The sequence below is a fragment of the Solea senegalensis genome, linkage group LG15 (assembly GCF_019176455.1).
Source record: "Solea senegalensis isolate Sse05_10M linkage group LG15, IFAPA_SoseM_1, whole genome shotgun sequence".
NCBI classification, from domain to species: domain Eukaryota; kingdom Metazoa; phylum Chordata; class Actinopteri; order Pleuronectiformes; family Soleidae; genus Solea; species Solea senegalensis.
Window position 1 is genome coordinate 8,885,389 of NC_058035.1, and position 208,302 is coordinate 9,093,690.

At 41.6% G+C, this 208,302-nt stretch overlaps 12 protein-coding genes across 17 annotated transcripts in view; 6 read left to right on the forward strand and 6 right to left on the reverse strand.

The window, feature by feature from the left end:
* The window catches only part of msh6 (mutS homolog 6 (E. coli)), an 8,480-nt gene extending 1,353 nt beyond the window's left edge, over positions 1-7,127 (reverse strand). The window contains exons 1-8 of one of the 2 annotated variants that reach the window (XM_044045424.1): positions 6,719-7,127; positions 5,415-5,617; positions 5,117-5,289; positions 2,347-4,927; positions 1,530-1,813; positions 1,287-1,404; positions 1,107-1,196; positions 850-1,004 (exon numbers count right to left, since the gene is read on the reverse strand). In XM_044045424.1, coding sequence (XP_043901359.1) covers positions 850-1,004; positions 1,107-1,196; positions 1,287-1,404; positions 1,530-1,813; positions 2,347-4,927; positions 5,117-5,289; positions 5,415-5,617; positions 6,719-6,999 — 3,885 coding nt within the window. In that variant the 5' untranslated portion in view covers positions 7,000-7,127. Of the gene's footprint in view, positions 1-849; positions 1,005-1,106; positions 1,197-1,286; positions 1,405-1,529; positions 1,814-2,346; positions 4,928-5,116; positions 5,290-5,414; positions 5,621-6,718 lie in introns of both variants that reach the window. The other variant, XM_044045422.1, reaches the window with a different exon arrangement.
* Positions 7,128-19,906: 12,779 nt separating this feature from the next.
* Positions 19,907-36,971, reverse strand: kcnk12 (potassium channel, subfamily K, member 12). The gene is made up of 2 exons (XM_044045272.1): positions 36,122-36,971; positions 19,907-21,924 (listed from the first exon to the last, which is right to left on the reverse strand). The coding sequence occupies exons 1-2, from the start codon at positions 36,459-36,461 to the stop codon at positions 21,032-21,034; spliced, it is 1,233 nt and encodes a 410-aa protein (XP_043901207.1). The 5' UTR covers positions 36,462-36,971; the 3' UTR covers positions 19,907-21,031.
* Positions 36,972-53,397: 16,426 nt separating this feature from the next.
* golga4 (golgin A4) lies at positions 53,398-75,325 on the forward strand. 3 transcript variants are annotated; one of them, XM_044045366.1, is made up of 25 exons: positions 53,398-53,628; positions 54,931-55,005; positions 57,389-57,490; positions 59,561-59,629; positions 59,761-60,090; positions 60,237-60,284; positions 60,403-60,459; positions 60,540-60,638; positions 60,730-60,877; positions 61,031-61,221; positions 62,323-62,406; positions 62,716-62,863; positions 62,959-63,137; positions 63,559-63,657; positions 63,767-63,922; positions 64,225-68,003; positions 68,117-68,238; positions 68,592-68,722; positions 69,002-69,088; positions 70,339-70,359; positions 70,498-70,566; positions 70,893-70,968; positions 73,320-73,411; positions 74,337-74,423; positions 74,601-75,325. In XM_044045366.1, exons 1-25 carry the CDS (start codon positions 53,548-53,550, stop codon positions 74,613-74,615), a joined length of 6,345 nt encoding a protein of 2,114 aa, XP_043901301.1. In that variant the 5' UTR covers positions 53,398-53,547; the 3' UTR covers positions 74,616-75,325. The 3 variants fall into 3 exon arrangements, with proteins under 3 accessions (XP_043901301.1, XP_043901303.1, XP_043901304.1); XM_044045368.1 differs by having other exon boundaries at positions 60,730-60,871; XM_044045369.1 differs by lacking the exon at positions 57,389-57,490.
* A 1,016-nt stretch (positions 75,326-76,341) lies between these two features.
* On the forward strand, positions 76,342-120,598 carry itga9 (integrin, alpha 9). The gene is made up of 28 exons (XM_044046256.1): positions 76,342-76,854; positions 77,109-77,236; positions 78,786-78,892; positions 81,191-81,314; positions 82,784-82,851; positions 85,295-85,424; positions 85,513-85,598; positions 85,683-85,745; positions 86,154-86,291; positions 86,747-86,852; positions 88,544-88,638; positions 88,928-89,018; positions 89,285-89,330; positions 89,449-89,603; positions 91,509-91,669; positions 106,288-106,440; positions 107,291-107,367; positions 107,787-107,934; positions 111,396-111,482; positions 111,680-111,759; positions 111,882-111,965; positions 112,403-112,511; positions 112,627-112,734; positions 114,184-114,309; positions 114,507-114,626; positions 114,717-114,812; positions 118,100-118,219; positions 120,324-120,598. The coding sequence occupies exons 1-28, from the start codon at positions 76,679-76,681 to the stop codon at positions 120,420-120,422; spliced, it is 3,081 nt and encodes a 1,026-aa protein (XP_043902191.1). The 5' UTR covers positions 76,342-76,678; the 3' UTR covers positions 120,423-120,598.
* Positions 120,599-123,202: 2,604 nt separating this feature from the next.
* LOC122782026 lies at positions 123,203-129,073 on the forward strand. Its single transcript, XM_044046200.1, has 7 exons — positions 123,203-123,468; positions 123,949-124,132; positions 124,605-124,946; positions 127,991-128,170; positions 128,245-128,417; positions 128,511-128,628; positions 128,761-129,073. Exons 1-7 carry the CDS (start codon positions 123,275-123,277, stop codon positions 128,959-128,961), a joined length of 1,392 nt encoding a protein of 463 aa, XP_043902135.1. The 5' UTR covers positions 123,203-123,274; the 3' UTR covers positions 128,962-129,073.
* Positions 129,074-129,103: 30 nt separating this feature from the next.
* On the reverse strand, positions 129,104-137,229 carry LOC122782025 (zinc finger CCCH domain-containing protein 6). The gene is made up of 12 exons (XM_044046199.1): positions 136,731-137,229; positions 134,705-134,924; positions 134,487-134,600; positions 134,168-134,408; positions 133,940-134,076; positions 133,600-133,728; positions 133,381-133,495; positions 133,193-133,302; positions 132,864-133,096; positions 132,372-132,787; positions 132,113-132,283; positions 129,104-131,990 (listed from the first exon to the last, which is right to left on the reverse strand). Exons 1-12 carry the CDS (start codon positions 136,814-136,816, stop codon positions 130,474-130,476), a joined length of 3,489 nt encoding a protein of 1,162 aa, XP_043902134.1. The 5' UTR covers positions 136,817-137,229; the 3' UTR covers positions 129,104-130,473.
* Positions 137,230-138,148: 919 nt separating this feature from the next.
* On the forward strand, positions 138,149-152,660 carry LOC122781853 (fibulin-7). The gene is made up of 8 exons (XM_044045917.1): positions 138,149-140,355; positions 141,310-141,472; positions 142,687-142,863; positions 146,027-146,152; positions 146,257-146,394; positions 147,117-147,254; positions 147,674-147,812; positions 150,431-152,660. Exons 1-8 carry the CDS (start codon positions 140,278-140,280, stop codon positions 150,801-150,803), a joined length of 1,332 nt encoding a protein of 443 aa, XP_043901852.1. The 5' UTR covers positions 138,149-140,277; the 3' UTR covers positions 150,804-152,660.
* A 951-nt stretch (positions 152,661-153,611) lies between these two features.
* Positions 153,612-161,760, reverse strand: tmem87b (transmembrane protein 87B). 2 transcript variants are annotated; one of them, XM_044045915.1, is made up of 19 exons: positions 161,575-161,760; positions 160,390-160,450; positions 160,219-160,310; positions 159,997-160,131; positions 159,858-159,911; positions 159,579-159,750; positions 159,336-159,397; positions 159,034-159,217; positions 158,832-158,931; positions 158,648-158,741; positions 158,008-158,079; positions 157,149-157,257; positions 156,960-157,018; positions 156,765-156,868; positions 156,602-156,675; positions 156,435-156,505; positions 156,246-156,298; positions 156,101-156,131; positions 153,612-155,358 (listed from the first exon to the last, which is right to left on the reverse strand). In XM_044045915.1, the coding sequence occupies exons 1-19, from the start codon at positions 161,728-161,730 to the stop codon at positions 155,317-155,319; spliced, it is 1,725 nt and encodes a 574-aa protein (XP_043901850.1). In that variant the 5' UTR covers positions 161,731-161,760; the 3' UTR covers positions 153,612-155,316. The 2 variants fall into 2 exon arrangements, with proteins under 2 accessions (XP_043901850.1, XP_043901851.1); XM_044045916.1 differs by lacking the exon at positions 158,008-158,079 and adding an exon at positions 158,319-158,390.
* Positions 161,761-162,564: 804 nt separating this feature from the next.
* On the reverse strand, positions 162,565-175,758 carry mertka (c-mer proto-oncogene tyrosine kinase a). The gene is made up of 19 exons (XM_044046355.1): positions 175,461-175,758; positions 174,328-174,580; positions 174,144-174,241; positions 173,881-174,051; positions 170,601-170,687; positions 170,394-170,509; positions 170,118-170,307; positions 169,451-169,596; positions 167,735-167,870; positions 167,216-167,366; positions 166,331-166,419; positions 166,123-166,218; positions 165,755-165,835; positions 165,573-165,665; positions 165,359-165,477; positions 165,161-165,270; positions 164,889-165,048; positions 164,185-164,321; positions 162,565-163,282 (listed from the first exon to the last, which is right to left on the reverse strand). Exons 1-19 carry the CDS (start codon positions 175,705-175,707, stop codon positions 162,868-162,870), a joined length of 2,895 nt encoding a protein of 964 aa, XP_043902290.1. The 5' UTR covers positions 175,708-175,758; the 3' UTR covers positions 162,565-162,867.
* A 1,142-nt stretch (positions 175,759-176,900) lies between these two features.
* Positions 176,901-181,289, reverse strand: lhcgr (luteinizing hormone/choriogonadotropin receptor). The gene is made up of 11 exons (XM_044046356.1): positions 181,085-181,289; positions 179,899-179,970; positions 179,631-179,705; positions 179,463-179,537; positions 179,294-179,368; positions 179,143-179,220; positions 178,998-179,066; positions 178,815-178,889; positions 178,428-178,613; positions 178,232-178,297; positions 176,901-178,104 (listed from the first exon to the last, which is right to left on the reverse strand). Exons 1-11 carry the CDS (start codon positions 181,255-181,257, stop codon positions 176,937-176,939), a joined length of 2,112 nt encoding a protein of 703 aa, XP_043902291.1. The 5' UTR covers positions 181,258-181,289; the 3' UTR covers positions 176,901-176,936.
* A 1,962-nt stretch (positions 181,290-183,251) lies between these two features.
* On the forward strand, positions 183,252-194,923 carry sft2d1 (SFT2 domain containing 1). 2 transcript variants are annotated; one of them, XM_044046361.1, is made up of 9 exons: positions 183,252-183,393; positions 183,464-183,553; positions 184,764-184,850; positions 185,790-185,872; positions 187,999-188,080; positions 188,324-188,359; positions 188,458-188,516; positions 190,403-190,432; positions 193,150-194,923. In XM_044046361.1, the coding sequence occupies exons 2-9, from the start codon at positions 183,488-183,490 to the stop codon at positions 193,187-193,189; spliced, it is 483 nt and encodes a 160-aa protein (XP_043902296.1). In that variant the 5' UTR covers positions 183,252-183,393; positions 183,464-183,487; the 3' UTR covers positions 193,190-194,923. The 2 variants fall into 2 exon arrangements, with proteins under 2 accessions (XP_043902296.1, XP_043902295.1); XM_044046360.1 differs by having other exon boundaries at positions 183,254-183,553.
* A 69-nt stretch (positions 194,924-194,992) lies between these two features.
* Positions 194,993-197,259, forward strand: prr18 (proline rich 18). The gene has a single exon (XM_044046359.1). It carries the CDS (start codon positions 195,804-195,806, stop codon positions 196,572-196,574), a length of 771 nt encoding a protein of 256 aa, XP_043902294.1. The 5' UTR covers positions 194,993-195,803; the 3' UTR covers positions 196,575-197,259.
* The last annotated feature ends 11,043 nt before the right edge of the window (positions 197,260-208,302 follow it).

Sequence of the window (208,302 nt, forward strand, 5' to 3'; positions counted from 1 at the left end):
TTTCATAAGGACAGGTCGAGATAACGCTGCTCTGTGCCGAGCGTCCGCAGAGGTGGAGCTGATCACCTCCGACAAACGTCGCTGCCAAACTATAAATACCTCATATCTTAATACAAAAACCACATGTTTGAATTCTAAATGACTAATTTCTGACTTCAAATGATCTTAAAACTGCGTTACGGGATACAGAAAAATATTTATTTCAGATTTATATTGTAATATCTGTTGCTATGTTCTGCCAAAATGCATTCTGGGCTACATGGCTTTCCCAAGTATGCTCACCTGATGCATACTTGGTAAAATGGGCAGAGCAAGAACACTTCCGGGTTTTAGAACCGTCCTCGCTGTTCAATTACTTGAGAATTGGAACAGAACTTGGACTGAGGCTGATGACGTACAGGAGTATGCACAAGTATGGATATTGAGAAACGGCCTTTATCACCATGATTGGAGGCCAATGTCACATGTGTGCCAAACAAGAGAAATGAATGAGAGCCACACGGGTGCTAATGACGCTGAGCTGTTTTCAAGTAAAAGCGTGACCCAGTCTACATTTTGTCTTAAACATGTAAATTGTGATAAAACATGTTTACAATGCAGCTGTAACTCTCAAGTTCACACATGTTATTTAGTTTAATAAATAATAATGGGAATGAATTAAACTCTTGTTTCTCATTACAAATGCACAAAAAATAGCTGTGGGTAAGTGGTGAGTGATCAGAGTGAGATAAAGACTTTCAAAACACTGATTGAAAGTGCATCGAGGTGTATCGACTATCATTTCATCATCGAACAGTGGCCCCTGAATCGTAATCGTATCGTGAGGCAAAGATTCCCAACCCTACTCACCATGTGGCCCAACCGCACAGCAGGGTTGTTGGTGTAGTCCTCCACCAGGGAGTGGTAATGTGTCGAGAACAGGGTACGACAGCAGATCTTCTCAGCAAGCTCCTTCACAACAGCACTGGCAATCGCTGTGCCATCATATGTGGCTGTGCCCCTTCCTGCAAACAATTCACAGGCAAACAATTAAACTCCAAACAAACCGCCATAGTAGAAAACTGAAGAAACCATCCAGGAACATGTGCAACAAAAACTTCACTTACCTAATTCATCCAGGAGCACAAGTGAGTGGTTGGTGGCATGGTGCAGGATGCTGGCAGTCTCGCTTAGCTCCACAAAGAAAGTACTTTCTCCTACAGAAAACGGAGCCCACAGAAGAACTTGTGAACCATCATTTTACAACACAACATATATTGGTTATCTAAGGTGTTCTAAGGTGTTACCGGCCATAATGTTGTCTGAGGCTCCCAGGCGGGTGAAGACTCTGTCAACTGGTGTGAAGCGCAGGCTCTCAGCGGGAACATGGCAACCCAGCTGAGCTAGGATGATCACAAGTCCACACTGCACACAAAGAGCAGTGGTGCATTTGAATATGGGACAACAGAGACACCAAATAGATCTCCTGAGCCCACCATTTACCCATTAGTTTTTCTATGTACATCTATGCATGTCCATAAATGACCCACCTGTCTCATGAGAGTGGACTTTCCACCCATGTTAGGCCCTGTGACAAGAACACACAAGGCGCCACCTTTCTCCTCTTCAGTTTCACCACTACCACGACAGCCAATGCAGATGTCATTGGGGATGAAGTCATCACCAAAGAAGGTCTTGGTGACACAGGGATGGCGGGATCCAACAAGGTCAATGAAGGGAGCTTCGTGGTCATCAGCGCCGGGAAGCACCACCTGTGGCCTCCCCATTGGTCCGTCCCCACCCTGACTGTAGCGGGACAAGGCCAGCAATACATCTGTGGTACAAAAAATAAAGCCAAATTAGTCGCTGAATGTGCTTTAAAAACTCAGGAAAATTATAATCTCAGTATTTTATGGAACATTTATGCAGCTCAGCTATGTCATAACTTAATTGAATGAATAAAACAAAACATTAGGCCAAGGGATGGCGCAGTGAAACAAACAAAAACAGAGGTACATTTCTGCCTAAAACAAACATCACTGCTGTCTCCATCACAGTCAATCCTAACTATTGTTTGAAATTAAACAGTTACTCATTCTACAAAAAAAACAAAACATATCCAGCACTCAGACTGTTGCAACTTCCCTGTACATAGACGTTACGGAGAGATTGTGTATATTGATAACATCTGCAGGAAATGTATTCAGAGCAGACACCTGCAATACCAGTGTGTCTCTATTACAGAACAAAAAAAAATAAATAAATTAAAATTACTTTGTGCTTGTCATTTAAAAAAACTACTTGGGCAATTACTTTGACTAATATTGAAAATTAAATTCTGATTAAGAGTAACTAAAGTATAATTACCCAGCACTGCCATGCACTCCACACTAGTCTGCCACTCTCTGTAGTTTCTGTCAAAGTTGTAGAAGAGCCTCCTCATGCAGTCTTTCAGGGCAGCGTCTCTCTTCTCCTCAAATCCCTGCAGCTCTGAGAACAGCCGTTCAGTCTCCCGTGTTACATAGCGCTTCCAGCCCTTCTTTGTTGATTTCACCTCGTACTCTTCTGGAATATTCCTCTCCGAGATGCTATCCGGCACCTCCATCTGGTAGCGGTTTCGTCCTGTTCCCCAGTAGGACATGTTTCTACAGCCGAGCCTCTTCTTCTGTCTGTCCAGGTATTCCTGCAACTCTCTTTCACAGTTCTTGATCTCAGCCAGAGCCTGGTCGAACTCAGGATCAAAGCCAGTCTTTGGGGTTATGACACCAGTAGTGCGGGCTTTCTGATGGTCAAAAGATGTGTCCCAGCGCTTGAGCTCAGCAGAGAGGTCAGGAAAGAGGCCATCTTTTTCACTTTTAACAGTCACAACTTGACGGAGCAGCGTGGAACAAAATTCACCTGAAACTGGAGCAAGAATAGAAATAATATCCTGCATAGTTTTGAAACCTTCCAGTGCAGAGAGGAAATCAGCTATCTTGCGCTTGCTGTAAGTGACCTCCTCATAGAGAACCGCTCTGCTGTCAGGGTGGTCCTGACCCTTCGGGGTGCCAATGCTGTGGATTTTACTCAGGAGACGTTCCAGATCCGGGAGTTTCTTCAGCAGGTCTGACACCTCTGTAGCCTGAGCCTGAGCTCCCATCAGGTCCTCAACTGCATCCAGTCTATCCTTTATGGATGTGGGATTACACAGAGGAGCACAGAGCCACTGCTTCAACAACCTCTTTCCAAAAGGGGTGGAGCATGTGTCCAAACGCTCCATGAGTGTCCCCTCTGTGCCTCCTGAACCATTCTGAAAGATTTCCAAGTTTGCTAAAGTCACCCCATCAAGGACCATTCGCTGAGAAGTCTGGGAAAAGAAACTGGCAGGTCCAGCGGCTCTCTCCATCTCAACATCAACTGGGACATATTCTTCAAAGTTAGCCATGGAGAGCAGCTCAAGGTCTACCAGACATTTTTTCAGGTAAAACATACATCCACCCAGTGCTGACAGCGCCAGTTCATAACCTTCCTTAGGAGTAAGGCACAGGGAATCACTCTCAGACGTCATCTTCTTTAGAAGAGGAGGAAGAACATTGTTCCCAGTCTCCATTTCCTTGCTTTCTTTGAAATACTCTTCCTCTGAGAAGGTTTTTAGTGTCTTCTGGGCATCCCAGAATTGCGTTCCTGCATTAAGTCCTTCCTGCAGGGCAGAGGACAGCGAGGCCTTGAGTATTTTACGTGTTTCAACAGATGGGTTTCCCTTCTCAAAGAGCACCTCCACTGGGGAAAAGTGTGCTATCAGGGTGCGCAGACGTGAGCAGTGACGATCATCTGGGAACTGACCTACATGAAAATAACCCACTGAGGTGTCCACAAAGCAGACTCCATAAGTGCGGCAATGACCAGAGCTTTCCTCTTCTGCCTTCTCCTTAAAACTCAAGAGGAACTTACTCTGACTCTCTGAAGGAGCACCGTCCAAAACACTGTAGGTTTGAGTGCCACGTGTGATAATGCGACAGACCTCTCTTTTCACCACACGGTCAAATTTTGTGGGCTTAGCCATGGACTTACAGCGTGCTTCCATCATATCTGGGGTTTCCGTCTGCTCCACTCGAGCAACCTTATATCCTTTCTGGACCAGTACATCCGAGAAGCGCCCAAAGCCAATCTCTGGAAAGCCCGAGTGTGCCCAGGTCCCCTTCATGAATGTCAGGCCCAGCTCGTTGACTCCAACCACAGCATCCATATGGTAGAGCTCATAAAACTTCCCCACCTTGTAGAAGATCACTGTATCAAACATATCGGATTTCAGCTGCCACCACCGACGCATGCCAGGCGTGACTCTGTTTAGAAAGTCTTCAGGGACATACAGGGTGGTAGGATCATAGTCATCCTCCGATTGTCGTCGCCTTCGACTGTCTTTTCTCCTCCCATCGTGCAACCACTCCAGTTTGTCATGGTCCCAAACGGTTGCGCCTCCACTGGTGCCTGAACCATTTGCCTGGCTCTCAAAGCTGTCAGGTGCAGAGAAGGCTGACAAACGTGACTTTGTGTCAGCTGCAAGAGGTGCTGGAGCTGCTGGAGCTCGTTTAGGTGCAGAGACAGATGGGGTTGTGGATGCTTTGGATTTTACATTAGGAGACTTTTCTGCGGGACGTTTGCGCTTCACAGGCTTGATGGGGCTTTCAGCTTCTGACTCTTGTGTGCTCTCCTCTTCCTCCTCCTCCTCACTACTCACAGTTCCTTCCTCCTCTTCATCTTCGCTACTTGACGCAGCATGTTCTGGTTTGAATTCCTCACCCGAGTCGTCACTGTCTGAGGCAACAACAATGCGACGCCGCTTAGCCTGGTTGCTCTTTTCTGTTGAAGCACGGGCTGAGCGGCGACTGACTTTAGATGGTTTCACTTCCACAGGTTTCTCGTCATCGTCATCACTGATCTCTTCATCAGTTACACCTGACTTGTCAAGCTGACAAAGCAAAAAAACAAACAAAAAAAGACTTACATGAGTGTTGTTGGCATACCTGGATACAACCCCCCCAGTAGTGACATATGTATTAGTATTTTAATCATACGTCATAAAATATTTTAGTTAAAATGCAAGCTTTTTAAGATTCACTTTATCAAGATGCTAACAAAAATGTAAAAACAATGTAACCTCCATTTCTTCATCCTCCTCCTCCTCATCTGATGCATCTGTACAGAGGGGCATCTTTAATCTTTTCTCAGGACTGTCAAACATGACTCCATCAGCAAGTTCCATTGCATGCCGTATAACAGGCTTGCCACTAAAGAACACCCCTCCGGTTTTAGCATCACTGCTGTCCGAGCCTGAAAAAACAGAATATGAACTAAGTATTCCGCAGTTGAAAGACAGAAATAATGATAGCCAGAACAACATAATTAACTCAAAGTTCAGCGTTTTTGTTTTTACAGTAAAAGCAATTGTTACAAACCTAGATATTCTCTGATATATTTAGTGCTAACCCATCCTCTTGTCGGAGGTTCATCAAAGAAATGGACATGTATGCGTTGGGCTCGACCACGACCCCTCATCTGCTGTCCAGTCAGAGGTTGGGGCACCACCATGCATGGCCACCAGGGGTGTCCCTCCAGTTTTGCCCACACTAGGGCGCCAGCACTGAATGGGAGCGTGGAGCTGCTGGACAGAAAGAACGAATTAGTTCAAGCATTTAGAAACAGAGTTTAGGTTACATGGCACCAAGGGCAGACTGCAACAAGTTAGTACTGTGCTGAAGAGACATTATATTCATGTTTAATTATGTCAATTTCTTACGTTAATTAAACAGCCCTAACACATGCACTGTAATTTCACTTGTCATATGACCATGCGTGAGGACTACATGTGAAAATGAGCTAGCAGCCAAGTCTGTTACAATGCAGCTTTCCTCTTACAGAGATGTATTTTGAACATTGATACATACATTTAATGTAATAAAATGAACTTGATGCATGCATTTCTATCTTAATTCAAGACATACCAACATCATCTTAAATGTCACTCTGTATAGATGCAAAATAGGATGCAAATGTATTGCATTTTTTCCACACTAGAAGCTCACTGGCCCCTAGGTCATTTTAGTTTGACACCCTTGGTTGCTATAATATATTAAAAGAGCCCATACAGTGTTAAATAAGATGGTAGCCACTTGTAAATATCCCTTTAATTCCACACTGTTACATTAGATGGATTAGCATTGATAACAGTACAGTGTCCAGTTTTCATTAGGTTGCTTGATATTTTTATTCCGATGTCAGGCTAAAATTAAACGCACAAAATGAACATGAAATAAACAGATTTGTTTTGGATTTCATCAATTCTATAACACATAAAGATAAAAGTTCACTTTCGAGGCAACACGCTGGAGCACACAATAGTTTCTTCTTTATTTTCTGCTTTATTTTCTAATTGTTTTTGAGTTTTTATAACCTGAAATTAGTTTTGTCATGTGTTATTACCATTTTTAGTAAAAGGTCACTAGTATGGATTAGGTGGGAGGGAAATTAGTAGCAAAATGTGACATTCACTGTCCATTTTTAAGTAACCGTTACAGTAGCAGTTACCTTACACCAATAAACAAATGATTAATAAAACCGAATTATCAAAGCCGCAAGTCTATCTATCCTATGATTCACTAACTGCATAGACATATGTAGTTGATTTTAAATCAATGTATAACTGAATAACTGTTGGCCAGTGCCAAACGTCTCTACGCCACTCCTCCACATTATCACCCACCTTTCTTTGGTTGTAGCGGCCATGTCACCAAATAGTTTCTTAAACCCTCCTTTTGCGGACTTGCAGTCCGTTTTTGATTTGACTTTGTTACTCTTGGTCGGTTTTTGTTGCTTTAATTGTTGCTGTGTCTGTTTCGCTTCCTCTTTCGGAGAAGAGTTGGACTTCTCCACCGAGGAAGGCAGGTCTGCCTCGGCCGGAGAAGGACTCGGCTTCGGCTTCGGCTTGGAGACCGGTGGCGGAGACTTGGAGAAAAAGCTGAAAAGAGAGCTTTGTTTCGCCATGATTGCGACTCAAAAAGCAGCTGTTGTTATATTTAAACAGAATAAACTAGCAATAGCGTGTGCCTCCTCGCATCAACAAGCACACAGCTTCACCACGGCGCGAGAGCGTCTCACTCGCGGGAAAGAGACGCACGAGCCCCCGCCAATGACAGGCGAGTGGAGACGTCACATGGTCCCGATATAGTGCCAACGTGACTTCCGCCCTGACCTGTTTTGGCGCTTAGATTATTTCCGGGTTTTTTCCAACTTTATTGAGACAGTTTATTATTTCCGGGTTTTTTCCAACTTTATTGAGACAGTTAGATAGATAGATAGATAGATAGATAGATAGATAGATAGATAGATAGATAGATAGATAGATAGATAGATAGATAGATAGATAGATGGATGGATGGATGGATGGATAGATAGATAGATAGATCATTTCCCTCAGATACAGTAAAGGGGTCAAACAAGACAAAACTGATACATTCTGATACAGTTAATTGGCTGTTTTTTTTAACTTTACTCTATGTGATTATAAGCATTAATAATATAGAGCAAAACGGGTGGTGCAGGTAATGAGTGTCCTCTGTGTGCTGATTAATGTTGCACAGCTTGATTATGGAGCATCATGTAAAGTCTATAAACTGCACTACTCAATACTACCAGCAGAGTGCAGTACAATGCCGGAAACCTATGAGTAGCACAGGCAAAACAAAAAAAAAATCACTTCTGGCAACACATGAATTTTCTAAAATATCTCTGGAATATTCCTTTGCTAGTTATTGACACACAACTGAGTCACATGCTGTCTTTTAGTGAACATGACCTAGGAAACATTAATGTGTGGCCATTTTGTGTAGTGCAGACATTAGCAGAACACAAGCATTCAAGCATAAGTCAGAGTTGAATTGCACAGCCCTTGTTTCAGAGGCAGTCTTGAGATGAAATATAGAAGTGTGCCTGCAACTTTCAAACATAAAATAAATGCATACAGTATATTATTCATTACTGCCAATAGTGAAGTGAAAATATTACTGCTAAATACTAAAGAATGTTAACCATATATATTTTTAAACAGTAAAAAACCATCGTCCTGCATATGACTTAGTGTGTGGCTTTTTTAAATACATATTCAGTGCGTAAATACATTAGTTATCATGTATTCCTATCCAGAGGGCACGTGTATATCAGATAATATGGATGATGCACTATAGCCTAAAGTAGTTAAAAGATAGACTTGTTGATGAATGATGAATGCAGTTTACTGTGGAGTACAACAAAAAAATAAATTTCCTCATAGTAACTTGCAATAGGTCTCCAGGACATAGACTCCTGAAAGGCAGGCAGATAATTACATGTAAAAAAGGAACAAAAAAAAAAAAAAAGGTAAACATTTCCTGACATAAATAGGCTTCTTTTCCCCTCCAGGCACCTTCAATTATCTTTGGAAGAAAAACACAGAAATAACATTAATGATGACTCAGTTTTATTCTAGTATAGCCATGAGGTCATGCCAGTGTGAGTCAGCATAATAAAAATACCGGGATCCTGAAATTAAAGCAGCTATATGGAATTCAGCCATCGTTATTATTATCCTTCCAATGGAATACAGCAGCTTCCCATGCATGAATGAACCGAATGTGGCACCCAGAGGACCTGGCCTCATTCCACAGTTCATCAAAGAGGAGCCAACGGTCCTGATGGTGCCACTACTGCAGCTCTCTAAAATTTTAAACTTTGAAAAAGTCTTAATGTTGCTTCTAGGATAGGAGGAGCACATGAGTGCAACGTGAATAAAGAGAGTCCCTCTTCCCACTTCAAAAACCCACCAGCAATACATTTAGAAACAAAGACAATGTCTGCTAACAGTCTGACTGCCAGTGTTTGGAGAAAAGTCCACCACAGCTGTGATGATCAGCCTGATGATCAACCTGTGTGTGATTGTCAACACACCTGCAACCCATCATACACACACTCATCCACATGCAGAGAGAAAGGGACAGAAACAGGGAAAGACCCTGGGCTTGTTACACTAAGAAATCATTTGTATGTACAGAATGAAACATACTTTCTTCCATATTTGTTTGCTCAAACTTTCACTTATCCATTTTCAGTCAGAACACAGAAGCTCAAAAGCTTTGAAATATTCATCAGAAATTGAAAATATTTTCCCAATAGTAGTAATTCAATAACTTTGAAATGATAGAATTGGGAAAGTTCCCCTGCATTTTTCGTTGGAAATGGAATTATTGATACTAGTTTTGGTTGGCAAAGCTCAAGACATGTCAGTGCAGAGACATGATGCCACCACACTGCAGCACAGTGTCAGGGCCTGGGTAACAATGCTTACACGCTGAATTTATTTTATTACTGACACCTGTGCTTTTTTCTATACTGTATCACATTAATTGTCTTGGATGAAAACAACCTGTAGAGGAAGAGCATCAGCCAAGAGGAAAGATTACAGATAAAATATGTCTTTAAACTGTAAAATAAGAGCTGATAATATCAATATTTACAAACAAAAAAATAATCTTTGTATTTATCACTGACATTAACATGAATAAATAACTAAGGTGAAAACTGAAGTGCATGTTTTTCTTTACATCTGTAGTGTGCAAAGTGTTGCCCTGCAGTCGCACTGACAAGGCTGATGTGAGGTGTTTTCTATTTAAACTACACCAAGTGCATCATGTATCTATATATTCCAAGCTCAAAAGTCCTTTTAAAAAGGAATAACAGCCTTTTTTTGTCCCCCCGGAGCTGTTTTGATGTGTGCGTATCAAGTGCTGTGTCACATCGGCAAGAAATATAAGGTGCAACCTTGGAGAATAATATAAAGCTCTCTTTCCCTTCCTGATTGTGCAAGGCCGTCGTCATCTGGTCAGGCAAGATTAAAAATAAATAAATACACGCAGCACATTTACATTTTGAACCATGAATTGCGGCTGCAGCACAAGGCTCTTCTTCTTGAGAAGTGCAGAATAAAAGTTACACTGTGAATGCTCATTAATGACTGAATTGAATGGGAACTCCTCAGCAGCATATTAAATAAGCTGTAATGATTGTAATGATCAATAAATCTGCCCAGTAAGGAAGCGCTTTTGTCTTCTTCTACCCACTGACAAAAGGAGAACGTTTGGGTCATGTTTACTGATGGTAAAGTGGCCGCATATCAAATATTAATTGTCCTTAAAAACTGTTCCCTTCAGCAATTTAACCTTCAAAAAAGTTACATTAACACACCAAAATGCATTCATAAGAAATGACGCTATAAAAATAATTTTAAACCAACATCAGTTCTTTTCCATACATTTGTTACGATGCACCTTGATTTTATATATTATTTTCAATATTCTTCGTGCAAATTGGATTATTTTTGGTTTGATTATTGCAGCAATATGCACTACATGTGAAAGATTAGCAGAAACATTTGTTTATATTTATTGTTTTCTTTTTTGCAATGTCATCATTTATAAAATACTCACTTTAACATGCCTAGAACATGTTATTTTTGTTTTTGTCAAAAATAGTGATTTGAATGGGGTTGTAATGAGCACATTTTTGTGCGTACTGTACGTGTGTTAGTGTGAGTGTTTCAGTGAACGTTGTTTAGACTCAAAATAAAAAATACATACATTTTTCACAATATGCATGAAAGCCAAAAACACAGAAATGTGTCTCGTGTGTTTAAGGGTTAAGATAAACCATTTTACAAATGCTGTCGTGTACCGCTTTTGTTTCTGAAGGAACGGCCAGATTGCAGGATTTCTCTCCTGGCATTTTCTTTTAGTCCCTGAGTTTTTATTGCAGCAGCACTTTTGATGTGGGGAACGATGTGGGAGAATTCCTTAAAACAGTTACATAATCACATCATATTCTGGACTTCAACAGCCGTCTTCGCACACACCAAGCGCGTGTGGAGCGAAGCAGATGCAACAAAGCTGAAGAGAAGAGGACAGAGCCTCTTTCTGCATCATCACCATCACCTGGTGTTATTATTATTATTTATTGTGATTATTTTCACTTGTACCCCCAGGGTGTCTTTTTTTCCTCCTTTCTCCTCGTGCAGTGCAGCCTCAACGGTTTGTCTATTAGCATAATTAAGGGAGCACATCAGGCTCATGGAGAGACTGGTTCCATGTGCACTGCTGGGGCTGCACAGACACACAAAAACATGAAAACACAACTCAGGCCTCCCCCTCTTCCTACCCTTATTCCCTTCCTTTCTCCCTCCTTCCTCCCATCGTCTCTTCCACTGCTGTGCTGCTTAATAGGGTGACCAGAGAAACACAGGCTCTCCCTCTGTTGTTGCTTTCACTTTACACACCATTTTTCACAATCACACAGGTTCATTTTTACTCTCAGTTCTGCCCAAGAAGACAGCAATTAAAGGTCCTAATGTAAATCACTTGTGCCAGTTTGCCTCCTCCTGTGAACAGCGAAGCATTTTATTCTCCCTGTCCGTTTCTCGCCTCTCTCTCCTGTTACTGAGCTTCTCCCGAAATACCATAAACGTGTGAGATTCAGTCACATCATTCTTTCAGTCACATCTTTCCCCCGAGAGCAGAGGGGGGCCAGCGCTGATAGTCAGTCCAGTGATAGTGCTGCTGCCTGTCAGCAAATTTAACACCAACTGCAGTATCTCTCAGTTTCATTCTCCCAACCAGAGGTAATGGAAAAGTATTTGTGTGGACCAAAATGGGGGGGAAATGGGAGAGAAGAGAGATGGAGAATTACATTACAATGTACAATATGGCTCTCTCTTTGGTGCAATAAAAGCAAATTTGTCTATACTTAGCGGATTTTGTAGCAGAGTCTGTGGAAACAAGATTATAGCTCACATTCACGCCAGGGGAAAATATCCAGAATTTGACCATGAAGGACAAACAAGTTCCATCATGACTAGAATTTAAGATCACCTTGACTGCGCACACACACACACACACACACACACACACACACACACACACACACAAACTGGTTTGCAATTCAAAAGCAATTTAACCTTCCACATATTTTAAAGTCAACTCAGTTTCCAAGAAATTCATTTTCAGTTTCAGAACTGCTTTGGTTGCTGCAACTGCAAATCCTTCAAAGTCCTATTTCAATAATTATTGTGGAAACAGTGCTGAACAAATGTATTAGACCATGACCTAGCTGTCCTAAATTAACTATCAAACACATTTTTTTATGTTTCTTTAATGGTTAATACACCAGTATGTAGGAGCTCTTCGAAATCGAAATGATAGTTCTAAGGCTAAAATAGAATTACTATTGTTATCCATGAATTCTCAACTTCAAAAAAGTGGAAAAAAATAATAAAACACATTATTATTTCTTAATTAAGATATCAAATTATAGTTATTTACTTGCATTCCTGCACTTCTCAGAGAAGAAGTCCAGTGAGTCGGCTTATTATTTGCCAAACAAAAAACAATAATATTTTTAGTTTTAGTTAGTTCGTTAGTTATTTAGTTTAGTTTATTGTCCACTTTCCACAGTTTCTGTACATACATGTCTCACTTTGCCAAGTCAAGGCAGAAAAAACATACAGGACATGAAAAGATCATATAACATACATTAAATATATGGCTTTGTTTTTGTTTAAAGTGGAGATGGCTGAAGGTATTAGGCTTCTGCTGAAGCGGGCTTTATTGCATTTCATACTTTATAATCTCCTTTTGTGAAGGTAGGAGTTGGAACAGATGATTGAGTGGGTGTGTGGTGTCCTGTGATATTGTGATGGCCTTGCTGTTTTTTTGTTAAAAACAACTTTCTGGCTTTCAAACTAAACATTTCTAAAAAATATGTCTGTTTTCTCAGACAGGTAGTCTATTACATTTGTGAAGCACTCTACCTATATGCACGGTTTATAATAAGTGTGATTGTATTGTGCTGAACTGATGTATTTAGCCAAAGATAATGAAAAAAACTCAATCTGAGTCACTAAAAGGTTTCCTTCTCAGCTCCAGTTTGATTGCTATTTGTCTTTACCGGCTGTGAACTGCTGTGGAGCGGGGCTGACACTGAGGAATTCCTGCGATAGTAAATGCTGCTGTTTCCTAATCTGTGGAAGAGATCGTATTGCACTTCATTAGCAGAACGGCTGAGTTTCTCTTATCTACTAACCCTTCATTTCCGGTCTCTTCTCCAACAGTGAGGGACATTTTTTTTGAGCAGATGTTATGATGTAATTGCCTCATCACTCACACTTCTCAGCCGTACACGTGTAGATTTGACTGTGACTTTTGATTTAAGTGGCTTATGGTGTCTTTAGATAAAATTAGAGCACCAGCAGCAAAATCAGCAGACGTTCCCTTGTCCATCCTGAATAGATTATAGAGCAGTGACCACTTCTTATATGAAAGGCGTGTGTGTGAAGAGGTTGCCGGGTTGAAAGCAATCCTAATAAATGTGTAACTGCCCCTAGTTAAGGTATGAATATAAAGAGTTCAGAGCCCGAGGCTATTAAAGCAACTGAAGCAATTAACCCCATTATCGCCCCCATTTATTTAAATGTAGCAATTTATACTGTGTGGATATATTAAACCTGTAGAGTCACAGTTAAAGTCTGTCCCTATTCTAAGACTTTTTACATCATCGGTTTACAGCCTTGATAAGCCTTGATAGCTGTCAGCTAAATTCTGACTAAAGAACATTTTCATGAATTTTGATGAGCGCAATGAAAATGTATTTGCTGCTTTATTTGTGTTAAAGTTCTAATGCGTATTCTGTTAGAGGCACTTTGAGACGTTTGTGGGTCGTATATACGACACATGTGTTTATCATATTTCAAAGAGAAACACATGATAATACCGTGCACCTTTTTGATTTTATGCACGCTGAGTTGCAGCTGAGATCACAAACACATTTATTTCTAAGAAATTGGTGTGTGAAGGACAGGTATGAACAAAATATTCTTATTACTAGTTCTTTTATTATTTTTTTAAATGCACTTTTCGTGCATTATGCTTTAAATGTGTCATCACCTGCTGCTTACTGGCTGCAGAAAATGTCTTGGTTTGAAAATGCTGCCCAACTGAGTTTGAATAGTCAACAACAACCTTCAACAACTGTAGTCATGGTAAACAAGAGAACATGGGACTGTTTTTGGTGGCGATGAATTTACATTTGGTACGTGTATATATATATATATATATATCTTTATATATAGAGAGATATATATATACATTTATATGTACATGCTTTTTCTTCAGTTGAAAATGCACATTCTTGCCTTCATTCCATCCCATAAGTCAGTATTTGTTATCTGGTTTTGCAGCAGTGCAAAACATTCAATCCTTTAAAACCTCACAGTGACAAATTTACATGATTCACTGTCCTCATGGGAATCATTGTACACGTGTCTACTGCCATTTTAAACGTTTACACCCAAAGGAGTTTTATCAGTTATCACTGTTTAATCAGATAAGGTTTTAAGAAAACCTGATTTTTCAACAGCTTGTCGTCCAAATTAAATATGAATTTGAGGTCTTTCCATAAAAATAAAATATATTTTTACCAGGTTTTATTCAGCTGAAGTGTCAAAGTTCACCCTCTTCTCTCCTATTTGTAGCAGGGTTTTGCATTTGTAGAGTTCATATTCATATTCTGCTCCAGTGAGGATGCAGATTGAGGGAGGTGCAGAGACATAGTGTGAGCAGATAGATGGCAGGGAATCAGAGGTTTGTGCTGCAGTGAAGAAATCGAGGCACATGCCTCTGACAGCTGGACCCAGAGGAAACACTTCAGTTTGCTGCTGAAGGTTTAACTGCAGTCATGTCTCCCTGAGGAATAATCTCGTGCTGTTTGCACTGTAACAGTGTGACAAGAAGGGTTGTTTGCATGCCGAGAATGAGGAAAACAAAGAAAAGACACAAGAAGGCGTTGTTGTTGTTGTTTTATCATTTCTCGTCACAACTGTCTAAAATCATAGAACTCTTTTGGGGTTTTGGGCCTGAATCGGCCACGTTGCAGAAAAAATGTGTGTGATGTATTAAACAGAATCAGACTGGCAAGACTGGCAGCATGCCGATATTTCTGCAAAACAATAACATGAGTGATCAAAAGCAGTCCAGCATGAGTGGAGGGGAAACTGCAATCATTCTAGGTGGGTGTTAATTCCTCCAGCAACAACACTGGACTGTTTTATGTCATCGCTAACAGTAGAAAGCAGACGTCTCGCTAAACAGAAAATTACAGATGAGTACAGACATTTCCTCCGCACAGACTCCTTTCAACTCTTGTGCAGTGAGATAATGTATGTTGTTTTTCTGCATAATTTGCTGGGATCAGACTCATTTCAATAATGAATGCAATTACAGGTTTCCCCTTTATGACTAACATCCTGATCAACCCATTACCCACTCAGCAGCAGTGTGTGTGTGTGTGTGTGTGTGTTCTGGTGGAAAAAGGACCTGAGAGAAATATGTAGGCTAAAGGGAGGCTTAAATAACAGTGATAAACTGACATGATAAAACAATTGAAATGAAATGGTAAACCATTTGTGACCACAATCAAAGAAAGAGCATTTCCTATAATGCAAAATGAAAGAAACATTTTGTTCTTTCTTCTCTGGGGAATATTATAATAAACAGCTGCCGGTGAGATAAACAAGCGAGTATTGGGACTGCAGGTATTGCAGCTCGATAGCAGTTTTGCAGTGTTACTTCACATAGTCTGACCATGGTTACCATTGTTAACCTAACTGTGGTATCACGCTCAGCGACACCTTTTATAAAGGGTTCATAAATTATATCTCTATCAATACCATAAATAAAGCATTAATAAGTCTGTGAATATTTCTTTCTAGCTGGTGAGTCGTGTAGTTTGCAATTCAAATTAGTTCAAAAATTTCGATAAAAAGAAAGCCCGTTATATATGCAAAACAGCTTGATTTTGCTATTTGTATTTCAAGAAACTTTTACTTCTACTCCACTACATTTCCTCTAACTATCGTTGTCACTCGTTACTACCAAATAAAATCAGAAGAAGAAGAGTTGGTAATGGTCTGTATTTAGGTAGAGCTTCTCTAGTCTTGATGAGCTGCTTTAAACTATAGTTTTGCCATCTTTCATACCCATTCACACGCTGCAACATGGGCTTAAGTGTCTTGCTCAAGGACACTTATAGACTAGCAGAGCCAGGAATTTAACCCATAGCCTTGCAGTTGAAAGAACTCGCACTACCACTAGCTAGTGCTAATTAGCGCTATCTATCAATCCTAACTCCTCACTTTACTTTAATACTTTAATACTTCTTAATCTTAAGTATGTTTTATATCAAACAATGAATGTTGATACTTTAGTACAATAAATGTCATATTTAAGACATTTACTTAAGTAATATTATAAAAAAGTGACTTTAACTTCTACCAAAGTAATATTCTGGTACGATACCTTAGTTACGTTATAGAAGACTGCACGTTTTAATCAAAACTGCTACAAGTCAATATCTACTTCAATAGTTAGTGTAAGACTTGTTGTAATAAAGAAGATCATAGCATCGTCAGCAAATATCCGTGTTTAATGGAACCCCCTCTTGTCTCATATAGGTTTGATTTTAATTACATAAATATAAAAGTACAATCATCGGTAAAAATGTGCAACTGGCAGAACAGAATTTATTTGCATACATGAGCTGAATGTTAAACCACAATGCAAGCAAACATGTGACCCACGGCGAAGTGTCGAGAGGTCAATGCTGAAGGAGGAAGGAAAGGTCAGTTTGAACAAAATAAAAAAAAGAAAAAGGAAGGAAGGGTAAAAAAAAGAGTTCCCGATCAAAGCCGACATTGTGACTCCTGTTACAGACACAGCCAAGCAGAGCTGTAATACATCATTCTGTTACCAAGCCACTCAACTGTTTACCTGCCCGCTGGTAACAGCCATTCCCATGGTGCTCCAGCCAAATAAAATGTGCATGCAGTTTGTTCCTGAAACAAATGGATTTAACAGTCTCAAAATGCTAAAAATAATAAGTTACCGCACTCTCACTGAAAGTCGAGAAAAGAACACAGTGCCATACGTTATTCAAAAAGAACCTTGTTGAATACACGATAATGCCTTTAGCACCATCAATGAACACCAAATAAATCATCAGTCTCTGCTCATTTCAGTCAAATTATGCATGTCAGTTTATTTGAGCTACTTAAATGTCAATGTGCTGTTGACCGCAAATCAAATTTCACCATGTGAGCAAAGCCTGGTGTTTTTAACTGTAATAAATAGTTGGGACTGTGTTGAGTTTTGCACTTAAAGGTGAAGTCACCGCCGCCACCTTCACTGTAAATCTCAGTCTGCTGTGTTCACTTATGTTAAACACACATAGTCTAATCCATTTTAGAGAATTAATTACCACTACAATTATAAATGGGCGACGTGACATTAAAGAGGCAACAAACAAACCAACAGTAAATCCACCTGTCTCCTCTTACAGAAGACACAGGAGCATGAGTGGAGCAGTTAGAACCATTGCAATCAATGGAGATCAATTTTGCAAAATGCAAAAGGATTGTACAGTACAACACACAAGCTCTACACACTAGGATCTGTTCCATAATGAACCATTTTCTTATACGCAAAGGCTAAATAAGGCATTTGATTTCAAGACACGCATGCACTTTTAGGTGAGCAAACATTAAATATATCCGACGTCTTAAAAGCGGGATGTGTCTGACTGAAGGAAGATTTTATTTCAATAGACATTCTACAGAATCAGTGTGTGTGTGTGTGTGTGTGTGTGTGTGTGTGGGGGTATGTATTTATGTATGTATGTATATGTAACATTCACAGTCCTTTAATTTTCTTTTTCAGTCCTTTTACACACTTCTGGACACACAAGTGCAGACACACGCACACATGCTCCTTGTTGAAGGTAAGGTTATGGGTACAATGGGAGCTTTTAAAAATCAGGTCATCATTTGGTAATCATTATTCTTCACACAGGCTGAGTACAGAGTATGTCATTTTGCTACCGCATGACCAAACTCCATTTATATCCTTGACCGTTCAGTGTGGCGGTCAGTCTGGCAACTGACTATGAACCAAGCAAGCGTCACATCACATCACTAATATCGCTTTTTATTTTTGTTTGTTTAGGAGCCAAGATATAGAGGGAATTATTAAAGAACAAAATGTTCAAATGTGGAAATACACGTGTTAATTAATATGAAGCTAAAGCCAGTAGTTCATTCGCTTAACCTGGGAAAGACGGTCAAGTAGTATAGTCATGAAAGTTGGTTTGTTTATGAATTTAACATTGTATAGTGTTCAAACTAAAAAAAAAAGTTGTAAGTTTAGATTTAGACGTGCAGCTAGAGTTCCTTGAAGGTACCTAAAACAAAAGAAAACCTGGCTCTTAAATGTCCAGAGTTGAACATTTAGGTGCGTTTTATTGGCAAATTGGAAATTGAAGAGAGTATCGATAAGTATGTTTGTACGAGTCTATAATTAGGTGATTGTAGCCTTAGAATAAACCATTTTATACAAGGTTTATGGTTTATGTTTCTACAGCAGCCTGAACAAACTAGCCAGAGCATGCACTTCACTTTCTAAAATGGAAGTTAACTATGAAAATGAAAAAGACATCACTCTATTCTATTCTACTATATTAACCATTACATGTCACTCATTCTTACACACTGGACCTTTACGGTCTGTAGCTGACGATTCACTGCTTTACAGGAGGATTATGTGAAAATAATCTAGGTTTTCTAAAGCTAAAGAACCTCATACTTTACAAACAGCAGTCTTTATCTGGTCTTTATGCTAAACTGACCTGCTTTAGCTTCATATTCACTGTAATGATGTGAGAGGGCTATCAATCTTCTCACATTACCGTCTGCAACAAAAGTGAATATGCATATTTCCAAAACTTTAAACACATTGGAAAACCTGTGTTCACTTTATGTCTGGGGTAGTTAAGTTCTGAAAGCTGCACCGCGTTGGTCTGTTGACCGACGCGTGGTTCCGAGACATGGCGTCTTCACTCGTCCACGTGTAGATAAGTGAAAGCTATGCTGCAAGTAGAAAAATAGACGTTAAATAGTCCTCTGTTATATACATCTATCTCATATGGCTTTGCCATAATGGCATGCAGGAAAAACTAAGACAAGCCTGAAGATTTTACTACCTGAGTAATTTTCTCTATTCTTCTCTAGGGTGAGACTTGGGAGTAAAGAAATATTTTCAGCTAATGACATGTCTCGTATTCACAGTGTAGGGGGGTGACGAGCGTGAGGAGAGAGCCGATCTGCAAACGGAAAAGGAAGCAGTAGGATTTTGGTGCAGTGAGTATAAAGTGAATGCAGAGATGACGGGAAAATAAAGCAAAGCAAGCAGCCTAAGGATAATTAGTTGTTGGGGATGGACAAGTTGATTAACCATTGATTTGAATTGTGTGTGAGAACATGGATATAAAGAGACAGTTTCGACATCAGTGTCTTTTTCCTCCTTCTTGCTGTGGAGAAATTCCACCATCGCTCAGCGTTAAAATGCAGATGCCGTCGAAGAAATGTTACTGGTGAAAATAAATCCTGACAGGAAATACCCACAATTCATTGAATACCTACAACAAATTCACTCTAAATTAAAAAAAGGAGGTTTAGCCTCTGCAGACTTTCACGTCATGCCTTGTTTGTTTCACAAAGATTCTGCAAAGTCTCTTTCAAATTAGGGTTTTGAGTTTTCCTAATAGACTGAACATAAAAATTAATGTAGAGTCTTTTTTATGAAAAGGGAGACCCAGGAATTAAGCTGGAAGTCTCAGAACAACTCCCTTTTCCTGAAGACTTAATTGCCTCAATAGTTTCAGGTGATGTCAATTGTGTAAATTATGTTCCCACATAGAGAAAAATAGATGATGAAGAGGACACCAGTGTCCAATATGGGCCTGATTACAGGTGACGTCCAGGTGACGAAGTTTCGAAGTTGGTCAAGCCACCGGAAAATTTGCAAATCTTGAGGCTTCAGAAACAAGAGAAAGACTGCATCCATTTTCATGTCGAGTCTACATGTTTTTGCTCACAAGTCTGAGACTGACCCAGCTACATTTGGTCTGCATTATTTAACATTATGTGCTCATGGGATGAAACCATTCATATTTTTGTATCCATCCACTCCCTCAAATTTCTCTTCAACCAAAACCAAACAACAACACTGAGTCTTCAGTCTGCATTCAACGAGTAATTAATACCTCGCAAGCCTTTATCATTTGCTTCCTCGCAGATAGCTGTGAGCTTGAAATAAAAAGAGGGAATCAGCTGGAAGGGGCTTTCTTTTTTACCTTTCAAGTAGTCCTGGGCCGCTAAAGCATGTTTGGAGCTGATAAGAAGGCCAGTTCCTGCCTCATGAGAAATGGATTTAATTATTCAGCTCTGCTCTTCTTCTCCGTCTTAAACAATGGGGAACTACTTTTTTGTGGCTCCTTACTCTCTTTAAAACCCTCCCCTCACAACAACTCTGACGCAATCAGGTGCATCACGGACATGTTTGGAAACTCTTCTTGCCACGTTTGCCCCACAAATCAAACTACTCACCTGCGGGTAAAACTGGACCCATGTCAAGAGAGAGTCGGGATTGCACAATCAATAAAGCGTCTAGAAATGGTGCAAAAAATGCATGAGAAGTATAATGCATAGATCAATATGTGCTATATCATTCAGTGGATACACCATTTATATCAGTAATAAATATGTACATTCAAATAAACTGGCAAGTTTTCCAAATAATCGAGATTGCACTGTGTACTTCCCTTGGCTCCTTTACAGTAGAACGTTCGACTTACACTGATATTTAAGATCAATTCAGCGATTTGTTCTGGTTCGGGTTTGTGGGACAGTGAATTTGGTGAGGGGTGGTCCCCGTGTTTCCAGATTAGCTTCTCTCTTCATGCCATCATCGCCGAGACCACCACCACTGCCTGTATGCAAAAGTATCCCAAAAATTATATGTATCATGCATAACAAGTTACACTGATGATCCATTTCCAAAGCCTTTTTTTAATGTTCCTCAGCCTCAGGGTTGTACATTATCTCCTCTGTGCTCTACCTGGAGTTACTTGTCTCAGCCAGCCTGTTGTTCATGATACCGAGAGCACCGACACCCCCAGAGAAACCATTGTGGCGTGAGCTGCCACACACAGTTCTGGGGTATCCATTAGCTGATTCAGACAGCTGCTTCTGCATGATGGCCAGTGACACTTTGTTAGATGCTGCCAGGTCTTTCATAGAGATCATCTCCCCTGATAGTCTGCGTCCCTCAGTGTCACTATCACAAGGTCCTTCAGAGTCGGGCGGGTGGCCAATTCGACTCTGGCGCCCCTTGGAGCCCGGTCGGATGGCATTGCGTCGGCCCAGGAAGGTGTGGGCTTTATTGCAACGCTGGCAAAACAAGCAGCTCATTTTCTCCAGGATCCAGTTGAGCACCTGCTTGATGACAATGGAGATGACGTTGAAGAGCGAGTAGATGCAGCACACACCCATAAGCATGAAGAAGAAGTTGGCCACCCTGTACAGGCTTTGGTATTCATAATCTGCGCTCTGACTGCTGACAAAGTCCCCAAAGCCGATGGTGCTGAAGGTGACGAAGCAGAAGTAGAGGGAATCCAAATATGCCCACCCTTCCACAGGGGTGTACATGGCCGACGCACAGCAGGAGATAGTGATGGCTGACAGGCCAAGAATCAGCATCACATGGTACACAGAGGGCTTCCAGCCAGGGATGGAGTAGGCCGAGAAGTCATGGCGGATTCCTGGAGGAAGCAGACCACTGTTCCGGATTCTTCGCTCCCTCACAGCCTTCATCACCACAGCCAGCAGTGTGATGATGCGCTCCAGGAAAAGGTTAAAGAAGAGGATGGTGGCGGCGCAGCCCACAAGCCCATAAAAGATCAGGAACACTTTGCCTGCAACGGTCACAGGTGTCGTCATCCCAAAACCTGCAAAGACAGGGAAACAATGTCTGTTAATCCTCTAAGTGAGGCTAAAAAACGGATTTTCAGCTACCTGATTTCTTCACTTTTCTAAAGAGATCTTACTGCAATAAGGGAAGTGGTGCATTAGAGCGAAAACGACCTCAAAGTCTAATTGAGTGTTTCAAACGCTGCTTAAATCTTATTATGTAAACATCGGTGCCAGTAATGGAAATGATGTAAAAGCAGGTTTGAGTGAAGAACATACAAGTGGTGTGCAGAGAAATTTGGTTGGTTGAAAAAGCAAGTCTTTAATCAATGAAGTCAAAGTTGAGTCATTTGTTAGTGATTTTCAAGTGCTTAAATTTGTAACTCAGCTCCCACCTCTGATATTTTCCATTGTGTAAAACATCTGGTTTGTGCCGCATATGGTAAAGCTGCAGTGCGTAACTTTTGTGACTTGATGCAATTAATTTGTCTCTGTTTGGTCCTTCATCTAAAAAAAAAACCTAACCCGACGAGCAGTAGAATTCACCACTGTGGGTTTTTTGTATTTTCAGTAATTCTTCCCCCTGTTTGCTGCCGTCTCCTTTTATTAGCACAATTGCCTCCATCTGTCCTAAATCGCTTCCTGTTGGCAGAGCGGGAACGTTGCCTATAACAACATGAGATAACAGACATTTGTTTGTATGTAAAAGTCACACATTACAGCTTTAATATGCAGTATTAATTATGGCATTAATTGCTGTGGGTGGGCCTGTAAAATCAAGGACACTGGCTTTGTATCGAGGTGATGAGAATATCTCTCTGTGTGTCTGTGTGGTTAGGCTTCCTGCTATTTTCTGATTTCTTGGTCAATTAGACAGAATGTTCAAGCTGGGGCAAGGACGAGGGGGGAGGGGGGGCGGAGAGGATGTTTGTAGATTCAGTTGCATTTTGAATTGGCACTTTAGTCTTTAAGAGGATGTCACAGGTGCAGCTTGTAAAGTCTCCCAGCACTTAAACAGCAATACCTACAATTACCACCAAAGATGTGCATTGAATGTCGATGGCCATGATCCCAATGAAACAACAGTATAATAATGATGAATAAGTCTTTTGGAGAAACAGACAAGTTGACCCTGCTGACTGACAAACCAATAATGTTGTCCTTTGCTATTACTTTCATTTTGTGAGCGTTCTGATTCCCCCCGGGGACAATTCGTTTGAATCTCATTCCAGGTCGGATAACACCGGTTTATGGCACAATTGATTATAGCTGCACTAATCATTAATGTTTTAATCTGAATCATGTAATTGCACTTTACTTACTGTACACATCTGATTGTTTGTTCATGTAGGTTAAATAAATCACTTTAATCTGTGTGCAACCTGCCTCTCTGTCACCAGCCTTGAGCCTTGTTCACACACCTACTAATGTCCGATTTTTCGTGTGCAGTATTTGTGTGCACACTGCATGGTTATTTGTTTGCACGCAGGCGGTTCCTGTACTTCTTCACACACAAACACACACTCAAACCCAATCACAATGTCGCGCAACAAATAAAACGGCGCTGAGAGATCAACTAGTTCACTTCCAGGCCAAGGTTAATTGATTCTTTCACCGTGACTATCCTCCATCTGATTCTCCTCTGGGCAGCGCTTTTACCTCGTTTACCGCGAGCCTGTCTGTAACCATTCTTGTCAGGCAATAAATGACATCAATATCTCGCCAATACTTCTTTTTATGATACTCAGAATGGCTTTTTTGACCTTATCTTGCACACTCAAAACCACTCTCATGTGGCTTTGCTGTTGACATGCCGGGTCATTTAGATCAACAATGACTGATACAGATTGTTTTTTAGAGACAAGAGGAAATATAAACCCACATGTAAACATACCTCTTGGCCTCTCTCTAACACACACACACACACACACACACGTGTTTGCGCTTCATTCATACTGAGGACACACATAGACCTAATAAATTCCCTAGCCCCGTACCATTACCTTAACCATCACAACCCACACTAACCTTTGCCCTTAACCCTGACAAAGCACTTTAAAGATGTGAGGATTTGGTCCTCACACACACACACACACACACAGTAAGAGAGAGGGAGATGTTTTCCACATTACAACAGACAGTGAATCACCTGGTGTTGTCAAAGACAGTGACACAGACAGTCGGTTCAGTAACATACAGAGAGACATCATTGACTAAGAGAAAGGTGAGGGGCAGTCATTATCCAAATTAAGCCCTTGAATGAGACCCTATTTTTCCAGCTCCAGCGTAATTAATTAGCAGTCCAAGACTCCCTTCACTCGACTGATTCAAAGGGAAACAGATTACATCTTTTCAGCGCAGACAGAGACGGTCCTCTGCACCGTCTCTCATTACCAAGTAAATTACCTATGAGAGGAGAAGGCACCAGGCATCGATTCAGAGTAGCATTTCAGGGCCATTACTCCAGACCACTGTGTCAAGATGCATTAGGGGAAATAGAACAATAATAGAAAGCAAAGGACGGGCAAGCTGAAACATAAGACGCAAACGGTGAGTGACTTTTTTTTCACAAGGACTTCAATGGCGCTTAGAATAAAAATGGTAGGGTGTAACTGTCAAATGTCTGTTAGATTCAAACAATGAGTCAGTGAGTTGACACAATGCTGATTAAGACTATCAGCTCCACACGACTCTCTGTTTCTCAGTAAAGTGGTGCTTTGATTGACATTCCTGTGCTGCACACAGGAAGCGATTGGTTATATAATAAAAACAGACAGAGGCGACAGCGACGTTGTGCTAGTAAAGTTAGATGATTGTGTGACTGAAAACACAAAGCTCCGATGAAAAGTTTCCCCGTCATTAAGCAGGTTGACAGAATACACGTTTCTTGTACCCCTGCACTGCTGCTGTATACACACAAATGCTCCCTCAGTCAGGTCTGATAGTATTGCTTGACATAATGTTGCATTGGTTCTCTTCACAAATACCAAACAGAGACAGAACAATGAGATCGACAGCGACAGAAGTAACCGATGCTGAACAATGACCTTGCTGCTGACCCCCGTGAGCACTTTAATCCCTCCACTCTGCCCAAACCTGAATGAGACACTAACAGCACAACACGTCATGGCAGGACATCATATGCTAATCCAATCCAATCAAAGCCCAGGGAGAATATTTTTCCATTAGCATTAAATATGCCCAATTCAACATTGAAAATGATGTTATTTTCTAATGGGTAATGATGTTTGCACACACGCACACAGAGATCCAACCAGGAGGAAAGTGACTGAAATGGTGCAATTAGTATCCATTTATTATCATTTGACAGTTTTAAGTGATGAAGGAGATGTTGTGATTGTTATCAGACTGTGGGAAATGAAATGGAGGGAAATACCTAAAGAGGCTGTCAGTGAATGTGGTAACATCGCTTTTCAGGTCGACTTTTATCACCGGAGTCTAAATCACATGTTGGAAAGATCAATCGCTGAGTTGACACAATTCCGACTGAAAAGCTCTCATTACAGACCAGTATCAGTTTACAATGGCTCATTAAGGCATGTGGTAAATCCAGGACCCAAACACCACAAATGACCAAAAAGGGTTTCTAATAGAAGTATTGATGGACTCCGTGAATGCTCTACATTTTATTTCCTACACTTAGAAGACTACTGGCCTCTAAACAGTAATCAGTCATCAAATTTTACCCCAAAGAGCCACTCTGAATGAAGAACTGCACGACAATCTATGACAATCTCAACAGGTTTTCCATTATCTGGAGTGTGTAGCAATACAAAGCTGCTAAAAGCAGCTGTTAAACCGTCAAACGTGTTCTGCTCCAACTCTCCTCACCTCAGGGAGTGAAACCCCAATGTTCCCGAGCAAGAAACTAAATTGGGCTGTAATCGCTATCGTTTGCATTTCAAAACAATGCAGCAGAATATAAGTATACACCATTATAAAAGAGAGCGTTAATCATTACAGAATTACAGGGGATTCTACGATGGTGCTTAAGGTTAAGCGGCAATACTTTATTCCCTGTAATTGTCGGAAGACGACACGAAAAGACAATATTTAAACGCATTCTCATTACTTCTCGTTGACTCGGAACCTTCGAGTCCTCTGGTTCCCACCGGGCGGTGATCAACCGTAAAACCTCACCCGCTGATTTTTCTGAAACTAGAATAAACCATATAAGGAAAAGTGGGGCCAGACCAGGAGCTTGTCCTCTGCATATCCAGTGAAAGAGAAAGATGTGTACAATCCATCAAGAAGGGATTTAAATACACATACTACTGGTTTAAGATTCTAAGGGTGTGTCCATTATGGTTCCACTATCATGTTACAATAACAAAGATGCTATAATAAAAACTTCATTGCAAATGAATAAATCAACTGACTGTGGTGGAAAAGAAGTCACTTCCTCCTCAGCACCAGGGAACATTTTAGAGTCTTTCATCTTATCGTTTCTTCGTTTTCTGACCTATTGATTCTGTGCATTGATTTCTGACTGATTGAAAAGGCGTATTGATTCACTGTAGCTGCAGAGACAGACTGTGACAAGGCCAAACATTGCAAGAAAAAAAAGCTGAGCACATTACAGATTCACGCATGAAGTCCGTATTAAGAGTTCTGCTGATAATTGAGAGAATATACAAGCCATCAGAGTTAATCTGCACGCTCCTCCGAACTGTACATTACAGCCAAAATACACAAAAGAGCAATTTCAATTGGGCCAAAGCTGCTAATGAATATCCACATAAGAATAAGGGGTATCTAATAACACTCACACTCATGTTTCTGTGTTTGAACGAAGGATATGCATCAATACATTCATTTGTCAAGGAAAATAGCATGGAGTCTGAAGGTTAATGCTTGTCACAGAGGACAACACCCTCCCCGTCCCCACATACAGCTCTCCGGTGTCCAAAAAATGGACCAGAGGGCTCATTATGGGGAATGCTCTGCAAACCAAAATAAATAAATAAATAAATCTATTGCCCCCCAATGTCCCCAATTAATAGTCTTGAAAACAAGCTTCCAGTCAGCTGCTTCCCTCCATAGGGAATAGTTTCGAACGGTCTGATAAGAGCAATAGCAGGGAAATGTCACATATGCCTGTCCCTCTGATGACTGTGTTTCCGAGATGAACAGGAAACCATTAGTCACGGCACGGCGTTGCAGGGGTCTGCAGAGAGGACAGAGGGCTGAGGAAGTAGCGGCGCGGACAGACCTCGAGATTTCATCCGCACACCATCTGCTGGGACGCTGTCGGGATTATTGGCCAAATGGGTGGTAATGGGAACACTCACAACACGTGTATGCTGAGATTTAAGACGGCAGTATAGGTCAGATACATGCCAAGATTTACTAAAACAAAGGCTGTAAAATATTAATGCAACACCCAAAGCCTTAACGGGGCCCTAAAGGACACAGTCCACCCACACACACACACACACACACACACAATACAATTACATTAATGGTAAAGCATTCTGTGCGTCAAGGGCTTGATAATGAGTGTTTTACTCTACACATGTCTGTGCAATAATTAGGAATAATGGACTGTGGTGATCATAATGAAATATGCAGCGTTAAGTCACTAAAGCTGGTCAATAGATATAAATTATAAGAGTGGGAGCTCACTGCTAAACTTAATAATGTAGCACTAACCAAGTCAGTGAAGCACAGTATGAAATATTTTTTTTGCTCTGTTTAGCTTAGTCTTGTCTGAATCCAGTCTTGTGTTTCAAGTTATATCTTACCACTTTATTCCTTGGCAGCGAGAGCCAGGGGAATTAATGACTTTGCCGTCATCCATATTGATTTGCTGACAAAAAATAATATGTACTGCACTGATTTTTGGACTCGTGCCAAACGCTTTTTTTTTTCCCTCTTTCTTTCTTACGTTTTCGAGATCATATATCGTAAGAGTGAAACAACGCAGAGTATCTGCTACTGTGCACTTGCACCGAGGAGATAAGACAGGGGGTTAAATAGGCAAAATTAAAATGAAGGGTCATGTGGCTTCATTGTTCGTCTGCAAATGGGAACAGAGATTTCGTCCTTTCATTTGAGTGAGTCATTCTCTCGTCAGAATAATAGCTTCTCCCTGATGGATCTGAAGGCTACGTCCTTGTGTTTCCTATCGTGTACTGTGTGCGCAGTCAATGTTTGAATAAAAGCTTAGCTACACAAAGCCCTCTTGTATTATTCCCCAAAGCAAACACACCTGTTCAGGTGGAGCGTTCGAAACACTAACGCCCTCAGGTCACTGTGATAAGCCACCATGTTCATCATAATGGATAATACCAATTGTGGCGCTTGTGTAGTGTCACGGTGACGCTACATTAACTGTGTGTCTTTCGTTGCTGCTTAGGCTTCACATGAGAACAGTGAGATCAAATGTTAGCAGGAAGTGAATGCTTGAGGTTTGGCAGACCTTCGATTTAATGGTTTTTCATTACGGGCAAATGATGTAAAAGCATGAGTCCCTGAAATCCAAGGCAGTGCAAACGGCCGATTCCTGTCAGGGCCTGACTGCTACGTCAAAGTGACAGCTGCAATAATGAGCTCAAATCAGAGAAACCACAGCTTTATACCTCACCCAAATGACGAGGCAATGCTCTGCTGCTCACAATTAGATTATATTCTGCTTTCTATGAACTCAAAGTGGCCAATTTGTGTGAGATTGTGACTCTGCCAGAGGCAGTCAGTCCTGGAGGTAGTGGGATAATCTATGAATGCTGGCATTAGGACAACACGCCTCGTTTGATCCTGGTATTTTCCAGGGATACCAGTGGATTCACTGAGCGGCTCACATGGTTTGACTGATTCGCTTCTCTGGATTTTCTTTACAGAACCCATATGAATCCACTCACCATGAGAACGTACTAAGTGTGGCTAACACTAGTTGACAAATTCAGGATACGATCAGACTGAATCGCACCTTTGTGCATAAATCCATCATCAAAACCAAATGAAAATCTTAAAACAAGGACAAGTAAGTGGTTAATTGCAGTTGTTTATTGTCATTGTCAGCCACTTTACCCTCCACATCAGTGTGGCAGGAGGTGCTGGAGCCAATCCCAGCTGACGTAAGGTGAAAGGAGGGTTCACACCCTGGACAGCACACAGAGACGAACAACCAGTCACTCTCACACTCACACCTATGGAGAATTTAGAGTGTCCAATTAATCTCTGCATGTTTTTGGACACCCGGGTACCAGCAGAAATCTCACGTACACATGTGAGAACATGCAAACCCGGATTAATTGTATTGTGTGGTCAATCGTAACGTGAATTGTTGGATTGCATGATTCCATAATTCTCTGGTGGTACTTGGAGGAAAATCAGAAATACTGTTTTAATGTATATAACAGGGTATGTGTTGTGAGTGGAGCTGAGTAATTTTGACCCGAGTGAAAATTAAACAACTAACAGAATCACCTTATCTCTCGCTCCATCCTAATCTAATTTCACTACACCAGTGTGTGAAGTATATCTGAGGAAGAGGAGAGAGCAAATTATCTTATTGGGAATAAATCTGCCTCCTTTGCTCGGCCTGTTTACACCATGGTATTTTAACGCTGGCAATACTGGTGTTATTTTGAGAACTCAATATTTTCTCAGGTGTAATTATAGTAGTTTTTATATCTTTCTTATCTCATATTCTTTGGGTAACATTGCACATGCAGCTGCTATGGCGAACTGTTGCGAGACAAAAACGTATATATTTGTCTAACAATTACAGGATGTCTCATACAGTATCTCGTATGAGGATCAGATGTGCACTTTCATCTGATTCAAACAGATGATATGAAAAAAATTAACGTGAGTGGCTCAGAGTACATGTAATTTGTCTTCATAATAGACTTATGCCGTGTTTCCACTACATTTTCCCAGCTTGCCTCTCCTCTACACGGTTTGGTTGGTTTTTCCATTACAATATAGTACCTCCGCAACGTGGGCGGAGTCACCACAGCACGGCTGCATGAAACTGAAACATAACTTTGCACACACACACACACTAGTGACTTGTAAAGCAGTTGTTTTCGGTGTAACTCAATCATTAGACTCAGTTAATTAAAAAGATTTGTTACTTCCTGCATGACTGCAGCACAGACTCCGTCTGACACAGTCACTGATCCGAAATACAGCGGCAGTGTTTGTGATGCGGCTCGCTAAACACACCCGACTCCTCTGTTAAATATAGAGATCAAGTGAGTCGAATAGCGCTAGTGGAAAAGGGGCTTAACTGTAACTGTATATATAAAAATGCACCATCCATGGTGTGTATTCTAATAACGATTCAAGGTCACAGTCAAAGTTTTATATCTGAAAATATGTCTCACAATTGCAGTGTGTTTGCATTTAGCCATTTGAAAGAAGCACAGTCACGACACAGCGCCGCTCTTTCTCCTTCATACAAAGAGACAGATGGACGGCTGTCAAATCATGCTGTTTGCTCTCGTGTTATTAACACAGATAACTATTTACATCCATGATCCCAAGACGTGGATACATGTGGAGAAGTGCAATCGTTACGCAGACTCTCTGCAGCAGGGTGACATTTTGCCAAGTGTGTGTCCGACTTTACCGCATCAAAGGTTTGCGAAGCGGCCAAATGTTTCCAGAGGAACTTTTCTGCTTATGGAGAAAGTTTCGAGTCTTATAGCTGCAAGTCAGCATGGACACCAGCACCAATGCAAATCATGTTGGCCGGCAAAACTGATGATGATCAAATTATGAACACCAGGATAAAGTTTCTTGAACGATTGTTCAAATCAAATTAGCCCTGATGAGAAGTGCAAAGAGCACACATAGTTTATCCTCTCTTTGCTTTGCCAGTACAAAGAGCCGAATCAGTGAAATGCTAATCAGTTTGAGCAGAAGGATGTTCGGAAAATCTGCTGTGTCCTCTGAAATGAACTTGGCATCACTTGGTCGTGATGGGTTGAGTCTGTGAGTTACTGTATGTAGGTGATTACACGGCTTATCAAGACAGGGCAGATTTATGACCTGCTGTGACAGAGTACAGGCGTTGGAGGGGTTACAGGGTGACACCTACACACACACACACACTCATCCCATGAAAATATTAACCAATGCAGCTAAACCGAAAAAAAAAAGAATCAAACGAAGGCCATCATACACTTTTGCTCCCATCCATCATTGTTGTGCTCAGCTTCTGGACCGACACAATCTATAGGGACCTTTCATGAAGCTAAAGGCAATCTGTTTTTAAATTTTTGACAGTGGCATTTTATCTGACTCTGTGCTTTTACTGAGAAAACCTGATGATATAAAGCGAGGAAGTCAAAAAAGGAAGCAGACATCGGGCCACACGGCTGGTGTAGTGGCCAGCACAAGAAGACAACCAGGTTTGCAACATGGTCGGAACAAGGACCTTTCTTTGGACCGTGCACACAGTCCAAAGACATGCACATTTGGGGATTAGGTAAATTGGCCACTCTAAATTGACAGTGTGAGTGGAGGGTTGTTTATCTCTATATGTGGCCCCGCCTATCGCCCTGTGTCAGCTGAGATTGGCACAGCACCTCCCACGACCCACATGTGGAGGATAAAGAGGTAGAAGATGGATGGAAGCAGCCATTAGGTAGAAAATAGAGTCACGATGACCTAATTACTCTATTAAGTGGTGTTCATTTAATTGTATGATGTACTGTTTGTGCAATACGACCGGCCTCTCTTTCACAATGACAACATAATTACACAAAGGCGTAACTGGAGATCAAAATGGCACAGGCGCAAAGTTAAACTTGAGATTGATGTGAAACAGGAGTCAGGCCTGTGTGGGACAGACTACAGACTAAACAGGAGGCTTGAGCAAGTCTGAAGCGTCGCCGCGCACTGATGAATCTGCTTTCACAGATTGTGAGCCGAATTCCCACCCACCATCTGAAAGCACATTCATAACATAAACAGTAGCAACAACACAGATGGTTCCGTCCCAACGTGGCAGCGGCGAGCGGTTGATCAAAATAAGAACACGACATCAAAACAAACACGCACTGCCTTCAGGAATCCACCTCAGTCTGTCATGTGACATTTCACGCAGCTTAAATGCCAAACGCACGCCTCGTCACGCTGAGGTAACTCTGTCTTCTAACCGTAGAGACACTTGAATTACAAGGCACAGTGTGAGGACAAATGTGCTTCGCAGTTCTCTTCCTGTCACATTGGCCGTGGTCAGACAAGCGTGTAATAGTCACACAAACCTTACAAGTAAGCCTCGGAAGCCGCATCAGCATTTTTTTTTTTAAATTGGCACAACAAGAAGAGCAGGATAACACCCACTAACCTATTAGGTGAAGCTGTTTACTCACACTACAGAATATCAATCGTGAGAGAGAGAGAGAGAGAGGACATGGGAAGACAGTTTTTCTATAACAAGCGCTCAGACACCTAGAGTTTACAAAATGCTCACCAAAGTATTTGTGGGATATCCAGTGATTACTTTTGGATCCCGATAACAGTGCAGTTATGTTTTAATAGTAACACTGCAACACCTGATACATACTGTGTCCTCTCTGGTCTATATATGTATATATATATATATATGTATATATATATATATATATATATATATATATATATATATATATATATATATATATATATACATATAAAAACTCATATTATTTACATATTTTACTGCAGCTCAGCTCTGCACAGCCACGGGTTTAACTCCACCCGACCTTTGACATTTCTCCACGTTTTGAAATGTGGCCTCATTTGTAGAGAAAACTTGAAAAGTGTTTGTTAAGCTGTCCTACTTTTCTTGTCTATCTTTGTGACTTGTCTGGGTGGGTGGACATGACTGTGATGGAGAAAGTCGCTGCAGTGGTTGCCAGGGGCAAGAAGAGACAGGACTGAGCCAGTATTCCCAAGAACAAATTGAATCTAAACCAGCAGTGGATTATTGCATTAAAAATTCAACAATTACTGCCCTCGGAGTGTCCCAGTCCGTCTCAACAAGTTAGAAGCCACCACTAAGTACACTTGATTCTCTTAGAAGAGTAGAAGCTGTGCTGAAATGAGACAATAGTTTTACAAAATGTCATTGCACCAGCTCTCAGTGAGACATGCAGGCCCAGAAACAGCCCCAGAGACGTGTCCTAATTGGCAGTCATCAGCTATCAATCAGCCTTGAGGTTTATAAATAGCGTCTGTTATTAATAGAAATTCTACTTATATAGCAGACTCTGTGCCCTTTTAATGGGCAGGCAAACAGTACGATATGTAGGGCAGGAAACCGACACCAAGAGATGGATGTTTACAAAAAAAGAAACTTTACAAACGTATGTGTCAACAGATGAAGAATCTCGTCTTGTTTTCCACAGCCTTGCCCGAGGCTCTGGGAGGCTGTGGATTTCTGTGGTTTGGATAAGGTCAACATGTTGTCGGGATATATGTGGATGTTTGACTTTGGCTTAAGTGGAACAAGATAATGGACTCTGAAATGGCACCTGCTCAATTCAAAGTCAGAGTTGAGTTTCCCCACTGTTCCAAGTCCAAGTACAATTCATGGAGGTTGGTTCTGAATCGAGTTTCCAAGATGGACTCTGATTCTCTACTTTTGCGTTTAAGTTTGTCCATGGTTCTCAAAATGTGGTACGTGTACCACCGGTGGTACGTGAGATTCCTCTGGAATCAGAAATACTGTTCTAGTATGTGACCAGAGTGGAGTGAATCTAACCTTGTCTCTCGCTCCATCTAAATCTAATTTCAATATTCCAGTGCCTGAAGGAGGATGATGAGAGAGGAAGAAATCTACCTGTAGCTGACTTTGCTCAGCCTGTTTACACCACTGTATTTAAACGTTGGCAATAATGGTGTTACTTTGAGTGCTCAATCTTTTCTCAGGTGGCACTTGATATAAAAAGTTTGAGAACTATGCTCGATAGTTTGAGCACAGACATTTGTCGTAGCTCTGAGAAGAATTCAGCGTTGTCTGTTTTGGCCAAGTACTCGATTATTGTGTTATTTAAGTTCTGTACTAGAAGAGTACAACAATTTTTTTGCAGTTCACTATACATCTGCATCATCGTGTCACAAAAGCGTCTCCTTTACATTAGGGCGATGTCATGCAAAGACCAACCCCAATCTATTGGTAAAACTCCGTCACAGCTGCTGTCACACTGCTCCCTCACCCGATTTCTTGCTACACCTATGTTGCCTCACACCGCTGCCACCGACAAAGCTTTATCGTCACCACCCCGGCCCTCCCCCTTACTAGATCAGTTTAAAATGTTATTCACATGCATGCACTTAGTTTCGTGCAGGATTTTTCTTTGCATTCTCTATAGGGCTTAATGCTGCTTAACCAATCCAGGGAGTGTCTGGCGAGCTAATTATATTTCCATTGTTTGCATAACTAGTTTAATATTGAATAAATAATAAGTTTCCCTGGCTGAATTCATCTTTTTTTGCAGTTTCAAGTGCACTGTCCATAGGTTTTACATATATTTCTTTTATAATTTTGGTCTATTAACTATTAATTTTTCCATTGTGATACCATGGGTTGCCAATAGAGCAAAAAGACATCTGATGTCACAAACATCTGCAACAATAAAGATTACAGCTGGACTTGAATCTCTATTCGATGCATAGGGTGCTCCTAATCTGCTTTATTGTTTGACGTGATGATGTATGTAGTCTTTAACGCTCTATTTAGATTAGTTTAGTGGAAGATATCTATAAACGGCTACATGGTAAACTGGTATTTTGAATTACTTAAATTCGTTTAATACGTCTCGTGCAAACTCTATTTTGAGAAAAAGCTTGAAGCACATGACTGTAGACCAGAGAAGAATCTTCTTGTCTGACATCCAAATTACATTGTGACACAAAAATATAGGTCCCCTTTAATTAAAAGTTGTGTTTTTCTGAGCTTTACTGGATAAACAACTGGATAAACAAGCGCTTCAAGTGGCAACAGCTTCGCTTTCATTTTTCAAAGTGATATTGGAGGCACATCAAGGGGAAAGAAGTGTCGCTGCTGATTTCGAGCCTCTGCCACAGCAGAGAGTCAGAGGTGGGAAGTGTTTTGGAGGAGTGTCTATAGAGCACGCAGGGGGATGCCGCTCTGAGAAAGAGTTGTGTGGGGAGGCCCACAGATCCCTTTGATATCACCTGCTCAAAAGCGTGCACAAAAGGCAGCACAGGAGCAGGAGGACTGGAGATGAAAGTGAGATGGAAATCCAGACAGAAATGCCATATCTCACAAAAAAAAGATAAATACAGTAGAGAGATCAACATCACCCTTTTCAGTTTAAATTATCTGCTTTGAAGGGAAAACTGCTGCTGCACGGCAAGCGTAGCACTGGAGGATTTCAAGACGCATGTACACAAACACGGTTGTTGTGGTTCGTCTCTGCGACTGGGTGTTTTTCTGCATCTGCATGAGAGAGAAGACGGTGGAAAAGCCTGTTAAGCTCTCCTGACATGTCTAAATTAAATGAACCTCTGACAGGTTCTCTGCTCACGCATCCAATTCTCTCTTTTCCTTATCACTCCCCTTCACACAGTTTTGAACATTCTTAATTGAAGCTGTTGTGAAGGGGTGAGTTCACCAGGCCATCATGCATGCAGTCCACCACATCAAGTGTTCCTGCGAGGGACAGTTGCTCTTTTCTGACCTATTGCACAGTAAATGTTAAATGAGGGGGAGCAGACGGGGGCCCTTGCATTGACATTCCTATTGGTTTGAATGGAAACGTGGCTATGAAAAAAAACAAAACATCCTGCACCCATGGGTGCTGTCCTATAGCCAAGGATGAGTGTGCCATTCCAAATGGCAGGCGAGTCAGATGTCGCCCACATTGCCAGAGTCCCTCACAGCCAAAATGTAACACATGACTGGAAAAAATGTTAATCTGTTATTCTGTGTGTAAGCCAGGGAGGGGAAGGCAGCCCAAAGGGATGGCATGCATTTGACGCCTAGACTGTCAGACTGATGATTTTTGACAGACAGAAACCACATTTCAGTGTGATATGGACAGTATGATCTTATCTCATCTTCTCTTCTATTATCTGATATATAAAACATGGATGTGACATCAATAGCTCAGATGCCTTACAACTGGAAAGTAGAGTTCTTTTTTTGTATTGATATGTGCTTATGTAAGGCAACTCGTTTTTCAACAAGTTTACACAAGACATGACACAGTCCAGAGAGAAATCAGGGAAATTCAGCATAGTATCACCCACCTATAGTCGACACAACAGTTCCAACAAAATAAAAAGCCCCTGTAAAATCCCATCGTGGCCTCAGGGCATCAGCCCGGATCCCAGCGGCGATGGCAGCCTCGTACTCCCGCAGGAAGGAGTTGAGGTCCTGCAGGCTGATGTTGAACGTCTCACTGAAGTTGTGGAGCGTCCCGTTCCAGCGGCCGTGAGCCCGTAGCTCCGAGGGCCTCTCTATGGCCGAGAAGACCGCAGCGCCGCACAGCAGGTACAGGATGATGAGGAGGGCGAGCAGCACGAAGCGGCCGTTGTCCTCGTTGAGGTGCAGGGAGCGGCAGCCTTGCAATCGCAGGGCAGGCATCATCCAAATTTCAGCACCACGCGCGCGTCGGACAGCGACAAGCTCCACATCAGAGGCGACATTCACTCGCGTGCAGGTTCTCTCCTCTGAAGTCACTGTCCCGCTGCCTCACTGCACTTCTAACCCACAGGCAACATTTCCACTGCTACTCATGCAGCCCCTGCGCCACGTTGTCTCATTGTAGTTGTTGAAGTGGTGGCAAAAACACTCCACTTGTGGCTGTGAAGTATGCAGAGTTTAGGGCAAAAGCAGTGCTCATCATACATGCATTCTCTCTCAGTTGTGCCACTGCAGCTGGTGTGGACTGCAGCTTGAATCCAGCCAGACGCGCTCCTTTTGTGCAAATGCAAGCAGTACAGTTGTATTATCCTCTGGGTCTCCTGCACCAAAATGCCTCTCCGCAAAAACCACGATGACGCTCTGGATTCTACATGAGTCGCAGAAGAAGCCTCCTGTCTTACATAAAGTCATTTATCCTTTTGGCTTTCCTTGTGCTGCATGGACGAGAGTCGAGTTTCGTGTGATCGTTGCACCTATAGTATATGATGGCGAAAAAAAAACCTTTGCTGCAAATCAGGACATAGTGAGGGAAAAGACATAAGGAGAAAGGAAAAGTATCCCCGCGCGTCTTCAGCTGAGGTAATCCTCAGAAAAACTGAGGATTTACATTTTCACTGCAGCCGTGCTTCATTGTGTCATGCGCACTGAGGAATACTCCACTCACTGGAAACCAGCAGCACAGACGAAGTGCTGAGCAGGAAGAAAAAAAAGTTTATCAGGAAAAGCAACAATGAAAAATAGAATAAAAAGAAAATAAAATACACTTGTTGCAGGTCATTTTGATTCTGAAATTTAATTTTGCATAGACTGGTGAGCAATCACAGTTTTTACAATTTAGGTTATCTCCACTGTAGCCATCATTGATGTAGTTTTGCTTCCATTAAAAAGCATGTACTGACTTAGAGGCAAACACAAAACCATATTCAGTTCAGAGATTCTGACTAAATCAATGGAGACCTGCTGTTGATCCATGAAAATAACCATAAAAATATCGACTGAAGCTCCAAAAGCAACAATTATCCACCCGACGTGGAAAGACTGACCCTGTTGTAAATGTCAGAGGTGATGTTTAACTGACATAAACCCAAACAGAACCGCCTTTAAGCACTGTATCATGATTGACGAAGATAACAGTGCCAAAACTAATGGAAATAGAAGAAAAACAAAAACCTGTTACCATGTTTTCCACAGAGTAACTTTGAAGGAAAATGTCATAACCTAAAACAGTGTGCTTAGAAATTCGAATCAATATCGCTACCATATGTTGATGCTGCTTTCTGATCTCGCTAACTGGATTACAAATTGCAAATTAAGGCAGGCGGCAGAGCAAGGACACGCTCAGCACATCAGCACACGTCTTTGTCAATTCTAATCATTACCTCAAAACATAAAAAACGCACAGAACACAGATGTAAATAGGGGAAGACAACAATGTGACACAACGTCATACCATGAATTATATTACATCATTAAATCTGTGGGTTAAAACAGGCTTATATTATACACGGTGCCTGCATATCCGTGTGAAAACTGTGAAACACAAGCAGGATACAGGCAGACGCATGCACTGAAGGTGACGTATAGCAGCATGAGGAAAAAACTGATCACTTAAAATGAAGTGGGATAGAAAAGGCCATCCCCCCTCTCCTCCCACTCCCAAGCCATGTTCTCCACCCACTAATATCTTTTCAGGGTCATGCGGGGCTGCCGAGTATCCCAGCATGCACCGTGGAGGTACCAGGAAAGTCATCGCAGGCTTTCAGACATATGGTACAGAAGCTCATTCATACCTGCAGGCGTTTTTCACCCTCCAGTTCACCTGACCGTGAGCGGAAACACTTCTCAAGCAGAAGCTAATCCTGGGTCCATTCATTTACGATGGCTATCAACCACTGAGACATCAACATATCAGTTTTGTTGATGGTTGGGTGTTAAAATCTCAATATTTAGCATTTATAATCAATTACGCCATGACAAATGACAATGTGGCTCCAAGTGAGAGGTTGATGTGTTCCGTAAATAAAGTTAGAACTTGTTGAAGTTAGTTGGACAGCATTCATTAACTATTCAAGTGTGAGAACGTTAAATTAAATGAGTTCTTTATCAGTAACACGGGGGAAATTCCTTCCTTCGCTGCATTTAACCCATCCTCTAACCTTCCTAGAATTAGGAGCAGCAGGCAGCCACTGAGCAGCAATGGGGGTAGGCTACCTTGCTCACCCGCCCTTCTTTTGACCTGGCGGGGACTCAAACCAGCAACCCTCCGGTTACAATCCAAGTTCTCTTTCCGCTTGGCCATGGGCTGGCATTATGAGGTTACAGTTAAGTTGTTTGGAATGTTGTGAGTGGCACAGACATAGAAAAAAACAGGAGTTGTTACCTTCATCACTGAGTTCACTTGGCAACAACTGGAGCAGGACGTGGACAGGCAGATGCAGGTTGTAGAAAACAATAGTTTGGTAATGAGGATAAACAAAGGTCCAAAAGTCAAAGAAAACAACAACACTGTCTGAAACTAAACAGCAAAAAAAAAGTGCTGGATCACGGTCTAGTGCATGTTGCCCTCCAACACACCAGATTCAAACAGAGGGCTCGTTATCAGGCTTCTGCAGTGCAACAACAGGTGAGCTGGAGCAGGGAAACATCTAAAACCATGCAGGGCAGCGGATCTCTCCAGGACCAGGACTGAGAAACTCCGGAATAGACAAAGTAGCAGAGACCGACTGATAAGACTAAATAGTGCAGGTGTGGCTAATAGAACCCAGTTGTAGGTAATGAAGGCGGGGCAATTTAATTCAATCTGGTGGGTGTGGGAGAATGACAGGAAGTAAAATGATCTCTAACAAGGGAAGAAAGTTACACACAGTATTTGGATTTACCAATGTGGCAAAAACTTGGACTGCGGAGCAGGAGAGTGAGCGGTTTATGAACTTCAGTTTCCAGCCAGAAAAGTCTAAAGGCTATAAAGTTGCAAAATATATTTGTGAGGCGTCATCACACATTTTATTAGGTGAGGCTTTTGTCTCCAGTCTGGAATGAATGAAAGGTAGAGGCCTTTTATGTGGCAGGTAAAGAACTTTTTGATACATTGTTAAAGTGAGTAACAATGATGCCATCTAGCCAACGGTGAAATAAAAAACAAAAAACAGGATAATGGTTCACGTGAGATTAAAGTCGCAAAAGTGGAAGGAAGTCAGGGTAAAAGCAAAGTAATAGCTATTCAAAACCTGCTAATATTTGCAAAATTTGTCACAAAAAAGTGGAAAAAAAACCTGATGCTGTACCTGTTTTACAGCAGTGCAGGTTAGTTGTTAAAAGCCCCTCTCTGCACACACCTTAGCCAGCGTATTATGGGAGCCAGAGGGCATGTAGCAAAGACAGAGAAGAGACAATCCGTCAGAGTGCAGCAACAAGAGCTCCTGCAGTGCATAACGATGAGGAGACAAGGGAGGACACATGTCCACTTACAGTGAAAAATGAAACAGGCAAGGAAGTGACTGAGGGATTTCCTCGCACCCCGCTGTGCAAATGTAGCTCCCAGTGATTGAGAATATAATGGTTCAATCAATAATTCTGGACACAGTGTATCAGTCATATCGTTGTTCGATATGTGCTGATGTGAACACTTTTTTTTACAGAATAAATAGAAAAAGAAATCTCAGAATTCCTCTTGAATGCCTGCTTCCGAGGGCGGGATTCAACTAAACTCTTTTGCACAGAGAATTTATGTTCACCAAAATGTGTTTAAAATTATAGTACAGCATTTCTTCATTTTTTTACATAATACAAATCTTCTACATGTTCCCATTGACATGAGCAGGTAAGCGCACACATACTCGTGTTTGAACGAGAGAGAGAGAGACAGAGAGAGGTGGTATTGATTTGGCTTTTGACTTGACATGGCCAATTTGCACAACGGAGTCCTCCGAGATTTGAGAACAACCCTTTTCAGAATCCTCTTTTGTCAGGGTGGACTTAACAAAGCAGCACCTGCACGCAGTGTCAGAGGTCAGCAAACCTTAATCTGTGTCCACAACGGTACACAACAGCAATAATTTACATCACTGAAAGGAAACAGACCAAAATCCAGAAATGCTGATCTCATTTTGCAGTGTTACTCTCTATATTTGCCACTTTTTTCCCTTTTTTTTTGATAAGAAACATATTTTGCTCATAAAAAAATAATGTGTCAGTGCTACAGACTAAATCTAAGATTTATGAGTTTGCCAGTTTCCATAATAAGTTTTCCTTTAAAATAAACTCTTGTTTTACTCTCAGACATGGCAAAGCTGCATGGTCAACCATATTCCATTTATTTTGTGTATTATTGTGTGTGTGTGTGTGTGTGTGTGTGTGTGTGTGTGTGCGTTTGCTTGAAATGAAAACCATTACCCCGCTCATCCTGTCAAGATGGATTTGTCCTCAAGAACCCAGTTAGATTTACAGAGCACAACAATAGTTCTCCTTGAACTGTAGGGGAGGGTGGTGGTGAGGGCCGGTGAACTCTGTCCATTAGTGTTCCACTGACTCACTCACTCACTGTCTACCGCTTTATCCTCCACGCGAGGGTCACAGAGGGTCTGGAGCCAATCCCAGCTGACACAGGGAAAAAGGCGAGGTGCGCCACGGACAGACGGGGCAAACACACAGAGACAAATAACCACTCACTCCCACAATCACACCTACAGTCAGTTACGAGTAATTCATCTCTGCGTGTTTTTCTACTGTGGGAGGACACCAGAGGACCTGGAGAGAACCCACCTGCACACAACATGCAAACCCGGCACAGAGAGGCCCTAGTTCAAACTAGGATTCAGATCTTCTTGCTGTGAGACGGTCAGGCAGGTGAGGCAACAGTGCTAGCCACTCCTCCTCCACGTGTGTATTAAATATTATACTTTAAAATGCTTAAAAAACGAAGTCTTTCTCTGTCTATATTCTCATTATGTCACCTTTTCTTGCCTCATGTCCACATCCATCCCCCGCTACTTCAAACCTTCATGCAACACACACACACTTCAGTCATTCCCCAGAATATGTCCTCTAACTCCATGGGTTCTCAAATTGTGGTACGTGTACCACCAGGGGTACGCAAGCTTCCTCTGATGGTACTTGGAGGAAAATCAGAAATACTGTTCTAGTGTATATACCAGGGTGTGTGATCGGAGCTGAGCTGAGCTGAATTTTGAGCGGAGTGCATAGAAAATGAAACAAATGACGAATAAAATATAACTAATTAAAGAATAATAATTATATATACTAATAAATAAACCTATTTAGCTATACCAGAGTCTGAAGTATACGCAAGGATGATGAGAGAGCAAATGATCTTAATGGGACTAAATCTGCCTCGTGTGAAAAGTCTGTAGCTGACCCTGCTCGACCTATTTATTTACACCACTGTATTTCAACCTTGGTGATAATTGTGTTACTTTGAGAGCTCAGTATTGTCTCAGGTGGAACTAGGTGGTATAAAAAGTTTGAGAACCGCTGCTCTAAATCCTAACCTTTCAAGGAAATCCTCTCATACATGCATTATCTCTCTCTGTGAGAATCTCATAAGTCCCGTCGAGTGAAAACCCGGAGGTGATGCGCTTCAAAGAGCTTTCGGAGTTTCTGTTGGCGGCTGCAGCTGCTCCTTCATTATTCTACCTTTTAAACGGGCAGCTTGTAGCTCTCAAGGGCAGCTGAAAGGGGGAATAATACATACATATCACAACTGAATAGAAATAGAGGGGAACCATGTTTACTGCACCTCAGAGGTATTTCGTCTAACACAATGTTTTACTGTCATAATCTTATTAAGTCACTGAATAAAAGTGCGACAGCTGCTCCTCCTTTCCTAAAACAGACTTGTGCTGCAATAATACACATTTATAAACACATATATATATATATATACATATATATATGATATATATGTAATACATGAATGAATGAATATCTTTATTTCATATAAAAAGTAAACATAAAGTGAGATCATTTAACACAATTATTAGTGCATGTCTTATTTTTGCCTTATATACTGTACAACACAACAAGGGAAAAACCAAGAAAATCGTAGAAAAATGTAGAGAAAATACATAAAACTGTTCCATTTACCCCCAAATGGACACACGTCTACATTTAATATTTGTTCTCACTTTGGTAGTTTCAAACATAAATAATCTTCACAAATTATAATTTCCTTCTCTTGATTTAAAGACTGTCTGAATGCAAACAGGAAGAGTTTCATTCACCACACAATAAAAAATTATCTCCAGTGTTTTAGAATAACACAATGTCAAGAAACTGATTAGTAGATAACAGCTATCCAATGTTATTTATTATTCTAATTGCTCTTTTTTGAAGTTTAATCATAGGATATTAGTTTGTTTTGTAAGTGTTACCTCAAACACAGTATGGCATATAAGGCATCACAAATGTACAATACAATATCCTGAGGCAGTTTTTAATTCAATAAACGCATGCGTTATTGTGTATAATTTGCCAGTATATGTTTATAAATCAACGGAATGAACTATTTTGATTTAGAGCTTAACAAAGAACACTGTAGGACACTGCAGTGTTTTCTTTTTCGGGATGTTTTTGTTCCTCAAAAGGTCACAACACAGACGTCAAACTTGAAACATTGAGGCTGAGATGTGGTGCACTTGTGTTAATTACCTGGAAAAGAGTGCGTGGGCAGATCTCTGCTCCACAGGCTGCATCCCCGGTGCAGTGAATCCCCTGAAGCAGCACATGTCACGCTCTTGTGGTTTTGCCTTAACCCAAGAACACTGGAATAAATCCAGTGTCTTACAAGTCACATTCCATATATTATGTTTAGTGTCTTTTGCCAATGGCACTTCTTTGCATCGTCATTGGTAACAAAAAGAGGAAAGAAAAAGGAATAAGGAATGAATAATAAGATGCTGCATCACAGGCTACAGAAAAAAACATTTAATCTAATATAGGGTCCTGTTAATAGTTAGAGGGAGATTTCCAATTAACTAGAATGATTGTTGGCCCATCGAGGAAACTTTACAATGAAGGAAATTTGACTCTACACCGGGACTAATTTATCACAGTGACAACCACCTATAGGCGTTCTCTCCCTTCATATCCTTTTTCGATTTTACTTTCTTATGTAACCTTGGGGCAGGATGCACAGTGTTTCACATGACTTCATATAAAATAATAGTATAATAATAATGACCATCTGCTGGTACACTCTGATGGGTTATAAAAGTCCAAGGATAGAATTCCCACAGCAGCTGGTGTGACATTGTATTTCACTTTTCAAAATGTTTTTTGTTTTTTATGACTCCAAGTTTTTTTTTTGTTTTTTTTTATTACTTTCCTGCCACCACGGTCCACACAAAAGGAGATCTGAATTTAAGAAGACGGAACTGAACATCAGTCAAACAAAAAGCTGAAACTAAACCAAGGAATTGTGAAGGAATATGTCTTTTAATCTGTACTGTGCAGACAGAAGGAGCATGTGGAGCAGAAAGTGAAAGTGTCGGTAAGATCAGAGTTTCCCAATCCTGGTCCTGAGGACCCGCTGCCCTGCGTGTTTTAGAAGTTCCCCTGTTCCATCACACTTGATTCAAATCATCAGCTTATCGGTCATCACTGATAACAATCCAGTTATTTGAATCAGGTGTGTTGGAGCGAGGGAACAGATCTGCAAATCCTGTATTTTTGTCATCCTCACATCCAGCCACTGGTCCTGCATGAAATAGTTCACGTCCTGGCATCTTGTCCGGCAGTATCTGAACCAACCACTGTGGTAAGAAAGAAGCACCTTTCCTTTATAATGGTTATGAGCATTTGCTGGAATAAGAGTAAAGTAATAAAGATGAGCTTCTTCTGTTGAGTGGCTGCAGATGTTCAGAAAACGCCGGTGCTCCTCTGCATCCAAAGATGAGGTGCTCACTCAGAGTATATGCTGATCAGAATTCCCCCCGCAGGAGTGTCTCTGTGGGTTTTCAGGGCTAATAGATCAGAGACCTCAGAGGAGACTGGAGAGATTATATCTTATTTGGCTTGCAAATATGTCAGGATCCCGCAGTAGCTGGGAAATGCTGCAAATGAGAAGGTGGAAGTTTGGCCCAGCTCCCTGGAACCTTTTGCCTCCTCACGTACACCCTGCCTCCAGATAAGCTGCAAAAAAATGGATTGACAGGCTAATACTGAATATTTCTTCGCGATCACGTCTCTGACTAAAAAGAATGGAAAAAAAAGAGAAGCACTTTCAATCAGGATTCAGTGCTCGAGCAGGACTTTTGATTGATCGACTCTCACTATTCCCAAACACCAGTATCAAGTAAAACAAACCATTTTTCAAGGTTTATTTAAAAGAAAGCACAAAATGTCCACTGAGAGTTTGTCTCTAAGTGGTTCAAGAGAAGTTCACTGCAGCTGGGACGACCAGGCCTCTTATACAGGAACTTCCTGTGCAGCACCGTTCAGCTCCCAGGATCCACCTGAATCAAACATGCACACCTGTGTAGTGTCATTGGCACTGGTGTTTTTGGTGACGTCGCGTGATATTAATGTCTTTTACGTCTTTTAAATCGTGGGCCAATTTATTTGTGAGTTTTTGTGACGCACGCGCGCACGCATGCAGAAGTTTTATCAATTCAACTAGTGCTTTTGAAGTTGTATGTGACTGAGCCTGCACTGTCTCAGTCGTAGTGGGGAGCCTGGTTTGTGTATTTTGTCTGTGCCATAGTTGTGGAGTATGATCATGTGTGTCCTTGTTTATCTCATTCGTGTCCAACAGTGGTTTGAGTAGTTTTTTATTGTCCTTTTCTTTTCTTCTGTAGGCTCCTTTTTCAATATTTCATGTGTGTCTGTGTCCTTTAACATTTCCTCCATTTGCTTGTTGTTTGCTGTTGTGTTCGCGACTAGAGCGGTTCTGCCCTTGTCAGCCGAGAGTACGGCGACGTCTTTGTCCTCGGGCAATGTGAATATGGCCCGTCTCTCCTCCTTTTTCACATCCTCACTTTTCTCTGTGGTAGAAAAAATATTATTTTCCCTCATTGGAAAAAAGAATGCATGCACTCCTGAGATGGTAAAATAATCTGTTTATTAGATAAGCAAAATGTGACTGTGAATGTGAATACATTTTCTGAAGAAAAAGAAAATGTTCCAGTGAGAATATCGTTGGTAACACAGCTTGTAAAGTGGAGCCTCATGTTTCTGACACATCTTTTGGATGGCTGTGATTCAAATGTGACTATTCCAAATTTGTTTTTCTCTATTTATAAATCCACAAGCCTTGTCCTTCACCGAGTTAATCAAGCAAAAGAAATGGGGATGTTTTCAATCAAATCAATTTGTTTTCTTCTTTTAAAATATCTTCAAATGACTTTAAATTTGTGAGGAGCTGCAAAGACAATTTCCGCCTTAAGTTTTAATCTTCCAAAATCATTTGTAGGTGGTATAAATAATGTTATCAATCATGAATTGTGCCAACCAATTCACACCAGTTTAGATAACCTAAGAATATGCATATAGCGACTGTCTTAAATGGCACGATTTCAACATGTAAGAGCTAAACCACATGCTTTTTTTTGCAGCCAGGAGAGTGAAGAGGTTATCATGATGTTACAGACACAAGAATACGACCGTGAAAAGCACAGATGCCATTTCACGTAAACACAGAACAAATGGGAAATGTATGTTCGCTCCGTGGGAAAAGGTTGAGTGAATGGCGGAGATGATTGATGACGCATTTGTCACTTTAGGACATGATCAGATTACTGCTCCTTTCTTCTTTGATGGCTTCTCTGTTTGCAGCCCCAGCTCCTGGAGCTCCAAGTGGGAGGAATCACAGTTGTCAGCAGGATTGCTTTCATCCTTTGCCACAAAGCGACATTTTATTATCACAAGTAGATAACCCTTCAAGCCACTCCCCTAAAAGAACCCTCCTCTGGCTGTGCATTGTACGGCCAGACCTGTTCTTTATCAAACCGTACAAGGTATACATGCACATGCATAATAGCCACAGCAAGAACACGCTGAAGACGTTTCTATTATGCGAGAGTGATGTTTGTCTCATCACATCGTCGGCAACCGAGGAGACGCTCACACTCTGTTGCGCCAGATGCTTTAATATTCCCCAAAAAAAACCATGAAAGTGTGTCTAATTGGACACATATTCATGTCAGTGAAGATCCGTAATTGGAGCTCACTTGATTTTAAGGAGATAAGTGACAACTTTCAGTTCCCCCAGTTATCTTTCTGTTTGATATTCACACACAGCCTATTATAATAATAATAATACTACTGTGAAACAGTCAGTGCCTGCAGTGTGAGCCACATAATGCCCTGTGTTCACTGCTTTGTCCTCTCTCCGCTCACTGTTTCTGCACAACTTTGAATAGACACAATGCTTAGTCCCTGTGTTACACGATTCCAAAAAAGAATCTTTTTGAGAATCTAATTGTTTTAATTAAATAAAATATTTCTTTGTATTAAGTTAATTATATAAATACGAGTTTGCCTTTAGTTCTGGTTGGTCTGGTAGATGGATGTAAGGATGGATGCTCTGGTAACTGTGGTGCTGCATCATGCAATAAACAATAACAATTCGACACGACAAGCTCACGTTGCATTTCATGCTCCGTGTACAATTCTTAGGAAATGTATGTTAAAGGAGGTTAATGTAACAGAGGTGAAAATAAAACCATAACACTGGATTAAAACCTTGTTTCCCATGAACGTCTTTGGTAGAAGTAAGTCATTTTTTATTCTTGCGAAGATAAAACAATAATATAGGAGGTAAAAACATAAATATCTTATATGATCTTTTATGATGCCATGAAAATCTTAAGTGTTATAAATATTTTAGATAGTCCTAAAATGCCCAACTCCATTTACTTTATGGACTAGTCAAGTTTAAACATCCAAATACAGAGAAGATGATACAATTTTAGTACCACACGGCGGTGTAGTGGCTACCACTATTGTCTTACAGCAAGAAGGCTGTGGGTTTGCATCCTGGTTTGGCCAAGTTCTTCTCTGTATGGAGTTTGCTTGCTCTCCGGTTTCCACGTCCAAAAATATGCACAGGTTAACTGGACACTCGATGGACTGGCGACCTGTCCAGGATGTACCCTGCCTTTTGCCTATGTCAGCTGGGATTGGCACCAGCAGCCCCATGACCCTCATGTGGAGGATAAAGCGGCAGACAATGAATACACGATTCCAGTTCAGTCGAGCCATACAAACAATGCATAAATGTTAAATGTGTGTTGTACAATAACGTGCAGTCATTTACTTTTCCACGTTTCAGCTCTTTCATCCCAAATTAGTACATGTGAGCACAAATGCCACCGGGATACTAATGTCCCTGACCACAGAGGAGTATGTGAATCCAACTGCACAAGATGGTAATATGAAGACTGACTATAGCCGTCTGGAGAGATTGTGCCTATTATATAAAACATGCCGATCCAGAGCTGAGCCCCTTGTAATGAACATCATTATTCTCATTAGAGAAGCACCAGGTGAGATCACACAGAGAAATCCCAGATATTAGTAAATATGTATGTAACATGGCAATGTTCATTTTTTTTCCCAAATGTTTCCTATTGATGTGGAAATAATTACAAATTACAGCAGTAGAGTTATTACCACAAAGTGGGTAATATATATATATATATATATGTATTCTTCCTATACAGTAATCATACAGAATGTTATGACAAAGTGACTGATGACAAAAAATGGAGAAACTGAGCTGTATTGCAGTTACGTTCTCGTGAGGAACATATAGTTTTGTGAGAGTCCCCGGTATAGTGGGAGTACCTTTTAATATTTCATGCTGCAATTTAACCACTGCTTGTTATATTTAGTTGCCTTCTCTCCCTGCCAAAAAAAGCATCTCTCTCTCTCTCTCTCTCTCTCTCTCTCTATATATATATATATATATACATATGTATATATACAGTATATATATACATATATATATATGTATATATATACATATATATACACAGTGTATTTGTGTGTGTGTTGCAGATATCTTATACATCAGACATGAGTTACTACTACTACTCCCAGACACCCACCATGATTTTTAGATAAACACTTTTTAGACTGACAAGTTGTGATGGCAGAAAATTACACCCTGATCGAAGTTGGTGCATTAACTTCACGTGCATAAATAAATGGAGCCGTGCGGCGAAGCTGAGCGCATACATCACTCTAACATCTCTAACGTGATGGCTGGAACTGCTGTAGGAATTCATCCGATGTCAGATGGCAAGTGATAGGGATGCGTCACACAGCAGCTTATCAAACTTGGCAGTGATCCTGCGTGCTTGACGATAATGAGTTGGTATTTGCTTTTGCAAAATGGAACCAAGGCACTTAGAGAACACCTCTTGGTGCAGCACCTGCAGTATACTATAAAGTTAAAGTTTAAATGTAAATAAATGTCACACAATGCTAATTAAGCCTGTGAGCTCCACACGACTCTCTCTGGGTTTCTCAGTATTACAGCTGTGTTTTGATTTTGTGTTGCCCATGCAGCAACATTCCCACACTGCACTGCACAGACATTGCGCTAGTAAAGCGAGATGGCTGCAAACAAGCTGGAGTATGACTGAAAACATGAAGAAGGCCCCACAGAAGGTTTCAGAAGTGAATTCCGCTGCTTGGGATAAATATTTCTCACCCCTGCTTGTCCCTGTGCTGCTGCTGCTGCTGCTGCTGTGTAGAGCCTGTTTTCAGACAGCACAGCATAAAAATAATGTTGCATAGTTTCTCATCACTAAGACCAAACAGAGGCAGTGTAGTGTGTGTGTGCGTGTGTGAGCATGCGTGTTTGTGCTACATTCAACTTTTGTGAAGGGATGTGTCTATTATAGATATAAATATATATATATATATATATATATATATGTATATATATATATCATGCTGCAATTTAACCACTGCTTGTTATATTTAGTTGCCTTCTCTCCCTGCCAAAAAAAGCATCTCTCTCTCTCTCTCTCTCTCTATATATATATATATATATATATATATATATACATATGTATATATATATGTATATTTATAAGTGTCAGTGTTGTCTCTTTAGGATAATTAATTACCAATTAATTATCAGCTTCAAACAGAACCAGTCCAGTGAGACTGGCAGAGCTGCAGCCTCTCTCTCTCTCTCTCTCTCTCTCTGTGGGTGGGTGATGCAGAAGTAGCTCCATCTAGTGGATCCATTCTACACTAAATCGATGACAAACAATCAAAATACACCAAAAAGGTTAATCGTCTTACCACCATAGCCAGGATTGATTTTAATGTATATAGTATTTAATGGTCGTATAATGCGGATTACATAACCGCATTACCAAAATAAGTAACTATTATCATCACAGATTACATTTAAAAAAAGCGTACAGTATGGCTGTTTTAATGAAAACCTGGAGTAATGCGACTGGAGGTTTTATGATAAATTTTCTAATCCCTGGCAGAAAGAAAAAAAAGGAACAGTCTTTAGACAAGATGGAAGTTTCACGCAACAGCAGACTTTCAAATACAGTCTTATCCCTGCAGCAATATGACTTTGATTCAACTTCAGAATTGTAAACGATTATGCCCACTGCAGAAATAAACTTGAATAAAAAGACATCATACCTTTGTCACTGCACTGTTCCAATAAAAGTTTGGCAACTCATCCATGTACTGAAAATATCCGTGTTTTGGACAATGGCGTGAGAGTTGGTGGCTGTGCTTGTCACAGTCTTTATCCTCTTCACCGGAGTGAAAAGGTAATGAAGAATAAAGCTAACAGAGCCTCCCTGCAACAGCAGGCATGGGCACACAATGCAACCAGATAATGACACCATGGGAGACGGGGAAGAGGGAAGAGTCGGTCATTGTAGCAGCCCTTAGTCATCAGTCTGTGTCCAAAGCAGCCGTTACCTCAACCTTAGCACAAGACTGATATATTTCGGAAAGGAATATATGGTGTAACACAAAAGCAACTTTTATAAATTGCCACATAAGTGTCTCACTTGTTATATTTATTTCTTATTAGTTTTTGTTTTTGAGTCCCAGATTTATTACACGACTATAGGAGGAGACGGATGTAGTCCACACTGTGGATGCTGAGGGTTTTTGTTTGTTTTTTTTAAAAGAGGAAGAGGTGAGAAAGAGCCTGGGTAAGCAGCGTCAGCGAAGAAGAATATCAATGTTTAATTAATTTTCCTTTCTCTTCGGTGTCAGCAGTGACTGCTTGTGGGAAAAAAAGAAAGGCAATTTAATGTTTGCTTGGTCTTCCCGTCCTGCAGATTTGCCTTTAATTGGGCATCGAGTACCTCCACGGGGGATTTGTAGCTTCCTTCTTATTGATTTGGTCTCATCACGCCCTCTGTGTTGCTCACTGTCATTTGATGTGCTCATTATTCTCCTGTAGCCAACAGGTAGCAGACATGGGTCAAATATGTTGGGCCATCCTCCCCTCGAACCTTGTTGTTCAGTTAGTTGTCTGCAGATATGGGAACAGATACAGTATGTTATTACGATTCAATTCCAAATCGACCACGGTAACATCTATAAAGAATGAATTTACAGCCCACAACATCGGTTGATAAATTAAAACTGCCATCACTGAGAAAAATTTGATGTTTAGACACATTTAAAAAAAATGGGAGCATCCAGTCAGTCTTATTACGTGTGTTAAAACCTAGGAAGACCATGTGATCTAACGCTTGGTGAAAATGTATTCTATTCCCAGCTGCTTTTACCAAGCGCCAAGATTGATATTTGGGCAAATCTCTGGAATTAATTATGAGGTTTTTCACATTTTATAGCATTATCAGTAAAGCAGTCCACATATTTTATACATGTTCTAATGCCATACAGTCTTTTAGAACTATACATGCGGCATATTGCATTGTGAGATAGTTGCTGTTTAATATGAGCCTCCGAAACAAACAACCCAAGACAGATGTGCAGCAGTCAGTTCCCCTGCTTGGACACATAAAGTGTCTGCTGTATGCCTCAGGGCGAAGCATTAACTGCAGCTCCATCACTCTGCCATTAACCAGCCATCATTCAAACTAAATGTTGCAGACATCCATCATACATCAAAAGCTCCGCTGAGTTGTAATGTAAGCATTAGCGTTTCACAGTCTTGAATGCTGAATGTGTTTTCTGCTCCAAAATGACAAGTCCTATATCTTCCTCTATAGCTTTCATATCTTTACACATGGCCAGATCCCAAAGGAAGAAAAATGCCATGTTACTGCATTGAGCTCGACTCACACACACACACACACCGATCATTTCAACCTCTCTGTCTGCTGCAGTTTTTGTTGCAATGCCCAAGAAGGAATACATAAGTCATTGCAGCAAAAATACATTTAGTTATTTTTAGAAAAGCAAAGACAAGATATTACTATAAACTCTGGAGTGGTATTTGCTGATGTATGTGTGTGTGTATGTTGACCTGTTTTTTTCCCCACGTAAAACGACAAATTCTCATCTGCAACGTTTGCATAATTTTGCTGTTCCAGTACAAACTCATTTGAAGTTTCACATAGATGACGATATGTGTTGAGACGGAGACACAGTAATTAGTTAAATTAATGAAACAGAGGAAAACCATAAAAAATCTCCAACATCTTCAGCCGCACACATGTAAAGTATGCTCTAAAAGCTGTAACTGGCCCGAAGCAAAATCACATTAAATGTGCATGGGCAGTGCTCTCTGATGTCCAAGCAATGGTGTTGTATTATTCAGTATCCTTTTCTTTTTTTATTTATACAAACATGAGCAGAGGGTGTGTATTTCAGTCAAAAGACACAAGCACCGTTTTAAACATCGATCCGATGAGTAAAATCAAAGAAATGTGAGCACAAAATACAAGCTGCTTTCACTCCAACCTGCTACACGCACATCACATCAACATTTGATATTGGACTCAGTATTATGTATTTAAGTTAGTAAGTAAGTAAGAAAGAATTGTTATTTTTCACAAAGTCATGGTTCAAAATGTGCCGAGTCTGTATGGGCACAGCAATCCATAACAGAGACTCGTGCAGCAGCAAAAAATAAACTACTATTACTACTACTATACTATTACACTACTGTTTCAGCATTACATTTGAAAAAATGCGAAATAGGCTACCTACAAAAGAACAAGGCATAAATCATTGTTGTGTTTTTATGAATGACTCTCTCACAATCAGCAGGCAAATGAAAACAGCTTGCAATTCCCATTTCTTCTATCTCCTCTGCTCAGTGCATCAGTCCAATAATAATATTATAATACAATATTATAGCGTATCCAATAATTTAGTTGTTCTCAATAGTTTTCTATAGATGCATGAAGAGAGGGCAGGAAATACAGCTAAGTGGGTTAAGCCCTCCAATTCTCCCTCATGTGTATAGCTCTCTTTAAAAGTGTGTAATATCAGCAAATATGTATTCTCATCAAAATTCAAATGTAGCTTAAAATGACTTAGTAAGTAAGTTAGTCAAATGTATTTATATAGCATATTTCACAGATAAAAAAAAATCACAAAGCGCTTTACAATAAAATAAATACAACAAATAATAGACATAATAACAGACATAAAAATACAGTGGATAAACACAAACACAAAAACACATAATTTCAAAGCGATTAAAACTGTTGTATAATAAATAGCCTTTAGTTGCATTTTAAAAGTATCAACAGAATTTAAGCAACGTAATGGCAGAGGCAGCAGAGAAACATGTTATAAGTCGCAATTTCAAACTAATTTTCAACGCCATTAGACATTTTTGGCGTGCTACCCTTTTCCTCCACGGGTGTCGCTGTCGCTAATTTAGTCCGGACTGGCCCTTTAAAGATGACGTTTCAGTTTTCCTCCACGTTGGCTGCACTTGCGCAGAGAGAGTGGCCACCTGCTGGAGATCAGGGGCGAACAGGGAAGTCTGGCACTGTAAGGATTGGATGTCAGGCTAAAACGAAAACAGGACACGTCTCTGCCGGATTGTAGTAATCTGCTCGTCAGATCTCAGCTACGTCGGCGAGACAAGATGTTTAAAAAACTGAAACAGAAGATAAACGAGGAGCAGTCGCCTCAGAGGAATGCGCAATCACCGCAGCAGCAGGCCCAGGTTGGTTGTAGAGTTTTGCTAACAGACTAAGCTAACTTCTGTTTACATTAATGAGGCAGCTCGGGTGAGACAGCTGTCGTGTCGCTGACTAGGTCATGTAGCTAAAATGATAATCTATTCATATCGCATTGACTCGTGAAGCTGACAACTTTGCCCGACTTGTTTTGCCAGTTCACCCTCGTGCTGTGTAAACATTAGCGCCGTACGCTAAGTCAGTTAGCTGTCAGCAGCTAGTAAAGCGCGTTCATGAAAACCTGTTACTGGTAAATCTAGTTGTCACAGGCAGACCATTATAAAAACAAAACAAGGAAGAGCATTCGACCACGATCGTCTCTGTAGCCAAAACACTTGTCAGAGAGCTTCAGTGGACCTCAGATATTATGGGCGTGTCTGTTGAGGGGTATGGCATAAGATGCATGTAGATGTCAGTAGGCTGCTTTACTTGAGTGACACGTTCATAAAAAAATAAAATAAATAATATTAATACTCATGGCAATGCCATTGACAAGAGTAGGATCACTGGAGACGTTGCTATAAAGTTAGATTTTAATGATTTATTAGCTGTTGTATCGGAAAGACCATATATAACTGGTTTGCAAAAAGACAAAACAAAGGGTCTATTTCACCGACGTCTTAGTTTTTTTTGGGGCAAGTAAACAAGTTCTTCTTTAGCTTTATAACTCTGTGGTACTGTGTTCTGCAGTACTGTTGGTACAAAAGTCTTCCCATTGCTGTGAAATCCAAACTGCTTCATTAAATGAAAATCTGCTCAAAATCATAGTCCCTCTACTTGTTTTACAAACTACAAATATTAGCAGTACTGCAATGATTCTCACAGAAAAGCACATGATTTGCTGACTTCAAGCAGTGTTTATAGTAATAAACAAAACATTAGGACCAGTAACAGGAAATTTTTATTATATAGTTCTGATTTACCTTATGTTAAAAGCTCTTTTTCTGTTGTACACCACATGTGTTTTCCTGCATGTTGTGTTTGTTTGCCTGTTGCCTGACAGTAAACATATGGAGAAAACTTCAGTTTGTTACTGAAAGGTTGTTTGTGTTTGCAGTTCTTGACACACAGTGTCTTGCTGTTAATCAAGCATGTTCAAAGGTGAAGACTCAAACAGTGGGGTACAAAGTTGTTTGTAATGATGAGTTAGTTCGGACCAAGAACCATTACTTTCAGTTCAGTGTGTAATGTTATGAAACTTGAATTCTCAGTGTCACTAAAATAAAGCAGTAGAGCTTCATTATGACTGTGTGTGTATTGAACTTATATATACTTATTTATTCAAACAGGGCTCTGGTGATCGCCGCAGCAGCCAGACTCCCCCATTTCCTCATGACGGTTCACCCACTCCCAGTGACAGAGAGGTGAGCATGCTGTCCGCCTGTGCTTATGTATGCTTATAACATATTTACACATAGCTTCAGCCTGCAGAGATGTCGTGTCCTCTCCCAGCTTCTGTTCTTTTCTTACAGTACAGTGATGTTTCTGTCAGTCCTATGCTACGCTTAATGTTCTCCTGCTTTTTGATTGATGTTTCAAGTGGGAAAAAAATGTGACTTAAGTATTTTACTATGTATATATATTTTAAATTTTCATTACTTATTCATGTTTCTGTTCCTTCTGACCAATATTATTATTTTGCATTTATTCTCCAAGCATGTCCACTCAGTTGTAGGTGTTCCATTACTTAAAATAACAGCTCTCTCACCACAGTCCTTACAATTCCATTAGAACTCGTGGGCAGGAGTAATCCTGTGATAACTGATGTTTTAGATGAATCGGCATTGTAATCTCTTTTCAGGTATCTCCTCTGTTGTTATCTTTATTTAACTGCATGCATGGGAGACTGAATTAATCAAAATGTAGATCGCACCACAATGTATCACAGCATTGAATCGAAACATGATTTTACCATGGCTACAACTACACGCACAAGTTATTTTTCACAGTTGTACCGTAACTGCTCACCAAAAAGAGATTCTCATTTCAGAGCACAGGGAAGGACATTTCAGTGGTGGTGAGCAGACCATATTTCAGCATGTGTATGAATAATTGATGTATCCTCTTCCTCAGTATTTTTTTTCTCTTCTCCCTTCGGTGTGTTGTTGCACTATGTTCTTCTAGTGCACATGGACAAGTCTGTGGGAGGTTTTTCATTAGAGAGCACTGCACACTGGTGGTGCGGTGCTGACCATGACCGTAAGATGGTGGATGATGCAAAGCATGGGTAATACAAATATTTTAAATGCAGTGCAAGGCCAGTTCATTTGTTGAGCACACTGTCAAACACATAAGCCATTCAATAGAGACATAAAAGAAGGCCAGAGAAGCACATAAAAAAACAAGTAGAAATGGAGAGAGGAGGCACTTAAAAAAACATTACAAAAAAAGTTTTAAAGACATATCAAATTTATTGCAAGAAGAAAAATAATATAAAAAATATATCAAGACTTTAATAATAGTTTTAACAAAACGAAAAGACTACAAATGTGACAGGGAAGAGTTTAGATTACGATGAGGTACTATGATGAGGTAAAAGCAGTAAAGTACAGAGCTATTTTTAAGTTCATTTTAAAATGGGTTATAGTTGGAGCCATTCACCTCAGCATCTGCAGATCTGAGAGTTCTGTAGGGCTTATACACTTCAAGCATATAGAGAAAGGACACGTGATGATTGAAGGACATGTAGACTTTTTACTTAACAAGGAGCTAGAAGTGACATGTTCTATTTTCTTAGTTTGTGGAAGAACTCTCTGGCATTCAGCAGCATTCTGAATAGCTGTTGTTGTCTAACGTTCTTGTTTGTGAGATCGATGAGGGGAACATTAAAGTAGTCCAGTCTTGAATGTAAATGTATGTAAAGGTGTGAATCAGTTTGTCCAAAAGCTTGGATAAGGATGTTTGCAGTCTTGACTGTTTGATCTTCCGATTAAGAAAACATCTTAAACAAATATTCATGAAGATTTCTACGTGGCTACTCTGCAGACCATTGGAGACGGTGTCTCTATTTGGTCAGGTTTATATACACAGGGAGGTTGAATATGTTAATCTCTGGCTAATGTCTTGGTTAACCTCATGTCAGAAGGCATCAGGAGAAACTCTGGAGAGTTCACAGCAAGTGAATGGGAAAGAGTCCTGCTTCCTTCATGTTCAAGCCATGCTCCACCCTCTCTGCTGGATCCTCTTGAGATTCTCCTGCTCTTGCAAACATGTCTCACCTAAACAAAGTTCCTTTGCATTGGATATGTGAACAGAAAAATTTGGACCCAGAATGTCAAAATGTCTGAAAACAGTTTATTCCTTTCGTCACTTGGGCTCATGTGCCCTCAAAGTTTCTTGTCATTGCAGCATCTTTTCTCACTTCACATAACTTTAACACTTTGACACACTGTGATAGTGATTTGGTCACTGAAGGCAGATTTAGCCAAATTTGAAAAGCACTAACAATATAACTTAATGCAGAGATGTCAAACTGTTAATCATAACACTGATGTTAATTGAGTGTTTCACTTTCTTATTTTCCTCACTATTTCATGTAGTCTCTCTCTCTCTCTCTCTCTCTCTCTCTCTCTCTCACTCTCTCACACACCCTCACCACTCTGTCTTTTTCTCCATCCATCTCAGTTCAGCTCTGGTTAGACACTCCCTTCAGCTCTATTTCACTCTCATGGTGTTGTTTTTCTCATTGCTCTCTGTGTTCCTCTCCTTTCCCCACCCTCCGTCCCATTATTGCACTGACGGGGTCAGATGCTGGCTGGGATGATAGCAGAGCCCGCTTTTCTCTCTGAGTATACTATCTTTGCTCTGGACCATTCAAAACGACCCAAAACGGCCCAGGTAGCCAGTGTGGTGAGTTTGTCCTCACTTCCTGCCTCTCCCTCCTCCTCTTCCTCTTCCTCCTGCTCCTCCTGCCCTGTGCCTTCCTCCCATCGTCGCGCCTGTGGGGTATCGTTAGACAACTGTGGCCCAAGTAGGGACCGCTTGTTCCCTGCTCTGACTCCTGTTTCCTTTGGATTTAGCAACAAGAAGGCATCTTATATTTTAGGCTAACCCTGCATCTTATAAGGTTTACATTGTGGGATAGAAGCTTTGTGTGCTTTTTGCCATATGTTGGTTTATTATCTTACCTTTCAGTTGTTATTATCTGTCATAGAATTTAATGTTGCCTCCTTGTCTTTAGGTATCCTCCTTAGTTGCTTGCCTTATAGACCCTCAGTACCTTGTTATGTTGCCCAGTGGCCTTTGTCCCTTCTCCTCATTCCCCACAAGTCTGTTTAGTTGGATTGCTTTTGACTCTTCCAAGTAAACAAACAGAGCAGTGCAGATTCGCTTTGGTGAAGTTTAAACCGCATGATGTGAGTTCAAATTTGAAGGTAGCAAAATAATGTTTCTGTTGTGATAGAAACAATAAATTTCTACTGGAAATTTGGCATTAGACTAATTAATTACTGATGAAATAACAAAGTTTTTCACATTTAACATGCTCACATTAATGTTGCTAACAATTTGTATGTATGTTAATACATTGTATACATATTTAATTCATTGTAAAATGTTTGGATTAACAAATCAGTAAGTTTTGTTTTCCTACTACTTCATGTAATCCTTGTAATGTAGATATATTCTATATTTAAATACTGATTGGGGTTGTTTAGTTTTTCATAAGAAATTCTCCTGCAGCCAATGGTAACCTGTTAACCTTGCCAGTGGAAAGAGAGGTGAATCGGTGCCTTGAATTGTCCTGTGATGCTTGATTACTTCTCGGTCTAATCAAATTGAATCTGTAGCCTATGTCATGTCAACACTTAGCCTATGTTATGTCAGTGGACATAATTGGGGTGTTTCAGTGTGTTGCAGCTACCAAATGTGGTAAACTATAAACTTGTTAAATCCATCACAATGTCTCCGCCATGTTCCCTCTTCATTGTATCAACATGTCCTAATACAGTGTTGAATACCATGATCTTAGTCATATTTATTTTTTTTCTGTTTTATATTGGATGTACAATCTTGTGTTGCCTGTTTTGTTTGTCATTTGACCCCAAACTTACTTCAAGAATTATTTTAATTGTCACTTCACATGAGTTGACCTTGTGCAGATTAAGTTCCAGTGCAATCAAACCATTCCTAATTCCTGCCCCATTCTCTGACACCTGTTACTGTGTAATGCCTTTTTTGTGAATCAAGATTTCCCTGACCACATCAGTATTAAGCCTTTCAGTTATCTTTCCTTATTACTTGATCAGCTCAGTCCCCCCCCACCTCCCTGAACACTAATGTAGTCAAACAACTAAACGTGGTAGAACAACTTGCTAAAACAGAAGCCATATGCTGTTCTTTTTTTAAAGAGCTGTAGTTAAACCCAGAGGTAATGGTGATCACTGGTCCATTAACAAACACGATATAAATGTTGAATGTTGTGCACAGTAATACAGAGGAAGGAGTAACTCGGGAGCTGGAAAAAGGAGGAGAATTTTTGCTCACTCTGATTCTGCCTCTAACAATCACAAGTCACTTAAACCAACTAAGCTGCTAAATGTTTACTCACTTCAGATATGTGCTATATCTTTGTGATCCTGTAATACAGCTGCAACTGCACTGACAAGCATCTTTAAATCAAATACCGGCTCTTTGACTTGACTTTGTCTGTTTGTTCTGTCCTCATGGCTGTTCTGTAGTCTAGTCTTAACCCTTTTGTTTAATGTACAGTAGAGATGCCTTCTTTATATGTATATAACCCCTCTGTTTTTTCCAAGTTGCATGAGGGTACCCATTGCCCCTGCATTGCTCCAAGCAATACTAATATTGCTCCCTCCAGAGTAATCAGGGAGAGCCACGCTGGGTGTGGATGACTAACTGGCCCAGGAGTAGTTCACTGGAGTGGCTTTTCTTTCTCTGATTATGTCTTTTTATCTACAGGGTGTCTCTAAAGGACCATCCAGGTCACCCAGAGGTAGCATCAATGGTGAAGGAAGTGCTTTTCCTCATGTATGTTTTTCTCTTTTGTCCCTTCGATTTTTTCTTTATTTGTAAACGCTAAAGTAGTGTTGTAAATCATATTGCTCATGTTTTCATCTTCTACTTTTTTGTTCATACAACATCTCAAACATCCCTAACAGAGAGAGGAACCTCAGTCTTTTGCCCAGAAATTGCAGTTAAAAGTTCCCTCAATGGAGTCGCTGATTCGTGGAGGTGCCAGTCGGGCAGAAAATCTGTTCCGCTCTCCATCTAAAGAGAACCTGGTACGAAGCTCATCGCGCGACTCACTGAATCTTTCGGGAGACAACGAGTCTCAAGGCACGCCCACGTATGATGATCCGCCCTCAGATATTGAGAGTGAGGCTGAGGAGCCACCAGGAAGTGCTGAGGCCCTTTCCAAAGAACAGCTGTTGCACCGACTGCTTCAAGTAGAGAGGAGTCTGGGGAAGTACAGAGGAAAGTACTCGGAGGTGAGAGTTGCACAAAGATTTCCCAAAGACAATACATATTGTGTGTAAATAGAATCTTAAAGTACAACTTTATTAATTGTCATTGACGATTTTCTCTATTCTTCCCTCTCTGTTTCCTCTTCTTTTACAAATGTTTTATTGAGCAGCTGGTTACTGCATATCGAACAGTGCAACGTGATAAAGAAAAAACACAGGTACATTTGCAAGTATTTCTTTTTTAATCTGTTCTTCTGAAGGAGTTTTCTTCACCAATAATTTTTATGAAGCATCCTAAATTGATCAGTTCTTCATTTCCTTTCTCCCTCTGCTCAGGTCATCCTCAGTCAGAGTCAAGACAAAGCTCTCCGCAGGATAGGGGAGCTGCGGGAGGTAAGAATAGTATGTAGTGAATATAGATCTGTCTTCCTTGTGGATTGAAGTTTTGCGTTAACACATTGAATGATCTCCAGGAACTTCAGATGGACCAGCAGGCCAAGAAACACCTACAGGAAGAGTTTGATGCTGCACTGGAGGAAAAGGACCAGATGATCAGTGTCCTTCATACACAGGTAAGTGCACTAACGTGTATGATAGATGTCATACACTTAAGTTAAGCACATGGGACAAAAGTATTGAAAGTGGTTTGTTTTTGCCTGCCAGGTTGCTCTGTTGAAGAAACGAGTCAAGGTGGTCCCTGGTGCTGCATTACCTGAAGATGAGGTTCCTCAGTCTGAGGATACTGAAGACTCTTTTTCTGCCACACAAAGTCCTTCTAAGGAGCAAGGACTTGAACCAGAAGCCAGTGAGGGTGAGCTTTTTCTTTTTATCAATTTTTTTTTTTTTAGTCATGTTTCAAATTTCAGAAATCATTGTGCAGACATTATATTACAGATTTCTCTGGCTTTTCCAAGATATAAATCTATTGATACCTTTTATTTAGTGCAATGTATTTTTTGAACAGGAGAGGGCAACAGTGATCCAGCCAAACTCATGGAGGCGCTACAGAAGAGAGTGAAGAGGCAGGAAAACCTTCTGCATAAGTGTAAAGAGGTGATGCGCACACACAAGGAGCGCAGCACCCAGCTGGCAAGTGAGAATGAAACTCTGCACGAGCAGCTGCAGGAAAGACTGCAGGAACTGGAGAAGATGAAGGTAGTTCTGATGAGTTATTTTAAGTGTTGACAGAGGTTACACTACAACATCAGGATAGCGTATTTCACACTGATCTGTAAAGTTTAGAAAATATCTGCTACGTTATCACTTTTTCAATAAATTAAATAAGTGGAGAAAGCTGAGCTAAGATGTAGTGAATGACTGACTGAAAAGTTCATTTTGTGCGAGTCTTTGTGGTCCACTGATAATGTGACTCCATTATCGCAGTGACACAGTGAATTGCAGTGGTTCTCAGTGTCCAAACATCCAAATTCCCTTGACTGCACTCCAGGATGAGGCTTCATGTCATGTAATGTCAGCGTGACATGACTGAACCATTGTTTTCATTTATGTGAGAACATTTAGCCGCAACAGAATGATTGCATGGTTGTGTTGTTATCTACTGCTGCATCAACAACATCAGCTACAAACGTATGTCGTTGTAAAGATTGTGTGTATATTGATTGACTTGGTTTTATGTTTTGCCTTAATGTTTTATGTTATTTCTGCTCCCTGTTTGGGAGTAGGGAGTTTTCCATGTCTGGAAAAGCAGAGGTTAACAGGCATTTAGCCCTCTTAAGCAGCATGAAGGCATCCTGGAAGTGCTGGTCTGGGCCGTGCTCATCCTCTGCCTCAGACAAATACCATAAAGCAAACCATCTGTCTGCAATCCATGTCCCTAGGCACACGGATTTTCCGGTAGAAGGAGTATTATGTCCTGTTTTATAAAGTTTTGAACTTCAACTGTTTGTCAAAAGGCCACATAGATGCTGAGCCTCTTGGGACATGTGGAGCAGACAACCAAGAAACATAGTCAGCCCAGCATTTCCTGTCAAGTAACCACTAGTTAAGCCATGGTGGCACAGAGACATAGCAACTACATGCCAGTGATGTTAAACCAGGCTGTAATTTTGGTCAACATGTTGGTTTAGCAGTGCCTCTGTACACTTGTTGTGGGTAAAGAATCCTAGGTGGTGCAGAAAACATCTCATTTTGAAGTTATCTGACCAACGTGCATACAGAATATGAGCCTTCTTGTCAGATACAGAAGCAGCCCAGTGTAGTTGAGATTCTCATATGTATTCTGTTTAATGTCTAAAGGAACTGCACACAACTGAAAAGACAAAGTTGATCACTCAGCTGCGTGATGCTAAGAATCTCATTGAGCAGCTGGAGCAGGACAAGGTGGGTAAAGGAGCTTTAATACCTCATTTCTATTTTGATTGAAGGTCTTGCTGATTCAGTTGTATTTGAGATCTTGACATGTTTTTACTCTGCCACTGAGAAGAGACACCTTGAAGTCCCTTTTATTTTCCTTAAACTTTAACCCCAGCTCTGTAGGGTGGACAGCAGTTAATGAGATTTCTGTGAGCGGCTAAAAGCACTCGAATTTAAAAACAGGGACACAGGGCTAGTATAAATTCCAGAAATAGCAGTTGAATCAACCGTAGGGCAAGCAAGTCAATTTGATGCTCATTTTGTTGTATGTTACAGGGAATGGTCATTGCTGAGACAAAGCGCCAAATGCATGAGACACTGGAAATGAAAGAGGAGGAGATTGCACAGCTTCGCTCCAGGCTCCAGCAGACAACTGCCCAGAAGGAAGACTTACAGGAACAGAAAGAAAAAGCTGAGAAGTCAGGTGAGTGGAATACACTTTTGTTTCTGTTGAGGCAGAATGTGTTTCCTGGATACCGTATGTTAATGATTTTATTGTTATATGTTTTTTTTCTAAAGCATTTGAAGAACTCGAGCGAGCGCTGGGTGTAGCTCAGAAGGCGGAGGAGGCCAAAAAGCAGCTGCAGGTTCAGCTGGAGGAGCAAATGAAGAACATTGAGATGGCCAGTGAGCAAGAGAGGAAGCTTTTGCAGCAGGAACTCACAAGAGTCAAACAGGAGGTGGTCGCTATCATGAAGGTCAGAGAGTGACCTCTGCACAATTACTTTCATTTTTGAAGAAACCATACATTCATGGGAGTATTACCCTGTGGGTTTGCTATTAGCTTTTTTCCACAGCAGTCATTTTGATTTAAAGTGTTGGAAAAGCACAGATGTTCTATTTAGCTTTAAGGGCATATTCTGGCTCACTGTCACACTGTCCTGGCTACTTGAACAGAACCAAGCCGTTATTAATGTTATCAATAACACATGTGCTTTTGTGAAAAAGGATAATTGCAAAGGTTACAACATAATATCAAAGCAAAGCATCTTGTGACTTTTAGTGAAGTGCAAGACTATTTCTACATAATGTTGTATGCTGTAAAAGTACCTTTGAGAACACATAAGCATTATGTGCAGATTGTTTTATTATTATTATTATTATTTTTATTTCCTTTAGAAGTCATCAGAGGAAACATTTACAGCTATGGAAAAGGTCCACGGAGAAGCTCTGGCTACTAAAGAAGCAGAGCTGAGTGCCAGAGTGAGCGAAGCTGTGGTAGGTGCCAAATGCTTTTATTCATTCATTTAATTTAACACGACAAACAAGTGCATTGGATGAAAGGCAACAGATATGACATTTTGATTGATGTGATTATGCTATGTAGGAGAAATGCAAAGAGGAGTTTGCCCAGGTAGCCAAGGAGCAGGAACAGCAGGCTTCTCTTGCTCTGGAGGATGCAGAGTTACAGAAGACCGCTCTGAGGACTGAAGCTGATAATAAGGTTAAAGAGATACAGCTGGAGCTGGAAAGTGCAAGGACTGTGAGTGTGTTTTTTACATTTTTAATGTAACTAGAGCTGGCAGAATGTTTTGAGGTTCAAATATTTTGTCATTTTCGTGTTAAATGCATTTATACAGTCTTATCCAATTTAATGTTTATTTAATTGTTTGCTGTGTTGTATAATAATATGATGCAACATATTATCAGTTAAATGTTTTAGATGTGAACAACCAACATATGGATGCCTCATTAAAAGCATTTTTTCATTTCATTTTTTTTTAACTGTCAAGTTACAATTGAGATATACAATCATCTTTACAACCTGCATGTGTGTGGTTGCAGAGGATACTGGAGCTTGAGAGTTCTCTGGAGAAGATCTCACAAGACGGATCATGTCTGTCCCATGAACTTTCCAGTCAGCTGGATGAGCTAAACGATAAGCACCAAGAGCAAATCACTGCATTAGAGAAAAAGCATCAGGAGCAGTTGGAAAACAACAAGGATGCCCTAACCCTGCACCATGATGCAGTTGTGGAGAAGCTCAAGGAAAAACAGAAAGTTGAGGTAGAGATGCTTCTGAAGGACAAAGAGCTGCAGTTCCAAGCACATGTTGAAGACATGAACCAGAAAACGGTAGAGAAACTGGATGCAAAGCAGGCAGAGATTGAGGCTCTTTCATCTGAACTCTCTGATGCGTTGGCTAGCAAACAGCTTCTGGAGGAGAAGTTAGTGGCAGCTGTAGATGCTCAAAATGTAGCTCAAAAGGAGCAGGAGGAGAAGTTTCAGGATCAAGCAGCAAAGCACAACATCGACCTCGTGAATATTAAACAGGAGCACGAGCAAGCAGTCAGAGGTATAGAAAAAACTCTGAAAGAGGAGCTTAATGCATTGAGCATTGTTCTGAAGGAAAAGGAAAAGAAAATTGAGGAGCATATCCTTAGAGAAAAAACACTTCATGATGAATCACATTCCAGTTTGCAAGAAGTAAATGTTAAGGTTAAGGAACTAGAGCAGCTGCAGCAGAGTTTATCAGAGTCCCAGTTGGATAGTGGGAGTCTGAAGGAGTCTAATGCCCAATTATCAGAAGACCTTGATCAGTGTAAAAAGAAATTGGCAGATTTGGAGCATCAGTTGGAAGTTGCAAAGAATGATTGTCAAGAAAAAGGTAATTTGCTTCAAGAACTGGAGAACCAATTACAAGAGTCCAAAAAGGATCTCTCAGACAAGGACCAGTCATTGACTGCAGATCTAAACGCTAAGCAGGAGGAACATGCAAAACTCAAGAAACAGCTGGATGATGAAAAAGCTGCACATGAAAAGAAGGTCAAAAGAATAACAGAGCTGGAAAACAAGGTTAAATCGCAGGAAACTAAAATGGAAAAGTTCAAGCACAAGGCCAAAGAAATGCAAGAGAATTTTAAGAAAAAGCTTCAGCAAAGTGAAGAGAACACGAAGAAGGAACTTGCAAAGAAGGAGGCAGAGCTTCAGCAGAAAGAGCAAAAGGTTCAAGAGAAAATTCTTGAGATGGCCCAAAAAAGCTCCCAAGGCCTCAGCACTGCAATGACCGAGTTGCAAGCTAACCATAAAGATGAAGTGGAGAAGCTACGTGACTCCCACAAACACGACTGTGAGGAGCTGGAGCGTCAGTTGAAGGAGAAGTTTGGACAGCAGGAAGAAGAAATAATGGATAAACACTCCCTCATACTACAGGAGAAGGCACAGGAACTGGAGGACTTATCTCAGCAACTAGGCAGAAGCAGGGAGGAAAATGATCAAGCAATGTGTGAAATAAAGGATTTAAGGGAGGACCTGGCAATTCGAGAAACCACTGTGCAGAAGCTGCAAGAAGAGCTTAACGAAGCAGCAGTTAAGATGGAAAGTTTGTCTCAAAGTGAAACACTGCTGAAAGAGCAAATTGAGTCAGTGGAGAGGAACCTAAAACAGGCTATGAATGAGAGAAATGCCCTCCAAGACGACCTGAACACAACAGAAGAACAGGGCAGGGAGAAGTTAAAGACACTATCTGAGACGTTGGAGGAAACAGAGAAGCAGCTCAAAGCTCTGCAAGGTTCCAGATGTAAGGAAAGTGAGGACCTACAGAATAAGTTTGAGGAAACTGCTGTCCAACTACAAGCCAAGGAAGCAGAGCTCCAGCAGCAACTAATTATGATCAGCAACCAGATGGAGAGATACTGTCGAGAGGTTCAGTCTAAAGTTGAGTGTGAATCTAATGAACTCTGTCACAGAGTTGAGTGTAGGCTAAATGAGCTGAAGGGTAGACTGCTGTGTAGTCAGAATAAGATAGGGCACCTCAAAACCACTATCCTTACTAAAGTAGATAGAGTTTGCACTTTAGAGGAGACTCTCCGCCAGCAAATGGAGGAGAACAAGAATCTATGCATTTCATTAGACGACATGACTGCTCAGGTAAATGCTCACATCGAGCACATCAAAGCCTTAACACACGAGAAGGAGAATCTTTCTCTGTCTATCGATGAAAAAAATCAAAAACTCGAGGAGCTGAGTGAAGCCAACAGAATCATCTCGGATAGTATGAAAACAAACGAGGAGCATATCCGTGGCTTGGAAAACATCACCAGTGACTTAAAAAAACAGCTAGAAAGTAGCATGGAGCAGAAGGAGGAAGCCATAAATCAGATGAAGCAGCAGTATGAAGAGGAGCGACAACAGGCTGCTGCACAAATGAAGGAGACCATAGAGAGATTGGAGCAGGAGAGGAAGTCTGCGTTAGAGCAGGCCGACACTCTCAGGAACAGCTTTTCTGAGTATGAGAATAAAGCGGAGACAAAGTTCATCCAGAATGACCACACTATTACATCTCTGCAGAGCAGGCTTGAAGAGCTGGAGTCTGAGATCTCGGACAAGAAAGACGCTCTGCAGAGCCTTACAGCAAGTATTGACAATCAGTCCATAAGTAAGTCCGAGATGGACCAAGTGTTGAGTGAGAAAGAGCAGAGACTCGGCAAACTCTCCTCAGAACTGGAGAGTTGCATTAGCCAACTCAGAGAGCACCAGGAGCAGCTGGCCTTAAAGACAAAAGAGTGTGAACAACTCACAGCGGATCTCGAGCAGCAACACGGCATCAGGGAGAGTGAAAAACGAGAGTTGGTGGAGCAGCTTCAGCAGGTCCAGATGAAGTGCACTCAGACTGTTAACGTAGAGCAGGAGATGGCGGAGAAATTACACTCATTCGAGGAAGACAACCAAAAGTGTAAACTCGAGCTGGAAAGACAAAGAGAGGAATTTGAAAGGATGAAAGATGAGATTATCAAGCGCAAGGAGGAGAGTCTGAAGGCAATGGAGGAGAACCTAGTCGCAGAGAGCGCTAGAAAGGTAGCGGAGCTGAAGAAGAAAGCTGAGCAGAAAATAGCTCAGATTAAAAAACAGCTGACCTCACAGCTTGAGGAAAAAGAGCAGACGATCAAGGCTCTTCAGACTAATTTGGAGGAAAACAAAAGCAGTGAAACATCCAGCACACAACACATAGAGGAATTAGAAGAGAGAACAAAATCACTGGAGGAGGCTCTTGTTAAACTGAAAGAGGAGCACACGAAACAACTAGAAGAAATTCTGAGTAATGAGAGGCTTGAGAAAGAAAAGTCTTTAGAAGAATTGAAAAGTGTGTATGAAGAGAAGCTGTCCTCAGTTCAGACGGAGGCAGCTGAACAAGGGGGACGCAAAGAAGCTGAATCAGCGCTGCGTGAAATTGAGGCGAAGCTAAAAGAAGCAGAGGAGCAGAATCAAAGCCTTGTTTCAGAAATAGATAAGCTGAAAGAAGAAATGCGTGACAAGGAAGCCCAGCTTAATCACCATCAGGCAATGATTAATCGAGCAGAAGTTGAATCTGAGATCAAGGTTGAATGCAGCAGCCTACAGCGGACCCAGAGCGTGATGGAAAACCACGCCCCCATGCAAGAAGTGGATGGTGATTCTCTGGAGTCTCTCAAGAACAAACTGAGTCAGGTGACAAATGAGAAAGAGAAATTGCACAAGGACTTCACCAGGTTACAGAAAGACATCCGACTACTGAGGAAGGAGCATGAACAGGACGCAGAGTACACCAAGAAAGAGTTGTTGGAGGAGAATGAGAAAAAGCTGAAGTAAGTTTGCGAAATCCAGAAAAGAATCACGTTGAATAAAACAATATGATCCTATATTTGTAGACAAGAGGTTGCATTGTGGCATCCATGCTAACTGACTACATTTCTTCTAGATTGGAGCTGGAGGATTTGGAGATGAGGCACAATTCTACTATCAAGCAATTAATGAGAGAGTTCAACACACAAATGGCCTTAAAAGAGAGGGAGCTCGATACATCAGTTAAAGAAGCTATTGGTAAGGCAGAAGAAAGTACTTCACTGTTCATTAAATTCAAGTCACAGGATTTATAGCTATATGTTTAAAGGGGTAAAAATGAGGGCGTGCATAATTCTCTTTGGCACGTCACATATTGATCACATTTGCTTCCCATGAGTGGAAAACCTGAGTAAAGATGACCGACTCATACGCAACAACAGGGTGGACCAACATGGAAAGATGTAATATTGTATCTGAAGTGCCATGTCTCCTTATTTCCTCCATGTTTAACTTTTGTCTTACGTTCCAGATCAGATGGAATGTGAGTGAGCGGTTTGGAAGATGAGTTTTGTTCTAAGTTGCTGACTCATTCCTCTTTCTCCTCGAAACAGCAAAGGCTCAGAGTGTTGAAGCAGAGCTCATCACTTGCCATCGTGAAGAAGCCAGTCAGCTCAGGAAGGCGATTGCCCAGAAGGAGGACGACTTGCACAGAACTGTTCAGAAATACGAACAGGTTTTACAGGTATGGGTAAAGGAAACGGTCCCAGTTTTAATTGTGATTGATATAGATTTAACATTGAGAGGAGATTCAACCCATCCACCATTTGGAAGAAGTTACCTTCCCTTATACTTGTCAGAACATCAGCAGTCAGTTGCTGATATGAATCGCCCATATACATAATTAAAGGGGGAAGTCTGAAATAAGACAGAGCAAAGTTATGTCACTGACAAGAAACACAGGAAATGAATCGGCTGTTGTTTATTATTCCCCTTTTTTCTTTTTTCTTTTTTACCTTTTAAGAGTCGAGAGGAGGAGATGGGAGACAGAGTGTGGCAGGTTCAAAAAGAACTGGAGGACTTGCAAGCAAAGAGCCGTGGCACTTCTGAGGTACGAACTATGTTTCTGACCAGGTCATCGGACATCTGTGATCGGTGTTACAACTGCTTGATGTGCTGGTGACATTTGACTCGTCACACAGATGTTTGAATTTATACCTTCAGTAATCAAAGTCCATTATATATGAGCCTGGAGGTTTAGACTATACATACATATAGTGAATACATTCAGTACCCTTATGGGAGTCTGATGGAAGCATTACTGATTTTGAATGGCAGCCTAATCCTCGTATGTTTTAGTTTCACTAAAAGTTCATATCCAGAATAATAGACTTAGCAGTGACCGGTTATCTGCTCCTTTGTCTCATTTTGTAATTCATCTTAAAGTGGGGGCAATTTGCTTACATACTGTACTGCGCTGATCAGTGTCCCACATCAGTCATGTGGCTGCTCTCCAGGACGCGGCGGCCGCTGGGAAGCTAGTTTTACTCACTCAGGAATGCTCTCCTCAGAAAACAGAGATTGTGAAGCTGCAGCCAGCCTTGGTCCCTGTTCTCAATTATCATCATGTGAGGTGATTTCTCTGCCTTAGATTTATACTGCATTAATACTCGCATTCAAGATGTGCATACTGGCAAGAGGCCATATTGGACAAAAGCTCTCCTGAGAAATGCCTTACCCAGGTGTTGAGGTGCCTGTATTGATTTTTCTACCTTTACACACATGTCCAGATGCGCGCACACACACACACACACAAAAAAAGAATTTCGTTGCTCTTAGCTGCATTTTTCCCTGGTGAGGTAATATTTTTTTATGGTTGGATTGTAAGGGCTTTTGCTGCAGGAGGCCTTTCCTTACTATGGGCCTCAAAAACCATTCTTCATTTAGACAGTGGGTCAGTGTCTCTCCATAGACACAGCATTTATTTTCCTAAAATCAAGTCCTGTATGTCATTTAAAGACGAGACAAGTAATATTCTACATTTTCATCTTTGTATTTATTTATTTAATTTAGTAAAACACTATTGAACAGGACTGACATGCTTATTTGGAGTGTGGATCTAATCCAAACAATGTGGCTCACTGTTATCTTTTAATAGTGAGAGAGGAATAGTGTCATGCTTTTCACACACAAATGATTCTTTTAATCAGTTAAATGTTCGTTTTCGGTCTTATCATGGTGCAGTATTAGTTGACTAAACAAAAAATAAGATAAAATTGTATAGATTAGACATTATTATTGCCCTGTTATGACACTTGTATTCATTGTAACTCTTATTTTCCCTCATTATTTCCGGCACAGCTGAGCCCAGAAGAATTGCAGGTATGTTTGCTGATTCCACTCAAGTTCTATATGATCATGTTTAAAAAAACCTATCACATGTATTATACTTTGGCACACACTATTAGTACATTGCATGTCTTGGTTTACCTACCATGAATGTTCTGTCCACTATCTCAGGCTCAACTTGCTGAGAAGACGTCCTTGCTGAGCGAGGCTCGGCTGAAGGAGCAGGGGTTTCTGGAGACGGTGAGTGTCAGGCTCCGTGCCCACTCTTTGCAGGGACAAGTGAACAGCAAATCTCAAGCGGTGTATTCCCAGGATTCTGTGGCCTCCAGCGAAAGCAGCTACTGCTCTCCTGCTGTATCAACTTAATTACACAGCACATCTGTTTACATTTGGTTTAACCCTATAAACAATCGGAGCATCGCCTCCCAGAGTTTTTCTCACTAACATTCCCAAAGGATGGACAACAAAATGTTTATATCACATGCAGCAATTTTAGCTAATGCTAAGACCCAGTGGGGCCAAATTGCCTTTTTTTTATTGATAAAATTTGTGTTTCTCTACTGTAGATTCACTCACTTGAGGACAAGATTAAGTGTTTCCACCGAAAAACTGTCGTAACTCATCTGGGGAGCACGTTCAAAGGTAATGTTGGCACCATGAATCACTTAGTTCTGCTTTTTAGAACAGTCAGCACCATAAAGATACAGTATGTGCATACAATAGAGATTGAACACAGTGCACTAACATGACGAAAACAACACACACCTGCACTAAAAGGTAGATTGCACATTTTTATTGTCATAGTGTTGTTAAACATAGAGGTTGTGATGATGTTTTGTAAGTGTGTGAATTTTACAGTTGGTTTTCCCGAGAGCCTTGCTGCTCTCTAAGATCAGCATCACATTATGGATCAGAGAGACCAGAGGTGCAGATCCTGAATGTGTGTGGTGACATGAGAGAACAGTCTGGTTTGACCCTGCATCTGAGGCTATTTATGATGATAATATTATAATGATATAATATAAAAAGTTGATAAACAAAGTGAAAACTGCTTTTCTTTCACATGAGGTTTTGTGAGGGATGCTGGTGCCAATCCCAGCTGATATAGGGCGGTGGGGGGGTACACCCTGAGTGTCCAATTTACTTAATCCCCATATTGCATGTTTTTGGACTGTGAGAGGAAACCGGAGAAAACTCACACACACACGGGGAGAAGATGCAAACTCCATGCAGATAGGCAGACTGTCTAACTTTAAAATGTAAACACTTGTCTGTTACATTCAAACTCTTGTCAAATACGTTCTCACAGTGCTGATTAGGCCTGTCAGCTCCGCGTCTCTCTCTGTAGTTCTCCGTATAGTGGTTGTGAGCTCTTGTGTCGCCCAGCAACATTCTCACGCTGCAGATAGAAAGTGATTTATTCTATCCAAGGACACTTTTCGCTAGTAAAGTGAGATGGCTGCAAACACAAAGCGTCCAAGAAAAGTATCAGAAGAGAATTCTACTGCTCAAAAAAAGAAAAACGGTGGTTCAGCAATTTGTTAATCAATATGCTTCTTGCCGCTGCTGTGCTGCCACTGTATGCACACAAACCCATTTTTAGATGAAAGAGGTAGCGTACAAATAACGATGCCTCATTATTCAGAGGCAGAATAACAACATCAAACATCTCCAAAAGTCATGCACTGCATGGAATGGCAAGTAGGAAAGGAATAAAAAAGAAATAATTAAAAGTAGTAAAAGCAATAAAAACACAGGGTGAAAAAAAATTGGCCAGCTAATGTGATTTTCGGCTTACTGGTTGAGCCATGGGTTTTAATCAGCTTTTATTCAACGTCGGAGTAAGAATTAGGGTTAGACATATAGCTCGCCATGTGGTTGAGTTTAAGGTAAACCTCTCCTCGATGCCGTATCATTAAGGGAATAATAAATCGAACATTGTTTGCGTGTGTATATGAGACAGTATTTAGAGGGATTGAGTGACTTCTTCCCTGCCGCTGTGTAATAAAGAGAAGCTGCTGTCAGAAGGAGGGGGGCGGGGCAGAAGCCGTCCTCCCTGGATTTAATGGGTTTTGCAGATCGTGGTCGTAATGTTTCCCACACAAGACCCAGACTTCTCAAATCATCTGCATGCAGTGCTCACACTGTATCCTCCAACCTAATGCCTCCCCTGTCCCGTCTTTCCTTTGGACCACGGCACTTTTCGGTGAAAGTGTCCCCCTTTCATTCTGTTTAGCTGATTTAAGCCAGTCGGAAGACTTTTTTTCCATGACTGATTTAAACTTGAGATGACCTCTGTATAGCACGAGGTCAGGAGGACACAAGCTTGGAGGAGGATTCTTTTATGATGCATTGCTTCACAGGAGAGATGAAAGAGCATACACTTGTCCCCTCACCCTTTCCTGTCCTCTAAGGTCTCTCTTTGTGCATAGAAGGACACTGGAAGTCATCTGAATTATTATTCCAGATAAGAAGAGAGGAAGTGGGTGGTCCATATTAAATACTTAATGTCTTTAATGTTTTTTTTTTTTGAAGTTGTGAAAGCAGAGGCTGCTCTGTCCACCACATATTCTGTCATTCATAGCATTTGAAGGGGTGGTCGAGCTTCAGGGCTTAGAATTAAAACGTTATTAAAGTGTTGATGCTGAGCCTCACCACTGTTTCCTGTGCCTGAAGTTGGTGTTTAATGTGATCCCATACCTATGTGGAAAGAGGTTGCTAACACAAACATGATGCTCTGGGTTGTCTCCATGTGGCTCTCTGACTGGCTGAATGAATGCTCGTCATTCTTTATAACTTGATTAAAAAACAACACTGTACATTATAAACCAAAAATTCACCCATGAAATCTCTTGTTATATATTATTCCTTTCATGAATGGCAGCACAGAGTATCCACACATGTACTCTTATGATACGCCAGTGTTTAATAGGAAATATTATTGCTATAGTATGTTCTATAATGTGACTGCTTTGCTTTGCTTGTCTTCACAGACTCCGTTGTCACTGACGCTCTCTCAGAATCTGCTGAGATGGAATACCTGAGGAAGGTGTTGTATGAATACATGATGGGACGGGAAACAAAAGTATGCTTTTTTTCCTTTTCTTTTTTTTTATTATTTCTTTGTTTGGTTCAGTTCTTGTTTTTGTTAATTTCTCATTTTTCTAATATTAACAAATGTCAAACACTGGATGCCTGTCACCATCTGGATTAAAGCTCGATGCCTACAGGGAAACGTAGTTTAGGTCCTCATTGTTTTTCTCCTGATAAATTCTGGTTGTTATATATAATAAACGTATAACACGAGTAATGTTGGCAAAACGAAACAATGTCTTAGGATATGGGAGATTCATCGGCCCATCACATTTCTTTTAAGTGGGGAAGGGTGAGACCATTTAGGAAGTCGTATAAAAGTCATGTTGTGTCCACTCGGCTTGGGTGAAAATTAACAGTGATCTCCGTAATTAACAGTGCTGTTGACATGGTCCTAAAGTCAGCATGATTTTCCCAGCTCCTCAGCAAACAGTTAGCCTTTATGGCTTCAGAGCAGACCTCCGTGTGGAGGATGTCCCCCAGCCTGCCTGCCTGCCTGCTAGTACATGCATCTTGCATGACGCAGAATTGCCATTTAAAGACATGCTGGCCTTGTTTAGTGTTAGTTGAGTGGTTAGGTTTCCTTCACAGCAGCCCTGTTTCTGATTATCCCCGGCGTTTATGGGGAAATGCATGCTCCCTGGCAAATAGGCCTGGAGTTGATTATGCAGATGATGTTTTTTCCCTCTCCCTCTCTCTCTTTTTTTTTAGCCCTGTTGCACTTTAATTATCCCGGAATAAGTTTAATATAATTAGATATAGTGTCAAACTGTAAAAGGTGTGTGTGTGTGTGTGTGTGGTGTTTGTTCAGAGAGTATTGAAATGATAACATGTATAGAGGTTGAGGAAGTCGAGATTTTATCAGTTGTCAAATGTTTTTATTCATTTATTCATTTGGTTATTGTCATCTTCTTCAGACAATGGCCAAAGTGATTACCTCCATGCTCAAGTTTCCTCCAGAACAAGCGCAGAAGGTTTTGGACAAAGAGGACACCAAACCAGTTGTAAGTATCTGTTTACACGCTGAAGATGAGCTTGTTTGCTGAAGTCACCTCAGCCCCACTATGATTAATGAACTTCTTGTATCTTGTGATTAAAAAGTAAATTAAAATAAAATAAAATAAAATAAAATGACAGTGACTGTGCATTATTCATTAAGTTATTGTCATATCTCTCCACAGCCTTGGTTACGATGAGTGCCTGAAAAGTCCAGGTACATTTGGAGGGAATTTGCTGCTGCTGCTCAAGGGAAATACTGACATGGATCAGATAGAGTCCTTCTCTTTGCATTTTCTGTCATTTTATATGCGAGTGAGTGAGTGAGTGAGTGTGTGTGTGTTTGTATGCATACGAGCACATACTAGGGCACAAGTTGGCATTGTGTGTGAGTTTTTGGGTGCAGTATGTATCACTACATTTAAAGGTATTAGGGAAATATGAGAGAAAAATACTAGAAACCGAAATCTTCCATGGATTCAGTTTTACGTTGTGGTTAAATTTGTTAATTTATATTTTTTAGATTAAGATTAATTGGTTTCTCTTTTCTTTTATTATGTGTTTATAATATGCATTGGCGCGTGCAATAAACGATATCAGTACCATGTATTGATGCTGATGGTAAGTTGATTAATAGGTTTGTGTGTTGTGCTCTCGTCTGAATCACTTCCTCTGTAAAACTGTTAATGACCCTTTAACTGTGCAGTCGCACCACATTAAGAAAACGGCCTCTGTGGACCTTCAACTCAGCTTTTCTATGCTTTATATTTTGTCACTGATGCTGACATAGAAGCCCCAAAATACAAACAAACTGTAAATTGTACTATAATGATTATGAGAACTGTACTTTAGGGCACTATATGACTTGCTATACATTTTCAGACTAACAAATTAAATCTTATTTACAGAACACCATTTGTCACTCCTTTTTATTATTTTTTTTTTCCTCACACTATCTGTAATAAAAAATCGAATTATTTATCTCACTAGCTGTTTGTGCTTTGCTCAGCAAGATCCCCTCGATAGTCGTAATGAACCTAACCTTAAGCCAGGGTAAGTGACAACATGTAACCTTTGTTTGACCCTGTATATCTTTCTTCCACGACATTTCGACAGTTCACTTTTCTCATGTGTTAGACAATGGTCGTCCTCATTTTATGAGAATTAGCACTAGCGAAAGCATGGACAGAGTGCAAACCTCTGCCATGGTTTGTGTTTCCTGCAGTCTCTCCCTATCTTACGTGTTTAACACTCGATGTAAAAGGACATAAATCTAATCATTTCTTCCCCAGGGACTGTCATCCAAAACCATCCTTTGCTTTGAATTAATGCTGCTCACAAACCAGATGAATGCAGACAGAAACATAACCTCCTCAGTGTACTGGTAAAGTATGTTTACACCTACACATGACTCTTGCTCATTAACAGTTGAGAAAAGGTAGCCTGTGTGATTTACTGTATAATGAAGAAAACATTGCATCAGAAAACCAAATGTCTAAAGAAACAAAAATACTAAATCCACCATTCATAATTATGGGCCTGGAAAGGACACACTTGGATATTTTTTAGACTGAAACAAAAACTTTCCACCTTTCAAAATATTTCAGCCTCAACTAAGCGAAACAACTAGAAAGAGGGGGGGAAAAAAAACACTGGAAAATTGGACGTATAAAAACGTGCAGAGAACACATTGAGGACACAAATGCAGAAGAATACAACTGAATTCTGCTCATTCTGGCTGGAAAACGTTAGGTGGCAGCAGAGCGCCCTTCTTTTTTCACTTTTTACGAGTTGAGCCCCCAAAAGCCCACGGGTGAAATGCGATGCTTTGCACCTCAAACTCATTCCCGTCTCTCCTTGACCGTGTTCGCAGGAGTATAAAATACACTTCCGGCTTTACCTTTCACATTAAAAGCCACGCCGCGCCGTAGCCAGTGGTTGCATTTATTTTGAATGTGAGCTTGTTTCTCTTCTTCCCTGACCATAGTTAACTTGGCGCCTCTGACAGGATTTATCCCCACGACAAGGAGCCTGCGAGCTGCAACTTTCGCAGATTGACACAGAATGGAGAGAAGCTGACGCACCGTTATTTACCGGACTGTTAACTTCCCTCCTCAAGCCTCTCCTCATGCCTTCACTGCCTGCATGTCGTGCTAAACCAGGGAGAAGGAGCTGAAAAAAGTTTTTGACAACTGAAGTACTGACTTTTTTTCCTCTCTCTTTTTTGGACACTTTAACCGCGTTTTTTTTTCTAACGTAAGGGATGGCTCCTCTACGGAGACAAACAACAGGAGTACAACATGTTTTCTATGTCTGTCTCTCCATTTCATTTGTTTATTCTTACAACATAGACTTAGAACATCCTTTAGTGTTCCGCGGACCAAACTCTAGTTTTTTTGGCTACTCTGTGCTGGAGCATTATCATGACAACACACGCTGGTGAGTCCAATAAAAAATACTTTTTTTTGTATGGGTGACGCCACACATTTGTACTTCTGAACCAATGTTTGTATGCAATGCTTGGGCTTTACCCACTCGGGTTAAAATAACATCTTCTGAATTGTCCCAGTTGTACAGAACATGTATTGTCATATTTGATTCAAGGGCTGCAGTTTTGGGGTTTACAACTCTATTGAGGGCTGAAACCTCCACAGTGAGTGTCCCATATATCTACCTGTATGTTATGTTTCCAGGGTGATCGTGGGAGCTCCGAAGGCGAACTCTACCTACAGTAACTCTGTGCGTTCTCCTGGTGCTGTTTACAAGTGTCGAGTCCACAGCAACCCAGAGCGCCGCTGCACAGAGATGGACCTGGGCAGAGGTCAGTGACCACAGCCCGCAGCATCACCACAGCAGCAGCCTCACAAGATGTGAACAGTTCAGAAAAGGAAAACTCACTCACACTGAAAAACCCAAACCTCTCTGCTCTATTCCTCCCTCTCTGGGTTTTCTTGAAGCTTCTCTTGTCCACTCAAAACTCCCCCAAGCATCTGTTTTGTTTTATCAGAATAATGCAGCCTTAAGCTTCTCTTAACAGTGCCACTGTTGTTCTTTTAGTTCTCAACCTGTGTTCTGGGGACATGCAAAGTACAAGAGGGGTCCTGTGCGCGGAGGTCCATAAATATTTTTGATAAATATGATTTTTTCGCTTCTACTAATATTTTCCAAGAACGTGAGCCAAAAGATTCAGCTGCTTGCCCCCATAACCCTCCTCTGTTCTCGTGGTCAAGAAGCCGGGCTGCACGCATGGCTTTAATATTAACCCTGTGCTCTGTCAATGTATCACCAGAGAAAAACAGTCACAGTGAGCTGAACTCTGATGGCCCTGAAGAAAGCGACACAGTGACACAGAGAAACAGACAAACACAGACTGTTTTACTGCACTGAAGTGCAGGGCTGAACACTTAATCGAAATATCATTTTAGATTAATCGCACTCTTGATCGATAAACATCTTATTCTACAGACTGAAGAGAACATCTTCGTTCTGTTTGTCTTAGATCTGCACAAATATAACAGCAATCATTTTTATGAAAACATGAAATGATAGCTTTTCCTTGAGTTTTAAAATGTTGATGGGACAAATCACTTAAAGATCACATATTATGGCTTACGGAAACTGGATTAGTTGTTTTTTATTTTAATGTTTTTCAATTTAAGGTCCAGAGTTTGGAGGATTTATTGGCAGAAATTGAATAAACTCTCCATAAGTATGTTTGCATGAATGTATAGCTGCTTTTAAATGTCCAGAACTGGTTAATTAATACACTATCTATCCTATCGATCTATCCATTTATCCATCTAAGCATCTAAACATCACAATGGTCATTGTAGCTTGAGAATAAGAGACAAGAGACATGTACTGTATGTACTTTAGACAAGGGTCTTGTTTTCCAGGGGCCGTTATCTTGCACTGCCATGTTTCCACAGCCGCCTGAATAGACAAACCAGCCAGACCTCGCATTAGATGGTTTGAAACAGAAGCTTACAATGCAGACAAAGGAGGGGACATCCTTTCTGATATGAGTCCTCCTGTTATAAAATGTGCAGTCGGACCATTAGATGTCCCAAATTCCCACGCACTGGACCTTTAATCGGTTGAGAAAGTAACTGGCATGTTACTCGGTTGTAAAAGATCTTATATATCAGACTTGTTTAAGTTTCAAACATTGATGTTGATGCATACTTGCTGATGTCATCGTGCGAGTAGCTCTCAACTGAGTGCAGTCACATAGTCAGTGCGTATTGTGTAACTAATAAAAGGCAGAGCTCAAAAAAAAAAAATTGACATCAGCTGACAAGAGATGATTTGCTCCAAGACATCCTTCCGACCTCATGACTCATCTGCAAACTGCTCACATTGTCTTTCAGGAAACAAGCAGAGAGAGTCGTGCGGGAAGACGTGCCAGGGAGACAGGGACGACGAGTGGATGGGAGTCAGCCTGGCCCGTCAGGACAGAGCCGATGGCAAAGTACTGGTGAGTCCGGTGGCAAAACACCGCAATAACTCCAGCAAACTGTTTAATGCAAACCATGTATGCTCCTAAAAACAGGCCTGATTATGCCTCACATCACTGTTACAAATGTCTTACCATGAACCGCACTGTAAAACCACAGCTGGTCTCAACATTACAAGCCCTCTTTAGCAAAAAAAAGAAGTTCCTTTGCTCCCACTCTGTGCCACATGCTTACAACCTCTGAATGGCATAAGCTGACGTTCAGTCGGAGGATTGTCTTATTCTGTCGTTGCGTCTTCAGAGCTGAGGTCACAAGTGAAGGCAAGACACATTTTGGAAGACTGCTGTGCGGTTACATAATACTGTGAAGCATTCAACTCCAAGTGTTTGGAGCTGGAAGAGTTAGTGGAACAGGGTTTGTTGGATTGTTGAGAGGAGCGTTTAGTAATCTCAGAAGAACTAACTAGTGGTGCTAATCCCAGATGTGCTTGGCTGGGCTTTTGCACACAGATTGCAGAGGCTTTAGCTCGTCTCGGTGGTCCCGTCAAAGGGGCAGCATCTCATTGAATTTTAACCTTGGTCTATTGCGGTGGCTGGTGAGGGGAAATAGAAGCTTTCACTGAGAGTTTGAAGGAGAACGGTGGACTGGGCAACTCTTGAAACCTTGATAACAGGTGTGAATGTGCGTGAATATTTGTGGCTAATTGACCTCAGAAAACATGACAGAAATTCTTGGCTCTGAGGAGGTTCAGGTAAAACTTTTTGCCCCCACAGTCTCTATTTCTTTCACTTGTCCTTGGTCCATCTTTGTTTCTTTCTCTTTTTTTTTTTACCTCAATGGAATGTTTTGGCTTGGTTTTACCTACCATAACTCTTGGCTTTACTTGTCAGTCTGTCCATCAAACTTTGAACACTTCTTGGAGTCGTCAGTCTAGCGTACACAGCACAGTAAATGCAAGCTGTTAGCTACAGTGCGCAGTCTCTGGCCGTCCACAAAAAATAAAAAAAAAGATGTGATAAATCAAAGGTCGTGGCTTCCTGTGCTGCCTGACGCAGTGCATCTTTTTTTAAATCTCCTCTGAATGGACTTGCGTTCCTGTGCAACACGAGCACAGCGGCTGCGTGGCAGATGTGTACAGTGGTGATTTCATCTGCACTTTCGGTGAACATCTCGATTGCGACCCGTGAGCTCTGGAACATGACAACAGCAGCAGCATACTACAACGCTGGAACCTGTCAGCTATCTCTTGCTATGTTTTTATTATTTCATTTTATTTAGCCTTTATTTAATGGGGGGGAAGCTATCCCATTGCGGACATAAACACCAACAGAAGATATTTTATTTTAACGTAGCCCAGAGTATAACTCCCAGAAATGAGACAGAGCTTCACAATTAGCGATAAAGCTCTGCAGACACGCAGAAGCTATCTCTTTCCCTCTGTTAAAGAATCGGCCTCCATGAAAGAGTTCACGATGGCGTCGCTACTAATGTTGCTCCAGCTTCGTTTCTCGACACAGCATCTTGCTTCCAGACAGTCATCCGACGCTGTGTGCGCGCCCACAATCAGTCAAACTCTTACATTCATTTAGATTGGCTGCGTGTGTGTGTGTCATGTGGGAGGGAGGCTGGGGGAATTAAACGGCGCATGGGGAGATGGAGTGAATTTGTCTGCACAAAGGCGTCCAGAAGTGTCCCCAGAGCCCCCACCACCACCACCACCAGGGGACTAGATTATTACCACATTTACACATATGCTGTATGTGGTCAGTATTATTGCAGAGGTCAAACTCTTGTCTATATTCTCCTGTTTGCTGTGAGATATTTTGAAAAACACAGCTGCGAAACATTATTTTAAGGCTCATTCCAGCAATAAGAAATGTAATCTCTGTTTTAGCAGCGGTACATTAAAGCCTACATTTGTTCTGTTCCTGAACCTTCAACACACTGTTTTTTTTTTCTCTCTGTCTGAACCTGTGGCTTCTACGTTTGCCTCTAGAGCAGCTATTTTGGAGGTGAATGTGTTTAGAACACAAATGTTAATGTGAAAATTTCCTTGTTGATCATTAAGTGCAGCTTGGGAAAAACGGATCATAAGCTGCAGTTGAGATATTCACACCACAGACCATGGCTGTTATGGTCAGAGTTATGGATGGGCTGTAATTCCCCCCCCCCTCTCATTGAGGAAGCCACAGAGACTCGCTGACTCTGGCCCAGGGTGTCAGAGGCTTAAAGCGTGGTGCTCGCACTCTGAAATGTTTGTGTTTACAGAACAAGCATGTGTCTGAATTTGAAGTTGTGCTCCTGCCTCTTCCTCGCAGGCTTGCGCTCACCGCTGGAAGAACGTCTACTACGACTTGGAGCACATCCTTCCACACGGGTACTGCTCCATCATTCCTCCAACGCTGCAGGGCAGAACGAAACCGCTCATCCCCTGTTACGAAGGTACAGTCCACTTCACTGTCAACCAGTATTTACCTCAAACACGTTCATGCACTGCTGGTGCAGCCGTCAGGTGCAATCTGGGGTTAAGTGTCTTGTCAGTGGTCACATCGGCATGTAGACTGTTGGAGCCGAGGATCGAATCCCTGACCTTTTGCTAACCTGGAGCACAGGTTATGGTCTTAATTTGGACACCAGATCTAAGCAGTGTCAATATTTTTGGCCTTTTTGGAGGAGAGGCGTTTTTCTTCTCATCTTGTTTAGTTGTTTTTTTTGTCTTCAGCTTTAAATGTCCAGGTATAAGCAACACATTTCATCTATAGTGCCACAACAAAGCTGACATATGTGGATTTTCAGTAGAATATCTAAGAACTGTCCATGTGATATGAACTACAATATGGCTCATTTGTTATTTGGTTTGTAACAAAAATATCTTTCCAATAGCGTTCGGCACTTAACTCACTTAACGTGTTATAATATGAACTGTCAGTCATCTCGTGACCACACAGATTTCTTTTAGGACCCCATGATAAGTCCAGACCCCCGGTTTGGGAACCCATCTGTTGATCCTCCTCTGTGGTTCCAATTCATCGCAGCGTGTGCTCTTTGCAGGGCCGGCACCATTTCGTCGACTTCTGGCCTGTGATTGGTGTTTTGGCACCAAGGAACAGTAGCATGAGAACCTTGAAGTGTGATCTCTCGTTCTCGTGCAAGAACAGGCCCCTGCTGCTAAATGACACACCATTTGTTATGCCAAATAAATGAACTTCTGTTCAGTGGAGGGGGAACAGTTCAGATTTACTATGCAAACCTTTTTGGACAAAAGAAAACCCCCATTACAAAGGTATGACTATAGCAATTGCTTTTTATGGATAATAAACTTGACTCGCAAACTTTCAGAGCACAGATTTTAGCTCGGCTTTTCCAGAAATCATTTGTTTTAAGGAGAGATTTACTTGTTAAGGAGAGAAATAAGATTTCTTTTAATGACTGTAGCAAATCAAATCGATTTATGCTGCCGGTAGTTTTCCTTAGTGCCCCTCTGCAACAGTAAAAATCATTAGAAAAAAAAACAATGTCCTGTGCTACTCATGCAAAATAAGGTGTTCCTCATATGTTTTGATGTGACTGTGGGCTATCAATCCAAAGCTGTTTTACACCTTAACTGTGCACGCAGGTCAGGATTCCACTTCCTTCCGTACCTCTGTTGCCAAGTAGCCAGATCGACTTTGCATGAGACGACATTTGCAGCGCATTTTGTGCAAATCCAAACTCAATATTTTTGTAACCTGAGAGCACTGTCATCCACCCCCCCCCAAGTAATAGGTCTTCTCAGTCGACTTTCTGCCCCCAGATTCATCTTGGATGGGACTGGGACTTTGACTAGCTCCATATGGAATGCAGGAAAAACTCCAGTAAATGCTGGCCCCGAGCACACAGTGAAATCATTTGTGGTTTGCTCTTTCTTACAGACTATAAGCAAAAGTATGGGGAAGAACATGGCTCGTGCCAAGCCGGCATAGCAGGAGTTTTCACAGAGGTCAGTAACGCTGCTTGTTCATTTCCTTAATCCATGTAAAACTCACTGTCTGTTTGACTGTTGTTTGTCTGGCACTTCATCAGTCACGTCATCTGTTTAGTAAGCTGAGGGTTAAGTCATCAGTCACATCGTCTTAGTATTACATATGGAAAGGAAAGTATTGTTCTCATTTCCTTTGTTTGTCTTTTTTTTCTCAGCTAATATTCTCATTTTATTGTTACCGTGACCACATGTCACCACATTTTTCCACGTATGAAGTTGAGGGGAATTTCTTCTGCCTTCTACAAGGATATTAAATGTTGTAGATGCATACAGTACATGTTATTTATTCAGTTCAGCTCACAGAGGAAAGATACTTCAGGAAATGCTACAGCGGCCTCACTTGACCTCTCCTGGGGTTCAACAAGATAAGGTGCTCAGGGGGGTGAAATGCAAGTTTCCTTCTCTCGATAGCACAGACTCACCTCACTATATTTGCGTTGACACAGTCGAGGTGGTGAGCGGTCAAATAGGTTTTAACTTTTAAAAGCCTTTTTTTTTGGTCAAAACAGAGTTTGACAGGAACATAAATCCAACTTTGAACGCTGTGCATTTAATCACCTTAGTCATTTTGTTTTCTTTACATTAGCAATATAATTCTTCCCCGGTGTTTCCCACGAGCAGTAGGTTCTGCAAAAGAAAGTGTCAAGTTACAGCTATGCTTAATTTGGGACATACAGTAAACTGTGGTGGAACTGCTGTGGGCTCAGAATTGTGTCTGCAGATCGAGTGTTAGGTTAAACACTTCTCACTGGTGAGGAAACAGTCTGGGCCAGCTTTCATGTAATTATTGGAGTTTGTTTAAATATTGTATTATTAATTATGTGTCAAATGTGGCTGGTGCTAATATCAATAAGTAATTATCAAGTAGTCAGTCAGCAACTGTTTTGAACAGTGAATAATCATTTAAAGGCAGACATTTCAGTTATTCTTACTATGCTTATTCTCTGCTTTTTTATATATATGTAGTTTTAATCAAAAAATCTTTAATTTTTGGTCAAAACAAGGCATTTGAAAACACCTCTTTGTGCTCTGCTTCATTTATTTAATATTCCAATGATAATATCTTTCTATTAAGCCTTCATATGCTCTTATACAGTATACACTTTTAGTTTAGTTCAGCGTTCTAATCCTAATTCACATTCTAATCCTTGTGTTCAGCAGATCGATGGACATTTCAAGTGTTAACAAACATTATGTGTCAACAGCCATAACTTCTACTTTTAGTATATTCTCAATAACCTATGTTTAGCAGCTTTCGAGTAAAGCTTCTTGTAAACATTATACATTAGGAGTTCATACACATATGAGTCATTTTATTTCAAATGATCGGTTGTTTGTGCTTGAACGTCTTAAATCAGTCGTAGAGCAGAACGAGAGTAAGAGTATGAGGTCATGTTTTAGGGAGCTGGGTTCATTGTTTCGTTGCATAATCTCAAAAAAATGAAAGCTCTGGAGGTGTGGCACGTCGTCAATCATTGTGAGATGGTTTAGTCTTAAAGACATCTGGCTTCAGAAAAGAACGACTCTGGTACAGTGAAGCTACTGCTTTAAACTCAAAGAGTAATCATCACACCCTCTTTTTTCTTTTCTTTTTTTTTCACAGCCTGAGAATGTTACTGTTGATCTGTTAAAGCATTTGAATAACTCTTCAGCCCCCCCCCTTCCCCCTCCCCTCTGAAAGAATGCGGGGAATTTGAAGGAAAGGTGTCCAACTGTTAAACCTTATCCTTGCCTGAACCAGGGGTCCGTGAGCCTGGTGGTGCCCAGATGTTTGACATCACAGTGCACAGGGAAGGTCTCCTGCTGAGTGAGGTCATCCACTTTGTTTGTATGCAGCATTGTTGTTAAAGGTGACCGTGCACGCTCTGGTGTGGAAACAAAGAGCCTATTAGAATACCTTGTAATTTAATAGCGCGCTCATGTGTTTTGGCCTCAAGCCTTTATCAGGGCAAAAAACAGCAACTCTTGCCAACTAAATGTGAGTCCAGGAAGTGGAACAACAAGCGTAACACCAAGCATCAGCTGATGAGCAAGAACACGACACCGTTTATTGGCTGCAGTTGAAACAGGGCGTCTTAATTGTCGTTTTCTGGCTCCAGATAACTGTAGACCGTTGCAGCGAGGATCTGCAAACTGTGCATTTTATGGCTGTCAACTTCGCTCTGGCTCCGAATTTCATCGTCACATCAAAGCTTCGGCTGGCAATGCGGTCTGGATGTGTGGTTGAGAGCAGATAGTGCAAACCAGTCTGCGGCCACTGGTTAACCAGATCTTCACCCAGCTGTGTATTTTATTTTCACCCTCTCTTCAGCAGACTCCTGTGCTGCTGCTGTCTCCGGCGCCGCTGCTGCACATGGAAGGTGAATCAAAGTCAATGAATGTGTGGGTTTCTCATTTTCAGGAGCTGGTGGTCATGGGGGCACCGGGTTCGTACTACTGGACTGGGACCGTCAAGGTGTACAACCTGACCTCGGACACTTTCTACAGCCCCAACAAAGACGACGTCGACTCCCACAGATATAGCTACCTCGGTGAGAGTCCGTTAATGTGGAGAGTTGTGTTGAATATCTCAGCTATGAGTATGAAGAAGCTGTAACTGATGACTGTCTGTGTCTCCAGGCTATGCTGTGACGGCGGGACACTTCTCCTCTCCTAATGTAATAGACATAGCTGCAGGGGCGCCTCAGCACAGCGGCAGTGGAAAAGTAGGGACTTATTTCCAGCTGGTGAACTGAAAAGCTCTTCCTCTGTTGCTCGCTACAGTAAATTTCTTTTTTTCTCATGCGCAGGTTTATATTTTCAAAATCGACGGTGTGTCTTTGGTGAAGAGTTTTCAAGCCTCAGGGAAAATGGTACGAGCTGGGATGTGGTCTGACTTGCACGGTGCCAAATAACAGTTCACTTTCTAACCGAGCACATATTCTGTTTTGAGGTTGTTGTAGCAGCGTACTCTTTCATCACTCAGCGTTTTTAAACCAAAATGTGCCTCGGGATTGTGTAGTCAAGTTTTAAGATGCGCTGCAGACACAGTATTTTAATCCAGCGCTGCTGTACTTTAGTATCCGTCAACTGTACAGACAACAGTTTAGGAAGCGACACAGGAGTTGCTTATACTTTCCATTGGGAGAATGTGTGCACAGGTTTCTTTAATATTACTGTCCATATGAAAGGCTTAAATCAGCATAGTTGACAAATGTATGAACCTGAAAGACACGTGTCTGTGATCTGACCCATTGCTCTGTGGCTCGGCTTGGTTCCAGATGGGCTCTTACTTTGGCTCCTCATTGTGTGCAGTTGATCTGAACCAGGACGGCTTGTCAGACCTGCTGGTCGGGGCACCCATGCACAGCCAGCTCCGGGATGAAGGCCAGGTGTCTGTGTACCTCAGCAAGGGAAATGTGAGTGGGATCCGTGGGTTGGTGGTAACATGATACTGTCGTTCACAGTCATTTACTGCAGAGTCTCCCCCTCTCTCTCTCTCTTTGACATAGACATAACTTATTACAATGTCTGTGTCTCACTTTATGTACGCTCATGTGTGATTCATTTGCTGACCATATTTAATATCATGTCATTGGAGTAAAACAGGAGAGCATTGTGTGACTCGACAGTGAGAGTATTTAATCATCCAAGAAAAAAAAGCTTCCCTTTATGAACGGTTTATATTTCCGAGAGCTTGTGAGGAAGCTGTCGTTCTGACTGTTTTGTTCAGATAAAAGCCAAGTTTTCGCAGCTGTGGCCAAAATAATTTCATTGACGAAACAACTGCAGTAATTTCACCGGAGCGGTAAACTGTTGCAGCTTTCTCCCATCGTTTGTTTAACTCCGCATAATCACCTGCTTCTGTTTTTAGGGGGTGATGGAAGAAGCCGGCGTTTTAACTGGTGACAACGCTTTTAATGCACACTTTGGGGAGTGCATCGCTGCGATTGGAGACATAGATGACGATGGTTATCAGGGTCAGTAGTGAGTTTCTTTATATGTCTTTATATTGAAATGTATTCAAATGAATTGGCTCAGAGGATCCAGCGCAGTCGCCGATGTCATGGCATTGTATGATGCACAATGTTTTATTATACTATGGTGCGCAAACCTTGCTACCATTTACACACTAAACACATATTTTGTTGTGAAAATGTGGAAGTTGGAGAAAATCTGAGACTTAAACCTTGGGGGTCACCAAATTAAATGTAGCTGTCACAGGATGATTGATGAGATTATAAAGAACAAAAGGACCACACTGTAGTTTCAGCAAGCTTCAGTCCATTTAACCCAAATCATTTGTGTCGTACATTAGCGCTGACCGTTGCCACATGTTTGTAGATGGTGTTTTGAAAAGTCTTCCCCCAGCAATTTTTGCAATAAAGTAAAATTGATGAAAACATATTCACTTTGCCTTAAGTCTCAGGTGCCATGGTGTCCCTGAATGCACCACAAAGGAGAGGCATAAAAACAAACCCTAAGCTCAGAGCAATTGCCAAAGTCCAACACTATCTGTGGTCATGTAAGCTATTTTTAGCCACTCTTGAGAGGTCAAAACAAAGCTGGCGGCCATGTTTTATACTATAAACCTTATAATGGCTCTCATGAGGTCTATGAAGTTGTAACCCGGGCAATGGCAACCACCTTAATACAGCGCTATTGTACCCGTTGTGGTGCAACAGAACCGTTTCCTCCGTCATCTGGTGAGCAATTATGTCACAGAGCTCCTCAGGCAAAATGTTGGCTTGTTCAGTAGGTGCAACCAAACGCATCATTTTTGACAGACATTTTGTTTCAATTACCCTGCGGCAAAGGGTGACATGACGAAAAATGTTTTCCTCTCTCGTCCTCGTGCGCACATTTAACCAGATGAAATCCAAATTAGCTGCACACACACACACACAAGAACTTACACAGCCTGTTTCCCTCATGGCTCAACTTGGCATCTGTCTCAGACTTGAGGCTGGAAGCCACCGCCTGGTTTCATCTCTGTGTGAGATACTGTGTGCCTGCAGCCTGGCACGGTGTGTGTGTGTGTGTGTGTGTGTGTGTGTGCGTGCGTGCGCGCGTAGAAAGATGGCAGCTGTAAAGTATAATTCATCCTGTAAGTTGTCAGAGTGTCGAAAGACTCAGACTTCCTCGCCGAGTGAAAATATTATTTACAGCTTAACCGCTGCCATTTAATTTGAAAGAACTACTGCAGAAATCTAAAAAATAATACATTTGGTTTCACTAACAACTTTTACAAAATGAGTTAATTATCGTGTGATATTTTTTTTTTTACAGAACAGAAACAATCCGTTATCGTTTCTGCTTCGCTATGATCAACCACATGGCCTGGAAGTGTTTTTGGTTTATAAAAAGAAAGTTTATATGTAGCGACTTTGTGCGAAAACTGCATAAGGAGACGTTGTTTCAGTGCTCTCGCCAACACTTTATAGTCTTGTTTCCACTTTCTCAGAGGTCGCACACGTTTTTATGGCCACTAACAACACTTAATTGTCTATTAAATGCCTTACTGTAACCGCTTGTTTCCCAGGCACTGGCCCAATTGAAAGTAAACAGAAGATTAATGAAAACATTTGTACACACTTCGTCGTTTACGTGCGCATACGTTTCTATTCCAACTTTTCTAAACACAGTTTACATCCCGTGTTTGTCTTTGCAGATGTAGCCATAGGCGCACCTGAAGAAGATGACTATGGAGGAGCTGTTTATATCTACCACGGGGATTCCACAGGGATCATTAGCAAGTACTCCATGGTATGTTTATTTTTTTTCTGCCTTCCCAGTTAAAATGACCTTGCTGGCACTTGATTATTACATAAACAGGTTATAATGCACAATTTGTACAATTCTGAGGTGTGTTTTCTCAGCTTTGACCAAACTCGCCATTTACCATCCAAAATGTGTGATGTGTTATTTACAACACGTCTGTCAAAGCAAAGATGGAGCGATGGAAAACAAACGGCCAGAGAAAAATATATTACACAATGTCCTCTTGTCCATGTTGGCCCACGTGTTGTTTAAAGGTTGGTATCATCTGTTACAGAAACTGTCTGGGCGCAGTATAAACCCTGGCCTGCAGATGTTTGGCCAGTCCATCTCCGGCAACGTGGACATGGATGGCAATGGATACGCAGGTAAAGTCAGGACAGGAAAAATGAAATCATTTTGCACTCTTTGGCACCCTCATGTTTTTTTTTCCGCTCTCATTCTACTGAGTTACAGACTCGTGACAGAGGCGTCTTGTTTACCGCATTCTTCGGCTGACAGTCACACTGCAGTCAGCGTGACGGTTAAAGATCTCTGTGCATTGTTGTGGATTTGCAAGTGTAAATTGTACTTGACAGCATTAATGCCATATCTCCTTTGTGGCTGCTTATTTTTTATTTATTTTTTATTGCAGATGTCACTATTGGAGCATTCATGGCAGATAGCGTGGTGCTGCTGAGGTGAACCACTGACACAAATCTCTGTGACACACCGCTATTTTGTTTTGCCATAATTTGAGTCCGTTCAGTGTCTGATCTTTCCCACACTGTGTTCCTGTGTTGGCTGCTGTGGTTGTAGGACGCGGCCTGTCATTACGGTGGATGTCTCCATCTTCCTCCCCGTCTCCATCAACATCTCTGTGCCACAGTGCCACGAGGGCCACCAGAACCTAAACTGCTTCAACGTCACGGTGTGCATGCGCTTTAGGGGGAGGCAGCTGCCGGGGCAAATAGGTGAGGAAAATCATTGCAAGGAAAACCTCACAATAACTGTCAGGTTTTTATTATACTGAACCCAGAAGAAATGAACAGACATTTATACCATTTAAGTCTCTATCATTCTATGACAGTTTTTCCGTGTCACAGAAGCAATCGTATTTTGTCGCACAGTGTCGCACAGCTGGTTGTCACTGTCTCCATGTAGATGTTTCATCTTAAAGATGTCAGATTTTAAATCTCTTCCACCTCAATTATATCAACTACTTCATCAAATTCTCTTTTAAATCACATAATTATCAAGATGAATACAAATTAGCACAGTACAATAAACAAACTGACAGTACCGACTAGGCTAATGTACCCTGGCAACTGAGATCTGAAGCTGGACCGCAATGTTAAAAAGTTTTGTCGAGCAACGGTTGTCAAAAGTACCTTAGCAACTGACTAAATCAGGCTTGTTGTTTGGCTTGTAGAAAAGTACAATCGTCGGATTTTATCTGTGACAGTATTTTGGAATATGAGGAAACTATGTGTTTAGTACAGAGCGAGAGCCGGGAGCATCGTCTTTACATAAAAGCAAAGCCAAATAAAACGAAGGACAAAGGCGAGCTTGGCTCTCGCCAAAGATCTTTTTAAGTAAATATACCAGTTAGTTATCTTAGAACATGGTGTATCTCACATAGTCAGTCTATAAAACCAGGAATTTCAAAGAAAAAACAACTTGAACCCTTTGTTCGTGACCGGAGTAAAAGCCCAGTGATTTTCTTCAGTCTTGTCGTCACATTGACTTTTGAGCCAGAAATCTCAGTAGACATTCGTCAACACATCAGCGAAACACTTGCAGATGTGTTATGTACAACATTGTCCACTAAGTTGAAGCAGTGGTTGAACATTGGTCGATCATGTGATCAGTCATACTGTGCTTCGCTTGTAGCCTGTCGCTGGCTGTCGGTGCTCATGGCCGATGGTTTCCCCTTCAGCCCTTGCTCACTGGCTCTTGGGTGCGGTGCCTGTTGAGTGCTGAGGTGCCCTCTTGTTCCAGTGTTTGGGTGTGGTTATTCATAGCCCTCCCCTGGGGAGCGGGATCTGTCGTTACATAATGACTATATCCCCGGCTCTCAGGAATAAAGCTGCTCTGTTTAACCCTCTGGCAAACACCATGGAAATTTCAGCACCATGTGTTTTGGTGACTCCCAAAATGAAACCTTCCTTTGCCTCCTCTGGAGTGAGATCATGACGTTTCCCCCTGTTGGGCCGAGGAAACAGTAGGCTTTGGTCCGGCTGGAGTGTGTGTGCGCGCGCCACCCCTCCCACTGTTTTACCAGTGTCACACCCTCTTGAAGCAATTACTACACACTAAGGCTGATTCATGCAGAGGAATGGACGTGAAACAGCCAGAAGCCCATATATGGTTTGCTTCTTGGAAACATTGGTCATGATCATACGTACTAGTTCTAATTTCAAAATAGATTTTAAAGTGTCTCTAAAGTGTCGCTAAGACCGGGACCAGACCCAGTATGAATGTTATGATTGAAATGTTTCCTTTTCGCTGCAATACTTCTCTGCTCGGAATATTACTGTTTTTGTTAGTCGTTATCTCCTTACCATGAGTTATGTGACGTTATCTTTAACGTAAAGTCAATTTGTCAACATTAATGGAAGTCGGTTATTTTGCAACACTCATCTTATGTTCGTGGATGAAATATTGTCCACATTGAATCAAAATGATCTGTTTAACTTTCCCTCTGGCTCCCATTCATTTGACAGCAACAAGATATAATTGACCCATGTTTTAACGGCACGGCACTTTTTGGCAGAGAACCAAACCCTGAATACTCAAAGTTTATCTTTACCGTCCGACCCGCCGCTGTCAGTCAGTCAGTCAGAATTACGTGTAATGCTGTTCGTGTCTCTTCTCAGAATTGCTGTATAACCTGACAGCTGATGCGGATAAGCGACAGAAGAGCCAGCCCTCGCGGGTTTACTTCATTCACAGTGGATCTCAGATCAGCCAGATGAGCCAGCAGCTCAGCCTGGACATCAACAGAGAGGAGTGCCAGCGCTACACTGCCTACGTTAAGGTATGTTTGGAACGCCTGCTGCCAGTTGCGTCTATGCTGGATTGTGTCCTCAGCTGATCCCTCGCTCTCTTTCCCATGACCTTAAGCACACTCATCCTTCAGTGTCGATTTGTGGTTTGACTTATTTGCTTAAGTGGCCTGTTGATTTGTCTTTGTTTGCAACATCAAATTTGTTTTATTTTAGTTTCCATTAAACAAAAAAAGACAGAAGAACCATCGCATATCACACAGTGATTTAATAGTTGTGTCTGCTGTAGCTGAAGGCTATAACTGTCGTCTCCTGGGAAGTTAATTGTGTCGTCCTGCTGGGTTCAGTTAAAGGTGCACTCGATGGTTCGTGAAACGATGCTGCTCCAGTGTGTGTCCACCGAAACTGACAGGGACAGGAAACAGAGTCTTCTTTGTCATTGCATAGTCCTGCTATTGTGTTCCTCTGTGATTAAGTCATGTAGCCACAGAGGGTCCTCGTCCTGAGGTCGCGTCTGTGTTTCACCTCATCTAATACAGGGGGCCCATAACAGGCCTGTAAATTTCACTGGCGTTCTTAACGCCGTTTCTCCAGGCACTCTCACCATGGGAGGCTGAGCTGCTAACTAAGGGGGGGGCCTGTCTTTGTGGCGCCTGCCTCTCTTCTTTCAGCCATTCAGACTGTAATGAGTGCGTATCACACAGAGCAGTCGTAGCAATGAGCCGCTTCAAGGTTTATTCGGCACTAAATCGGACATGTGTTGACACAGCCTCTCCATTAAACCTGGATAACACATTTCAAATGTAATTTTCCTCTTCTCTTCATCTTAGTTTCAACACACTCCCGACATTCCCGGGGAGGCGAAGTCATGTAAAGTGGTGTTTCTGCCCAAAGTAAAGCTGCCATTTCAACACTCGTAGCAAATGTCCTCAGGTTTGTGGGTGGGCAAGTGAATTATCACTCAGTCGATGCGTGTAGCTGCCACTTGTCTGTGGCATCTCTCTGGCTGTGAGATAAACACATTTTAACTTTAACTGCCATCCATCAGGCCAGACGCGGACTTCAGTTTGAAGCTTTAGCACGAGGGCTGTAAATGGTGAAGCACTTACTTGGTTGGCTCTACTTAAACATTAGAAAAATCCATCCATTCATATCTTCTGCAAACTGTCATGTTCACATGTCATTCTTTTATGGATTCAATGGATGAGATATATAGCAAGTGTTAACCCTTTAGCTGTTCAGACAGGTGGATTTTTTTATGTGAATCAATCTTCATTTTACGCGTTCACAACATTGCAAATGGGTCAATCCCCCCAAATGTGGATCTTTGCTTTTTGATACTCAATATACGTCAATAACGTCACCCGGATGCAAATAATATAACATATTTGGCTCGACTGTGTTGTGAAGTGCCGTGTGGTTGCTGCTGCAGCTGTGTGTATTATTTTTTCACTCTATGTTTTCACAAATTCCACCTGCTCAGCAGCAAACGTCTAAAGTGCAACTCCCAGATCCCAGAGCTACATAAAGGCTGAAAAGCCACACAGGATGGTGAAGGTGTAGCGCCCAAAAATGACGATCCTCCTAGACTGTTTAAACCCTAAATGACTTGTATATGTATAAAAAAAAAATGTAATGACCTAGTATGATAAGTGAGACGTAAATGAATCATTATAATCAGAAATGGTGTGTCTGTGCTCTGTGAGCAGGTCACGTCTGCTTGACCATCATTTATCATCTCCCTCATGTGTCTGCCAGCTCACCCATTCTTTAGGAGAGTTATGTTAATGCAAACCAGCTGGTTGCCATCCTCAAGGATGGGCGGCGGCGTGGGGGGAGAGTGGATTTTACGCCGTCCACCCTCCCTCCCCCCCGTTTTCGCTTGCCTTAAAACATGTGGTGAAAATACAGGATTTCAGCTATAGTGTCACAGGAGGGCGGTGGGTTACTGTTGTGTCAACTGGGGGCTGCTTCTGCGCTGCTGATGGAAAACCCTCACGTCAGGGTTGATTTGCTCAGGATCTGGTGCGTGAGGGCCAGTGGAAGGAGGCCATGAGCTATTCTTAACTGCTCTCACGTTTGCAACCACTTTGTTCCGTCTGTCGACCGAGGTTCAATAATGCACCGCTAAAGTCGTATTTGTTCGACGTGCGGACTGGAATAGACGTTCTCGGTTTATAGCGTTTAAAAATGTTGCTGCGTTGTTGAGAACACAAAGCAATAACAGGAGTTATTCAAAGAGCACAAAGTACAGAAGCCAATAGTTAAATCCTAACATTTTTGTGTAATTCCTTTGGAAATTATGCAAGACTTTCATGTTGATCATTTTAAACATGTTTTCATTGGCACTGGCTAACAACATACCATTCCTCCAGATGGACTTTGTTTGGGTATTTTTAGCTAAATAAACTCCACGCAGGCTTTTACTCCTGTTGCGCCTCACGTTAGCAATGGAAAGTGCTGATGACTGATGACTGATGACTGATTAGGGTTCGGAAGACCAGTGGTGCTGCGTATGAGATGGAAATGAGTCAAATAACAGAACTTTAACCGGAAATTCTTCTGAATTTGTTTTATTGAGTAATTTTGAGCCCTGATAGTTAAATAGCTTGAATGCTTGGTTTATTATTCATGTGCACATGGATGTCTCACTGAACTGAACTTTATTATCAGGGACAGAGCAAATTCTTATGGGTTGATTCTTCTTCTGGTGTAGGATGGGCTTGATTAAGACTCGGGGGAATGGAAAAATTGATGATAAAAACCGAACCAGTGAAGCTCAAACGCTGTAATTCATCTGCATGCATACCATCTGTTGAGTGGACTACATCAGCGGAGCTCATAGCTTTAAAGTACAACAGGTGTTGTCAACATTACATTGTGATATACACTGAGTCCTAACTTCAAATAATAAAGCGTTCATTATTCACTGTGTCACATGTTGACTGGTCATAGGCTTGCTTTTACTGCTCACTTGGCTTTGATTTATTGCTAAACACAGTTAAAGGATTCCTCAGTTAGCTGTTAAGCACTCACGTCTTGATCTCGGCTCATGGCGTGTTTACATTCTCGGCCGTTCATCCGTCGTCGTGTACATGTTTCTGCTCCAGCAGGTCCCGGTCGCAGTGCACGTGACGTGAGCTTTGAAACCGTGCCAAGAGCCACTTCCATTTGTGGTCATGAGTGGTACTATGCGGCACTGTGGATGCAGCACAGTCCCCATGGAGGAGCTAAAATAGGCAGCTAGAGTCCTGCCTGTAGCAGTTGTCTGTTGAATTTAGCTCGTAAAAGTATCCTGCTCACTTTCCTCTGGCCTATATTCCACTCCGTGTGTGCCCTATATCTTATGTCCCCTGGACACTTGCTTGGCACCAGCAGAGTATTTAAAGCTCCATCAAATGGTTACGCTGAAGACTGATGTTGGTTATTGGGGCATCTGCGGCATGAATATCTATTTGTGAAAGCTTTATGATTTGAAACCCTCTCGAGTTTCCAGTTACATCTCGGTGAATGGAAAAACTAGATTTGTGGACATGTTGGATGTGAGCAGCAGCGTGCTCATGGGGTCAGTGGTTGGCAAACAAACAATGGGAGGACAATCCATCGTTTTCATGTATATTGTGTTAGAAAACAAATGATAGAGAAAGAAATGATAATGTAGATGCTCACTCAGGGCCGTGGGGGGTCGTGATGGCAAAAGTCAGGGTATATAGTAGATGCTGCTCCATTTGAACTGTTAGTATCACTAAATGACCACTTTGGTGACCACAACTGGTAAAGATATACTGAGTTGATCTTAGGTTATTATTCAAGCAAAAATACACAATTTGTGAACTTTTCTTCATCGTTTCTGGATATTTTGTGAAAGAAATTGGAGAAAATTTGATGATTATAAAAGATCATTATTGTTTGCTTCCCCACCTGAAGAAGCAGATGATGCTCTATTGATTTGTTATTGACATCAATCACTGAATGGATGTGATATGAATGGGTATGAAAGTAGTGATAGAAAAAAAAAGTGTGGTCAACAAAACTAGAAAAGCATTGTATAAACACAAACCGTTTACCATTAAGTATTATTATTAAGTATGTTGCTTGCTGCTTGTTGCTTTGTATCTGGTGCCAGACAGGGTGGTGCAGCTCATTGTGAAAATGAAGTAACCACACTGATCTATGAATGACAGCTCACCTGGCAGTGTTTGATCTGTGCCGTGCACTTACATCGACTAATCTGTACCTCAAAGGAAAGTCAAAACAAATGTGAATACTCATTTACGCTTAGTGTTTGACCCTAGTCTGATCCCCAAAGACAAACAGGAAGTAAGGCAGAGTGGGAGTTCCTGTTGCTGCCGCCCCAAAGAATCTCCAGTCGGACAAAGTCCCAGAGTCTCAGCACCGTCTGGCACGTGGAGACTACGAGCCAGGCTCCTTCCACACTGCCCGCTTTGTTTTCCTCTGAACATTTCAATAGAAACGTGCAACTCCCTTGATGCCATTCCCCTGGTTTCATTTAGCACGGGCCAAGAGACGTGATACAATGAAAGTATATAGCGGGAAGGTAATCAGATCCAGCTGTCGTTTATTAAATATGGCAGTGACTCAAGCACCTACTGTATTTGTAAAGACTGCAATAACAGAAAGGGATTTAAAAAAAAGAAAGAAAAGAAAACGAAATCAGTGTCCTGCAATAATAAAGCACGTGAGAAATGTTACCAACGCTCTCATACTGTACAAATAAGTCCATCTCAATGCTTTGTCTGCGAGTATTCATTTTGATGGCGTTCACTGGATACCAAAGAAGAAGCTATTCAGGTTAATTTTAGCTCGGGGTAATATATCGGTCAGGATATCCCTACATGGTCATGCCAGAGTGAACAGGCTTGTTTTGGGAGAACACAGACTCCAACAGACTTTTGTTACCGTAAAACAGCTCAAACCTCTCTTGAGGTTCATTCAGTGAACGAGCACTGAAGATATTTTTTTGCGGTATCGCTGCTCATTAGTCGCACTCTGTGCCGTTGCCATGGTAAATCCATCGTTGTTAGTTACATCACAGCAGACCAAAGGTTTCGGCAGATTTCATGATTTGTGGATCTTGGCAGCTCGGAATTCTGGGCAGAATGTTTCCGCAGTTTTTTGGCTGCCTCGCTGCCACACAATGCCACTGCAAAGCAGCGTACTGGGTGGCCAAGTCTAACCACAATGAAAGAGTTTCTCTCGCCATGTCTCCCGCTTTCCACTGCAGAGGAAACATGAATGTATATGCGTGTTTCGGTGGGAACACACTCAACCTGTTTGATTTTTTTTTTTTTTATAAAAATGTGTGCAAATTCAGTATCATAATCTACTTCCTGTATAAATTGGCAGGATCTGCCACACAGGAAGTGCAGTAAATATAAACAGAGGATATTTGTTTATATCTGGCAGCGACACTCACCTGCCTTCATTTGACTAATTTCTAACTTTTATCAGTCCTTTGTCTGAGAACAATGGCTCCAACAATAACAGTGGAGCTAAAGAGCCCCAGATTTCATGCACAGTGACGAGATCAGCTGCAGGAAGCATCCGGACACGTCCTCCGTCACCAGGATGGGATAGACTCAAACACAAACACGCCAAGCTTCGTTTTAAAAAAGGAGGTTGGATTTCACATACGTCAAATTTCAACAAGAGCATGCGTTTAGACTGTAATGTTATTTAAATGGCCGGGCATGATGCAGCAACTGGTAGCTGTGAACTTAAAGGAAGTCATTCTCGTTCTTTTAACGTGCATATTTATTTATTTATTTATTTATTTATTTATTTAAATAGGAAAGCAGATAACACGCTTCCTGTTTATGCAGAAGAAACTTTTTTCTCTTTTTTTTTACAGAATGTTCTAGCGACGTTAATCTCTCAAGAACAGGAAGTCTTCAGATGCTTGTTGTTGGTTTTGAATACCAAAGAAATGAAAATAATTACATCTGATGCTTTTGGTTAGAACTCAATAAACCGTTGATTGTGTCCGAAAGATCGTCGTATTAACTGTCTCACACACCCTGCTGTTATACGTCTAAATGTTCTTCTTATTATTATAGAAGTAGTATTTATAGCATTTGATTCACATTTCTCAAAAGCACAGAGGTGCTTCCTTCAAGGGACTTCTTCATCTCGATTCCTCTTCCCTTTTCCCCCCAGCAAAGGTTAGGTTTGTGTTACCACTCAGGAGAGAGCCCTGCATGTGTCCTTGCAGTGACTCCACACTCATCAGACAGGTTACAATAGAGATCGTCAGGACCTTAACAGTGGATAGATGTGATGGTGGTTGGAGCCTCGGGTCAAGAATTCGGAAAATGAAGAGGCTCTAATACAGGAGTCAGGACCCTTTTAGACCAATTTACCTTCTCTGCATTCTCCTGGATTTCTGGAGCTCAACCTTAGGGTCATTTCAAGAGTGTGTAAAGCCTTGTAATTCTCTCAAATGAGATGTAATAGCCCTGCAAATAGCACAGAAACAAATAATGTGTCGTGAATATCACAATGTGGGAGCTGAATGAGGAGGAACTGTGCTACAGTATGAGGGGAACACATCACTGTATTTATAGGAGGCTGCTGGCTTGCTCTCAGATCCAGATATTGCACTAATGTAGCCATGGTTCGTGCTGGCGCTAAATCAAGTTGTTGTTGATAGAATGTAGTAAAAATAACACGCTGATGAATTCGGTATGTCTCAGACACAAACCTATTCCATCTGCCAATTTCCAGTGGGGGGAAGTGAGGCACCTTTTTCTCCTCCTTTATAAATCCCAGCTGTGGTTTTAACTGTCCAAGGGTCAAATGTTGAATGCTTTCTTCATGATGCATGCGAGGCCGTAAAAAGTTTCCTGCAATTTGTGTTTACGCGAACGTTGTTTTTAAAAGCAGTAAATTCAATACACTTGGATCCTCTGAGGCGTCGGAGACGTATATCTCCTTATCTGCACTCCTGGGATCTTTGTCAAGGCAGCGTCGGTTTACTGGAAGTTGGTTGTGTGTGTGAGTCACGGCTCTTGAACAGCAGGTAGTGTGGACTTCAGCAAAATGAATGTTTCGCATGTGACAGTGCAGATGGTGTACGTTTCCTGTCAGTAACGTGACGGTGCGTCTTGGTTTTGGCCCAGGAGGAAATGTGTGTCTGCTCATGGGAGACGTTATGACGCGCTGCTGTGTCAGTCCGCGAACGCTTAGGATTTGGGGCTGATTTATGATTTCATGAAAACCGTGCAGTTCTGCTTTGAAAATGCACAGCAGCAGATTTCTTTGTATTGTTTCTCGCATATTTTTTGCTGAAAGGATTCGCACTTAGCATGTATTACTAGAATAGGGGTTGTATTTTTGAGTAGAGAAATATCTTCATTCTTTTTTTTTGTTACATGCCCACCAGTGACACTTGGTCCGAGACTTTTTCGACCCACTCGTAGGGGGACGGGACCTCATTCCCGGAATGTAAACAGTGTCTGCCATCTTTGCTAACAGCTACGCTAACACTTGTTCCTGTCAGCGTAGCTGTTAGCAAAGATGAAGAATGAAGACATTTCTCAACTCAGTGGAAACTGAGGTTGGGAAGCACAACCTTTCAAAAATACTACCACTATTCTAGTAATACAATGCTTAATGCAAATCAGTGAAGTATTCCTTTAATTGTGATTCAGGCAATAACAGCCATTAATGTTCGTCAGCAGTCAAAATGAGACACAACAGACTCACACATTAGTTTGCCACAAGTGGAAGCTTTACACAACCAGAGGGATTTATTTATGTGCAAAGGTTCATTGTAGGCAAGGACACTCCACTGTTTACTGAAAACACAGTTTACATCTCACTGCCATGAGTGTACAATCCTGTAAATCCACACATTTGTTCAATTAACTTAATAAGTAGAACCATCCCCTGCTCCGTAATAAGAACATAGTTGTGTGTGTGTGTTTTTTGTAGCAGGCGCACTCTCTTTCAGAGAGCTCTGAGCATTTGCTGCATTCCCATTTGAAAGGATCTATCGTTGTGATCTGTTCTGTGGGCGCAGTGGGTCTCCGTGGACAACAGGTTGAGGAAATGTCTGTGATTCATTAGACTGGTGCCTGAAACTGGACAGCGATCTGAGAATCAGTGTGTCTACTACTTGCATTAGACAGACTGAAACATTTTCCAGTGGTTGCAGTAAACATGGCTGATGGGAACAGTTTTCAAAGGCTTACTACATTCATTTGGTATGACTGGTAGTGTAGCATTTTCATATTAGTCAGAATTATTTGGTTTTGGACAGGATGAATGTATTTTTTTATTGACTTTTTTCCCCCCCTCCTCATTTCCAGACGTGTTGTAAATAAAATGTGTGTAATTTCACAGATTTGTGTAATTGTTTCATATAGCACAGTTCCTTTTAGCTTTAAGGAGCTTCATAAGCAAATTACTGTTTACACTTTAGCAGGTCAGCCCATAACTCTTTTGTTCTCTTCACTCTCATAACGATCGCAGCACTGCTTTCTGGTACAGCTGTTTTCACTAGAAAAACTTAAAAAAAAACAAACAAAAAACAGCACTGTGAATGTGCTCAGCACCAGTCAGCAGTTAGATACAGTACAGTTAGCCACCAGCCGTTTCACACAACACAACATTCAGCAAATGCTAAGCCAGATACTTTCGGCAGAGCCCACTGACAGAAAAATCACTCAGAGAGTGCAAACCTCCACTAAAGCTGCTCAGTTTCCCACAGTATCTATAAACTCCCCGCTCTCACAAGGTTAACAATTATCAAAAAAAAAAAAAGAAGACATGGTTTTGGATCATTTTCTCTCACCAACCAAAATCTAATCACGTCTTTCTGAGAAACGTTCATCAAAATCTGTCCTCAGCTTTTTGAGTAACGCTGCTCACAAACAAACAAACAAACAAACAAAGACATAAATCCTCTTTGACGAAGGTTAAAAGGAGTCACTGATGACGAACACAGAGAATCCTGTTCTGCACTTTTGTTGTGGCTTTTTTTAGCATCTGACCTCAGCCTAATGATTTTACAGCCTGTAATTTTTTTCATTGACTGTTATGAAATGTTAACTGGCTAATAAGCATGGTGGGTTTTTTATAGTTATATATTTCACTTTAGCTGTTTTGATAAGGTTGTTGGAAACTAAAATAGGGGAGTGAAGTTTGACCCTAGAGTGGCCAGACTGCCTCAATGCTTTTGTGTGCTGGATGTGTTCATAGCTTTTCAGCTTCCCCTCAATGTAAAGAAAAACCTCTATCACGATATTATAAAAACATTTGAATCATTAATCCTCAGCTTAAGGAACGGCTAATACAGAAAAAAAAGATAACATAGAAATAACATCACAGTCATTCTTGCTCTGAAGTCCTTAAAACAAAGTTTTTAGATGTTGTTTAACATCCCACTGGCAACAGCCAGTGAACTGAGGCAAACAAACAAAAGATACTGTGCTCATGGTGCCAAAGCATGCGAACACTTTGATATTTCTGCCAGCACATGTGACCGGACAGATTAAGCAGCGTGAGGAGCACTTTCACAGTCGGAGTGAAGCTGTTAGTTGACCTCTGTGGAAAAGGTTTCTTGCTAAAACAACTCAGTGACACTCATTTCTGCTCCTGCACACTTTGTCATTCGAGGCATCTGAACATCTGCTAACCTTTTCAGAGCCGAGCAGCTGCTGCATTGACATGTAGTCACTGTAGCGGAGAGTTGCGCGCTAACAATTATACTTTGTCTCACTTCTTGAGCTGTCTGTCATTTGCTACACACATACTTTCATTTTTTTTTTAATCTCAGCACACACACACACACACAACCCCAGCCTTTGACAGGGTGAATCCATTCATCACTTAACTAAAAAGCTTTTTCCATTTAAGATTCCCTGGAGTTTAGCCCTTGAATGAATTGGCCTCAACCTGCAACTCACCCAAACATCCATTGTCCTTAAAAGGAGTGCTGTGCTCACGTTTCCCCTCACAAGTTAATTAAGACTTCCCACGACCAGGCTTAGGCTGTGTGGCTTTGAGAGAATGGTTTGAACTGCGAGAGGAGCTCGTGTGCATTTCAGCCAGGCGTGAGGTGTTTAAACTGAGGATCATCATCATCATCATCGTCGTCCCCTCACCCACCACAGTGGTGCTGCTCTGTGAACATGAAGGAGGGGCAGCTTGGTGTTTTGCCATCATGTTGATCAAATTAACATGTGAGCGTCACAGCTCACAGCGCTGGAGTATCACTTAAGTGCAGCTCAACTCGGGTTCAGGGTGAAACGTATGAAATTCAAAAGATTCATTCATGCACCAGCTGTCTCCGCGTTTCCGAAAACATATGGGAGCGTCGAGTGTGGATGTCATACGTGTAGCAGAGAGGGCGATCATGGGAAAAGAATGGGTCGAAATGGGTCCTGAGTGTGAAGGCAAACGGGAAGATAGTGAATTGGCGGTGTCCTTGTCGACACAGAGGGTTTTTTCCCGGTGAAGGTTTAGTCCCTAGTTGTTTTCTTTCCAAATATGCAGCGTGGTAAGCTGTCCTCTCTCCTTATATGAAGGTGCGTACAGGGAGCAAGAGCTTCTATCAAGTGTGTCATTAAATATCCCATCTGCTCTAACGTGCAGATTTACATCCCATTGTTGAGAATTTACAGTTTTGGAAGTATGTAGGGAGGTGCTGGAACACAGCTGCTTCCCACAGAGTTCACTGGCATCTCTGTGTGCGTGTATGACTGGAAACATGAATAAGTCATTTTGTCCATAGGTTGATGAAAGGTTTTAGACTTGAAACCATAAAGGAATTATCCTTTTCTGGCACTTTTTCCCCACTCTGTTGTGAATCTTAATTGTTTCAAGGTCCAATGTGTCAGAATTTCTGAAACCTGTAGTTCTCTGACGTGCTTGGAAAGGGAGGGGGCACTAATTCTGACGGATTGGACCTTGAAACAATGTCTCCCTCTCCCTCGATTTCTGCCATTTCCTCTTTTTTCTTCAATGTTGTTTGCATTTGATTTATCTGGCCGCAACGTTCTTCTTTGTCCCTTAGTGAGCTTTCACTTGTGAGAGTGACATTTCAATTCATTTGAGAAAAAAATATAGTTCACATGATCCCATTTTATGAGCTTTTGGTTCATACCTCTCTCTTCTATACATGTTTCTTGAAGTGAGGGTAATTGGAAAGTCTGTTGCCAAATGATTTATTCTGCTTTCATAAAAATATCATGTGGCTCACATTGCCAGTTTATAATTGTTTATTTGATTGTTTTGATAATCGATAACAAATAAATCATTAAACATTAATCCTGTTGGTTTGTGGACAAAAGAAGACATTTGAGAACGTCATCATTTCAAGGTTTGATGAACACGATCAGAATTTTTTAAGGTTTTCTGTTATTTTATGGACCCTTTAATGGATATTTTAGTTGAAGCTGTAGAAATATCTAGAGAGTTTGAATTAAAAGGGAAAATGAATCCATTCTGTTACATTAAATCTTTGGGATATGCAGACAAAGATCATCAGGATTGTGTATAACGTGATCTCACTAGTTTATTTTCAGACATGAGCTGTCATGTTTGAATACTTTCAGCAGCAATGCATCTATAATCAGATACTTTTTTGCAGTCATGCAGTAGTGGCTATTTTGACATGACAATGAAAAGGAGAACGTCTTCTGCTTGAGATGCAGGGAAGCTTTCCAAACTCTTGTCTTACTGCGCTTTTTAACAATAAAATAAATAGTGTAAAAAAAAGTAAGCTTATACATTTATACAAACATACTCAAGGGTAGGCTTTTCAGCTTCTGCCAATAAACCCTCATAAATGATACACACTAGGCCCTTAAAGCCACCTGTGTAAAAGCTGAAATCTATGTTATGTGCCTTAAATGGAGCTGAACAAATCATGAACATCAACATTCTGAACGAAGTAAGTAACAGAAACAGTGGCCACAGTAAGGCTCTTGCAACAAAACCCCTGAATGTATTAAAATGAGCATTTCTTTTTTTAAACACTTATTTTATGTAACAATGATTTATTTATTCATGTAACGCTGTAAAGCTTGACTTTTATTGTAAGTCTTGCCCTGTGATCTGAGATCCAGGACACACCCTTTGACCTTCATGGTTGAACATGTGTGTGTGTGTGTGTCTGTAGGGAGAAAGCCTTTGACTCACCGACGTATAAGAAACAGTTGTTGGGTTTCTTTCCCTAAAAAATAAAAGTAACAGGCAGTTAACACTAGATAGTGTCCTTCTCAGCAGGAGCTCAGGAATTCCTCTGTTCCATAAATAAGTGAATTAAAAGCAGGTTCAGGAGGGAGTGAATGGGTGGAGCAGGGTGTAAATGCAGGTGTGGCGATTGGCAGCGTTGGTCAGTGGATAATAAAACCTTAGGCCAAGTGTTCCTTACGCAGCCTCTGGCACATCCAGAGTAAACTCTCTGCGTTTTGGGAGTGCTCCAGGTAGTTAGAAATCTGATTTCTTGTACTTTATAAAGAAAACCGTCTTGTACTTGCAGTAATGGACACCCTCACCCGTGCACTTGTACGTAAATGTCACCCTTAAAGCACGACATTGTGCAAACAGAAATGTCATTGCATGTCATTATGCCCTTAAGTTCTCCTGCGGTTTGTGAAAATGTGAGATAAGCGGTGGGAGTTTGGAGTCCGGAGACTGGAGCAGTGAACTCCCTGGGGGTCAGTTCACTCAGGGGCCAGAGGACAGGGGCCATTTAAAGCTTTACGCTTTAATGGTCACTAAGGCTGAGGACTTGGCCAGTGCCCTGCATGGTATACCACCACTTGTCCAGCACAGACTACCACAGTGTGTCATGTTACCTCCCAGCTGAGACAGACACACTAGAACAACAGCACCTCTGTAAGTCCAATGAGGCATGAATCGCACTCCAGGGATCGATGTGAGGTTAATGTCTTTTTCAGCATCTGTGTTACTTAGCTTTATTTGACCAGTGACTTCTGCTGAGTTGATGGGCAGCACTCGTCTAAAATGAAAGTCAGTGTTGGGGAGGAGGGGGTGTTTATTACAAAGTGAGTTCACACTGGTATCTACTGCAGGAAACAGAGTGAATGATATCTTATACGTATACGATATGTAACATTTTTGCATCAAAACAGCTAAACATGATAAGACTAATGTCATATATTGTGTTTACAATAGCCAAAAACATTTCCAACACTGTTTAAATCTGTTTTTTTTTCGCCTGTTAATGACGTCATAAATATCTTTAGGTTGCAAAAAAAATGGTTTGACCTTAAGTCCTGCACTTTAAAGGTCATGCTCACATGGTTTGTAACCTGTCTCCTATATCTAATCTGATATTTATTGAGACGCGTGCTGCCGACCTCTTGGCCCGTTCACCCTTGGAAAAGAGATTTCGATCTCAAAGGGTTTTTACCTCGTTAAACACGGCAAAACAGCAGATTAATTAATGAGGAAAATAAATGTACAACCTTTTCCATTTTCTGCTGTGGACTCTACACAGACAGTGTAATAACGATGGAAAATCACTAAAATATCTCAGATGTTATCAGCGGGAGTGCATTTTATCGGTGTGCAGCACCAGTTCCCAAATGAGCCCCAAATCTTCTTGTTTTCTTTGTCCACTCATGTCCTGCACTAACAGTCGCTGCTTCCTGCTGTAACTCTCTGTAACACTGTTGATGGGTTGGGGTGGGTTGTCCACTGCCGTTGCCCACAGCGTTCAAAGCCCAGCGCCGGCCGTGCCTGAGGAAAGAGGATGGGTGGAAAACACTCTGATAATGGACAAAAGAGGGAAAAGAGCAAAAGAACGACAACCACCAGAAAACACAGAGAAGCCCTTTGTGTTTACATTGTGGGTTTGGTAGACACCAGTGGGGCAAAGGGGCACGGGTCGCCTCTGTGTGTATGTGTGTGTGTGGTTTTTTTGCACATTCATTTCAGGGTCAGACCCTTCATGCAGACTTAGGAGCGTTGACGGACAGAAGAGATGAAAAAGCAACATCAGCATTTGCTCTTTTCCCATGTATTTATTTCAGCGCCGTCATCTAATGAAGATATGGGATTTGATCACTTTCAACCCTGTTTTCATTTTGTCTGCATTGTTTCCAAGCCAGATGCCAAATCAAACACTTCTTCTGTGGTCTTCTGATGGAGTCGCCAGAAACGCAAAGATAGCTCTCAGAGGCAGCGCCAGCTTCTTCTTTTTTTATTTTTTTATTCCCATGTGTTCGCTTTGCTGAATTTGCTTTGAGGACTTTCAGCGGTGGCTCTGTTTTTCACTACTGTAAGCAATATGACAAAAAATAAATGATAATTGATGACACAGTTGTGTCACACATCTGCTTAAAACCAATCGAGATAATTGTGCGGTTTATTGTGTACTTACATTCGCAATTAACCGTGTGGCTCTTTTGGTGCAGTGATTGCAGTGATAACATAATATCCGCACTATATGATCATCCAATAATCAACAGTGCAACCTTTCTTTTCGCCCCCGCCATCAATTGGACAAAGATGTGAAATGGCTGCAAATCATACAGGCTGTTACAGTTTTGAGGCTTTGAGGTTAAAAGTTGTCTCGATAATTCTGTGTCTATGGTGGGACAAACTCTTTGCAATCCCCTTCCTCTTTTTTTTTTTTTTTTTCCGGTCTCTGCAGAAAGATGCGAAGGATGTTTTCTCCGCCATTACGTTCGAGGTGGCGTACAGTCTGGGGAAGCATGTGCTGACCGGACACCAGGGACAAGACTTGCCCGCTCTCGCCCCAGTGCTGCGATGGAGGAAAGGAAAAAAGATCGCAGTGAGGAACGAGGTAAAATACGGATCGGTATCAAGTACATACACACACCCAATCCAGCTACCACTGAAGGCCTCGGGGCCTCGCTTGTTCGCTGCTGAAAATTACAATGTTTATAGAAAGTGTGTCGCCTTGAAAATTACATTTTATAGGATTTATTTTGAGTTGAGAGTTAACATGTATGTTTCTGTGGTTGGATCTTAAGACAAAATGGACCATTGTAGGTGTTATTTCCGACAAAAAAAATGTCTAGTCGAGTCTAAAGCCTGGAAAAAATATCAGAAAGGGTAGTATTATCTGTAATTTATGCTCTTTCACACACGTTTATGTTAATCTAACTCTTGTGTGAATAGGATCACAGTTACTTTTTATAACACAGTTCATATTCTCAGCTGGTACTGCAGAAGGGGGAAAAGGAAATAGCTCAAATTCAGGTTATAAAGATCCAGTGTTACCAGCTTATTATTGTCCATGTTAGCTTTTCTTGAGTGGGATCCAAAAATGACTGATTTGTTTATTTTCTTTGCAACCACCTCTGCCCCACATGTGTTTCCCAACTGTCTGGACTTCATGAAAAACGGAGGGACTTTTGCATCTTTCAGCACCCACAGAATCCATTTATCCGAAAGTAATCGAACGCTTGACTTAAGTTTCCTTTCAGAAGATTTAGCCCCAAAACCAAAGACCACCCCTCTGACTAATTAAAAGAGAGATCAGACAGAGACAAGATGTTGGACCTTCCTCCATGAAAACCTTCTGGATGGCTCCAAAAACAACACAACACTGCCCCCTAGTCTGAATGTGCAGTTGGTGTTTGCACAGCATTAGGTCATATGAACTGTGTACTTTACCGTTTCCTCTGCAGACTTGGTTTGAGAAGAACTGCCTGTCCGATGACTGTGCTGCAGACCTGAGGCTCCATGGGAAGCTGTTGCTCTCCGGGTAAGTTTGGATTCATTTTCTGCCTTTGCCTTCTCTTCCAGGCTGATGTCATAGGCCATGTGGGTGTGGGTAATGGAGCCATGACACACGCTTGGAGGATATCCATAGGTTTTTTTCCATAGCCAGGGTGTTCCCTGTCTTCTATATTGTGAATCCTCTACTCCTTGTGCATTCAGTGAAGGTTTACATCTGTCTTTTTTTAGAACACACAGGAAATGATTTGTTTTTCCTGAAACATACTCAAGGAACACCCCTCGTCGTTAACTAACATTTTGTAGTTTGTAAAAGATTCCAAATAAAACAAGCTTAGATCTGTTAATATAAACCTTTGCACTCTCTCCCACTTCAACACCCCAGAGTTGCTACAGGAAGTTTATTTATTCTCTGAAATGTGTTGTTTACACTTTGTTCCGCTTCAGGTTGCACAGCGGACCCCATTTGGCCCTGGGAGGAGTGAGAAATGTCTCTTTGAACCTCACCATCTCCAACACCGGCGATGACGCCTATGACACCAACATCTACTTCAACTTCTCCAGAGAAGTTTTCTACATCAACTTCTGGCAGAAGGTTCGTTTCCTCTATTGAAGAACCTGTTATTTATTTACTTTGGTGCTAATGTTTATTTCTGAAATCGGAGCTGTCCGCATCGGTTGAATATTATCGCTCTCTCCGCTCAGATGTACATTTGCTTGAGACGGTTTATTTAAATAGGCTGATTAAATGTCAGGAGCGCAGCCTAAACATTGAAAGCATACTGAAGAGAGTGAGGGAGAGAAACCAGCGAGAGGACAGTTGAACTTAGAGCTCTGCCTGAGAGGAAAGACAGTCCTGGAGATGAAAGGACGTAGAGCAGGAGAGCAGCAGATGTCCCATCTTAGGAAGTAGCTCCTCTGACTGACCTCTCATACGCTGCTTTGATACATTCAAGACAGTCGCAACATGTGAGCAGTGTGCTGGAGAACAAATCATATACCTTCTATTACCTCAAGCTTGCACTGTATAAACTGTATTAGTCATGTAGAAAAGTGCAGAGCCTTACTGAGCGGGGGGAATTACAGTAAGGCAAGTAGAAGTTAGCGCAGTAATGATGACCGGCGTCGACCGTGCGTTGATCAGACCACCTCGCCACACTCGCTGACCTGTAACGGACAAACGGACAAAGCGAGTTCAGCATTCTGCTAAAGAAATGTCTGCCCCCTGTCGTCCCACATCAAACCGTGATGGTTTTTCCTAGTGACTGCGCTGCGTGCGGATGGATTTCACAGCGTCCACCTCTGCCTCTGCTCGGGTCTGTTCGCTCAATTGTTGCAAAAAAGACACAGCTGAGAGAGGATGCCACGTCAAACGGACTCCTGCGCGAGTTCAGCAGCAATTCAGATGCTGGAGGGGACTGCGTCCGTCAGGGAAGCTTTTCCCCTCATGATTGACCTCCTCCAGCTGGATTTCCTCTGCAGTGATGGATGGGACCAACTTTGCAAAGCACCAAAAACCCGTGACATGATTTAAAACCCCCAACAAAGCCCAAATTGAATTTATATGGAATATATGCTGCAGGCAAATGTTAGAGTGCCTCAGTTTCAGTTTCATAGCTAATCCGATTAACCAGGCTGATGTTAAGTATCAGGTTTCCAGGTCCACAATGGCCCCGTCGCACAGAGGAGACGACAAAGAGGCCATGACAGAGACATGTCTTATTACCGCTGGAGAAGTCTGAGATTATGATATGGAAGTTAAGGGCCAGCGCTCGATACTCCCCAGTGGCTCTTTCACCATAGAGCGGAGCACGGACTTCACTCCCTTCATATTTAAGCGTGGGGTGTGCTATCCCACTGTTGTTCTTGCAACACAAGCTGTCAGGGAGCTGCGGAGGTGAATTGGTTTCAGAAGCACAGCCCCCCTCACTCTCGTGGGACGGCTCCACCAGCTTCTGTGTTTTCATATTTTATCTCTGAAATATTTGAGCAGTCTGTTGTTTTTAAGGCCAGAGCGAGGGCTGATGTTTGTACCATTGTATTTCAGGTGGTGGTTAATAATCCACTCCCCCTCAGATGCAAATATTCACCTTTTTACCCGACTGCATTTAGCTTTTTTGTAGATTTTGTAGAGTTTTCTTTGTAAATCTTATATTTACTCAAGTTAAAGTTGTTATATGTAACATTTATGCGTTAAAATATTATAAACCGGCGACACTAAAGTTATATATTTTGTTAAGGCGTTTACTTTTATTAGCCAAAACCTTTCCAACACTATTTAAATCCATGGAAATCCTAACTAGTACTACTAGTTAGCCAGAGTGTTGTCTTTTATTATTTTGTCACTACCTGTTGCTGGAACCACAAAAGCACAGGGAAACCCAACAAGGCGACAAGACAACAGTTCCCATGATTCCACGCTGCTTCCCAACGTCATCCGACCAGGTCTTTAAATCTGAGTCCAGGACTGTAACTTGAAATTATTTTATTGTCCATGAGTAAAGGGGGTTTGGACATTTTTCGACCTCTGTCTTGCGGTGATTTATCAGCTGGAACAATTGAGGGTTGCCCTGGAAAAAAAACCCCAGTGTTTGGAAATGTATCTGAGAAATGTGTGTGAGTGTGTGAATTTCAGCCAACTCTCAAACCTAAGAATATATCACGCACACACACAGCTCTGCACACGCCATAAAAGCCCTAGTAAAACTCTCCAAATACCAGTCCCACATGTACAGTGGAGATGAAGGCATAGACATGTAGTACATGTAGAGTGCGGGCCTCCTGTGTATCATCATCGTCGCGGGCCGGCTGCTTCACTCGAGGCTTCAGCTGACACTGCCGCAGGGTAAACAGTCCCGGTGATTATTAATGGTCCTGCCATTTGTGAGAATGCCAGCATGCAATTTGTTCCTGAGCGAGAAAAGAGCAGCAGAGAAAGTAAGCTGGACAATGAAAGTGAAGAAGTGCTGAACAAACACACTCCGTCATGTGGAGGCTCAACTCACTTCATGTTTGAGTGCTCTGCTCTCTCTCAGCAGCTGCCAGGTGGGTGACGGGTAAACAGGCCCACTTCCCCAATCCTGCCCAGCCCCATGGGACAGTCAGTGTTTGTACAGCAGCACACAGGAATACAGGAAATAGAGGAAATTCCACCATTGCCAGTGGTGACCCCTGTCACCACCCCCACTGACTGAGGAGCTTGTCTCCAGGCACACAGGCCAACGCTGCTTATTTAATATCGCTTAATAGAGATTGAGCCACACCCTAGAGTGACACTGAGAATCTGCTGAATAAGAGAAATAAAAATGCTGATGCTGCTGTGGACGGACGTGTATTAAATATATCGGTAGACAACCTTCACACCCTTTTTTTTCCATCACATTTGGAAACATGTTAAAAACACAGGCTCATTCTGGGCAGGAGAACAAGCCTGCAGATATTTTTTATGACTTACCTTAAGCCCACCACTAAATCTTCCAGTCTGTCTTTCTCTCTTTCTTTTTTTTCCTTCAAAGTGGTGAAGCATCTCTGCTGTCTTTCATGCTTGCAGCACACGAGCTCAGCGGACTCTGGCGAAAATAATTCTTACTCTTCGCAGGGTCAAGGCCCGAGTGTTTACCCAGTGCAGCCGGAGAAGCTCCATATTGTTTAGACAAGCTTCCAAACACACAGCCTGGAGACTGGCCAATTACCCACCCGCCAAGATGTGTGTGTGTGTGTGTGTGTGTGTGTGCCATCACTGCTTCATACATTCTTTGTGTAACCTAATTTGGGACTTCAATAAGACACGTGGACCGATTGCTTTAAAAAAAAAAAAGAAAAAATTGACATTTTACTGCAGCTTTAAAAACACAGACTGGTGCTTTTGTAGTCACTTGTATAAATGATATTTTCTTTTTGTTGACCATCCAAAGATCACTTATCAGAAGTGACTGTTCCCCGTCTGTCACAGGCTGCAGCTCGTCTCCTGTCTCCACAAGCATCACCCACTCTGTCTCCAGCCTGTCTCTCTTTATCACTCCCTCTTAACTCCCGCGTCTATCTGTCTTTTTGCAGGAAGAGAAGGGTATTTCCTGTGAACTTGTCGATTTGGACTTCCTCAAATGCAGCGTGGGATTTCCCTTCATGAGAGCACAGACGAAGGTAGCACCGAGCCAACTGTGACTAAAGCCCCCGTCTTAGAGCGGCATGCAGTTTATACACCTGTTTTAGTTTTGTCAGTAAACCTGGTGACGGCATTTTTTTTTCTGCAAAAAATCTCACTGCAAATGCACTGTAGCTCATGTATTGAGAGTGCAGTCGCTGACATCCTGATTTATTCTGTCTTTTTTCCTCTTCAGTATCATTTTGCGGTGATATTTGACACGATTCGTCTCTCTGGAGAAAATGACACGTTGCAGTTCTTAGTTCAAGCGAAAAGGTAAGAAAAGTACATAACAGGTGGTTTGTTTCAATCATTTTATCCCCATAAATAAACGTGTTTATCTTTGCCTTTTAGAGACAATGGATAATTCACAACTTATGTGACTTGTTTTGTTTTAGTGCCAATCCTGAGCACACACTCTCAGACAATATTCTGGATCTGTCCATCCCTCTGGTTCACGAGACCGACACAACCATTACGGGGTAAGGAAAACAGGAATGCTGCACTGGAGACATAAACTGGTTGCCTGTCTGTTGACTGCGGGGATGAGAGGGAGTGTTTTTGTCGGGATGGAGCACATCGGCTTGAGACGCCTTATCTGTGAACGCTTTTATCGTAACTCTGCTGTGCAGAGACAGGAGAGAGATGTAAAACAGCCCAAATCCACCAGGAGTCTGACATCTGATAAGGCTGCTGCTGTGTGTGTGTGCAGTCGTTACTCTGTAGGGAGGTTTAGAGCAAAGCTGGACGACTCTGACTCATATCTCAACTCCTAACGAAAACTCTGCTGTGATGCTCATAATCTGACTAAACCAAGAGATTTATGGCATTTTCTTTCTAAAAGACACCACTCTGGGCATTGAAATAAAATGTTTATTTTTAACGTTAATACATTATGTGGTGTCTCTGTCCCCTTCAGTGTGGTGACACCGAGCTCCTTTGTGTATGGAAATTCCATTGACGCCTCGCGCTTTGTTCAGCTGGAGGACATGGAGTGCAACTTTCAGCCTCTTAATCTCACTTTCCAGGTACTACTTGCGCAGAGTGTACACGAATAATATTTATACTTACATATGTGTATATATATGTATATATATATTAAGCTTCTATTCCTTTCCCTCTCTCTGTGTGATGTGTTTCCAGGCCATAAACAAGGGGCCCAGCAGGCTGCCTGGTTCCACTGTGGATATCAGGATACCCAACCGCCTGGTTGGCAGCGGAGCCGACATGTTCCACATCATTGAAACACAGGTGGGTGCCAACAGCAGTCTATCTACATTATTTATCTAGCCTCGATCCTTATTTATTAGTTTGTACATCTGCAGGCAGCCTTATTTTTATTTCATTTGTGCAGCCGTTGACTCTTGGTCTCGTATGCAGGTCAGATACCTTTTGAAACAGAGAGCTGCTAAAAAGATTTTTTTTTTCATGGCTTGCTTAGCAATTTGCTGCGTGTGCGGCGAAAATCTTAATCATATTGTTGATGCTGCTACTGAAGCTGGGTAACCATTTTGCTTCACAACATTTTGCGTTCAGATGAAGAAACGCAATACTCCCTCTGGGTGTAAATGTTTTCTTAACCCTAGCGTTGCGCCCTCTCATATAGGTAGCTCACGGGGGAGCTCAAGCTGTTAATTGTATTTGCTGTGAATGGGCAGACGGGGTCGACTGTATCCCACCCTCCTCGAGCCCATCTGGAATCACTTTCAGGGGATCAGACAGCTTGCACGAAACGGGAATGGGACACCTGCAGAGCGGGCTACTGCCCGTACCATCCCCAGCCCTGAACCATACATCATAAACACACTTAAAATTGCCTCGAGCCTGTGCCACGCTGAACATTCGCTCATGTATATTTTATAGCCATATATTCTTACATCCTATACAGACCTCCATTTGTTCAGACATGATGTATAAGTTCCTGGCTGTTGCTCCATATGTTGTAATTTTTCTGCTTTAAACCCCTCCCCCTCCCCCCTGGTCATTATTTACCGTGAAAAATCGGTTCTTGTCAGGGATTCCATCAGAGAATGATGACCAACCACGACGCTGCCTCAGTCTGCATGTGTCATTGCACACACTGCATCAGACGAGTGCGCCTGCATGAGAGGAAACCACTGTCCTAGTCTGTCTGTATTGGTCATTGAAAAGGGGAAAACAGAAGAACCACTGGGCAGCGTTTGTTTGTTTGCTTTTTTATTTCCGTGTCTTTTCTTGTTGTAAACATTAAACCCATCTATAAGGCTCTTGTCAATGCCAACCAGGGCCGAGACAGCGTCGCACACTGCACAGGTTTGTCCCGGGCTGAAGTCAGTGTTGCATTTGTGTCTTTACAAAAACAATGGCAGCAGAAAATAGGATATGAGAGAATGAGACTATAAAAGCTGAGGCATGCTGGGTGGCAGCAGAGCAGACAATGAGGAAGGCCAGGAGAGTTTTCCACCTCCACAGCTTTCCAAGTGTTCCCTTGGGTCAGGGCAGTAAAGCAGACACCTCTAAATCACTCCATATGGGAAACCTGCTTGGGAGGGGGTACCGGCTTCTTGTTGGGGAGAACTTCCTGTGACCCCTGCAGACTCCTAACAATAGTGGGATCAGGCCAGTTTAGGTGACAGAGGTATTTGTGTCCCATTTTTGCCTCGACCTGAAGTCCAAAGCCTTTTTTGCATCCCTAAAAATGTCAACCCATCCGTGTTTCAGGTGGCCGATGGTCGAGGGAACTGCACGCCTCACAAGAACCCAACACCCTGCACCATCCCCCAGGACAGAGAGAGCATCTTTCACTCCATATTTGCCTTCTTCACCAAATCAGGACGCAAAGTCTTGGTAAAAAAAAAAAAAATGCAGCCCTCACATTGCACTTTGACATTTCAGAGGTCACTGACCGTCACCCCTGGAGAAAATTCCTTTTTTGTACAACATCTGTTTAAGGCACATCCTTCTCTCTCACACACACACACACACACACACATGTTTTCCTGCAATTCCTAAACACTTTCTTCTTCTTCCGTCTGTTTTAAAAGGACTGTGACCGGCCTGGGAGAGCGTGCATGACAATCTCCTGCACTTTGGGTCCACAGTTAAAAGAAGAAGCTTTGAGTATCGACATAAAAATTCTGCTCAATACCGAAATTCTTAAAAGGGTGAGAAACACTGCCACAAAGCATGAGATGTTTCATTTCCGGGTCGGTATGATTTCATGATTGAAGTGATCCACCTTGTTTAATCCACAGGATAGTTCCTCAGTGATCCAGTTTGTGACGAGGGGAAGTGTGCAAGTAAACGACAGAGCGGTGGAGGTGATGAACGGTCTGCCGGAGGACATTAGTGTGAGTATATCGTCAGTTAATGCACCATTCATCTACACTGACAGAAAATAAATGGATCGTCGTAGTCCCCAAAATGATGAGGAAATGATACGATACATGTCATTATGCAAGCTTATGTTGAGATTGTAGATGTTTTTCTGTATTTGACTAGTGATCACGATCACTCACTGGTTTGTCCGGGGTACCGTAGCGACATGGCGGCACAGGTTCCATGTCTCAAGTACATAAAAAAGACTCATTCTTAGGCTATGAAAATACAATTTTCGGTTCTCGACCTGGTTGGAACAAGGGCCTTCCTGCATGGAGTTTGCATGTTCTCCCCATGGTTTTCTCCAGATTCTCCAGTTTCTACCCGCAGTCCAAAAACGTGCAATATGAGGATGAGGTAAATTGGACACTCTAAATTGACCGCAGGTGTGAATCTGAGAGTGAATGGATGTTTGTCTCTATGTGGCCCGCCTATCACTCTATGTCAGCTGAGTTTGGCACATGTGGAGGATAAAGCAGTAGAAGATGGATGGGTGGATTTTAAAGTGACTTTACATTTATACAAACATACTTATAGTATGTTTGTATAACAATTAATTTTCAACTTGCAGCTTTATTGGTCACTTTCAACACTTGCTGAATTCATTTCACCAAACAACCTCTAGAAAAACGAAGCCCTTCCTATCAAGCACCAAACAGGAGACAGCAGCCAGCTGGTGAAGACCAAAACAGAAGCTAAAAGAGGAGATTAAATATATACGACTTCCATTTGTCAGGTTCCAGGAAAAACTCCAAGTTAATGTTGATGCCGCTCCTTGTCTGCGTAAATATGAACATGAAGTTATTGCTTGATATTTTATTAGCCTTTAAACCATTTTTTTAAGTCACATAGCAGAGCTGCTACAGCTAGAAAGGCAGCATGTAGTTCTACTTTATTCAATCAGCACATACATATAACGCATGAATACGCTGGATCATGCTGGGGTCAGACATTCGTCGAGACACTGATGTGATGTCATTTGTATAGGATGTGAGTGCAGGGAGCAGCTGGGAATTGTGGGTATAAAATATACGAGGTTGGCACTGCGATTGGCTGTTTCCATGGTCCTCAGCTGTGCTCAAGGACACTCCCCGCCCCCCACTGAGTGATTGAATGGCCCGCCAGATCAGATGTGATGATTAAATGGAGCACCCCCGTATGCCCTCAGTGGGATCTCTTAAGTGATTAGGGTGGTGACCGGGCTGCAGTCCAGCTGACCCTGAGCTCCGGGCATGCCTGGAAAATTCAGACCTTGCTATGAATATGTTCAAGCCGTGACACTCTGTCAGCACACAGTGTGTGTGCCCATTCCTGTGACTATTACTCCTCTGGGTTTTAGTAAACACAGTTCACTTTTTTCTTCCCTGAGGGTTCCAGCTAGAATACACACTGCACAGTATGATTTGTGGTGTCTGGTTGCCTTGCACACACTGAGCCTACCGGTTGTGAGGAGAATAACACGCTTCACTTCATATTTTCCATGACACCGAAGTCCATATGCTCTCGTCGCACGTTGCAAACGTAGCGTCGCAAAAACCCAAGTTGCTCAAACTTCCAATTCAGGCACACATTCCCAGAAACTGAACTGATTTCGGAAGTTAAATTTGGGAAAGTGGGAGTCAAAGAGCAATGACCAGTCGAGCCTTGATCTCTTTTGCTCATGCAGGCACTTTGGCATGCATAACAACAGTTAGATCCCAGAGCTGGGAGTAAAAGGGGGGAGGTGTTCATGTGGGAAGATATTCAACAGAGAGATTAATCTTCACTTGTCCACTTGGTTTTTTTATCTTGGCTCGCAGTTGGCGCCTCATGCCACATTTGTGTTCAGAGCCCATGCAGCACCTCACCTCGAAATGTTTCTCAGTCACTTTTGGAAGTGACCCACCACTGTATGTATATGTATGCAGTAAAATGAAGTATGAAGTAAAATGGACTGGGTGACTGTTGTGAGAACACAGTTTTATTTGCATTCAGTCAAGTTAACTTGGTAAATAAACACTTCATAATGCTAGAAAAGCATCCACATGTGACGTTTCCACATGTGCTTTAAATCAAGTGATCATAGCAATTGCTTTAGAAATGACTTATACACACAAACAGCAAGGAACTATTTTAAATCACAAATGCAAAATTCCTATTTTCTTGTTACACAAATAAACAGTTACCTCAAGTTTTTGGTTATGGCACAAGAAAGAATATGGATCCAGATTTGTTTTTATTGAAAACATTTTTAACCTTATGAGATGGGAGTGTTTTGACACAGCGGGAAACTGTTTATCCAGCGTTTTCTCTAGTTGTTTATTTGATAAATTTTAATTATCCAGAGACAAAATATATTTGTCCCTGGATGGTATTTTGTTTCATTATTAAGTGAGCTGAGGTTGCTGGTCGTGATGGATTAACCACTGGGTCAGTGTTAACTCGTGCCATCATGGGAAAACAGCATAAGCTGTTATTTATTGTGGAACCAGGCTATTTTTTAAAATTTGCACAACCTCCCAGAGATAACCCCCAGATGTAGCCTCAGCCGGGGCTTCAAGGAGTCATCTTAAAAGCAAGGGAGTGGATGATATATAATTTTCAATTTCAGAGTCATGTAAATACGTATTTGGCATCAGTAATACATTATCCAACAGTGATGGCCAAGCAAGTTTTATAATGTACTAAAATAGTGAACAAATTCTAATGTGGCTCTAGATGAAAAGTCAAAAAAAGTGTTTCAAACATGACCAATGTGTCCAGTGTTACGTCCGGGCCTAGGAAAGAAACCCTGATCTCAACATGAATGAGGAGACTCCCTCATTCCACCTCACAACAAACCACCAGCAACACATTAAACAAACCATTGTAATAAAAACAAGCACGAGGGAACAAGGGAAGTCCACTGCAGCTGCGATGGCCAGGCCTCTGTACAGGACCCATTATCTCCCAGAATCCATCTCACACACACACACACACGACATCCACTTTGATTTGAACTGTTTTGCTGTTGTGTTTTGTCCTTGTGTCGCTGATAAAAAAAGTGTGTGTGACGGCATTTGTACTGTTGCTCCTCCTGAGTCACGAGTTCGGACAACACCTAAATCTGACTGAAACAAGATGTGTTTTGCCTGTTGTTGTCATTGCACTACATTGCATCATTAGCCGCACATGACTTCATGTGTGCTTCATTTCTTGTGTGTGTGTTGAATTTGACTGTGACTCACTCATTCACTCGCTCACTCACTCACTGATTGACTGAGATGTTGCTATGTTTCAGCTGGTGTTTGAGGCTCTCCACAGTCAGGAGCCAAGGGGTTACGTCGTCGGCTGGATCATTGCCATCAGTCTGCTGGTGGGAATCCTCATCTTTTTGCTGTTAGCTGTGCTACTATGGAAGGTAAAGCAACACGTGAAAACAGATGTATCACCCCTCCACACTCTATCACATATATGCTTGTTGTTAGGGTTTTTTCTACCTGGTAAGATTTAGCAGTTGTCACCAGTGGGGCTGAAAGCACTGTGTCTAACTGTGATTAGATGTCAGCACAGTTTTCAGCTGCACAGAGGCGACAGGAGGCGGGGGGGAGAAGTGAGAGGCAGAGCCTCAACACTGTGAAGAAAGGAAGAATCACAGAAAATGGACTATAATTCACACCATACCTCTCACATGAAAGAAGAGTCTAAAGGGGAAACGGCAATTACGCTGACGTCCAGAGGCCCTGTTAGCACAAAACTCCTTTTTCTTTTTCGCTGCCTCATTTTCCACTGGGAATACCACAACTAAACCTTGGAATGTTGGTCCTGGGATATACACCCTCCCCACACACACACACGCGCGCACCCACGCACACACTCCCCAGGTCCTCAGATCTTGCCAAAATAAACCCCATTTACAAGAGCAGCACATGTCCAGTATTGCTCTTTTCAGGAAATGCCTGAGGAGAGTACAGGTCTGTATCAATAAACTTAAGTCGCCAAATGCAGATAAATGAATGGAGTCGTCGTGAGCGAGCGAGGCCGCATCCCAGTGTGGCTGCTTTGTGTACATAATACACTCCAAAGGATCTACTGCTTTCTCTATTCAATTCACGTCTTCTTCACATTGCGCTCTGTAAATGGCATGTTTTTTGAGAGAAGCGGTATGTTTCTACTGAGCAAGTGCTTGATTTGCTGCCATCTATGGTGGTGGTTAAGCCCATTAACTTGTAACTGTGTATGCTTCACATTACTGCTCAGAATTGTTCAAAGCCTACGTGCCAAGATGGTTTCAAGTCATTTCCTTTTTCCCACACATCAATTGTGTTTCTTTTTTTGTCATGGATGGAGAAAAGTCAACCAGCAACTATAATTATAGACATAATAGGTCACAATAGTCATTAACTGTTTTAATGAGGCTGTTTTAGACAAACTCAGTGATGACATGTTTTTTTCTATGACCCCTTACAGTAAGTTGATGAATAGCAATGCATTTACAAGCTGTGACAAATTGAATGCAGACCAAGGAAAATACCGTGTAACCCATTTTCCCCCACTCACACAGGGATCATGTTTTCTTTTTAATAGAATTAGAAATTCAGTATTTATAAAAAAAAAATTTAAATGGAGCATTCTACAGTGGAGAAACAGTTACTGTACCTCACAATGATAACACTGATAAAAAAAAACAAATACAACATTTAGTTCAGTGTAGGTATTTTTAGGTTGATACAAACAAAGCAGAACAGAGATTTTAACACAAATCTACAACTATAGTAAAAGGAATACTTCACCAATTTGCTTTTATTATTTACTTAGCTTTGTATTGCTAAAATAGGGATAGCATTTTGGAAAAATTGTGCTTCCTTAGCTCAGTTTCCCCTGATTTGAGAAATATCTTCACAATTTTCTTTGTTACATGCACACAGTGCTCTATTTGCTAACAGTTACGCTAACAGGACGTTAGCGTAACTGTTAGGTGGATGGTGGCCACTGTTTACATTCTGGGAAGGAGGTCCCGTCCCCCTACAAGTGCATTTAAAAAGTACGGAATTAGCATTGCAGTTTCAAGCTTCAGACCAAGTGACCAAGTGTCACTGGTGGGAAACTGAGGTTGGGAAGCACAATTGCTCAAAAATACTACCCCTATTCTAGTAATACAAAGCTAAATGCAAATCGATGAAGTATTCCTGTAACATTTTGATATGATCCAATAAATGTGCTTAGAGGAGAGTTGTGATTATTTACAATAAATATTAAGCGATTGACTCTGTGCAAGAAAGAAAACTATGTAAGTATGACGTCGACTATTTATACCATTTCCTGTCTTAACCAGTTCTTTTTTAAAACAATGAAATCGACCCTAAAATGTTACAGTACACTTTGGAAAATGGCCAGTGCTAATGTAAAGACTACGTGATTTTGCAGTTAATGAGCTGAAACATGAAACTATGTTTTTCACCCCCACAGTGCAATCTGACCATTGATACCAACTTTTTTTTTTTTTTTTGTGCTTTCTTAAACAGATGGGCTTCTTCCGTCGGCGCTACAGAGAGATCATTGAGGCTGAGAAGAACAGGAAGGATAGCGATGAAAGCTGGGACTGGATGGAAAAGAATCACTGAGATATCCGGTGAGGCTCCCAGAGGAGCCAATGAGATTAGCGATTGGGTCGAGACGGATCCAATAGCATGGGGGGTACAATGGCCCAGCCACCCCAGTGGCACCAGGCCATTCAGTCTTCCATATGTGGAAGAGTAGAAAATTCTCCATATTTTTTGGAGACATGATATTTTTTTGTGGGCGGGTGGAGGGGAGGGAGGGAGGGAGGGAGGTGAAGGAACAGGTTTCTGAGGTGACAGTGTGGCTTACCAGAGGACAATCTCAAATGGAGGAAACTCCCAGCCAGCGGAGCATGGCTGCTGATAGAGACCCACACTTGTTTTGAGATGGCACGAATTACTGGTGGACAACAAAACCCTCAGGACTGTGTTATATAGCAGATTTATTTTTATACATACACTTTAAGCCATACTGTGTAAAACTGGGCTTTGACAGGAGCCGGGGTTATGAAGGCCATTATAAACATACTAACAGTATGTTTTCCGAAAAGCACTGATGTTTGATAAGAATGAATGCCTTGGATCCTTAGCTTTCCTTCTAATGCCAAGGATTTGACCCGTATGGCGTTCGATTGGAGTGAAAGATTGTATCTTCTCTCTCATCAGCCTGAGATCATTCAGTTTTACACCCACACACATGCACACACGCAGTCATTAAAACACTGTGTCCTGATGTCATGCGTCAGTATTTTTAGCGTTGTCTCATATCCATGAAGGCCCAGGGAAAGTGCCCTCTGAGATCATGATGACCTAGTTCAGGAAGCAGCAATCAGCTCTCTGTTAACGCTATTTCCCATGTTTTCCTTTGTTTTCCGTGCCTGAAATCTAAAGTATGGGTTAAGATTTTTACCCCCAGAAAGTCCGAGATTGACGTTTTAATCTTCACAGATTTCCACAAGCATTCCATTTATTTTGGTTTCTGATGCTTTTACCTGTGTTGGGTGTACAGTGGGTGTAAAGAGTAGGATTTTAACTGATTTTCATTTCAACCCTGACACTGAATGCTTGTGCAGTAGAGAGAACTATCTGAAGCTGCTTTTGCTGGGGAACTATTACGTAGGTACACAACTGGCTTTTTCTTTTTCTTCTTTTTTTTTTAAGATTGACCCCCCAAAGTTTCCATGTTCAATAAAAGGGAACCGCGTTGATTCACTATTATGTCAAGACATATGATTGTGGTATATTTCTGAAGCATTTCCAGATATCACCTAAATAGACCGCTCAATTTTACTATTATATTATTAGGACTTTAACATGAAATATGAGAGACACGACTCTCCACATGCCAGATGAAAACCTGGGATGTGAGTAATTTAGTCATTTACAGGGGTCTATGACATGACTAATGCCCCCAAATATAGGTGGGAATGTGCCGCACTCAATCACAACTCATAAACTAGCTCTTTCGGGGCTCAGGGGAAAAGCTCATTTTGAAGTCAACATGGAAGAATGTCTGTGCTTATAACTCTGCCCACCACTTAAGTCCACGGCTCATCAGTGCTCAATTAGTTTTTATGTTATTTGGATGACTGGTAAGATGGTGAATAGAATTTTGTAGAACACAGTGAGTTTAAGTGTAAATTAAACGTCACCAAAGGAGAATTTTTCCAAAAACTATTAGACAGTTGCAGAGATTTATCGCGAAATAACCTGTTTTAAATTATGCTTCATGAAGTTATTTTGGAAGACCTAATCATCAGTGACCATCAGATGTGTATGAATGATATTAAAATAGATATCAGTGAGTTTGTCACTGTGTTTTTTTGCAGTAGACCTGAGTAACATTGAAACGTGCAATGCCAAAGAACAAAATCTATATTTAAAGACTTCAGTGCTGAGTCACTTTATGTCTCACTATGATAGTTTTCCTCTCTATTGTGTTAAAGGAATTAATACACTTTATTTCACCGTTAATTTCCACTGGCATGATGGCATATACTGTACACATTCACGTCTTCCTTCTGTTAAAGTGATCTTTATGCAGAGAAAACCAACACTTGACATTTTTTTATTAAATCTTAACTGTGATGGTTATATTTTGTTTGTATATTTGTTTGTTGTCAGCAAATCTCACAGTTATTTGTTGTTTTGTGTTGTTGTTGTTGATGAGTATACTACTGTCACTGAATATCATTTCCATTATAGTGTGCCATATTGTTTTCAAATTTGAGCTGTATATTTATCTGTTGATAAATCTTAGAGTGAAAGGAACTGCCTGTGTTTGCCATTTTTGAGTGTGGCTGTTGGTGGACTTTCTTCTGGTGTTGATGGAGTGTGGTGCTCTCTGCTGGCTGTCGGGTGTACTTGCAGGCTGCTAGATTAATTACATTAATTCCTCCAGTGTTGTAAGATAGCATTATACACTATGATGAAATACACTGAAAAATGGACATTATATTGCATATTCCGATGAAGAAATACTGTTTACTATTGTAATACTACTATAATTTGTGAAATAACTGACGTTGCACAAAGCTGTTATGTTCTAAGTCCAGTTAATATTTGATCCTATTACCAAAATGGAACAACAAACATTGACTGTGACAACTTATGTTGAAAGATTTGATGACAAAGATTTATTGATCTTATTTCACTAAACCCTCTGTCCTTATTGATTAATCATTTTGTCAGTAAAGATAATAGTTGATGGATTAAAGGATGTTGGCAACCTTCAGTTGGAGAAAATCAAGCTACCTGATGAAGATTCCTTGGTCAGGTGACACCAGTTGCTATGAAACACAAACTTCTCTGTAGAGTACAATGAATTATTAAATACTTCTCTGAATGCAACAGGAACACCTCACCTAAGGGAGCCGCTCACTTTCTTTTGACAGGAGATCATCAGTCTGATAAATATGTCCTCTTTATTTGACCATGGACTCATCAGGACTGTGGTGGTGGAGCAGGTGGTCGCACCGCTCTCGTGTCATTTATGCCATTTGGTGCTGCTGTGTGAGAATTCAGAGGAGCCCGAACAGTTCAGTCACCTGGAGGAAGCGGCGCAGGCTGTGGCTCGAGCTACTGAAAACATGGCAGCAGTGGCTTCCAGGTATGTGACTATAGGAGCCTTTTATGTTAATTGTTGTCATGTCACACTTTTTTTTGTTTACAAAGGTTTTTTGCAGTAATATTTGTGGTGGTCATTGAATACACGGGGATTATAGCACAGTTCTTCTCGCTTAATTTACAGACAGATTGTTTAAGCCTTTTCTCATTTACATTTGTTTGCCTTAAACACACAAGGAGAATTAGTGACCTGAAATAAAAGAGCACACTCTAACACTTTACACTACATTACAGTATAGCATGGTAATAGTATGGTTACGGTGTGATACGTAATGTAATATTATGCTAAAGCAAATTACAGCTTAGTGATACAAAAAAATGGTATTAGTACAATACTTTACAGCAATTAATCTGCAATTAAGAATAAAGATTTTACGTGTAAAGCTTCAGGTGAATCAATTATGACATGCTTTTGTGTTCAACTGTTATACATTCTATCAAATAACTGCTTCTTTACCTTTAGGCAAATATGTGAGACAGGCGACGAGGTTTTGCACATGGAGATGTCATCGCTGTTGGAGTCGGTCTCCGTGTCTGGACAGCATGTGCTGCTGGCAGCCCAGAAACTCAACATTCAGCCAAGTTTGTCTGAACACAGAGAGGACCTCATCACTGCTACACAAAACGTCTTCCTGGGAGTTGTCAAAGTAGGATTTTTCTTCTCCTGGTCGAAAAGGAATCTCGAAATGTATTAACAAAATACCTCATATGCTATAAAATACCCTTTGAAATAGATAAAGATAGGCAGAAAGGAATGGCTGCATTGTCCGATGCCAGACAGTCGCTGATTAATAACACAAACAGATTCCAAGATACATCTTCAACAGCTGCATCTGCTTAACTTTCGCTGAGGTTTCCAAGAAACATATCTGTATAATCAGTGGGTTAACATCAGCTATTCCTTGTAAATCAGAAAAAAAGTACACACGTCTACGTTTTTACTGACACTTCAATAATCTCACAGTGTCTGCTCTATACAGTAGTTTGTGATTTACAGTGTTCAGTCAGAGCCAGAGTGGTTGACGCATCATTCACAGTTTCATTCCACTCTCATGGATTCAAGAAGAAGTATGAACTGTAACAGTAACACAGTGACCTTATCCGTGTTTCTACTTTTAGGTTCTGTTAGTGGACGACGACGCTACCGTCAGGAGAGTTGTAGCTGCGGCTGACGGGGTTTTGGAGTGTCTCGCAGAGATCGGCTCTTCTTTGGACACCAAGTCTCTGCTCAGATCTTTCCAGGTGTTCTCTGAGGCTTTGTTACGCCTTAATACTCTGACAGTGGAGAGAGCAAATTCCTTACAGGACCCCAGACAAAGAAAACAGCTTCTTGATTCACTGGAGACCCTAAAGAGGTGCATCTCCATGCTGCACACAGCTACGATCACAACCATCAAACACCCTGCATGCGAGCAGGCGCAGGCAGCGAAGAGGTACATTCTGGAGAAGGTGCAAAGCACGGTGAGTGACATTATTATAACGCTTAATAGCGAATGTTATAAGGGAACAATGGGGCCTTTTGGATATTACACGGGGAGGAGGACCAGCTTGCTGCAGATTCTTACTAGTTCTTCCACCTGCTCAATCCAAAGTAGTGGCTTTGATAGCATAGTAAGAGATCTGGTGTTTCACTGCATGGTTGTGGCAAGCTCTTCTCGTAGAGAGTTTCAGCAAAAGGTGGTCGGCCACTGCCGTCACATCCTGCAGTTCTGGTCAGACGTGAAAAGGATTTTAAAGCCCACAGGGAATCCTGATGAGCAGAGCCTTGACAGCACATCGGCGTTGTTGGTGCAACAGATACGGATGCTTGACACAGATTTGATACCAGCTCTCCTCTATCAAGTCTTGGACACATTTCTTTCAGCATCTTCTGCACTTCAAGAGCTGCTGCGAGTGACGAGACAGATCCTGGCAGCAGATTCGTCAACAGAGACGGATCTGACCTTTCTTCAGCCGCTTGTTGAGGATTTCATTTCTGCCACCGATAGAATAACACAAGTGGCTAACTTCATCTCGGCTATGACTGCTGATGCAAAGGGTTTGGAGAATGTGGAGAACTCACGGGTTTGCCTGACAAGGCTCAGAGCTCGGATCGCACCTCTGTCACTGGAGTTGGCGGATAATTCCTTGCAAACTGTTCAGAAACTCCACGAGGTCTGTCGAAAATGGGAGGAGGAGGCAAGTCAGCTTCAGGATGCCATCAGTGATGTGGTGGATGTGAAGGAGTTCACCAGTATTGCTATTCAGGAGATGGTCCTTGACCGGCATGGATGTGACGCAGCATACAGAGAGCAGAGCTACACATCGTTTGAGGGACATGCGACAAATCTTCTCTGTCACATGGAGACGGCGATTCACTCGGCGAGGCGGCACTTGGACAGAAGTGATAACCCTATTTACAGGAATGGCCTCCTGGTCCTGCTGAGACAGGTCCAGTCATCTCAGAGCAAAGTGTGTGAGTCAGTCAGAGGCATGCTCCTCGGTGTCTGTCTCAACGTGGAGGTCTACTCGACCTTCTCAGACAGCGTGTCCACAGTCCTCCAACATTTTAAAGTGTTAAGAGAGGGACTGGACGGCCAGCAGCATCCACATCTCCTGAGCCCATTGCGAGAGGGTGCACGTCAGCCTCGAATCCCGCAGTTATGTTTGCCTGAGAAGGACACTTGTGAACTGAGCCTGGATCGTAGGATAAGAGGCTCTGACTCGCCTGTTTTGGAGGTAACGGAGAGGGATTCTCACGCTGAACATGAGGAGGAGCGCTCAGATGAGAAGACTGTAGGAGGAGAACTGCCTCATATATACGACATTGATGATTTAAAGATCCCAGGTGTCTCCAGTGTGCCCAAACTGATTCGCAAGCATCTTGAATTTGACCTTCTGCCCCTCATTTATGAAGTTGTGACTGTGACTAAAGAGAAAGATGTGACAGTGCTCAACCAGGCCTGCACCGGGGTTCTTGAGTTGTCAAACTATTATGTTCAAGCGACTAAGGAAGCCCCGGCCGTTGTTGACGCAGTCGATTGTCAAACACTGGAAAGTTTTAGAGCGGAGCTCTTGTCGCTGACTCCACTGCTCGTCCAGACGGCTCAAGAGACGGCAATGAGCTCGGCAATGAGCACAGAGAGCCTTTATAAACACAGTACACGGTTTTCTGACCTCATCAGCAACATTAGACACATTTTACTGCCAGTAGCTGGAACCTGGTATCATGCTGTTTATGCTGAGCTGCAAGGAAATCTATCTATAGCTGTGGCAACTACTGTCACACAACATCTAAATGAAGTGATACATTTAGGGGCTGACACGGTCCAGCTCCTGATGACATCATCGCATTTAACCTCAACAGACAGTCAAGAAACCTTCAGCATTTTACACAACAAGCTCAACAAGGCACAGAACAACACACGGTGTCTGGTCGAGTTTACCACCTCTCTGAAAGGACAGGTGGATCAGTCAGAGGGACTCTGTATCTTATGGGGTCTCTCCATTCAGATTTTGCTAAGTTCTCTCGATAAGATTTTGGGAACATCCGCTGCGGTGAACCAGCTTAGCCCTCAGAAACAGCTGTCAGTGTTGTCGGAGAACTCGCTTCGGATCCAAGAGGCCGCGAGGATCACCAGCCTGAATTGCAAAAGTACTTACAAATCCAAACAGCTCACAGGATTCCAGGATGAACTCAAAACACTGACTGAAGCGTACCTTAAAGCTGCAGAGGAGCTCGGCCTAATGCCGAGTGTGATGCAGCTTGCGAGATCTGAATTCTTTCAGAGACAACTTTTGATTAAAATGAGAATACTTTCTGGTTATTTGATGAAAGTGAATAAGGATTATGGCGCCGCACTTCAAAGTCTTGTCGGCATTGCTCGTTTTTCAGCTGAACACTTCAGAGAGAGCAACACGGAAGACACAGAGCAAACATTTGAAAAAGCGGTGAAAGCACTTCTTGAAAATGTCAAATCGGCGACCAAGAGAGTGGAGGACAGTTTGAACTACATCAAAGATCCCCACGCGCGCTCCAGCCTGAGGTCCATCAACGACCACATGTCCTTCCAGATTTCAGATATCATAAGCAGGGCAAGGCTCATGGTTGAGACTCGTTATGTTTCTGACACTGTAAGTTTGGATGTGCAGATACAGTGCTGGTCGGCTAAAGCTCACCATGTGGTGGAGGAGATCAGGAGGCAAGACGGGATTCACCCAGAGGCAAAAGAGCTCATCAGGACTGGTCTACAGGGCAGAACACCTGAGGTCACCAAAGAAGCGTTGTCTGCATTTCCCTCTCAAGTCAAAGAGGAGGAAGACAAAACAGTCACATGCTCACAGAAAGGCAGAACAGAAGGTGTAGATGCTCCACAGATGAACACACAGGTGGCCGCTGTGGCCAAATACCAGACTGGAAATATGGAGAAATATGTAGGTAATTCATAGTTGGAAAATTTTGTTTTACAACAAATACTTCCTTTGTGTCACAGTGAATTGAATATTTGTGTTTTTTTTCTCCACAGGATGTGGTCAGGTGTGGAGAATACAAAGAAGCTTCTTCACTGACCTACACCTCCCTTTTTCTGAAACAAGAAAGTGATAGCTGGGATCCCAAGGACAACAAAATCGTCCAGGTGACCCGGAAGATGGCGGACACAATATGCCACATGACTCAGTACTTGAAGAAGAGAGGCCCAATACTAGTAAGGACCGTCTTTGGTGAAAATGTGTCTTGATATTTACAGGTAACATGATCCACAGCCATTTCTCTTTTCAGAATAAGGAGGCATTCGTCACCGCGGCCAAAGATGTCATCTCAAACTGCCAGTCACTCACTCAGTTTATCAGAGTCATTGCCAACCACTGCTTGGATCAACAGTGTACGGTTGAGCTGTCCCTGATTGTTGAGCAGCTTCTCACCATCACCAACCAGCTCAACATCATCTCCAGGTCAGGAATTCGCTAAAAACTTTCTATGAAAAAAGTAATAAAAGCATACGAAGGCTATAAAATAAAAAAATAAAAATCTCAATGTCTACTTAGCGTTAACGCTGTAACACCTGGGTGCAAATCGTCGGATGAGATCCTGGTGAAGAACGCACAGAATCTCCTCCAAACAGTGCTGCGTGGTGTCCGTGCAGCTGAGACGGCCTGCATCACTGTAAATTCCACACCAGTGACACAGTAACAAACCTGTCGAAGCATTACGATTCAGCTCAACGTGTCTGTTACGTGACCTCCTGGGAATTGTCGCCTGAGCCATTAAAACTGCACGGTTGCACTCTCATTCCAGGGTTTGAAGCAGCCGGAACCAAACTCAGACGGAGCAGAGGCTACGGCTCTGTGTTTCCAGTGGAAAAGGAATCTGGAGCTCCACCGAGCCCAGCAGACCTCTAACCCAGAGACTGACGAGCTTGGTTTGAGGAAGACCTCGTCCCACCCTGTAGCACCCAGTCTCGCCCCACCAGTGAACGTACAGCATGGCTACAAGTGACGCACGTTAGACGGTCGCTTCTGGTTTGTGTGGTAGAGCTTTTAAAAATGACGCAAGAAAACCTTTAGACCATTGTCAACGACATTTGTCTTGAACGTGCACACTAACGCGACATAATATTCATAATAAAATAAAGAAATAGTGATTTTTTTTCTCTCTTTATTTCAACTATTTGTAGTAAAATCAATGAAATGTAACCATTTTATGTTAAAATGTAAAACAGTATTATCACAACCACTGTGCTTAAAGAAATAGCCATTACAAAACTCACAAACTCACAAATGCAAAGTGTATTCCATACAAAAGAGGGATTTACAAGGTGAAGTATGAAAACAATAGAAAAGTAAATAGCTTAGTTTCAGTAAAACAACCATCTCACCTCAGACGCACAATTGTCAAGCAAAACAACTTTTCCAAGCGATATAGTGTGCGCCCGGTAATGTTTTATAGTGTTCTTCCTTTCAAGTCCAATAAAGTTCAAAAATATAAACACAAAATACAACGGTGGTCCAATACGACAACTTCCATGAAGCTGACCTAGCTGATCAGGTGATTGTCCACCACAAAAGTGTAATAATTGTAATAATGTCACCCAAATTTTACACCCTGGACCTTTAAACAGTGAGCGTTTTGGGGAATGACAATGATAAATCAATATAAATGTATTTGTTATTCTTACTCATTGGTGATAGGGTTAAAAAAAAGGCCACGACAGTAACGTCCTCAAAGCTTTTTGGCCATTTTAAAATGATAATTATCCAACAATGTCCAAAGATTAAAAACTATATGGTTGCAGTGTTACAAAAATCTAAAATTTCCTTTCAGCTATGCAGGAAACAGTCAATTGAAAACATACTGCACAAACAACTCAGCAAACTAGCTTAACCATATCGGACGTAGATGAAATCGGCTGTAAAAAAAAAAGGCAGCGGCAATCGATTACTGCTACATGCGACAAGAACCTACAGGAAGTTAGGATTTTTCTGAGCTGATCCCACGCTCATATCAGGGTGTGTGGTGAAGACTGGAAATACTGGAGAAAAACAAAAATCCCTTACACAAGTGAGCACAAATGTAACGACATCATAATATAAAAGTGTGTTGAAATAAATATGAAATTACAAAAACAGCTAATAACAAGGGAATCCTTTGATCGATGACTCTCTGCAAGTAGAGAGAGAAAGAATGAACTGGAGCTGTAATGCCTGGTGTGAACCATGGACAACATGTCATGTTTTCTTAATTCCTTTTTTCAAATACATACAAGAAAGTTCCATAACGATAAAAAGACCTTAACATAAACACCTCCATAGCGCTCGGCATTAATATGATCATGTTAAAACACGGTTTCTGTACACAAGTCCGTCATCGTGTCCACAATGAAAAAAATGTGCCGTGCACATTTTATCCAGGATGATTTATATATATATATATGTAGAAATAAATAGATTCATGTAAAGCTAAATAAGATGAACCAAATTGTTTTATCAATATACAGGTTTTTTTTAGTGTTTACTGACAGAAAGGGGAAGCAGTGGGATCAAAAGTCTTGAAAACGTCTTTGAGCGTCCTGTCATCTGCTTCATCCTCTGGATCCCCTTGTTTCTGCTCCTCCTTTGGAGCCGCCTCCTCCTCCCGTTCCCCCCCCTTTTCCTCCTGTTGCTCCTTCTGCTCCTGGTCCTTCTTTAGCTCGGCCTCCTCCTGTGTTCCTGTAGAGCCCTGTCCTGAAAGTTTGGCCTGTCTGGGGTCAGTGTACTGGGGTCGCATCAGCCCCGCCAGAGCCTGAATGGGTAGATTATGAACTGCAGGGGGTTTGACAGGTGAGACAGGAGGAACTGTGGGAGAGCTGGAGGGCAGAGACTGCTCTGATAAGTCTGTGTTCCTGACCTCCTCAAAAGAGTCACTTCGTTTGGTTGGTGAGAGTGATTGTGGCACAGCACTCTCTCTCTTAGCGGGATGTTTCAGAATCCCCACCTTATTGGGAGACTCTACTTGTTCCTTCTGCTCCGCTTGGGTACGAGGATCATATAGACTGATTCCCCCAAGGATTGTTGTCGGACTCTCTAAACCTCCACCTGTAGATGCCAAACGAGGGGCATAAGGCGGCAACCTCTCAGGCTCTGGCTTGGCTCTAGCAGCATGAGGAGAGGAGCTGGAGCTTGCCTTCTGTAGTCGAGGATCCACAGCTACTCCTCCAGAAGAGGGTTCCTTCTGAACCAACAGCTTGGAGTCCAAACTTCCAGTACGCTTGAGTCTGGGATCCAGAGTTTTTTGCTGGCGTGGGTCAACAGGCCTCTCTGTGGAGGACCGAGCCTCTAGAGATACTGAGGGCAAACGATTCTTCAAACGTGCAGCTATCAATCTGGGGTCAGTGGGCGGAGGACTGGAAACTGGGGGATGGTCAGGCAGGTTTGTACGGTTCATTTGAGCATCGGCTATAAGAGGTGGCAGAGGGAGGTTGATGGAGTGTTCCTGCTTGGGCACCAGGGAAGGGATTAGGTCCTCAGGGGCCCACACCACAGTCTGAGCAAAGGCAGGCCGCTGGAGCAGAATGTCCACCCGGATGTGGCTAAACTGCTTTAACTGGCACCGAGGGTCCCGCAGCACCACACCAGGACTGGCTTCCAGAGGGATGAGAACTGCTCTGTCCCGGAGCTCCCGCTCTCCTTCATCATCCTCTTCCCCTGCATGAGTTTTCTGAGGAACAGTGAGGCTCTGCTGATGATACGGACTTTTATCAATTGGTCTCGTCTTTCTGGGGTCTCTGGAGAGACGAGGATCTGCAGCCCCATCCGGATCTTTTTTCACATCAGGCAGTCTTTGTCGAGGGTCCATCTTCACACGTGGGTCAGTGGGTGGTGCCCTCTCCTTTACAGTCCGAGGGTCTCCTCCTACTGGGCCTGCTGGAGCAACCTGGGAGGGCTTGGACTGAGGCTGCTGCATCTCACTCTGCTTTTTCAGCGTTTTAAGGATGGAGGCAACACAGCTCCCATCCTCCTCATCACTGGAGTACCAGTTTGTAGTTTCATCTGCAAAAATGATTCAATCATAATTAAATGTTCCTGAAAGTTATTTTAAGGCGTGCAGATACTTTTAAGGGGGATTTCAGGACTTCTGCAGCCTTCGGTTTAGCTTTACCTCAGACACTTACCTCTGTATGCATTAGTATCATCCTGAACCTCGGCTCTCTGTGGCTCATTCCCCTGTGTCTGTGTGAGGTGTATAAAGATGGCTTTCTGCACTGCTGGAGGTAAAGACTGCAACTGTGACTCTGCACCCATCTGCTGCTGCTGGTTCTGTACGAAGGCCAGAGCTGGGTCTACTGTAATGAGGGAAAAAAAGGTCACATTTTCAGCACTGCTTAAAAGCATATTTAACCTACTAGTAGATCACATCAACCTAACACTGACCTCCTGGTTGACCCATGGCCTGGTTTTGAAGGAAGCTGCCAACTGGCTCTACAGGGTTTTGACCCAGTGATGGAAAAGGGAAAAGACTTTGAAGCATCTGTAGATCTGGAACAGCAGGAAACGGAGGCCTCTGCATATTCCCCTGAGGGTTCATATTAGACTGGTTTCCATGGAAAGGTGGTGGTTGACCAGGGGGGACTGGTGGCGGCATTGGAAATCCATGAGGTGGGTGCTGGCCTGTCGGGCTCTGTGGCATAGACGGTCCTGCTGGGTGACCCATAGCACCAGGTGAACCAGATAGAGGAAGTGAGGGAGCAGAAGGACCTGAAGGCACCATATCTCCACTCTGTGTGTCCTCTGAGCCGCCACTAAACTGACCAGTGCCTTCACTTTGATTCTGGGAGAAGTTGGATCCACTGAAAAACAAAGTTCACTGTTAGGTTGAGGAAAAGTTCCAAGTACTCTTCAGAGTTAAGAGATTAATTTGGTTACCTGAGACAGATTTTTTGGGCCAAGTCTACAGTCGGTTGAACCTTGATTTCAAACAGCGAGGGGATCTTCTTCCCTGCTTGGCCAGAAGCTCCATCTGTGGGACTGCTCTGACCAGGGGTGGGCAGCAACCCCACACCAGGAGGAGGCTTTGGAAGCGGGGCGATACCCTGCTTCCTCAGATCCTCCAGCTCTAGCTCGTCCTCGCGGGCATTCTCCTCCTCTGTGTTAATTATCTGATCAATTTAGTCAGAAAGCAGAAATAAATATGAATGCTGAGCATTAAAGCTTAGAGGTATTCAATATCAAAAAGACTTTTTTTTTCTTCATACTTTATCAAGCAACTCCTTGGTCACGTCAGTCAGAGATTCATGGGAGAATTTGCAGTTGTCTCCTTGATAGCATTTGGCTCCTGTGTGAAAGAACTTGCACGGGTATTCATGTGCAGTCACAGGTTAAGGAACAGAACGCAACACAACTTCACAGTGCAATTAAACCACTTGTCATTAGTGAAGGATATTGTGCATGTAAATGCAGTTGTCTCCTTTACTGCAGTATCCTTGGAGGTAAAATTTACAAAGTTCCCTTTTCTTTTCGAGCGCGACAAGCTCGTGTTCAAACTTGCACTGTTCCCCCTGGAAAAAAAGACGCCATCGTTCGATTTTTCATCATTTTCTCCACATATTTTGCTTTGCTTTGTGAAAATGTGTGCAAAAATAACATTAGTGCATTACTGCACCTTGATGCATCGACCCTCCAGGAAGTACTTGCAGATGAATTTGCCATTGTGTTCAATTGTGTGCTGACTGATAAACTCCTTGCTCATAATTGGTCGTTTCTTCTGAAAGCCGGTGGACATTTTTCCTTCCTGGAGCATGAAATGAACAAGAGAGCCTTTAGTTTTTAGGTTTTAGTTGTATCATTCCTTTTTTTTCCTTTATCAAAGTACTGTTGATATTCCATAACTACTATTTGGACTGTAGACCATAATTATTAATGTTATAAAACTAATATAATACTATTTTTCAATACACTATTAATGCAAACAGCTGAGTTTTGAGGGACATCTTTAATCTCACCATGTCCTCCATTCCCTGATCTCCTCCACGACCTCGTCCCCGTCCGCCCCAAGGTTTGCCCTTCATCTTCTTGTTCTTGAGGAGCATGCCGCGTCCTCTACCTGGTCCACTCCCTCTGCCTCGTCCCCTCTGCCCAACTGAAAATGACATTGTGGAAGAAGCTCAGTCTCAAAACACACTAAACAACCGTAAAAAAAAAAAAAAAAGAAAAAAAAAAGGTCTTCTTACACTGTTGGTGTTTCATCCCCCTCATGCTTCCTCTCTTCATCTGGTCTTTAACATATCGACCCCTTCCCTGACCTGGGGATGTTGAATCTTTTGACTGCTGATAGTCGGACATGTCATCATCATAATCGTCCTCCTCTTCGTCGTAGTCGTCACTGTAGTCACTGTATTTGTCAAAATCACTGCTCTTGTGCGGCGGCGACCTCTGAGCGTTGCCGTGGCCTCCCTTTGACTCCCGTCCATGCTAAGACAACGACAGACATCACATATTAATACTCTATAAAAACATTAAGTGTCAGCATGCCAGTGGAGCTGGAGTCACCTGGCCATCAGCCTCGCTTCTGGATCCCTGGCTCTTCCTGTTTTTAGGCCTTTCTTGTCGGTCGTAGTCAGAGTCGTAACTGTCAGAACTGGAGCTGCTGGTCGGGGAGTGGTGCTGAGGAGGAGGCACGACATTATTACAGTGAGTTTTTAATGAATCTTTGTTGTTCACATTCACAGTCCTGCGACATTGTAATAACAAGCATTATAGCGTCATACTTTCTGCCTGTCACGTCTCCTCCTTTTAGACTTCCTCTTCTCTCTGGTCTTTTTGTGTCTTTTCCTGGAGTGCCTGTGAGTCTTCTCTTCTTTCTCTTTGGCTTTCTCTTTTTCTTTCTCCTTGTCCTTTTCTTCACTCACCTCCAGGGCCTCTTTAGTTTCCTCATCGATTCCAATCCCTTCATCGTCTATTTCTCCATCCTCTAGTTCACCGTCCTCTCTAAAGTGAGGAAAAGTGAGGAAAACAGTTATAAACAGTGATAGAACGGCTGATAAACCTGTATAACGTTTCAATAATAACTTTCTGTAATGTCTTTAATGCCTTAGAGCAAAATACTAAATATCGTGCCAGACATGTTCCAAAATGCCCTGAGCGTTTCCAGCATTATAATCATCATATTAATAATCAAAGGCTAAGTCTTTATTTCCTGTATGCGGTTAGTTTATGAAAACAAGATTAAATTCAACCTCACAATGAATAAAATACACCAAAACCTCATATGAATGTAACCTGGAAACAAAGAACATTGTCAAAAAACACACACTATTTAAATAAACTTATTTAAGCAGCAAAATGACATCATGAAAATATTGTGAATGACAAATGAAATCCTGTAGCACACGATGGATACAGTAAGGTAAATACTAACATCTATTATTTTTATGATTGGCAGTGGGCCTCTTTCTACATGTTTGCTGGTGTAAAATATGTGTATGTGCTTTATGAACAATTTCTGACGGTATTGTTTTCATATCGTGTGATATCAGCCGCTAAAAAAAAAACAGCGCAAGTGAGATAGTGAAACAAAATCACCATGACATGGGAAACTATTTGGACTCACTTATCAGTCCTCTAACACCTGAACAGCTCCGGCTTTAACCAGGCACGCTTAACAGTTAACAAAAACATGATACTGTTCCTACTCTCATTTAGATCCAATATGCCAAGTTCAATATTTTTGAATGAACTAAATGATTTCATTTTCAACTACTGTTACCAAATTCAAGACAACAAATGTAAGCAAACAATAACCACATAACGACATTTATAGAAACGTGTTCCACTGGTTCTAACATGCAATAGAACCAAAATCTTTCTCGCTGAGCAACTACAAGCTTTAAAGGCCCAGTATGCAACAGTTAAGTGACATCTTATGGTGAGACTGCAGATTTTTCCACAAGCATCAGCAGCCTCTGAACACCAGGGTATTCATTACCACTTTAAAATGCACAGTAACTGCTCCAGCAGGTTTGTCCATATGGAAACATGCCAGTGCAAGATGGCGGCTTCCTTACAGCAAGGCCCTTGATCTAAGGCTAAAAACCCCAAACAATGTTTAATGTTTAAGTGGTTTTACACATATACAGACACATCTATAGATGACTAATCCTCCTCTAAATGTTACACAACTGACCTTTAACCTCCCTCAAATGAAGTCTACACCAGCTGACTCGCTTTCAAAAACCCCCAGAGCCAACTAAAATTGCCCTCCTGCCTGGCAGCCATGTTAGGATTTACAGACAAATGGCCTTTTGAGATTTCAACCCTGAGTGAACCCTGTGTCTCAGCAGTACAGCCTCACAGCCACTAGGTGGCGTACAGGACGGGGATGGGCGTGGCACTGGCACCATGGTCACTAGCACAGTTTCCCGGCAGATGGCAACCATGTAGCCGTGAATCCGCCCAGGTACCACAACACATAATGATGAGGTGTGCTACTTTGGCATGGAAGATGATCATGGAAATGAGTGTTGTCGACGCAGTGATGGGGAAATCTACAGTATCTGGACAGCGTTATTCAACTGCACCACAGACGCATGCAAAGATATGTGAGGTGTGGGAAGGAGGAGGAGGAGGAGGAGGAGGTGGGGGAGGAGGAGAACACCGTGGGAATGGCTCTGTGCCCTGCAATTAATGTTGAAAAGAAGGGGAGAAAAAAAAGAAACAGTCACACAAGCATGTAGACCCACAGCACTGAAACGCACAGATGAGCGCATTAACAATGGCACAAGAACGTTACTCGACCTTTCATCCCCTGCAAGCTCAGAGTCTGTCATGTTTTTGTCAAGAACAGGGGCTGGGGGACTGGAAACAAGGCTCACAGAAGCCATTGGAGAAGCGGATCTGCCTCCCTTTTCCCTCCCCGGTACCAGAGTGAATTAACTCAAGTCACTCAAGGAGACGTTGGCCTGTGAGAGATGCTGTGAAGATTTCAGACTGGAAAAAACTCACGGTGTTACATGTCTCGACAGAGACAAGTGAACAGACACTGTCCTCTTTCATGTCAATGGCGTTTTAACTCAGTGAGCAACTGCTCGGTAGCCCCGCTTTGCTAATGTCCAGTCGGTTGACAGCTGCCATGGTGCAACAGAGGAGACGCAGGGAGGAACAGACACAAGTGTAACGGTGCTCGTTGGCTTCAGCATCTTCATGTTCGTTTCTCTCAACATCATCACAAAATGGCTTCTGAGATCTGCAGCACATTTGTCGATTATGTATTCCTCTGTGTGTGTGTGTATATATAGCGCTGTGCGGATCGACCTAACGTCGGTACAGCACTCGCGCGTCAGTCATTGGTCGAGCGTCGCTCTGGGGCAGAGAGCTGCGGTTGTGATTGGTCAGAAGCGACGTCAGTCATTATCAACATCTGCAACAATGACGCGCGTATGCGACGCGGGCTTGTGTTCTTTTTCGCGTTGTTTTTTTAGTCAAGGCTCGTGTTATTACGCTGTTATACGAGCCCGCACGTGTTGTTTTCTAGACGAGACAACCGAAGTCTATTGAAAGTATCGCTTTTCTTATAGTGACGTATTTATGTTCTTGTTTTTCAACGCACGAGCCCACGCACTGCCCTGTAAGACACGCCCACCTTACACAACACACACACACACACACACACACATACTGTATTCGCCTTTACGTGCCAATCATATATTCATTGTCTCATTGTGTTGAAACTTTATTTAGTGATATTTTTATTTTTTATTTTATTAAAATGTGGAACCATCATCACCACCATTTATGTCAAATAATAATAACACCACTTTTGATTTTTTTTCACATTGAACTCAAGTAATGAAGGTGGGGTTTTGTTTTTTTTAAAAAACAACAACAACCATTACTTACAGTGTTTTATTATTGCTGGCTCATATAACAACTGTAATGACCCTGAATGATGTTGCTGTGCTGACAGATAAACTGTAACAGGGTTCTTGTTCAAATACATTGTTGAGTCAGTGAGATGTAGGCAACTGGCAAATCTTAGTAATACAAATAAGGAAAATATTATACATACAAGTGCATAGTTTGACCCAAAACTAATTTCAGATTACAAAATGAAAATGTATTTGCTACTTGCTATGCTTTACTATTACTATGTGTGTCATGCACCCCCAGTTGAGAATTAGTGATATAAAAAGAAAAAAGGAACAAAATGAGTGTGATTTTTGTGTAGGACTGACAATACAGCAGAGCTTCCTGAATTACTTTATTTTGAGGTCCATACGAATTCTGCAAGGCTTCTAATGTGCCACCAGATGTCGCTGCATCTCTACGCATTAGAGAAACTCCTCCCATCTTCTCAACACACTCTGTTCATTTGTAAGAACATTTCCATCTCTGTCCTTAACCACTCTTACCTTCTGCACATCCTTTACATCTCTGTCTGTCTGTCCAGTGAATTGATACAAGTCCTTATGTCCTTCCTTCGTGTCCAGCCTTTGCCTTTGACACATCTCCCTGGCTCTCCCACTTTTTCTTTGCCATTCTCTTCACTTGAATACTTTCCTGTACTTCCTCGTTCCAACACCAAATTGCCTTATCTTCTTTCCTCTGTCTAAAGGATACACCAAACACCTTCGTGGCTGTATCCCTCACAACTTTAGCTACACTTTCCCAGTCATCTGGTAACTCTTCACAGCCTAGAGCCTGTCGCAATTCCTTTCTGACCTCTGCTCAACCTTCTGCCTTTTCAGCTTCCACCAATTAATCCATGGCTCTACCTTCACTCTCTCCCTCTTCTTGTTCAAAGTCATCCCATCTGATGCTGCCTAGCCACGTTCTCCTATCTCCTTCCAATTCTATCTCCATCTTACACTCTCACAGGTCACCCTCCATCTTCCTGTAATAGTTTTTGCTTTATATTTAAACCACGCTAGGAAAGTTTGAATCCACCTCCAATGCTCCTGGCCTTGCTTCCCTTTCGTTCTCTTGCACACAAACTATATCTACCTTCCCTCTCTCCATCTAATCAGCCAGCTCTCTCCCTTTACCAGTCCCTACAGTTAAACTCCCTTATCTCACCTCTACACTCCACCCCTCCTTCTGTTTCGCTGCCTCCTAACACACCTTCCCCACTCTTTGGAAAACAGTAGCACAGTTTCCATCTGCACCTTGTTGGTCCGATGGCAGTCGTTGTTAACCAGGGACTCAAACAATCTGGTTTAGTAGAATTGTTTTCAGTGATTCACGTATTTGATGTGGCAAAGGTTTTACACCAGATGCTTTATCCTCCACATGAGGGTCCCAGGTGGCGCTGGTGCCAATCCTAGCTGGTCAGGAACCCAGGGATTCTCACTGCAAAGGAAAGAGTGCTAACTCTACACATGTGGCCCATGTTGACAATTTTAACTGAATACATATTGGTATGGATTAATCTCCTTATTGACTTCCAGTGATGATTCTTATGACTCTTTCTTTACAATGAATATTGAACAATTACATGTTTTGCAAGTACTTCCCCATGCATATTTCAACACCGCAGGTCATTTATGGAACAATAATTGACTTAAATAATATTATGTACTATGTATGCACAATGTGTTATAATGCACTGTAACATAAATTCTATTCTATAATTATATATGCATAAGTAATGGTTTATTATCTTTATTTCATTCATCTTTGAAACCTCTCAAAGTTTATTCTGTGCTGTAATACCTGAATTTATCCAGTGGGGCTCAATAAAGAGTCTTAATCTTAATCTTAATCTATACATTGCAACAGTGAATTGTGCAGTATAACTGATCTGTATGTTAAGCATAACTTGGTCAAAGTAGTATTTTGACAAATACCCTGAGGGTTTTAAATCATTTGAGTTTACAAGAAGATGAACTTCTATTACATGTATCCACATATATGTATCATACTTTCACATTGGTCGCGTGATCAAACGCCACAGAATGAATTTCGTCTCAACTGACTTTGTTTCATGTGAAAGTTTTTTCAGCAGAGAGAAAGAATCACTGTGAAGTGTTTTGGGTTCTTCTCGGTGGGAGGGATTCTTGCTGCAGGGAAGCTCGGTGGCGTGTGCAGAGCGCAGAGCGCAGAGGCTGCGGAGTCTTTCCAACAGCGCAGGTCCAGAGACAAGAGAGCGCATCCGTGTCTCAGACACCTGAGCAGCGTCAGCGTCTTTCTGCCTCTTAAAGTCAGAGGACACTCGCTTACAAGAGACAACTCTTCCTTTGGATTTTATTGAAGACAAACAAAAACAAAAACAAAACAAAACAGGAGAAGCCTTCTACACCTTGGAGAACTTTCATCAGTGAAACGCATCACTGCTGGACTCAGAGAGATGACGCTGTCTTTTCGACACAGGTGTTTGTTTTTGCTGTGTTTGACAGCGATCCAGTGTGGACATGCTGCCGTCCAGGTAACACAAGCCTTTTTATTTTTTATTTTATTTTACATTAACTTACAGTATGTACAAATAACACATGCAGGACATTTCCCCCCACTTTGACTGTTTTCCACTAACATCTGGGAAACTTCAAAATAAATCTCAAAATCTGACCAAATCCCGAAACTATTTGTGAAATGATTTATTTATTTTTCCATTAATAGACATCATATCCGCAAGAAAATAGATTTCACCTGTTGTCACAATGTGACCACAGTCCACAGATTAACAAAAGAAAATCTGACTATATAAGCACATCATGGTTTTTTTTTTCACTTGGTGGCATTTCCCCTTTTTCTGAAAGAGAAACAGAGTGAAATGTAATGAAATGATTAGTTGTTTCTGCAAACAAACAAAAATAAGCCCTCAAATCACCAGCAAAGGAATTTAAGGTATGATGCTCAGTGAAAGTGTTCAAATGAGCATATGATTAATAAACCCTGCTGAAGGGATTAGAGGCGCTTTCTCTGGAGAATTTAGCAAAGGCTTTCCCCCTCAAGTAACTGCCAGTGGCACCCATGCTGTTTTCAGTCTGCCCCCATGGAGGATCATCCACTGAGTGTATGCCTTCCTGCCCGCCATGCAAATATACAACACTGACCTCTGCCAGACAGCTTTTGTCCAGCTGTGTCTACAAGTGGAGTTGTTGCACTCAGTGAAGTTAGAATGTGAATGTGAATGTGTTCAAATGTGAGTGAGTGCAAGTGAGGTTTGGTATAGAAAAGAACGAAAGCCAGAAAAACAAAAAAACACAAGATGAGTTACTGAGTCATGTAAAGGCAATAAACACGTGTCACTAATGTGCTTTGACAGTGTTAAATATATCTGTGAAATGTCTTATAATGTTTTATGCTCATAACCGTTTAACTGATACTTGTCACTCGACTGCGTTCACAGTTGTTTCTTTTATGTGTTCGCTTGCCACAGGCATGCATGGATAAGCACCAGGTGGTTGGGGTGCTGCGTCAGATGGAGAAGTTCCTGAAAGGCCAGGAGATGCGGTTCACGGAGGGGCTCAGGATCATGAAGTCGAAGCTGGCGACGCTGCAGAACTCTGTCTCCAAGTTGCCCCAGTCAGACCTGTCAGCCAGTGAGTTAAAGAAGCTGCCAACAACATGCAAACGTCACGTCATCCAGCTCATATTTTGACTTGTAGCTGCAAAGGCCCAGTTGTTTTTTGCAGGAAACTTTCTACATTCTGTGCATTTGAACACTGCAAAACAGCCCTTTTCTCACTGACCTGTAGTTTCGATTCCCTCTTGAACAGAGTAGAGCATCATTTAATCTCTAATGCATTATCGAGCCTATTCAAAGAGCAGTTTCATGACTGTTCAGTAATTCAGTGGCTCGCAGAGTCAAAATCAACACAAGATTCCAAGGTATTGAATATGCAGATTTTTAGCAACTCTTGATTGTTTGAAGTCGATCTTCAAACGTTTATTTCTCTGTCAACCAGTGGCAATAGAGAGCCAGATATGGCTTCTTGTATTATGGGATTACGCATTCATCCAACAGCACAGGGCCATCTCAGTTACACAGCTGTGTACTTGACAGGGGAAGTGGATTTGTGGAATTGTGTTGTTTGGCAGTGTACGCTGAGGCCAATTTGTTAGTGATGGACCGGTCCAGTCCATAACTTTGTGGAGAGGACTTGGCGAGATGTCAAGAAGCTGATATTTTACACTTGCAGCCGTTAAGATCCAACAAAATAATAATAAATTAAAAAAAGACCAGCAAAATCATCACCACCTGCTTTAAATGTTCAGATTGGGAACAAATCTGCAATGATTTTGGATTCTGATAGATTCTTTCCACTCACTGATAGTCACTACACACAGAACATACACTTTCTGTGATGAGTACACTCCTGGTCTTGGTCTTAAAAAAACTGATTAGAAAATGGCACTATTAAACACACTTGGCTGCTGTTACATTACAAATGGAGCTGGACCTCACTGAGGTCTGGTAATGGAAAAACCGACAATGCAGTGTCTGAAATATGCTGTTTTCACTTGAGCTTAAAAATGTGAAATGTGTTCTCGCAATCCACCGAGGCGGAGGAAACACAAACGGCAAAAATATAATCGATTCACAATGTCACAGAATGTAATTGCGTGCACCACCACACATTCTCACTGACCTCTGCTAACTTCCTGTGAATGAAGCGTCCCTTCCACATGAGGCCCCTCCCCCCAGTGACATGTGCACGTGTATATCCTCAGGCAGAGAATGCCAGAGGATGTCAGAAAGCCTGGACCACATGTGACCGGCCTTCCTGTCATGTCGTCTGCCTCTCTCCCACAGCTTCCACCACCTGCCCCTCTCTGGAGGCCCCGGCTCATGGAACCAAGTTTGGCTCGAAGTATTTTGTTGGACATGAGGTCCATTTCACTTGCTTGCAGGGCTACCATCTTGTTGGTTCTGCGACACGAGTTTGCCAGGACAATGGCACCTGGACCGGTATCAGTGCCATCTGTAAAGGTGAGTCGATGGTTTGTTAGAGCAAGATACAATAATCCCAAATCCGGCTTCTGCTTGCGATGCCTGCTTCAGATCCTCTTTCCTGTCTTGGAATAGGATTGGTGTTAAATATGTTTTTTTTTTCTCATTTCAGCTACAGTATTAGAATCTAAATATGTGAATATGTAATATCTGAAAATACAGTATTTTATTAGTTCTTCTTCACACCTCATCCCAAGCTCTGAGAAACCAGGCCTTTTCTGTAGCTGCAGCTAGACTTTGGAACGAGTTACTTATGGAAACTGTTGAACATTTTAAATCACTCTTAAAGACCCACTTCTTTTTGGCCTTCACCTCAGGATAAGAACAGTCAACCAGACACTTTCATATAGATTTGACCTTTTTTTATTAAGTTACTATTTTACTGTTTTATACCTTTTGTGTTGCTGTGCCTTTTACGCCGTAAAGTCAACCTTAGTTGTTTTTAAATGTGCTCTAGAAATAAAGTTGACTTGACTTTTGGTTTCATGATGGACAGCTCTTGTGACCATAAGGTCACTAGTTCAAATCCAAAGACAAGTTGAGGGCTGGGGTGCTCCTGAGCAAGGTACACAACCTCTCATTGGTCTCCAGGCGCAGATAAGTCCTGCCCACTGCTCCTGTGCCCAGTTTGTGGGTTCACTGCAGGTTGTTGGTGTTTGTGCAATTCTAATTCTAATCCCAGTCAAGAAAAAAAATGAACACGTACAGACCAAAGGAATGCAAGAAATAAAGATATGAAATATAGGTAAGAGTATGTCAAACAAAAGTTAAAATATGTGGACAATAATACAACAATACATTATATTCAACAGAGAGCTTTTCAGCATTATTTCCTCCACACACAAACACTTGTCTTCTCTCTTTCTCTGTCTCACACACACAGCTAACCTTTAAAGGACTCGTATTGCCTTGGCCAGCCTAACCAATGTCTAACCTTCTCGCTAACCCTAAACATAACCAGTTAATTTCTAACGTTAACCTGACCAGAATTCAAATTCTAGCCCTATAGAAACAAAATACTGCCTCATTAGGCGAGTGTTTATGCCAGAAAAGGTCCTAAAGAAGCAGCAACTACAAATAAACTCATGTCTTTCTGTAGTTGTGAGGACGTTTCATAGACGGAGTGCATTTCCTGACCCTAAACCTTAACCTAAACATGCTCTGCTGTACATTTAACCACAATTCTAACTAAACCCTGTTAAAGTGTCCTCACAAAGTCAAAAGTCCTCACAACGATGGTGTTTGAATCAAAATGTGTTCTCACGGCACACAGGCACGCACGTACACAGACAACATTCAAAGAAAAGAGCCATTCTTTTGAGGGGCTGCAGCTTCTGAATGAAGCCCTCGTTAAAAAGGCATTAAATGTCTCGGAACACAGGAAAACACCTGTACTGCATTCCACTGTGGGGAGCTTTCCCCTCCACTTTTCTGCCCCCTCATCAACAGCAATTGTTGGGCTACTGTAAGATAACACCCTCCTCCCTCTTTTGCGAATGTTTCCCCAGCTCTTTTACAGCAGTCCCACTGGACGGGCTCGCGTCCAGACATTATACCCAAACCACGGTCTGATAGCACAGAACTATGCCAAGCACGCTATTGATAGTCAAGTCCGCCTGCACGTGGTGGCCCTCTTCCATAAACTCCCAAAAGGTCCAACATGTGCACGTATGTTTATTGACATTCATGGTTAAACCAACAGGAGAAGGTTTTTCGGCTCTACACAGTATTAACCCTGTTAGTGTTTTCCAAGCCCGGTGTGAGAGGTCTTAATTTAGCCGTGCTTAAAAAGCATTACTGACAGACTGAAACCCCTGAAGTTGAGATACGTTTAGAAATAGTTAGTGGAGTCAAGTGGGCTTTTTCATGTCACGGCTGTGTGGTGGCCACAGGGGAAGCCAACTGAATATTAAAGGGATTGGTTGTACCATGACTTCAATGCTGGAGCGCAAAGCACGGCAGAGGACATCTGCACGATTCTCAGAAGTGACTACAGACACAAAGATCATAGCATGTGATGTACTATTTATCCACTTGTGTCATTACACACTGACAGACGGAGCGATTGTAAAGCTGCCAGAGATCTGTCAACAGCTTAGAGATTGGGATATTTTATGTTTTGTTAGAAACAGGCCTGTCATTTTATTGGCTAATTAGGAATTACCCGTGCCCCAGATCAGTCAATGAAACTTAAATGAACAATAGAGAGAGAGAGCTGTTCAGAACGTCACATGGCTTTGCATATTGCACGTATCAAAACACAGGCCACGGAAAGTTCGCTGCAAGTAAATTAGAGATGCTAAATTATTGAAAAGGTGTTGAGAGAATGGAACTTCCAGCTCAGTTTGTTTTATCGAAGGGAACAAAAAGTCCAAAACAATGTTTTTAAATGTGTTTTACAACTGTAGAAAATAACAACCAGCGACTTTGAAGATGCAGATGGACTTATTATTGAATGATGCATTAATAATGATACCCTTTAGATTTCCTGAAGAGAACGGCTCTTTTTCCACATGTGGCATGAATCAAAGGGCATCTCTGTGCCCATAATGACAGTACCAGCTTCTCATTCTTAAGCATCATTTATCAGACTGGATGGGCTCATCCCTGCTTCATGGATGGATGGTAGAAATGAAAGACTCCCAAAGACTCTCTCATTTTCCCACCGATTTTCTTTACCAGTGTCACAAGTTTCTGCTTTTCCCTGAAACCTGAGGTAGTTATTTCTATATGAATATGCACTTCACTCTTTTTCATATTCTTTCCAAAGTCTTTCAGTGGGATGAATTTGTGAAAATGACCATAAATATTATATTCTATACTATGTCCCAGATACCTGTGACTAAATGTTTTGAGCCTTTGTAGATCCACTGTGATCTGTAGGTTGTAATGCACATGTGTAAATGATAAACTTAGGCATAATATTGTTGAAATTGCACAAGAAATTTCAGGCTTTTCATTATTTTCATCAAAAAAAACTTTCTATTTTCCTTTTCAAAACCAATCTGGGTAAAATCTGGATTTTTTTTTTGTCCTGGCAGTCTGAACAGGGCCAAGGAGTTTTAGATTTTAGTTTTAAAAACACATATTCTCTCTTAAATATTTCACTGACAGCAGATTCAACCCTCTCTTTCATCCACAGATGTAAGTGAGTGTGCAAGTAATCCCTGCCAAAATGGAGGTACCTGTGTGGAGGGCGTTAACCAGTACAAATGCACCTGCCCTCAGAGCTGGAGTGGCTCACACTGCCAGCACCAAACCCACACAGGTCAGTGCTAGAAAACAAATGCCTGAGACTCCAGTGCAACGTGTTCTGCTCCAAGTCAAACTAACTCAGGTTAACATTTCCTCCGCCAACCCCCCACACTGCAGCACCACCTGAGTGGAGTGTTATGAATGACCCGGCATTCAGCCGAAGACCTCGCTGTGCTCAAGTGAACCGAGCCCAGCACTGCAGCTGCGACGCAGGCTTTCACATGAGTGGCACGTCTGACAACAGTATCTGTCAGGGTGAGCTCTAATCATGTGTTACTCAGTTGATCCCCTGGGCACAGATTCTGCGTTTGCTTTTGTTTTTCTCCGAGTACCCAAAGTACCCATCAGAGACCTGTTAGCAGGACAAATGAAAACTGCAGTGCATACCCTTTTATTGTTGCTGATGTTATTATTCTGCCTCTGTTAAGTCTCCATGAACAGACACAAAGAAACATTATTTGTATAATGTGTGATTCATGTGAAGCTTTGCTCAAGCAGTTCTACCACACCTGACTGAGGGAGCATTTGTGTGTATGCACCAGAGCTGTAGCATTCACTTGTGTAACCTTTGTGTAACTGTCTCGCTGTACTTGTGCAATGTCGCTGGGTTGCATGAGATCTAAGTCGTGTGGAGCAGATAGGCTTAATCAGCATTGTGTGACAATGGTGTGAATGGTGTGAGACAGTCATTTTGTTTTTCAAAGTTGTGCTGAAATACACATTACCCCCATACAAATGGGTGTAATCTGCAGAGCCAGCCTGTGACAAAATAATCCCCTAGAGAGGTTAATGAGCTGATTAGCATTTAGGCCTCAGTTCGGTTGTTTTCAAATTGTTGAGACAGTTTGTCCCGTTTCTCCAATGTTTCAGAAAAGGTACAAAACTCTCCTCCAAGTTACTTCTCTGCACAAAGCCTTGCAATGCTCATGTCGTAAATGTTTAAGCTGCTCTTCATGCATTTCTTTGCTTCCTTGTAGATGTGAATGAGTGTGAGGTGTACCGGCTCGACCAAGGAGGGAAACTCTGTATCCACGAGTGTGTCAATGTCCCAGGCTCGTACCACTGCTCTTGCCCCAGCGGCTACAAGTTGCTCTCAGATGGACGGAGCTGTGAGGGTGAGTGACAAGATGCAGCAGAGGACAAAGGCTCATTCACACTCACACGCACGTTCCAGATCTCGAGAGAGAAATACCAGAATACCTGTGATTTAGAAAAAACATATGGAGCCTTTTGCAGCTGCAGAGTTTCTGAGGGTATCTGTCAGCTTTGCAAACTTTGCTACCACTTCCATTCGCACCCCTGAAGCTTACGGCGCTTGCCAGTGGAATGAATGACCTCATCTTTTCCCAGAATGAATCTTTAGGACATGAGGCATTTGTGGGAGACTAAACTTAAAAAAAGAAAAAAAAGCCAAATAAACAATCACTGCACAGCACCCCCTGCTCTGACTGTGGTAACCAGGAAGCACAGAGTCAGTCTGGCAAGTGTCTCTCCCTGCTTCTCATTCTCATGCCACTGCTGTTTTGTCCTCCAGATGTGGACGAGTGTTTAAGCCAGCAGCACAACTGTAGCCAAGGGACAACTTGTATCAACACGGGGGGAGGCTTTCAGTGCGTCAGTCCAGAGTGTCCCCGATCGAATGGCGACATCAGCTATGTCAAGACGTCTCCTTTGTAAGTGGACACAGCGCCGTGTGACCGTGTTTGTTTTCTTTGTCACTTGCTCTGTCAGTGAAAACATGCAGAGGAAAAAAAAAAGAAATAAATAAAAAAGCCCTCTCACGTCTCGGCAGAGAGCTGTCATCGACTTTTAAATGATTTCAAGTGAAAGTTCTGCAAATGTACAAGGTGCTACAGCCGCAGCCGGGTCTCCAGCAGAATGCTTCTTATTGCTATTGGTGGAAATAACATTAGGATCGCCATGGCAACTGCTGCGATCTATCAACACAGCAACATCCCTAATGGCCAAGTTAACTAAACGTTTTCAGAGGTGAAATTTAGGGGCTGCCAATGAAACCACACTTTAAATTGTTGTAGACATCTGTCACAGTCAACCCACCAGACTCCCAACCAGTTGACCTGCTGTTGTTGTGTGTTCACCGTCTCCCAGTGCAGTGATAGATTATTATTATAAACATTTTTGGGAGCTCTCATTTCTGTTTTACCTTCAAATTAAGTGGCTTGGACAATCTGGTTAAAATGTTTGAACTTTTTTTTACTGTTTGAAATTCTTAGAATTCAGTGTCACCAGACCTTTACTTTCATGACTGCAGTATTATCAGTAGGAATAGAAATGATAACAAAAAAATAGAAGTATTACCGAGATATAAATCACTCCTGACAAAGTACACGTACGCGCAGCCAAACGTCATCCGAAGTCTCGGCCAAATGTTCAGAGACATCGCGACTTCCACGTCGCTGTTTGCCCAACAACAGTAAGTACCTCATTAAAAGGCATGAAACAAAGCTCTGTCTGCTTCTAGTGAACCATCACTGTGGTGAAACACAGCCCCGCTGCCAAAAAAGCGAATGGATAAATGTTTAGGAAAACACTTGTAACAAGGGACAAAGCAGGAAATCAAGTAAGCCAGGAGCTGTGTGTCCCAGTGCCATAGCGCTTACTAATGCTTTTCACAAGTAAGCGTACTTACAGGTGTCAGTGTGCACACATCTGCTTACATCTGCAAGAAATTAAAAGAAATGACAGATGATGCGGGGAAATATCTCAACAAATGATTACAGCGAGGAGAGATTTCCGCACGAATAACTCACTTTAATGGAGAACTTCAGCCGTACTTTGAACACAACAGTTTACTTGTGATGCCAACAGGCATCTTTAATAACAGTGACTGCATCTATCAAACACACTATGAGCACAGCAAATAACTGTTGAACTGTTTATATCTTCTTTTTTTTATTATTATTTATTATTTTCTTCTGTTTACACATAGCTATGCAACAGAAAATGCCCTCAGTCCTGACCTGACACCCCAGGCTGTTTTGACCTCATATGTTCTGTATGTTACGCGTGTGTGTGTCGCTCCTGTTCAATGACAAAGACACAGTTACGAGCACTTTCCCACAGGGAGAGACCGATTGTGTAACTGTTCCACCGCCGTCGAATGGCCACACGACTGCATGACGACAACTGAAAACACACTTTACAGTTTACAGTTGCGAATGACTCACGTTACTTTGCACCAATGAAAAAAAGAAAAGCAAACAAACAACAAACAACAGCGACGATATCCAATGACGTAAGGAAAAATGTGAATGTGCCTTTGCGACATCACAACTAAATGAAACAGAAAGAGAAGAACCCCATTGTTCTGTGTCTGAAAGGAGTGGGAAAGAAGTGTGACTGTATTGAGTCCTACCCCCTCTTTACATTCTGTTTTTAAACTTCTGTTTTGATTGCAATATGCATATAAACTACTCAGACAAATGATCTACACATCCTATTCCATTTGCTGTGGTGAAATTTGTGTCAATACTTACTGACTGGGGCCACACGGTGGTGTAGTGGTTAGCACTCTCGCCTTGCAGTGAGAAGACCCGGGTTCGAGCCCCGGTTGGAACAAGGGCCTTTCTGCATGGAGTTTGCATGTTCTCCCCGTGTGTGCGTGGGTTCTCTCCGGGTTCTCCGGCTTCCTCCCACAGTCCAAAAACATGCAATGTGGGGATTAGGTGAATTGGACACTCTAAATTGACCGTAGGAGTGAGTGTGAGAGTGAATGGTTGTTTGTCTCTATCTGTGTGGCCCTGCGATGGACTGGCGAACTGTCCAGGGTGTACCCTGCCTATCGCCCGATGTAGCTGAGATTGGCACAGCACCCCCCGCGACCCTCTGGTGGAGGATAAAGCGGTAGATGATGACTGACTGACTGACTTACTGACTGTTGTTCCCTCAGTTCCCTAACTTTTGGATATTTGTGCAGTTTAAATCTTAAAGGAATACTTCACAGATTTGCATTTAGCGTTGTATTACTAGAATAGTGGTAGTATTTTTGAAAAATTGTGCTTCCCAACCTCAGTTTCCCTTTTTCTTTGTTACGTGCCCACCAGTGACACTTGGTCCTGTTAGCGTAACTGTTAGCAAAGATGGCGGACATTGTTTACATTCTGGGAATGAGGTCCCGCCCCCCTACAAGTGGGTCTAAATTGCGCGGAATTAGCGTTGCACTTTCAAGCCTCGGACCAAGGCTCAGACTGAAGAAATATGTCGTTCTTGTGGGTTTTATGATTGTAAAACAACAATATTAATCAATAACTGCTGCATTTCTGTCTTGTAGTCAGTGTGAGAGAAACCCCTGTCCCATGGACAGCCGCTCCTGCCACACAGCCCCCAAGACCGTGTCCTTCCACTACCTGTCTCTGCCGTCTAACCTGCAGACCCCTGCCACGCTGTTCCGCATGGCGACCGCGACGGCCCCCGGGCGCACGGGCCCGGACAGCCTGCGCTTCGGCATAGTGGGCGGGAACTCCCGTGGCATCTTTGTCATGCAGCGCTCAGACCGACAGACTGGCGAGCTGATACTGGTCCAGCAGCTGCGCGGGCCGCAGGAGATCAGCATCGACGTAGACATGTCCGAGTACAGCGACCGCACCTTTCAGGCCAAGCATGTGGCCAGGGTCCACATCCTGGTCTCGCCTTACAACTTCTGAGGTTTGAAAGATGCGGGAAAAGGTGACGGCGAACAAAGAAAGAAGTTTTCTCCACCCACACGACATGGCTAAAGTACCATGACAGTGAGAAACACACGACAATATTACACAGCTATTTTATGAATGTAACAACTTATGGCAAAACACACGATAGATGCTTATGTCAGTATGAGCTCTGACCGTTTAGGCTTGACTGCGTGAGTCAGAATGCATGAAAAGTAGTTTAAGAGCATAATGAATGGGTCTGGGAGGAATCAGTACTTATTTCTGTCATTTTTGTTGCTTTTGTGTTTGTAATTGTACTGTTGGTTGTGTCTGAGAAGCTCAGGGTCAGGCTGTGGCGTTGATGGTAAAACCTGAGAAGACATTAGTGCTCCTGTGGCTCTAATTTATTGGAATTATCGTTTGCTGGTTTTTGCATCGTAACATACTGTGTGCCACATATCTTCAATTATATACTGTATATTTGTTTTTTTTTTTGTACTCGCTTGCTTTGTTTAAGGCGCCAGTCATTATATTTTTAAATCACCATGTATGTTACACAAAAGCAGCCTTATTACACTCTAAATCATAGATGATTTGACAAGCTTGCCAAAGCACCGCATCATTTATCTGGAATTTTAATTCAACTCAAAAAAAGCCAGTCCGGCGTCCAGTTCAGCATTTGTTAGAACTACCTCGCCTGATGCTGAACAGTGTGCTGTCAAATGTTCCTGTGGCAGTTCTTCCTCTCGTTTTACATCCACGCAGAGTGACTTTTAACGAACAAAACGCAGACCAACACTGACAAATAACCACTTCATGGCTATAAATAGTTCTGTGATTGAGTGGATCCACTTTTGGAGAGGGATGCACGCCTTTTGTAAATCTTAACTTCTCATCCAGAGACTCACGGGGGAATTCAATTTGAAGCAGGAAAGTAGTTTCACGGTATTTCGGTTTGACTTGAACACAAGGAACTAGCTGTCACATTTTGAAGTCACATCTTAGTGTGTCTATTAGTTACGGGAGAAAAAAAAAAGAGACTAACTTTCACCACATGTTCTCTTAACTCCCTTCACTCCATGGCTGGGCTCCATTCAGGGGTTTAGATTGCAATAAAAGGGGCCAGAAGCGCTTCATGCGTTCAGGAGGGAGCGGATGGGTGAGAATCAAAACACATGCCCTGACGGCACGCATTGCTTTGAAAATGACAACGCGCCCTAATGGCAGGCCTTATTTCCTTCAGTAACCAGACCAGGAGCACTCTCACATTGCAGCCTTTGTTTTTAGGCTGTTTGATGTTCACATGTTTCATCCATTCTCAGGCACAAGGATATTGCCAGAGACGATTAAAGAGCACTGAGCTACATAATACAAGCCATTTGGAGGGAAATGATAAAAAAAAATAATAGAGTGAGAGCCTTGAGGGATAGCCAGCTTGTGGTTTATACTCGTTTTTATGTCGGAGACACAGGAACATGACTGCACTGCTGTCTTTTCATGGACACAACGCAGGGGAAACACATCAAGACACAGTGCAGTAACTCAAGTACGACTCTTATAATTTGTTTTGCGAAACCGCTGATCCCTTTATGAATGAACGGTTTCCTGTGCCTTGTTAATGTGTCTTTGGAGCTGCACTTCAAAGCTCCTGATCACATGTCACCAGCAAAAGGCATGTGCACCATTTAAATAAAAAAAAAAAAATAGGAGGAAACATCAAAAATTCTTGAAATTCCAATGGCAGTAAAAATGTCGAGCTTCAGTCTAAGCAGTTGCCTCCTGAATGTATCTATTCAAACACTAAAGCCGTATATCACACTCAAGTGAAACTTTTAATTGTATTGGTCACCATTAAAATGTACAAACATTGTACAAGTGTGTTGCTGGTATGTTCAGCCAGAGTGAGAGGCAATGCAGAGGAATTTTGCTGTACTTTCTTTTTTTCTATTATGCAGGAGAGGAGTGAGGTCGCCAGTGGATCGTCTTTCATGTTGGATCAATGGTTGGAGGAGATCCAGAGGTGCAAAAACACAGCGAAGGTCTCCTCTACTTTTGACTTTTGAGAAGTCATCATTATGGCCTGTAATGTGGATTACAGGCCATAATGATGACGATTTCACGTTTGATACAAGTGTTGGACACTTAAATGCAGTCAGTACTTACTTTTAGAACAAAACAAATGCTAAAACCGGTTGCTTAGATGTAGAACTGAGCCCCACATAGAGTTCCCCAAAATGAGACACTTTTTTACTCTTAGTCTCCACAAATACATGCTGCTAGTTTGTGATTTCATGCATGTAAATCTGCATTTTAACTCTTTGGTTTCTATGTAGCAGGCGTTCAGATAACTTTTCAAAGTTTGTTTCCTTTCATAAGGATAGGAAGACTGTAATCACTGATATGAAGTGATGTTGTACTGTAGGTCACACACAAGTGTCGTTCACTATGAAACTGTCACTCTCCTAGTCTGGATAACCACTTATAGCTGCTTTACACTAGTTTTGTGCATCTATCACACATCTTTCATATCCATTCACACGCTGCTGGCACAGCCGTCAGGAGCAAACATTAACTGCTTTGCCCAAGGACACATGTAAACCACCATCTCACTCTGCAGTTGCCCAAATGTTATTCGAGTAGTTTATTCATTGAGGGCTTCTGTGTTGAAAATAAATGTCTACAGCAACTGGGCGTTGTTCAAAGTCTTTCTGATTTTCATTATTCATCACAATTTCCCCTCACAATAGCCCATTCATTCCAGATCCAACCACTCAAATCTCATATTTGCAAGGCAGCTTAAAAAAACAGACTTTCAGAGTAAAATGTGCGTGTATTTTTTTTTATTGCCAATACTGGACATAATAAACCAGGAAACAAACATTCTCCTGGATTTATTTCATATTTCTTTTTGAGTGTACAAACTTCCCGAGAAGGAAGACAGGAGAACCGCCGGTACGAAAAAGTTTGAACCCAGTTCTTCATGACACTCGTGAAAAGTAGAAAAGGAAAACGTCAAATTATCCAGACACTGCTCCACCTCTGGAATTATGAAATAACAGGAATGAGCCACAACCCATCTGTACAAATAATCAAAGGTCCTCCGCAGGTGTCTGCAGCTTTATATAACAGAGGGACAGCCTGCCATTGTAAACACAATTATTTCAATTTTCCAACCAAGAGAAAGTGACAGTATAAACCCATTCACATGATTAGCTTGTGCTAACCACATACATTTTTTTTTTATCATAACATGGGATGACATGTACAGATGACCTGCTGTTACATTTACTTGAAGAAGACAATGTCAGTGTTCCAACTTTGAAAATGTCAAATAGAAGTACAAAAAAAAAACAACCCAAAACATATTAAGACTTTAAAACCATGAATGTTATTAAGAGTGTCTCTGAAACCAACTCGACGATTTCATTGGCAAAGACAGCAAACACTGGAAAGAAATAAAGTACACGTAGCAGTTTGCAGTCTGCCCAAAAACATTGTGAGACTGTTCAGGATCCAGGTTATTAAAAATAACAACAATAATAATAATAATAATAATAATAATAATAACGGAATCACACAACGTAAACACACACCTCAACAACTTATAAGTACACTTGAAAAAGAACAACAAATAAATAATTAATCACATTGCTCCATCATGTCAACCTACAAACATACAGTATATTGCCCCTTATTTTTTTAAAAGACACAAAACCACACTCCAAACACACATACAGTAGGTCCACAACATGATAGCAAACCCAGTTTATGATTCATCTCGCACACACACACACACCAACACTGACAACATCAGGTAGTTTCAATCCAAACATGAATGACAACTTGTATACGCCCGGTTTCCTGAATCAAGAGACAACCTCGCACAACAAATACATGTAGGCACAGCTATGATCTTCAAAGTGCATATGAGCAAAAACCTATGCCTTTTTCCTTTGAGCGAATTTCTGCAACGGTAACTTTATGTAATTAAGACAACTCCTTCAAGACATCAATCAACAGTCTCTCATCTGGCTACAAAATGAGCTTAAATAAACCACTTTTTAATTGTTTTCCCCATAGGAAATTGTTCTTCAAAACAACCAATAATATGTAGATACCCCCGAAAAAAAAGATGTGCTTGTACATTTGAAAGTACAGTACATTCATACATGTGGTCCCTACTTAAATTCAATTCATAATCATAAGATAAAATAAAATAAACACAGCAAATGGGGGCAATAAAAAAAGGAAACATTCTCTTTGGAAAGAAAGCTTCACAACTGATCGAATAAGAAAAATAATGAACTGGTCGATGAAAAGACAAGTCTTTTTCTGGGAGAAAAAGTTGAGGAAAGGAAACGGGGGTCTTCCTAAACTGTGACCTGCACCTCCTTGCAGAGTAGCAAACATTCAGGAGGATCCTCTGGAGAAGCTTAATGTCACCCGACTGCAAATTCTGGAGAAAAACCCTGGTGGCAGAGTCAAGGACTTCTGCTGTATTCGCCCTCCTTCACATGAACATTTTACCTCACTCCAGCTTCGACATCTCGTATTTTGTTGTCATGATTTCCTGAGGGAAAAATATGGAAAAATAAACTGTAGGAAATATAAAATTTAGACAGGAAAACCAGTAAAACAGTTATTTTTTTGTTACTACATAGTTTGTACATAAGAATTTGGTTAGCCACCAGGGGGCAACTCCTCTTTTTGCAAAAAGAACTACTCCTGAATGGAATAAAGCCTAATTAATAAGCCTAATATTCCTTTTGAGATAAGAAAGAGTTTTAGGTGAAAATGATGGGTGGGTGATAGCTGGTATCATCTCAAGGCCTCAAATGGGAGTTTGTTTTGCGACCAAAAGACGACGGCCAGTTTACTGCCCAACATTATAAGTATTTTAATAAAACGGCTTCTAATTTCATATAAAACAAGCTTCTCATTTCTCCACAGCACTCAGCTGGAGTCAGAGTGAGTGAAAACCGTCTCTGACTCTTAAACACAAATAAAACTTGGTCAACTAAATTCGTTAAAAAGTACATGATGTCATGCTTAAACACTAAATAAAACTTCCTCTCCAGCTGATAGAAGGAAATAAAGGAAAAAACATGGGATTGGACCTCAAATAAAACTCTTCACAACCCTACAGAACATTTAGGAATGGGGTGAAAAAAAACAGACACAGCAGCCTGATGTCAGCTGATGTCTTTGAGTTAGAACTGACTCTGGTTAAAGTAACACGTGTGTGTGTGTGTGTGTGTGTGTGTGTGTGTGACTCCTGTTTTGCAGATAATACACTAACGTGTGATTCCTACCTCATCTGAGTCGAGCAGGACAGGTAAAGCTCTGTGAGGACAAAAAGGACCAAAAGGAAGAACAAATTAAAATCACACGTCTTATTCAAAAACAAAATCAGCTGGTTAATTAAAAAAAAAAAAATCAATGTGACATGATGCTTACACGTCGGTAAGAGAGGTGGGAATGTTATCCTCCACCCACTTCAAGTCATCCTCCTGGACAAGCAGAAACAACGTTTAACAACAAAGACAGAAAACACTGCCATCTGCTGAAAGACGCTGCACATGCAACAGCAGCTGTATTTCTTACACACACATAACATAGAGCTTTGAGAAACAATGTGTTACGTACTGGGTTTGGATCTGTGGACCTCGCTGTGCCATTTGACTCACTTTTACTTGCTCTCAATTTAATACCATCAGCTGTGGATTAAACAAAACAAACAAACGGCGATCAACCAACGCAAATATTAGCAGTGTTTTGGTTAAAAGTAGAAAAATTTTGCGACGTAATCATACCAATGTTCGTCGAGGCGACGAACTCCTCTATCTCCTCATCGTCAGAGTCATCGATGAGAGGTGTAAAAGCATACCTGCACACAGTCGATTAACTGATTCATTGTTCACAAGTGCCAGCCAGAGGGGAAAATGTTAAACTTAACAGTCCTAATGCATGTCTTACCTCTGGTTGTTGGCAGACGGCCTCCATAAGAACATGATGACGAGCAGGACGATGGAGAACAAGAACCTCCAGAAAGCATCCTCCACCCACAGCTCAATCCAGTCCTAGAGACAAAGACAGGTAAGATTATTAACAAAACACAAACCTTTAAATTATATCTATTTTTTTTTATTGACCATGCTAAATTATACTCACAGACTGGCAGTCTGCGAGATGAAATTTCTTTGCTGTCCAACCCATGAAAATGATGGAAGCTGGAGGAAAGGAAACGCCATTTATAAAAGGTACAGTAGATCTTCTACTGTTATTTATAGACACTCCTCTCTCCAACATTCACTCTGGTACAGAGAGTGTGACATATTCTACTGCAATTGTGTCACTTACCAATCACAGCAAATAGCAGTGTGTTTGTAAAGTGTCTGTAGAGAGACAACTTCACAGGGTTTCTCCGTAGCTTCAGAGTCTTGATGGTTTGTGCCAGGCTGACAAAGATGTTAGTGGCAGTCAAGGAACATACGTGGCAGACATTGAACATAGTGTGATCAGTGACACCTGTGCTTTTCCTACTATAACATGCCAAACAAGCAAAAACCTTAGTGAGTACATCAGCCAATGCATACAATTATTTTCTCCTCAGCTGAGTCTGCACCTTTTACATCGAGATGGAAGCAAGTTTTAATAATGTAAATATGCTTACAGATTTTAAATGTAACTAATATTGTAAATATACATTATTTTATTTCATCTAAAGATGCAAACTGTCCAGGGTGTATCCAAGATGGATGGATGGATGGATGGATCTATAGATGCAGGTGCATTCAAATGCTACTTGTTTAAAAAGTCAGAAGCTATTTTCTGCTTGCCGTTTGAACAGGAGCACTTCTAAGAGGATAGTGGTTGAGCATGCAATCCCTATTGCCCATTCAGACCAGAACAGTCCATTAATAGCAACAGAGGAAAATGCTGGAAAGAAGAATATGGCAAATCTCAACGGCAAGGAAAACCACCAACCAGAAGCAAATCAGTGGTTATCCAACTCAGCAAAAGCTGTAGGATTGATGCAAAGCGGTTTCCACTGCAAAGCAAACTTGCACTTTAACTTTTCTTTCACTGCGAATGATCTTGGAAGGGAATAAGACAAGTGCAGATCAAATGATCCTGGTCTACTCTGGGCACACATTGAAGGAGGCAAGGAGCAGAGAGAAACCACATAAGGAAAGGTTGTAGGTGCAGTAAAGGATATCCACCAGCATAGAGAGGAGTCAAGCAGAGCCAGAGGAATGTTGGCCAGCAGGGCCAAGTCAGAGTCTTTTGCCTAGAGGGGAAGACAGAGCAGGACCAGAGGACACAAGGACAGAGGTGAAAGATGAGGAAAAATCTGACTCAGAGAGCATGATCATGAAAAAGGGGGCAGCATGGAAATTAAAAAGAACCATTTACCAAAAGTGCAAAGAGGGAAAACAAACAGTCACTCAATTCACTATCAGTACATTCAGATATATCTTTTTTTGTATGCCATTATTGGTGCTGCTAACAAGTGGACACAGTGGATATGAACCAGATGGCACCGGAGTCAAACACAGCCAGACAAATTGCAGTAATGAAAGCGGAGCCATTGTCTGTGCCCTTGATTTTTTTTTTGCCCACCAAAAAAAGGAAATACACAAATTGTTAAGTCAGTTTCAAACAATATGTCAAAAAAAACAACAAATCATATCCACAATCAGAGATCTTTAATTTATAAACTCATGCTACGGGTAAAAAAACCCCATAACACTACATTCCTCTCCTTAAATTCAGATATTAGCATTGTTTAGCGACTGTTGGTCAGATTAAACAAGATATTAAAATCTGAACTTCTAATACGATACACAACGACTTACCCCAGTAATCCTCAGGACACCTTCGATGCTAGCAAAGGCAAAGTAGAGGACACCGAGCCCCACAACTCTGTGCATGACTGTCCCCAGTCGAGGCCTATAACAAAAAGGAGATGAAGTTTGTCACCCGTTTTTAAATAAAGAAACGGTATCTTGTATCTCTGTGTGCAGATATTTGCTGACATACTTTACGATGCCATATCCAAGACTGACAATGATAACTAGCAACCGAGCCAAAGTCCTCTTGAGGGCGGAGACCAGCTCAGCAAAGATCAACAAACCTGATGCTAAAGGCAACAGGAACAGTGGAGGGGGAGGGGGTGTTCATTTAAAAACCAAACATCATAAAAATGGTCAAAACATTTTTGAGCTGATATGTAGACGCTCACATGCAGAGCCGACAGTATTGGTGTTTTCATATTCAGCGCAGAAGACGGCCATCTCCACCATCCCGAGGAATATGACCCCTGCTATCCAGAACTGGATCCTCAGCAGATCCTTCCAGTAGCACGCTGCCCAGACGAACCACAGCAGGGCGTACAGGATGTACATGATGCACATCACCATGTAGAACTACGAAAACAAAAGGAAAGGTCCATAAACACACGTGGGAGAAACTGGCTTAGATTAGGTAGAAAGCAAAATTTCTCAAAATCTGACTTTTGTTCGACAAGATCCTGTGAGTACTTACAATCATGAGAGGCCATTCTGTGATGGAAATGTAGCCGTGGCTGCCTTTCATCACGACACTGACTGGAAAAGCAAAATCCAGACAGCAAACCAAAGACAGAGTTAAAAGACCTGCTCCCATTATGGAAATTATATCATGACATGAATGCACCACAATGGACTGTCTTTACACAGGAAGTAAAATAATTCAGGGTGATAACAAATACAGGTGCTTATGACACTATTACGACTTACAAACCCTCACCTGTCAAATTCCAGTGAACCTCCTGTTTATTGGGCAGAAACTTGACAACCAGCAGGTAAGGCCCGTCCTTCCATGTGGTGGCTATGACATTGTCTCTGATATTTGTGCTGCTGTTCTTTGCGGTGCTGCTGCTCTCTTCTTCCTCAGTAATCCATCTGGTATAATTTTGATCCTGCAGTGTTACGAATAATAACACATCGTTTAGGACTTTACAAAAAACATAGTTCAATACTATGTGCATGAAATCTTAAAAGGAAACAGCAGAGCATGTTTTCTTACTGGCACTTTGCCCTCGACAGGTAGAACAACTTGACGTGGTTCCGCCTTGGCTTTCTGAAAAACACATTACTGGATATTGTAGTACAGAACGATGGTAATAGAGAATGCATGTGGGACTAGAGTAATGCAACAAACCTACTTTGAGCATTGGGAAAGAGCGCATTACTCTGTCGCACTTCATGGGACTGTACACATGTTCAATGTACTCTCCTTGTCCAAGGGGATTTGGGTCCAGGCTCTCTCCACGACTCAAAGGCGTTCTCTCATACATTTCCTGCGGATCGTGACAACACACAATCAGCATTCACAAAAGATCAAGTCTAGTCAGATGTTCAGTGGCGCACTTTGCCTTTGTTCTCACCTCTATATTAGTGAATTCATTGTGACAGGGGTAGTATTTTAAATACCAGTGAATTGTGAAGGTCATTTCCTCCGGACAGCCAAAAGAAACAACTAAACAACAACAACAAAAGATAATTAACACATGGGACATCACCTTCTCACAATAGACATATTTTCCACATCATCTTACCTTTTAGTTCAATATCAGTGTCTTTATACATGGATTTTCTTAACAGCAGTGGCCTTGAAATCTGTGGGAAATGTAAAGAAGGTTTAGGAGTTGGAGTGCAGCCAAAGACTGTTTTCTTATTAAAACAGATGCAATTAGACTGAAGGGACTGTTTGGGTGTGATGGAGGTTCAGTGGTTAGGATGTGTCTTGAGTTCAATCCCAATCAGGCTGAGCCCTAACTGTGTAACAAAGAGGGAAAGGTCACAGATGTGTGGATCAGGTGAAATGGAAACTTAAATACTATCCATGAGTGTATTTCTGTCTGTCTGTGTGTTTGAGTTCAGTGCAGAGTTAAACAACACAGAAAAAAAATATCTAATTGTGAATTTTGCAACTACAATTTGATTTAAGATATGAGTCAGATTTCACTTTATGTAGTTGTAGTTCAATGTCAGCCAAATGACCTCCCCACGTTTGACCCTGCCTCTGTGTGCACCCAACAGAACACATCAGAACAGGGCCACCACAACACCTGAGACTTCACACTACTTAAATTATTAATCAAGGCTTTCTAATTCGTTCTTGAATCCAGTCTGGGCTGGCTTAATACTGTACTGACTCTACATGAGTGAATGACAGGATTGTAAATCATCTTTCATGGTGTGTTTTCTAGGGATGGGAATCAGTATTGGCCAATATCGGTCCAATACTCAAAATCAATAGATTGGATATTGGACAGATAAAAATGTAGAATTCGAATTAATCCAAAAATCCTATGTATCGCATGCTGTTTATTTCTTCTTCAGGGAGAACAATAACAATATCTGAGACATAGCTGGAGAATTATGTCTTTGAAATGACTTAGCACAAATGTAATAATGGTATCGGTAGATACTAAAGTTAATGATATCGGTATTGTCCCATCCCTAGTGTTTCCACGATGCAGGTTGTTGGAAATTGCATAAATAGAATGATTCCAGGAAAAAGCTGGACGCAGTTTTAACAAAGCAGGTTTTTTTTTTTCCTGTCCCATGTTTTCAACAATATTAAGGAGACAAAGCCGAACTCAAGGGTGGCTAACGCAGGACAGTTGACGCGACTGTCAGCTGATAGCGAGCTAGCATAACAAAGCTAATGCAGATAGCATTAGCTAGCCGGTGCTGTGGCAGTCCAGCAGGTCAGATTGTACCAGCAACATACTCACATTTTCTACTGTGATTTTCCACAGCCCCGTTTCTGGAGCGGCAAGAGCCGCATGTATGGTGTTGAGGAACATAACACAAATGATGAGTCCCCCCCACGGGTACAAAACTCCTTTGCCCGGACAGATCCACGTCCTCATCCCGACGGCAGCAGCCATGTTCCTTGTAGTACGTAACTGCTTCCTGTAGGGGGCGTCATGAACAGCTGGAGGAGGAAGGAGGGACGTGTTATTGATTAATCCTTTGTTCTCAAAGTGTGGTACGTGTACCAGCAGTGGAACGCGGGCTTCCTCTGGTAGTACTTGGAGGAGTGCATAGATAGAAAATGAAACAAAAAACAAACAAACCAACACATTAGAGTAGGAGGAGTAGGATGGATTATCTTATTAGGAATAAATCTGAAAAGTCTGTAGCTGACAATGCTCGGTCTTTTTACACCCTTTTATTTTAACTTTGGTGATAATGAGTTCAATATTTTCTCAGGTGCTACTTGGTATAAAAAGTTTGAGAACCACTGATATAGAGAGATAGTTTTACATGTCTAAAGTAAAAATTCTATATTACGTGTGGAATCTACTGATTTACTGTTTAATTGTCACCTTTAAAAGAATGAATATTTTACAGTAGCAAGTTATGGATATCATTGATTAAAATATAGCTGACATTCCATTTACTTTTCTTTCATTAGGGTCTGCCTTGTTGGGATCGGACTGAGAAGTATTGGTCTTGAAAAGGTCAGTGTTTCTACCAGATACGTTCTTTAAGAGGAAACAGCACCCACCACACGTGTGCATATACTCTGACACAGGACAAGTAGATCTCTAGATTCACTGTGAGTCCATCCACATAGAAACAAACAACCAACAACCTCAATTTAGAGTGTCCAATTTGCCAAATCCACATGTTTTGGAGAATATTTTCTCACCACTATAACTATCATAGTGACCAAAGGTTAGTAAAGAGCTTTGAAAAGAGTCAATAAATGAGTGGCATACATATAAAATCACTTTATAAACATTCTGTACATTTTTATATTTACAAGATAAAATTTCAATTCAGTTCAACAGTTTCACAGTTCAATGTATTTTAAGCTTATTGGAACATGTTCATTAAAACAGACATTTCTAACACTGATGTATCGGCTGTCCAAGTAAGGCACAAGCTGCTTAAATAAGAACACTATAGCCCACATTAGAAAACATCCAGGTGCTCCCAGTGTAAAAAGGCAACGTGTTTAGTACTGATGCATTATGGTGGCAGTTTTATCACAGTTCTGAACTTCTGGGTACCAATCATTACAGCAGACGAGACGTATCGCATGAGCTGTGCACCATCACTGTCACGTCACCATCACTCCACAAAAGAGGAGTGTCCGCGGCAGGAGATCTCAGAGAAGGGTCAGAGGAGATTGCCACCACATAACGATCATCCTCCTCATCCTCCCGGCCCTCGTGAATGTCCACAGTGACAACGGCATTTTCTGCTGCCCGATGGCTGCAGGAAGGGGAGGAGCTGAACACAGGGTGTCCAGCATGAGGTGTTTCCCCATCAGGGTCCTCTTCAGGAAAACTGGTGTTAATATAAATGATATCGTCCCTGCTGGAAGACTCTGGGAGCTTTTCGGTGAGCTTGTCCAACATTTCTCGAAGTTGGGTAAAGGCAGGTCGGTCCAGTGGATCTGCCCTCCAGCAGCTGTACATGATCTCATATCTGGGTGCAGGTAAATAGAGGAGATATCTCTGTCAATACATCTTGTTGCATTTCTTGTATGACCTTTGTTTTTTTGCATGCAGTTAACACAGCTGGAGGAGTTTGTTTATTCAACCTTTCACCCCTTAATGCCTAAATATATTTCCAATTATATGTAAAAATGTGTGTTTTTGCTTTTTAGCAGATGCTAACGTCAGTGGAGGTTGTTCATTTTAATATAGCACATACAATAATAGATCAGGCATTTAAGGAGCTCCAGAGAGTCTCCTGCCCAGACTCACATGCCCTACTATTGTTCTTATACAGCCATTATTGTTGGATGTTGCAAATTACAAACCAAAATCAGCAAATAACTTCCACAATTTCCGTCACATGTAGTCTATTCTGATGTGTCAGCAGTAGAAGCAACCAATAAACTAGTACGTATCTTTTCCTTAGCAAAACTTCCCTCAAATTTGAGGAATTTCCCGTCATTAGCAGCCAAAATCTATGTGTTCTGCGAGCCAACACTTCTACTTTCATCAACTGGATTTAGTTTACACTGCGACTGCTAGATGGCGGCAAAGTGCTTCCAAATGCGACCCTTGGTATGTGTGGAATATACATCAGCCGGCATTAGTGGGATACATACGCCACCTCGTCTGCATTCATACCAGTCGTTCATCTGTCCAATATCACTGTAGATGGCAGTAGTGAGTAAAACCATTTCACTTTTAAAAAAAAGGTTATTGAGACTAATGTTGTTTGTTGGATGAAAGTCAAAACAGGAGAACTGAAAACATAATGTTATGTTGCTCGAGTTTAACCATGAACTTTGCTACGACAAAGAGGAAGAAAGGGGGAGTGGAACATACCAGGGCTTGTTTAGTATTTGTATCATGTCCAGAGGAGACAATACTCACAGCTCATCCAAACAGTCTGCTGGTTGTTTCAGTCTGTGTCCTTCCACAAGGTAGTCGTAAATCTCATGGTTTGGGATGCCAGGGTAGGGAGTCATGCCTCGTGTAGAAATCTCCCACATGGTAACACCAAATGCCCACTGCAAGACGTAGAGAAGAGAAGAGAATAATCCAAGTCCACTAAAAAGTGAATATGTCTTGCCTTTCTTTTTAAGCCCAGTTCATAAATGCCCAAAAGCTCAGATCTGTGTGAGAACTAGTATATGACTTGTGTCAACAATACAAAAGATGGTTGGACACTTGAAATGGAGGTTAATCTTCAATATTTAGGCTCCCAGGAAATCCAAAGGAATGTTGAGGACTGATACCACAACAGAACATATGACGTGTGAAAGACTCTAAACAAATCTAAATCACACCCTTAGAAAGAAGGCCGAGTAATTAAAGCTGATTAAAGTCAGCAGACTGTACATCTAAAATTAAAGACATATTAAAATCTTCTTTCAGTGAAAGAAGATGACTGTACTTTGCTTTACAGAGACAAAATGTTATTTTTTGTGGTGAACCTGCCTTTTCTGTCACAAGGCAGGAGTTGCTGCAATCATTTTGTGTGTGTGTGTGTGTGTGTGTGATGCGTTCCCATTTTTTGCATACCATGACCAAAGAGTGACAGCGCAGAACAGGCAGGAGCAGATGGAAGTACTTACCACGTCACTTTTGACGGTGAAAACTCTGTCGGCAAGACTCTCTACCGCTATCCATTTCACAGGCATCTTGGCTATTCTGCCTTGTCTGTAATAATCTCCACTGTAGATCTTCTTGGATAACCCAAAGTCCGCTACACACACTGTCATATCATCACGCAGCCTGTAAGACAGTGTAAGGAACATATTTGATATAAAACGGGAACATACGATCAGATTAATAATTTTTATAGTTCATTAAAAGTGAGTGCTAATCATTTTTTTTTGGGACTTACATGCAGTTGCGAGCCGCCAGGTCACGGTGTAGGAAGTTGCGCCCACTGAGATACTCCATACCCAAAGCAATGTCAACCATGAACTTTAGGAGTGTCTGAGTGGGCAAAAACTGTGTAAAAAAACAATTATGAGTTAATATTATTAAGTCTAACAATAATACACTATACACGTAGTTCAGTGTTTGGATAAAATCTTACCATTGGACTCTCTCCAAGGCGTGAGCGGAGAAGGAAGCTATGCAGATCTCCGTATTTCATGAATGGCAGAATGACCATGGGCTTGGGAAAATGTCCTGAGCCAACTTCCAAGCACACACCTAAAGAGGAAGTCAGTGCACATGACTGAAGTAAGAACATGAAAATGAAAATGGACCAGGGAACAAAACAGAGTAGTGAGGTTCTAAAGTATCACCGAGCAGTCTGATGACGTTAGGGTGGTTGAAATCTTTCATGCAGGCCGCCTCGTTCAGGAATTCTTCAATCTCCCTTTGAGAGAAGCTGTCCACTGTCGGAGGAAAGACAAGAAAGTCAAATATTTGCTTGTCAACCCCTTTAGAGTCGATCGAAGAATCAATTTTACCGATAAAAACTCACATTTCATTGTCTTGACTGCAACTTTTTCCGATGTCCCATCCGGTTGTCTTAAATGTCCCTCCATCACTGAGCCAAATTCACCTAATAAATGAAACCAGATCATTGATAATTATATTATTATTTGCTAGCATTGTACTTTAAAGGAATATTTAGCTTTGTATTACTAGAAAAGGGGTAGTATGTTTTCAAAACTGAGAAAAAAATTTGAGAAACTGAGGTTGGGAAGCACAGTTTTTCAAAAATACTACCCCTATTCTACTAATACAAAGCTAAATCGGTGACGTATTCCTTTAACCTAGTTATGATACTAATATGGAAGTGAGTGTGTGTTCTGTGCACACATCACCAGACTTAATCTGTTTGCTCACCCTCTCCAAGAATCTTCCCTATCAAGAGCAGGTTCCTCATGACCATCACGTCCTGAAGTTTGGCCTGGAGATCATCACTAACACCTAGGTTCCCAACTGCAGACAGATATAAATGACAGTTATTTCATTAATGTGCTTTAAACAACATAACATAGATATAATCTATATGCATTATAATTGTATCTCCCTCATCCAGTGAAGAACATACGTGTGACTCCTATGACCGGTCGATTGTAGGATCTTTGGGGTTTGTATTGTACAACAGGCTGCGGCTTCTCTCCAACTCCAAACACTTGCCTGCAGGGGGAGACATTGAAAATCAAGGGTCAGAAATGAATTGGGGAAAAAAAGGCTTTTATGTTTGCTGCTCCCTTTGCCTGGAATGAACTAGAGAAATATTTGAAAGTTCAAGGCTTGGTCTCACTGAATGTTCTTAGGAGAACGCTGGACACCTCTGTCTGTGCATGGTTTCTCTGATTTATGGGGTTGCTGTGATTGGGTCAGGTTTATTTGATTCTTTTATGTTTTTATAGTATGTATAGCTGCTGACGGTCTGTAACTGTGCTGCTGCCTGACTTGGCCAGGACACTCTTGAAAAAGAGATTTTTAATCTCAACGTGTTTTTTCCTGGTTAAATAAAGGTTAGATAATCCTTTCACTTTAGTCTTTACACACACATGCTGACATTTAACTGAAGAGTTTGTCATAGTACGACAGCCCTCTGAGTTGTTTCTTTCCTGAATGGGTTCAGATACCGTTTCCTATCTGAGCAGCAGCACTGTGACACATTCCTGTCCGTATCCTGAAAGGCGAGTCTGAGTCACAGACTTCATAATAATGAATTCCAGAGATTGTACAGGTGGTAGCCCTGTGTTTCTGCAGCTGCCCAGTTAAAACAGGGGGTGATTAAGAGGAAGTAAAGGCAGTTCATGAACATAAGTGTTTGTCTTACTGCCGCAGATGTATTACTCAGCAACCCCTCTGGGTAAAAGGTTTTTATGTTTTTAAATCAGAGAGAGGAAAAAATGGTCACAAACACAGCGCTCTGCAGCAATTTGGAAAATAAGTGAAGGTGAAAGAGAAATCATCATACCCAAACCAGGATTCAGAGCTCCGGTTGTGTATGCAGATACCAGCCCAGAGGATAATAAGCAGGAGACAGAAGCTACACACCACTCCCAGAACAACATGGACAGAGTGTGGAACCCCAGTGTCCGGGCTGGACGATGGGGACACCACTGATTCTGAGACAGAGGGAGGAAACGATTAGTGTGGATGAAGTTTAGTTATGGAAAATCCAGAAAACGCTGCCATTTCAATAGAAAACTGCGTATTTCACTGCAGTCACCTTCAACTTAATATGGCACTCATTTGTTCACCAAAATCACGTGTAGTAGTGTCTGTTATCACGGTAAAATGCCCTAATTAGCAAAATATGAGAACAGTACATTCTTGAGATTCAGTCAATCAATCAAAGAATGCTGTAAAAATGTTTTATGGATTCATAGGGCAGTTATTATGTCTACGTCGGTGGAACTACTATACATTACATTGTCCAGGTGATAAAGTCCACAGTTCCCAGATGAGGAGTTAAATCAGTAGAGCAACTTACTGTCCTCTGGCACAAACAGCCAGACCCGTGGGCTGACCATGCCGCTTCCTGCCTGTGTGCAAGCAGCCACTTCCACACTGTAGGTTGTGTTGAACTCCAGCACCGGTACAAAGACCATGGTTTTGTAACTGTGGATCTGAAATCAATAAATGTAATCTAAATCACTGGGCACCTGATATTCCGCAAGAATTGGAGCTTTGCACGCTGCCGCCTTTTTTCAATACATCCTAATTGAAATATGTATACGTATAACATATTTTAGGATTATATATTACCTCCGTAGGGAGATTATTAAATCTGTTGACCCCTTCTTTTCACACAATACGAAACTATAATGTCCAGTCACTTTGAGTAAGACACCGTTTTGTCATGTATACTTGGAATTTATACAAAAAAAGGGAAGGAGACAAACTCTCAGTATAAGCTCAAATGCTGCATGAGAGGGAGCATGTGACAGACATAGTCCTGTATTTCACAACAGCGCACGGTAGCATCTGGTGTTCCCGTCCCTCACTAATGTGCTGACAGTCTGACAGAGAATGCTGAATCCATGATTAACAGTCTGTCACGTCTATGAAGACAACACGTAGATGAACGCTCTGACAACCACAAGAGCTCAACACATTTTGGAAATGACCTCAAATTTGAAAAAAAAAAAAAAAAAAGGGTTATGGCATCAACACTTCGAAGTCCAAATTTATTATATATTTATTGTAATTCTCTCTGATTTATCTTTCTTAGTAATTATTCCCACATTTTGACTTCATGGCTATTTAAGGGCAAGCGAGTCTGAGGATTACGTTTGTGCAAATTCCCAGAACTCATTGCTAATATAAACCATATCTTTGTATGTAATGACATCACTGACAGTCTGTGGCACACATCCCATTGTATTCATATTTTATTGACTCTGTGATGACTCAGGGCCATGTGCTGAATGAAGAAAAACACTGACGACTACTCTTCACACCATCACCTTCCTTAGACTACTACACACTCAGGAAGGACGGGAAGCCCGCTATTGTACTAGAGCGCACTAATACACTAACAGAGGGATGAGTACGCACAAGCAGCATCATGGAATACTGCCAAGGACATTTAATACAAACAAAATGGTTTGCCATTAACTTCGGTGTTGCTATCTTTGTATGTATATGCACTTGTTATGTTACTTATAGAGAGTGGTGATAGTGTTGATGATCACAGATAATAGGGAAGCTGACCTTTGGTTCTGTAGGCAGGACAAAGGGAGGGTCACATTTTTCAGATTCATAGTATTTTTGCCAAGACTCATTCTTTTCACATTTGTCATGCATTAGTAATTGTTGTGAAAAGGTTTTGTAAAACTGGAAACAACATATCAACTGTTCATCACCATTTGACATATATTTGACCCCATTTTTGATGTGATTTATTGTCATCTATAATACCCAATTAAAATGATTGTATGTTCTGTAATTACTGTATATTACTTGTCAATAGTTTTAGTCGTTTAGTTTCATTGTCAGTGACCTGTGGTGCATTCAAACTACCTTCAGGCTCAAAGGGGATTACTTCTCTGTTCACTCTCTTCACCCCATATCACAGCTTTAATTTATTGTTACGCAAACTGAACATGCAATATGATCACATAGTGCATTTGCCCACCTAATTTTAATAGCATAAGTTATCGCGACCGCCACATAAACACTACACTTCTGTTTCTGGCAAACTCACTTTTTTCTCCTGTGTGCCGTGTCTGACGATAACATCGTAACCGCGCAGAACGCCATTTATCTTATCTTCTGGAGGAGGCTTCCACCTGATCACCAGCCATGACTCATTCCGCTGTATGGTGACGTTTCGGGGATAAAGCGAAGGCACTGGGGATATGACAAGAAACATGAAACACATGTATTGAGATGTAATCAAGAGACGTGGCAACATTTCCAATAACAAAAAGGAAAGGAGAAATCATTGCGTACACCTTGGAATGTGGTCACTTCTAGGCACAGCACATCATATCTTTCAACTAAAATATCCCCCATGATGACTTAAGGAAGGAAACTGTAGTCAGTTCCATCCAGTGAGGACTTTGTGTTTTCTCAGGGAGACCACTCCCATTTCCTATGTGACCCCGCAGGAAAACAACAGAGATTTAGTGGATATGACTTTCTTCTGAAGGGGACCGACCATGAGCAGAGCAGGTAGCTGCACAATCTCCTTAAATTCTGCTTATTAAAGGTTGCTCCTGCATGGAGGCTTACATCGAGCACATTCTGCATGGGAAAATAGGCTAATTACATAGGCTACCTCCTGAAACCCAAACAAGGTGGAGGAGCAAATACATAACATTCTCCTAAACAACCTTCGACCTGCAGATTGTTCCAAGTTTCTCACACACCTCCTTCTGTGGTGCTGCTGTGGATCCACGAGCTGAAAGGAGAGGCTCCCACTTCGTTGCTGCAGGAAACACTCATGTTGTATGACGTCAAAGCTTTGAGCCCCGGGACTTCACACTGGAACGGCGGCGCAGTGATGTTGATGAACCTGGTGGTCATCACTTCCCCCTTCCGCCGACTCACCTCTTTAACCTTGAACAGAGCAATGAAGAGTGACAGTTGATCGGTTGAGGTGGACATTAAACAACGGCACCAGCTTGTGGAAATGTGAGGCTCACCCTGATGTGGCATTTGGTGAGTGGAGAGAAGCCATCGTGGCCAGGTCTCCAGCTCAATATCAACTTATTGGAATGGGTTTCCACCACGGTAACATTAGCCACAGGACTGGGAAGCACTAGAAAATGCCACAAAACCATTATTAGCCCCTTGATATGAATGAATATGGTCAGATTGGGACGTCAGCCTGACAGGAAGACTTGCGTTACCTTTGATGTTGATACTTGCTTCTCTGGAGGTGGAGACGCCCTTGGCGTTGTAGGCCTCACAGCTGAACTGTGTGTACTTGTCCACGCCTGCATTTGACACATCGGAGAGGACAGTTTTGCTCTATGTTGTTTGAATTCAAAACAACCAATTCTTGAGGTCATCATAGCGCTAAATGTTTTGGCAACTAAACATTCCCTCAGCTGTTGTTTTACTTTTGCAGTGGGAAGAAAAAGTACCAATCAGGACGACATAACAACTTCTTCTACTTTTTGTACAAACTAACTGATTCCTCTCGGTGTCAAAGGTAAATCTGGGGCTATGGTGGCACGTCAGCCTCAAGAGAGAAGCAAAAATGAAATTGATGCCAACGGTACAGGATGACACACTTCTTTGTTTTAGTATCTCAAATGTTCCCATACTTCCTCAAACAGTAAGATCAAATTGAGTCTTTCCACTGTCATGTCCTGTCATAACAATCCTTTTGCAACAGCCTTTTTCACCAGAACACACAATTCCCATCTTTCAACAGTCACAGATCTACCCCTTTCGACTAGGACTGGGACAGCTGCTAGATAATGTCCCTTTTGTGCTCTGGTTTCCAGTGTCTCTGTCTCGGAAACCATTCCACAAAGCCAAACACAGAGCAGCCTGTGAGCGATGACTGAAACCAACTTGGGATGTTTTGCTTACATTCTGCAGAATATCACCAGCTCATTAAGTTTATCTTCATCTGCATGGAGGTTTGTACAAAGACAAGGTCACGAATCATATGGATTCCGCCAACAACATACGTCCGTGTTTGGAAAACTCTGCTCAAGTTGAAACATTGCTACACACACACACACACACATATATATATATATATATATATATATATATATATATACATATATATACATAGCCTAGCTTGTTGTTTCCCCTTTGTGGCTAAGATTCTGCCAGACATAATGGATTCCTGTGGTGACATGTTTTCATGGTGAAAATAAGAATAACAGGGTCCACAAACATTTCTCCACTTATACCTGCAGCATAATCTTTGCATAAATTCAGTAGTTTCCACTCATAACCAAGAGCTTCAAGAAAAGTACTTATGTGAGACCAGAGAGGAAATTCCCAGAGCGAATCTCATGGCTCATTTAAAACACACGTTTAGTAAAGTTGTATACTTTTGGGAAATGAGAAAAGGATCAAATTCAAGCACTTCCATTTCTGCCTTCTCTGCGCGTGGGAAGTATATGACAACAAAATGCAACAACAACAGCTGAGGGGAAGAAAATAGCAGGGTTGGAATCTCAAATGGAAACATCATAAACGATGGAGGGATTCAATAAATGCAGAGCAGAAAATCGGGTGGAACAACCAAATGTATAACGTGGAAGTGGTGCAGTGTAGATCCAGCGGCCTGTAATTATCAGGTCTGGGAGAGTTCCAGCTTACTGAGCGTCTATGTTATTTTCCATTTTTTCTTTTGGGCTGCGAATACAGCCATAGATCACTCCACCGGGTCGCGACTCATGCACTAAGAATTTTCACTTCACTCCGTCTGTTTATTCTGCGTCATAAACAAAACAGATCACCTGCTGTATCCCGAGAAAGATAAACAACAATGATAAACATCTGTATATCTTTAGTAAACACGTTATGTGATTTCATGCTACAGGAGCCGGTAACAACCCTAAAATAAAACCAACAATTAGTGACCACTGTGCACATCAAAAACACTCTGCTAATGAACTCAAATTTGCCATGGACTCATAGTATGCATGAGTTTGCAGGGGAGTGGGTTTGCACAGTTTTATTGTGCCAGTGTTTGGTCCTGCAGAGCTGTGGTAGAGTGGAGGCTGCCAGCCTCTGTGTCCAGCCCCTCCCCGTTGGGCAGTGGGCCGTTCTGTGAATAAGGTCTTTGTCCTCTGGGTCAACCCCCCAACAGTCTCTCTGTGCTGCCTTACACATTCTCATACTAGGCCCAGGTCCTTGCACATGCAGGCGGGGCCAAAGCACAGCTCAAAAACCTTTAACCCTGTCAGGCTTTGGTCGTATCTCCACCCAAAGACTGCAGCAGGCAGTGCTTAGCCTGCAGGCAGGCTAGAGATGAAGGGTTAGAGCACTGAGAGCAGAGAGGTTATGCTTCTAATGACAAACCGTTGTGCTTTGTGAGTTCTACTTTAAGGGCAGCAATTCATAACGTTGTTTAAGCTGCAGTAGGCAGATTTCACCTGCATGTTCTTAAACAGCTGGTGTTTTAGGATCCTGTGAACTGAGCTTCTCTTATCAAACGAGCATACAGAGGCTCTGCTGATATTGACATGAGTTTGATTCAAATGTTTTGTGTACCTCTCTTTTAGACTTTCCTTTTTTAAGTTGTTCCCAGTGCTGGACTAGCAATTATTCCACTAAGTCGACCTGTATTTAGAGGACATGTAGTGGAACAGCCTACAGGAGAGACTCCTCTGTCTCTGAACTGCCCTGTGATTGGTTGAATCCTCCTGTTGCACTGCAGATCGAGCTGTGAGGCTGTAAACAGAGCCTATAGGCGGCGTAAAAGTGTCATTCTCTCTCAGATCACTTGATTTACACAATGCTGGAAGGTTATTATGGAAATATCGATTAATAATGAACCTCAAGAGTCCGGCCTTCTGTACCTTTAAGTGCTTTGTTTGCTTTATTTTAGCTCATTGGAGCAGGAGGCCCCAATGGCTCTGACCATGGTGATAAATGCCACTGCAGTATCCGGGGTACAGATGCTGAGGCAGCAGAGACGAGGCAGAATAGAAACCACCAACAAAGGGATTCAAGCTGAGTAAGACCTCGTCCATACTGTGTCACCATAGCTTTATCTCTGCTGATAAATGTTTTGTATTTTAAACCACTGAGGACACTTGCAGTGGAGTTATTTTTCCTCTTCTCAATAAACAACCAACAAATACAGACATTTCAAAGAGTTCAAAGGAGACATTTCCATTTTAACAAGATCCTTTTTACGAGAAGAAAATTGCTTCTGCTCTGATCTGACACATTTCAGAATGATAAAGGAACAAAGTACAATGTGAGTGTGGAAAAACAGAGCACGCCAGCTTCTATCAGTCTCCTTGGAGTTGTCAGTTAAACACTTAAACTTAAATCAAGTCTGAACAACTTGCAACAGGAAAGAAACTACACTTCTTTTTTTAGGCGTTTTCATCAACTCAGAAGGAACAGGAAACAAGAGTTGACTGTGACAAACATAGGCTGTACGTGTGAGAGGAAATGAGTGACGTGTGCGTGGCGGTCGTGTCTCACCTGACACAGAGAAGGTGCTGGGAGAGCTATGAAAGTCACTGTCCGGTAATCCATTGCGGAGCCAGCGGATCTGAACGGGGTCTGGGGGTCCCACGGCTTCACAGGACATCGTGAAGGCTGTATTTCTTGTCACATTCCTTTCCTCGGGTTGATGAATAAATGTCGGCAGACCTGCAGGAAGATGCGAGGTGTGAAAGTATCAAATAAAAAAAAAAAATAGAGGAAGAGGAAGATCCCATTGTCCGCGTCATATTTAAACTCACCATTGACCTCCACAAAAATGGGTTGAGACTCTACAAGTGTGTTGCCAATACTGAGTCTGCAGCGATACTCCCCAGCGTCCAGTCTCTGCACTTTGATGCTGTAACAAAGTACACGAGAAAATTCTGTATGTGTAACCTCTATCTTTTTTTTTTTTTTTACACGTTCTTATCAAGCTGTACACACCTGACAGTGGAGAGGAGAGTTGTAACCCCGTCTGTGATGGTCTGAAGTTCATTGATGACGACCTGACCGTTTGCCGTGAGGTCCTGGCCATTCTTCATCCAGATGATGGTGGGCTCCAGCCTGGTGTCTGGGATGTCAATCGAGCAATTGAACTTCGTCTCGTGGCCCTCAGAGAGCTGGATGGAGCTGACGGTGGGCTTGAAGTGCAGCTGCCTCAGCTGATCGGGGCTCAGGTAATACCGTGGAACTCGGGCTGGTATCAAAATAGAATCTGAATTACTGGCCGGGCACTGAACCCGGGTCCTAGAGTGCTGGGCTGCTTCCGGAAGGAGACGTTAGGTTATGGCAAACTGACAACACTCTGAGTGAAGATACATCTGCCAGACAGATCTGAGAGTGGTATCAATCTTCTCATCCAGAGAACTTTCAGCAAGTTGCATTCTCACTGCACAGTTATTCTCCACCAGTCATATTACTATGTGTGAATGACCTTGTCAACCACAAACTGGCGGAGCTAGAATTAAACACACAATACATGACATGGGCTGGATTCATGTGAATATTAAAGCAAATATTTATATTAAAGAAAACTTGCATATAACACAATAATAAAAGCATTCAAAGAGAATGTTAAACTTAAGTTGAGAACTAAGACGGATCATTTTCATTAGTTCAATAGTTTATATATTCACTTTTTATTTCATATATACATTTATTTGAAAAAACAATTGGAGAGCAGCAGTTTAAGGAACGTATATACAGTAATTTTGGTAGATTTATGACATAAATATGTTAATTTAACAAAAAAGTAGTTAGAGATTGATTTGATGTGTTTTTCCCAGTTATATAAAAAGATGTATAAATAATAAAACTGTTATTGTAACTTGAACGGTGGTGCTGACAGATTATTCTGCCAACAACATTTTATATGATGTACGTTTAGAATGAGAAACACTTTCAGGAGTTTTTTCCCTTCTCAAATGTGCAGGACTGTTACTGAGAGTATGTAAACAAACGCCTTTGCGCTCCACATCAGCAGAATGTTAAGATTTAAACAAGATGTCGAAGAGAAACACAAATAAATACCAAACCAACCAAAAACAAAATACCAGGGGACAAAAACAAACACTGACCGCTCACTGGATTCCTCGTTAGAAAGAGAAAAGTCGTTGCAGAGAGAAAAAGTCCAAACCAGCCTGGAGTTGACCTCTTCTTTGCCATGACCACCACCGGACCTGCGGAGCTCCGCGTTCTGTCCCGCAACACTTCACAAAACGTCCACTTCTTTATTTTACACGCAGCCACATAAAGAAAAACACAAACCCTACATCCCACACTCGAAGAGCGGCTTCGTCGTTGTTGATTCAGCCGAGGTTTCATGAAGAGAGCAGAGAGGAGGCAAGAGTTTACCTTTCTCCACGCGTCACAGGAGGCAGCATCCACTCCACGGAGGCGGGACTTAGGAGAGAGGAATGTGCCGAGAGAATGAAAAACACCAAAACAAAGTAATAAAATAACAAAAGTCTTTGTGATAACACACACACACAGAACTCTAAGAGCCTGTATTTTTATTATTTTTATTTCAAGTTTCACTATAATGTATTTTTTTCTTCTTATGAAAACAGAAACAAATGCCACCTTACACATATTACATAATAATAACAAACATCGTATATGCAGTACATGTGGCCTACTAACACATAGACTGCATGAATTATTTTATTGACCAGATCCCGCAAAGACATTTAAAAATAATATAATAATATAATATAAAAGCCATGGAGCAGTTCAGTTGTGTAACTCTTCCACCCAGTGGTCAGTTTTGGATACAGATTTATTTATTTTATTTTTATTTTTTTACATACATTGAAATAGTATGTCAAAGAGAGTAGTTTGAGGTAGCATGACTATGGCATAATTCCAGTTTGAAATATCTATAATTTGCTGACTAGTCATGATTCCAACTGCGGTCAAGTGAGCCGTCATTCGTCTTTGCGTGGTCAAGTAGAACTGGAAAATATATTGAACTGGAATTGTGACTAGTCAGAATAATATATAAATACATATATATATATATATATATATATATATATATATATACATGCCAAAGTGGAATTGTGGAGATGCCCACAACTTACACTGTGAATATGCACATGAATGAAAGTGAATCTGTTATGACAAACACATGAATAAAAACCGTGGCACCAATTGTTCTAAGACGAATGATGCTGTGAAGAGACATTTTGCACTGTGGATATCAAAGATTGGGCATTTTAACTAAGAGTCACTGAATCATGGATTTCTGCTATAAATGCCCAGAGTAGCTGTTAAATATTAAAATGGCTTCCCCTTTGGTTACATGTAAACACACTGAGTGTTTATATCCTTTTCTGCAATGCAAAGGCCACAGTACTACTTAATTAGGTGTCAATTTGCTGCAATAAGAAGTCTCACCTTTAGGTGTCACTGATTCTTTTACACTGGACCTTTAAAAGCAGCCTCTGTGGACTGGTTTTACTCAGTATCTCCTGTTACTTTTTTCACATTTTCCACTAAAAACCATTGAACTAAACCGTGGCCCATATTTCTCTGACATTGCCTTGTTGATTTCAGGTGAGCTCATCTTCCTCCTTCACATCATGGCTCTGCTGCTGCAAGGCAGCCAGCCTCACTCCTGCGAGGGCTCCTTTGTCGTCGGGGTTTTCAGCACAGTAGGCCTGCATGCGGTAAATGCGGGCCTTGCTTTGGCAGCAGCCCGCAGTGTTCAGGAGCTGAAGTGCATCCTTTCTGAAAGCCTTGGTGAAGATGGCGTAGAGGAACGGATTGGCGCAAGAGTTGATGGGGAAGAAGAGCACCAGCAGAATCTTGGAGTTAGTGACTGTGATGAGGGGGACTTTGAACGCAGCCGAGATAGCAAAGAAGGAGATAGGTGCCATGCAGAGGAAGTCAGTGAAGATGAGCACAGCCATGCGCTTTGCAATCTTGGTGTCCGCACTTCTTCCGGGGAATTCAGGGTGTTGTATAGCCAGATAGATCAGCACATAACAAACACACACAACGATGAAGGTGCCCACGTTGAAGAGCAGGATAATTATGATGAAGGCCTGGGCCAAATGTGTCTCTATGTCCATCGGTAAGCACATGCTGACTTTGGAGTAACTGCTCACCCCAGTCAGGGGCAGAATCCCCATCCCCAAACAGATGACCCAACCAAATGCCATTATACTTGCTGCCTGTGAAAGTGTGAGGCGGCGCTCCACCTGCAAAGCATTAGTGATGGTGTGCCAACGCTCCAGGGTGATGGCGGAGAGGGTGTAGACGGACAGTTCACCGCCAAACACTGACAGGAAGCCTGCAGCACTACAGCCCGGCCCCGTCTGCCACTCAATCGCGTGCTGACTGTAGAAGCCGCGCGTGCGCAGGTCAACGGTCGCGATCATCAGAAGGTAGATCCCAATGCAGAGGTCAGCAAAGGCCAGGTGGCACATAAGGAAGCGGGGCACCGTCATCTTGCTTCTGCTGGTGAAGAAAACCAGGAGCACTGACAGGTTTCCTGCGATAGCTAGAATGTTGATGAACCAAATGGCCACTCTGAGAAAACTGAAACCTGCAATGTCCTCACAGGGATTGAAAGCATCTGCTTCAGGCGTGCAAGTCAAACTCGGCTGTGTCTGACAGAAGTCGAGCTCTGGATAGAGGAAGTTTACATCACCAAAACCTTCGTTCCTGGCAAACGGGTCGTAATCTGGGAAAAATGTCAGGTCGACAGCTTGAGCCCTGTTTTCAAAGAAGGAAAACGGGGGAGATTAAAGTGATCAGATTAGTACATCTTCAACTGAAGAATTAAGGATGAAAGCAGTTTTGGTGCTTCAAATTAAACCTTTCCGTAGTTACAAATGTTTACCTTGCTGATGGATCACTGTCACCACAATACTTAGAGCCATTTGTCCAAGGATTAACTGGGAAGTCCCTGGATCATAGGAAAGAAAGCACGAGATTATTCACTCCAGAAGTTTAGTCTAAGTTGTTAGTGTTACTTAGTTTGAGAGAATGTAACAACATGTTTAAAATAAAGATAAAAACGGTTCATTGTGAGTCACCTTTGTGCATCCCAGTTCAGCAGTGCACAGCAGTGGCTGTTGTAGGTGAGATGGGCCTCTCGCAGGCTCCACAGCCCCTGCAGAGGAGGCAGACTTCTCAGGGTGTATGCCGACCGAGCCAGCAACACCAGAACTGACTCCAGCCCCTGTGATGGTAAGTGTGCGAGAGCTGTCGCAGAAACATCCCTGTGAATGAACAGAGAGCACATGCAAGAATATTACCCCTACAGCATTGAAATCTTTTTAAAATCACCCAGTTCACACATTAAGCTTATTGAAGCCAATATACAGTATGACGCTGTATAATGACCAAATAATATACTGTACTTTTTTAAGCCCAAATAAATCAAATAAGTGTTGCATTAAAGGCTTGTGGATGTCACTTACATGACACCAGGGCCTTTGGCTCCTTTGAAAGCGTCTGTGTGGATTACTCTGAGGTTTCGGTTTTTCTTCAACACGCTGAAGACAACACATTTATTTGAGGACAAGTAACGGAATTAACATTTATGATGCAAAAATCAACTGGAACCATTTATTTAAGAAAAAAAAAGAAATGTGTGAAAATACAGCTTATCTATCTTTGTTCCGTTGAAGGCATGGTCGTGTATTTCTTTGACGCCATTGTTATACAGGTTCCTGGAATCAGTCACACGATTGTTAGAAATAAAGATGTCAAAATAAATAATAAAAATAAATTTCTTGCATCACTTACATTGTGATGTATCCCTTTGTCATTCCATTGAAAGAATTTGAAGGTATTTCCAACAGATACGGGTTGTCACAGATGTCCCTGCAAGAGCAGGACAGTTATGCAGTGTGTCTTGTATGTTGTCTTTTCTCAAGAGTCTCAGCGCAGCACTTACAAGATGAACTCTGATTCAAGAGAATGGATGGATGTAATGTCAGGGAAATGTGTTATCCCAGTGTTTGAGATGCTCCTGTTGTACAAAGGGAAACGTGTGGTTATTCTGTGATATTGCTAAGGAACAAAACAAAACAAATTCCTGTAACGTGTGTCTTTAAGTCTCTCACAGGTAATGTAGTTTAGGAAGGTTATTAAATGTCCTTCTGCCAATGTGCATCAGATTCCTGGTGTTGTGGATTGAGCTGCGAAGCAAACATCAATCAGTATACAAAGCAGAATCACAGTAGTCCTCTTGTTATGTTGTTAGTTATTTTGTGATGGGAGAAAAGACTTACATTTCAGAGACGTTGAGGAGGTTATTAAACGCCAGCGTCTCAATGGTTTCCAGGCTTACACTCTGAGCAATCTCACTGAGTTTACGGCGGAAAACAAAGACACTCGGTTCATCCAAACAACATTAATTTCGTGGTTCTTGAGGTTAAGTTATTTTCTTAAAGGGTAGGAACACTGAAACTACTAGATTAATTCAATAATGAAGTCACTTCACTTGCTGTTTTATGACAATATCAGAGCAGTTATAACTGACAGAAAATTGATGCTTACATCCTCTGGACTCCCATCAAACCTTCAAAAGAATGGCTGGAAATGGTGCGAAATGACAAGTGATAGAGAAACCTGTAAGGAATATGCAAAGGTATTTAAACTTTACAGTATCTCATAGATCATCTGAAGGGACAGAAGAATTTCAACGTTCACTCGATTGTCCATTGTTTTGTTGCGTATGAGAAAAATCACAAGAAAAGTCTGTTCGTTTAAAATGAAACCCCTCAAATGTCCATGTGCACACATGAGACTGTTATCCTTGGTGTTTATGGACACATACTTATCAGGAGAGACTCAAGGTTCTGTGATTTACCAGAGGAGAGGTCAAGCTCCTCCACCTTCAAGGCGAACGACAGTGTGTTGAACCGTTAAAGTGTGTTCAGATGGCGGAGTGAGAGGATGAACTGTGTGCTTGACTGTGTGAAAACACCTTGACATTTTGTTTGCAGTTTATTAAGCTGCGCTTGCATGGGGGGGTAAAGGGAAAAAGGAAATGTCAGAAGCTGGTACCTTTCAGTTTGCAAGGGCTGTCCATATTTATATTTTTAAAATGATAAATCTAAAACATTTTGTAAGCATTTACATATTAAGAAATCAAAAGAGGGTAACCACTGGTTTTTGTAGTTACTGCATTTTAATAAAACTATAGTTACCAGTATGAAGACTATAATGGAAATAAACCAGAGCATTTTGACTGCATGTATATTGTTTTGCATTTAGATATCTAGAAACTCAAGAGGAAGCCTGGGTGTCAGGATATATCTCCAATGAAATAAAAAAAAGATACAAACCTACAGCTGAGATTTCATTCATGTAATATCAACTTTTCACTTTTTTTAATGAGCTATCAAAACAGTGGCATCTTCTCTCCTTTTAATAGCTCAAACAAATGTGGGAAACGGGTTTAACGGCCTAATAACTTGAGTACATCACAATCATAATATATATACTGTATATCCTAAAATATGAAAAAAAAAAATCTCTCATTTGTATCACATATTAACCATCGTTCCATGCGTAATTACGCACGGAATCATTTTGGATGACGGTTTTAACACGGGTATCCACATAAACTGAGAGAAGTGGATATTAGCTGTTACAATCACAGAATCATGCATTAATATTCTGACTGACCAGCTGTCAATAAATGTATCACCTGACATTTTTTACAGTGGAGTGAACTTACAGCCTTTTATATCTGTGACCCATCATCGGAGTAGAGCCTTCTGTCACGTTGTTGCACCTGATGGTGTTAGATAAACAGCGGCAGATCCTCGGGCACGCGAAACCAGCGGCGCCTTTGCATCCAAACAGGAATAAAACAGACAAGAACAGTTGCACTGGCGCAGAAGTCCGCATCGTTGCTGCTGTCCGGGGAAAAGTCCGAACACACAGAAGAGAAATTGGTGTTTATACACTTAATCATGCGCATTAAGATATTTGACTCTTCCTCACAATGTCTTTGACTGAAACTACAGCAGTGTACGCGCAGGGTGGAAACTCATCTGCCTTCTTATCATCAAGTGACTCAGAGGCAGTGTCACAGAGAGAGTTTGATTATATGAACATCAGCTAAAAGTTAATTTATTAATATGAATAATTTGTTTGGAGTGGTATAGTCTGTCATTTGAAATTAGTGAGGTGTCATTTGTCATTCGTGAGGTATTCAGGAAATCCACACTTTTACTTGGATCCCATTCACATGATCTGATTGTATACTGTCCAGATGAATAGTTATATAATATTTTTACAGGCAAAGCTGAATAAAAGTAAGGTTACTACAACTTCAATCAGCCTGCAAAACTGTGATAATACATTCCTCCAAATCTGTGGAACAGCATTTGCTTGCAAGTAAATTGTCTTTTTTTTATGTTCAGTTTAACTATTTTGCAAATGCAATAAAGTGTACTTTTTATTGACAGACTGAGGTTCAAATGTGAAAGACATCTGGTGTTAGCCTCACATCAGTATTGTGACTTAATTAAAATATAATCATTTTATGCCAGCAAACTGACAGAATCTGGAGTTTTATTTACTTTGCCATGTTAATGTCAGTCCATTAGCAAAATTTCCAAGGATGATGTGTTTTTTTCCTCTGAACCCATCCTCTTCTGCTGGCAATGATGTGTTTTCAGTGCCATGCTTTCCTTCTGATTGTGTTTGCTCATGTCACTAAGTGTTGTGTGTATTTAAGAATAATTGCCTAAAGGATTTCTGCTTCCATACACAAAAAAAGGCTAGGTTGATGACTGTGTCCCTCAAGAGGACAGTGTGACATAAAGTCAAATGCCTCCCATAGCTGTGTCTTGTTTGGTGCCAGTTCTGTTGCTGATAAAGACAAGGTGACATTATATAGCCTTGACTCACAAGATTTATTCTGCATTACACGCCAGAAGACACTAATTTGATTTATTTTAAATTCATACAGAAGCCTTCACTGAATTAATGTGTCCATTTTTCAAAGAAAGAAAGATGAATAGGGTTGAATTCAAAGAATTCACATTTTTTGTCTTGTTATGTATGGAATCAGTCACAAGATAAGTAAGTGGCCATGTCAGCAGATCTGTGCCATTGTCGTGTTGTTGCATTTCCACTAGGTGGCGACAGAGCAACGTTAAAACATAAAGCAGGCTAATGAAAGTAAAGGTAAAATAAATGAAAAATGTAAAATGTAAAGTAAAACAGGCTATTTTAAACAAACCAGTATCTGATCTGCTTAAATTAACAGAATGTGTTTTTGTTTTCTGTTGAATTACATATTGCAGAATTGAATGACGAAGAAATTGAAGAACACATCATCTTCTTAAATAAAAATATTTTGTTCCTATGAATAATCATGATCTCTCTGCTGATTAAAATACAGTCATTGTGATGACCATTTTTGGCCATAACTTAGAATCTCTATGATGTACGAGACATCATTTAAATGTGAATAACATGTTGAGGCATTGTGTTTTATTGTTTTTTTTTATAACCTTTTAATTTTGAATTCCACCACACACAGCAAACTATTATGCAGTAGGTTTTGCTGAATTTGGTGAGTGGGAGATTCAAGCCCCACCTGCAATTTCTCTGTGAGCCACCAGTGGGCTCTGGAACAACTGACAGTGTTTTAACACACCAGCAGCTATTTTATTTTGGCTTAGTTTAGTTTAGTTTAGTTTAGATTAGTTTATTTTGAATTAGGTTATTTATTTATTTATTTCTAGTTTATTTTAGTTTCGTTTATTTGAATTTATTGGCGCTGATATTTCATCCATCTATCCATTTTCTCGAAATTCCATAATTTCCGAAAGCACTGAAATGCAGCACTGTGTACCAGGAAGTGGAGTTGTGACGTCGCCTTCCTGCACTGATCTGTGATCAGCGTTACATTGATCTTCTTGCCGATATGTCAAGTTGTTTAGGGTGACAAACCGATCCTGGGCCAGTCCTGTCAGAGAGTATCGTACAGGAAGTCGCTTTTGCGACGGTCAAAACTTAAGTTGGCGTAAAGTAAGTATAAGCAGAGACGCATTGAACATAATCATTAGGTTATATTGGTTTTTTTGTTTGTTTTTTAAAGCGGTGTGTTAGCTAGCAGCTAGCGATGGACAAGCTTCGCCGTGTGTTAAGCGGCCAAGAGGAGAATGAAGAGCTGGGTCTCACTGCACAGGTAAGCTACGTTGCTAACACTGTCACTAACATGTCAGCGGTTAATATGTATTAATTAAAAAGAATGTTACTTGTATAACATATCCGTTTCCCAACATTACTCTTAGTGTACTTGCTGTTGGTGTTGATATAATTGTGTGTTCTTAGTCGCAGCAGTCGTCAATGTTAGTTGACGACAGTTGGCTAACGTTAGCAAACAGCCACATTAACATCTGCTTTCTCTTCCAATGTTTCAGGTTAATGATATTAATAAACTGCATTTGCTTATTTATTTATACTTTTTTACACGCGTTCACGATGAGGAGGAAATGAGGTAAGGCGAGGTCTTAAGTCATGTGTTTTATGTTATGTGGTTGTTAATTCAATTAACTCTGTTACACCAACTTTTGCTTTTTTCTTTGCTGATCTACTGCACAGTTTTATTTTGTTTTGTTTTGTGGTCCATTTCAGTGTGGTTATTGTTTCACACTCACCTTTTAAAGGTGGCAAATATTGTGTCCCAATTCACAATATAAATCATTTTACCCAATCTTGCATGCAAAAGAGTTTCTATCCTTTTGAATAGGTCCTTGGTTCTCAAACTGAGCTTCCTCTGGTGGTAGTTGGAGGGAAATCAGAAATATTGTTCTACTGTATACCAGGGTGAAGCTGAGGAATTTTGACCAGTGTAGAAATGAATTGGATGACAACAAATTATAATACATTTAATAATAATAATTTGAGTCACCTTATCTTTTGCTCCATCTTAATCTAATTTCACAATACCAGTGTCTGAAGTATAGAAGAGAAGGATGATGAGATAGCAAATTATCTCATTGGGAGTAAATATTGCTTCCTGTGAAAAGTCCGTAGCTGACTTTACAACACTGTATTTTAATGTTGGTGATAATGTTGAGCTCAATATTTTCGCAGGCAGTACTTGGAATAAAAAAATTGAGAACCACTGGAATAGGTAAAACATATTCAAGGAGTAAATGTTTGAAAAAAGATCACAATTTAATGTGAGGCACATTATTTCAAACATATACACATACATCTTCACCCATCTGATATAATGTTCTGTGTTCGTTACTGAGACCTGTTATGTTAGGATAATATTGTGGCTGGCTGTTATCTGCTAGGCTCCAGCCAACACGGTTAAGTAGGAAGCCAGTTTTCTTTGTGCGTGTCATCAGGTTTGTCTTGTGACATCCTCCCATTGTTCTTGCCAGGTTTTTGATGCCACCACTCTCAGCTACAGCACCAGGGTGAAATGGTTCATCATATGCTTTGCCGGAGGCATCCTGTGCTCAATACTCGTGAGTGTCTCTGCCTTTGGAATTTGAGTTTTGTGGATTTTTTTTAAACTGACTTTATAAGACAGCATCTCTTGTGACATATCTGTAGAAACTAGGTCAACAAGGTCAACTCATGTTTTTTTTAATAAGCCATGACAACAACTTATATAATTGCTGAAGTTAATGAAACATTTATTGAACAACAATCTGCATTTTGTGTCAGCAATACACTGTACTTGTATATGTAGAAATAAGGTAAAAGCTAAATGTTAAATGTATGATTCAGATAAAGTAAAAAAACAAACTTTCTCATGTAAACATTTGGATGAAAAAATAGTTGTAGAACAAAAATGTGCAAACTTACATTAATAAATAATAGTTAATCAAAAACATTGGCAGACCAATTTATCTGTACTAGCCACTATAAATTGTTAATATTTCCCAGAAAAGTTGTCACCATGACAAATTGCTGTCATGTTACTCAATGTGTCTTGCAGTAAATTGACACAGAGAAGTTGCTATATCACATAGAAGGATTCAGTTAGTGGCATTGCAGCTAAGATGACAGGAAGTGACTCGCCACTAACACTTGAGCCACCACATTGTTACAGTTCCCAACACAACTGCTCTGTGGAGGCCCGGTGGTCAGGGGGTTTATGTGTAATTTCTGACAACAAAGTCTCAAACATATCTTGGGTTGTGTCATCACACCCTCTCTCTCACTCTCATCTCTGAAAGTGTGTCAAAATAGTATGTTTGTGGATCTAATGCCCCAGTAAAAGTCAATTAGCATACCCTGTAAGGCCAGTAAAGGCTGCCCTTACCTATCATCAAAATAATAATAGAATTTAGCATTTAAAGGCTACAACCTGCTACAAGGGAAGAGTATTTTTTTCTTATGTGGAGTTACTGGTGATATTATTGTATCATTTAGCTGACATTATTTTGTGGTTTTTACAGGGGACAGCATTGTTGTTCCTTCCTAACGGAGCGAAGTTTTTCGCTGTCTTCTACACAATAGGGAATTTGACAGCTATTGCCAGGTACGTCCTACTGAAGTGTGACTTCTCTCTTAAAACTATATATTTCTCACCAGTGTGGCACACTGCCAGAAATACGTCAAATAGTGGGTTACAGACGTATAGACTATGATTTCACTGTCTGGACGACTGCTACACCTCATTGCAGTCATCCTTCCTAAGGCAGTACATTTACCTTTCACAGGTTTTCTGCTTGCAAAGCATATTTACTAAATACAGTGTACTTGTCAGTCAGTATTTGCCACACAGATGCTGCAGAATACATGAAATTTATTTTAATTTTTCTTGATTGATTATTGATATTCTGTTATTGCTATCTACTGTTTCAGATGGATTACATTATTCGTGTGGTACAATGTGGTTGCATTGTACTTAGCTACCTTAGAGCCTTTTATTATGACATGTTTATCAACTCACCTAATTCATATCTAAGTACAAATAGTCTTGTTACTATTAACACAGCATTTTATGGCAGTATGAGACTGCCTTTATAGTTACCACACTTTAACTGCACCCGAAGGCAGCCATATCTTTATTGTAATTCTGGGACTCTTCATCCATGCATGAATAACCAACATTAATGTGAAAGGCTTTCTTCTGAATAGGGATTGCACAATTTCGATGCAAGTGGGCATGTGCACAAAGTGCCACAATAGCCCTTTGTGATTATGAGAGCTTAATTTAATGTTGCCTGAAAGAGATTGGGATAAAAAAGACAGTGGTCATTGAACAGAACAGACTAGTTGTCTGTGTCTCCTAACGTTTTTGTTTTGTCATTGGTCCTTTTGAGCAGAGAGGACATCAGTGTTTGCTTATCACCTTATTAGATTTCTGAGCAAGGACTTTATCAACTGAAAACGTATCACCACTTTTATAGATGCATACAAGGTTAAGTGTCTTCCATACAAACCAATATGTAACTGAGCATAATGAATAAAATGTGTCATGCAACTTTTCAATTGGTCTAAAGTTTTCTTCTGTTGGTGTTAGTTGGCCTGACTGTGTCATACACTGTTAGTGAGACGGTGTGGCCTTAAGTTACTGTCAAGTTACTTTCTGACTGTATATATCAATAGTTGATAGTGTTGTCTTTCTCAGTGCAGTGTTGTTTTCTTCACCCAGTCAGAGCAGCCTTTGGCATTTCATGTTAAACTGTAACATGGATGAGTAGGAGTGTAATGTTTTAATGAAATTGAAATCCCTTTTCACCCATATGGACAGAGATCATTGGCTCAATCATTTCATACAAAGAAGTGGGAGGTTATGTAATCTCTCTTTTTTGATTAGTAGTACATGTGCTTGGCTTTGAAAAATCCCACTCACTGTCCCAAAATGATTTCCTTTTTCTCATCAGCAGTGGCAGTGTGTGGGGATGTTGTTAGTGTCTGACACCTGAAGCTTCCTCCGATTGTGTATCAATAGAAAGAGCCTGCGTCAAGACAGACTACTCTTATGTCTCATCGAACAGATGTGATGCTCCACAGATTCCCTCTACCCACACAGCGCTGCTGAGTCCAGAGCTGTGTGCCTCGTCACTGGGGAAATCCATTGTCTTGTTAGATTTACTGACGTCACACATGCATCATGTAGGAGGCTTTAAAGGCATAATTGTGGTGTTGTCCATGAAATATTTATCGCCCACTAATAACTGTAGTGAAAAATTAATTAGTCACTCAGAAGAGATTTATTTGTAGGTGCCTGTACAAACCGTATATGCAGGTCATTCTGAAATTCATGTAAACAAAGTTTTGTATTCATTTTCTGATGTTAAATTTAAGGAAAAGAAGACCTTTGACCTAAAATGTTGAGCAAATGAAGGTGTGTATTATGTCAGTTATAGCTGTCAAGGGTGCTGATGTTGTGTGGATGAAACCCATGTTATGTTACGTAATTAAATTAGTAAAACAACAATCCAACATGCTGAGACATGACAAAAAAAAGTAGTGGAAGTCAAAATAAATATTCACGTTCTTGGCTGCATTATTTAAAGGTGCAATAACATTTTAGCATGGTGAAAAGGTAGCACCAGATATATATAAAAAAAAAATATCATGCAAATTTCCTGTATTAATGCATAATAAGATGTTAGAAATGGGTCAATAGTCTGTTTCTTTTTTCTCTTTCTGAAGCACCTGCTTCCTGATGGGACCACTGAAACAGCTGAAGCGCATGTTTGAACCAACAAGACTGATAGCCACCATTGTTATGTTGGCAAGTATAATATTTTACTGTTGCTTAGATTTGTTATAGATACTCACATTTTAATTCGTATTGGAGATAATCTGACATCTTAACCTTTTTCATTATGTAAAATGGTGACATCTGTGTGCAGGTGTTGCTCTTTTATTTTTCATTGGGTTACCATTGTACATTTTCTGTACAATGTCTAGAAAGAAATGTGTTTGATTGCACAGCATTTAAGATGCTCTAACAGTTGATTTGTTCTTCCGCCAGCTCTGCCTTGTGTTAACACTGTGTGCTGTGTTTTGGGTAAGTAGATCACCTAGTTTTCAAGCTTGTTACTGTATCATCCTCATTGTGTCATTGCAGTGTTGGTAATAATTAGAATCCCTTTTTTTGTTTGACAGTGGGGAAAAAATGGACTGGCCATTATCTTCTGTATTCTGCAGTTTCTGGCAATGACATGGTAAGTGTTGTGAGTGAGTGTGTGCGTGCATGTGTGTGTGTGAGCCATCTCTCCACAACACTACAGCAGGCAATTAACTGACTCATCACTCACACCTACTCGGATGAACCCATCTTTTGTGTGATAGCTAACTTTGCTCCGACTTTGCTCTAACTTGAATTAAATGTTTGTGAGTAGAGATAATTAGGCTGCTAAAGCCTAATTAGGCCTTATTTAGATTATAATAAAAGGAAATGTAACACCATATTACATGTATTGATCATAATGACCATTAGAGGCACGTATATTTAATATGAAAAGACCAGATTCAAATTTATTTGCACCAGTTTACCTGAGCAGTCAGCCAGCCTGTGATGTTATGTCAGTGTGCAGATTTATGTTTTCCGCCTTGCTAAGAAGACAAAAATCAATCCCAGCTTCCTGTGCATGATTACTTCTACCAGTGATATCACAGGGGAATGGTCCAGTGAGAATAATGTAAGACCCAGTCTGTTTAATTTTTACATTCAACCTATTTGGTTAAACTTGGAGTGTCAGCAACAGGTGGAGACCATAAAAGATATTATATATGCTAAATTTCCATTGGCATATTTTATGAGCGAGCGGGAGAGCGAAGGGTATGCTAACCTTGGCTTAAGTGTCCCGTTCTACTTCCCCATTCAGGTGAATAGTATCCACACCAGTATGTCAAGTTTGTCTTTGCTTTCAGCCATCCATGTTTGAATATTGAGACATGACCATGTCTCTCCTCTGGTCGAGACATTTTTAAAAGGGCTAAACTCACATCATGGTCATTTTATTTCTTAATATAATACATTTCATACATATAGATCCCTTGAAGTATACAATATTATCTCAGAAATGTTATAGTGGTTTTCTGAATCGGACAAGCGGAGGAAAAAGAAGATGAAGTGTTATGGTCAGTGGGGTTAAGTTACAGCTTAGCAGTGAATAGGAAGACTTGTGCTTAATGCATATGGGCATGTTAGTACTTGTATGTTCGTCAATTTGAGCATATTTGCACAGCAGTAACAAAGGAGCTTTGAGTGTGTGAGCGAACGGGGAAACTCAACATGTAAACAACACTAAAAACTCGGCAAGAAAGGAACTGACAGTTTGAGTGCATCGGTCTCTACTGACATCACTGCTTTTGCACCTGCATGTTGTACATTCACTTCCGCCTAGCCTGCCATCTCTGAGGCATCACCATGGCAACAACAAGTCACACATCACAGACTCATTCATAACAGACAGGGGGCATAGTGCACTCCCACACAACCACTCAGAGGCTTGTGTGAAGGTGGATCAGTAATAAGCCACTGACCCACATACAAGCCCCCTTTTATTCAGCCTGTGTAAAAGGTGCAGATGTGTAAAGACAGCACCTTTTTGTATACAGAAATCCTTTGTAAGGACAGATACCACCTTGTGTAATCCCTACTTGTTCACACTGAAACAAACAAGCTCTCTTCCATGTGTGTTTCCACTTCTGTCCTTGTAGTTTAATTTCTAAATATATGGACACTGATGTAATAGATGAGGATTTACTGCTGGTCATCAAATAAGATGGCATACATGCTCAGGCTTGGGCTGTGGTTAATAATTCAACTGCTCTACCAGATTCCTCACATATTTTACATACTTTATGCATCAGATCAGGGCTTAACTTTAGCTGTGATCACTTCCAGTGCAGGGAATCTGTTGTTGTTGTTTTTGCACATCAAAAACCCTTCAGTCTAATGATTACTACATGGTGGAGCTCTGAAAGTGTGCTTTACGTGTTGGTATTTTGTTATCATAATACAAATGAGAAGTACTTTATTCTTTCACAGGCTGTATTTTTATTTCAATATATTCATTTATGTTTTGTATTTTCCCTCTTTCAGGTATAGCATCTCCTACATTCCATTTGCAAGGTAAGATAGATATATATTTTTTTGCACTCATGGTATATGTAATTCTGGTTTAAAGAGGTCATTTGAAAGGATCATATTTAATATCTAATAGAGAAAGGGGGACAGCATGTGACCACAAAGTTATTGTATCTTCTTTCCCCATCATAAAAAGCACTAGCATTAGCTTGCATTAATCTAACCAAAGCGTAGGGCACTTGTCAACATGTTTACAAACTGGGGAAAATGTTTTACCACGTAGGGAATGTGTTGGGTGACAGGCCATGTTTAGCTTATTAGCTCATTTTAATAGTCATCTCTTTTATATAGTCATGTCCTGTTGATTGTCATAGTTATGTTAAGTGCAACCATTCTATTAGACCTGGAAGAAGTGGCTACCTGCACTCTCACTCAGTGATTGACTCAACCCAAAGGATTTTAAGAAATGAAGTACTGTGTATATATATATAATGTGTGAAATACTTTTGCACCTTTTTAATTCTCTGTTTAAGAATAGGTCTTCAGTTGAGCCATTCCTGAGAAACCACTTACTCTCCAAGGAGACCCTTAATAATTTCCTTTCGACATTGTGCTGTCTGACACTGAAATACCTCGCGCACAAAACTGCTGTGAAAACATGTTTTTATTTATCCTTAAACTCTGTTTGTCGCCACCATATGGCTGTAATCCCCCATACGACTCGTGCCGGCTTTGTGTCAAGCAAATGGCAGCTTGTTGTTTCACACTCATGCTCTGTTCCCCCTGTGATGCTATTGGCTTCCTCCGGGATATTGGATGGAATTATTTCCTTGTGTAATAATTCTCTTCAAAATTACCAAAAGTAGCCCCAGAAGCTTTTGCATTAGTTGTTGCTGAGCTTATGTTAAGATCTATAGGGTTAACGCACAATACAAAATTCTGATTAGATCAAGACCCAAATAGGTCATTCTGCCAAAAGCAATCTCCATCTTTCTCACAGGATACTTGCTTTGTGAGCGTCACAGAGCCTGATGGCAATAAATTGTTAAATGAACAGTACTTTGCTTTACTTGGCTCCTTTTAATTGTCCTAGCTGGTGTTCCAATAAACCTCTGTGTTTCCCAGAAGCCAAACATGAGGTGTGATTTTTGTTTTCTCAGTCCAGCTGTATGCAAGACTGATGAAGCCCCCCCCACATGCAGTGCCTTGTGCATTTGGGCAACCCTATAATCCACTGTGGCAGCTGAGAGACATACTAGAACATCCCTGGGCGTCCCCTCCCCCAACCAAAATGCTAATGACAATACAAAGCTGAGATACAGACCTTTTTCCTTGTTCAGACTTCCAAAAAAAGCCAGAATTCCTATGCAGAAATGCAAATTTGACTGCTAGTGTTGGGGCTTACCATTGTTTGTGAAACCTTTGTTGTGTTGTGTTAAACCTTATATTTTTGCATCAACCTATTATCCTCCTTTTGCTTTAATCTTCTTACTTTAATCCAGTTTTTTGTTTAATTTACATTTGATTATTTTTGTCGTTACAGCGCAGCTGTGTATTTTATTAATCTGACCTTATTTCTTCCCCCTCTGGATGACACATAAAAAAAAAAAAATAAAAAAAAGCAGATGAAGGTCAATATTTACTGCTATTTTGAATGTGACCAGGAGCTCCTTGTGCATGTGTGTGTGGTCAAATGGCTGGTCACAGCCCCACATGGCAAGCAGATCCTTTTAAACACATTTTACCTGGTTGCCTATTTATAACCTGATGCCCACAGACCAAGGTACTCAAACCTGCTGCATGTGCACTTCCCACGGTGTATTTGGGCCACTGTTGCTCTGATATTTGATCAGAAGTGGAGTGAAGTCTCTGATATTGATCTTTTATTCATGCAAATTTAGGGGGAGCAAAATAGCACCAGGCCTCCAAAGAATATATTTATATATATATAAAAAAAAAATTTCATGCTGTATGCTGAAAATAATATGAGGACAATGGTATTGAGTGACTTTAATGTGGACACCGGTGGGACAAACCAAAGCATTTAAAGGAGTGAGTCTCCACTCTGCCCCCCCATTCAGGCTGCTTCCCCCGTCTCCTTTTAACCTTGACGGGTTTCACACCTCCTCCATTGAAATTTGACGGTGACTGCAGGCAAAGTCTGCATAGCAACACACACTGGAGCAAATGGTGTGAAGGGGAACCAGAGTAAAGCAACGGTCTCACGGTTGTCATGGTGATCGCTCATATTGCATCATCCTTCAGCGCCGACTACCTGGAGAGCGGGAGCACCCCGTCACTCTGAACATGTGGTGCTTCCCCGGCAAAACACGCTCACTTATTCATGTCAAGCCCCACCCTAAGTCCAGCCTTAACAAAGGCTGGAAATGGTTTTTTATTTGATTTTGTCACGTTTCATTTTACATGCATGACCCAGTTTCTGTCACAAACCATTCCTTGAATTTTTCGTTCTTCTCGCTCTTTTTTAAAAAAAATTTATTTCTTAATGGGTGCACTGCGCTGCGGTTGTTTTGAACAGGTCACAGTAGGAAAAGCACACGTATAAATAATTAAATAATGATGACCGAGGTCCATTTAGCTTCAAGGGTGCGTGCTGGTTCACTGTGACACCGTCCTCATTTGTGTTAACTTAACAGCGTCATTGTTAAGTGTGGGTTTTTTTTGTGCTTTTATGTCAAAGTGGCTGCTGTGCTGTGCAAAGGGCCCATTTCACATTTTTTTTTTGTCCTTTCTTTCCACAGGGATGCAGTGATGAAATGCTTCACAACCTGTCTGAATTAGGACTCTGGAGTCCCCAATTTCATTCGAAGACTGGTCCAAATATGCAAACTGCAAAAAAAAGAAGAACAGTGGCTCTGTAAATTATAAATCAATGATGTTTATACACTATAGTTCCAAGATTGTTATTGTGGCTGTTTCATGCTGTGAATTGGTGCCGTCTGGGTCTATCTGAAGGTTTAGAATGGTCATTAGGCTTTTGCTTTTGATGTGAGACAAATTAGTGCCTTTAATGCCTAATATATTTAAACATATTCCTATTTTTTTTTGGAGGATTTTATAGCTTTTTTCTTTGCTTCACGCTTACAAGTTAAGTGCCTTTACATTGTTTATACACACACACACACTTGATGACATTCTGACCAGCTGAACATATTTACATCTGAGTGACATTCAGTTTTCTTTTGGATGATTTTTAGAACACATTTTACTGTTTTACACACGGACATTGTTGAAACACAGCGTGTTTCTGTTTTCTCTCCCTGTGCGTTAAGAGGCAGTGATGTATAAAGAGGCTCTCTTACGCTGCTTTCGTGTTTGTGAATGATCATTCCCTTTAGGCACTGCTTCACTGGTGATGCACTGGGATATTTGATATCCACTGTTCTTTTGAAATTTTATATGATTATAAAGAAAAAAGAGGCTCCTACTGTTAGGGTCCACTGAGCATGTCGAACACTCCTGTCTCACACCCAGCCGCTAAAATTACTTTACAATTTTAGATTCGATTTCCTGCCAGATGTTACTAATGCCCCAGTTAATTATGCTTTCCTGAGCATTGTGGTTTTGATTTGACCTAATAACCCAGTATAGCATGCATCGGGTTCCCCATATTGCTTCAGCATCACAGTGTAGCCTTTCATCAGGATATGGTTGTCATGACAACCTCCATCCGGAAGATGTGTAACCTTTGTCTACCCCCCATCTGTGGTGCAGATGTTCACATTATTCTGTTGAGGTCGTGTCGTTTCCCTTTTGGAGAACACACCGGAGCAGTGCTTGGATTTTAGTTTACACCGTGTTGTGTGTGTGTGTGGGGTGATCTACATTTTACAAATCAGTCTCTGAGGCTGTGTGATGCTTCTTCATTTATGGTATGAATCAGCAGAAGAGTTTGCAGTGAAACAGTTTTGCTCTCCCTCCTACCACAGTGTCTTTGGACACTTTTGTAATGCGGTGGATAAATACAGACTAAATCTCCTTCTCAGTATTACTTATTCAACTAACTTGGCAGAGATTTGAGGGCTAAAATAATTAATTGAAGGAAGGGTCGGTGTGTGTGTGTGTGTTTTTTTTCCCCCCTCTTGACAGATTGCAGAGATCACGGCAATCTGTTAAGAGTCCCAACTGTTGCCTCTTCATGACATACAGTGTAATCCACTCTTATGTCAGAGAAGAGCCTAAGCGACCGCCGAAATCAAACAAATCTTTGTCCCGCACAACGTCATGATTTGTAATAAATAACTAGGCGTTGTGTTGTCATGGATAATGCCATTTATTAACAACACAGGTTGTATGATTGGCTTAAAGTGGAGAGGAGAGCTACACAGCATCTGGTTAAATAATTCTAGTTTATCAAATTACATTAGAAAGTAATAACAGACACCTTATGGAACTACACTTAAATCCCATGTATTGATATTGTGATAAGTAATAAAGTCAGTTGCATGACTGTTAAATTGTAAACATGAGCATCTCAGGCAATATGAAATAAACTGTAAAACAACAACAACTATACTTTTGGAGGAAGTATTGATTTTGTCTTGTTCTCGACAAGGAGAGAAACCAAATCTCACTGAATCAATGGTGGAACTGTCTTGAGTGAATGTACAGATAATAGCAGAAAGAAAGAAAGAAAGAAAATCAATAATGTAGTCTATTTGTATTTTACCCCTCAGGTCCTTTCATAGACGCTGCGTGGCTGAAAGAACAATGGACCATCACTTTATTGACCTGTGAGACTTTATTGACGGTCTGAAAGCGCACAAACGGAACATGTCGGTGTGTCAGTGACATGTTCTGTTGGTTCAAGGACGGCTCAGGTTTCTTTGAGCACCCAGCAGAAATGACCGTCTGCGTGAGATGCAGAGAAACATGTGCTTCACCTTCAATTCATTTGTCCCTTTTAAATTACAATATAGGTATGAGTAAACTTTACTTTATAGAAACACACACTTCAGCATCACAATCTTTGATTGTGTGGTTTTGAAAACAGGCCTCAGGGGTTTGCTGGTGGATGTTAGAATGATGTTTGGTTTGGAGTGAGTGGCTTGGAGCAGCAGTGTGGATTTAGCTCATCTTATGAGGAAGTTGTTGGAAATGATGAAATGACATAACCACAGTTTTCTTCGTGGCTTTGTTTGGTGCGTCTGCTGACCACGCCTTCCTGCCGCCACGGTCTTAAAGCAGCCACGCAGTGTGAGTGTGCGCATCAGTTGAGCCCTAGTGGACGTGGACAACAGGTGCACTCTACTGCCTCCCTCCACCTCGCCGCCGATGGCTAATGCCCACAGAGCGCCGCTCGTCGCTTTGCACAGAGCTCCCTCGTCTGCACTTTGAGCATTTGCACGTATTTACATCCTGATCGCTTCCAGACTCGAAGAGACAAAGCAAAGAAATGCCTTTTCCGCCGATCAGCCTCCCTCAGCGGATCTCCTCTCCAGGCAGGGAGCTGTTCGGGAAAAAGAAAGCCACCGCGGTGCCTCCTCCTCAGCCTGAGCACACCAGCAAATCCTGCGGAGAGAAAGCGGGGTCCGACAGGGAGAAGCAGTCCATTTCTTGGACGTCTGCGAACTTGAGGAATTTGGGGCGAAAAGCCCAACAGCAGAAGAGTAAAAGCCAAGATCAGAAGCCGGGTGTTGGTCAGGAGACTCAGGGAAAGGGTCCCTGGCTGATGGTGCCCAAACCTCAGGAGTCATCGGAAGCAGTCAGGCGCTCCAGCTCCATGGACTCCGCCAGACACATCCATGGCAAAGACGAAGGGAAGAAGGAGATCCAGTTCAGCCTCAGTCTCACCCCTGAGGCCATTCTCGTCATCCAAAAGCGCAATCTTGAAAAGCAGATGCTGGCAAAGCAGCAGAAGTGCTGCGCCTCCACGGACTTTCGGCACAGGCGAGTTTTTCCATCCAAAAAGACGCACGGAGCGTCGAAGGGCGGCGCTCCTCTGGCCAAAGCGGAGAGCGCCGAGCAGGACATCACTGCCATCGTCAAGATATCACTGTTGAACGATCAGTACAAATACGACGATGTGGAGTACGAGGACGAGGACGGAGACGTGGACGAGACTGTCGTGAGGAAATGTAAAGAGTGGCTGAAAGGCGTCGAAAACGCCGCTGCTTTGGGGAAAGTGGACAAACTTTCTGCACTCCCGCACCTTAAAGGCTGCTGACACCTGACGTCTGACCTGACTGAACTTGAAGTGAGAGGAGACGGTGCACTCTTGGAAGTGTACGCACCTGAGGCCTGCTGCAGTGGCACCTCTGACGCGAGTGTAATAAATGTGAGGACATTGTTATCCACGTGTCTCCAGAGGAATGTCGCCGTGTCTTGTTGGACTTCACAAATGATAAATAAATAAATAAATAACTAAAAGGGATAATTTGACAAACATGTAAATGTTATCTGCAGCCAGCCTCATCCAACAGTGCTTTTTATGGTTCACAGGGACGTTTACTTTATAAGTTTGATGCCTCTTCTATGTTTGTTTTTATATTATTATTATTATTTTGTTTGTTTGATTTGAATTCCTTAATGTTAATGTCTTTTGCACATGGAATCTGTTTTTGAGTGAGGGGCGTCTGTGGGTTGGCACACTGGTTTGCGTAAAGGGACGCAGAAGCGTTCCTTTGTTGTTGGAGAACAATAAGCTGTCAACACAACAGGGCTTTATGTGCGTCTCATGCTGCTAAAACCAAACTGGACTATTTATTTTCTCTGATGAGAGGGCTTTTATCCTCTGTTTTTATCACTGATGTACTGTATTTAATATAACTGAACATTTGTACTGTCAACATTTGTTTTCCTCAGCTAATGATTTTATGCTGTTTTAAGTAAGTAAAATGTTTATTTAATCACACACGTGTCCTGGGCCCCTTTTAAACACTTGCTAATTTGTGTCATGCCTCTACAATAATTCTGTTACATGAGGGTGGTTGCATGCAGTCGATTTCCTCTTCCGGTTTGTTCCCGGACAGTTTTTTTAAAGGCTCTTTGTGGCCACTGTTGCTACCTGAGGCCATTTGGGCATTAGTGTTCTAAGCTTCTTAGATTTCCTGTTAAGCAGGGTTGATCAGTGCTCTGAATGGCCCAGGTGCATGATCCCCCCTCAGGAAACTACCCCAGACTGCTTCTCTTTTGTCACATGGAACGGAACAATGCACCCAGCTACAATACACATATAGACAGTTAAAAGTGTGGCTTCCAAACTGTGCCAGAACTTTGTCATTTGCAAGTGACACATTCCCACTTTGACGTAAGAGCTGCTGCACCCCGATGTTTTCATACTCGTGTGGTTTCCCACTGAAGCATGAGTGACTGTATTTTTATATGGGTCCTGTAATGAGCCTCAACAAACCCAAGTGTTAAAGATGCTTTTGGCTCCTTTATTGTTTCACTTCAGCTGCCCTCCGTTTTATTGCACCTACACCATTAAGGGAAACTTTAAAGGAAACGGCAATGACATTAAAGCCTTAGATACAGATTCTGTCTCCATCCAGGGTCACAAACATAGTTAAATGTTCAGTGCTGTGCTCTGCAATAAGCTTTTAACTCTTTTGTATTGTTCTCTGTAACTTGGAAACCAGAGAGTGTTGTTCACTGTAAAAGCTCAATTACAACCTGGACAGAGGAGTTTTAAGTGTCCAGGACAGTACAGTGCATTTACAAAGCTCCCACAACAACAACTGGTAAGCTATTTGATCAATTACTTGCACTAATATTCTTAGGTATATCATTGTCGTTTGGTTATATTTTGTAATCTGAAGCAAAATCATTTTCCTTCAGAGGCCTCAATCAGGGATTTGCCATGAGATCGACTCTGGATGCCCACAGATATCCTGGTGGTGTCAGAAAGGTATATAACATGAAGCTAACATGGTTTTCTGTGTAAAAAATGCAGTAATTCCAACATTTGCTTCTGTTACAACTACTGTGTGTTTTTAAAAAGTAAAGGAAGTAATCATCCACACTGTTAAACACTTCTGTAACAGCATCCTTTTTAAATGAGGCGATAAATACGTGTCCTCGTACAACCTCGTATGATTAGACAGGACGCACCATTACAATTATTTGTAAGCTGCTAGAAGGAAGCCCGTCGTCGTGAATACATTGCCCCCACTGAGTGTCACAAACTGCTCTTATTGTCACATGTGGCTGCAGACTGAGATCACACTGAGCCTGCACTGTTTGTACCAGGACCCGTTCGGTTCCCCGTGGATCCTGTGATGATGACTATCAGCTGGCTCCGTGACTGAAAGTTATGCAATCCTCGTCTGTTGTGTCATTTCAGTCGTGGCCTTGTTTAAGTGCCTCCCTCTGCTATTCATTACTGTCTGATTGAGGCCTGGAGCCGGGCTATTCACGACTGTCCTGGGGGTGACAAGTGCATCAGTGGGCCTGAAGCAGCTCAGTACTTGAATTCAACTGGAAAAGTTGAATTTAAGGAGCTATTTTTTGGCACTTCTGGCCTGGTCACGTGTGCTAATGGTCTCTCTAAACCTGGTCTGTTTCTGCACTCCCTTATCAGCTGAGCGTAAAAGGGGAATGGCTGCAGACTACTGTCCGCCTCACTGCAGTGTCATGATCGCTGTCTAGAGGAGTGACGTACAGAAGGACAGCTGCATTATCCTCCCCTGAGTTATGATGGCAGGGAGCACAGATAGATGCACGTCACCGACACTTTGCACAGAACAGCCCGAGCAAAGAACTGCGGGTCCCCTTTTGCCGTGCCGCACCGGCATTACTGTAGCAACAGAACTGATAAATCCTGCGTCTCCAGCAGCTTTTGTGAGGAGAGACAAAACAGACACTTCCTGAACAGGCTTGGCCCATAAACTGTAGTAATGTGGCCCTTCATTGGCAGTCTGTTAAGAACGAGACATTTCCCAGGGACAGGGCGACCTCAGAGAGAAGACACATCAGAGAGTACAGTCCTCCCATAAAAGCTCAAGCATGTGTTATTCTTCATCTGAGGGTTGTAAAAGTAAGCAGAGCTCTACGTTTTCCCGTGAAGTTAATCTGCTGTGGCGTGCATGCGTTAACACTCAAGCTTGTGTTTTTGCTCCACTTTTTTTTTGTATTTTTCTTTTATTTTTATTCTCAGACGTCAAAATGGTCATTTGCCTCAGAATGTAGCCGTGAAGTGTGTCCTTAAATGCTCCCTATGAGTATCGCTGATCATCACGCTCTGTCTAAATAAAGATTAAAGGCTTTGTTGCCTGATATAGGACAGGAAATAAGGTGAAGGATTTAGAGAAGATGGGCATATCCATCCTGTTTATATCGCTCTCTTTCCTTTTTCTTTTCCGGCTGCACGTTCTTGTGTGGGAGGATGATCTTGGCAAGAGAGATTACCAAAAATGCATTCTTTTTTAATCTTTCGATTCACTCCCACATCAACTGAATCTTTTTTTTTTGCTACTGTTGATAGACAGAGGATGACGTCAAGCCGTGGAGGAAGAAGGTGGTGTGTGATGGCAGCTCAGAGCCAGAGCAAGAGGCCAAGGTCTGGCATCAGACTCTTGGTATATTTAAGTTTAGCCTCTATTTCACATAGAAGCCACATTGGGATTCAAATCCTAACTAAAATGGGTTATTTATCACTCGTATTGCCATGTTAACATTTATTCAGTTTGGTGTTCTGGTAAAAAAACAACAACAACAACAACAAATATATCAACAAATTAAGATTTTTAAAAAAACTCTTGATCCACAATAAAGCACATTTAATTAGGAACACTTTACAAGAATGAACGAAATGAGACCAAATGAAAGTTTGTTTAAAGCTGCACTGAATCATCATGTCTTCACCTGCAGTTAAACTTTACCCTCTGTGCCCCCCACACACTCCACAAGCTGGCACTTCCTTGTAGCTCATTTCTTTTGGCCTCTTTCATTCCTACTGTTTATCCTCTAGCGCCATCTAGAGACCTACAGGAACATGCGCCACCTCAGAGATGCTCTCCATCACCGCTGTGCTTCTCTGCTCAAGGACAAAGTCCTCTCACAAAGACTGGTGCTGCAGCAAAGAGACGAGACGACCAGGGTCAAGTGCGAGGCCAAGAACAAAACAAAGCAGGTATACTTTCTATTAAATGAAGGCGTTAATGTCTTCTGAAAGTTTTATGAAATCTTGCATTTATGTTTAACGGTTTCAAATGGAAGTGTTCTTCTCTCTGTGTAGTATTTTCCCTCCATATATTGTTTATGTTTGTTGCATTTCAGAGAATCTATCACATCATCACCTTAAAAAGCTGATTTAAGGTCAATAATGGAAGAATAGATTGTTATGTTAAGTTCCCGGTTCATCTCAACAAGTGACCCGTCTCTTCTACACTGTCTCTGTTAATCATAAGGAGATTAAGAGATTAAAATGAATTAAAACACTGGCAATTGGTTAATAATACCAGAGAAGTGAAAGTTAAAGAATAATAATCAACCAAAGTGCAAAAACCCGTCTGACATTAAATATATCTGATATCTAGCCACGAGTACTAACTCTACATGCATCAGAGCGAGAGAGAGAGAACAATGTTTTATGTTCATTTTCACGTCTCAATTTTAAAACTTGAATTTTGAAATGACAAAAGAACAATATTTACTTCTCTGCTCCATTAAAATCCACGAAATCCAGTTTTTCTGCCCTCTGTGAATTTGAACGATGTGAAATAGCACTACTATTTCTCTGTAAAAATCTTAACCCGTTGATCTCTCTTTGTTCCCACACTTTCTTTTGTATAAATGCTCTTACCGTGTGCCCTCTGTGATTGACTTTGATTTTGACTGTCCTGTCTCTGTTCTAACCGGGTGTGAAAAGAGCAATAAGCTTCAGAGAGCGGCTGCGTGGAGGGGGTTTAACGCGGGAGAGATCCTGTCTTATCTTCCTCCCTTACAAAAGCCTGACTTCTTCAGGAGGACGTAATTGTCCCCTCTAATGACTTGCACTTGGGCCGCTGGGACAAAGACGGGACAATAAAGGACTTTAGAGGCCCTCTCGTAGTAGGAGTCCTTTGCTTGAAATTGCTGAGCAAATTCCCTTCACTCAGATGGAGAGGCCGTGTCACAGACACGGCGGTGAGGCAGGACCAAAGCAGGCAAAGGCAAGAACACCTGCTGGGGCCTAATTGGTCCCTGCTGCAGTTGAATGACTTCCTGGGGCTCCATGTTTACTTCTCATTTGTTGTGTGTGCTCAGTTTCCCAGCCCCTGAAAGAAGTGAGGCTCACTTTTAAATCGCTCTTCCCACATTTTACTGTCCGTCTGTCTCCTTGTCTTTCTTCTTTCCTCAGAAACAAAAGAAGCGAGCCTTCTTCACGCTGCAGCACAATGACTCATACCTCCAGTCTCTCCCCAAAACCAGCTATTACCAGGTAAAGCATAATTACCCCAAAAATAAAACACCACACCCATCATTTGAGTTATGTCTCTATAAATCTCTTCGGAGATCTTTGACCTCCAGAAGCAGCTGGTCCAGCGTGGACATCTAAAAACCAGCCGTGAGTTGGAGGACTTTCACCGGTGCATTGACTACAACAGTCCTCCATCACAGATGCAGAGAAATCTGCAGGATGTCAGGAAAAAGAGTTAAGTGTCAGATCTGCATACACAGTATTGATGATTTTCTTCTTCTCACATCTACAGAATATGGAAATATGGTGATGTTCAAATATTGACATACTGTTTTCCCTCCTTCTGTTGCCACATGCTTGCTTGCTTACTGTGTGAACTATTTTCTTTCGCTCTGTAACATTTTAAAGTCTTGACCTGAAGCACCTTATTTGGCACATTTTGATATAACAGTGCTGGGAAGCAGGTCGTCCGCAGTTGATTTGACTTCTCAGCAGAAGACAGAAAGCGATCCCTGCTCTCCTGAAGATGGAGGAGATGAGGAGGATGACCTCTGCTGCTCCAGGTTTTAACAGACTTAAACTCCAGTTTGTTTGCATTTCTTTAATCAGAGTCAAGGATTTACCACTGTCAACATTCATCCCTTTACTCTACTACATAACATGTTTTATCAGGTGCAATTTTGATCTGCACATTCATTACAGCCAAAACCTTTGCGGTGGGAATCGTGCTGAACTAGTCCTCTCAAGTATGATTACTTACCACGTTTAATTAGTTACATAAGTCAAATTAAAAAAAATTACACAGAAGAGGGATGGTCCCTCCTGTTTAGTGGAAAAAGGGGAATCAAACGCTGTTTGACAAAACAAAACCATGTCAAAACATGACATTTAAAACATCTAGGGAGGTATAATAATATTTCATTTTAGTGCACATCATTCAATTTTCACACAATACAACCTCTCAAGGAGGAGGACTCTTCCTTCTTCTCTTCACCAGCAAATGCCAACAATACTCGAACTTCAACAGTGTTGGTGACTTTCTGTAAATCAGTCATTCAAATCAGTCAAGACAGTGAACAGTTGAGGTACATTTAGTTTAGGGTTTTTCAAACCTTACGATTTCTGTTTAATTAAATAACGCTTGTACAAAATGAAGCTGTGATTCATCTGTATCTCTTGGACATGAGTTCCGTTTCCATGTGGCCCTTTAGAGGAGAGGTGAATGTCCTTCTGGTGTCACAGGTTAAAGGCTGATAGTGTAATATATTCACTCTTCTTGTAGACCTTTATTACATGCTGGAGGTGAGCTGGGAGAGGGCAAACCTCACACAGCTGCAGAAGCCACGGCTCTGAACGGCGCTCACTCTGAATCTTTGTTTGCGCTGCCTTCAAGTGCAAACACAGTTTCCACTGCGGGGCTTGTTTAGCACGCACCCTCCTGCAGAAAAGAGCTGATTACTCACGTAGAAGTGAGATGACCAAACACACAATCTGAGCCCAGTGTTGTGCAGACTGACACACACACACACACACACCACCACCTCAGACGGCCAATCTGGCTCCCCCAAACATCATCTGAGGTAAAATGTCGTAATTATGTCCACTACAAAAGAGATTTAGCAATTGGGCCAGTGGTGTCACTTCATGCCAGCACTGTGAGCAGATGTTGAAATGTTTGGAGAGTTTCTCCTCTCTTAAAGCTTTATTGGCTTCCAGGCAAACACTGCTCCATTTACCAAAAGTGACAAAGATAATGTGAGTGCCTGTTTGACTTTGAGTTTTCACTCATCATTACTTCAATACGGAATGTGCTCTTCCTCGTATAAAAAAAAAAAAACTAACTTAAGGAAGAATTACTCATCGTTTCAGGTGATTCTTTTCTTTTCAATAAAAGGAAAATAAAATTTAAAAAGGAAAGATATGCAAATACAACAATGAAACACAACACAGGGTGGGATGAGTGAAAAGGAAAAGTCTAAAAAAAAAACCAACCCAACAACCCTGTTTTAACTTTTGAAATAAACTAAACATGCAAATAAAACACAGCACAGGGTTGAATAAAAAGGAGCTAGTTGAAGGCTAGAGTAAAAAGACAGGTTTTAGTTCTTCTTTTAGAAATATGGCTGGCTTCCCTGATATCTAAAGGTAACGTAGTGCGTTCCAAAGTTCAGGGGCGTAAGTAACAAATTTGGCGCCATCCCCAACTGTCTTTCGACTGTTGTGGGGAACCTCCAATAAACCAGCAGCGGACGATCGCGGTGTTCTTTGTGGCACATGGTTAACAAGGGAGTTCCTACTTCCTCGCTCCTTAATATTTCAACTATATTAAATGTCTTTATATTTTAACTTAATTTTTTTTCTTTGCCATTAACTCAACAACAAAGAGTCCAGACCCGCTCTCTGTTCTGCACCTGTTCCCATGCCCCCCCCCCCGGCGTCCTTTGTGTTTCTGTGTTGTGAATGTATAACAGAGCGGTGTCATGCTGTTAATTAGGACCGAACTCTGTTTAGTAGGAACATGTATAATGTTAGTACGAGGCTGCAACTGTGAAAGTGCCCAGTGGCCTGGGGACATTAGGAGCTGGGTAAGAAGGTGATTGAAGGCCTGCGCTGACAAGTCATCCATCAGTGTGAAATCTCACCACTCCACAGACAAACACCGGGGCAGCGAAGCCCACGTCCACCCCCGCCGACCGCACGCCCGGCCCGCCTGTGCATGGGCACATTCCCCGAGTCCGTGAGAAATACTCAAAATAAAAGCAATTAGAGCTGAAGGCGAACTATGGAGTCAACAAAGTGCTTTGGAAAAAAATGTCAGCCAATGAGCCGATTTATCCAATCCCTGCCTCTTTCTGGCTATTTATACATTTGTTATTAGCTGCTGTGATTTATTGGACAGCGATGCAACGCAGGCAGTGATTTTCTATATTTGTGGCCGTCTGGTCACAGTCACTTCAACGTGTTGAATTTCACGAGTGAGCAGAACAGATCAGCAATATTAAATTGACCTCGACGGGTGGAAAACGTACATAACACAGGGTTGGTCCTTCTGCGTCTTATTTTGTGGCAACATTTTAATCAGTAATTGTTTTTGGGTTTTTTGTCGTCACCTGTCATCACGTCAGCACTAATATAGTACATATATGAGTGCACACACACGTCCACATCCTCACTCCTCCGGCTGGTGTTTGTATAGATCTGTTACCTGCTGCACTGTCCTGTGAGTAAACGCTGACCCGCTCATGAGTCCTCCCTCCAGCCAGTTTACACCCAGCAGACAAAGTGTGTTGTCACCCGAGTGCGCAGTGTTATCGGGTGTGAACAGCACCCACAATATGGCGACTCTCGTGAAGTGGCAAACTGTCGTGAATATTATTAACAAGTCACGTATCACAACAACAACAACAACAACAAGAAAGGTGATGGAGATGTTTTTCTCAAATTGACTCATTTCATATGTGTGTGTGTGTGTGTGTGTAGGTTATTGGAGCACAGGTCTGGTTCGGGGGAGAGCAAGGAGAAAGATGCAGTCGAGCAAATGTTTTTCAAGGTTGGTGACAGTGATGGTGTCAATGCATTTTACTTGGTTACTTTCTTTGTGTTGAACCCCACAAACGTTTCTTCCTGAAAAATGCTGATGAGGTTAACTGGAGACTCCATGTTGTCCATAAGTGTGGGTGATTTGACTCCACGTGTCACCTGGGTCGAAGTCTGGGATTGGCTTCATTCCCCTTCAAAGGCCCGGTGTGTATTATTTAGAAAGAAATTTCAGTACCCTATACCCTTGATTATAAAACCTGTTTGGTTTTCATATGTGCCCCAGAATGAGACTTAATTCCATACATGCTGCCATGTACGGAATTGATAAAAACCAGCGTGTCACGACGACTGCCTCCTTTCTCGTATGCAAAGCTCATCGTAGTTCTCTTATGTTCTTAGGAAATGGAGGGGTGAGGGTAGGATTCCCATGTTTGTTACAATCTGCATTCTCACTATTACTAAGACCCTGTTCACATCTTGAGTGATCCGATTACAGGCCTGACCGATCCAAGTGTGTCCTGAATGTGTCTTCAGATCTGTTCACAGAAAACCACGTTCGGAGGTGGTTAGAGGATGCGTTTGATCACATTCCTGAGCTGCTGGAACGCATTCTGTCCTAAAATTAGAAACCGATCTGACTCATCTGATGTCGTCTGATCCACGGCAGTTTCAGGTTGTTATTTCTTTACACTTATCACCGCTCATATATTCATTTATTTGCAGCCACAATATTAATAGATAACCATACGATTTCCTATTGGTTAAAACTTTGATTCACTCAAGCTTTTGCTCTCTCTTTCCCTTAAACTCGTCACATGACGTGACCGAGGACACATTCAGGATGCATTTTTAATCTCCGTCGAGAACAGCCATACTTGCAGGTCGATCATTGAGGACAGATGTTAATAAAAAATAAAAGTTTTTGAGCCTAATTCTCACACGAGAAGACCAGTACCACTCCCGCGTCTGTGCAGAGAATGTGAAGCTGCCACCAGTTACCACGTTCCATAGCTTATCATATAAAGACTGACATTATTCCTACTTGTTATGGTAGCTGTGTTCCGGGGGAGGCGTGGTGGACTAGAAGAAGAGAAGAGAAAGATGAGGTTATGCTCAGGTGCTGAGATGAGACTCATTTTTCTCTCACCTCTGTGTCAAGTTGGGCCTGAGCAAACAGGGGAAGAGCCTGAGTGGAGGGCGAGCAGTCGAAGGCAAACAGTGGTCAGACAAGACCGGTCAAAGCATTACTCACTGCAACTGAGTTGACAACTCTGATTCACCGCTGCTGGAGAGGCCCGTCAGCAGGGTTCAGGCTCTGAATGGATGTCAGGCACCTATAGTGCGGACTTCATGTATCCGTTTGGGGAAGTTATGGAACCACAACCACTGTACTTTATTCGGAATCTTGTTATGTCTCTTAGTTTTTAAAAAGAAATATATATTTGGTTCCCTTTTGGTTTTACGTGTCAAAGTTACAGTGTTGTAAAGGCCAAGAACGGCAGCTTTGTGTCTTTAACATGCAGGGATAACAATTCAGTCACTCTGAGGCTGTTGATTCTTATAAAACAGCGGTTTATAAGACTGACTTACTATTTTCCTTTGACTTGAACTTAAACTTGAAGGGTTGCCATGCAACTTTTGTTTATTTCATCCTGAAAATGAACTACAACTTTAAAAAGGTGGTGGTTTCAAATCAGTCTACACTTATGAAAACTAATGCAAGCGTTTCAAACTACAAGCACGTGAACACGTTGACATTAATCGCCTTTGTGCCACGCAGAGTTCACTCACTGAAACGGTGCAGTGATTTGTAGTCAATCGTTTAAAAAACATTTACAGCGACACTGTGTTGGTCGTGCTTCAGGAGACGGTGTAGAGTAAAGACGAGCTTGAATGATGTTTATTCGACTTGCACCTGCGTTTTCTCCTTTGAGGGCCACGTGAATGGGCTGGCAGATCTACAGCTCCCATATAGAGCAATAATGTTAATTCACAGTGCTGCAGTCTCACATCAGGAAGTGGCCAAGTGTGACAGTTAGCGCTGGGTGGGGTGTTGGAGGAGAGGAAGGCGCCAGATGAGACACTAGGACTGTGGGAAATTACACCGCTACGACACCTCCAACTTTACCACCGTAGTTATCTTCACTCGTACACAGAGCTGGGGATAACCTCTCTTTTTAAATTACTAAATGATTGATGGGCAAGGATATGATAAATGAATGTAATATGTGCCACCCATAGATGAAAGTCCCCACGTTTACAACTCTACAGCCCAACATTATGAGGATCTTCCAAAGCAAGATGCCTGATTTGGTAGGTCAGACACTTTTAAGTAAGTGGTCACCCAGACAACAGAAGACAACTTTCCTTTAACTCTTTCTCTGAACAGATTATAGCCGAGATTCCTGAGAAGAGCAGGAAAGCGGAGATTTACTTGCGGCGGCTAAGACAAATGCATCACCTCTGCTTAAACAACATGTCGATCTGTCAAAGGTTGGTCACTGATGGAGAATGTAACCTGGATTAGGTGTTTCAGGGCCGCTCCGTGAGGAGACAGGCGGTCAAAAAAGTCTTTTAACTGCCTTTAAACTCTTGAAACTGAGCGGAGTTTGTTTTTCTCTGCTTGCTGTGAACTCTGGTCCAGACTGTTGGATGGAGGAACAGACTCAGTGTGCTGGCAGGAGGAACAAGGCGTCCAGGATTTGGTTAGTAACACAAACCAGCCACAACACAACACAACACAACACAACACTGCAGAGCTCTGTGGAAGATAACACATAGCTGTCATACACTATATGACTTTCCATTTTATTTTTTACTATTATGATTATTATTGTGTTTGTTTGTTTTTTGGGAAGCTCCCGTGGAAACAGGTCACACTGAATTGAATGATCAGATTATACAGTGGTTGATTGTGACTGGGACACTGCCAAAAGCAGATCATATGGTTTTTTTTTCTATCATTCCTCTTCCATAGGTGCTTCCTGATGTTGACTCCAAACAAGGGAAGATG

What these genes read in the sequence shown, in the direction of transcription:
- kcnk12 (XM_044045272.1), bottom strand. Translation starts at nt 36,461, where the DNA reads ATGATGCCTGCCCTGCGATTGCAAGGCTGCCGCTCCCTGCACCTCAAC. An exon ending in AACTGTTGTGTCGACTATAG is followed by an intron (nt 21,925 to 36,121) that starts GTGGGTGATACT and finishes CTGTCTTTGCAG; the next exon opens with GTTTTGGGATGACGACACCT.
- golga4 (XM_044045366.1), top strand. Translation starts at nt 53,548, where the DNA reads ATGTTTAAAAAACTGAAACAGAAGATAAACGAGGAGCAGTCGCCTCAG. An exon ending in GTGATAAAGAAAAAACACAG is followed by an intron (nt 60,285 to 60,402) that starts GTACATTTGCAA and finishes CCCTCTGCTCAG; the next exon opens with GTCATCCTCAGTCAGAGTCA. An exon ending in AGGAACTGGAGAAGATGAAG is followed by an intron (nt 61,222 to 62,322) that starts GTAGTTCTGATG and finishes TAATGTCTAAAG; the next exon opens with GAACTGCACACAACTGAAAA.
- itga9 (XM_044046256.1), top strand. Translation starts at nt 76,679, where the DNA reads ATGGCTCCTCTACGGAGACAAACAACAGGAGTACAACATGTTTTCTAT. An exon ending in GGATGGCAATGGATACGCAG is followed by an intron (nt 89,019 to 89,284) that starts GTAAAGTCAGGA and finishes TTTTTATTGCAG; the next exon opens with ATGTCACTATTGGAGCATTC. An exon ending in AGATCGCAGTGAGGAACGAG is followed by an intron (nt 106,441 to 107,290) that starts GTAAAATACGGA and finishes TTTCCTCTGCAG; the next exon opens with ACTTGGTTTGAGAAGAACTG.
- LOC122782026 (XM_044046200.1), top strand. Translation starts at nt 123,275, where the DNA reads ATGTCCTCTTTATTTGACCATGGACTCATCAGGACTGTGGTGGTGGAG. An exon ending in ATGGCAGCAGTGGCTTCCAG is followed by an intron (nt 123,469 to 123,948) that starts GTATGTGACTAT and finishes CTTTACCTTTAG; the next exon opens with GCAAATATGTGAGACAGGCG. An exon ending in TCTTCCTGGGAGTTGTCAAA is followed by an intron (nt 124,133 to 124,604) that starts GTAGGATTTTTC and finishes TTCTACTTTTAG; the next exon opens with GTTCTGTTAGTGGACGACGA.
- LOC122782025 (XM_044046199.1), bottom strand. Translation starts at nt 136,816, where the DNA reads ATGGCTTCTGTGAGCCTTGTTTCCAGTCCCCCAGCCCCTGTTCTTGAC. An exon ending in ATCAGGGAATGGAGGACATG is followed by an intron (nt 133,729 to 133,939) that starts GTGAGATTAAAG and finishes TTCATGCTCCAG; the next exon opens with GAAGGAAAAATGTCCACCGG. An exon ending in CCAAGGAGTTGCTTGATAAA is followed by an intron (nt 133,097 to 133,192) that starts GTATGAAGAAAA and finishes TAAATTGATCAG; the next exon opens with ATAATTAACACAGAGGAGGA.
- LOC122781853 (XM_044045917.1), top strand. Translation starts at nt 140,278, where the DNA reads ATGACGCTGTCTTTTCGACACAGGTGTTTGTTTTTGCTGTGTTTGACA. An exon ending in GTGGACATGCTGCCGTCCAG is followed by an intron (nt 140,356 to 141,309) that starts GTAACACAAGCC and finishes CGCTTGCCACAG; the next exon opens with GCATGCATGGATAAGCACCA. An exon ending in CCAGCACCAAACCCACACAG is followed by an intron (nt 146,153 to 146,256) that starts GTCAGTGCTAGA and finishes CCCACACTGCAG; the next exon opens with CACCACCTGAGTGGAGTGTT.
- tmem87b (XM_044045915.1), bottom strand. Translation starts at nt 161,730, where the DNA reads ATGGCTGCTGCCGTCGGGATGAGGACGTGGATCTGTCCGGGCAAAGGA. An exon ending in CGTCGCCTCGACGAACATTG is followed by an intron (nt 156,506 to 156,601) that starts GTATGATTACGT and finishes TTTAATCCACAG; the next exon opens with CTGATGGTATTAAATTGAGA. An exon ending in GGTCCACAGATCCAAACCCA is followed by an intron (nt 156,299 to 156,434) that starts GTACGTAACACA and finishes CTGCTTGTCCAG; the next exon opens with GAGGATGACTTGAAGTGGGT.
- mertka (XM_044046355.1), bottom strand. Translation starts at nt 175,707, where the DNA reads ATGAAACCTCGGCTGAATCAACAACGACGAAGCCGCTCTTCGAGTGTG. An exon ending in AGCTCTGAATCCTGGTTTGG is followed by an intron (nt 166,420 to 167,215) that starts GTATGATGATTT and finishes CTCCCCCTGCAG; the next exon opens with GCAAGTGTTTGGAGTTGGAG. An exon ending in TGCAGTCAAGACAATGAAAT is followed by an intron (nt 165,666 to 165,754) that starts GTGAGTTTTTAT and finishes TTCCTCCGACAG; the next exon opens with TGGACAGCTTCTCTCAAAGG.
- lhcgr (XM_044046356.1), bottom strand. Translation starts at nt 181,257, where the DNA reads ATGCGGACTTCTGCGCCAGTGCAACTGTTCTTGTCTGTTTTATTCCTG. An exon ending in TTGATGGGAGTCCAGAGGAT is followed by an intron (nt 179,706 to 179,898) that starts GTAAGCATCAAT and finishes CCGTAAACTCAG; the next exon opens with TGAGATTGCTCAGAGTGTAA. An exon ending in CTTCCTAAACTACATTACCT is followed by an intron (nt 179,369 to 179,462) that starts GTGAGAGACTTA and finishes TTTGTACAACAG; the next exon opens with GAGCATCTCAAACACTGGGA.
- sft2d1 (XM_044046361.1), top strand. Translation starts at nt 183,488, where the DNA reads ATGGACAAGCTTCGCCGTGTGTTAAGCGGCCAAGAGGAGAATGAAGAG. An exon ending in GCATCCTGTGCTCAATACTC is followed by an intron (nt 184,851 to 185,789) that starts GTGAGTGTCTCT and finishes TGGTTTTTACAG; the next exon opens with GGGACAGCATTGTTGTTCCT. An exon ending in TCCTACATTCCATTTGCAAG is followed by an intron (nt 190,433 to 193,149) that starts GTAAGATAGATA and finishes TTCTTTCCACAG; the next exon opens with GGATGCAGTGATGAAATGCT.
- prr18 (XM_044046359.1), top strand. Translation starts at nt 195,804, where the DNA reads ATGCCTTTTCCGCCGATCAGCCTCCCTCAGCGGATCTCCTCTCCAGGC.